This window comes from Cynocephalus volans, chromosome 16 (genome assembly GCF_027409185.1).
Source record: "Cynocephalus volans isolate mCynVol1 chromosome 16, mCynVol1.pri, whole genome shotgun sequence".
NCBI lineage: Eukaryota > Metazoa > Chordata > Mammalia > Dermoptera > Cynocephalidae > Cynocephalus > Cynocephalus volans.
This window is the reverse complement of record NC_084475.1, coordinates 48,068,051-48,314,180: the sequence shown is the minus strand read 5'-3', so window position 1 is coordinate 48,314,180 and position 246,130 is coordinate 48,068,051. Positions and strand designations below refer to the sequence as shown.

General features: G+C 37.9%; 3 protein-coding genes and 1 pseudogene across 8 annotated transcripts; 3 read left to right on the top strand and 1 right to left on the bottom strand.

The window, feature by feature from the left end:
• The first annotated feature begins 45,765 nt into the window (after positions 1-45,765).
• On the top strand, positions 45,766-107,408 carry ERMP1 (endoplasmic reticulum metallopeptidase 1). Of its 3 annotated transcripts, none has more exons than XM_063081455.1 (16): positions 45,766-46,145; positions 47,535-47,836; positions 52,006-52,133; positions 53,499-53,604; positions 63,077-63,223; positions 63,918-64,010; positions 66,238-66,450; positions 67,311-67,531; positions 70,551-70,725; positions 71,126-71,316; positions 75,141-75,293; positions 77,098-77,300; positions 78,151-78,266; positions 91,788-91,951; positions 92,068-92,202; positions 107,303-107,408. In XM_063081455.1, the coding sequence occupies exons 1-16, from the start codon at positions 45,805-45,807 to the stop codon at positions 107,339-107,341; spliced, it is 2,727 nt and encodes a 908-aa protein (XP_062937525.1). In that variant the 5' UTR covers positions 45,766-45,804; the 3' UTR covers positions 107,342-107,408. The 3 variants fall into 3 exon arrangements, with proteins under 3 accessions (XP_062937525.1, XP_062937527.1, XP_062937526.1); XM_063081457.1 differs by lacking the exon at positions 107,303-107,408 and adding an exon at positions 105,172-105,271; XM_063081456.1 differs by lacking the exon at positions 107,303-107,408 and having other exon boundaries at positions 92,068-95,008.
• On the bottom strand, positions 98,962-242,593 carry RIC1 (RIC1 homolog, RAB6A GEF complex partner 1). 4 transcript variants are annotated; one of them, XM_063081451.1, is made up of 26 exons: positions 242,248-242,593; positions 208,692-208,799; positions 174,599-174,678; positions 153,868-153,975; positions 149,066-149,208; positions 148,655-148,791; positions 144,711-144,802; positions 139,518-139,606; positions 135,335-135,479; positions 134,595-134,643; positions 132,895-133,047; positions 130,662-130,865; positions 125,588-125,626; positions 125,170-125,280; positions 117,369-117,458; positions 116,568-116,728; positions 115,418-115,556; positions 110,750-110,866; positions 109,549-110,277; positions 107,517-107,675; positions 107,293-107,429; positions 105,145-105,431; positions 104,073-104,261; positions 101,490-101,667; positions 101,150-101,338; positions 98,962-100,300 (listed from the first exon to the last, which is right to left on the bottom strand). In XM_063081451.1, exons 1-26 carry the CDS (start codon positions 242,389-242,391, stop codon positions 100,012-100,014), a joined length of 4,266 nt encoding a protein of 1,421 aa, XP_062937521.1. In that variant the 5' UTR covers positions 242,392-242,593; the 3' UTR covers positions 98,962-100,011. The 4 variants fall into 4 exon arrangements, with proteins under 4 accessions (XP_062937521.1, XP_062937522.1, XP_062937523.1 ...); XM_063081452.1 differs by having other exon boundaries at positions 144,711-144,799; XM_063081453.1 differs by having other exon boundaries at positions 148,655-148,788.
• On the top strand, positions 181,152-186,250 carry LOC134365052 (G1/S-specific cyclin-E1-like; annotated as a pseudogene).
• On the top strand, positions 190,083-190,482 carry LOC134365168 (glutaredoxin-1-like). Its single transcript, XM_063081363.1, has one exon. The coding sequence runs from the start codon at positions 190,135-190,137 to the stop codon at positions 190,453-190,455; it is 321 nt and encodes a 106-aa protein (XP_062937433.1). The 5' UTR covers positions 190,083-190,134; the 3' UTR covers positions 190,456-190,482.
• Positions 242,594-246,130: the final 3,537 nt, after the last annotated feature.

Sequence of the window (246,130 nt, the reverse complement as noted above, 5' to 3'; positions counted from 1 at the left end):
GCACTTCACCCAAAATAAGCTGAGGAAGCCCAGGACCTGATTTGTCTAACAGTTTGTTTTCCCTCCCACCTAAATCAATTTCAGTTTCTAGTGTAAGTCTCATGGCTAGGATTTTTGTAAACAATTTTTTAACTGTAATACATACAAAGGGACAAAAAAAAAATTAAAAAACAGCAAAAAAAAAACCTCACCCACAACAACTTCATGAGCTGCAGTGGTCATAATTAAAGTGTGCTCATTAAAAAACAATAATGGAAGCTTCTTTCCTTGCTATTGTGTATTTTCCTTTCCTCTCACTGTTCTCATAAATTTCAAAGCCCTGATCCCCATAGAATTATATTCATGAGCTCCAGTTTAGAACAGGGAGAAGTGGAAGAGTGGAGTGGCGATTTCACCACGTGACTTCTTTCCACTAAGGGCATTTTATGTGTCATTTGCCCTTCCCAGATGCAAAAAATAAATTAATTGCTTCACTGATCATCTCAGGTGAATAACGTAGAGGTGAACCTTGAGTTCAAAATTACAGACAAGAGACAATTAATGCTGCATTAAATTTTTTTTGTTCGTCTATACCTCCCGCTCAGAGCCTCAGCAGATGGTGTAGAAACAGCAAATGTGCCTCCTCCCCGTCACACCCAGGGAAGTGGTCCTTAAGTGACAGGAGAGGCTGACACCTGAATCATCACTTTTCTTCCTGGCAGTCCCGGAGGACTGAAGGAGGATCTAGGAGGAGACTTTGTGAACCCTCACTCAGAAGCTGGAGAATTACAAACGTTGAAGAGAAATTCCCGACTGTCCAGGCAATGAGGGAGGGCAGACAAGTCCACCAGAATTTCCCAAACCCCGTTCCGAGCACCATGCTGTGACCAACTGAACTAACCAGCCAGCCCCCAAAGCCTGCTCTGGGGGAACAGGACTGCGATTCCGGTGAGACCCCCACGCTCTTACCTTCCTTGGTGAGGGACAGACCTCTGTCGGCTGGCTGGCCTTGTGTTTGAAGAATGCCCCTCTGGCTCTTAATCTTTTTCATTTATTTTTTTTCTGGTCTTGAGTCCCATGATAGTCATGGGTTTGGATTTCTGTCAGGGTCCTCTGTGATTGCTTAATTGCCATGAAAGAAACCAACTTCTCTCCTCCCTTCAAAATACCACAGTTCACTGTGGACTCTTTTTTTCCCAATCCCAGTGCTTTGTCCTAGGGAAGCCATTTATTTTAAATGCTCATCCCTCCTCTGTAGGGTTGCCAGATAGAACATAGGATGACATGTTAAATTTGAATTTCAGATAAGAGTAATTTTTTAATATAACTTTGTCCCATGCAATATTTCTAGTATAAATACGAGTGTGTCCCACATATTTCATGAGACATAGTTATATTTTTAAAGTACTCATTATTTATCTGAAATCCAAATTTAACTGGGTGCCTTATACCCCCTCATCTCTACCTCAAAGGGTTGAAGAGCCTTCAGGCTCAGATCTGGAGATCACCTAGTCCCACTCTCTCATGATCAACAAGAGGAAATAAAAGATTCCTAAAACCTCCTAAGATGAGCTCCCTGAGTTCTTTGTGATGCCCTTGGGGTTAACTGTCCACTGGGAATAGTGTCTTTCCATGCATTTGTAAGGGACAGATGAAATTTCCTCTTTGAAGGTGGAAAATGACCTACTTAGAATCTAACTGAAACCAGAGCTGATTCTGCTTAACATGATGACCTGCCCTGGGAGTCAAATGTGTATATATCCTAGAAGCTCTTCAGTGGGACACAAAAATCATCTTTGCTCTCCAGCTCTTCATAAGCATCATGGACAGAAAAACAAAGCAAAAACCCCAACAGGATTAAGAAATATGAGAGTCCTTATCAGCTGAGGACTTAGATAAAATGACCACTAAGGTCCCCTACCCCATAACATCCGAGGGCACTATTCCTTTCAGATCCTGGGACTTTCCAGCTTCCATTCTGAGCTGTGGACAAGAGCCATCCTGTGCGAGGTCAGTATTGACATACTGGAGACTGGATAGTCTTCACTGGAAATGGCAAAGGAGAAGTAGAACAGAGAAAGAAGAGTCGATTCTTAAGAGGCGAGACAGGGAAAGGCTTTCTGAAAGGATGGAAAATGTAAACAGAGATCTAAGTGACAAGAAGGAGTCAGCTACGACCAGGTGGAGGAAGAGCATTTCAGACAGCGAGAACAAACAGAACAGAACGTGACTTGGTCTGGCTTCCTAGAACCGAGGCTAGCTCAGGAGGTTCTGTACAAAAATTGGCAAGGATACAAGCGCCTGGTGTCAACAAATTTGGGGAGAGCAACTTCAACCTGAACCTCAGGATTATGCCCGGTAACTCCAGTGAGTGCTAGTCTACAAAGAGGGATGCAGTTCTGAGCCAAGTCCAAGGTTTGCACTAAGCTGGACTCTACCACTAACCTAGGCCCCTGGATGACTGGCAGCAAGACCACAGAGGAGGGAGGTGCTGACCTGAATCTCAGGGCAAAGCAAAGCTCCCAGGTCTCACTCAAGTCCTCTGGTGACACAAGCCGATTTGGGAGCTTGAGTGTGCCCGGCATTCTTCCAGGTGGAGACTGCAGGGCAGTTGGCATCATTCCCTCCCCCAGAGGGGGCTGCAGGACCAGACCCAGCATGCTGAGGACACAACAACCTGTCTGGGGACATGCTCTCCAGCTCGTTTGCTTTTTGAAGCTCAATGAGGGAGTCCTGACCAGATCTTTCCCAGGCATCCCTTTGAGTCTTTGAGTGGTGTTAAGCTTCTGAGGTGCCCAGTTAAGCTGGGTAAGGCTTCTTCAAATACAGGCTCCCTGTGAACTTCATCCTGAAAATTCTACCACATCCTGTTTCCTGGAAGGCCCCTCTGACTAGGCTCCTAGTTAGTGTCCTTAGACTGGCCTCAGATTCAGCTCTGTTCCCGAGGCCTTACCTGCCCCAACCAGGCCCTACCTGACCTCAGCCTTATCACATCCAAGTGACTTCCTTTCTTCCTGGCATGTATAGCACTGCACTAACAGAAGGAGCTCTAGATTCTAACTGTCAGCACTTCATCTCTTCAATCCATGCAACCTTGGGCAAATCCCTGAAAGCCTCAGTGCACACATCTAAGAAAGAGGCTGATTGTAACATCTGCTTCATAGGTTCATTATGAGTTGAGTTAATGCATACAAAGTGCTTGGTACAGTATCTGGCACAGAACATGCTTAGCGACAACAGCGTGAGCTGTTGCTATGAGGCTGCCCACCTAGTCCCCATTTGGCCCAGCTTAGATGGCACCTCCGCCTCCCTCATCCTGCCCTGAGCGAGAATTTGACCCACGTTGTACCTCACTGGCCACTGACTGGTTCTCTGCTGCCACCTAGTGGGCCTTGGCGCCCTTGCACCCTGGGCCTACCTCAAGAAGGGGCTGGAGATGCCTTGGGGCTTAGAACCTTCTTCGGTGCTCTCCACGAGATTATGAGCTTTTGCTCTCTCATGCACAAACCCCAAAGTCATTGCTATAAATGAGGGTGATGCTGCTGCCTTTTTCTAGGAGAAGCTAAATGAACAGAACTGGCTCTTCAGAAACCAGAGAAGGCAAGCAGACCGTAGTGACTGAGGCGGGCTGCAGACTGTCCTCTCCCTACACCTCATGGGACTTGAATCCCAGTTCCCATGACTACCTGTGTGCACAGAAGCTGGCTCCAGTGTGAGAACACGGCCCAGTTTCCAAGGCCACTCAGGTGAGCAGAGAAGAGCACCAAAAATCACAAATGTGTTAAATCCCATGGCCACTTGTGATCCATCACTATCAAGGAGGACGGGATTGAAGGACTGGATTAGAATGACCTTTGGGTTAGAAAGATATTGAAAGGTGAACCTCAATGTTTACTATGATATCAGATAATGCCAGAGCCTTCCCAGACCCTTGTACAGAGCACAGCAGGGGTGTTGGTTTTACTTGGGGGCAGAAGGCACAGGAAAGGTTTGAGAGGGAGATGGGCTTTGTTTGAGTCTGGAAGGTAAGTAGGGGTTCACCAGGCATAAGATGGGGGTCATTCCAGGTGGAGGAAATTTAGGTATTCACCAGTCACAACTTGGGATGAGGATGGGAAGGTGACATCCTCCCATCCTAGAGGTGGAGGGAGGGCTCAGAGGCATGGAATGGCTGGGTGGGCTTGGAGAACTTCTAGTAGTTCTGTATGAATGGAGCTCAAAGTACAGGACAGGGAGCGGCCGATGTGAGGCCAAAGTCCTGAACCTCAAAGGGCCTAGAACACCACGCTGAGGCTTTTGGACCGATTTTGCAGTCTGTGTTGAGTCACAGAAAGATTTTAAGTGGGGGAAAAAAGTGGGCTAGACTTGGAGTCAGTCTGCTTTCCAGTGTCATGAAGATATCATGACAGTGATATACCTCCAGGTGGCCATGAGGATGGCCCAAGTCATTGTGTGTGAAAACATTTTGTAAACTGGAGATCACATTGTTGTGAGGTCTAGAAGCTGTAGCTTGTCCTTGAATGGCAGGGTGTTAGATTGGTGACATGAAGGGAAGAACAGGAGAGAGCCTGGCCTTTTGATTCTAATTCTGATTTGAATGCTGGCTCCAGCATTGACTGGTTGTGTGTTCTTGGGTGTGCAAGACTGTCAGCATCAGTCTCTTCATCTGCAAAATGGGAACACAATATCTCTCACTCGGGGTGGACAGTAGGTGAAGCCTAGTGTGCCTAGCATGGAGTCAGCTCCTGTACCAGTCCAGGCTCTTTGGCTGAAACAACAGAAACTCGACTCTGACTATCTAAGGAAATTAGTAGGAGGTTACAAAGGTGTCCCACAGAACTGACAAGTCTGAGCAAACCAGGACTTCAGAAGAAAGAATGAAGTAGTTCTGTGCATACAGGTGGCAAGAATTAATGGATGACCCTTCAGGTTGCTGCCATCAGAATGAAATCAGCTCCAATCATGTTCATCTTTGTTTGTCTTGTACAAGATTCAGATTCCCTGTTTGGCTAACTTGTGTCTCATGCCTAATCCTTGCCCAGGTAGGAAATGGCCTGGGGGTAGAGGCTCATGCAAAAGGGAAGGAGAAATTCCCCAGGAGGAATCTAGGTTGCTGTTACCAGAATAGGGAGGAGATGCAAGAGAGACAAAGACAGAGCTGCCCTCTACAACACTTGGCAAATGGTGACCATCACAGCTATACTGGGTTCATCATGCTAGAACTGAAGACTGAGAAGTCTTCCTAGTCTTTGCTGTTTCCTAATAAGTGCAGTGAGAGGAACAGGGTTGTACATCCGGACATCCTGTGGAGACTATGGAAGGCTGCCAGGAGCTCCCTGTTCACACTCCCATCCTGCTACTTACTGCAGGACAGTGACATCTGTTCCTGTCTGATAATTCCTCAGTTCCAGGAGGGTAGGGATTACATATCTCTGTATCTCCACTGCCCAGCACAGAGGGTGGCACCTGGTAGAACCTCAATGAACTAAATTGTTGCTCAGATCTCACCACCAGTGGCCTTTTAAGAAGAAGCACTATTACGGAAAAGAGAATATGTCAAAACTGAGGACAACAACTGTCTGCTTCAGTATATCTTTTCTGTTTTGCATATTGAAAGAAATCCCCCTTTCCTTATGATCACCCAAAGTATATCTTTCTTGACAAGTATTGCTCTGAAGACTTGGTGGAGGTTTAATAATGGGAAAGGGCTAACAAGTACTCACAGCCCTGCAACAGCTCCTACCAAGCAGTGTTCAGAGGAGAGAAGGGTTTCTGAGTGCAGCCCTGAGGGTTACTGGGTCCCAGCACCACCTGGGGGGACAGCCATTATCTCTAAGCCTCCTTCATCCCCTTTAATGGGGTTAAGAAAGGTTTTTGCAAATAAAAAAATTTTAAGTATTAGGCTGCCGACCTCCCTGTGTCTCTGGAAGCACTTCTGCCAGCCTTCCCTTCATAGTGACCAAACCTACAATCCCATGAGGCCTTGTTTCTAAGGGTCGACATTTTGAGATTCCTGTAGTTTTTGTATTTAGGAAGAGTGGCCAATTACTATAACAGGGCTTTGCCTCTGTTTCTGTAAAAGAGAGGCATTTAGCTCTTCCATAAACCCTGCTCAGTTTGGCCTTTCTGCTGATACCCTAAAATACCTGGAAATAACCCAGACTTTAAACAGAAGAAAACATTAACTATCTCTAGGCCAAAAGAAAGAAAGAAAGAAAGGTTTCTGTACGTGGAAAGAACAAACCAACCCTTTTACAGATTCCTTTCTCCTGCTGTGAGGAGTAAGGTGATTTCCTCCATCCAGGTTGAGAACTTGTGATTTCAAGAGTAATGTTGGGGGAAAAGGAAAGAGGAAGAGGTAGAAATTTAAATTGCCCGAGGTCAGAGTCATGCTATATAATTTCTTCCTGACCATATCTGTGGGGAAAAATATGTTAGCTTAGTCAGACTTTTTAAGAGTTAAAGAACTCAACCCCAGTGTTTTGTTTTGTTTTGTTTTTAAAAGAATGTTCCCTATAGCACTTTTATTTGTTATGTTAAAAATAATCTGGTCAACTTGGCTTATCCTCTGAGATCCCAGCTACTGGCTTTTTTAGAAATATAGTCATGGGTTGGATAAATCCATCACCTCTGTTGTTCTGCTGGTAAATAAGCTGAAACCTAAAGAGGCTGACTGTGTGAGTCAGATTACCTGGTTGCCTTATCTTTCTATTTCTTTCCTGAGTTCCCCAAGCTTATTTAATTGGTCCAGCCTGGTGTTGGCTTATCAATTAATTGAGGAAAGTTTCATGGGCCCAAGCTTGATGTCTACTCTTTAAAAAGGCAGTGATGGCCCCAAGACCAATGTGGGAGATCCCCAAAGGGAGGTTCCTTTGGAGGACCAGCATCAGGGCTGCTGGCTTTGGGGATTAGGATTGGGTTTGATCAAGAGGACTTGCAGATTTCCTTTTGCCAATAACTGTGCCTACAGGTTTGTGCCAGCCCTTTGGGGATCAAAAGGAGGCATCTCAGCCAGAATCTCAAAAGGACATGCCTGAGAGTAGGTAGGTGACTATGGTGGGACCGATGACTCACATCAGGTTTGTATGTTCCTTGTTGTTTCTTTGTATTTTTCTGGAGGTCTCCCTGGTGTTCAGTAAAGTCTCTGCAATATTTTAGCCAGTACCAGCTCGACTGGGAGGAACCGAAGAGTTTCAATGAGGCGTCAGAACATCCCTGAAGTCAGTGGGTGGCAACAGCAGAAAGTAAAGTGGGATAACTCCGGGTGGAAGGAAGGACCCACAGGAGAGGCGGGAACTCAGGGATCCACCGTTTCTCTCTGCCCAGAGTTTCCTTCTACGTCTAAACTTCAGGAGTTCTGCTTTTTCCAGAGTATATTATTGATCCAATAAGATTGGAGAACACCGACCTAATAAAGGGAAACAGATTTCTTCAGTGAACTCTTCTAACATCCTTAATACTCTTAATATAGATCCTTACTGCACATTATGAATCTTCAAGAGAGGACATCAACAGCAGATTTTCTCAAGCCGTTTTCTCATGAAGGGTGACCTTGCTGGCCTCGGTGCTCCAAGAAACACCCTTTGGGCCACACCACCATGAAGAGTCACTATAGGTGCTACTTCTTGTGTGGCTGGCTTGTTCCTTCAAGTATTTAACAAAGAGCCTAAAATGTAGTCCCTTTCCACCAGGAATTCAGTCCATAATGTATACTGAATGTCTATATTCTTACTGGGTGCCAGAAACTGAAGAAAGTAACTATAACCATGGGTTATTTCATTTCCTCCTTGAGTCCCCACAGCAGCCCTCTCAAGTGGGTGTTCTTATCACCCCCACTTTACAGAGGAAGAGACTGTGTGAGGCTAGAGAAGGTTAGATAACTCACTCAAGGCAAACAGCCAAACTCCCATTCTTAAACATGGTGCCTCCCCTAGGGGGGACACTTCCCAAGAACTAAACACAGGCCAAGTAACCATCTTTCAAGACTGGTTACTCTTCCCCGGGGTCAGTTATTTATTTAGCAACATTTGTTCCAGACACGCTTCATGTCAATTATTCCCTAATCCTCTCAAGGGTTGGGGATGGTGTCTCATTAACCTCTGCCTTATCAGTTGCTGGCACATAGTAAGGGCTCAACAGATAATTCTTGAATGAATGAATAAAATAATAAGTGAGTGAAGAAATTAATTTACAAATGGTCCTGATGACAAGTAATACCTAACAGAGACAGTGCCCAAATTCTCTCACCTAGTCCATAAACATTTGTTGAGTACCTATGATATGTCAAGGACTAAATTCATCAGTCACAAAACATTTTGAGTTGCTTTTGCCCTTTCTGAACCTCTAATGTTCTATGTCACGGGAGAACATGTTTTCTAAAGTATGCTGTCCTCAGACTATACATGGACAAACTTAGGCATAAATCCCTTTCCTGTATGAATTCCTCTATAGTAAAAATCATATTGGTTGCTTAGGGAGGGAGGTACTGGGTTGGTGGTTAAAGATTGGAAAGATAATAACTCTTCAAGTTAAAGAATTTCAAGAACCCACCAACCCTTGAAGGCTGGGAAACATAGAAGGCATCTAATAAATGTGTGTTGAATGAATGCAGACAGACGTGCAAGAATGAAGCCAGTTCTGGACCTCAAAGACAAGAGAGGGAACATCACCCTCTTAGTAGTTTGTCAAGGTCACTACCTACTGGACTCCCTGCCTAGGCCCATGGTGTGGCCATTTTGCACTCTTCAGGAGGCACGGACTGAAATGTGAAGTGTTAACAATGGAACTCACCTCATCCCAGAGGTAATATGAATACAGTAGTAAACTAGAAGCCAGGGATTTAAGACCTATCTCTGCAATCTATGAGCCATGTGACTCTGGATAATTACCTAACCTTTCTGAGTTTCAGTTTCCTCAACTGTGAAATGGAGATAGTAATTTTTTATTTAGCATTACTCTTATTTGTTTAGGTCCTTCCAGGTTGTGAAGAAGAGAGGCATACAAGTGGTCCCAGATGAGGATAGGAGACCTGGGGCAAGCCCCATCTTCATTAAGGACATGACTGCAGCTGTAGGGACTTTTCATGGAAGGGTGGCCCAATACTCCTTCTGATACTTCGTGTTACCTTCTTATTACTCTTACACAGGTAAAGGATCTGATTGGACTGGTTTGTCACTATCTGGAACAAAGTACCCTCTTTGGGCAATGTTTTTGCACCAAGCCACCACATGTCCATAGCTCTTTTTTGCTCAGGAATGGCTCCCTGGTCCTGCCAGTTGGAGTCATGGTCCCAGAAGAATAGCAAAGTCATCTGGACAGAATAGCCTAAGGCCATTTCAGCTTTGAAGCTTTGAAGGTGGTTAATTATCTAGGGCTACTGTAACAAAGTAACACAAAGTGGGTGGCTAAAACAACAAAAATCTATTTTCTCACAGTTCTGGAGGCCAGAAGTCCAAAATCAAGGTGTCAGCAGGCTATGCTCCCTCCGAAGTCTGTATGGGGGTATAGGAGCAGAAAGGGGGTGACCCGTTTTCTCCCCATCATAAGGGGTCATGGCCGACACCCCTATAACAAAAGACAGGTTAAGGAGAGAAAAGCATAACAAATTTGTGCATGGGAGTCATACAAATATGAAAACTCCAAGACAGGGCCAGATGGCTGAAGTTTTGATGCCATCCTGAAGTTACAGAAAGAATAGGAGCTTAGAGCCTGGCAGGACAGGTTATGGAGGGGGAGAGAAGGAAAGGCATGGGGCAGAGGCGGTCCTGTTAGGCAGATAACACCTCATAAGGAGCAGCTCTCAGAGAATAGATGGTGGCCCACGGCAACAGTCCCTCTGTCAGACCTTCAGAAGAGTTAGACTGGCAGTTTGTCTTTCCTAGATCGGAACAAGGGGCACCCCCGAGAAAGCCTATCTACATTTGCTGTTTACTTCACTCTATTTCCTCTACAGATGCAAATCTCCCCCACAAATTAGCAGTTTTTCAGGGCTACTTGTTTTTTCAGGCCCTTTGAATAGCCACCTCAAAATACTCAAAGAACTATATTTGGGGTGAAATATTTTTGGTTTCTTTCAGGAGAGCTCTACCTTATCTCTTCTAGCTTTTGGTATTGGCTGGCAATCCTGCGTGTTTTTTGGCTTGTAGATTCATCACTCTGGTTTCCGCCTCCACCAGCACATGGCTGTCTTCTCGTGTGTTCTCTTCTGGGTGTCTCTGTCTCCACGTGTTGTACCCTCACTGCGTGTCTGTGTCTTTTTATAAGGACACCAGTCGTATCAGATCAAAGGCCCACTGGACTCAAATAGGACCTCATCTTAATGAATTACATCTATAACCACCCAATTTCCAAATATAAAGTGTAGGAGTTATTGGGCCAATACGACTAATACAACTGGGGAAACACATAGGTCAGGTCACCGTGGGAAATGCGCTCTGAAGAGGGCCCACAGAGCTTAGCATTTTATAATCACAAGAAGGGGAAGAATCAAAGGAGAAAGAGAGGACAGCCCTGCCCAATTACTTCATTAGTTTTCTATAGGTTGGACATGACATATAGATTTGAGATTGTTAATTAGGTAAGATCCTACATAGAGGGATCTGGGGTTATAAGTCGCATTCTAGGTTATCGTATGGCTTTTTTGGTACCACCCTGTCTGCTTTTAAGTAAAAATGGTCCTATGATACCTTTCTCCCAGGACAGGAAGATGTGACTTACCCCAGATCTCCCAAGGCACTCTAATTTAGCTGACCTGGTGTGAGCACATTTTTTTGTTATATACACACAGCGCCTACCATCGTGTCCCACAAAATAAAATTGCCTTTCCATAGTTCAGTGGTTTTCAAAGTGTCGTCCTCTACAAGCAGCAGCAACAGGCCCTGGGCACTGGTTAGAAAAACACATTCTCAGGCCCCACCCAGACCTACTGAATCAGAAACTCCAGGGATGGGGCCCAGCCATCTGCATTTTAATAAGCCCTGCAGGCAATTCCTACACAAGCTAAAAGTCAGTCATCACCGGTTTTATTCAGGCTTTGTCCTTTGCAGGAGTGCAACAGATGGAGAGAAACCCCTGAAGAGCTGATGGCACCTGGTGAGCTCACCCACTTCTCAGCAAAGCCACCTGAAAGGCTCCAGGCCCAGTACTCCATTCCCCAGTCTCCATGGAGTCCAAATAGCCACTGGCTCATCGCCTCGGTGTTGCTGCTTCCTGTGGCCCAGGCCTCCCTCACGTGGCTTCTGTTGCTTTTTTCTTTCCTCCAGTCTAGAGTGACACTGCCTTCCTGAGATCCATACTTGGCTTCTGGCTGGATGAGACGCCATTTCCTGGGCTTTTGTCCTCATCAAAGACCTTTCCGAGCAGGTTGGACCGTCCCCTCTCTCCTCACCCCACCCGGGAGAGCTTCAGGTCCCAAGCCCAAGCAGAAGCCCACCCCATCCAGCCTTGGCCAAGTCACTGTGCCCCCGCTCCCACCCTGTTTCTTTTCTTTGAGGGAGCAATGTCCTTGCCCCAAAGACTCTGGGCCACATTTCCTTTCCCTCTTATAGCCACAAACAGTCTAAAAAAGCACATGATTTAAGGATTTTTTTTTTTTTTTTTTTTGGTGTTTTACTGCAGGAATGTAAATTTTTTTCTTCACTAATCCTTCCCTAATGTTCTTCCTTTCTTTATACAGATCTGCATACCTTATCTCGATCATTTCTTTCTCCCTGAAGAACGTCTTTTAACATTTCTTGTAAGGCAGGTCTGCGGGGGACAAATTCCTTCAATTTTTGTTTGTCTGAGAAAGTCTTTATTCCTCCTTCACTTTTGCAGGATAATCTCACAGTTTACAGAATGGTGGGTCTTTTCTCTCAGCACTTTAAACATTTCACCCCATTCTCTTCTTAATTGCATGGTTTCCGAAGAGAAGTCAGATGCAATTCCTGTCTTTGCTCCTTTATGTGGCAAGGTGTTCCCCACCCCCACCCCTCAGCTTCTTTCAAGATTTTTTTCTTTATCTTTGATTTTCTGCACTTTGAATACAATATGCCCAGGTCTGGGGGTTTTAGCACTTACCCTGCTTTGTGTTCTCTGAGCTTCCTGGATCTATGGTTTGGTGTCTGACATTAACTTGAGGAAATTCTCAGTCATTACTGTTTTAAATATTTCTTCTATGTGTTCTCTCTTTCCTTTCCTTCTGGTATTTCCATGACATGTACATTATGCCTTTTGTAGTCACCCCACAGTTCCTCAATATTCTGTTCTGTGTTGATATATCCTCAAGTTCAGAGATTCTTTCCTCAGCCATGTCCATCAAAGGCATTTTCTATTTCTTTTACAGCGTTTTGGGTCTCTAGTATTTCTTTTTGATCCTTTCTTAGAATTTCCATCTCTCTGCGTACAGTGCTCATCTGTTCTTGCTTGGGGTATCCTTTTCCCATCAGAGCCCTTAGCATATTAATCACAGTTGTTTTACATTCCTAGTCTGATAATTCCAACATTCTTGCCATATCTGGATTTAGTTCTGTGGTTGCTATGTCTCTTCCAACTCTTTTGCCTTTCGGTATGCCTTGTCATTTGTTGTTGAAAGGCAGACATGATGTACTGAGTAAAAGGAACTGTGACAAATAGGCCTTTAGTGTCGTGACGGTAAGACATGGGGGAGGGGAAACATTTTGCATAGTCCTACAATGAGAACTCAGTGTGTCTGTGCCTCTGGGCTGTGAACTTCACAAGTGCTTCTCAGTCCTTCCCCTCACCCCGACTTCATGCAGGACAGGATGATAAAAGGAGCTGGAGTTGGATATTTCCCTTCTGCCAGGTCACTTAGGCTCTGATAAAACACCAATAGGTTAAACTCCGGTAAAATAGTTTTCTTGAGGGCAGACCTTGTTAAAAGGAACAGAATGCTCTAGCATATTTTAAAATAGTTTCTTTTCCCGTCCTCCTCCAAAAGCATAGGGGAATTTTCTTTTCTTTTCTTTTCTTTTTTAAAAAGATGACCGGTAAGGGGATCTTAACCCTTGACTTGGTGTTGTCATCACCAAGCTCACCCAGTGAGCAAACCGGCCATCCCTATATGGGATCCGAACCCATGGCCTTGGTGTTATCAGCACCACACTCTCCCGAGTGAGCCACAGGCCGGCCCCATAGGGGAATTTTCCCCAGTCTTTACTGTGAGAACCTGATAGAGCTCCTGGAGGTAAAACTTGAAAAATTGTGTGAACCCTCCTATGGGCCCCCCCCTGGCATTTTTGACTCTCGGATTTTTCAACACTGAGTCTCCAGCAACTTATCGATTACAGTTCAGGTTTTTCCTACCCTGGCACTGGTTCCCACAGAGATTTCTGTTTGTGGGTTATTGCTCCAGTAAGCTGTGATTCCCTGTATTCATCTGTTTTTCTCTCCAATTTGGGGGGCAGCAGTTTGCCTTGTAACTCACTCCTCTGACAGATCTAGGAAGAGTTGTTGATTTTTCATTTTGCCGAGCTTTTAACTTGTTGTTAGGATGAAGGGACATCTTCCAAGCTCTTTACATGCCAGATTGAAAACTGGAAGTCTCTCCTTCACTTGTACAGTGGCACAACAATTGAACAGGGCCTGGTGTGCCAGGTAATACCAGTCTGTGGTTATTGGTGTGAGCCTTCCACCAGCCCTGCTGGCCCACTGCCAATCACAGTGCTGTTGCTTAGAGAAGTCCTAGTAGGCAGCACTTGTAGTGAAGCGTCCGTCCACATCTGGCCAGTCTTCAAAAACATGGTTCCCAACCCCTGAAAAAGCAGAAAGTCTGTAACTGGAAAGCTCATGCTTTGCTCAAGAAGGAAACTTCAGTGGGAACAAAAAACACAGCAAAATAAAGTTTCCCAAAGAGCCCCTTCTAAATTCTCTACCATTTGAAAGTACTTCATTTCCCTAGCAATTGCTTATTTAAAAAAACAATAAAAAAAGCAGAAAGTATAAAAATATGGCACAAGAACTTTGCATAGAAGGAAAGCAATACAATACTTTGTCAAGTAAGATATGATTGTCACTACCATATTTGACGGACTGACTCTAAGGAGAGCTGTATCCTGTGAAGAACACTGGCATGCTATTTGGAGCTGATGGTGACATTGCAGTGCCCAGGAATGGACTCTCACTTGCTACTAGAGTGAATTGGTTCAATTTTCAAGACAGCAATTTGTCAATATGTCTTAAAAGCCCTAAAAAAATGTGCTTCCTTTTGGTTAGTGATGAAGAGATGGACAGACATTTGGCCAGGGCTCCTAGTTCCCAAATCCTCAGCCTTCTGATACCACAGGTGCAGGAAGGAGATATGCACTGGGGACACCCCAGGCAAAAGCATAGCATTTGATACTGACTAGTTTGGGGCCCCATGTCCCTGTGTGAAAGCTCCAGGCCTGTTGAGTGGGGCTGCCTCTCATGGGAACCCAAAGTGCTGATTTCACACCTTTGATCTAAGACCCTCTACTGGCTGCCTTCACCTCTGTCCCCAAGGCCTACACCTTAATCTCTGTCCTAGAGGACTTACCACCCTGAAAGCAGGAAGAAACAGGGAAAGACAATCCAAAAGAAAAGAGCCAAAATTGGGACTAAGCCTCCCACACCTAGACTTTTCAGGACATGGGCAGGTAGCACCCCAGGTGTGGGGCAGCTCCAGGTCCATCTAGCCGCCTCAGTTTCTTGGGTTAAGTTCTGACAGCACTTGACTCCCTGGTCCCTATTTCCCTTTAGGCCCAGCTGTATCCCTGCTCTTCCCACAGTTTGGTTACATGCCCTTCTTTTGACTACAGAAGATACTCCAGTATTCTTCCAGTCAACTTCCCCTTTTTGCTTAAGGTCATTTGAGATGGGTTTCTTTCTTTTTTTTTTTTTTAATAAAAGATGACCAGTAAGGGGATCTTAACCCTTGACTTGGTGTTGTCAGCACCACGCTCAGCCAGTGAGCAAACCGGCCATCCCTATATGGGATCTGAACCCTTGGCCTTGGTGTTATCAGCACCGCACTCTCCCGAGTGAGCCACAGGCCGGCCCCTGAGATGGGTTTCTAATGTGGCAGATCTAGAGCCCAGAGAACAGAATCCCCAAAAGTGGAAATCTGGAGAGAGGGGTGCCGACATGGACACCAGAGTTTCAACCTGTCATCACTGAGAGCCTCAGCTTTCAGCACCGTGTCCTGACAATGGTTTTGCCTGGATCTGTTCAGCTGTCCCCACCCACCTCCTCCTGTTCCTACGGGGCCCTGGAATGGGAGCTTTAGTTTTTCCCTAATGGCAGGAGAAGGCAGAATATCAGTAACTAGTCAGGATTTCAACCTCAGGACACAATCAGAGATGTATATAAATATTTAAGCACTAAAGGTCTAGGGCAGCATTGCTCATCAGTGTAAAAACAAGTTGGAAATAACCTAAATGTCTAAAAATGGTTCAAAAAATTATGGCCCAGCCATCAAACAGGATGCTTTGTGGCTATTAAAAATATATTTGGAGGCTTCTTAAACATCTACGGATAGAACTACCATACAATCCAGCAATCCTACTTCTATATATATATACCCAAAGGAATGGAAATCATCATGTTGAAGGGACACCCGCACTCCCATGTTTATTGCAGCTCTATTTACAATCGTCAAGATATGGAGCCAACCTAAATGTCCATCACGGACAACTGGATAAGGAAAACGCATATATACACAATGGAATACTACTCAGTCATAAAGAAGAATGAAATGCTGCCATTTGTACCAACATGGATGCCAAGTGAAATAAACCAGGCACAGAAAGAGAAATACCTCCTGTCCCCACTCATAAGGGGGAGGAAAGAAAGAAAGAAGGAAGGAGGGAAGGAAGGAAGGAAGGAAGGTAGAGAGAGCAAGAAAGAGAGAGAGCGGGAGAAAGACCACCATAAAACGTTGCACTTTCAGGAGAGAACAGACCTGTAGTTACCAGAGGTAGGAAAGGGGGAGGGGAAGGGGGCTAGGGAGTAACTGGGTAAGGGACACAAAGAATAATAAAAATGATTAACAAACATGCTAATAATATTGACTTGATCATCACATTGTGTATGTAAATTGCCGGAGACCAGCTCCAGTCAAGTTGTGGGTACCCAAAAAGGGAGAGGGAGTCGGCGAAAATAACAAACACAGACAGAGACCTCAATGCATCAGTATGCATGTTCTCTCTCTGCGGGCTGTCAGCGTGTTGTAGCTGGAGCACAGTAGAGCATGAGACAATGTCTTTTATTTAGATTTTTTCTCTGCAGGGGGTTTTTGGGTAGTATTTTTATTACATCAGCAAGCTTGAATTAATAATTTAAAAAGGACAGGGGAAGCCAGTTTTTTTCCTTCGTTAGCACGTCTCAGGTGATTAGCTCGTGCTTCCTCCTTTTGGTATTAGGTTATCAGATCAGGACCATTTTCTCATTGTCCTGAAGTTAACCTGTGACCTTTTCTAGTTGGCAAGCTGTGGTTAATATCTACCTTATTAACAGGGTGGGACTATTGCAGTTGCAAAGTGATAGACAGTACTATCATATGACCTATGTCTATTGCTAAATGTATGTACAAATTTGTTAAAAGGAAAAATGCTAACATTTAAATTCTAATGGGGGTCTAATGATCTTATGTTCTAATGGAATGAACCTACTGTTCATATGGAAAAAGAACAGTGGGGCCGAGCCCGTGGCGCACTTGGTAGCGTGGGGCGCTGGGAGCGTGGCGACGCTCCCGCTGCGGGTTCGGATCCTATATGGGAATGACCGGTGCACTCACTGGCTGAGTGCCGGTCACAAAAACGACAAAAAAAAACAAAAAAAAAAAACAGTGGATATTTGAGCAGCATTATCATGCACATTTTAAGGTTATGCATTCGCTGTGGCCCTATAATCTCGATCTAAATGCTAAAGTGTCATTGTGCACAGCACCATCCCTCACAAAACGAGGTGTACTCTCTTATTTTTCTAAGATCTAATTTTGCAGGTTTAATAATTTTACAGCATATATTTTTATCCCAACACCTGATTCTTAATGATTTATTTAAAACTGGACACCACCAAGTAAAGGGGGTTCTACAGTTTCGTTCCCATATACTTAATTTGTCCCAATCATATAATTTCCCATTAATACCAACCATTTTCTTGCCATTAATATAATCTCCAGTAAATGATGTTTGCCAACTTACATTAGGCTGCAGCTCATATTTAGTCATGAGCGGTGCTTTTGGAACATATGTTGGTGTGGTCAATTTATCATAAGGGGATAATTTTAAATTGTCCAATTTACTCAGATTCTCTGTGGGAATGTTTAGTTCAATGACCGCATAATTATTTGTGTTATTTTTATAATCTTTTGGGAATTCAGAGAACTGCCACGCTAACCAAAATATCAAAAGAGAGAGTAAAAGCAGTACCATGAAGCCCAGGCAGGCAGCCCTTACGGTTGCAGCAAGTGCTCGTAGCTGCGGCCTTGCCGACAGCTCTCCCTCCAGCGGCGTTGCCAACTCGGAGAGGGCAGCCCAAGCTGACTCCTTTAGGATCCTGCCATGGCATGGACTGCACCAGTAAATACTGATAGTCAGCTCTGTATCCTATAATACATATAATCGAACAACAACAAAATGATATTTTGAAGAATACTTAACATGGAAAAATGCTCATGATATAATATGTGAAAATCATGATATACAATTTAATATACTTTATAACTTCAATTGTATCAAGTTATATAATATTACCTATTCATATACAGAATTAAATGGACAAAAAGAACCACATAAAAATAATTTTGTTTTCTTCATTATGTTTTCTGTATTTTCTAAACTATTTATGATGAGCATGTTTTACTTTTTTATTTTGGTACTACGTTTTGGTATACTATTGTATATCAAATAATGATATAGAAAAGATCAGGACCTTATTAGAACATTTTTTTCCTACAGAAAAATCAGGTTTCTTTCTCTGTGGTTTGCTGCCTTTGCCAGACAGTGTTGAGACCAGCAGTAACCAGGAGGTCCCGTTTTCTGCGAAGCTGTCCCTCCAGAGCACGTGCTCTCAGGGTGGAATGCCGGGCCTGGCTGGCTCCGGGTGCTGCCATTTCAACCTGCAGCACTGTGTTGTTTTTTTAGCTGGCTGGTGGCTTTTGGCACCAAATGAGTCACCAGACTTTCACATGAGCTTCTCTACAGTTCCAAAACTACCTGAAGTAACTGCTGATCCTGTTACCTGCTTTATTCCAGCTTTTGTTTTAGCCGGACTAAGGAACCGAGAGATTCCTGGGATCTTTAACGAGGGAGCTGATGTCTGTAATTCGTGATGTCTGAATGCACGAGTGTAGCTACGCAGGGAGCACAAGGGACCAAGGGCTGGGGAGCCACGGGTCTCGGCCTCCCTGCTGCTGTCTGACTATGTGAGCATGGACAAGCCTCTCTTTGAAGCTCTCTGCCACCTGTCCAGAAGTGTCAACTGGGATGTGGGGGAAACTCAAAATCTTGGACACCTTTTCTGACCAAAACTGTCTGTTCTGTTCATTCTATGGAGTGTGACTAAAAATAAAAGCAAACCCTTGCCACGTGCCAGACACTGTCCTAAATGCTTCATATGTATTAACTCATTTGATCTTCAGAACAACCCTCAGAGGTAGGTACTGTTATCATCATCATCATCATCCGTTTTTAGCAGATGAGGAAACTGAGGCATGGGGAGGCTAAGTAACTTGCCCAAGTGCACACAGCTGGGATGTGGTGGGACAGGGATTCAAACCCAGCTGAACTGGCTCTCGAGTTGAGGCCATTAACCACTGTGCTCCACTGCCCCTTGGTGACGCGGATTTCAGCTCACCCTAGCTTCATTCCAAACTTGGCCAGAGGAGGTCAGTCAAGCACATGACTTGGGCAAAACTGCAGAGTGGGTGAGGCCCATCTCTCCTGTCCTCCAGCTGCCCGATGTTGGCCTTTGGGGCCTCTGCTCCACAATTCCCCCTCCTCCCCTGCCACCTAGACACCCTGCGATACATCAATGGGCTTTGCGGTTCCCCACACTTTTGGCACCATATTCTAATGTGAGAAAGCACTATTGTCCTGGTTTTTGAGAAAATAAGAAACATAACACCCATCATTCAATGAACACACTCTGCATATACATACGTACACAAATGAACTCATTTGGTTTTCAAACCCTTTCCTGTCACTAGTCTCATTTTACAAGATGAAGCCGGTGAGGCTTAGGGAGCCCATGTGACTTGCCCACAGATGGAAAAGGAAGAGGAAACACCCACAAATGTGCCCACTTGCTATTTCCCATATCCAGTCGTCTCATCTCCTGACTCTCATTGCCAAACAAATTTGTAAACAATCTTTAATGACACTATTAATTCAAGTCAAGTATTTTGGGTCTACGTACCTTCTTTTCAAATTTGATTGCAGATTTCATTCATTTTCCACGCCTCCGGTTCTATGAAATTACAAGTTCGATCTCCCCTGACCTAAATCAGTCTTTTGGAGTAGTTGAGGGAGAGAGAGGTAAGATAATGTATGTACAAATGATTTTGAAAGCATCAAGGATCTACCATTTCCAGGCTGTTATTTTGTCATCATTGTTATTAATAACATTCTTCCATGGCCTACAAGCTCTGTGGAGCAGCTCTGTGAAGCCTTGGACAGAACCAATGTCATCCAAACGTAACAGGTTCTGTTCAATCGAGCAATCAAAACGGTTCTACAAACAACATAGTCCCAACATTAATGCAAACTGATGTAAAAGAAAGGCTCACCCACAAACTTCCCAAACTGAAGGTGATAACCATGTATTACTTTTAGAATATATTTTTATCAGAGAAATTATGAACATTTTTATTATTTTTATTATTAAGGGCATTTCCATGAGCTTTCTTAGAATCTTTTCCATATGTAATGAATATGCATATGTATAACAGCATGGCTACTTTTTTGAAATCTGTTTTTATTCTTTTATATTCTATCATAAACAACTACATAATAATAAAAATGTTCATAATTTCTTTGATAAAAAAAATAGTTATTCTAAAAGTAATAGCGTTTATTGCCAAAAACTTGGAAAATACAAAAAGAACAAGGAAGAAAATGTAAATCACTATTAATTTCAGAACAAAAATATAACCATTGTTAATTTTCTGTCATACTTTCTCCTAAACTCACTTGCATATGTATTTTAAAGCATAACTGGTCATCATTTTATATATACATATGTATGTATATGCAATTTTTCATTTGCCTTTATATAAAGAAACACTTTTTATGTCCTGATGATCATTTTTAATGATTGCAATATTTTTAATATAGCAGATGTACCATAATTTACTATCCCATTTTTGGATGGTTGACCAGTTGTGTTGCAACAAACATCTTCATAAACATAGGTTCTTTTTTTTTTCTGTAGTAATTTTTTTCCTTGAAACAACTCTTAGGAGAAGAATTATTGGGTCAAAGGTTAGGATCTCATGTTATATCTGAAGCAGCCTGAAACTTAGCAGAAAATATACTAGCTTATTCATTTCAGTATCACGTAACCACACTGGAACTCACCATCAACACAAACATTACTCACCAGTAGTTGCAAGGAGCTCTGCAGGTCACCTCCTAACCAAAGTTCAGAACTGAGGTTCAGGTAGTACAGAGGTTAATAATGAAACAGGCTCTTTTCCCATGATCACCCTTTTTTGCAGGCCAGCCCACCTCCTGGTAAGGAGGGTGCTAGAATTCTCCCAGATCTGGGAGAATTGGCTTCTCTTACCGCCAAACACATCTTTACATCCCTTGGTGAAGACCGGTCATTTTGGTGGCTTTGTTCCTTTAGCTAAAGGCTTTTAGAAGTGTTAAAGATAAATACCCCTGGGAAGGGTAGCTCAGTCAAATTGCTATCAATCATTTCTACTCTAGTATAAACGAGCTTTCAATTCTTTCTTGATGGCAGGTTTTGATGGGTAAGAGAGGGGGCACTGGAGCCCGAGATGGGAGGATGGATCCTAGTGGAGGGTTGTGCCTGCTTTATGATGTTTCTCCAGGACGGCCCCTTTCCCAGACTAACTGAATGACGGTGGCATCCAGTGATGGTGAGTCCATGTTGGTGGAGGCTGGAGGGACAGAACGATTCTCGCTCAGAGATGCTGCTTCCTTTTGAAAAGGGCCTCAGGGAACAGGTCCATGAGGAAGCTGTTCAACCTCATTGGTCAATGAAATCTAAATTAAAACAACAATAAGTCACCAATTTCCAACAATCATATTGGCATGATGCTTCGCTTCGGGTGAAAATGTACAACTCTGGAGGGCAATTTAGCAATATCTATCAGAAGTTTTTTTCAACAGACACAAGCAATAGAATGTATTTTACAAGGATGGCCACTGAAGTGTTGTTTATGGAAGTGAAAAATTGGAAATGACCTAAACACCTGATGAAATATTTCTAATAGAGTAGAGTAGATCTATACTATGGGACTATACTACTGGACTCAGTCACAAAAAGTGACGTAGGTAAAAATTTGTTGATACCAAAAAATGTCCATATTGCATTGTTAAGTGAAAGAAGCAAAGCTATAAGATAGAATGACCCCATTTTTATAAAAAATAAAAGGCATATAATTGTCTGGAAAGATATAAATAATATGCTAAATTTTGGTGATGAATAAGTATGGCTTCTGTGATAAGAAAGTAATTTTTTAAAATTATTTTTTGAAGGCTCCAAGAAGCTCTGCCTGACTTCCCAAGGGCAGGCATGCCTTTGACCTTCCTTCCAGTCCTTACAGAATGAACCCACAGTAAAATGTGGTATGCAGCTGCACCCAGCCAGGGAGGACGGCCATGCCAGCCCTGAAGGAAGTCATCTGGTCATCTGCTCTCCCCACAGCTGAATACACCCTCATCCTTATCCCCGTTGGGTCCAGCAGGCTTTGCCCCATGGTTCTGATCACTTTCATTTTCTTATCTCAGTAAGAACAGCAGTAGTCTTGATACAAGGAATGAAAATAGGAAAGTGGCTTTTCTATGGTTTGGTCATAAAAACGTGGTGGTAAAGGAAAGGTAAACCTTGGAATTTGCCGGGTCCCAGGTTATGGCACAGTGCATTTTAAAATCATTGGCAATGTTTGTAGAGACTCCTGCTGTGAAAGTATTGCCCTTAAACTCCGCTGTAGCTGCAGTAAAGGGCAAACACACTGAAGTTGTCCAGCTTCAAAAATGCAGCATTTCTAATACTACATGTCTGGTGGGGTCTTTCAACTGGCCTTAGACTAAGCCAGTGGGGTCTTGGTCTTCTCCCAAAAGAGATTGGATTTCTCACTGCCATAATTATGGGATACTAAGGTATTTCCATTGCTCCAGGAGCTGGGTTTCCAAACTGAAGGCAGAAATTGCCTCAAAAGAACCTTTCTCTGAATCCCTGCTTCAGTCTCTTCCTCTTATACACAAACCTGCTCCATAAACTCTGCCACATTTAAGGGAGACAATGGGATTCTGGCTTTCCTATTGCATTTCGTGGGATTGTTACACACTGCTTTGGTCGGGGTCCCTGGGACAAGTCCCTTTACAGAGCCTGAGACCCAATCCACGGCCCCAACAAGTAAACGCCCCTTTGTAATGAGAACTTGTTTTGGTGATCAGTTTGTGCCCTGAAAACGTTAAAGCTATGGGCCTTGAGGATTGAGCTGGATAATCAAGTATAACCCTTGATTAAGAGTTTGGTGGGGGCTGGCTGGTGAGCTCGCTTGGTTAGAATGTGGTGCTAATAACATCAAGGTATCAAGGTCGAGGGTTCAAATCCCCGTCCTGGCCAGCTGCCAAAAAAAAAAGTTTGGATTTAGGTGCAATGTTATATATGAAATGAAAAGTGCGAATGTTTTTTAACCCTACATTTTGAAAAAAATGGTTGTTAGCTTTTGTCTAGGTAGGCAGCCCCTGAACATCTAGCCACTTTTGGTAATAGGAAGGACTGCACTCAACTGGCTCCACATGAAGAGAGGGTCCAGGAGCCATCTCCCCAGAGTGGCCTGCGGAGACAAAATGAGCAGCGTCCCTCCCCTGATGGTGCTGTTGCACCTACTGAGATCCTTGGACCTTGGACTGCTCTTCATCTGGGCAGACAAGGAAGGACCTTCATCCCTTCTCCAGGATCAGCACTCAAGCTCGGTCTGCACTGGGGAGAGAATATCAGCTTCAGCTTCCTCCCTGGCTCAGGACCTCCCACCTCCTTCTCTTGCCAGGTCTCCAGTGGCCCTACCTTGTGGGAAGTGTCCTGTTTACTGTCCACTCCTTAGTGGGAAAGGAACCTGCTTTTGGTGCCATCTCTGGAACTAGACAAATAGTCTTTAATCAAGACCAACACACACAGCTCCTGCTTCCTCCTCAATAAATGTGGTACTGAATGCCTCAATAAAAAAGTAGAAAATCAGCACGTATGAATTTGGAAACTCAACCATGTACCTTGACTAGAGAGAGGGTGGGATATATTTCCCTAAATCTTAGTTTTTCAAATCCAGCACAGCTTAAGGCCAATAATGACATCCTGGGGTAATGCTTCAAGTTATTAACTGGTTTTTTTCCTCCCTGGTAGTTTCCTTTCCTTGGGTTTTACACACATGCACACACACACTCACACACACACCACACCCTAGGCCATTGTGTGTTCATTTGCCTCTCAGGAAATGCAGAAATATCCTGACAAAGAGCACAGCTTCTTACTAAGCCCCTGTCTCAGTTTGTTTTGTGCTGCTATAGCTGAATACCACACACTGGGTAATTTATAATGAACAGAAATTTGTTGGCTCACAGTTCTGAAGACGGGAAGTCCAACGTCAAGGTGCTGGCCTCTTGCCAGGGCCTTCTTGCTGCATCGTCACCTGGCAGACGGTGAGAGGGCGAGAGAGAGAGAGAGAGAGAGAGAGAGAGAGAGAGAGAGAGAGAGAGTGAGAGAGAGAGAAAATGTGCACAAGTACTGAAATTGCCTTTTTATAACTAACTCACTTCCATGACAATGGCATTAATCCATTCGTGAGTGTGGAGGCATCATGGCCTAATCATCCCTTAATAGTCCCACCTCTTAGTAGTGTTCCAACGGCAATTCAATTTCAACGTGAGTTTTGGAGGGGACATTCAAACAATAGCAGCTCCCTATCCTCCCCAACCTAGAAAAGATTTCTTGCCCTAAAATGGGGGGAAAATGACAGACGGAATTGATGATGTGGGTCGTTTCCAGACAGGGCCCTGGGCCCTGCTTTCCTGCAAGACCTCAGAGGGAGGACCAGTGTGGAGGTAGTTCAGGCAGCCAGGCCTTCGGGAGCTTCCCAGCGGCAGGACCCGTGTGTCCCTCAGCTTGGAAGACTGTGAGCAGAAATATGCCCAACTGAAGGTGCCAGAAAGGCAAGAACTCAGACGTCTCAGGAAAGACACATAGCGGCAGGGCCTTGATCAATCCCCCATTGAATGAGGTTTATTCCCAGTATTCCTGGGAACTGGGTACTTGAAACAGAAATTGAATTGAGGAACTGAAAAATAAAGCCAATGTATGATGTTTCTTGCTTCCTGAGCCTGTGCCCAACACGCCCCTGCACCACAGTAGACTGTCCTCCCCTGTGAGCAGTTCTTCCTGGGGTCACTGCAGCCTTGGTGGGGAGCTGAAGAACATGCCGTGTCTGAATGAAGAGCGAGTTGGGTGTGGTGCAGGCTTCCTGTAGGCATGGTTTAGGGGATGTTGCTCTTCCATTGCTCATGCCAAGCAAAACTCACGCTTTGGAATCAGTTCCTCAGGCGAGAAGTCTCTCTACTCCTCTCACCCAGCGCCTGGCCCTGCCTCAGAGGCCCACACTCATGTGTTGTCTCGCATGTAACAATGCCGATCTGAACGTGAAGACCACCTTGACTTTTGGTCGTGCTTGTGGCTGCTTGATTCTTGGTGTTTGTTACCGCATTTGCTCACACCCACGTACACGGGTATATATACAGAGAGCTGTCACCATTGCCATCATCTTACGGTTAAAAGTGTCCATATGAAGAACACTGTTTAAAATTTGTGGACCATCGCTGCAAGAATTGTCCTTGCAACTTTCATGACCACTAGAGGGAGGACATGGAGCGTGTCACTGGTTAAATGATCAGCAGTGGCTTTCAGCTTCATTCATTCACTCCCTCGTTCATTTTATATTACTGTAAGCTGTCCAGACACTGGGGACACAAAGATGAGTGGAACAGAGCTCCTGCCCTCACCGTGCTCAGTAGCAGTAAACTTCGTGCCTAAAATACAGACAGTGTATTTATCCCATTTATAAGTGCTGTCTTTAAAAATTAATTTGAGCTTGTTTGGGATCTAGGAAATCTTCATTAGGGTTTAAAAAATTCTGGTATTGAGACCTATGTACAAAAGCGATGTGTTTTTTTAAGGTCATGTTCAAATGTAGCTGAATCTGAGGTCCAAGGTTCATTCCCTGTACGGGCCAGCTGCCAAAAAAGAAAAAAAAATTTAAAAACTTAGCTGAATCTGAATGTGTATTTATGATCAACTTCAATGGCTATAAATGTAGCTATGTAGCTGATAAATATTAGTCATTCGATAAATTATAGTACCTCCCTGTAGCGAGAACTAGCTATGTGCCAGGCCTTACTCATAAGAGAATTAACATAATTCTTCATTAAGGTGAGAAACAACATAAAGCTTTGAAATAGTTATGATGAATTGGGAGAGCAAATCCCAAGCACACGTGCCTCTATTCACCTCTTTCCCCACCCAGGGCAGGCATTGCTAATTGATCACAAGTCTTTTCCATTGAGCCTGAACTTTGCCTCAGAATGCTCTCAGAAAAAGATGTAGCCCATTTGCCATTTCTAGACCAGGAGAGTCTAGAGATTCTTATTTTGTCTCAGGGTGAGGCTGCATGATTTTCAGATAAGTCATTAAATTCCTCCAAGCCTATGTTTACTCATCTATAAAATGGGGATCATAACATCCTCTAAGTATCGTACACAGCTTTTATGCGGTTTAAATGTTACAAGAGGTGGGGAAATGCTTTGAAAGGTTAACAGAGCAAGGCACTTCCAAGAGGGTAGCGAGAATTCCCAGAATTCAAAAAAATGAAAATAGCATTTTTGCTGAGAAGACTTCCATTTAGCCCTGTTTAGAACAGAGAAAATCCCACTTGGTGCTGAGCAGGGAGAGTGTGTACGTTGTTGTTGAGCATTTCTCTGATCTCAAGGCCACCAAAGAGGGCCATTTTGCATGATGTGACTCAAGCAGCTCCCCAGCACTCCAGTTGCCTACAATCTAACCCCTTAATGGATTTGAGTCTCCTTTTAGGAAACTTCTGCTGACAATTCTGGCTCATGAGCTCCACTGGGGGTGGCGGGCCTCCTTGAACAATTAAAGGCAGCTGCGGGGCTAGAAGAATGCATGCCCCTGAGGGAGGTTTGCCGGCACTGTGTGTGACATGGAGGCTGGGGGAAATGCAAGGGCCCCTGCCTTTTAGGATATTATTACAGTGAGCCAGTGCTCTGGAATATCTTGTCTGGCTCTTCTCTGCACACCCAAGTCCTGCTCATCCTTGGAAACAGCTCAACATGGTCCTACCCTCCTGTGAGCCCCTGCAGTGCTCTATCTGTCCCTCTCTTCAGCACTCCTTGGCACTGGGACCTATAACTGCATTTGTGCACGGACATGCCTTTGTCTCTTGCCATTCTTACTTCCCCCAATCTGGGCTCCACTCCATACTCTTTCCTGCTGTTGCTGACTACGCCATGGTCACCCTCCCTGTAGCAAGGTCCTTAACTCGTCTTTCTTCTGCTTTCGTCTGTAGGTTCCACTAGGGAAAAGATTTGTCTGGGGTCCTGCCATATCCTGGACACCAAACACAGAGTCTGGAGTGTAGGAGGTGCTCAAGTATCTGTGAGTTGACTATCAGCTGTCCTTTCTGGATGGTGACCTCCTAGATAGTGGGGATTGTATCTTCTAACTTTTTTAAGCCTCTACTACACATATCGCAGTGTATAGGCTAGTGCTCGGTGCTCAATTAATGCTTGATGAATGAATGAATGAGTGAATAAATGATTTGTAAAATGGGCAGATTTCCCTAGGGATCTCAGTCAAGGCTACAGATAACAAGGGATGATATGCTGAATACTCTCTAGACCCCCTCCATATCTACTCTCGACACTTGTCCACCCTGCTTGGTACTCAGGAAGCTGATGTCTACCAAACCGTTATCAACAGGTTCTTTTGCCCTCTGGGGTTAGTCAGTGGGAGGCACTATTTGCAAATTCTGTATGTGTGAATTTGCGTACTTGCTGAAATCTATTTGTAATCCTAAAATCAGTACTTGGAGTACATTCATGGTCATTCACAGACACACGCAGAACGGTGAAAATTTTAAATCACGTGATGTGCACGTTCTCAGCTGAGATCAACAAGGTGACACTCTGCCTGCTTGTTCCAGCTCTCATACTGGAAGAAATATTCTTTTCACGGTCTACTTAGTGTCACGTTTTTCACATTTGGTGCTCTTCACTGGCAATTCTGATGGTTAAAATTGCCCCCAGGAGTATCACTGACGTTACTGAGGAGCCGCCCAGTGTTCCTAAGCCCAAGACGATGGTGACGGGCCTTACAGAGAAAACGTGTGTTAGGTAGGCTTTATTCAGGTATGAGTTATAGTGCCGTTGGCTGTGAGTTCAAAGTTAATAAGTCAACCATATATATTGTGGAGTATAAAGCAAATGTATTTCACAGGGCCTAGTTTCCAAAGCCCTGTAGTTTCAGGTATAAGCTAAATTTTAAGAAGTTAGGTTTATCTCTGATATAGATACAAAATTGTAATACAGCAAAGTTCTTGGCTCAAGGACAGACGTCCTTGGAGCAGGTTGACCTACTGATTGATACGTTAAGAAAGTTACTTGAGTGTTATGTAAAGATGCTAAGGAAATTGCTGTAGGGAAAGAAAGTGCTTGCTAAGAACAAGCTTTTGTTGGTGGACTGACTTCACTTTTTACTAATTGCATTATGGAATGTCACCTTGTTATTTCACTGATATTACTAGCTTCTATTGTTAAACTATACTTAGCCGTAACTCCACCTATGTTCCTTTTCTGTAACTTTCTGGCCTGGAGAATAAATACTGAGAAAGAACCCCAGTCCGGCTCTCTCTTGGGGGTTCTGGGAAGTTAACCCCTTCGGGGTGTCTCACTGCTCAGAAGAAATGGGCTTTGAGTAATCCTTTGTGTCTCTGTCACCCAAGGGAGAGAGGTGACAAATCCATGTGAGGACAAAGAGAGTGCAATATATATTGAATCAGGTATCTTAAAACAGAAATACCTGTGAAACAAGATTATGCATTGGTGAAAATTTTGTGACCAGAGACTCACAGGAGACTAACCCTGTATTTCTCCTAGCAGCAATGGTTCAGTGTTTGTGGTGACTTTATAGAACATAACTATCGAAGATACTGAGAATTAACTGTATTTATTCTCCAGGCAGGCTTCTACCTAATGGGTCAGCACGGGGTTGACTCCATCCATCTACCTAAAGCCATTACTCCTACCTGTGCAGCTTCTCTGGAGCTATAGCTAATGTCTCGGAATTCTGGTAGAAGCTCCCTCTCCTGGCCCTGTTAAGCCCAGGGGTGGAAATAGGTCCTTTGCTATTGCCAACCTGGTGCTTTCCCATCCCTGCTGGTTTCCCTCATCTTGCCTACACGTTTGTAAACAGTTTGTTTATTAAACTTGTCTCTTGACCTCTTTAAATGCACCATCTCTTTCCAGCCAGAATCCTAATGCCAATAGTTTATGGAAACTCTCAGCTGTTTTTTCTTTCTAGCACCTACACACAGACCCGAGCATGGCCCCTTTCCTCCCTCCAGTCCTCAGTGAATCTTCACTACAGCAGCTCCTTTGTGTCCAATGTCAGCCTGACTGGAAGATGTATGGTCCCCCTCAGTGTGGCCCCCTGACTGGTACAGGGTCATCCCTTGGAAGCCTGTTAAGAATGCAAATTGATGGTGTTGGGGAAAATACAGGAAAATGGTCAGGGCCCCTCAGATGTTCAGAATCTTCCCGAACATCTGACATAAACATGCACTTGCGGCCAGGTGATCCTTGGTTATTGTCTAATGTAATTGTGCCTGTGCACCCAGGTGTCCTGGGTTGTGGACTTAAGTATAAAGGATGAGTGTGTCTGATCCACACTGCTGCCCCACCCCCCCCACAGGATGCCACTGGGGGAGGGGTTATGGGGAGGACGCTACTGCTGCTGGAGGCTGTCTCTGCAACCTGTTGCTGCCAGGGTCCCCGGGACCCTCCAAGAGGCTGCCACCACCACCAGACCTGTAAGCTGCTGGACCTGTAAGCTGCTGCTGCTGTTGCTGAGGACTGAGCTCTTGTCATCTGCCAACAGCTCCCGGGATCTTTCCCAATTACCTAGCATGGACCTGCATGTGAGGGGTCTGGGAACCCAGTCTGCACAATGGTTTGAAGGGTCTGAGCCCTAGTTCTGACAATATAAGTGGAAACTTAGTATGACTAAAATAATGAAACATTTTGGCTTTAGTTATGATTTGCCTTACTCCACAACTAGTGTAGTCATGTAGCTTTACAGATGGGCATCTAGATCTAAGTCTGAAACTCTAGGGGGAAAGCCCTGGGATGTGTGTTTGCATCAGTTTTCCAGGTGATTCTTATGCACACTCAAGTTTGAGAACCACTTCCTGGAGAACTGAGCATGGAGAAGTGGGAGAGGGATGCAAAGCAGTATTTTAGGAACCTTGCCAGGGCCTCTAACTTCCATCTGCCTGGCTTTCCATGGTTTCCTGGCCCTTCTTTCTCAAGGCTGAACTGCATTTAGAAACACACACCATCTGGAGTGCAGTGTCTTTTTTTTTTTTTTTTTTTGTCTTTTTCATGACCGGTACTCAGCCAGTGAGTGCACCGGCCATTCCTATATAGGATCCGAACCCGCGGCGGGAGCGTCGCTGTGCTCCCAGCGCTGCACTCTCCCGAGTGCACCACGGGCTCGGCCCGGAGTGCAGTGTCTTTTGAACCCTACCTAGGTGCATAAGGAACCTGCAGAGCATAGTTCCTTATAGGATGAATATGGCTATTCTGGGGGCTCAGCACCCAAACCCCAGGCATGTCTGAGCACAGACACTGGGCAAGAGGGAAAATAAGTAGTGTGGTAAAGGGGATCCACGTTGGCATATTGATTATTTTGAGCTGGATGCAATTGAGAAACAGCAGGTGCAAGAACTCTTTGCCCTCTCCCTTTCCACCTAAAAGCAAGACAGATTTCCTTTTGCGAAGGTAGCATAAATTCCCATCCTTCTCCTGTACCAGGATGAAGAAAGTGACCCTTATCATCAGAGACGAAGAGCTGGCACTGAGGTAAATCTGTGTAAACAGATCTTCCTAAAATAACCATTATTTTTCAATAGTTTCCCCATATGTTTCCTAGTCACTTTCCTACAGTCTGTCACCTCTAGAAGCCCCCAACTCCCTTTCCTTTGTCTAGTTGTTGGGAAAATAGAATAATTTAATCAGGCTCCCCTCACCTCAGGGCTGGTTGGGGGTGGTTCAGTAAACATTGTGTGTGGGGGTGGAGTTAGTGCACCTGCTTGGTGCCGCCACCTTGGCTGGCATTTACTGCCTGGGGCAGCTGCTGTCCATGCAGCTATGCTCTTCCAAACCTACGGTTTCCAAGGATCTCTTGGCCAGTTACCTAGCTCATAGACTTACGTGAAGGGGTCTGGTGACCCAGCCTGGCATGTGAAGGGTTTGTGACCTCGTCTGTCTATGGGCTTGAGGGGTCTGAAGCAGCCCTAGCTCGACAATTGGCCCAGTTGGTGCAGGATTACCGGCAGGTAAAAGACCCCACAACTGACGTGGTCGCCTAGCTTTACAATTGACATCATGAACAGGATTAAGAGCAGAAAACTGGCACTGTGAGGATTCTAGGCCTTAGCCTAGCCAGACACTAGTCAACTCCACAATTTATCATCCCTTGCTAAAATGGTATATAAGCTCCCAGGTCACACTGTTCTTCTGTGAGAACCCCCATGTATGTAAAAATATTAATATCCATAAAATGGATGCCTTTTCTCTTGTTATCCTGTCTTTTATCAATTTAAATCTTAGGCCCCAGCCACTGAACCTTAGAGGGTAAAGATTTTTCCCTCCATAGTGGAAAAAACCAACAGGTGGGATGTCCCTGTAGCTTTGAAAGAGGAAAGGACTTTCATCCTACTTACCAAAACATGTCTCAGTGTGGTGAATGGAATCCCTTCTGCTGCTGTAATAAATTTTTCTATATCTTCAAAAAGCAGATTTGAGGCAGCTTATTAAGATACATACACTACAAGATTAATAAATATACCTGGGATTTGCAAGTTGTTCACTTAAAGCATTCCTAAAATGATTGTCTTCCTTGCTGATAGGGTAACAACCAAAGATTCCAGTGTTTGAGCACATAAAAGACTCTGCTGCTTACCTGTGCTAAAGATAACATCTAAAGTGAAGACCAAAAGACCTTAGTGACTGCTGATTATCTTTAATCTTTGTATAGATGTTTTTTGTATTTTTTAAAAAGCATAAACTTAGTTAACATCTTACAGCTGAACATGTATGTGTGTTGCTTAGATTAACATAACAACTATAAACATTTATGTGTTCTGAGATTTAGTTTTTACTTTGAAATGGGAGCTTTTTTGTTTATAAGTCATAAAAAACTAAGTGCTTCTCTTAAGAAATGAGATTTTTTTTAACAACAAAAAAAGACTTGCTGACTCAGTATGAAATCAAAATCTCCCCAGTTTCTTGATAAGCTGTTTCAAGCATTTGTTAAGTTTTATTCCTTGTAATTCATTTAGTGTCATAACTTTTCCTCAACTTTTTTGTTTTAAAATAAATTTGGAGGAATGTGTGCATATGAAGGGGAAAGGTATCCTTTCATTTTTCTTTTTTAATGACTCACAGTCACATTACCTAGTTATTGAAACTGCCAGGTTTTGGTATTGTAACTCCTGCTATCCCAGATTTAAGAGCTGAAATGATCTCAAGTAAGAATGAAAGCATTAAAGGGTTTGACTGCAAAAGGAATTCTCATTAAAATCCTTGTGAAATGGCTATAAGCAGATTGACTCACCCTTGGCCTGATTCATACTGTGTAAAGTTCACATGATCAGGGACCTTCCCTGGCCTCTACCCACTTCCATAGGTTATCTATAGGCTATTGTGAAGGTATGCATGTGTTTCCTCTCTCAGTCTTATTACGTATTCTCTCTTTCTCTCTCTGATCCAGGAGAAAGAAGAACGTATTAATGATAAGTCTTTAAATAGTGTAATTTATTTATTTATAGCATGTAAGGACAAATTAAAAGAACATTTGTCGGGGGGGGGAGAAAAGGTAAACAGAAACGAATGAAACTCTGGTAGGAAAATAAGATATGGCTGGGGATAAGATCATGCAAAATGTACGCCATCAGGTGCTATATCATTGCTAACAGCGAGCCTCAAATTTGGTTCTGAGCTTCAGAGTAGACAGAGCAAAGAAGAGAACGAATCAATTACAAAATTCACTATGTCCACAAATTAGAAACAGTCCAGAGGTTTCGCTTGATACCAGCACAGCAGAGAGATAGAGGTCTGAGACATGTCCTGAGGGGCCCAAAAGAGGGAACGCAGTGTGGGATCTTTGGGGATAAGTCAGTGGGGGAGGACTTCCCTCCTGATTGATTTGTGAATGAGGATGCTCATCCAAAGTTCTGGACTGTCTGGGGACGCAACCTGTCCCCTTGTTCATCCCACATTCTCTTAAACCCTGTGCTACCTCCTCAGAGCCTGCAGCTAGGACACAGCCAGGAGGATAGGGTTGGTTTATTTGGGGGGCTGCTCTGAGTTTGGGGTATAGTATTTGCTACCCTGTTCATTGGCTGTAGGTTTCCAGCTCTGACTGGACATTAGAATGATTTGGGCAACTTTCCAAAATTATGAAATTGACCGGGCACCACCCAGATAATTGAATACAGGCCGCTGGAATTGGGCCCAGGAATTTTTTCTTTCTTTCTTCTTTTTTTAACTGCTCCATCTAATTCTTATGTACAGTGCGAGCAGAGAAGTACTGACAATCGGGTATACTCAGAGGTTTACAAACTGGACTGTGTATCAGAGTCACCTGAGAGACTTGTGAAACATGCAGATTCCTCAGCCACACTTGCCTTTCTAGTCCCCTCAACCACCTCAGAAGGCCGGGAATGCTATGTTCTTAACAAGAACTCCAGGTAGTTCTGACGCAGCTGATCCACAGGTTCACACTAGTCCACAAGGGGAAAGACCTGGGCTCTGCTCTGCTCTGCGAGCAGCAGGCTGGTAGACCTTCTGGGCCTGTTACTTAAATGCTCTGGTTTTGTTTCCTTGCTGGTAAAATGGTTAGAGAAATAATTTTCTGTACCTACATCTCAGGTTGTTGTAAGGATTATAACTGACTCCCAAGTAGAATGGGAGCTCCACCTGGTCAGGGACTGGGGTCTATTTGTTTTTGTATCTCCAGCATGTAGATTAAGGCCTGGCACATAGTAGACACTCAATCAAATTGAAAATGAACTCATATTTGGGAAAACAGATTAGAAAGGAGTATGTATGTCTGTGGCCACCAGGTACGCACACATTTTTATGTGGGGTGAGTGTGTGTCTGCACGTGTGTGCAAGGGGCAGGATTGAAACCCACAGTCCCACCATCGATATCCTGGGGTTCTGGGTTCCTTAACTTCGAGTCTGCTTTCTGAGAGCAATGATGCATGTGTGAGATTGTGGCATGGGTGTAAGAGTGCCCTTTGGCCTCGTATCTACTATCTTGTGTCAAAATGTGGGTGGATTTACATGTGATCCAACTGGCAGATGGTTAAACTTACTGCTGCCAGCACAGGCACTTCTACAAGAACCAAACATGCTGAAGATATACTACTACAGAATAATTTATTTTTACAATGCATGTGGCTCTGAAATAAACTTGTTATAACAGCATGGGCTTTATTAACCAAACACAATAGGACAATTTATTGAAGTATGGATACCCTTGGTGACTGAGAGAGTGCCTACAAATATCACCTTCTGAACAGTGACCAAACCTTGACCTTGTTTATGTGAAATATCCAATTAGTGTACACAAAACCACACCAAGTGCTGAGATAGGGGAAGTGAGCAGAGCAAGGGACTGGGACGGGGCCTGGGTCTGGGCTCTAGTCCTGGCCTAGGATTCACTGTGTGCCTTGGCCAAGCCACTTCTCTTCCCCAGGACCACGTTCCTCCTTGTAAAATGAGGGGGCTGGATGTTTATCTTAAGGTCCCTTCTCTCCCACAGGCTGTAAATATCTGATTGTAAAACTGAAGCGTGGAATGGCTTCTCCATTCATTTTTCTCTAAATGGGTCAGAATCCCCCCATCTAATCATTGTAAGCCATGTAAGTCCTTCCTTCCCTTTCTGGCATCCACCTGCATTTGAACTGATACCTCTGTGCCAGTTCTCACCCACTCAGTCTTCTAGAAAGGTGATATTCAACTTGCGTCATCAATAATTTCCAACACATAGTCTTTATGTAGCAGCCCCTGTTTTTTTTTTTTTTTTTTTTTTTTTAAAGATTTTTTTTTTTTTTTTTTTTTTTGTCGTTTTTTCATGACCAGCACTCAGCCAGTGAGTGCACTGGTCATTCTTATATAGGATCCGAACCCGCGGCGGGAGGGTCGCCGCGCTCCCAGCGCAGCACTCTACCGAGTGCGCCACGGGCTCGGCCCAGCAGCCCCTGTTAAAACAATTCTAGCTACAGACAACAACTTTCAAACAAGAGGCATTTTGCGGGGTGGAGGTAGGGAGTGGCCACTCAGCTCAGTGGTTAAGAGTTCAGGCTCTGAACACTAAAAAATAACTACAGTTCCCTAAGTCCACATGGAAAACCAGAAATGTCTAATAGCAATCTACAAATGAATCATTGACAAAACCACTGAGACCTTTTTCTTTCGATTACTCAGATCAGGATGTGTATTAGTTTCCTATGGCTGCTCAAAGAAGTGACCACAGCTTAGAGGCTTAAAACAACACAAGTGTATTTTCTTATGGTTCTAGAAGTCGGAAGTCTAAAACGGCTCTGGAGAGCTGTGTTCTTTGTGCAAGTTCTGGGGACAGTCCATTTCCTGGCCTTCTCCAGCTACACCTTCTTTCCTTGGCTGTGGCCCCAGTCACTCCGACTTCTGTTTCTCTCACAAAGTGTGGTTAACCAGTGTGGTAAAGCAGCAGCACAAGCATTATCAGAGAGTTTGTTGGAAATGCAGAACCGTTCCCACCCCAGACCTCCAGAGTCAGTTCCCTGGGTAGTTCCTGCACACAACCAAGTTCAGGAAGTGCTGTTCGACCACCTTTGCCCATTGAGGCCTGCCCGACACCCACAGTGGCTTCTCTTTCCTTCTTGACTCCAGCACCGTGAGGGTCTGAACAACAGGGTTGCACTAATTTCCTCTCTCCTTCTGGAACTTCCCCCGACACCTGTCAGTGGTTCTATGGCTTCTAAAAAAACTTCTCAGGCCTACTCAACCCCCCTCATTTTCCCTGATGGCCTCCCACCTTGGGGTCCTGCTCACTCTAGCAGGGAGTCCACTCAAGGAAGTCTCTTCGCAAAAGTGCCCAAAGATCTCTCAGCAAGATGTGGTCTCCTAAGAGGTGAGAGCTGCCACCATTGTTTGCTCTGAGGGGGACCCTACAACCTCTCTTTGGCATAATCAAAGAGAACCTATATGAGTTTGTTCTTCTGTCCACTAAGAGAATCTGTGGTGGAAATCACAAGACGTTAGCCGCAAAGGAAGGGGAGAGACATGAGGGAACCCGGCTAATCGATCGACAGTGGTGTGAGAGAAAAGAGAAGATAAACAACTTGCACAAACTGTCACTCTTGCTTTCTCTCCAGCCTCCTTCCCTCTCCCCAAGACTTTAAGAAACTTCCTTTTTAAGAGCACAAATAATTGTCAAATCCTCCCAGGGTCTCAGGTCAGGGGCATTAAAAGTTTAAAAATAAACAATGATTTAAGACACTTTCTTAAAAACCACAACAAAAGAAGAACACTGTAGGTTGCCTGATGCAAATGGACACACGTCAAACACCAGGATCCAGGTTTTAGGCTAGCAGGCGCGAGTTTACGTTTCCAAGGCCCTACATTGTTCCAAGGGAGGGGTCGGCAAGGGGAGGGGGCATTTCCACTTGTTCATGTGAGCAGGAAACAGCAGAACCACCAGTGGGGCCAGCACACATCTTGCACCCTGGAGAAAACCAGAAAGCCAACATGCTCAGACTGGCCACAGTTTCGTGGTAGACCAGTTAGAAAGAATGTCGTATTTGTTGATTCTTATCTCAGCAGTAGATAGTGTCTCTGGAAGAGCTGGAGTTGACACAACCAGAAAAACATTTGTGGCAACTGGAAGTGTATTTATAGTTTTCTGCAAGGCTGATAAACTTGAAAAATCCACCCACATGGAAACAAGAAGGGAGTGAGGGGGGATGCAGGTATGATGCCCAGGTTTCTTCTAGAGGAGTTTTTTGTAGTCAGACCCCAGTGGCTCCTTGACAGACCATAGAGGTTTCTCTTTAGCTCTCACTAAGATTAAATTTAATCTCCCCTGCCATGCAGCCTGTGGCTACTTGGCCACTTATTCCTGGGTGGAAAGAGCTGGAAGAGTGCAGGAAGGAAGCCGCAGGGTTTAGGATGTCAGCGTTTTCCAGGACTGGTGTCTAATGTTAAGAAGAAGGGTTTTTTCCTTAAAGTCAGAACTTTGACTGAGTTTCTCCTCCCAGAAACGCTTTATAATTTAGGAAGGATTACCCCTCTAATTGCTACCAGGCATGGGCCATGGGGCGGAGGAACGCTCCTGATTTTCCACAGCTGTGGGCCTTCTTCTAGGCCCATACGCTCTGCTGTTCCCTTCCTTCCTCCCCATAGGACACAAAGAAAGAGCAAATGCAGCTGCATGTTCGTAGGTTTGGTCCAAAATCTAGGAGGGGGACCAGCTGTAACTCTGCATTTTCGTATCACAGCCCCAGCGTGTTCAACACTGTACGTGATCCGGGATGTGCGGTGAGAGGGAAGAATCGACTTCACATCATTTATTGTAGCTAGAAGTCTTCAGCTCTGCATCAGCAAAAACTTCAGAAAGAGTTCTACTTGTTCATAATTTGTGCAAAATAAACGGAGCAGTAGCTGGAAAGGGGAAGAGGCAGGTGACAAGACTGACCTCCTACCGTAGAGGAAGAGAAGAAAAAGACCTGGTGGGCCATATCTGATCAAGACTAGCGTTGTAAGTTTTCCCCTGAGTCTAGAGAGAATTCACTTATACCCTGATTCTCACTCAGGGAAGTGTTTTCTCTTTAGCAAGTGTGTCCTTGAGGGCTTAAAGGTGAGGGCCCAGAGGTTGCAAACCGGCAGCCTGTGGGTGGGATCCAGTTTGCACAACTGTTTCGTTTGGCACACGCAATGGTCTTCTCTTTTTAAATCAGTTTCAACATTAACAGAGCAGAGGTTTTCAGATAAATATCTGGAATCTCTGCCATTTCTTGAAAAAATAGATCTGGCTATCTGAGCCCCAAATTCCACAGAGCAACAGTCAGCTGTTATTGATTTGGGTGGGGCTCAGGGTTGCAGTTCGCCCAGGTCCTAACCACTCCTTACTACCCTACCGGGACCTGTTTTCTTCTCTGATCTTTTCTGCCCATACCAGGAAATGGTTTGTAAATGCTCTCTTCTGTTCCCTAAATAAGTCACAACTACCTTGCTGATATAATAGCACTTTTGAATAACAAAATTCTATGTGTCATGGGTTTTTATTTCTGACTCTCTTAATTTAGGCAGCCAGCCTTGCAAGAGTCCCTTAAAGATTAGCCTTATCTCTGGCCAGGATATTAGAACCATGGAGGAATCTGAAGGAAAATGGTTTTTAAAATGTAGGCTATGAATTAAGCTCTTTCTTTTGCCTTTTCTAAAGAATCAGCATCTCTGCTACAGATCTGTTTATTGATTTTCTTTAAAAAACTGAGAGCAGAAATTCTAATTTAGTATGGACAGTACTTTGAATTGCTTGGAGGTAAGAGGTTACTGAAATCCAAGGCATTTATTATTATCATTACAATTTATAACATTAGCAACAAGGTGGAAAATTGCTCCACTGAAAATGAGCTTGGGCAGGCATTTATCTCTGAAATTAAGAATTCTTTTTCAATTCTATTTATTACTGTCATCTGTGGACATTATATAGTGAATAAATTTGTTTTTGTTTTTTTGTTGTTGAGGTGAAATTCACGTAATATAAAATTAACCATTTTAAAAGTGAACAATTTAGTGGCATTTAGTACAATGTTGTGCAAACCTGCACCTGTTTAGTTTCAAAACATTTTCATCACCCCAAAAGGAAACCCCATACCTGTTAAGCAGTGGATTCCGTTCTCCCCTCCTCCGTCCCTGGTAACCAACAACCTGTGTTCTGTCTATGGATTTACCTGTTCTGGATACTTCAAGTGAACGGAATCAGACAATATGTGACCTTTTGTGTCTGGCTTCTTTCACTTAGCATAATGTTTTCAAGGCTCAACTCCATTGTAGCATGTATCAGTACTTCATTGTTTTTTATGGCTGAATCATATTATGAATAAGTTTTTATTATTTTTAAAAAATAGAGAACCTATTCTTGGTACTTCTGGCTTTTTGCTCATTGACTGCTAACATAACAAGGGGAACTGAGACTTGAGAGAAGAAAACAGGTTTTTTTTTTACAAGACTGTTCACCAAGGAGGTAGTAATAAAGAAGTATATGGCTGTAGAGGTATGAATGAGTGTATTTCCAGGGGCGAAGAGAGCAGAGCAGTAACAAACACTTAACAGTTAAACAGTTGTCCTTTATGTAAAGACATAAGTCAAGTTTCCCTCAGGTTTATGTGGCAAGTTGCCTTTCAACAACTTTAAATTAGGTTGCTATAAAATAATTTGGCAAAGCATTCTCTGGAAGCTTACTTCAAAAATTTTGTGGAAAAATGGAATTGAGATAATATGAATCATTCCATGAACGTTTTGAAGTACCCTCGTATTTCCTTTGACCCACCTAGTCAACTGCAGGGTAGGGATTGGAGGGTTTGGAAGATCTTATCACCCCAGCTTCCTAATGCCATGCAGACGAAGGTTCCAGTCATAGAATGTTAGCAGTAGCTGACATGTCTTGAGCTCTTACTAGATCTCCTGGTCTAGGGCCTCACAGCAGCCCTATTAGCCCCAATTCTCAGATGGGGAAACTGAGGCACAGCAAGGTCAGGTAATTAATTCACTGGAGGTTACATACCCAGTTTGTGGTAAAGCAACACATACCAAAGCACTTTGAGTGCAGAGCCTGTGCACCACTGCATCCTTGTTTCCAATGTGGTGTGGCAAAGTACTCCATGGTTCTTCTGGCCTTAGGGTTGGGGATGGGTATGGGCAGGGAGAGAGAAGATAGCAATGTAGACCTGACATTCATAAAGCTGAAGGAGGGGTGACTGGCCCAGGTTCTGTCACAGTTGGCCAATGTGCCCTCTTGAACATATGAACCAGAAATGGAAGACCCTTGACTACACCATGGTTTAGCATCTCTGTGTATGTAGGAATCACAGATTACAGGACCCTACCTCCAGGGAGTCTGATGCAGTAGGTGAGCAGGACAGAGGAAGATGTTTTTTTAGCAGGTCTCCAGGTGATTCTCATGTTACCTGGTCCTCGGACCACACTTTGGGGGAGATTTGTCATTTTCATACAAGCCCCATTGTTGTCTCTTTTCTCCTCTGGGCATGTTGGAAAAGTGGCAGCTGCAGAGGCTATTTTGGGCAAGCCAGGACCTGAAGAAGGTCACGCAGCTCCAAGGCCAAGTGAAACCGGTCCAGGCCAGAGCCTGTGAGAGGGCTTCTTGGCGCTGCAAGAGGACACAGCTACTTAGAGTGTTAGAGTGGGGCTCGGGAAGAGAGAGGTCTCTGGGTGTGCACTCCTAGATACACTGAGCCCTGGCACTGCACTCGCTTGTGAATGTTTCAGTAGGCTAAAACAAACCAGTCTCAGGACAGAGCAAATTCACATGAGTCAGCTTCCCCTGCCCCCAGAGTGCTGAGTCACCCTTTCAGTACTAACTCACCTGCCCTGCAGCCCAGTGGAGAAAGGCAAATAAAGCCCTGAGTATGTAACCCTCAGATAAATCCCTAGAGACTTTTGGGTTCCTGGGTTCTTCTCCTCTAATACAAGAAATGTGCCAGGTAAGAGGGAAAAAGAATATTCAAAATCCAAAGCCATTTAAGTGTATATGCCCCAATTCTCCCACATCACAGGCTGAATTTAAAGAATGATAATTAAGTGAAATTCTCTCAAAAAATTTTTTTTATTCCTTCAGCAATGGATTCAGTTACTGAATCTTCATCCTAAACTTTTTAGTCTAGAGATGTGCTTGAGGAGCCGAGCCAGAGATTAGCTTTCTGACATTGCGTTCAGCTGTTGGAGTCAATTTATAAACGGCCTTCCTGTGGATTAAAGTGACAGTGGTCCACACACAGGTGCCTTCCTGGCACCGCACGGGGCTCTGGAGCCTGACCTCAGGCACGTGGCTCTTCAAGGGAATGCTAAACTCATGGTAGAAAAAGAGGAAGATAGGGAAATGAATAAAGAGGGGAAAAAATCACCCAGAGATAACCACTATTATTGCTTTCGTGTATTTCCTTCCACATATTTACTATTCATATAGTATATTCTTATCTATTCAATTTTATATCTTTACTTTTTCTTTCTCTTAATGTTTACAATGTGAGCATTTTCCCCACATTATCAAACAGATTTTGGTATTGTTGGATTTAATACTGCATGACCAAATTCTGGACATACTATAATTTATTTGATCTTTCCTTTAATCTTATATGCTGAAGTCATTTCCACATATTTGAGTTTTATAGGTAAACATCCTTTTGCATTTTTCTTTTTTTAATTACAACTTTGATTCCTTCATATGAAATTATTACATCAATTATTTTGAATTCTTTTAAGGCTCCTGCTACATCTTGCATAATTGCTTTCCAGAAAGGTTGCATTCCAATATGTATGTATCCCACTAGCATCCTATAAAAGTGCCTATTAATTAAACTTTTGCCAGCAGTGCGTATTATAATTAAAGAAATAACTCTTCAATATGATGCGTTTAAAGTGATCCACATTTTCACATGCATTTCTCTGATACTAATGGTGAATGGTTTACGTGTTTTTCTGTTGAGGTGCTGGTATTTTCCTTACTGATTTATACACACACACACACACACACACACACACCCATACATATATACAGTGAGAGAATAAAGTATTTAATCCTTTTGTTTTTTAAACTTGTTGAAAATCATGTTCCCAGTTGTCATTTGACTGTGTTTTTTGTGACTGTTTTTGATGTATAGAAGTTTTCAGTTTTCTGTAGTCAATATGTGATTTTTCTCTTTATGATGTCTTCCACTTCTTTTGTGGTTAAAGAGGTTTTGTCCATTTTGAATCTTAATTATTATAATTATTTAATTATATTCACCTTATTTTTTATCAATTAAAAGTTGTTTATGTTTGATTCTAAGTTTTATGGTTTTTTTGTTTTTTGTTTTTTTTGGTGTGTAGTAGAGTATGAGGTTCCAATTTGATTTCTTTCCCTCCAAATAACCACTTTTCTTACCCCCTTTTGTTTCTAAAAGGCTTTTAAAACCAGATATAGGTCCTTCCATAATCAGAAGACCAATTGTCCAGCAGCACCCTGAGGCCTAGCTTCATTCAGTTCAGCCTTAAGCTGCCTATCAGCTTTTGACATCAGTTTCTGTCTTTTGCAATTGGTTTACACTTACTACTCACATCTTGTCTCAGTACCTCCCTTGATTTTAATATCACTGTAACAGCAGGAGGTAAAAGCCAACCTTCTGCCAGCTTCAGTTCCAGAGAACTTCAGCAGGTGCCCTAGTAACCTCTCCTCCAAGGAAGGAGGCATGGAGGCTCTGGTTTTCTTCTAAGGAACACAGGCTATGTGTAGTGGATTGAACTATGCTTCCCCAAAACTCCCTGAAGTTTGAATTGTGTCCCCCAAGGTTTATATATTAGAAACTTAGCCCCCACTGTGACTGTTAAGAGGGTTGGAAATCCTATTATGGTGATTGAAAGGTGGAGCCTTAAAGAGGTGATTAGATTGTGGGACCACATGGACTGTAATGAATGGATTAATAATGGTGGTCATGGGCATGGTTCTAGGGATTTTCAAAGAGAGTGAATGAGGAGGTTACTCTCTTGCTCTCTCTCTCTGCTCTCTCTGCTTCCATCACCTTGCAATGTGAGACCCCTGGGTCACTCTGTCTCTACCACCAGATGGGCTTTGGACTTCCCAGCCTCAAAACTGTAAGCAATAAATTCCATTTTCTTTATAAATTACCCAGTTCCATGTATTTTGTTATGAGCAACAGAAACTGACTAATACACTATGGAATGACCTGTGTGGAAGACAGGAACTGGCAATTCACCTGAACCCCAATAGCTTGCATGCCACTTTCCACCTTGGCCAAGTTATTAGGAAGTACCAGAGAGATGTCAATGCAGGAGGGGCATGGGACATTCCTATGCCTGTCAATCAGTCTAACTCTCATTTTGTCATGAAGGGACAACACAAGAAAGACATACTTGTCTGCCAAGCCAGATGAATTGACTCAACCTCAGTGATCAATAACTCACCAGATGTGGCAGCCAAAGCCATTCATATCTGTCTCATCCTCATCAGCAATTTGGTACGTGGGAACAGGAGTGTGTGCTTCAATTCACTGTGGTCTACTTTCCACACCAATAAAACTACACATCAAAGTGGCTTCAAACACTTCAAAAGCCTAACATTATCAAAGTCTTTTATTAGCCTCTCTGATCTAGATATGGTCATTGTTCTGCTCTGCCCAAGACTGAGACTCTGAGTGATCTTACAAAACCCACTTAGAGCATGTCCTTTCACTGCTCAAAACCACCCCAAGTCCTTGCTGTGACCAGGAGGCCCTCCTTGTGCTGGCCCCTGCCTTCAACTCTGACCTCACTGTTCCCACTGCCCCGTGCCCCCGACCCACCTCCACAGTCTGCCGTACTCAGCTTTGCTTTTGAACATCCTAGCTAATTTCTCTCTGCCTGGAACATTCTCTCCCCTGTCTTTTGTGGCCCTGTTCCTCACTTCTTTGGGTCACCTCAGATGTCTTCTCAGAGAGACCTTCCCTGATCAGCCTAAAAAATCAGCAGCCTCTATTACTCCATTCCATGCTTTATTTTCCCTCATAGCACTTAACTCTGACATTTTTTTCACACACGTATTACAAATACCTATTTATTGTCTCCTCATTAGGATGCAAGCTCTGTGAAGGTAGAAACACTGATTTGTGCTTTTCTGCGTCTCCCCACCTTGATTAGTATCTGACACAGAGTAGGTATCCAACAACTGGTAGCTGAAATATATTCAAATGTGAATACCATAGTTTATACAAGTCTAGAGAAAAACTGCCTTCCAAGAACTCAATTGTAATAATTTCCACCATCTAGGGTTCTATGATTATCATGTAGGAAAATGGCTTTTAATCTAATTTGTAAAGGATTGTGTAATAAGGAAAATTCTGGAAAATAGTTTTTAATGAGAATCACGTTTGAGCATCTTTCACATATATTAGCTGATGAATCCTCATGGAAGCCCTTTAAGGTGGGCATTATCTCCATTATCACAGATAAGGACACCAAGACTCTGTGAGACTGTAACTTGAATAATGCCATATATATTGAAGGTACCAGATCCAGGAAATCAGATGTACCTGACTTCAATAGCCAGGCCTTTTTCTATTTTGGTACACTGCCTCCCATGGGATATTGTCAGAGATGTTTAACATACATTATCCATTCAGAAAAAGAGAGCTCAGGTGATTTACCCAGCAACACAGCTCCTGAGACCTGCAAATTTTCCCTAGGTTTTCTGATACCCGCCCAGCCCCACAAGTGATAGCATAAAAAAACCATGAGACATTTGTGACCTTCTCCTAGGAACTAGAAACCCCCACATCTTGTTATACTATAGTGAATGCAGAGTCAATTCTGAAAGAGAATAGTAAGACAGCTGGTTGTTACCAAAGACAATATATACTCATTCTCTTATTTAATAAATATGTACTGAGTGATGACCATTGGCGAGGCACAGAGCTAACTAAGCATTATGGATACAGTAATGAATAAGTAAGACAGGCCTTGTCTTAGGTCTCATGAAGCCTACAGACTAGAAAGGATCTTACAGGGCTAAAATTATGCTGTTGCCATGAAATTATGTTTTCATTCACTCAAGAAATATTTATTGACTCCATACTATATGTCATGCTTTGTATTAAGAGCAGGAAATAAAATGGTGAGCAAAACCACACATGATTCCTGCCCTCACGGAGCTTACAGTCTGATGAGGGAGATATTAAACATTCAGGTGCATACATGGTGCTATGAGAGCCTACAAATAGGGAAAACAGGCTTAATTAGGGTAGGAGATTCTTGCTTGAGAGGGTATGACTTAAGCTGAGATCTGAAGGATGAATGAGTTAACCAGGCAGAGAGGGGAGGGAAGAATATTGAAGGTAATTTGAACAGCATGTGAGGAGATCCTGTTGTAAAAGGAAAGATGGTGGGCAGGAAGTTTTTGAGAGAGACCAGTGTAGCTGGAGAGCTAGAAATCAGCATCCTGGTGTCAGATGAGCCTGAGAGGTAGGCAGGAGTAGTCCCATTGGGCATTGTATGAAATCTGACATATGTGCTAGGTTAAAATCCTGCAGGGTGCTTTCCCAGTTTGTCCGCAGGTTAACGCTCTTGGTACTGCTGCAACTCCATGCTGGGGACACAGAACCCTGAAGCAGAGCGGCTCATTGCCCCAGCAAGCAGGAAGACTAGGTGATGGCTAGGATCTCCGCTGAAACCAAGGCTCTGCCTCCTACCACCCAGAATGACATCGAGGGAGGAATAACTTTTCTGAACCTTCGTTTCGAGAGTGCCATTTGTAGCGGTGGAACAGAATGGTGTTTTGCGAGCCCATGAAATTATATTTAAATTCTTCATTCTTCAGCTTCGAGGTTCCTCAGCTTTTAAAGGGGAATAAAAATATTTCCTTCTCAAGGTTCTTATGAAAATCAAATGAGATGATGTGTTAACACTTAACACAGTGTTTGGCTTATAGCAGGTATTCAATAAATAATAGCTGTTATTTTTCTTTATCTGATCAATGAAGACCGTAACAGCTCTGGTTACCTCCTAAGGGTTATGAGCTCTGATTAGGTTACGTATGTGAAAGCAATGGGCTGGGCCTCCTCTGCGTAGTCCTATTGCTAATTTTAAGAGCCAGGAGCCTACTTTTTAGTCTGTTTTCACGTTCCTTATGAAGGCCTGGCCGTTGCCTCCTGCATCTGCCTGGTGCACTATTAAGAGCGATCTGTTAAAAGCGACCTCTCACTTTTCTCCTGTTTGAGGGTGCTCATTTCTAGGTGTATGGGTGTCCTTCCATTGGAAATCTCTGTCCCACACCAGGCTGTGGAGCCTTGCAGGAAAAGGCATACCCACCACGCCCAGCCTGGGCTGGCCCTGCTGCGGTGCCTGCAAGCTATCTGCCCAGAGGAGCTGGGTCGCAGGGCGGCGGGACGGGCCAATCAGAAGAAGTTTGGCCCTCTGCAGTTTCCGTCCGCTCACTAGGAGGCGCTGCGGCGGCGGCGGCGGCTGCCGGGGCCGTCGCGGGCTGAGGGGGTGGTTCTGGCAGCTGCAGCTCGTGGCCATGGAGTGGGGCTCGGAGTCGGCGGCTGTGAGGCGGCACCGCGTCGGGGGGGAGCGTCGGGAGGGACCGGCGGCCGCGCGGCAACCGGAGAGGGAGGCCGCCACGCAGGAGCCCCTGCTGGACGCGCGAGGCGGCGGCGGCGCCAGGACGCGGAAGAGGAGCCCCGAGGCTCGCGGCGGCACGAGCCGGGGCGCGGGGACCGGGCTGTCGGAGGCGCGCGCCGCGCTGGGGCTCGCGCTCTACCTGCTGGCGCTGCGGACGCTCGTGCAGCTCTCGCTGCGGCAGCTCGTGCTGCCCGGGGCCTCAGGGCACCGCGGGGAGTTCGACGCGCGCCAAGCCAGGTACTGGCCGCTCCCTCCCGGCACGGCCCGCGCGTGTCTTTGCGGCCGCTGCCCGGGCTCCGGGGCACCGCACCTGTGTGCACCCGCCCCGGAGGGACCGCCGGAGGTCGCCGCCTCCACCCCAGCGGCGTTGGCGCAGCGGTGGGGTGGCCTTGCGCGCCCCTCTCCTGGGTCTCAATTACCGGGACATGGGGGCTTGCCTGGCCCCCAGTCAAGCTCGTGGTGCAGGTTGAGTGGCAGGTGGATTGAGCCTACCTTTTCACCACTCTCTGCCCGGCGTGCGGACGGAGGGGTGGTGGTTAGTGGTCTCCCCTTCGTCTCCCATCTTTGGGAGCAACTTCCACTTTTTACCTTGGCTAGACTTCCTGGTTTCCAAATTAAATGGAGAGCGAAATTTGTGAACCCAGACCGTTTTATAAATTCGTTTTGGGGGGAGGGGTGTTGGAAGGGGCTAGTGCAGTGTTCTGACTTTCTGAGGGTCACTTTCTAAATCTGAAAGCTAAGGCGTTTCCCTGGAAGACCAACCCAACCGTTCAAAATTTTGACGATTTCGGAAATTCTCAGATCCTTGCAGCTTGTTTTTGGGCCCCCTAGATTAGTGACTATATAAGGTTGACTTTTTTTTTTTTTTTTTTTTGAAGATCTTCAAGTATGCTAGAACAGGTGATTAAGTCAAAGGTATTGTAACCTAAGTGTGTCAAAGATCTTAAAATCATAAACTACCTGAAATTCAACAGCCACTGTGTGTTAAAAACTTCTTTGAATACAAAGTGCTGAAAGCTTTTCTTAAGGACTTTCTGTATACCGTCTTCCCCTACCCCAAGTTTCCCTCCCTTTCCCCACTTGGAATGCAGTGAAAAGACACAGTTTTTTGTTTTGTTTTGTTTTGCTTTCATTGGGAGTAGAGATGGTTTTGGCCTGAATTAAAGTTATTAGTCTTTGTGTGAACACTAGGAGAGTTCGGCCCATTCACCATCAAAAGTTTTTCTTTGCTTATTTAACCTGTTGACTTGTCTTTGCTCATTGGTGCTTACTGCTTAGAATCAATAATTCTCAGGATTGTGACACAGTGAAGTTGTTTTGTATCCTGTCTAGCCTTCGGCTTTGAATATAATCTCTAGTCTTTGTATTGATATACGGGGATGGGGAGAAGTTGAGAGTGGGGTGGGTAGAGAAAACTCGGAAGGGATCAAGTCAGGGGAGGTGAAATAGAATGATGGAAATTTACAAGTGATTTTCATAGGGTTTCAGGAATAGTAAAAGGCCGTCTTTTTTATACAATTCAAAGAACTAAGCTTTTTGGGGGGGATATGAGGAGTGTAGTGGAAAAGTTGCTCCATGCTAAGTGTTAATTTTAAATCTCATCATCATTCTTCTGGTAACTTCCAGGGATTACCTTGAACACATAACATCCATTGGCCCCAGGACTACAGGAAGTCCAGAAAATGAAATTCTGACAGTGCACTACCTTTTGGAACAGATTAAACTGATTGAAGTGCAAAGCAACAGCCTTCACAAGATTTCAGTAGATGTGCAACGGCCCACAGGCTCCTTTAGCATTGACTTCTTGGGAGGTTTTACAAGCTATTATGACAACATCACCAATGTTGTGGTAAAGCTAGAACCCAGAGATGGAGCCCAGCATGCTGTCCTGGCTAATTGTCATTTTGACTCAGTGGTGAACTCACCAGGTATGTACCTGTTTTTTAGTCATTTTGAAGACTTCAGAGCCCAGTAAGTTTATTAACATAAAGCCAGCCTACTTGGGCAATTGTGGGGACCATTTTCTTGGGCAAACCTTTTTTCATTGTGACGGAAGGCAGGATAATTAGTATCATTTAGTTTAGGATCTGATTTTTCAATATTCTCTTAAGTGCTTTATTATTATTATTTTTTTTAAGTCAATGCCAGCAGCCCAGTGACAGTACTGGAATGTTTCATGTACACTAAAGCAGCCTTATCAGTGTTACCAGAAAGGAGTGTCCCTGTGTTCTGGAACTGGATTCTGCCTCTTCAAGTGTTTACTTAGCTAGGTGTTATACTAGGTTTTAGGGATCCTGGATAAAGACATTCCCTGCCTTCAAGGCATGCATGCTTTGGAAGACATCTCTTCTGGCAGTTTCTGTTGACCCAAAAGGTGAGAATTTTGGTCCATTGGGGGTGCCATTAGTATTAATTTATAAATCTTGCTCTGAATATACTTTGGCAAAATAGTATATTTGATGTTTAGGACAGTGCCTAACACAATAAATATTTGTGAAATGAATGAGAATCCCCTAAATTGAACTTCCATTTTTTAAAAATAAGTTTCCTCTGAAAAATGTTTTCATTAGCTAAAGAGATTGTAAGTAGGGAAGAATGGAAAATAGCGTTTTGCAGTGGGACCATAGCATTTTAAAGGTAGTTAAGAAATGAGATGGCATCTGACCCATCCTCCTCTTTTAACACAGGAATAAATTTAGCTGATCACTGCTGATCAGAGATAGAATTGGGATCAGATGTTGAGTTTCCTGGGCAGTCAATTCTTTCAGCTACCTTTGAAAGGAAGGAGAGTATTAGAGTGTAATTAATGCTCCCTTTGGAAAATTACTTAACATCTTTTCCTCAGTTTCTCATTTATAATGGAGAAGATAACAGTACTTTCCTAATAGTATTGCTTGGAGGATTAAGTATAAGTAAAACACTAGAACAGCACCTGGTGTGGAAAATCTTTTTTTTTTTTCTAATAGCTGTTATTTAATATTAGTACTTGTGGATTGTTTGAACTTATGGCAGGCCCAGTGTGACCAGGTAGAGTATACAAATGTAAAGTAAAATTTATTTTCTTGATGTAATTGCTTATACTAGAAAAAGCTTGCCAATTGCATGTAGGATGTAACTTGCTTTTTCAAAAAAACAGTATACATACATCTGTATTATAAAGGCAGAAGTACCTTTGTGTGTGCTAGGGAAACCAGTGGTCTTTTATATCCTTTCAGAGTAATAAAGTGTGTCACCATTCCCACTGTTAGGATGGTTAAATTCTGGGAAGGGGCAAATAAACACCATGGTTGCTTAAGAATATAAGAAAGATGCGTATACAGTATCAGAAACAAATGCAGGGGAGAAAAAAAATTTTTCCTCTACCCTTTATAGTTCTTAGCTGGGATGGACCCCTGTTAACAAAAGACAAGTTAATGAGAGAAAAACGAACAAGTTTATTAACATGTATACCTCTTGTGTACATGGGAGATCCCAGTGAAAATGAGTAAATCTCAAAGATGTGGCTTAGAAATCAGGCTTAAATAGTATTTTCAACAAAGAACAGTAAGTTTTTGGAGAAGTGACAAGACAAAGGAAAAGCACCTTGAGTTCTAGGGTTGGCAAATTGTAGTAAGGCAAATATATAGTAGATAAAGTTTCGTTAGTAAAGCTTGTTTTATGTAGATTCCTCTGGTGCTGTCTCAAGGCTGATAAGTGTCTAAAGTTGTCTTTGGTGATCAACCTTTGTCCTTGGTAGAGAGGGAACATGAGACACCTCCATAAATTTATGTCCAGCTTTTAGGCAAATAGGGAGAGCAGAGAGCTTTTCATGTATCTACTTCTCAATTGCTTTCAGCTAAAAATAATCCCTATGCCATGTTTTGGGGTGCCATATTCTGCTACCCTTTACAAACATAGTACCAAATGTTACAAATTGTGTATATGGAATCTAATAATTGAAGGATGACATTTTTGTGAGCCATAGTAACCCATTTTTAACTAAAATTTTATAAACATACCCATACCAACAATCTCAAGGAAATTTCTGTCAATAATAAATTGTTAAAAGTAGTGTTTCGTACGTTCATCAAGTGGACTATCATCTAAATCTTTTTAGTTGATGAACTAAAAGCATGGGTATTTAGAAAAAACTCTCAGCAGTGTTATGTGGGACTCAGGAACTGATACCAAGTAGGAGTAATGTTATCCACAGAAAGGCCTTAATTATCTTCTTGGGTCTGCTATGTAGTTCCAGTTCATTGATAGAAGAGACATTGAGTTATGTTGGGGGTGGCTTCAATTTCAGGGTTAATTCTAAATGGAGAGGGTTGTTGGTTTAACCACCTAACCCTTATAGATACTATCCTCTGACTTTCTTTTACTTTCTGTAAGATATTTGGCCCTTTTCTAGTTCTCTTCTAAGACACAGAACCATTAATATAAGGGAAGGTAAACAGACAGTTTAACTTTTTAGTCCAACTTATATGGCTACGTACCTTTCAATTTCCCTTTTATTTTGAATAAAGTAAAATTTTATTGCTTGCTTTTTGTTTTAAAGTAATTCAGTCTCAAAGTCAAAAAAATGTTTCTGGAAAATGTTTTTAGTTTCTGGAAGGTCGCATTTTTTTACTGATAGCAACATATACTTCCTGCTTGATAGTAATTAGGTAATTATTACTTTATATCATTTTGATTAAAATATAATTCAGTAATTACCACCAAGATAAGTATAGTTGTAAGTAATTACTTTTTGAGTAGGAATGGGGTTTGGAATTTTACAGAGCCCAAACATTTTAGCTGGCTACAGAGCCTTCCATAAGTTTGCAAAGAGGAGAAGGAAAAAACTAACATTTGACACCTACCATGTGGTAGGCACTGTGCATTATCTTGTGTAGTCCTCACAACAAACCTGTGACGTAGGTTTCATTAGCCTGCTTTCTAGTCCGGGAGATAGTGAAGTAACGTGACAGAGCTAAAATTTATTTCCAAGTCTTTCTTGCTCTAAAATTCATGTTAAATTTTCCAGTACCCTGTCTCCCAGTGTACAAACTCAGAAATGCTGTGGGTTGAGGTATTATGGTGCTTATTTACTTGGATTACTCTTTAATAAGCTGTTTATTATGGAAAATTTCAAATATATACAAAAACAATTGTTTAATGAACCTCAATGTGTCTGTCACCCAGCTTCAACAGTTGGGTCTTATTTATTTTCTACCCCCTCTCCCCCTTGATTATTTTAAAGCACATCTTAGCTATACTGGTTCCTCTGTGTATTTCACTCTGTATTGCTGAAAGATCAGGACCCTTTTTGACCTGCTTGTAATACCATGAAAAACCTAACAATAATTTCTCAGTGTCATCTAATAGCCAGTCAGTTCCTTTAACTACCCGACAGTGCTTTAAAAAAATCAAGGCCCTAAAGACATCTTTTTAATTAACTTTAATTAACATATAAAGTTTCTGAATTAAGAAGAGCTTAAGAGATTTGACTGAGTCCTCTACTTTATCAGTGCTGGGCCCAGGGATACCACTTAGGTCATTTTAGTCTCCTTTCTTGTGTCTTTCTAGATTAGTACTTCGTACTTTTCCATGACATGATCCCCCTGGAGAAGTCTTAATGCTACACTATCTAAACTGACCCCTCTGTAAATGTGGAGTGATCTGCAGCTTTTATGATTTTGGCAGGAAAATAAGAAAGGAGTAGGTGGCAGTGGGAGATGATGCAGGAAGCCGTGCACCAGAAATGAGAATGTTACAGAGGATGTGGAATAAGGATACAGAATGGAATAAATTGCTTTGGGTTGCTGAGAATGCCAGTTATCAGGATGACTTTAGGTTCCATGTGGTTGATCTATTCCACAGATATTAGTTAAGTGGCTACTGTTGGCTAGTTGTGGCTTTAGACATTGAAAGCAAGTCAGCAAGCAAACCAGATCCCTGCCCTCATGGAGCTGACTGCTGGAGGATGTAGTTGTGTCCTGATGGTGATGGAGCTATGTTTGTGGTCATGCAGCTCTTGTGATGCTTCTCTGAGGAGAAAACTCCACTCCTAGCCATCATGGTTAGTACTGTAAAGGTTTTCAAATCTGAGCAGCAAATATGTTCTTCTGATTTAAAGGTGCCAGTGATGATGCGGTTAGCTGTTCAGTGATGCTGGAAGTCCTTCGTGTCCTGGCAACATCTGCAGAAGCCTTACAGCATGCTGTTATATTCCTCTTTAATGGTGCTGAGGAAAATGTCTTGCAAGTGAGATTTTACTGTTTCAATACTAGACATGAATAATAATGAGAATAATAATAAAAATAATAATTATAGCTGTTAATAATGCATTTTTATCATTCAAATGGGTAGTATCCTGAAATGATATGCAAAAGAAATATTGTACTTTAAAAAACCCACAGCTGGTTATGTAGACATGTTCAATATTGAAAAACTCAATTCAGAACAGATCACCTTGTCAGTGTTTGATTCATAAAAGGGCTCTTTGATGGCATAATTACTTTCCTCATGTTTTCTTTTTCTTTTTTTTTTTTACAATTTTGTATCTGCTTTATTTACTTTTTTAAAAAATTGATTTTTTTTTTTTTAAATTTTATTTTGTCGATATACATTGTGGCTGATTATTGCTCCCCATCACCAAAACCTCCCTCCCTTCTCCCTCCCCCCCGCCCCCCCAACAGTGTCCTTTCTGTTTGCTTGTCGTATCAACTTCAAATAATTGTGGTTGTTATATCTTCTCCCCCCCCCCCGGTTTTGTGTGTGTGTGTGTGTGTGTGTGTGTGTGTGTGTGTGTGTGTGTGTGTGTGTGTGTGTGTGAATTTATTTATTAATTTTTAGCTCCCACCAATAAGTGAGAACATGTGGTATTTCTCTTTCTGTGCCTGACTTGTTTCACTTAATATAATTCTCTCAAGGTCCATCCATGTTGTTGCAAATGGCAGTATTTCATTCGTTTTTATAGCTGAGTAGTATTCCATTGTGTAGATGTACAAAAAATTGATTTAATTGACATAATTATACCTATTTATGGGGTACCATTTGATGTTTGGTACATATATGTTGTATAATGACTGAGTCAGGGTAGCGTATCAATGCATTTATTATTTCTTTGTGATGAGAACATTCAAAATCCTCTCCTCTAGCTGTTTGGTAATGCACAATACTTTAACCATAGTCATCCTTCTGTGCAATGGGACACCAGAACTTATTCCTCTGATTCCCTCAGGTTTTCTTTGACACTGGAGTTGTGGAGATGTTTTGAGGTAGGCACACAGCATGAATGCCCAGCCACACAGACTCTCTTCTTCTGCCCTATTCTCTTTGCCCTTTCTTTTGCACAGCCTCACACTTACCAAGGATGTTGTTTGGAACCACTCATGGTAATCCGGCTGCCTTTTGTGATGGGTGACTGTCTACTCAGCAAACTGCACACAGCCTTAATGTATAGAAAGAGAAACAGTAGATGTCTTTAGATACTGCCTTTAAAAAATGATTATTTTGTTTTCATGTTCCTCACCTCATCAATATAATCTTTCTGTTCTTAATTTAAGCAAAATAAAGACTTTGATAACTGAAGATTGTTTAACCAATATTTGTTTTCTTCTCATTAAGGCCAGTCATGGCTTCATTACTCAGCACCCCTGGGCCAGCTCCATTCGTGCATTCATTAACCTGGAGGCAGCAGGTGTAGGAGGGAAGGAACTTGTATTCCAGACAGGTATGTGAGGAATTGCGTAGTTTAATGCAATTCTAGATTTTTAAAAGTGGAAAGTTTTTGAATTTAATCTCATTAATGAGCAATCTCTTGTGAATGAGCATTCTTTTTAAAGCATGAGGTGGTTTTAGCTTGTTTCTGTTAAAATTTTTTAACAAAATAATATTAATAGCATCTAACACTTGTTTAGGATTTATTATATGCCCAGTGTTGTTCAAAGCATTTTATATATATTAAGTCATTTAGTCCTCAAAACAACATGAGGGATAAGTACTGTTATTACTTTCATTTTACAGATGAAGAAACTGAGGCAAGAGAGTTTTTAAGTTGCTGAAGCTTTCACAGTTGGTTAATAACAGAGTGGAATATGCACCTAGGCAGTCCTGGTTCAGGGACTTTGTTCTTAAACACTGACCAGATTGTCATATAGGTGATGAACTTTCTTTTATCCATTTTGGTGATTATGATATAAATAATTTTAAATGATAATCATTTTATGAATTAAAATGAGAAAATCTACCTGTAGTTTAAGGGATTTAAGTTGAATTAATTGAATCAAAAAATCCAATAATATTTAATCAGGCAGAGAAATGTGTTTATTTTTATGATTAAACTTTTCTGAGGATAATAAGATAAAGTTGATAAATATCAGTTTAATTGTCATGTTTCTTAATGGAATTTGAAGCTCATAGATTTGTTCAGTCAGGGTGTACTAAAATTTGACGTTGGAAGTTTCATGCCTTTTCCCTGCTCTGTTAGAAATTTGGGTAATGCATTTTATCCAAAGATATAGCATTTGCTAGAAGTTTTAATATTGGGTAGTGTGTTGGGGGGGTGAGATGGGCTAGGGAAGTGAGTAAGGTGATATGGGAACTTGTTTTGTAGCACCCTTTAAAGATCTGATGTTGTTTAAGTTATGAAGTTATGATAAGTGTGTTTTCATAACCTAAACAATACTGTATTTTTATATTCCTCATCAAACTTATTTTAAACTTTTACCCTTCAAAATGGATGTATATTTTACTTCTGCTGAACCTTGGAGAGTCTCGAGGTCAAGAGGTCAGAGTAGCAAGTTCTACTTTCTAATTCTCAAATCTTTCTGCTTACTGTTCATCAAACTAATGAGAAGAAGCTGAGATCTAATATCTACAGGAGTAAGTAGATGTTACACTATTATCCACTGCACTCTATTTCTTGGCCATCACTCAGAATAGGAGGAACACAAATAACTACCACAAATCAAAAAGCAGCAAGAGAAAATTCTGTAAGCAAAGAGGACACTGAGTTGTTCTTTCCTCTTGTGGAAATCTCAGGGCTCCACATGGGCAGTAGTGTGTCTTTGTATATTTTCCGTGTCAGAAGTATACTATACATTAAGCACCTTCATATGCATGCTTTTAATTTATTATCACAGCACCCTACCCCTATGCTCTTACTAACCAGAGAAAAACCAGTCTTACGGTTTAGTCTGTACCTTTCCTGAATTCTTTCTATGTGTATATATATTAATGTATACATATTCTATGCATATGTATTAATAATATTCTACACATGTGTGATCAAGAGAGGTTAAAACGCACTTAGTCCAAACCAAAGTCAGTTCCTTTACTTATTTACATTTAAGTACTCTCTTTTGCTGGGTCTGACTAGCCCTAAGTCTTTACTGTTTTCACTAAATATATAGTTTTAGATAAAAATTCTATAGCTGCATAAATTTTAGAAATAATTGCATTATCTGGAAGGATATAAACAAGCTGTTAATATTGGTCACAGATGATGGTATTCACTGGTGGAACTGGGATGGGTGTGACTGGAATGGAGGGTGACGCTCCATGTAAAAAACCAGTTTGACTGTATAAACATTGAATTTGTTTACTCTACAATACATGTGCAGAAATAAAACAACAACAACAACAACAACAAAAAAACCAGTTTGAATTCTCCATTGCTTCATGAGTTTAAGACCGGAATTATTATTACTGCATTACTTATAGTCTTTATGGCTTTTTGGATCGTTTAAAATTTTGCAGTGCATATGATTACTTTAATAATAAAGCAAAAACAGATTTATGACTTGTTAGCAGTATGTACTCAGGTACAATATAAATGTTTTACTCATTTAAATAAAATCCCTATGTTTCAAAATTATTTTCTGGAGGGGCATCCTACAAAAGATTTGGAGAGATTTCCTCCCCACTTCCTTTAAATTTTTACACAGTTTTTTTTCCTTTAGGTTTTAGGGCCTATTCTTGTGGCTAAACTGCTTACCTGAAAGCTTTCTAGGTGCTTTCAGGTATATAGTTTACCCGATACCCATATCATTCTTATTCTGACATTCTGGTACCTGTATCTCTGTCATTTCTGATGTCACTGCCTAGAAAAGACTAGCTTTCTTGTGGGCATGGCTTTCAGAAAGCTGGTTAGTGTTTCCATGTTTGACTTAAAGAGGATAAAGGCCCTCCTGAATTTGGAGTTGTTCTTGAGAGTGTAGTCCAGATCAGTCTGTCCTCAGTTTTTTTAACAGGCCCTCTTTTTCTGTGCAGTAGTAGTTGTTCTGTCCTGGAAACTTTTCAGTTAAAACAGTTCGTACTCTGTAGAGCTCCATGGTCAAAGTAGAGGAGTGTTCATCTAGGGAGTTGTTAGTGACTGGAATAATCATTACTACCTACTTTTTAAGAAGGGCCCAGAAAGAATGACTTGATTTATCAGACTAGTGATTTCGCTTTATGAGTCATAGAGGTTTGATTTAACTATTGTGAAGGTGTTATAAAATTTGTCCTTTTAGAATATAAACCAGTAATACATGAGTGTGCTTCAAAAAGTTCATGGAAAAATTTACGAACTTTCTGAAGTACCCTTGTATTTTTTATGAAAATACCCATGCCCCTGTAATCCTACCATCTAGAGCAAACCACTCTGGTTTAGTCTGTGCCCTTCTGGTATCTTTTTCTAAGTGCGTACATTGATATACAGCCACATGTCATGTGATGACATTTCAGTCAATGACAGATGGCATACATGATGTTGGTCCTTTAAGATTATAATGGCTACACCATCTAGTCTAGGTGTGTAACAGGCTATGCCATCTAGGTTTGTGTAAGTATACTCTCTGATGTTCACACAACTATGAAATCATGTAATGACATATTTCTCAGAACATATCCTGTTGTTAAGCCATGCATGACTGTATATGTATATATTTGTGTGTATAAATGTACGTGTGTATATATTTCTTACAAAAATGGGATCGTATTCTTTCTGCTACTCTGTAACCTTCTTTAGAATGAATTCTTATTTTTGTATTACAGTTTTATTGAGATGTAAATACCCTACCATTTACCAATTTAAAGTGTAAAATTCAGTGGTTTTTAGGTATGTTCACAGGTATGCAATCATCATCATAATCAATTTTAAAGCATTTTTATCACCCTGAAAGGGAAACTCTGTGCCCATTAGCAGTCATTTCCATTTTCCTCCAACCCCAGGCAAACCACCTGTTTACTTTCTGTCTCTAGATTTGCCTGTTCTAGACATTTCTAAAAAAATGGAATGATATAATATATGGCCTGGCTTTTTTAACTTAGTGTAATGTTTTTGAGGTTCATTCATGTTGTAGCATGTATCAGTACTTCATTTTTTATTCAGTGGCTGGATAAGCCATTGTATGGATATACCACTTTTTGTTTATTCACTCATAAGTTCGTGGACATTTGGATTTATTACACTTTTAGGCTATTATGAATAATGCTGTGAACATTCATGTGTACATCTGTGTGTGGACATGTTTTCATTTTGGGAGTAGATACCTGGGAATGGAATTCCTGGGACATATGGTAAATTAGGTTTTATTTGAGAAGAAATGCAAATACATATAATAATAAGAACTTTTTATATTGGATTGGCAAAACATAAGTAAAATGATAATGCCTGGTGCTGATGAGTATAGAGAAACAGGCATTTTCATATACTGTTGGAAGACATGTAGATTGATGCATTTGAGCAACATGTCCACATGCTTTCTAAAATGTGCAGGCGTTCAGTTCAGCAGGTCCACTTCTGGGGATTTATCCTGCAGAAATAGTGGACATGGACATGTAGATCTAAGTGCTATACAGTCATCTTGGCTTTTTTATAAGAGTAAAAAAATTGAGAATACCTTCAAGGTCCATGAGTAGGAGAGACTGATTATATAAATGGTGACTTAAATTTTTTTCTCTCTTCCAATCATTAATTTTTCCCTCTCTCTGAGATCATTTCCGTCAGCTCACAGACATGTTTTTTTCTGCCATCTTAAAGCAAACCACTTTTACCATCACCCCTATCTACTGCCTCATTTCTCTTACCCTCTACTGCAAAATTCCTCTAAAGAATGGTCTGTAGTCATAGTCTAGAGTGCCTTTGCTTCTGTTCTTGAGCCAATTCTAGTCAGCTTTGGCATCCCCACTCCACCAAACTGCTCTTGTAAAGGTCACACTGACAAATTCATTGGTCAGTTTTCAGGTCCCATCTTACCTGGCTTCTGTAATAATATTCGCCACTCTTTCTCAGTCTCCTTTCTTAGTTCCTCCTTTTTTTGTTTTATGTTTTCTGCCACCAACTAAAGATGGAAGGAAGTAGAACGGTGGGAGAGGTGCTGTGGGTCTTCTCTTCCTGTACTTCTAGGAAACTTTGACTTTTCATTCTTGGCACTGAGGTCTACCTCTCCTCTACATCACACATGCCCATATCCTTTGCATTAAGAAAAATGGGACTCATTCTTTAAGAGGAAATGAACACACAAGAACCTGGAAACATCATAGGATTTAAACAGTGACAGGAGACAGAATGTAAACTGAGAATGTTTCATTGTCTGCCTGCCACCTTTCTCTATGTGATATTAAGATAAAAGCTTTCTGTGGGAGGCAGGGTAGGGTAATGATTAAGAACACAGGCTCTGTAGTTAAATGACCTAACTTCAAACCTCAAAACCTCAGTGGCAGCACACTCTAGGTGTGGAACCTTGGACAGGTAGGTTACGCAGCTGCTCTAAGCTTTTACTTCCTCATCTGTAAAATTGTGATACTATTACTACCTGACTTTTAGGATTAATAATTTCAGAGTAAAATCTTCAGGTTTCTTCTTTGTTTATATTGTGGAGAGTATCTTATTCAGGAATTGTTCTGTCTCCCCATCCCACTCTCCCCACCCTCCCTTTTTATACCAAAACTTCACCTGTCCACAACTTGTAGGCTTCATTGTGGACGATCAGTGAGAAGCTGGAGTAGGTCTGGAGCACTCCCCTAAAGCAGTGGAATCTATAAGTAGTTAAAGTCCAGGTAGCAGATATTTAAAATTATAAATCCCTTTCCTGCTAGTGGATCTTATAATTTTTCAAATATTTTTTATGGTATAATGTATAAAATGAACTTTAAATGTTATCTTTGGGCATTTTTATTTCATCTTTTATTGGATTGCAAGAGAAGCACACAGCTTTTAGTGTTCAGCTTATTGATTTTTACAAATGGAATACAGTCATGTAATCACCACCCAGACCAAGATAGAAAATATGATACCCCAGAAGTCTCCTTTGTGGCCCTTCCTGGTCATTCCTCTCCCGAAAAGTTACTGCTGTACTGACTTATATCTTGATAGATTTTTTTTAAAAGTATGGCTTTTTTTCACTCAACATTATGTCTGTAAGATTCATCTATGTTGTGTTCAGCTGTAGTTCATTATTTTTCATTGCTAAATAATATTCCATTGTGGAACAATTTATCCATTCCACTAGTGATGTTAGATTGTTTCCAGGTTTGGTCTCTGGTGAATAGTGCTGCTGTGAACATTCTTGTAAATGTCTTTTGGTACACATGTATGTGGATGCACATTTCGGAGTGGAATTGCTGAGTCATAAGGTGTGCATATGTTCAGCTTTGGTAGACACTTTTGGTAGATAATACCAAACTTAGATTTAAAAGTCCTAAATAGAGTATTAGCGAACATGAACCCAGCAATATATATACACACAAAAGATAATACTTTCCAACCAAGCTGAGCACAGGATGGTTTAATATTTGAAAATAAATCTATGTGATTCACCACATTATCACAATAAAGGAGGAAAATCATGTCAGTCGATAATCTCAGTAGATAAAGAACAGGGATATGCTCCTCTGTAACAGTATATTTATCACACTGAAGAAATATAAACTATTATCTAATAAACAATGCACATACAGATTTCTCCAATTGTTCCAGTAATGTCCTAGCTGTTTTTGTTTTTTTTTTTTTTTATCTAGGTTCCAATCCAGGATCAAACAGTATTTAATTATCATGTATTATTGAATATATCACAATCTTAATATACACACACAATAAAAGTGTAAAACTTAGTTATTGTAAGGTGAATACCCTTCTAATCCAATCTCATGAAAGGGGATAGTCTCTTGCCATGCCCTTGCAAAAGTTTGTCACCTGCTGCTTCTCAAATACAACTCCCTCCTACCTGAGAGTAACTGTTATCCTGATTTTTATGATAATCACCTTTTTATTCATGGTTTAGTTTTACCTGTTTTTCAATATGGTTTTAGTCATATTTTAATAGTATAATTTAAATTATTAATGTCTAATTATAGTGTAATAATATTTTAATAATATTTTTAGTATGATAAAGGTCTCATAACCTATGTTTCCCTACCAGTGTTTTTCTTTTTCCTTTTGTATTTGTGTGCTCATTACATCACATCAGGAGGCGTATGATATCTGTCTCATTACTGATGATGTTAACTTTTCATCATTTGATTAAGGTATTGGCTAGGTTTTTCTACTATTTTTCCCTTTGTACAAGTTACTGTTTCTCATTTTGTAGCAGGTACTTTGAGACTTTGTAAGTATCCTGTTTTTCCTCATACTTTTGATCTTAGTTTTGACAATCACTGATGATTCTTGCTCCAAACCATTTTTACTCTAATGCTTGCCAAATGCTGAGTTTTCTAACTTCATCATTCCATCTATAGTTTGTATTTGGAATTCTACTAGAAGGCTTCCCATTCCCCCTTTTTTGGTGTGTATTTTATTTCAGCGTTTTGTGTATTTTTATTTTATTCCATAATTAGAGATGGTCCGCAACTTCTGTGATGGCTCAACTTAAGATTTTTTGACTTTACAATATGATGGTGGGAAAGCTATACACATTCAGTAGAAACTATACTTTGAGGATCCATACGATCATTCTGTTTTTCACTTTCAGCACAGTATTCAATAAATTACATAAGATATGTAACAATTATAAAATAGGCTTTGTTTTACATGGTTTTGCTAATGTAAGTGTTCTGAGCAGTATTAAGGTAGGCTAGGCTTAGTATGCTATGATGTTCAGTAGGTTAAGTGTATTAAATGCATTGTTGTCTTATATTTTCAACTTACGATGGGTTTATTGGGACATAACTCCATTGTTAAGTTGAGGAGCATCTGTATATAATCTGCTACTGTTGATATTTATTTTGATGTATGAATCGTCCCAGTTTAAGCCAGTGGCAGCCCTTCAAAATGGTGCCTGTGCCCTTTTAACATACCTTTTTCAGCACTTTCTTACTTTCTGGTACAAGGTGTTTCAATTTATCTTGTACTTTTCTAGCCCTAGCCAGAGGTTGAATCAGCCATTTCTCTTAGGAGACCTGGTTCCTTGTAGTAGGTAATGGTATTCAGAAGCAAAGATCTTGGTGTCAGAATTGGTTTTTCTTTATATTTATCCTGTTTGGGGTTGTGGATCTTTTTGGCTTGATGTTTTCTGTGAGTTTTGGAAGAGTCTTGGCCATTACCTTTAAGCATCGCGTCTGTTCCATTCTGTCTCCTGTTTTTCCAGGACTCCAGCTACTCATATGGTAGAAATTTTCATTGTATCCCATGTTTCCCATACGTCTCTTGTACACATTTCTGTATTTTCCTATCCCTTTTTCTTTCTGCACTTTAATTCTATTAATCTATAATCCTTCCCCCCTCCCCCTTTTTGGGCATCTAGCCAGTATGGGATCTGAATCTTCAGCCTTGGTGTTATAACACTGCGCTTTAACCAACTGAGCTAAAAGCCCAGCCCTAAACTATGATCCTTTCTTCTGCTGTGTTTAACCTTGTATTAAGCCCATTTATTAAAATTCTCAACATAAGTTATTATGTTGTTCAGTTGTAGTATTTCCACTTGATTTTAAAAAATAAATTGTACTTATCTAGTGAAATTCTTGATACCATATGTGTTTAACATGTTAATCATAATTGCTTTAAAATCTGTGTCCGATATCTTTGTATCTAAATCACGTGTCTATTTCCATAGCCCCTCCCCCATTTTCGGTAATTTTAAAAAAATGTATGAAAGTAATTTGATCGTCTTTATAAAGTTATGAAAACAGTAGTCTTAGATTCAGTAGCAATTACTTGATCTGCTTACATCAGTCAGCGTGTTGTTAAATTTTGTAACAAAACAACCCCCAAATCTCAGTGGTTTACAACAGCAAAGGCTTATCTTGCTCATATCACATTTTGGTTCCTGAATAACACAGTTATTTTCCATGGTTATTATGTTTTATGTGTCTTATTCTTTCTGGGGTCCAGGCTGAAGGAGAAGCCCCCATCAGGGATGTATTGACCTCACGGTCAAAGTTAAAGAGGGTATGAACTATGAACTGGATTTTAAAAGTCTACTCGGGTCCGGGTCATGTCAAATTTGCTCACAGTCAGTTGGCCACAGCAAGTTATGTGGCCAAGCCTGCAGTTAATAGGGTGGAGAAGAGTATGTACTAATTCCATAGGGAAGCATTACAAGTTACATGGCAAGGGTAGGAATATATAATCTTTTCAGGGAGGAAAGAGTGAATAATTTGGAAGAATAACACAATTTATCCCACTATCCTAAATAAAAACTGCCAGTTTTGAAAAAAAAGCTATATCTGGATGAAGATATGAATGCAAAGTTATTACTGATAAATTATAAACAGTAAGGAACTTTATGGTATATTCAGTGAAATGTTAAGCAGTTATTAAAATGATCATTGTAATATTTAACAACATAGGAGAATGCATTTAATGTGATGTTAAGTGAAAGAGCAATGTACAAATGTATGCACCCATTGAGTGTAGCGATGCACACACGTCTCACATTAGTAAGAAGATTGAAGATATAACATTGGTAATAGTTATTATAGGATGATAGACTGATAGATTTAGGGTGAATGATATTTTTTTATTTTCAGACTTAAAGTTTTTGTAGTGCTGTGATTTTATAATTTAAAATAATTTTACCCTTATAAAAGGTTATTTTTCATTCTAAAAGGCATACACATGTATCAGAGAAACATTGGAAAATACAGAAAAAGAAATAAAAAATAAGTTCTGGACCCATCTCCTAAAACCATCACTGTTACTATTTTTGATGTGTTAAATAAAATTAGTTATGTTAAAAAAATTACTGATTAGTCATTTATTGTATTGTCATGTTTCATTTCAGGTCCTGAAAATCCTTGGTTAGTTCAAGCTTATGTTTCAGCAGCTAAACACCCTTTTGCTTCTGTGGTGGCTCAGGAGGTTTTTCAGAGTGGAATCATTCCTTCAGATACTGACTTCCGTATCTACAGGGATTTTGGTAACATTCCAGGTATTCTGTCAATGGTTGTGGGCTATTATGCAGCAGTGATTTATAAAAAGTAAGTTTTACTTCTTGAAAGTTTGTGAGTAAACAGCATTTTCTGAGAGCAGATTCTCTTGTGAGAGCTATACATTTTGACTCACTGAAACAGAGTTCCTAATATTTTCCTTTTTTAAACTCTATACTAATTTAAATGCTTGCCTCCTATGGAATATGTCATCTTGCCCCACAGTGTGACAGAACAACAGGGAAGAACTGTTTAGCACTTCATTCCCTAAAGATGGTAACAGATCCATTAGAGGTCTTTGACTTCTGTTGTTGTTGTCTTGCTTTGCCAACTACCTTGGTGACTTGCATTGCTTGTTTGAAGTTAAAGTTTAGCTCTATGCTGTCAGGGATGTAGGTGGCAAAGTTTGACCTCCCAAACTCAATATTCCTACCCCTTGCCAGGTGACTTCTAATGCCTCCCTGTGGAGTGGTGTACTTCCTAAATCATTACGTATTGAATTAAATTATGTGCCATAGCTGTAGATTCTCTAAGAATTTGGGAGAGAGTTTACATCATTCGTTTATATATGTGACAAAGCAGTCATGCCACTGCTTTGACATTTTGTGTTTTAGGAAATTAATGCAGTAAAAAAATAGGCTGAAAGCAAAATTGATATTTAAAGGAAAATGACTTGTTTTTTTCTGTATGTCTTAGGAATAGACCTCGCTTTTATTGAAAATGGATACATTTATCACACCAAGTATGACACAGCAGACAGAATTCTAACAGATTCCATTCAGAGAGCAGGTTGGTGTTCTAATTTAAACTTTTGATATATGGTAAGATTAAATATTAAGGATGACCTATAAACCTATAATTGTTCTGTGGCCTGTGCGTTAGCGAGGCATTGTGCAGTATGAATGAGTTAGGGCATTGGAGTTAGAGAAACGAGAGCTTGAATTTTAGTCTTGCAGTCTAATTTAGCAATTAAGAACATAAGAACATTCATTGTGAGGAACTGGAAAGAGGTTGACCTAGGGTTATGATTGTATTGCTGCGCAATAAGAACATATTGGACATGTGGCACTTGGACACATTTGGGCAGCTTGCCCAGGTGTAGAAAGCAGTTATGTTGATCCACAGTTGGGTAGTGAGAACAGGTGAGAGGGTTATAGGATAGGTATCAGAGAAGGACACAGGTGCAAGAGAGTTAAAAGTGCTTTCCAGAGAGATCTGGAGTAGTCTGAGGAGGTGAGTCTGGTGCAGAGCCTTAAAGAGTTGGTAGGATTTGGCCTGTGGAGAAAAGAGGATGTTCCAAGTAAGAGTACAGTATGGGTAGGGTGTGTTTGTGTGTGGGAGGCTATTGATGAATAGACTGTCAGATTAGAATGGAAGTAGTATTTTCAGAAATAGGAATGAGGTAGAAGTGTATGGGGTAGAGAAAATTGTAGAAGGCTTTATAAATCAGAGAGAAGATGCTATAGGAATAAGGAATCATTGAGGGCCTGAGCCCATGAATGAACTCATTAAGATGGCTTTAAGTGCTGTTAGTCTGGGGAATGCAGTGTGGAGTGGGTCATGTGGCGGGGAGAGCCAGGAGTCAGAGCAGTTCTGACAGTAATTTAAGTGTGGAATAATGAGGACCCAGACGGTGGTGTTCACAACAGATAGAAGTGAAAGGGGAGGGATGGAAAATTAGATATATTTGGAATATAAATTCAGCAGGACTTGACAGGTCGGATAGAAGGGAGGAATCACATGAACGGCAGCCAAGATGATCGCGAAGTATAAAGCCTAGCTGGATGGGGAAAGGCTGTGACATTGTTTGTGATGGGGAAGTGGGAAGGCGACTTTCATGTAGAGCGGCAGTGGAGAGGGAAAGGAGACTGGGAGTCATGTCAGATGTGTGAGACGGGGGTGTCTGTGGACCAGCCTATGGAAAACAGGTACAGTGTTAGAGCTCTTGGCAGAACTGGGTATGTGGGTTTGTGAATTAAAGGCATAGAGAAAACAACACGAGTATGGAGAATGGAAATGTCTTTTGGAGGAGTGAAGCCAAGGGAGAGGATTAAGACGGCTTTGGGAAAAACATTTTAAGGTAGAGAGAGAAGCCTGTGAAAGAGATCTAGTGGTAAGAGTGTGGTGTCCTAAGTGAAGAACAAAGAGAAAGTCAAGGATGGACGAGCAAGTCTTACTGCCCCTGTGTTAAAGTTTAAACTCATTCGTTTACTGATACAACAAATATTTGTTACAGACCTTTGATGTGCCAAGATTTGCCTGTTAGGTCTCCCCCCGCTTCTCCAGCATCATGCTGAATACTTTCTCTCCTCGCTCAGGACTTTTTTTTGTATTTAGAACTTTCCCCCTCGTGGTCTTCACCTGCACAGTTCTCTCAGTCTGGACAGTCTCCCTTATTGGTAGCTAGCTCCTACACACCCTTTAGTGTAAATATCGCTTCTGCAGGGATGCTTGTCTGACTTTCCAAACTCCATTAGTCTCCCATGATATGTTCCCATGGGACTCTACTCCTTTCTCCTTATTAATTCTTAACATGTTTGTAACAGCTTGTTTAGTGTCTGAGCTTTGTGAGAGGACTTTGTCTCTTGGTTCACCACTGAATTTTTGGTATCTAGAATAGTGTCTTGTATAGTTAATATATATTAAATGAAGGAGACTAAGAAACAGCCTTTGGGTTTTTCCACAGTGAGGGTACAATTGACCATTGAGAACAGTTGTAATAGTACTGGCCAGCTGCCCAAAAAAAAAAAAAAGTTATAATAGAGGGGAAAGGACAAAGGCCATTTGACTGAGCTTTGAAGTGGAGAGGAAATGGAGTAGGGGGCATGGACCTTATTTGAGAAATTTAGTAAGAAAAGTGGGGGAGAAGAGTAGGATGGGGGAAAACAATTTATGTTCACATTTTATTTCTTTATTCAAGTAGTAGATGGTTTATTTCTGCTTTAAATAGTTGTACATGTAAATTACATTCAGATAGTTTATTCAACTTCATTGTCTTTCTTTTCTTTACAAATAGGTGACAACATTTTAGCAGTTCTTAAATATCTAGCTACGTCTGATATGCTGGCTTCTTCCTCTAAGTATCGACATGGAAACATGGTCTTCTTTGATGTGCTTGGCCTGTTTGTCATTGCCTACCCCTCTCATGTTGGCTCAGTAATAAACTACATGGTAGTAATGGCTGTTGTTTTGTATCTGGGCAAAAAATTGTTGCAGCCCAAACATAAGAGTAAGTATTTTCCTCTAAAACTGCAAATACTTGCATGGCTGTAGGACTTTTTGAAGTTTTTAGTCAGTTTGCTTCTATCTTCCCAAGAAGTGAAAAATCTTAAGAAAACAGCATTTGACTTATATTGTAAAAAATTTCTAAATAAATATTAAATTAATATACTCATTATACTTTTAGTTTTGGTGAAGCAGACAAGTTTTATGTACTTACATAAAACTTACATCGCACAGGAGCTATTGAAAAACGATTTGTATAGATTTACTTTTAATGAAAAGTCCCATTACAAGGTCTTGTCCACACTACAGACCAAACAGCACACTGTTCTGAGGTATGAATGAACTGCTTTTGGTTAAATTGGTCCCTTCTACTTGAAATGTTTCTGCTTGAAATATTTCAGAGTCTAAATTATGCGCTGTTACAAGATAAAATATTCAGCAGCAATGTAAATAATCCTTTCTCACCAGTAATTTTTCCCATGCTCCTTATCTCCGTTTGTTACCTTCTTTTAGCAAGATTTTATATGGAACTTTGCCTTCCATTCTTGCTAATGTTTTGATACACAAAGCATCCCGAAGGTGGTGAAGATTAAGACTACCCATTTCCCTAGTAAGGAATGTATTTAAACTGTTCCTAGAAGACTTAATCTCTGGGTTTTTAGTGTCCACAGACTCTCAATAAATGTTACTTGAATATTATTCTTTGATATCTTCCGTGTTCTTATGTTTAACAAACTTCAACACCAGGACATTTAAGTACTTTATGTTACAGTCGTGAATGTGCTTTAATGTTTGCCTTCTGACTGGTTATGTAATTGATTTGATGAAGATGGTGATCTCAACTTTTTGTTTTCTCTTCATTAGCTGCTAACTACATGAAGGACTTCTTGTGTGGACTTGGCATCACGCTGATTAGCTGGTTCACTAGCCTTGTTACTGTTCTCATTATAGCAGTGTTCATTTCTCTTATTGGACAGTCTCTCTCATGGTATAACCACTTCTACGTCTCCGTTTGTCTGTATGGAACTGCAGCTGTAGCCAAAATAATATTCATTCATACCCTTGCAAAAAGGCTTTATTACGTGGTAAGTATTAGGTATATTTATGGATTTCTGTTTGTTGCCTTCAAGGATTGAAGACAAACTCAAGTGGAATTCATTGTATTTGGCCTTTTGAGCTATCAAAAATTGTTCAGCATGGTTAGAGAAAGCACTTCCACAACTGTGTTAATTTTCTGGAAGGTTTCTTATTCTGAGGGTTGTGTTGCAGAATTCAAATTAGGTTATAAAGTTGGACTGTAAACAGGGTTTAGGCTAGTGGTGACAGCAAGGCTTGTTAGCACAACCCTCTGCTCTGCTTACTTTGCTGCAGTTTTTCTAACTATGTTCTTGTATCTACCAACCCTCCCTTGGCTCCCCCAGTTATTTATGTTTGAATATCTCTGTTCTCCACTGAAATGTAAGCTCCATGTGTTTTATTTATTGCTTTATCTGTGCTTAGGCAGTGTTTGACACATAGCATTTGTTGCCTAAAATGTTGCACTTAAAGGTTTCCATGTTTTTTTCACTTTTTCCTTTTACCTATGTGTTATTGATGCAGGTTCTGATAGCTTGCATGAGTGGTGACAGGGTTAAAGACACATTGCTAAGGAAAAAGGAAGGAAGGGAAATAGGGTTCCAAATGATTTATACTGATTTTTAGAGAGTATTGTCATATTGTTATTGTTTCAACTGTATAAATTTGTTTGGTAAAAACAAAATTAGGAATTAGGGTTATGAAATAATAGGACTAAAATTGAATTACAAAGAGAGTCATAGTTGCCGATTTTCTAAGTGAATTAAAGGGGAAAGTCCTTCTTAGCTCCATTGTTGTTAAGACAACCAATAGACACCTGTTTTTTTGTTTCAATTTGTCTTGATAGGGATTAGAGTGGAGACATGGAACACTATAAAATCCAGCATCCTTCTACAAGGTCGTCTTTGGTATCCCAACCTTGGTCTCAGTTTTAGTTAATGTTGGGATATGGTCTGAGGAATCTTTCTTCTGTGTTAGCAGGCTTTACTGAAGAAAGTTTTCTTTGAAATTAGCCATCTGCTTATGGTTGAGCTCATAATTTTATCTTAGTGGCTTCAGTTTCCAAAAGAATTACACCATGGGACTCAATTTCACATGCTGCTGCTTTTTTTTTTTTTTTTTTTAGTTTTAACTTAAGGTTTTTTTCTTTCTTTCTTTTTTTCTTTTTCACATGCTTATTCTTAGTGCAGCTATATGTAACCAGAATGTGGCTGACTGTTGTAGATTGGGGCACAGACAGAACAGAAATGCTTATTAAAATTCCATTTGCATTCACTAATTTCAGTAGTCTGATCATAACCCTTTGGTCTGAAAACATAATGGAAAGAGTAATGTGTTTCACTTTCATTTCACAAACGTTCTTTAAGCACACAGTGGCACCATGCTTAAAGACTGGTGATGCAGAGATTCGTTAAGTACGTGATCTCTTTCTTTGAGGAGGTCACATTTTCATTTGGGCAGATGCAGTCTCCACAGTAATTGCATAAACTGTGGGATGATGTGAAATAGAATGACACATACACAGTGCTACAGGAATACAAGGGCAAGAGAGAAGAATTTTGCCTGTGGAAGTCAAGAAGCTTTATGAAGGAGGTGGTGTCATTTGAATGGAGCTTTTGAAGCATGAGTAGAAGTTTACCAGATAGAGAACAGATTGATGAGCAGTCACAGCTGGGAATATACAAGATACATTTGGGTCATAGCCAATAAAAAGTCCAATGTGGTAAAGACAAGGTGACAGCACAATAACTGGAAAAGTAGGCCAGGGTAAAGTTGGAGCATTACCCTAAAAATCATTGAAGCCACCACTGAAATGTTCTCAGCAGGATAGTGTGTGAGAGAATTTGTTATTTAGTAAGAAAACTCCAGTAACAGTATATAAAATGGATTGGAATGGGGCAGGGGAAGAGGAGTAAATAGAGGTGAGGATGAAAATAGATTTGAGGGTTGTTTGTTTTATCTTTGGTGTGGTTTGGGCATTTAATATAAAACATTTTCAGTTATTTCAGTTTTCATTGCTAGATCTTTGATTTAAAATATCTGAATGGCATTCAGCTTCAGAATGAATCCTAAGAATTATTTTTTTCTTTTTAAAGACCAAGTCTCTTGAGCAGCACTGTGTTCAGTGTCTAAGTATTTGATGACTATAGCCTATTTGTCATTGTCCAAGGGGGAGGGGAGTTGTCAAATGAACTTTAACTTGTTTTGAAAACATATGACAGAAACTCTTTTGAACTCTTGAAGTAGAGTTTCCTATAAAAAACAAGTCCTGGGTTATGCAGAAAGAAGAAGGCAGAGGAAGGAGAAACTTAAAATATATCTATTTCCATTTTGGTATTTATGCACTGTAATTATAACTTTGATGTTTGCATTAATAGAATTACTTGTGCAGATGTTAAAATGTATTAAGTTCATATGGCAACTTTCTTCTGAAGAGTGCAAGGTGCTGCATAGGAACCCTCCGACTTCAAGTCTCAAAAAATATAGACCAAATTTTATAATATGAAAGCACCAGGAGTACAAGAAAGGGGTACAAGACCAACTGGAAAAAGAAAAGACTCAGGAAAATCAAGTCAAACTCCAGATTGCTTTAAAGTTCCTGCAGTTTTCCAGGTGTGCTATTGGTTGTGCTGCAGGAGTTTGTAATGTTCCTTCAGAGGTTATTTCTCTAGTTTGCTGGAAACAGTCTTTGGAGGTTGCATAAACAGAAAAACTTACAGAGGCCGTTCTTCTGTTTTGGAATTTTTCCAAAGGTTACTTTTAGCCTAGTGGAAGAAAAGCACAGATTAAATATAAGTAATGGTATTGCTTTCACTCCATTTTGTTAGATTGCCCTTTCCTGTGCAGCAATTTGGATTTATTACTTCATGATAGGAGGTAGCTTTGTCTGTGTTTACTTTGTCAGTTTAAAGGGTAGACATTCCTTAAAACAAAATGTAGCTCTCCTGAGTGGCGGAAATTGTATTACAATAAAAGATCTTTATGAATGACCCATGAATGAGACTACTTGTATATTTTTCTTTCTTGCAGAATGCCAGTGACCAGTATCTGGGAGAAGTATTTTTTGACATCTCGCTGTTTGTGCATTGTGGTTTTCTTGTAACTCTCACTTATCAAGGACTTTGCACAGCATTTATTAGTGCGGTCTGGGTAGCATTTCCATTGCTCACAAAGCTTTGCGTGCACAAGGACTTTATGCAGCATGGTAGGGTATTTTTGGTTTTGATACAAATGGGGAAATACCTTAAGATACATAAGATAAGGCTTCCAGGGGGTATTTGTTTTTTGTACTTATTAAGTAGGCTTTCTAAATCGTTACTGTTTTTTTCATGCCACACAGATTTTTATCTTATACCTTATACCCCATGACATTCTTATGTTATGAACACATGTTAATATATTACTTGTGTATTTTGTTTAACTGTTAGTTGTATTTTATTGTCTCTGGGTGGAAGTGTCTTATCTCACTAGATAATATATACCTAAAGGACAAGAGTCATATCTAACCTAATTTCTGTTAGGTGCCAAGGTACACCAGTACTGTAAAACTCTGTATCTCACTGTGGAATTTCATAGATGTGTGTTTTTCTTCTCTTTTTCCATAGGTGCCCAAGGAAAATTTATTGCCTTTTACCTTTTGGGGATGTTCATTCCATATCTTTATGCGTTGTACCTTATCTGGGCGGTATTTGAGATGTTTACACCTATCCTTGGGAGAAGTGGTTCAGAAATCCCACCTGATGTTGTGCTGGCGTCAATTATGGCTGGTTGTACGATGATTCTCTCTTCCTATTTTGTAAGGAAGAAAATTTTGTTGTTGTTTTTCTTCATTTTTTTAATGTGGATATGTGATGAGTTTAACCGTACTAGAATCTATGGAATAGTATTGTTTATACTTTATTGAGAAAGTCTTAAGCAAAAGAAATGATGAATGGCTATGCATCTTGTCGATTTGGTATGGTAAGAAAATGTAGAATGGGGATTTTTGTTATGGCTGTATTTTTAATTTTTTAAACTTTTCCTTCCCCATCCTCCCAAGTCCTCTGATTATACCTCTTTTCAAGTAGCCTTTCAGACTATCTGAATGTGAATTCACAGAATGCATACCAAGTGAGAATTGCTAGGGATTGCCTGGTAGTGAGCTTTTAGAATGATTCCTAATAGTGTGTTTTAAACTTACTAATTAAAGGCAACTGTTAATAAATACATGGTAGTTTAATTAGTGCCATTAGAGTGAGTGAAGGATGACTAATTCTGATGAAGCTTTTTTCATTATCATTCCACTACCCTGTTGCTAGTGCATCTCAGTTCATTAATTGAGTCTGTCTCCTCGGGTTATGTACACTTAGGACACCCAAACATGCCTTCGCTTGCCAAGTAGTGAAAGAGTATCACAGGCCTTGTCAGTCCTCATTTTGCTTTGTCAGCATCCTGCCCTAGGAGGGAGAGCTCCATTTTCTGTCCCTGCTTCTCTTCCCTTGGGACCCTACAGAAGGAAGGAAAGATAATGATGGAGAGTTTAAGACCAGACCCCGCTTTGGAGGAGCATGCCCTAGGCAGGGTTCTGCTCTTTGCATGGTATCCATACTTCCAAGACTCAGGCCGGGCCCCTCTGCAGAAGGCAGGCCTCTGTTTTGTGGCTGTTTTAATTGGAATTCCCAAGAATAAGTGCTTACTGAATACCCATAGGTACACCTTGATATTGGAAGCTAGAGGACCAAATAGAAAAGGAGTTATAGCTTTATTATAGTTCTTTTCTCCATGGAAATAATAGAGAGTTTTTCATATTGACACAGTAAAGGCTCCTATGGAAGTTAGGTTCTAAAGACAGCAGGTAAAGAGAACACCAAACACATGCTCAGCGTCATCCATGGAAGTCCCTTTTAAGTAGCCGGTAAACCTCTGTATACGTGGCTTTGCGTATCTAACCCTGTGGAGTAATTCTTATGCACATTACTATTATTATTTTTAAAAAAATTTTTTAAAAATTTTGTTCATTTTATGTACATTATTGTTTGAGGTTGGCTACTAGTCCTAAAAGAAATCTGAGCATTTCAACCATTGTACCTTTAAGATAATGATTAATGCCTTGTAGGTATTTGCAAAGATGGATGGAAAGTTCTAAAATGTTCTTCGTTGCCTGCAAGGTTTACTTCTTTTGGTTTTAATATTAACCCTTAAATCCTCTGTACTTGTTAATAGATAGGTTTGCTGCTCTGAGGATTTAAGGAGATCATCATCTCTCTGTAGATTAGGTTCTAACATAAAGTCACTAAGTTATGAGCTGGACCCCCCACGTGTATTTATTAAATTATAGTCAATGAACAGAAGCTGTCGATACCCATAAAAGATGATGCAAATGTGGGACATTTGATTTCTGTTCCATTGATCATATGGAAGGAGGCAAAATGAACCCTGGAAACTCTGACTATGGAAATTGAAAATGTACCCAAAGCATGGAAATCTTGGAAGTGAAGAAAGAGGATTAAGGTGTATTATTTTCTAAATTATATTTTATTAGGAAAGCTTTTGGAAAGAAGAGCACCTCTTGGAATACTTTAACAACCTCATTTCATTTTTATTGTAATGTGAAATAGCTTTGCTGCTCTTTGATCCTGTGGGTTATCGTTGTTTTCATCATTTTCTTATTTAAGTGTAGCGGTGTAAAAGATAGCGGCTTATGAATATAGAGAGACTATTCTCCTTGGGTAATGGAGAATTGAACAATAATGCCTACTTCAGAGAGCTTTTCTTTCAGTCCTTGGGGATTTATTAAATATATTTTCTAGAAAGCAATTAAAATCCTGTCAAGTGATCCGTTAACGGGTTTCCTGGGGTTGCTCTTTGCTGGGCTGTCATGGTTATATTGATTGAACGAGAACTGCAGTGGGACTGCTGATAGGAGTGGAAACAGGAGACTCAGAGAGAAACAGTTCAGAGCCATCAGCACACACTGGACAGTTCAGAGTCCCTTCTCCTGCTTCTCTTAATTTTATTTTGCTTGCATTTCAGAACCTAGAATGACATAGGATGCAACATTTAAGACAGAAATGGAATTGTCAAGGTGATTAACAGTAGACTCCAAACACTTTGTCACTTTATGGCCATTCCCTCCTCCTCCTCTTCTCCTTCATTCGTGATTGCCATTTCATTTATACCATTACCAAACCTCTTCCAGTAGATGGGTGGAAGAGGCAGAAGATGAGCCTCATGATTTGGAGAAGAGGGAATGTAGATGTGGAAACTGTGAGCTGAAAGTGAGGGTTTAGGACAACTTTGGGTAGTAGCTGGCTTGAGAATGCCAGGAGGCACAGCATTATGACGTTATTACCTAAAAGACTCTATTCCTAAACTTACCAGCCTTCCAGTGGAGGGGAAATTTATTACTTGACAGTACATTGAAACTCTGAGGAGCCACATTTTCGATCTTGTGACTATTAGGAGAAAGAGCAGACAAATTGTGTTTTGCTTACTGCCGTAAGTCCTCAGGTACTTTATCTTTGTACTCATAATGTACAAATGTAAGATCTTTGACCTTTAGACCACTGTTGTTTTGTTGGAGATTACCCTAGATGAGATATTGGTACACTGTATGAAAGTCCTTTAACTTTACATAGAAGAGTAGATGGTAGGCTATGAATACTTGCTTAATTTTTCATTTTCATCTCAAAATATTTTCGCATACATGTTCTTTACTTCTGTAGTTACCAACACCAGGGGGTGGGCAATAAACTAAAGAAGGCAAAAGGGGGAGCTGGGTTTAGATCATTGTTTTTCAAAGTGGACATATTCTGTGAATTGTGTGTGTCCTCTGCAATTTTTAATTCAGTGATTTAATCACAGTTAAAAAGCTAAGATAAGTATATTTAGGATTTTTTTGGATGTCAACCTTGAGACTGAGCCATTCACTTTTACTACTAACAAATTCAGATTTGTTGTTTTGATTGAGTTGACATTGGTTGACTTATCACCTAACGGAACAGTATTACTTTGTAATGCACTTTTTCCTTATATGCAAGTCTGCAGGCAAAAACATCTAAATTCTAGTTTAGGTGAATCCAACACTTTGGCACATTGCAGAAGCATTATGGGTGGAATTTGAGTTTTAATGAAATAGATCTGCTTATGCTTAAAAAGCTTATCTCTGGTTATTTAATGAAAGCTTTGATGTCATAATGTTTGGTACAGTTAGTTAAATGGTGCCTGCTATGCAGTGTTAACTATCTCAGGGCACTGATAGAATTAGGAATAAAATAAGGTAATGGTTTGTCTGGTGACAGATCTGCATCCTTTATTCTGTTAGCTGATTGAGAAGAGACACTGTGCTTGACTTCCTTTTTCCTTATTGTTTTCTGTCAAAAAAACCCCCCAATATGTCATGATGGTGACCATCATGGCTGATTAGAAGAATCTATCATTTTCCAGGCTCTGACTTGTGATGGGAATCCCATAGAATTCATGTTTTGTTTATTTTAATGTTGGAGTATGTTACTACATGCTGATAAGTTTTCTTCATTGTCTGTTAGGTACATACCTGTTACAAAATAAAGTCAGTTAAAAATGCCTTTCTGCCACTGGCATGAATTTGTAATTTTTCTATTTTTGTGTTTTGTGTTTTAGATTAATTTCATCTACCTTGCCAAAAGCACAAAAAAAACCATGCTAACTTTAACTTTGGTATGTACAATTACATTCCTCCTTGTTTGCAGTGGAACTTTTTTCCCATACAGCTCCAATCCTGCTAATCCGAAGCCAAAGAGAGTATTTCTTCAGGTAAGAGCAGTTTTACATGAGCTATTTGACATTCTGGAGAGGAAAAGCCTTGTGCATTTTGGGCTTCACAAGTCAACAGGAAACTCAACTGACTTTTCTGCTGTTGACCTATTTAGTTGAACTCAACTTTTTTGTGTCTAAAGCATTGAGGAAAAGACTGACCATCAAGAGGCATTATCAGCTATACATACTTCTCCCAAGAGACCTAATTGGAAATGTTCGCTTGTTGTCAGTGCTGCTCTAATTATACACCTGTACCTATGTGGAAAGACAAGAGCAGATATTATTGTAGCATGCAGTAATAAGCTTTTAGAAATGTAGATTGTGGGCCGGCCCCGTGGCTCACTCGGGAGAGTGCGGCGCTGGTAGTGCTGAGGCCACGGGTTCGGATCCTATATGGGGATGGCCGGTGTGCTCACTGGCTGAGCGTGGTGCAGACAACACTGTGCTGAGGGTTGCAATCCCCTTACCAGTCAGGAAAAAAAAAAAAAAAAAAAAAAAAAGCAGATTGTAGAAATGTCTGCAGGTTGAGAAAAAATCTGAACTATTAACTGGCAGAATAAAATAGATGTTTTAGAAAGCTAGTAAAATTGATCTTAAGTAACATTCAAAATATATGATAATCGAAATAACTTACAAAGAGATTAATAAAAGGAGATTTGGAACTTACTTTAGGTTTCAGGTTTTTCTCCAAACTTTTTAGAGCTTGTACTACAAAGCCTAAGCTCCATTTCCAGTCATCTGTTGTGGAGTGGCCAAACAGAAATGCCAAAGGAGTTATAACACATAATTATTCAGGGACTTGAAAAATTAAAAATATTTGAATTTAGGGGCTTTTGAAATGGGGCCAAGGATACAGTGATACATTTTATGTGACAAATTTTACCGTTTGTAAACCTTTAGTAAAGAACAGATAGTTTTTAGGAGGTTCAGTGTATTTTCAGTGATGTGCTATTTTTTATAATTATGTCAGTAGTATTTAGCTAGATTTTTGTTTTTAAAAACACCTGTTCTGATTTGTTTTGGCATGTCTTCTTCCCCTGTGTCAGACGTTGGCAAACTTTTCCTGTAAAACAGCAAGATGATAAACATTTTAGGTTTTGTTAGCTATACAGTCTCTCTCATAGCTACTCTTTTTTACAGAGTAAATGCAGCTATACCTAAACAAATGTGTGTGACCATGTTCCAGTAAAACCTCATCTATAAAACAGTCAGCGGGCAATTTGGTCTGTTGGCCGGTTTGTCAACCCCTGCCCTATGCAATTCTTGTTCTTTTCCTGTTTGATAGTCTTCAGCCTGGTTTTGCTGTTAATAAAGCTATTCCAAAATGGAGCATGGTGCCTCTTTACAGAATTATGTTAGGCACAAGTCTGTCATCTAGTGGTGAGCTGCGATTCCTGTTTTCTCTGCACATGAATTAGCTTCATGTAATACACTGAAAGGAAAATGTATGTGTATTTATATATGTGCTTAGGATATTTTTGTTTTAAATGCTTATCTAAGAGGAGTTTTAACGTTCATATCTTCTGAATCCAAAGTAGGTTTTCAAAAAATTTTATGTGAAATTTAAAGATATAAATATATTTGTAAGATACAATATAACAATTACGTATATAGCCATCATTCAGTTTAAAAGAAAGAGTGCTAGCAGGACCTTAGAAACCTTTAGTGTCTCTTTTCTGTTGCTCCATATCCATATCATTACTTGGTATTGTTGCACATACTCACTTTTTAAAAAATCTGGGGTGGAATATGAGTGAACTATTTGAAACGGTAGTTTTCTCATTAGTCTTTTTCTTTTCAGCATATGACTAGAACATTTCATGACTTGGAAGGAAACGTAGTTAAACAGGACTCTGGAGTATGGATCAATGGGTTTGATTATACTGGCATGTCTCACATAACCCCTCACATTCCCGAGATCAATGACACCATTCGAGCCCACTGTGAGGAGAATGCACCCCTTTGTGGTTTCCCTTGGTACCTTCCAGTGCACTTTCTCATCAGGTCGGTTCATTACTCTTCTGCTAACGTTTGTTGTCGTGTCCTATCACTGTTTCAGCATTCTGTTATTTAAACTGTTAGCCTTAACTCACAAGTGACATTTATACTATTTTTCTTTCACTATAGCACTTTTATTTCTTTAGTGGGATAAAGCACTCAGAAGAGTAGTTTTTCTTCTTTTTAATTTTAATTTATCTGTATGCAATGTAGTTGATTTTCGTGTCCCTTTACCAATTGCACCTTTTCCAGCCCCCTCCCACTTTCTCCCCCTCCATCAACATCATATCTGTTCACTATCTTAACAAGTTCAAGGAATTATGGTGATTGTCGTGTCTTCTTTTCTTTTTTTCTCCCTCTGCCCTGTTTGTTTGTGTATTTATTTTTATTAGCTCCCACATGTAAGTGAGAACATGCAGTATTTCTCTTTCTGTGCCTGGCTTATTTCACTTAATATAATTTTCTCCAAGTCCACCCATACGAATGGTAGTATTTCAAAAAAGTCTTTCTTCTAGAAACTGGAGTTGTTAGAATGGGTGGCCCTCCTAACTATTATAATAGGTAGCAGTTAAGCATCAATCTCAAGTTGTTTTATTTCTGGGAAATACGATTTGGCAGTGAAGAACTGGATGAGAAGAAATAGGGTGAGTAGTGGAATCAAGATCACCTAGGTAACTCCTATGTTTGTAACATTGGGAGGATTTTATTACACAATGGCTTGGGTGTCAGAGGAGCTGGCATTGTTGATCATATCCATCAGAGTTTACTTTCATACCCCAGAATGTGTTCATATATTCTGAACACTTCCATGAGTTATAGATAGATATCAACTAATAAAGCTAACTTTCCAAAATAGGAAAAACTGGTATCTTCCTGCCCCAGGAGTTTCTCCAAGAAATCCTGCTCATTTCAGACTTCTTTCCAAAGAAGAGACACCTTGGGATTCTATAAAGTTGACCTTTGAAGCAACAGGTGAGTCATATGAGTTTGTTCTTTCCTTCACTTCTTGTTAAACTTTTAAATAAGCTGCATGTATGTTTTTCCCTCAGATGTACTACACTGACCAGCAACTTAGGAAGAGCTTATAGTGATTCTAAAAGCAAATGAAGCTGGTTATGCTTTCTTAAAGAAAATTTAATAGCTTTTATTTTATTTCATATACTTATTTGCCATCTGTGTATATACTTTTGTAGTGTGTCTGTTCAGATCTTTTGTTAATTAATTAATTGGGTTGTTTGTTTTCTTATTGTTGAATTTTATGAGTTCTTTGTATATTTGGGATATAAGTCCTTTATAACTTGTCCTTTGGAAATATTTTCTGCCAGTCAGGCTTGTCTTTTCATTCTCTTAACAGTGTCTTTTGCAGAGCAGATGTTCTTAAATTTAGTAAAGTGCAACATAGTTTTTATTTTGTGGATCATGCCTTTGATGTTGTATCTAAAACTTATCACCAAACCCAAGGTTCCTTGATTTTCTCCTGTGTTATTTCCTAGAAGTTGTTTAGTTTTGCATTTTCCACTTTGGTCTATGATCCATTTTGAGTTAATTTCTGTAAAAGATGTAAGATCTTTGTCTAGATTCATTTTTTTTTGCATGTGGATGTCCAGTTATTGAAAAGACTGTCCTGTCTCTATTGAATTCTCTTTGCTTCACTGTCAGAGATCAATTGATTTTATTTGTTTGGGTCTATTTCTGGGCTCTCTGTTCTGTTCCATTGATTGATTATTCTTTTGCCGTTATCTCACTATCTTAATCACTGTAGCTATATAGTAAGTCTTGAAGTTGGGTAGTATCAGTCCTCCAACTTTGTTCTTCTCCAGTATTGTGTTCTGTCTTTTAACTTTCCATATAAACTTTTAGAATTAGTTTGTCACTATTCATAAAATAACTTGCTGGGGTTTTGATTGGGATTGCATTGAATCTATAGATCAAGTTGAGAAGAAACGACATTTTAACAATATTGACTTTCCCTATCCATGACATAGAATATCTGTAAGTTTATTTATATCTTGTTTGATTTCTTTCATCAGAGCTTTGTAATTTCCTCATGTAGTTCTTGCACATGTTTTGTTAGGTTTATTCCTAAGTAGTTCATTTTTGGGGTGCTAATGTAAATGGTATTGTTCATTGATGGTAATTGACTTTTGTATATTATCCTTGTATCCAGGAACCTTGCTGTGATTGCTTATAGTTCTAAGCGTTTTTTGTCAGTTCTTTAGATTTTCTACACAGGTGATCATGTCATCTACAAACAGTTCTTTCCAACCTGTGTACCTTGTATTTACGTTTTTTGTCTTATTATAGTACTTAGGACTTAAGTATCATTTTGAAAAGGAGTGGTGAGAGGGGGCATCCTTGCCTTGTTCCTGATCTTAATGGGAAAGCTACTAGTTTCTTACCACTGAGTGTGATGTCAGCTTAGGTATTTTGTGGATGTTCATTATCAGGTTGAGGAAATTACCAATTTCTAGTTTGTTGAGAGTTTTTACCATGTGTGGGTATTGGATTTTGTCAGATGCTTTTATTGCATCTGTCGATATGATCATGTGATTTTTCTTCTTTAGCCTGTTGATGTAATGGATTACATTAATTGATTTTTTATTTGAACCAGTCTTGTATACCTGGGATAGATCCCACTTGGTCATGTTTTTTTTACACACTGTTGGGTTTGATTTGCTGACATTTTGTTGATCATCTTTGCATCTATATTAATGAGAGATAGTGATATGTAGTTTTCTTTTCTTGTAATATCTTTGCCTGGTTTTGGTATTAGGGTAATGTTGGCCTCCCAGAATGAGTTTGGGAGTATTCCCTCTGCCTCTATCTTCTGAAAGAGATTGTAGAGAATTGATATAATTTTTTTTCCTTAAGTGGTAGAATTCACCAGTGAACCCAGCTGGGCCTGGTGCTTTCTATTTTAGAAGGTTATTAATTATTGATTCTATTTTTAGAATAGATACAGGCCAACTCAGATAATCTGTTTCTTAGTGTGAGTTTTGGCAGATTGTGTCTTTCAAGGAATTCGTTCATTTCATCTAGATTATCAAATTTGTGGGCGTATAATTGTTCATGGTATTACTTTATCCTATTAATGTTCATGGGATCTGTAATGATGCCCCCTTTCTTTTCTGATATTAGTGATTTGTGTCTTTTATCTTTTTTTCTTAGTTTGCCTGGCTAAGGACTTACTGATTTTATTGATCTTTCCAAGAACCAGCTTTAGGTTTAGTTGATTTTCTCTGCTGATTTTCTGTTTTCATTATTTTTGTTCTAGTTTGTATTATTTCTTTTCTTCTACTTCCTTTGGGTTTAATTTGCTCTTCTTTTTCTAGTTTCCTAAGGTGGAGGGTTACATTATTGATGTTAGATCATCTTTTCTAATATATGCATTCAGTGCTATAAATTTCCTTCTAGCATTGCTTATGCTCCATCCCACATATTTTAAGTTGTATTTTCATTTTAATTTAGTTCAAAATATTTTAAAATTTTTCTGGAAACTTCTTTGACCCATTTATTTGGAAGTGTGCTCTTTAATCTCCAAATAATTTGGGATTTTTCAGCTATTTTTCTGATATTGATCCCTAGTTTAATTCCATTGGGTCTGAGAGCATATTTATATGATTTCTATTCTAAATTTGATAAGGTGTGCTTTATGGTGTAGGATGTGATGTTCCATGTAAGCTTAAAAACAATGTGTATGCTGCTGCTGTTGGGTGAGGATTCAAAAAGTGTCACTCATATCCTGTTGATTGATGTTGTTCAGTTAACTATATATTCTTATTGATTTTCTGGATGCTGGATTTGTTAATACTGAAGGAGGTGTGTTGAAGTCTCCAACTGTAATTGTGAATTTGTCTATTTCTTCTTCAGTTCTGTGAGTTTTTATCTAACCTCTTGACACTGTTATTAGGTGCATACACATCAAGGATTGGTGTATCTTCTTAGAGAATTTACCCTTTATTGTTATGTAATGCCCCTCTTCATCTCTGATAATTTTCTTTGCTCTGAAGTCTGCTTTGTCTAAAATTAATATAGTTCTCCAGCTTTTTTAAAATTAGTGTTAGCATGGTATATCTTTCTCCATCCATTTACTTTTAATCTATATGCGTCTTCATATTTAAAGTGGATTTCTTGTAGACAACAAAGTTGGATCTTTTTTTTTTTTTTAATCCATTCTGACAGTCTCATTTAATTGGTGCATTTAGACTATTGACATTCAGAGTGATTATTGATATAGTTAGGTTACTCTGTACCATATTTGTTACTATTTTCTATTTGTTGCCCTTGTTCTTTGTTTCTATTTTTGTCTTCCACTCTTTTTCTGCCTTTTGTGGTTTTAATTGAGCACTTTATATCATTCCATTTTTTCTCCTTTCTTAGCATATTAGTATGTTTTTAAAACTTTTTTTAGTGGTTGCCCTAGAGTTTGCAATATACTTTCATGGCTAATCCAAGCCTATTTTCAAATATCACTATACTGTTTTTTTTTTTTTTTTTTTTCTTTTTTTTTTTTTGTGACCAGTAAGGGGATCACAACCCTTGGCTTGGTGTTGTCCGCACTGCGCTCAGCCACTGAGCGCACTGGCCATCCCTATGTAGGATCTGAACCTGCAGCGGGAGCGCTGCTGCGCTCCCAGTGCCGCACTCTCCCGAGTGAGCCACGGGGTCGGTCAGCCCTGTCACTATACTGTTTTGTGGGCAGTACGGGTACCTTATATTAACAAAATAACCCCTTCCATCTCTTATATCATTGCTAGCATTCATTCCCCTTATACATAAGCATGTGTGTGTTATATGTGTGTGTACACACACACAAAATACACACTAAGCATATACAATCACATACATTATTGCTATTGTTAATTTGAACAAAGTGTTATCTGTTAGATCAATTAAGAATATGAAAAATGAAAGTTTTTATTTTACCTTCCCTTATTCCCTCTCCAGTGCTCTTCCTTTCTTAATGTGGATCTGAGTTTCTGGCCTATGGTATACTTGCCTTCTCCAGTTACTTATTCATTTATTGTACATTTTTATGGGGTACGGTTTGTTGTTTTGATATATGCATACATTGTATAACCATCCAGTCAGAATAGTTAGCATCCCTGTTACCTAAGCATTTATTATTTCTTTGTGGTTATAACATTTTTTTTGGCTATCTTGAAATATACAATACAATATTATTAGCTATAGCCACCCTAGAGCACCAGAACTTATTCTTCCTATCTAACTGTAACTTTGTATCCTTTTACCTACCTGTCCCTCTACCCCCTTCTCCCTCCCCTTTCCAGCCACTGGTAACCACTATTCTACAATTTCTTTTTTTTTCTTCTTAATTTCTTTTTTCTTTACTTTTTTTTTTTTTTTTTTACACTGCTTATTTTTATTTTGTTTTATTTTATTTTTTATTGATTTTTTTTACATTTTATGATGTTGCAAAGCAGTTGGGAGGGAGGGGGAGAGGGGAGAGGGAAAGGAAATGGGATGGAAGAAGGAGGAAGGAATGGGGGTGGCATTGAGTCCTGGGGCACCCCCCTCATTCCCACAGGGGAGATGAGGGGGCTTCCAGCAGTAGCTTGGTCATTGCTGGACTGGGTGCAGAAGTCCGGAGGGGTGTGGCAAAAGCCCTGACCCCCCACCACCCCAGCTTGGGAACCCAGGGCCCTTCTCTCTGTGGCTCCGTGGTCATTGCTGGGCTTGTTGCATGTGTCTGGGGGACATAGCCGAGGCCCGAGGCCCCACACTGCCCTGACTTGGAAGAGCCTGGGGTACTTCCTGTGGTGGCTCGGTGGTCATTGCTGGGCTGGTTGCAGGTGTCAGGGAGGTGTGGCTGAGGCTCTAACCCCCCCACCGCCCTGGCTCAGGAGAGCCTGAGGTACTTCCTGTGGCAGCTCAGTGGTCATCACTGGGCCGGTTCTGGGTATTGGGGAGTGTGGCCGTGGCTGTGGCCTCCCACCGCCCTGGCTTGGGAGAGACTGGGCGCTTCCTGTGGTGGCTTGGTGGTCGTCGCTGGGGTGGTTGTGCGTGTGGGGGGTGGTGTTGCTGAGGCCCCTGGCCCTCCCGCCTTTCTGGCTTGGTAGCCCAGGGGACTTCCAGTTCTTTTAGGTGTTATAGGTGTTCTTTGGTGAAATGAGACCTTTACTGTTAATATCAAACTTTGTCTCTGGTTGTGGGTACTTTGTTTTTTCTTTGAGTTTTTGTGTTGGATTATTTGTTGTTCCCACCACTTAAACTCTGTGCTGGAACTAATTTGTTGTCCTTTGCTTACTTCTAAAATGGGGGAACTTCCTGTGGGGACCAGTACTTGAGCTGTGTGGTTGAGCTAAATTGCTGCTTTGCTGCTGTTTCCCTAGGGAAGGCTTTTTGTGCAGCTCAGGTTTTAATGGTTGACTTTATAGGTACTTCTGGCTCTCATGAGATCCAGTACACCTGGGTTGTGTAGAAACTCTGGTCTGGGCCTGAGTTTTACATCAAACTACACCCCATGCAATTCTGTATTCCTGAGCAGTCTCCTCTGAGCAGTCCTGTGCTAATTAGGGGGCAGATCAGCTGTCCTTGCTGTGTCCCAGTGTTTCCCCAGTGGGCCCATCTCCCCAACTGCCTGTGCTCCAAACACTTCCCATGGGGTGGGCTGTGCTGCAATCCCTTGGGATGACTCACTGGCCTCTGAGTGGCTCCTTTTTTCTGTTGTTGTGGCTCCTTGCTCCTATGTGAGTCCATGGGAACCCTATTAGTGGTATTGCTGGCCTGGGGACCACCAAGGCCCTCTTCTCCCCTGCTGCCTCCAAGCAGCTCCATCCAAAGGGCACAGCTGTGGCTTTTGCCAGCTCCTGCTGTGTGCTCAGTAGCTCCAGCCTTGAAGTGCCTGGGGCTTGAAACGGTTAGGGCAGTTTTTTTCCTCATTATGGCTTCTCCTTCATTCATGCACTCTGTAGGTTGCTTTTTATAGTTGTAAATTGGTTGATTGTGGAGAGAGTGACACTGGGGGCTGTCTATTCTGCCATCTTGACTTGAAGTCTATATCTAATTTATTTTTTCTTAATTGACCCATGATAGCTGTATGTGTTTATGGAGTACAGTGTGATATTGGGTGTATTTATACTGTGTGCAATGATCATATCAGGGTATTTAGCATATCTGTTACCTGAAACATTTGTCACCTCTTTGTGTTGGGAACATTCAAAATCCTCTCAATTAGCTACTTGAAATTATACAGTAATTTGTTGTTGACTGTGGTCTTCCTGTATTGTTATAGACACTATCTTATTCTTCCCGTCTCTACAATTTCGTATCCATTGACCACCCTCTTCTCCTCCCTCTCCATACCAGTCTTCAGTAATCACTGTTCTACTCTCCACCCGTTAGATCAACCTTTTTAGCTTCCACATATATACCTTCTCAGGTTTTAATTGAACATTTTGTGTTCTGTTTTTCTCTACTCTCTTAGCAGATCAATTATACTTATTTTAGTAGAGTATAATTTAGTATGGTGTGAAAAAGCTGTAGAGTTGGCAATGTGTACACTTTTAAATAACACTGTATTGCTTCATGGGTAGTGCAGATACATTATAACACAGTATTCTCAATTCTTCCCTCCCTGGGATTTGATAAAGTTGACCTTTGAAGCAACCAGTAAGTCATATGACAGTTTTTCTTCACTCCTTCACTTCTTAAACTTTTTAACAAGTTGCATGTGGTTTTATCCCTCTCAAATTTATTATAGTGGCCAGCAACTTAAGAGCTTATATGTAGTGTTTCTAAAAGAAAGTGAGTCTGGTTATGATTTTTAAGGAGCCTTATTGAAAAACCTTCAGTCTCAGATACAGGTTCATTGTCAGATCCATAATAGCATTTGACCTGGCAGTGGTTGACATCGTGACTTCGTTTACCTTTCTTGGTACATTTATTCCGCTTCCCATGTGTAAAACTAGTAGTTAGCTCTTCCAGCTTCTTATTTGGTGTTTTGGTCTCTAAGTCATCTCTTTAGGATATCCTTTATGATGCTCCCAGTTTATCTTTCAAAAATAGATTTGATTGTCACTTCCCTATTTAAAAAAACTTTTAATACATTTCCTGTTGCCTGAAGAATAAACTCAAACTTGTTGGCAGAGCATGTTAGGTTTTTGGTAGTCTGGCCTCTGTATATGTTAAAGCACTTTTTTACAGCACTCCCCTTGCTGCCCTCCATAGCCACATCCAACTCTTATTTGTCCAAGTACATAGTATCACTCCTGGTAAAAGTGATAGTCTCTTGGTACTGCCTCCTATCCAAACTCTACCCTAATCTTGACAAAATGTGACGATTTCACGGATCTTCCTCACATCCTCTCCAACAAAGTGAACAACTGACATCCTTTCACTTTCTCCTCCCTTTGTACGCATCTCTGTTGTAGCACTAACCACCTGGATCATGATTATTTAGTTCATGCCTTTGTTTCCTGTACAATTCAAGGGAGGCAGATGTGGACGGGTTTCTACTTATCTCTTATTCCTGGCACCCAGTATAATCACTGGCACATAATGGGACACAGGATGTGCTGAATTGTTAAATTTGGCAATTTAATTTTTTTAAAGCAGCCTACCTGGGCATTTCTTACTTAGGAGGGAGACAGATGCTTGAGAAAGGAGGAGAAATGTCAAGACAGGAAATTTTCTCAACTTCAGAAGCTGTAATTTGCTTGCCTGCTGGGTATTTTTTAAAATAAGCAAACCAGGATCGTCTCTTTTGCTTCTAGTGACTTTTTTGGGGGGGGAAATGTCATGGTTAATTTTATGTGTCAGCTTGGTTAGGCCATGGTACCAGATATTTGGTTGAACACTGTCCAAGATGTTTCTGTGAAAGTATGTTTTGGATAAGATCTTGCTTTATTTCTTCATGTCTTTTCCCTTTTTTAAAAATTAGGCTTCTTGTTGACTTGTAAGAGTTTATATGTGTTTCAGATAAAAGTCCTTCAACAGACATGTATGTTGTGAAGATTATCTTACTATTCATTTTATTTATTTATTAACTTTTATTGTAATAAAGTTGATTGCACATATCTGGTGGGTACAGAATTGAACATCAATACTTGTGCAGTATGTGATGCTCAAATCAGAATAATTATTATATTCAGTAATATACACTATAATTGCTGTTCATGGCCCTTTACCCATCTATTTATTTTCTTAATGTTGTCTTCTGATGTGTAGAAGTTTTTAATTTTTATGAAGTCCAGTTTATCAGTATGAGTATGTTCTCTCTAAAAAAATCTTCCTCTACTCAGAGGTCATAAAGATAGACTCATGTTTTCTCCTAGAACCTTTATAGTTTCATGTTTAGGCCTATGATCCATCTTGAATTACTTTTTGTGTATGGTGTGAGGTATAGGGGGAGAGGGCTCTTTTTTTTCTTTTTTTTTTTTTTGTGGATAGCTAGTTGTCCTAGCACTATTTGTTGAAGACTTTCTGTATTGAGTTGCTTTGGTGCCCTTGTCAAAAATCATTTGTGTATGTGTGGAACTTTTTGTGTATCAGTTACCACACTTTTAATTTTAGAAGGTTTAGTTTGTTTTAATGATTTGAAGGGTTAAACTCCTTTGTACTTTTTGATTTTCATTATTTTCCTTGCTATTTTTGCATGTTTGTTTTTTCATATAAACTTTAGTAATAACTTGTCTAATTCCAACATAAAGCTTATTGCTTATTGGTATTTTCTGAAGTATAATAAATTTGTAAATTAATTTCAGGCAAACTGACAATATAATGTTGAGTCATCCTGACCATGAACTGGGAATGACTTTTCCTTTGTTCAAATCTACATTTATGTCTTTCAGGAGTGTTATAAAATTTTCCTCATCTAGATTTTGTTGCTATTATAATTAAGGTATTTCTCTACCCTTATGTCCCCTAACTGGTTGTTTTTTATATGTGTGAAGGCAATTGATTTCTATTTTGTCAATTTTATATCCTGCTACCTCACTGATACCTTTATTTTTTTAGTTTATCACTGAAACTCTAGAGTTCTAGATAGTATTTTAGGCTTTGCCACAAATATGTCATAGATACTTTTTTTCTTTCTTTGTGTCTCTCTCTCTAAAAATGTAAAAACCACTCTTAGCCTGAGGGCCAAATAAAAATAGACCTCAAGTGTGGTTTATTGATTACTGCATATCATCTGCAAATATAGTTTTATTTCTTCTATATCAATTCATATTGCCTCTAATTCATTGTCTAATTGGCTAATAATTCTAGCATAATTTAGAACCATTATGGATATAGTGAGTATCCTTGTCTTGTTCCTGATAACAGTGCAAAGATCTCTAGTGTTTTCCTAGGTATAAAGGACTAAAGTATATATTTTTTATCTTGTTCAGCAAGCATGCATCAATTGTCATTTTCTTCTTTTTTTTAAAATCAGGAATGTGTGTTTAATTTTGTGAAAGACTTTTTCAGCATCCACAAAGGTAGTCCTAGGATTTTCCTTCTTTGTATCTTTCTAAAATGGTCAGTTCCAGTAGGTTATGGCATATTCTTTTTTCTTTTCTTTTTTCCTTTATTCCTGCTTTTAAGACACAGTGGCCAGTTATTTTCTTAATGTGATGCTGGGTTTTGCTTGCTATTTGTTATTTAAAATTTTGCATCAATACCCATGAATGACATTGGTCTATGTTTTTTCCTTTTTATTCTCTATCAGGTTTAGGTGTCAATGTTATAGAGCATAAAAACAATTAGTAAGTTTTCATTCATTTTCAGTGCCTTGGAACAATTTATGGAGCACTGGAACAAATAGTTGGCCTGAATTTCTTTGTGAGACCATCTAGGTTTGTTGCCTTTTCCGTGGGATAGTTCCTTAGTACCTTTTTTGTTTTTGTTTTAGGGAAATTGGTGTGTTTAAGCTCCATCTCTTTAATGTGTTCAGTGTGGGTAATCTGAATTTTCCTAGAAAAATACCAATTTCTTTGGTGTTTTCAAATATATTTGTATAGAGGCCTGCAATGATGTAGTTATGTGTGATTTTTAAAATTTCTTGTTTATTTTTCTTGTTACAGTATTTATCTTTTTGCATATGAGTTTTCTCTGTTCTACTCCCCTTACTCCCTACCTCTTTCTTAATCAAGTTAGCTGGTGGTTATTTTGTTAATTTAAAAACACTAAATTTAAAAACTTAGGTCTGTTTTTGTTCTGTACTCTATTTCATTGATTTCTGCTTTTATCTTTAATACTTCCATGTGCTTTTTTTTGTTTATTGTCCTTTTTTACTTGTCATTTAAAAAAATTTTATTTTACTGAAAAAATATTACTGTGGATCTTCTTTTTATCACTGTTTTACAAGTATCCAGCAGTTTCTTATCATTTCTGTAATTTCAGTTTATACTTCCTCTTTCACCCATGAATCTTTATTTCCAGATAGAAGTTTTGTTAATAGTTTCAAATTTTGTTGAATCAATTCTTTTTATTGACCATATTATTTGTAATATTTCAATTTTATATAATTTTCTGATATTTCCTGATGTTGACCTGATGTTTGATTTTATGTTTCATGCTTAGGGGAGAAGATATATTCTGTATTATCAGCATGTAAAGTTTGAGATATATATATATATATATATATATATATATATATATATATATATATATATATATATATATATATATATATATATATCCATATCCATATGATCAACTTTACTAATCATTTTGTTTAGGTCTTTTATATCATTTACTTTTTGTTTGATGTTTCTTGTACTGAGATTGGAATATTGAAGTCTCTTATTTGTGTGTTTCAATATATACATCTTGCATCTCCTTTCCTTCATAAAGTAGTTGCCGTGTTATTTGGTGCATAGAAATTCAGTTTTTAGATCTTCATTTTGAACTGTGACTTTTAGTATTAAAAAGTGCCCTTCTTTTAAAGTTTAATGTTTCTTATTTTGAATTCTATTTTCTTGGATATTATCTGATATCCAGTTTTAAAAATTATTTCCACTTGTTTGAAATACCTTTGTTTTTACCTTTATTCTTATTCTTTCTGAATCCCTTTAAGTATGTTTCTTGAATACAGTATGTGACTGAGTCCAGCTTCATAAGCCAAATTGAAAGCATTTTCTCTTAGTGAGTTAGGTCTGTTTATATTTATTTTTATGACTGACACATTCGGTCTCAACTGTCAGAGTATTTTATAATTACATCTGTTTATTTGCTATCTTCCTTTTTCTATGATGTGTCATCTTTACTCTTTAATTAAAAATTTTATTTTCTGGCATTTATGAATGCTTATATTTGTTTTAATTCCCTATTATTTAACCTTCTGTGTCAGTTTTTAAATGGTATTCTTTTAACTTGCACAAATCAGCATGTACAACAGTTTTACTTTCCTCTTTCCCTCTCCCATTTCCTCCCAATTTTTGTCACAATGTGTAACATTTGTACCTTTGTCTTCCACCCTTATCTCAATGTTTTAGTAATGACATTTGGATGTATTTAAATCCTCACTTTAAGTTCTTATGTTGAAGTTTGTTCACTTATTTCTTGGTTTGGTGAAGCTTATCCTTTAGACTTCTGAAGGAGGGCTCATGAGAAGTATGTTGCCGTACTTTTAAAACTGGTTTTCTATAACCTTGAAACTTAAAGGGCAAGTTGGTGGACGTAGAAGTCTTTGATTTACACTTTCCAATATTGAGTTTTTAAAAATTGTTGTTCCATTGTTGCCTTGCTTTGTGCATTCTTTGTGCAGAATCTGATGCCAGTGTAATTCTTTTGCCCCTGTAAGGTATTTTGTCTTTTTACTGAAGACACTGAAGGTTTTTTTCTTTGAAGTCTGTTTTCCTGTTATGTCTTAAAATGTTCATTTTAGGTTAATATCTAAGGTGTCTGGTAGGCGCTTTCAATGTGTAGATTGAGGTCTCCTTTTATTTCTGGAAAGTTTTCTTGGATTACAGTTTTAAATATTAGTTCTGTTTGCATTGTTTAGTTTTTCTTCTTCAGGGATACAAATTAAATGAATGCTATTTCTTTTTGACCTGCCTTGCATTTTTACTATTTTTTTTAATTTTTACTTTTTCTCATTTTTATTTTCTTATTATTTTCTCAGTTGTTTCCCCACCTTTCTTTGATCCCTCTTATTAAATTTTTACTTGAGTCTATTTTGCTTTGCATATTTTGTAACTTAGTCTTCTTTTCTGAGGTAATTTTGCTTTTTCCTTCCATTTCTTTTCTGAGTTCAGTCAGTTCTTTTAATTTCTTCTTATAGTTTGTCTACTTCTAACATCTCAAATTTCTGATTCATGGTGATTTTTAAATATCCCCAAATGTTTGTGTGAATAGATTTAGTTTGGAGTGTTATCTTAAAGTTTTGTTCTGCTTCTTGTTTGTTTCAGGAGTTTTCTTCAGTTGAAATGTGTTGGTTCTTATTTTCTGATTTTTTTGTAATAACTGTATAGATCTGTTTGTCCTTTTCTTCCTCATTTTTGTGGTATCAGATATTTTCTAAGATTACTAGCCAATGGCTCCCTCTTCTGTCAGTTTAACAGTGTAGATTCTTAATAAATTTTTTTGGGTTTTTTTGTGGATGGATATATATCTTCCAACTTTTTGTTTTGCTTTTGTCTTGCAGGACCCTAAATTTTTATTTTTTCTTTTCACTTTCGCCACCCAAGTGCCAAAGGATGCCTCTCTCGTCTTTTTTGCTTTCTCTTAGATGTTTTGCTTTTGAAGTCTGACATTTCAAATAGTGTGTACTTTTAAGTCTCTTCCCTATAAACCTAACTCTAACTTGACACAGTAGTAGTATTTTTCAGGTAAGGTAGACTTGGCCTGTCTTTGCTTGCCTCAAAACCTTGCAGCAGGAGCAGGGTGAGCACGAACATGTGAGATTGCTCCTGAGATTTTTAAATTTATGGGTATTCTCTAAAAATTAGGCTGAGGGTATGGTTTTTGTTTAGTTTAATTTTTATTTTAGTTTGCTACTGTTATCAGTTCTCTGGAAGTACCAGTGATAATTACATTGTCAGAACTGTGCTGATGTTTCACCCAGCTGCTTAAAGGGAAAAACTAGTAAAAAATATTTTAAGGTGTTACATATCAACTGTGTCTGAAAATTACAACTCTATTCATAGTAATAAAAACACTCAATACTTTTATAACACTTTGCACATTTTCCAACAGTGTCACATGCTTTTTCTAATACAGTCCTCTCAAAAAATCTATTTCACAGATGAAGAAATTATGATTCAGAGAGATTAAATGAATTCCTAATGTCATCCAGCAATTAAGTGACAGGACCATGACTTAACACAGGCTTTCTCATTTAGATTCTGTCTTTTCTGCTATATCTCATTACTTAAACTTGTTGATACACACTGACTGTCCAAACTGGTAAACCGCCATTAGGTTTGTAGTGAGTATATTTAAAGTGATACCACGCATGAACCTTTATAGTCTGGTTTGGGTGGTGGGTGGTTTTTTTGTTGTTGTTGATGCTTTTTTAAAGATTGATTTAACAGTTCTTTCTTCCAGGACCAAGCCATATGTCATTCTACGTTCGAGCCCACAAAGGGTCAACACTTTCTCAGTGGTCTCTTGGCAATGGCACCCCAGTCACAAGTAAAGGAGGGGACTACTTTGTATTTTACTCCCATGGACTCCAGGCCTCTGCATGGCAGTTCTGGATAGAAGTGCAGGTGGGAATTTCCCAGTTTTGCCATTTCATTGATCAGGTTCCCAGGTGGTATTTAGCAAGAACCAGGTGGTATTCTGGCTTCAGAAAACTATAGAACTAATAAATTTTCCCTGGCAGGTCTCAGGAGAACAGCCTGAAGGAATGCTCACTGTGGCCATTGCCGCCCACTATCTGTCTGGGGAAGACAAGCTATCCTCCCAACTGGATGATCTGAAGGAGAAGTTACCAGATTGGACATTTCCCTCTGCCTGGGTGTGCACCTATAATGTCTTTGTGTTTTAATCTTGAGGATGAGCCCTAAGTACATGCCTAGTGGATACTCCACGTGATATGGTTTCTCCCGGTTATGTGGACGTTTGTAACGTAAGTCAGTGAATTACTGAGTTATGAGCATATGTTCAAACAGCTTTTTGGGTTAATACTCTTCAGGGCGAAGGACTGTAAGTGTTAAGCTGTGGGACAGTGACTCATGGCCTTTTTGACACTTGAAAATGCCAGTTTTGTGGCACTTACACATATCTGGGTACTGCCACTACACACACTTCATTTTATATGACCTTAAGGACAGACAGAAGCCAACAAACCACTTTAATAGCTGTCCTTCTAGGGTCATGAAAGATGTAGACTGTCAGATCATTGCTAATGACACAAAAGTCATTTCCAATTAAAGCCCAAGATCATTGTGTCAGTGGATAAGAGGTACAGTATCATTCACTCGGGTAATGATTCCCCTGTCATTGGAAGGTAGTTGCCATAAGGACTGGGGAAGAGGCACTCACTGGGCCTTTGAGGCCCCAGCCTGTGCTGAGAGCTGTATTTCTTCAGGCAGCCTCTTGGAGAGCTTTCAGAGTTGTGTCTTTGTACTGAAGCCTGGATGTGGAGCCCTGTGTGGAGTTGGTGACTCACTGTCCTGACAAGCGGTCACTCAGATCCATTGCTGTGCTTTCTTGAGATGGCTTTCAATGCCTGTTTTTCTCTGAAACATATCTGTTCCCCCTCTCCACCTTACCGATTTGAGAAGGGGGAACATTTGTCCAGCTCTATTTCCCTCTGGGTTTTCACAGGTTCTTTTGGTTCAGAATATTTTTTGTGCAAGTACAGGACCTTAACTTCTTTCCTCAGAGCACTGACTTGGTGGTAGGGTTGGGCATGGTGGGCATTTTATAAATATTTATTCTCTTCGTTTCATAGGAGTCTTTTGATACAAGGCTAATTCTTTAGGACACAGTCTTATTGATGCATTAGGTCTTCCTTTTTGTTTTCCAGCCAGTTGAATAGGTTAGTTTCTCTGTAACTTACTGTCCAGCGGGGCTGGCTTTCCCAAGACTTGAGATTGTAGCATGTACTAGAATGAGACCACTGTACCTGTTGGTGCATAACAGCAGTACTAGGACTTAAAGGAGCTTTTCATTTTGAAGATGGGCATGTTATCTTGTGAGGCATATCATAGCAGCACTTCTCACAGCTTCTTTGTTCCAGCAGTGAGAGGGTTTGGTGAGATCAGTGGTAAACTATGCTTTCTTTTTTCTATTAGGAAATGTCAACAATTGGACAAATTTGGAGTTTAGCAAGCATACAAAAAAAGTTGAAAGAAAAGCCGAAGTAAAAAAAAAAAGCTAGACTTTTCTCAGGTGATGGGGGAATAAGAGGAATGCTTCTCAAAAAGTGGTCCTCAGATCTGTCTGAATAGAAAGAACACAGTAAGTGTTCAAGGAGGAAACTTCCTTGAAGATCTTGTGCAGTGTATATGCTTTCTTAATCATGTTCCTCATACTACTTGCATGATCTGTGGCTCCCTAAAAACGAACTGGGCCAACACAGACAGCAGGGCCGCTGCCAGAGCTGAATGATAATGTGTTGGCTGTCACATGCATTGACACTGCACATTGGAGTCAGTGCTTTTCCTAGACTTTGCAGAAATCAGTCTCAAGTGCTTCAAGTGTCTGGTTACTGCTACATTTATCTGTCAGGTAGTACATAAGGTCTGCAGGATTTATAGCTTGTATAGACTCAGTTATGCAGAAAAAGTAATATCTTAATGAACTTCAAAACACAAGCATATTTTCTGTCCTTGTGGTTAATCTAATATAGATTACTAGAACACCTTGTTTCCTGTGATTTTTTTTTTTTCCTCACCTTTGGGAAGGATGCTGTTACCCATTTTTGGTAATAATTACATGGTTGTTTCTTTTGCCTTTGGGTTATTTCCCTTATGCAAACAATTCTCTTTTGGTTTTCTTTAGCATTATGAAGCTTTAATATTGTCAGTCAGTAAAAAGATGCTCACTAGTTTCAGGGCATGCTTAATATTCTGGGAAGTTGTTTTAATGCCAGACACAGTATTCATGGCTCTGTTAATAAGCACACTGTGTCACATCGTCAGTAGCTTCTGAGATTAAACTTATTTTTTTAAAAAAAGGAATATCCGTTTCCAAAAGAGTCTTTTCAAGCTCTAACTGAAAGCATTATTTTCTACATAATTTAAAGTAGCACAGTATTTTAGGGAAATACTGCTTATTTAGAGAAAGTGTGAAGAATTGTCATTTTAAAGTAAAGTAGCTCTTTCTTATATCTGACCTAAGAATGATTGAGTGTTGCATGAAGTGTTTCTGTTTCCATAGTTTAGCTGATATAAATAACCATCAAAGGAGATTTCCTTAGGATGTTACCACTGATGGGCCACCAGCTGGCTTGCTGACTCAGGGAGCTATAGGAAGAAGGGCTGTTTGTCCATTTCTTCTTGCTGACTTGTTGAGGATTAATTATTGCCTTACAATGTTACCAAAATAAACTTCAACCTGCTGGTTGGTATCTTTTTACCAGAAAATTGCTGTTTTCCTGTATCCCCATATATCAAGGGTTATTTCCTGTCCACAGAGCCTTTTAATTATTGTTAAAAGACCTAGATGGCTCATGTGGGTATAATTGCTATTTTGATGGGTGATGTAAGCAAAACTCAATATGGAAATGTTAGTTTACTTCAGTTGAAATCCTTTTTTGCCTTGGAATGAAATGGTGCATCTGAATTTCATGGAAATGACTTAGTTGGTAAACACTGAGCTACAGCATATTTAGGAGTTTTAAATAATTTCAGTCCCCCCCCCCCCCAAAAAAAAATTACCAAAGGGCTAATAGAGAAGGGTATTATTTTATTAGGGGGTTAGTGGTAGTCGGGAGGGAAGAAGAAATTGCTTTTCAGCCAGTATGACCCACTGCTTATTCTAATCTCCACACAAGGAAAGGGCACCATCACTCAACCAGAATAGAGCATGTACCTGTAAGTTCAAAGACCTCTGTGCAAGTTAGCTTTCTGAATGAATTCCTTTCTACTGTCCATTCAGTACAAAAACAAGCAGCTGAACAAGTTCTCTAATTTGGCCCTGCGTCATGACCAAGTGTGATCTATCCTGGGATGGCAAGGTTGGTTCAATATTTGAAAATCAATTAATAAACCACATTATAACAATAAAGGACAAAAACATCTCAACAGCTGCAAAAAAAATTTTTTTGACAAAATCTAAAACGCTTTCATAATAACACTCAGCAAACTAAGAATGGATAAAGATCAATGAAAAATCCACAGCTAACACCACACTTCTTGATAAAAGATAGCTTTTCCCCCTAAGATCAGGAAGAAGGCAAGGATGTCCACTACTGCCACTTCTATACAATATTGTACTGGTGGCTCTAGCCAGGACAATTTGGCAAGAGATTGGAAAGGAAGAATTAAACTATCTCTAGTCATAAACAACGTGATTGTCAATATAGAAGATCCTAAGGAATCCACAGAAAATTATTACATTTAATAAATGAACGCAGTATTCCACAATCCAATATCAATATATAGAAATCAGTTGTATTTCTATAAACAACTCGAAAATGAAATTAACAATTCCATTTGCAGTAGCATCATCAAGAAGAAAATACTCAATAAAATGCTTAGGAATAAGTTTAGCAAAACAAGACTTTTTACACTGAAAACTACAAAATATTGCTGAAAGAAATTAAAGATGACCTAAATAAATAGAAAGACATCTCAGGTGCATGGTTTGGAAGGCTTAATATTAAGATGGCAAGATTCTCCAATTTGATTTATAGAGGGAACACAACCCCTATCAAAATCTCAGCTGTCTTTTTTTTTTTAGTATAGAAATTGACAAGCAGATCCTAAAATTTATATGAAAATGCAAGGGACCCAGAATAATCAAGACAACCTTAAAAAACAAATTTAGGACTCACACGTTCAGAATATCCTACGAAGCAAAAAAAAAAAAAAAAAAAAAAACCTACAAAGCAACAATAATCAAGACAGTGTGGTACGGGCATAAGGATAGACATATAGATCATTGTAATATAGCTGGCGGGGGGTGTCCAGAAATAAACCCATACATTTAGTTAATTGATTTTTGATGACTCATTGAGAAAAATAATCTTTTCAATAAATGGTGCTTGGACAATTCAATATTCACATACAAAAGGATGAAGTTAGACCCCTATTTCATACCATATACAAAAAATTTACTCAAGATGGATCATAGACCTAAATGTAGGAGCTAAAACTATAAAACTTATTAGAAAACACAGGCATAAATTTCCCTAACCTTGGATTAAGCAGTGTTTTCTTAGCTAAAACTCCAAAAAGCACAAGCAACCAAAGAAATAATAAATTGGACTTCATCAAAATGAAAAATGTTTCAAAGGACACACAAAATGTTAAAGACATGCTTACAGAATGAGGAAATTTTGGAAATCATATATCTAAGGGTCTAGTATCCAGAATATATAAAAAGAACTCTTGCAGATCAACAATAAAAAGATAAATGACTCAATTGAAAATGGGCAAAGGATGAGAATCTTCAGAGATATACAAATGGCTAACAGTCATATGAAAAGATATACATTAGCCATTAGGTAAATGAGAATCTAAACTTGGAGGGCTATAAACCAAAAATACAGAATGATAAGTGTTATTGGCAGATATTGGAATCTTCAACCACTGCTGGTGAATATTGTTTGGCATTTCCTTAAATTAACCAGTTACCATATGACCAAGCAGTTTCACTCCTAGATGGAACTGAAAACATATGATACGCACAGAAACGTGTTTGTGGAAGGTTCATGGAGGTGGTAGCCAAAAAGTGGGAAAAACCCAAATGACCCTCAACTGCTGAATGGATAAACAAATGTGATATATCCGCAGAATGGAGTAGTATTTGACCTTAAAAAGGAATGAAGTAGTGACACTCATACACAGGGATGAACCTTGACAATATCATGCCAAGTAAAAGAAACCAGACAGGAAGTCCACACAGTATATGATTCCATTTATACGAAATGTCCAGAATAAGCAAATTCATAGACAGAAAGCAGATTTAGGAAGACAGGCAAGAGTCAATCATTTTTAATCCCACCTATTAGAGATGATATGATGCCTACATACTTAACATATAAAATTTTGTTTGCTTGGTGGAGATTGTATGATATACATAATTTTATGTCACTTCATTATATTTTGAACATTTTCTACATCATCAACATGGATTGTTTCTTCCAATATTCTATTGTCAGGCATTTAGTTTGATGCCAACTCTTGATGCTGTCATTCTAACTATATATAAATAAATATTTTAAGTAAAACTGTCTGAAGTTCTAGTTATTTCATAAAAACTCTAAGAGGTGGAATTATATAATGAAAAGAATATTTGTGTGGATTTTAATACACTTTTTGCTGTTAACTTGAGATGATTAATAAACAAAAATGTGTGTAATAGTTTTATTGCCCTTTACCAAGTTAAAAAAATACACATTACAGAAGTAGCAGCAACTTTAATTACAAGCAAAGGTTGACTCTTCCCGCCAAGTGACTTGTTTTTGGTATCAGCAAATAACTTAAATGTATATAGTAAACTTCAAACAGTTATACTGAATATTTAAATTCAGTGGTTAAAATTATGGCTTTAACAGTTGATATGTGAACCAAACAACATGACAAAATGAGTTCTTTGAAATTAAAATATATAACAAAGAAATTATCAAAAAGAAATTTTTTGTAAACTTGCCAAATTTTCTTGCCTCAGGGCCTCTTATTTCTATTAGTTAAAAAACGAATATTTTATAGAAGAAAAGATTCATTCATGGCCTAAGCCACAAGAATACAGTTAACATATTGGTGCCCTGCTTTCAAAAGTGTGAGATGAACTCAGCAGCACAGTCTTTTATTTAGGATTTTGAAAAGATCACGGCTGTTTATAATGGTAAATCATTTTTATTGATTGAATATTCACACCAAACACACCAAACACAAAAATAATGCTGGTTCTTCTCCCTGATAGACTAGAATAGGAGAAGAAATTTCAGTCTAGTTTCTTACTGGGCTGCACGTACTCATGTGGAAAATATTTTCTATCTGAAGATTCAAGGAAAGGTGGTTTGAAATAAAGACTTAAATGAAAGTAGCACCAAAAGGATCAGGTACCAATTATCCACCCATTCACAAGTTTTATGTGAAATTATTGCACTTGTAAAAAGTAAATGATAAAACTCAGTAATTTTAAATAGTTTGATGAATTCTGAACTAAGCAATTTCAAAATGGTTTTCAGTCTCCCCTTCAAAGGAAACCTGGCTAAGACAACCAAATCTAGCCGTTTACTTTAAAAAGCAAGGAAAGAGGACCAGTTTTGCTTCTAAACTATGATTGCACTATAAGAGAGGCTGTTTTATATAGGGGTACAAATTTGGTCCACATCAAATACATTATTATAAAAATAAACAAGTTTGTTTTTGTAAAAAATAACTTTGCATTCCTTGTTCGAATTGCACAGTACAAACAAGCTATCTAAATTAATACTGTTATAAAGTAATTAGAATTACATACAGTGGATATATATGTTTAGTCTCAAGCTATTAGAAGTATGCAGTTCTGTTTTCATAATGTATGAAAACTAAAATTTAAGTCATATCTAGAAATACATAACATTTTAAAAGTTTACAATGAAGAATGCATTCTTTACATACTAATTTTTAGTAACCATGATAATACAGGATTCAGCAGTCTATTTAAATAAAAGTTCATTTTTATTCAGTTTACAAAAGCAATAAATAAGAAACTACATTAATTTGCACAAAACCTGTTCCATTTCATGATCAGTGTGACCATTTCATGTCCAAGCCAATAAATCTGTCTTCCTTTATGAAGACTGTTCATTTTGGGAAAGAAGAGCAAGCTCTGTCTTTATTCTAAGTGTATCTAAAGTCATGCAGAATCCTGCATAAAACCTTACAAATTATTATACAAGTCCTAAAAATATGAACAGTGCCTTTGAGTATATTTACACAAGAGTATTCACAAAAAGATACAGTTGTTTGATACAAAATAGTTTAGTGGTATCTAACAGCATAATTGATAAGAACCCCTAAGACTTCTGTCCACGTTGATCTAGTAGGAGTCAAGCTTGCCAACAGGTACATTAGCTCACAGGTAAATAGCTTTTGTCAATTCAGGACTGGGATCTAACAGGCTAGTGAAGCCAAGGAGAACATCTCCATCACGCTGGCATCCATTCAGGAGGACTAATTAGGGAGTTCAGCAAACTATCCAAGGGAGCAACCAGGTAGCTCAAGTACCTGATGAGCTATAGCAAGCACCTTAGCATTTATTTAAAAAAAAATCAGTCTGGACACACACTGAACCAGAAAACATATAAGAAGCTATAAGCAGTGAAAAAGTAAGCTCACCCAGGGCAAAACCATCCCTACCTAGAGTTTAAGAGCTATCACCTTTGAATAAAACCAAGTATTCTCATGTACATCTGTATAATATTCTTTATTACTTTCCACTGCAGCTTAAAAATATTCTTTTATGAAAGACGTTTTATTTGATATCACATTTTTATGGAGTCAAAGATTTCTTAGAGGAGAAAAGAATTAGTTAAAATCTAGTAATACTTTACCAGAGAGTCTCTAAGCTGAGTTCTCTCCTCTGTTAAATCACCCAACTAGCATGCATACTCAGTTGCACACTGCTGGGAATTAATACTGTCCCTCCAGATTACACCTCGTTGTTAGGACACAGAACAGTCATAAGTCCCATCCTCAAAAGGTTCCTCCTCCTCTGCTCGGATTGTGTCGTCCTCTTTCCGGCTGACCATACTGCAACCCCCAATCTCACCCTGAGGGATGTTTCCATGGCCAGAAGAGCCCCTGCTTTCCTCTGCCCGGGTGCTAGTCTGTTCAGGAGTCTTACCCACAGTTATTGGTTGGAAGGCGTCAGACTGGACCTGCTCTTCTGTTATCTCACTGAGCTTCTGCAGTTGTGGTTTAATGATGTTTAAAAATGGCTTATATCCAGGGCTAAATAGAAAAAAATGAGCTCATCCGTCATAATTCAAAAGGCTTGGTAGAGTGTTACAGCTAATCTCTTACTAAACATTGATGCAATAAGGACAACAGTAAAGGAGGTAGAGAGGACAAGTTTCCTGGGTGCCCTGCCCAACGCAGAGGGAGCTAGATGCAAACATCATAAATGTGAGTCTTTTAAATTTCTGAGCACTAGGAGCAAAGACTGACATTTTAAAACCGGGATTACAATTAAAAATTATATTCTACAATTGAAGGACCAACATGATTTTAGACTCCTAAAAGGACCTTCAGAGAACATCTAACCTAAATGCATTAGGCAATTAAGGAAAACTAGATCCAAGTAAGGAAGTAACTAGCCCTAAATCCACACATAACTGGTGACAAAGATAGGGGTGTGGTACAAAGCTCTTAACTTCCATTCCCTACTCTTAATTTGGATTTCCTAGTAACTACCATGGAATGTTAAATTCACACAGACCTTAATTAATTTTTTCTTTTCAAGCAGCCATTTTTAGGTCATTACCTTCAGTTCCACACAATTACAAATCTTAAGTTCCATTCTAATTCTAAGATCATTTATACTGCATCATTCTTGAGTCGGTCACATGTATTCATTCACATTATAAATTATAAACTGACCCAACTATAACTTTGCTCAATAGATATTACATATTTAAATGGTTACTAAAGAAAGTAGCCTTAAAAATGAACACATGTTTTTTATTTCTACTAACCTAAAAGTATCCAAAATAAATGAACCATAACTAAGCCTTAATGTGAAAGGACAGGATTCACCAAAGGACACCAAAGGATAAAAAGCCTAAGGAAACCAGCACTTACCAGTCTGTAGAGGCCCATCGGTCCACTGCATGGAGTCCTGTCTTTATGTTCTGTAACATCTCTCCATCTACCTCTGATGACTGTGTAATAACCAAAATCTGACTGATAACTGAGGATTCTCTAAGAATCAGGCCTATGACAATGCACCAGTCCAGACATCCTGCCTCCATGAAAATGTGTAGCAAATACCTATATATAAGTAGAAACAAAATGATTTATGCTAGGAAGGATCTGTAGATGTACAGAATGGCTATGATTACTAGGAAAGTAGCCCATGTGCCCTATTTGCCCAAATACCCTGAGTAAGCATTCTGTGCTTTCAAATAGCTGAGAAACTCACCGAAGCTGGATCTGGGATTTGTGAGGCCCTTTACTCGCCAACTCCATGGAGATGTGCTCTAGCTCTGACTGCGTTAAACTGAGGGTGGAGAAATTTTCATCCACCATTGTCCAGTCCCCATCCACCATGGAGCTACTTTCAGTCAGATCTGTGGCTGAACCAATACTGCATTCATCACCTGACAAAGAATTGCCAAAAGTTATAAACAAGCTTCGTGTAGAAAATACGTTTTCCTTTAATTTTAAATATTAGCTGTTTCTCAAATGTTGATTTCTCCTCAGGATTTTAATGTTTGAAACCCAAACATTAAATCCACTGCTGAAAGTGCCATGTTATATGAGGTACTGCACACAATTCATGAAAAGATTTGTATTATCTTTTAATTTTTTTCCACCAAAAATATTAGGATATTTCTGAATATCCTCATATGAACAATAGCAGATATTTAAAAAAAATCTTTAGATAACCAGACATTATGTGACTTTGGATGGAAAAACATACTACAACCTATGAAATAGTCTTCCCTGCTTCCTCCCAAAAAAATCTAGTTAGAATTTGATCAAGTCTTTAGAGTCAACTACCAATTTACAGAAAATACAGAGAAAACTGTTAAACTAAACCATGAAGATGCAATCAGCAAAATCCACATTGTTGAGAAAATCCACAGAAACAAGTTTCTTCAATGAATAAATGGCAAGCGGGTGGGGGAAGACAACAATCACTTAAAAAGAGAATTAAAAATAATACCAATGTATGAACTTTATTTGGATCTTCACTAAGACTAAAAAAATTTATAACATTTATAGAACAACTGGAAACCTGAATATTTACTGGATATTTGATGGTATTAAGGAATTGTTACTAAATTTTTAGAGGGATGTAATGGTATTATGGTTACATTTTTAAAAATGTGTCCTTGTAGGATACATACTGAAATATTTACAGATAAAATGTATTTCTTGGATTTGCTTCAATTAATATGGGGGGAGTGGGTGAAACATCTGGCCATGAGTTGGTAATAATGGAAGCTGAGTGATGGATACATGGGGTGGAGGGGCCCACTATACTATTATCTCTACTTTTTAAATATATTTGAAAGTATCTCTTTAAAAAAGTTTTCTAAAACAAGTAATTGCACCACCTTGCCCCTACTGGGATGGCTACTATCAAAAAACAGAAAATAAGTGTTGACAAGGATGTGGAGAAATCAAAACCCATGTTACTATTAGTGGGAATGTACAATGGTGCACTTGTTAAGGAAAACAGTATGGCAACTCCTCAAAAACTTACAAATAGAATTACCATATGTTCCATTTCTGGGTATATATCCAAAAGAACTGAAAGCAGAATCTTGAAGAGATATTGGTGTACCCATATTCATAGCAGCATTATTCACAATAGCCAAAAGGTGGAAGCAGCCCAAGTGTTCCTAGACAGGTGAATGAATTAAAAAAATGTGGTATATACATGTAATGGAATATTATTTAGCCCTGAAGAGGAAGGAAATTCTGACACATGTACACAATGGATGAACTTGAGGCATTATGTTAAGTGAAATACGCCAGTCACACAAAGACAAATACCGTAATGATTCCCATATATTGAAGTACCTAGAGTAGTCAAATTCATACAGAAAATAGAATGGTGGTTGCCAGTGGCTGGAGTGAGGGAGGAATGGAGAGTAGTTATTACTAAATAAAATATACCCAGAGTTCTAGTTTTGTAAGATGAAAAGTGTTCTGGAGATTGACTGCACAACAATGTGGATGTAATAAACACTACTGAACTGCATTCTTAAAAATGGTTAAGATGGTAAATTTATGTGTATTCTACCACAACTAAAAAAAAAGTAATGGCAGCTATAAGCCTCCTCTCACAGCAGAAGTTCAGGTAATGATGACAGACTGAAAACCAAACATTAGGCGAATGCCCGGCCAATATGAAAACTGCAGAAAATCAGTCCAATTGCTGTTTAAGCTCCTACATTTTATAACCCTATACCAACATAAATTGCTTCAAAACTTCTTCAGTTTGTAATTTACCCATTTCCACAGAGCAGAAGTCAGTGCACATTTTTTATAAAGGCCAGAGAGTAAGTATCTCAGGTTCTCAAGGCCAAGAGGCAGAATCAAGGATATTATGTAGGCACTTATGAGAAAGAACAAATATACACAAATTTTAATTGATGAAATAAAAGATAATAATAATGATAGAATACAGTTTTTTATGATACAGGTCTACTTATGATAAGAATAAAATTCTTTATATGGGGATAACATTTTGCTTACTCGAGGTTCAAAGTTAGTGTTTCCTTATCAAAACCTACTACACAAAGATTTATCTGTTAATGTTGATCTGTGCTGAGACTTTATCTATTTCATCTATCTAAAATAAATATGGCCAAGTATAGTCAAGGCCAATTTGCCCTTGTTCTAGTAACTGTCCACCTCTCCAACAAATACTAATGGCTAATCTTCTAGGACACTGAAAGGAAAAAGTGAAGCTCCATCTCTGAAGTGCTACAGCACATAAACTTTCTTTCAAAGGAACTGAAGAAGAGTGAGGACTTAAAATGTCACTTACCTTTATTAGATAAAGGTGATAGGAAGGCATCTTGCATTTGTGGTCCATGGGATGAGGCTGTGTCTATTTCATGATGGGTGGGGCCAATGCTGCCAAGCCAGCTCTGACTTCGTTGGATATCAGAGATGCCAGTATCCACCTCAAGACTTAAAAAAGGGTCAGCTGATTGAGACTTTAACAGCTGCTCCCCTATGCAGGGCAGATTCATGAACAAACAAACAATAAATGGGGGCAGAAATTCAAGGTGCACACACTGCCAGTTCCCATTCTGCTCTCATAGCTTACCCCACCTGCCCACCCAATACTAACAATTCAAAGCTAATCACTTTCCTACACTTATCATCCACCCCAAAACTAGGGATGTGGGATTGTAACAAAATGGACCGACCGTATAACGCCATGTAATAACGCCATGTAACGGTCATATCTTTGTATCTTTTCCTGGAACGAGGCAAAACATTATTCTGTTCATCTTCTAAACGATTTGCCTTGGTTCTTAAGATGACATGAAGTTTCCAATGCATAATAAAAATTTTGTTTTAATTTGCATATAAATAACAGTCTTCATGAAAGACCTGAACTAAAAAAAACTTTTTTCTTTCACCAAAATATATAGTTTCACTTTGTCCTCTCCTAGTTTAGATGACCCAAGCTGTCAATGATATACTTTTACTCTTTCCCTAGAGTGAGTCCTGTAGGAAGGATACAATTCAGCTTATTCTGAGGTCCATCACTAAGTGGTTCTAAAACTCCTTCCCACAATAAGTGTGGTAGCTTTTACATTCAGCCAGTTCTCAACTTACTTATAATCTAGATAACAATGGTTAGATTTATACATTAGACTTTAAGGTCATAAAGCTTAGAGACACAGGTTCTACTTTATTTATACCCTTGGTTAACTGATGTTGACCAAATGAAACTATGTTTCAACTGATGTACAAAAAGGTTGGCTTTTATCCACTCCTGAGTTTGGAATGAAAAGATTTCTTAAATATCAACTAACAGCAAAATGTCTAAATACTTGGAGTAAAATATAATCTTCCTTGTGCAAGTGACGTGAAATTTATTTTACCTGTTCGGTATTTTCCATTTTTGAAAGGAGAACTGATAGAAGAGGCTGGGATGATGGGAAGTGGCCACAGGAAATCTTTGTGGAGTCTCTTCAGGGCTATCACAAAGTTGTCCACCCGGGCGGCTCGGGTACGTTCCTTGCAGAGCCAACCAATGAGTTCAAAGCCCAGCTGGGCTGCAAAGCAGCCGAGGTCCTTTAACCGCACATCTTCTAAGAGGCGCCGGGCATGTCTCCAGAGCATCATGTCAATGTACATGTTCTCAGCACAGTCACTGTCTCTGCTCCATCTATAAGTGGAAACACAACAGAGCAACAGAATGGAGTTCACATACTTTTATGCAGCAGCACTGATAAAGCTGACAAGAAAAGAGATCCAAGATCTACTTCTGATTGAAGAGGAAGATAAAGCATCAGGGCTTCTCTGTATTGAACACCCAGAACACAGTAGAGCACACATATCTGCAGAATAAATACATGGAAGAGGAAGAAATACGGGACAGAAGAAGTGAGACCAGGAAGAGGGGGGCAAGTGGTTGAAGGAAAGAAAGGGAGCAAATAAATGCTGTATTTGAAAAAACCAGATCAAAGAAACTAAGGATAGAGAAGCAAAGTGAAATTAAACCTCTCAATGTGAGTTACGTAGATATATGAAAATAAAACTGATTTTTAAAGATTAACGACTTGACTAAATATAGTCTATCATCCCTTACTCATATGCTGATGTGGTGTAATTTGGTGCTTGGGGAATGGTAATGCTTTTAGTGACAGGCAATATAGTGAAGGGGTAAAGAGCCTAATCTCTGGAGCAGAATTACCTGGATTCAGATATTGGCTTTGCTACTCATTAGTTGTGTGAACATAACCAAATTTACTTTTATAGGCCTTTGTTTCTTCACCTTTACAGTGATGATAACAACTGTTATACAGCTGTTGTAAGGATTAAAAGGCCTATACATGTTAATGTTTAGAACAGTTCCTAGCACATAGTGAGCACATGGTAAGTTACTAACCAATATTTTAAATTCAGGATATGGCTCAGAAGATGCTGTTTGCCTGGCTATTGTTTATAGACTTCCGTTGATGCATTTACTTGTAAGTAGCCCATAATATTGCTGTGCGTGTGTGCGTGTGCACGTGTGTGTGAGTGTGTGTGTGTGGTGGTGGTGGTAATGGCCAGTGATGAGAGAAAGCAATAAAGCATCACAATAAAAACTTTCAGTAATCTCTCACTATGTGCCAGGTACTGTAGTAAGAATACAAACAATATAAAAAAAGGGATTAAGGAAGAGAAAAAACAAGAGCCAAGAACATGTAATAACACAGAAAGGAATACGAGGACATCAGAAACCAGAGGAAGTTCTAATGATTTTATAATGTTCAGTATGAGTTCAGAGTCACCTCTCAGGAGACAATAACCCATCTACGGATGATGTAGATTTCAGTTTCCAGAACACAATTCCTTTGGCTCTCCCACTGTTTAGTGACTTTAATCAAAAGGTCAAAACCCATAGAACTATACAACGCAGAGGGAAACCTAATGTAAAATGTAGTTAATAATACTGTATCAATGTTGGTTCACAACTCTAACAATGTACTACACGAATGTAAGATGTTAACAGGAGAAACTGCAGGGTGGGGGCATCCGGGGTGTGTGAACTGTCTGTACTTTCTGCTCAGTTCTTTAATCGTGAAACTGCTATAAAAACAAAGTCTATCATTTATTTTTTTAAAAAAAGGTCACAGGATAGTCAAATGCATGACCATTAAATTTTTTTTTGTCAAGAGGTATAGATGGAAAGGATAGAACTACTGACTTTAAGAAGGCTGTTGGATTATCTGCAGATTTACCTGTCTTCCTTTTTATTCTAGTCCTCTATCATCAGAGGTCATTTGAAGTTAGTCGCATTCAGAGCAGGTATATCAACATCCACTCTAGCACAGAGAGGCAAAAACTATACAGAGAACAGAAGTAAACTTAGGAGGAAGAAAAAAGGGAAGCCTTCTGGGTAGTCTTTATGCCTTTTGGGAATGGAAAAAGGAATGGCAGTTGGATTAATTAGTTGTTTCCATCAGACCTAATTTTATAAATGCCCTGTAATGCAATGTGTCAGATGCCCTAAAATCAGTAATGGCTCTTTATTCTTTTACCTTTTTCCAGAAGGACCAGATGGCATACTTAGTGTTTTCTGTAAGCTGAATTTACTAGGAGGAACATTTTCAGCTGACTGGGATAAACTGATGCTCCGATTCCTGAAGAACTCAAATCCACCACTTGAACTGGGTTCCTGTGATTACATACAATGCACAGTACAGTTAAAGAAAGATGTCATGCAGGTGAACGGCCTAAAGAAGCTATACAATTTTGAACTAACCTGAGCTGTAGGTGTGGATGGAGGTGTCTCAGATTCTCCAGAGCCAATGGCTTTAAGAAATCGAATCATGTGTCGACACAGGTCCCACTTGCCTTGTTCCAGAGCTGTGTTGAACAGCAGGGTAGCATGTTGCCTACTTACTGCTGGGACTTCCATATTCTACAAAAGCAACCAAGAAAGACAGCATTCCTTTTATACTACACGATTTGGAAATATTTGAGCAATTCTTTATCCCCACAGTTCCCTAAACCCAAGGAATGTACAGACAGCAGGGATTAGTTTAATAGTAAGACTAAAAGGAGCAGTAAAAAGCACCATACAAGGAAAAGTGAGGCAAGCACTCTGCTGGTTTAACATAAATTATGATTTACTGAACTCCCACTACAAGCCAGATACCTTACCTATACCTTACACACATTATTTATTTCTTTCAGTGACTTTGCAAAATAGGTTTATCATTCCTATATAAGAGTTTATTTAACTCTGTTTCCTCATCTGTGAAAGATCAGCAGAAAAGCAATACAAATCTAGGTTTGCCTGACTCCAAAAAAGCTCAGGTCTCCTGTGAAAAAGAGTTTTGTGAGGATGTGAACATTACTGCCTGTCTTAGCCTTCATGGGAATGTGCCTAATAGACAAGTTTAATTCTAATATCTGCCAATCCATAGCAACTTAGGAATTCTGGTGGAGAAAAAATTTCCAATTCCATTGCTAGGGAGATCACTTGAAGGTCTAAGGAGTGATCCAGAACAAAAAAACAGCTGCATTCTTTTTTTTTCTTTTTAAAATGGTTTTTTAAAAAAACTTAATGGACACATCGTAGTTATACATACTTATGGGGTACAATCTGATGTTTTGATACACATACGTTATGTAATAATTGGGTTGGGGTAGATAATATATCAATCACCTCATGCATTTATCATTTCTTCATGGTGAAAACATTCAAAAGCCTCTCCTCTCGCTATTACATAATATATGAAACTTAACTGTTAATCATAGTCACTTTACTGTTCAATAGAACACTGAAACCTACTCCTCCTATCTAATTGAATTTTGTACACATTGGCCAATCTCTCCGTTTTCCCTGGCCCCCTCCACCCACTCCCCTCCCCAGTCTCTGGTAACCACTGTTCTACTCTCTCTTTTGATTTTATTTTTATAATTCCATGGCTTTTTCTGTAGGCCTGGCCAAGGAATTATGGAATCTCAGGGCCACCCAGCCTCTGCCTGAATATCTTCTCTGGTTTCAGTCAGTTGTCATGAAGCGAATAAGCTGATAGGAAAATGTGCTTCAGGCAGATATTCAAACCAGGTTTATGTTTACATTCTAATATCAATGAAAACAACTTTAGCTTATCAAATCCATATCGGACTTAAAGGAATATCAAACGATCAAGCTCTTCTATCAAATATATAATTAAACCAAATATTCAGGAGTCTCAAAGAACCATTATTTTGAGAAAAATCATCAGTTACAAGAGGGTTATTACTATGAAAGGCATGAACCTCCTCAGCTTGCGAGGGGAGCCTAACGTAAGGTGCTCTGCTGTGACGCATGCTCTACCCAGAGTCCCCTCAGCAATTCCACACTATAAGGAAACAAATCCATTATTGTGGGGAGCTTAGACAAACCCACTAATATCCAAAACAATACTTTCTCATTATTGTGTTTCTTATGTAATATTCTAATAATCTTATGCAATATTTCTTATATAATATGTACATATTATTTGTATTACAATACATACTCATAATAAATTTATTCAATATTACTCAAAAGATAATACTCTGAACTCATTAATATGTTTTAGGCCTATTTATGTACAGTTTTAAAATACCTCTGCAATGTTACTTTATGATATGCAAAGAAATCTGTGGGCACTTGATAAGACAGAGTTCTTTAAAATGGAAGACAGAAACTAAACAGGAAATTTAACTATTAATTCCTTAAACACAATCACAGTGCCAATATAAGACATCTTTTTTTCTAAGTTTAAGCTCATTAATTCTTGTCCCTTTATAATTGTTACCTGTAAGATAATAAGGTAAGAGGCAGCTGTGTCCAAATCCTGAGCCATCAAACATTCCTCAAATAAGTCCTTGGGGTTTCCAACAGCTGCAAAAAGGTAATTCCACAGGGCATATTCAGTCTTCCTGGCACAATGGACAACTGTCTGCAGGAAGAGGGGGAACTCGGTGATAAATTTTGCCACAGTGGGAAGCAGAGGGTCGGGAATGGGCTCCCGTGAGGTAGCTTCTTCTTCCAGCACTTCATGGAGCATGAGCTCCAGCACATGAGGAAAGTAAGGTAATCCGGCACAGGACTGGGCCAAAAGCAAGGCTTGCTCCCCAAGGTTCCTGACCAGAAGCTGACGAAGAATGTGGTGGAGGTAGATCTGAGAGGTTCTCTCCACAACACAGAAAGGGAAGAGCACCTCCAGCTGTTCCCTAGCACTGTTCCGAGTATACAAAGAATCATAGAGTAAAGTGTCATTGACAGCACCAAGGACTAATGCATCTTCAAACAGAACAGCCAGGGGGTAAATATTGATGTGGAAAGGCAGCATGATCCGTTGGGACAAGAAGGAATGGGGCTTGCGGTGATCCCTAGGGAAGAGAGGGAGCCAAACTTTCATCCCTGCACCACCACAGCTCAGCCAGAGGGCCTCCAGAAGGTGACGTTTTTGTTTACTTGCTCGACACGTTGTCCAAACATTTTCAACAGACTGAGCTAGTACCACAGGAGGACAAAATGGCAGCTGGAGAAAGAGAGATAAGATTAGATTCTTTTCCTATTAAATTTGTAGTTCTTAAGTTCCTACTAAGTCTTTCAAAATGATAGTATGACAATTTTGGGGAAAAGTGTGTGTGTGGGGGGCGGTGTCTATTTAAAATAAGAGTTAATAATAGTATCTTGCCTTTCATATACAATTAAATCTAAAAACAAAACCAAAACCCCTTGAAATTGACCAATCTATCCTTAGTTTCCCATTAGAATTTGCAACTAATAATGCCTAACTAAGCAGTAACATCTGGAGTATGGAACATTTTATTATCATTTCAGGACCTCATCCTTTACCCTTCACAAACAGTCTTATACCCAACAGCTTAAGACTAATTTTATGTACTTTCTCAGTTTCCAAGTCACAAGACAATACTCTCCTCTTAAATTCTTTTATTCCTCCAAGCTAATCCCTTCTTAATGTTAGAAATGACTTGTACTTTACTCACAAGTTTCCTTTGATTAGGGTTACTGTCCTTCTCCCGGATCTGAGGGCCTGACCTGTCCCTCTGCATCATGATGAGCTGTCCTGCAAGGTTTAGCATAATGCTCTCTGCGTCACGAGCCTGCAATTTCAGAAAAAGAAATTGGATTCGTACTAATTTATAGGTATGTTTTTGGCAATATCCACTCCCTCCCAAATCCATAAGGTTTACAGGTTAAACAATCATCAATATTTATTGAGGTTGTACTATGTCTAGCCATTCTGCTAGGCTTTATAGGGATACAAGGGGAGATTTCGGGCTAGAGTGAAACAAAGCTTAAATGCAATTAATGAACAATACAAGTGAACATAAAATTAAGGGCAGAGCTGAATCATCCTGGGAAAAACTAAGCAAAATTCAGAAGTTCATAAAAATGAGAGATCACTTTAGTGATCTAGCTGGCATAGGGAGAAGGTTTAATGGATGAGGTGGGACTTGAAAGATGAGAATACACATGGGTAGAAAGGAAAGGGTTGGTACTGTAGTTGAAGAGGGCTTAGAAAGCCAGGTGAAAGAGTGGCAGGAAATCAGCCACTACTTATGGTTCTTGAATAAGGAAGCTATTAAAAAATCTGAGTTAATCAGGATGGATTACTGGGGAGAGGCAGACATCATGGGTGTTGACTTTAAGAATGAGGAAACAGTGTGCCTTTTTATTACAGAAAATTTCAATCAAACCCCAGAGTAGAAAGCCTTGAATAATGATGTCCTACTGAGCACTATCACCCAGCTTAAACAATTACGCATATTAAAGTTTGAGAAGCACTGTTTTAAAGCAAATCTTGGATATAAATAGTCATTTTCACCTGTAAAGAGGAAGAGCATTTTGATTAAAAAAAAAAAAAAAAAAAAAAATTTACTGCTATGCTTATCCTAGACATGAAAGGCAGAAAAAGAGAGCTGAACTAAAGATGATGATTTGAAGGTATCAAATCTAGGTGAAGTGCTAGAAAAACTAAGGTTATCACACAGAAATTAGAAAAAGAAATTAGGTAAAGGAAAACCGAAGAATTTCTTTTCTTTTTTTTCTATTAAATATGAAAGAATCTTAAGATTTTCAATCTTAAAAATGTTGAGTGATGACCAGAGATGAATATGCCATCATAAGCATAAAGGAAGTTTGGTAAACAGAAAAATAGATGAGTTTTCTGAGGCACAGTATACACAGAGAAAAGAGTATACTGGGCCATCAACTGAGCTTCTGAAGGCAAGAAGAGAAATGGGGAAGTACAATCAGAAACCAAAGAAGAATTTCTGAAAGGAAAGAATGACTATTTGGAAGATGTGGGATTACTTCCCAGGTTTTGATGCTTGTTGGCTCAACTGACGCTCCCAGTGTCATTTAGGGCTCATTCAGGAAAAGAGCAGCCACCCTATAAATTCTAGTTGCAAAATAGTTATACAAAATACTCTTGTTTATTACTGTTTTCAGATTCTACAAGGGGTTGTGTATAAAGAAATGGCAAAACTAAACATTTGATAACACATGAGAAAAAGCCAATAACTTGGAGGTATGAAAAGGAAAATGGAATTTAAAAGATCTGTGGGAACTATGTAAGAGTCTGACACTCAGATAACCATAAAATGTACCTAGATGGCAGAAGAAAACAAATATGCGAATGCATGAATCAGAAAAATAGGATTGTACCAGCATAGCCACCAAAATAAACAAGAACAGTAGGACTGTCTAGGAATTGGCATAAGGACAAACTCTTCAAATACTTCAACAGACCTTAAGAGCATTTACTGCAATTCACCACAATATGACTAATGTTCACAATGACCACCCTAAGTTTTAAAATGGTAGATTTCACCACTACATTTCACACTACACTTCATTAAAAAAAAATACCCTTTTCTTCAATGAGTGGGTATTATCAGTACATACTCATTCAACATTATCTGTTGAATACAGGTGGCTGAAACAGCTCTCTCAGGCAATTTTAATAAAGTTTTCAAAAAAGCAGGGGCTACCTAATACACTCAAAATCCTAAATGTGAAGGAAACCAAAACACCATCTCTTACCCTAGAAAATCCCTGGCAGATGATTCTCCTCGGGAGTTTTAGGAACAAGGAACTCACTCTCTCATGAGAGAGGCTATTTTACTATCGAACACTTCTCATTGTTACTATTTTTTAAAATCTTTAATATTAAGTCAAGATTCGCTTTGCTGTAGTATTCTTGGTCATCCCTCTGTACCAGATGTAATCAATTTCCTATTATATTTTAACTTACTTCTTAATTTGTTCTTTGCCAAGTTAAACATCTCCTCTTTGTGAAAGGCCCTCTCATGGGATACCCAGTACTAGTAATGCCACTGATTGCCTACTATATCTGGGATATACAAAGAATCCCTTTTTATAATAATATGAAAACTTCAAAGACAATAAAAAGTATGGAAAATAATACAATAAATCACCATATTCCCATCCTCCAGATTCATAAATACCAAGATTTTGCCACAATTGCTCCATCTATTCCTTGTTTCTTTTTTAAAATTTTGCCAAACTGTTTAGAAGTAATATATCATGTCATTTTACCTCTATATGCATTCCTAAAATATATGAACATTTGTTTATATAACCACAATGCTAATATTACATCTAATAAAATTTGCAATTATTCCTTGGTGTTATCTCTCAATTAATATTTAAATATCCCTGACTATTTCAACAGTATCTTTTCATAGCTGGTTTAAATGAGGATACAAATGACTTGCTTCTGTAGCGTAGTGATCACATTAGCCTCACAAAGGAGCTTAGCCACTGCTTTTGGTTGTTATGGCTCTGAATGCCTTCTTTAATCTACAAGAGCGTCTCCTTTTTCCCCCGTGTGATTGACTTGTAGCTGTCCTATAGAATGTCCTGCATTCTGCTTCCTTGTGCTGTAAATCAGACTAAACCTCTATCACTGTATTTCCTGTGAATGGAAGATGACTCCAGATGCTTGATTTGATTTAGGTTTAATGTTTTTGGCATTAATTCTTCATGTGAACTTCATTTTACATCACCTCAAGAAGCATATGACATCTGGTTTTCCCATTTTTAGTCATGCTAAGATTGATGATTAATAAGGCTTGCATGTGACAACCTGATCCCTTCATTGTAATGTTTCATCAGTAATGATCACTACCTGAATCAGTTATTTTCTCAGGACTGCAAAATGGTGATTCCGTAACTCTCACATTCATTCCACATCTTTTTAGATAGAAGTTGTCTACAAAGCAGAACTTTCCCTTATCAACTAGGACTATGTGGTTTCATGAAATACAGTTTACAGAGGAAATGGGAGCTATATTTTAAAGGAGAAAAATAATTACAAGTTTATCTACAAAAGGGACACCAAGATGGCTAAGAAGTCTAGAACAAATATCATGAGACAGTTGGAGATACAGGAATATTCAGCATGCAGATGAAAAGACATAAGAAAAGTATGGGGAGAGAAGGGGAAGCTAAGGAATGATAACTGTCTGCAAATATTTTCAGGGTCTTCATGTGAAGAGGGGATAGCTTTTATTATTTCCTGTTCCAAAGAATAGAGAACTGAAATAGGCTGTTACAAATCAGATTTTAGATCCACACAAATAAAAGCTTGTAACAATTATAACTGCAGTGGAAGAGGCTCTCTAACGGAGCAGCTGAATTCTCCAGAACTGGAGAGTCTAGTGCATTGTTTTCTAAATATTTTATGGAATGTTGAGGTTTAATGGAAGTGCCTCAATAGGATGTAAAAGACAGACTGGGCAATCAGGGATGATAAATAAATCTTCACAGAATTTTCCTTTGACAGCAGGTTTCCAGTTGACATAAACTTTGGAAACTGTTATATATTGGAAGAAGCCCTGGAAGTTATGCACCCTGGGTCCTGGTTGCATCACTGCATACACAGTTACATCACCCAGAAACTATGCGGTTACACCTTCTTTCCTTATAATTATCTAATCTTGGAGTCCTCTATGTTCTATATTCTTTCTCCTTTCTCACTGCCCAAGTTCAGGCCACAAACATCATTCACCTAGATTATTACAATGGCCTCCCAACTGTTCTCCTTAGATCCAGATTTGTCTCACTCCAGTTCATTTTCCTCCTTAAACATTATAAAGCTTAGATCTAATAATACCCACCTTAAAACACTTCAGACTTGAAGTTAAAATTATCAGCATTACCTGTAAGACTCTAATTTGTCACACTCCATGTTTCAGTCAACTCTAAAGTTCTTAGAATCCCCTGAATGAATTCTTACTTGTCTATGGGGCTTTATACTACTGTTCCCTCTGCCTGAAGTTCCCCCTCTTTACTTACTCTCTACTTGTTCTCCAGGTTTCAGTCTAAATGGTACAGAAATCTTCTCTGTTCGGACCACCCCATGTTTTTGTTATAAGCTCTCACAGTAATCTCTACCACTTTTTGGTACACACATCACGGGAACAATTAATTACGTAATTGTCTGTTTAATGTCTGAGCAGAAGACATGTCTGTTCAGTTTGCCACTGCAACCCAGCATCTTCCTAGAAGGTACATTCTACACACTTACTATTTATTTGCTGAACAAATAAATAGTTGCTAGTACCAACTTAAAACACTAAACACTGAGATGTAAACTCCCAAGAGCTCTGATAATGAAATGATACCTGCTGTGGCATTTTCAAGGTGATTCCATTCTCTGTACTCACTGATGTCAGAGTGACAGATACTACCAGGAAAGGGTGAGGAATGTAGCGTGACATGGAGACCTCCTGAAGAACTTGAATACCAGCAGTAGTATTTGGACTGTCAAAAAAAAGAAACCCACATACCTCAACAACATTGTTAAAAAGGTGTTTTTTGGTTTTTTCCCCCTTTTCTGCTACTAATAGTATTAGATTTCATGATTATGGAAGACCCAAATGTCTTCTACTTATCATCCTCTCCTCCCCAAATATCCTTCAATCAGGAGACTGACAAAGTTGAGAGATCAAAAGGACACATACAGGGATGAGAGGGAAAGGGAGTAAGATGTAGGAGGGAAGAAAAAAACTAAGATAGAAGCTCTAAAAATAGAAATGTTTAAGAAAAAAAACAAAAAGAAAAAAACCTCCAACTCCCCCCCAAAAACCAGTTGGTTGAGAAAGGATGAAGGTTCAATTACTAAGGCTAGTAAGATGTCTTAATTTTTATCTTTTCATTACTCCCCAACCACTGTGCTACTTCAGCAAATACAAAACAAACAAAATCTCTGAGAAAAAAATAAAACTGAAGAGGTGTGGTCTAAATGCTGCAAGTTGACCAGATGCCAAGAATATAAAGCAACATATAGCAGCATCAAGACTGCCAGTTTTGCCTGTCCCAAACTATAGGTATCTAGCTCAGAGGAAATATTATAAGCAAGTCCGCTAAGGACACGCTTCCTAAGGCTTTAACACTGTGGAATTCCTTCAAATTTCCCCAAGTGTGTGGAACATTAGGATAGTTAGAAACCACTCACTTTGAAGGTTGTGAAAAAAATTCAGTATCTAAGGGTTTACCTCATCCAAAACTACATTTTTCAAATAAATCTAAGAAGATTAGCTGAAAAACAGGTAAGTGGGCTATTTCTTTTTTCACAGCTACTATATGAATATCACTCATGAAAACACCTTGCTTTTTCACTTCTTAAAAAAACCCCAAAAAACCCTAAATATAAAGTAGAATAACTGAGAAAATAAAATAAATTGAGAAAATAAAATATTGAGAAAATAAAAACCACAGAGGAAACATGAAAAATAGGAGCAAAAATTGACTTGTCATATGCCATAAACTTACCCATCAGATTTTCTTTCAATACTGTAAAGGCATATTGAACAGTCTGCTCTAAATACTATTATCATGTCCCGGAAGACACTAAGCAGTAATGTTTCTGCTTGTGCTTTGGTGACATGAGCAAAGGCATTGTCCAGATTTGATGTTCGCAAGTATACTCTGAGCTGAAGAAAACAAAAATAAAAAAATTATAAAAACAAGATGACTACCAGAGATGACTAAATACTTTAGACATGCTGCTTTTTATCTACTGAATTTTTTTTCAAGTAACAGTAGTTGAAAGACCTATCTAAGCTTTAACAATGGATTATGTTTACATTTTGACAGACTAGACTCATTCTACAAATAACCAAAATGAAGTGATCAAATCTGTGAATGCACTGTTATGAGACATTCTTTTTAGACTTGCATAGTTAAACCTCACCTAATGAGAATGGCAGTTTCTCAAAACAAAAAAAAACCACATAAATCAATAATTTAATAAATCTATCTCTAAGGACAGCCATTTTTATATTAAACTTTTTTGCTTTTAACTATTTTTTATTATTTTCAAATTTATAGAGAATGTCTAATGGCTAAAATCCTTAGAAGAGGTTATTTTACAAGTCCCAATTGTCACTTTAAAAAATTTTTAAAAATACTAGTAACCTGAAAACCCCATTAGCTAAAAAAATGCTAATTCTTGATTTAAAAAATAAAATGTTTTTTTCATTTTAAACTAGACTATTTTCTATATAAAATAAAATACTGCTTAATAGCTTTAAAATATAAAAATCTGTTATTTCTGAGAGGAAAAAAACTTACCTCTTCTTGATGGTCACTTAGGTTATAACATGCAAGGACCATAAAATCATTCCACCAGGCTAAGCCACCTGTTACAATCATATTTTGCTCCTTAAAAGAAAAAATTTTTTACCTTAATTATGTTACCTAAAATTATAAGAAAGTAATACATTTATAAAATAGCAGGCAATAAAAGTTCAAATTATTTCTGTTCTCTCTCTCCCACCAGTTATTACTCTAGGGTCTTTATTAATAACAATTCATATCCTATTTTTAAAAATAAATATTTCTGCAAGGAAGCAAATACATCATTCAGAATAATTGGGTACCGGGGGAGTTTCAAGATGGCGGCAGCTGCGGCGGCTGGCGCGGAGTAGCTGAGGTGGAAAAGGTGGCCACTGGGCCTCAGGCAGCCGGGAAACTTGTGGACCTTCCTCTGGCCATCTCTTAAGGGAGGACTGCTGCTGCTGGCCGGTCGTGGGGGCTCAACGCCACTTTGCCCCCGGCAGGAGAGGCTGCCTCATTTACAGGCAACAGCTTTGAAGTGTGGAGCAGGAAAAGAACTGATTCTTAGCTGCAAAAGTGAGTCTTGAAACAGGGAACACGGCGCCAGGGCTGCTGTGGATGCAGCCAGGATCCCGGAGGCTGGGGCCGCACTGAAGGCGGCCAGCTGCCCTATTCAGGATTCGAGGTTTCAAGCCGGCATTAAAGAAGACTCCTGGGAGCGCCCGAGCGGCGCTGCGACTGAACAGCCCGAGGCGGCAGCGCCGAGAACACGGAAGGCAACAAACCAGAGACAGAGCGAGCGCCCGACCTGGCACAGCACTGTGAGTGATCCCTAGCACAGCTCCGTTCGGGGGGTGGATGCCCACGCGGCTTCCCGCCTGCACCACCAGGCCACTCACTACCCCGGTGCTGCCTCCATTTTCCCAGGTGCGGGCAGCTCCGCCCTGCTCGGCCATCACTGAGCCCATTTGCTTGGCCTGGCGCGGGGCTTTCCGGACCCTGCGGGTCGACCTCCTCTCCCACTCCCTCCACGGTTCTCTGGCAGGGCTGGGGGTGTGGGGCGTCCCGACCAGTTTTGGGAGGGCTAGGAAGTACGGGCGGGCCGACTGTCACTCCACCACACCCTGGACTCCGGCCCCGGTAAACTTCCTGTTACTGGGAGGCAGATACCATCTCTGCGACCACCAGTTTGGAAAAAAGCCTAACGAATTTCTGGTTGGGAATAGTGTGGTAGGACAGTTCCCAGGTCCGCTTGAACCTGCCGGAGAGCAGGCTGCAGGCGGGCACTAGACTCGGTTTATACCGGGGGGATACAAAGGTGAACAAGACCCGAGAAAGATCTACACAGTGCTACAAAGGCACCCAGAGAGACCGGTCGTCTGTGCCTAGCAGAAACCTGGTAGACTTCCTGGGCGAGGCGGTGCTGAGCAGGGTCTTGAAGGCCCAGCTGATAGACGAGGGGTGCAGAAGACACGCCCCAACCCAGCACAGTGTGCACAGAGGGGGGAGACGTGCGGCCAGGGAGGCGGAGACTCGACAGAAACCATACACCCGGTGGGGTCGCCACTGCACGATCTAACAGCCTGGGCCAGAGCACACGGAAAGGGGAGAAGTCCTGTACAGAAAGTGAAAGCTCAACAGAGATCACACACGCTGTGGTACGTGATCCACCAGCCCAGCAGAGTACAAGCTGACCAGAAAGGTGGATCCCGGGAGAAGCCCAAGACCCGAGGCAACCACACACACAAGACACTAGAGGCCAACTGAGCAGTCACGGCGGGAGCCATACCAAATTGGCAACCACAGCAACATCCTAGTTAGTCATTAGTCTTAAACCGGTGGACTGTGAAACCCCCTGCCACAATGAATAAACACCAAAAAAAAGACACCAGAAATACAAAAAATCAAGAAAGTACACCACCAAAAGTTAATAAATCTCATACTCTAGATCCTATAGAACAAGAAGCCCTTGAAATAACTGACAAGGAATTTCGAGTGATAATTCTAAGGAAACTGAATGAGATACAAGAAAACTCAGCTAGACATCATGATGAAATGAGGAAAAGTATACAGGATCTGAAAGAGGAAATATACAAGGAAATCAATGTCCTGAAAAAAAATGTAGCAGAACTTGCTGAACTGAAGAAGTTATTCAGCGAAATAAAAAACACAACGGAGAGTTTAACCAGCAGGCTTGTCGAAGTTGAAGAGAGAACCTCTGAACTTGAAGATGGGCTGTTTGAAATAACACAAGCAGACAAAAAGAAAGAAAAAAGAATCAAGGACATGGAAGAAAATCTGAGAGAGATATCAGACAACCTCAAGCGCTCAAATATCCGAGTCATGGGTATTCCAGAAGGGGAGGAAAATGGAGATTCCATTGAAAACATATTCAACAAAATAGTGGCAGAAAACTTCCCAGGTATAGGAAAAATCACAAATCTTCAGATCCAGGAAGCTCAACGATCTCCAAACGTATTCAACCCCAAAAGGCCTTCTCCAAGACATGTCATAGTCAAATTGGCAAAACTAAGAGACAAAGAGAGAATCTTAAAAGCTGCAAGAGAGAAGCGTCAAATCACCTATAAGGGAGCCCCAATCAGGTTAACATCAGACTTCTCATCACAAACCCTAAAAGCTAGAAAGGAATGGGATGATATTTTCAAAATACTAAAAGACAAAGATTGCCAGCCAAGAATACTCTACCCTGCAAGGCTATCCTTCCGAAATGAGGGGCAAATAGTATATTTCTCAGACAAACAAAAACTGCGGGAGTTCACTACCACAAGACCACCCTTACAAGAAATCCTCAAGGGAGTACTGGGTTTGGTTCCTGAAAAATAACTACCACTGCCATAAAAACCTAAGAAAAATCTAAACCCGCTAGTACAATAAAAATGGCATTCATGAAGAGAAAACAAGCTAACAAAAACACTATCTACAACCTAAGGAACCAACAAACACAGAAACCAAACAGTAAATCAGAAAGCAAGGAACAAAAGACACCTAAGACAACCAAACAACCAATAAAATGCTAGGAATAAATCAACACCTTTCAATAACAACTCTTAATGTAAAAGGCTTAAATTCCCCAATCAAAAGACACAGACTGGCTGACTGGATCAAAAAGCAGGACCCAACTATATGCTGCCTACAAGAGACCCACCTCACCCATAAAGATTCACACAGACTAAGAGTGAAAGGATGGAAAAAGATTTACCATGCAAACAGAAAAGAAAAACGAGCTGGAGTGGCTATTCTTATATCTGACAAAATAGACTTTAAACTAAAAACCATAAAAAGAGACAATGAGGGACACTACTTAATGATAAAAGGACTGATCCATCAAGAAGACATAACAATCATAAATATGTACGCACCCAATGTTGGAGCAGCCAGATTTATAAAACAAACTCTATTAGACCTAAAGAAGGAAATAGACACTAATACCATAATAGCAGGGGACCTGAACACTCCACTGTCAATATTAGACAGATCATCTAGGCAAAGAATCAGTAGAGAAACACAAGATCTAAACAAGACTCTAGACCAATTGGAATCGGCAGATATCTACAGAACATTCCACCCAACAACCTCAGAATATTCATTCTTCTCATCAGCACATGGATCATTCTCCAGGATAGATCACATATTAGGTCACAAATCAAGTCTCAATAAATTCAAAAAAATTGGAATTATCCCATGTATCTTCTCAGACCACAATGGATTAAAACTAGAAATTAATAACAAACAAAACTCTGGAAACTATACAAACACATGGAAATTAAACAGCATTCTACTTAATGACATATGGGTCCAAGAAGAAATCAAGCAGGAAATCAAAAAGTTTATTGAAACTAATGAAAACAATGATACATCATACCAAAACCTGTGGGATACTGCAAAAGCAGTATTGAGGGGAAAATTTATTGCATTAAATGCTCACTTCAGAAGAATGGAAAGATGGCAAGTGAACAACCTAACACTTCACCTTAAAGAACTAGAAAAACAAGAACAATCCAATCCTAAAGTTAGCAGACGGAAAGAAATCATTAAGATCAGAGCAGAACTGAATGAAATTGAAAACCAAAAAACAATTCAAAAGATCAACGAATCAAAAAGTTGGTTTTTTGAAAAGATAAATAAAATTGACAAACCATTAGCATGGCTAACAAAAAAAAGAAGAGAGAAGACTCAAATAACAAAAATTAGAAATGAAAAAGGCGATATTACAACTGATTCATCTGAAATACAAGGAATCATTCGAGACTACTATAAACAACTATACGCCAACAAATTTGAAAATCTGGAGGAAATGGATAAATTTCTGGACACACACAAGCTCCCAAAACTGAACCGTGAAGACGTAGAAAATTTGAACAGACCAATAACAATAAAGGAGATTGAAGCTGTTATCAGAAGGCTCCCAACAAAGAAAAGCCCAGGACCAGATGGATTCACAGCAGAATTTTACCAAACATTCAAAGAGGAATTGACACCGATTCTTTACAAACTATTCCAAAAGATTGAAACGGACGCAAATCTCCCAAACTCATTCTATGAAGCAAACATCATCCTGATACCAAAACCAGGTAAAGATATAACCAAAAAAGAAAACTACAGGCCGATATCCTTGATGAATATAGATGCAAAAATCCTCACTAAAATACTAGCAAACAGAATACAGCAACACATACGAAAAATTATTCATCACGATCAAGTGGGATTCATCCCAGGGATGCAAGGTTGGTTCAACATACGCAAATCAATAAATGTGATACACCATATTAATAAACTCAAACACAAGGACCATATGATCATCTCTATAGATGCTGAAAAAGCATTTGATAAAGTTCAGCACTCATTCATGACAAAGACCCTCTATAAGTTAGGTATAGAGGGAAAGTATCTCAACATAATTAAAGCCATATATGCCAAACCCACTGCCAATATCATCCTGAATGGGGAAAAGCTGAAAGCTTTTCCTTTAAGAACAGGCACTAGACAAGGATGCCCACTCTCACCACTCCTATTCAACATAGTGTTGGAAGTACTAGCCAGAGCAATCAGAGAAGAGAAGGAAATAAAGGGCATCCAGAATGGAAAAGATGAAGTCAAACTGTCCCTGTTTGCAGATGACATGATCCTATATATCGAACAGCCTAAAACCTCTACAAAAAAACTGTTGGAATTGATAAATGATTTCAGCACAGTAGCAGGATACAAAATCAACACACAAAAATCAGTAGCATTTCTTTTCTCCAATAGTGAACATGCAGAAGGAGAAATCAAGAAAGCCTGCCCATTTACAATAGCCACCAAAAAAATAAAATACTTAGGAATTGAGTTAACCAAGGAGGTGAAAAATCTCTATAATGAGAACTACAAACCACTGCTGAGAGAAATTAGAGAGGATACAAGAAGATGGAAAGATATTCCATGCTCTTGGATTGGAAGAATCAACATAGTGAAAATGTCCATACTACCCAAAGTGATATACAAATTCAATGCAATCCCCATCAAAATTCCAAAGACATTTTTCTCAGAAATGGAAAAAACTATTCAGACATTTATATGGAACAATAAAAGACCACGAATAGCCAAAGCAATGCTGAGCAAAAAAAATAAAGCTGGAGGCATAACACTACCTGACTTTAAGCTATACTACAAAGCTATAATAACCAAAACAGTATGGTACTGGCATAAAAACAGACACACTGACCAATGGAATAGAATAGAGAATCCAGAAATCAACCCTCACACTTACTGCCATCTGATCTTTGACAAAGGCACCAAGCCTATTCACTGGGGAAGGGACTGCCTCTTCAGCAAGTGGTGCTGGGATAACTGGATATCGATATGCAGGAGAATGAAACTAGATCCATACCTCTCACCGTATACTAAAATCAACTCAAAATGGATTAAGGATTTAAATATACACCCTGAGACAATAAAACTTCTTAAAGAAAACATAGGGGAAACACTTCAGGAAATAGGACTGGGCACAGACTTCATGAATACAACCCCAAAAGCACGGGCAACCAAAGGAAAAATAAACAAATGGGATTATATCAAACTAAAAAGCTTCTGCACAGCAAAAGAAACAATTAAAAGAGTTAAAAGACAACCAACAGAGTGGGAGAAAATATTTGCAAAATATACATCTGACAAAGGATTAATATCCAGAATATATAAGGAACTCAAACAACTTTACAAGAAGAAAACTAGCAACCCAATTAAAAAATGGGCAAAAGAGCTAAGTAGGCATTTCTCTAAGGAAGATATCCAAATGGCCAACAGACATATGAAAAAATGCTCAACATCACTCAGCATCCGGGAAATGCAAATCAAAACCACATTGAGATACCATCTAACCCCAGTTAGGATGGCTAAAATCCAAAAGACTCTGAACGATAAATGCTGGCGAGGCTGCGGAGAAAAAGGAACTCTCATACATTGTTGGTGGGACTGCAAAATGGTGCAGCCTCTATGGAAAATGGTATGGAGGTTCCTTAAACAATTGCAAATAGATCTACCATACGACCCAGCCATCCCACTGTTGGGAATATACCCAGAGGAATGGAAATCATCAAGTCGAAGGTATACCTGTTCCCCAATGTTCATCGCAGCACTCTTTACAATAGCCAAGAGTTGGAACCAGCCCAAATGCCCATCATCAGATGAGTGGATACGGAAAATGTGGTACATCTACACAATGGAATACTACTCAGCTATAAAAACGAATGAAATACTGCCATTTGCAACAACATGGATGGACCTCGAGAGAATTATATTAAGTGAAACAAGTCAGGCACAGAAAGAGAAATACCACATGTTCTCACTTATTGGTGGGAGCTAAAAATTAATATATAAATTCACACACACACATACACACATACACACACAAACCGGGGGGGGGGGGAAGAAGATATAACAACCACAATTATTTGAAGTTGATACAACAAGCAAACAGAAAGGACATTGTTGGGGGGGAGGGGGTGAGGGAGAAGGGAGGGAGGTTTTGGTGATGGGGAGCATTAATCAGCTACAATGTATATCGACAAAATAAAATTAAAAAAAAAAAAAAAAAAAAAAAAACAGAATAATTGGGTACCATATAATATCATTATTCCCTCAACCAACAGATGTTGGTTTAAATTCTGGCTTTATCATTTATCAGATGAGTGAATCCTAGCTTCTCTTTTATCAAATGGTGAGTGACAATAGTGCCCTCACTGGGTTGTTTTAAAGATTAATAAGATAACATACATGAAAGTAACAAAGTGTGTGATACACAACAGGAACCTATTAAATGGTAATTTCCCTCTCTTTTCCTTGTATTTGATTCTTGCAAAATCCAACCGCATATATATGAGAGGTCTTCAAAAAGTTCATGGAAAGTTCACAGTATCTTTTAATTCTATTTTTCTATGAACTTTTTGAAGTATACTTGTATACACTCTATGTTACACAAAAATATATGTCATACACAGACAAGCAGAGAATGATCTCAAATTTTGTGTAAATTTATTCTGATCACATCTGATGATCTCAACCTGGAATGTAAGAGTAAATCCTCAAGCTAGAGAATTATAGTTAATGATCTTAACAAGAATTAAAAACCCACAATTTCAACACAAGATTCATTATCAAATACCAAGTACTTTATCAGAATTGACTCTTAGATATTTTCCAACATCACTTTTTAATATTTGATTTTATTTTTATAAGTAAACAATGGCTTACTTTATAGTTATTTCTTATTGTAGTTCTCTTATACTTTGAGAAATAGGTTCTTAATTTCAAAAAGACTAACCTGGGTAATGTTTCCAAAAAGTTTCCATTTCTTCGTGAGTAAAGAGTAATGTGCAAAACCAAACTTGCCAACCACAGCAATATTCTGTCCAAGCTTATCAATAGCTGAAAACTGTTTAAAAAAAAAAAAATTAAGAACTCTTCCCTGGAAACCTATAAACTTTATTAGGTATAAAGAGCTTGGTAATGTGTCAGGCAAACAGACTATTAATAAATGTTTGCTAAGTGAATTAAATATAAAATGCTGAATTTTATAATCCAAATATTTATAGTTTATATAATTATATTTATGACAAAATTATAGATGTTAACACACTAGCAATGCACAATGAATCAAGTATTAAAATTTTAATTCTCAGAATGCCTCCTGCAGCAAATGCTATCTAACAAAAGTTAACACCAACAAAATATCAACTCACCCGTATAGGCCAATTGCTCTCTAGATAGGTGCTGGAAATCTATAGAAAATAACACATCAGTTTGGCAAGCCTTATGAAATATATTTAAAGTTAAAGCATTAAATTATCACAATATGAGATTCATCTTCCTGTAAACGTTTAAGGTGCCCCCAAATAGAGGGGTCTTAGTAGCAAAGCACTTGGAATTTACCATTTGTATACGAGCCAAAATTTCACCTTATGTCTTAACCATTTCAAGTTTTCGGACATCAGATTTTCCTTTTTTCCTCCACAATGTTTTTGTTTGTTTTAAATACTGAACTCAATAAATACACAAAAGATATTTAGAGAAGCACCCATGAGGGCAGCCATAAATTATGGAGATGAATAGTTTGGGTTGCTGATGTGAAACATCCCAAAAGAAACTCTTGTAATAAAATTATAGCCTCAGCAAGAGTTTTGTTTTTTTTTGTTTGTTTGTGACCGGCAAGGGGACCGGAACCCTTGGCTTGGTGTCACCCGCACCGCGCTCAGCCAGTGAGTGCACCAGCCATCCCTATATAGGATCCGAACCTGTGGCCTCGGCGCTCCCAGTGCCGCACTCTCCCAAGTGAGCCACAGGGTCGGCCCAAGAGTTTTGGTTTTTAATGAAAATATTTTTATTAATTTCATATTTTTTTGATTAATAAAAGCAATGCTTATAAAATTAAACAATATAAAAACGTGTAAGTAAAATGAAATTTTCCCTGTTGCTCAGGGATAACCACTTAAGCTTTTATTCTGTCTCTCTAAACAAACATCCACAAATATGTAAGTGTGTATAAGCTACTATTTTTGGGGGGGTGTTCAACTTATTCATCTACAAGAATTCTTAATATATTACAAATATTAACTCTTAATATGTGGTAAATATATTTTCCCAAGTTGTCTGTCTTACATCTTTTTATGTGGTATGTTTGTATCACTCTAACAAAACTTTTAAACTTAAAGAATCCTCTATAGGATTATCAATATAGATTAAGTAAATTCTAGCCTTATTGAGACTGTGATCTCTCTACAAGCCTAATGACTCAACAGTTTTCATGAGCATGTTGTGGGAGCAGAGTGAGAATTAACAGAATAACAGAACAAAGAAAGAGTCTTTTGTTCCTGGAATGAGAAAAGCTTTGGTTTTATTCAAACTTATTTTCATTTTACTCAAAGAAAAATTATCACATATTTAAAAAAAAGAAAGCCAGATTGAAAAGCCGAGTTGCAATCAAATCTAATGATTGATTGTGTAATGTGAAAGTAAAACAAAAGTAAAAGCAATATGCTGAAAACATCTGTATTAACCTTGAAAGTTTATTCATAAAGCTATTTGTTAGATTTCATTCATTTTCTAGTAAGTAATTTAAAATCCAGCTACATTAATAGCTTTTAGTACATTAGGAAGTTCTTAACCCCAGTGCTGGTTTGTGTAAGCCTACACAATTGAAAGAATTAAAGATAACAGCGTAATGATAATATGCTTGAAGAATGTTTAACCTGAATCTTAACAGATATGCTGTTATCATTCAGATCAATTAATAAAATTCACCATGATGAGTAAATTAGTTCAGAATAACAGTAAACTTGAGGTAATAATTGGGTGGTAAAATAATAGTCTTCTAGGAGGCTGTAAGTGAAATTATTATTATTGTTATTTTGCATTAGGAAAAGCAAAAAAGTCACTTGAAGAATGTACCTGAGTATAACTGCACCAGCCACCTATGACATTAAAAGGAATCCTCACCTCCCCCAAACCTTGGTGTTTCATTAGTATTTATAAAATACATGTGGGTGGGTAATGTGGAAGCTGGAATCTCATCGCAAAAATGGATTCCAACATGAAGAGTTCCTAATCATGAGAACCAAAGTTAAATCTTGTCAAATGTTCACACTCTGATGAATATCTATAGGAGAAAATTTATTCTTTTAACCTGAAAAAGTCTATGAAGTGCCACAAATTGCAAATTGTTTATTTTCAAAACTCAAGATGTAAGTTTGAAATGAAGGTTTATTTTTCATGCATTTTTGTATCTGAAGATGTTATGAAATAGACACTGGAACAAAAACTTGTATTTTCCCCATAGGTCTCCTTTATTGATCAATGTGTCATCTGAACTCTGAGCTCTACCCCTAATACTGAGAGCAGAAAATGGCCGAAGTAAGGAAAGATGCAGCTAATGAATAATGAAGAAACTCAGGTCATGAGTGTACACTCAAGGCACAAAAGTCATGCCACATCACTGGAAAACTGAGTGCTAAGGTACAGAATCTTTACCCTTCTTATCTCAGGATTTTTCAGTCTCTCTTAATGACTCAATCTACTTTAAAAAAAAATTTTTTACAAGTCATTCTGCCAAAACCCTGTCTCCTGGCTAGACAAGTTTTGTCTGTAACTGTTGAGATTGTGGAAGCTGTCCTCCTAGCAGATTTGATCTGTGCCAAATACCACACCTGGTATATGTGACACACAGTATAGGATGAGAGCAAATCTATTATAAGTAAAATAGCCTTTAAAGTCCTCTCTGTTGACATCCCTAACTTAGTGCCCAATACACTGCAGGTGCTTATCTCCCACATTTTGTGAAGCTTATTGTTTCCAAATAGCCAGGTTAACTATAAAACCAACACCTTCAGAACACTGAATAATGATGATTTATGCACCTTTCAGAAATAAATGTTTACATCATACAAAATACTGAACATTAAAATAAATGGCAGCCTGAGAAGGAACACAGCCTAAACCTAGAAGGTTTTGTTTGTTTTTTAATTTCATACTGTGCTCCATCTGTCAATAAACTATTTCCAAAATTTAAAAAATTTGTAGCTAGGAAAATTAAAGAAAGGAAAAAGCACAGTCTTTACCACCAGCTACTAGACCTGCTTCTGACAAGTATGTATTTGTTTTGCTTTAATGAAAGGAAAACAAAATTAACATACACTCTTCTAATCTGGAAGCTAAGGAATGTAAGGTAGAAAGGCTTAAACAAACAAAACGTCCAGTACTCTAGATGAGGAACTGAAAGAGCAGCAGAATTAGTTGGAGCACATTAGATAAACTCTAAGCTATATAAGAATCATACAAAGTATAAATCACACAGATTCTGAAGGAGGATGTGGTCACTTATCTTAGAAAAGAGGGTATTTGAAGGGGGAATTAAACCAGGCACCCATGTTTCTTCAGGGAGCCATCATTAATGGCTAAAAAGCCTGGAAGGTAAAGCTTCAGCATAACATAGACACTGTAAACCACTCTACTGAAACACTGCTACCACACTGCATTGAATCACGTGGCTGCAAACAAAGTGCCAGCAAACAAAGTGTAGGGCAACTCCAAGTAGAAACACTGCCAAACAGGCAAATTCTAAGTTTCAGCTCAAGGTCAGTAGTATATTATAAAATACGATTCAACATTTAGTACCTAGGCTTTCAAATGCATTAGACTGCCACTTTAACGTAGATCATGGTAAGGATAGGTCTGCCATTACTCTGCCATGTGACCCTAGGCAAGTCACATAACTTCCCTGAGCCTCAGTTTCCTCGTGTATAAAATCCAGTTGGACTATATGATCTCTAAGGTCCTTCCAGCTCTAAAAATTCTATGAGTCTATTACAATGTGTTTTGCAAGTACAACAGTGTCATTTTTATTACTTTTAAGAAAACTGAAAAATTTAGGTAAATCCAAGTTTAAAAAGCTCATCTTTCTAAATATCTTCAGTTATCTAAAGAACAGAATGACAGAAGAGTTTTGCTACCTAAAGTCCTAAAATCAGCCCTAAAATTCTTATATGGGTGCTTCATAGATGTCTAAGAATCGCAGAATCACTGAATTTTTGAGCTGGAAGGAAATTCAATTTTTGTTATTGCCTGATGGATTTTTGAGGTCCAGCCCTACCTTCTTTGATCCCCTGCTCTACTTGGCTCTCTGGTAACACAGACCTGGCTAGGCAGAACTGGCATTGACGCTAGGTCAGTGTAAAATGAATAGTTCAAAGTATGGGGAAATGAAAATAGTAGAGAAATGGCTATAGGAGAGAAGGGAGCAGTGGAAAATTTTAGTCACGTAAGTAGCTGATGCAGTTTTATTTAAAAATTGTTACTAATTATAAAATGGTATGTATGTTGTTTGATTCTATGTATTTATTAATATAAGTTAAATACATTTTCTTTTAGTGTATACCACATCAATATAGGAGATATTCCTTCAATTTTTCACATAATGACCGTTTTTCTGTCTTCCATTACCTCCGCTCAAAGTCAACTAAAAACCACATGGGAGCTGAAGTATGCTAGTAAAGTAAAAATAAAGAGAGTAGAAGTAAGGCAAAGAATTGTGGAGATAGAAACTAAAAGAAACCAATCCAAGAGTAGGCTCTGATATACCTAAAACAATTTTGTATCAAAGGGAGAAGGAAAACACTCAAGACTTTGAAACTATGTAAGCAAGTTTAAGAAACTTCAACTTATTGATTTTCCCAAACTAATTTTAATAGGTATCAAAATTCAGAACTAATTTCCATGTTAAATGCCAATTTATCAGAATTACTAAAAGAAACTGCTAATTTAAACGTGATATCAGAATGAGTAAACCAGAGCAAGATTAAATAATAATACTCTTATTAACAAAAAAGTTCTAGACTGATCACAAGTCAGAAATTTGGGTCCAAAGTCAGGTGATTGACCTTAGTGTGGTCCCATCAGGACTACATCGCACAGGGTACTAGTTGATATTACCACTTTCCATGCCTATGTAAATCCATGGAGCAAGATTTATACAAATAAGAGGCTGAAAGTAAAATAAACAGTTATCTTCAATGAGAGGATAAAACATAACTTCTAGTTCTTGAAACTACCAATAGACTTGACGCAGGTGGAGAGACTTTCTACATGAAGTGAAAAGAAGGAGAAGAGGAAAAGAACACAGAAAAGCAAGAGAGAGATGTGACAGTCAAAAAGGTTAAGAAGATTCTCAGTTTTCTGAAATAAGAGATGAAATATTTAAAAATCTGTTTCAGGTGATATGTTATCAAGGGCTAAGTCACTACTAATCAGTATATGAAGACTTACCTGTACAACATGCCAATGCCGATGTCCAAGTAAAGTGCTTAAACCCTGAGACTCTAAACCTCCATCTGCAAATGGGCTTTTTTCCCGACTGGGCTTATACTCAGAGTGTGCTGAAGAACTCCTAGGATTCTGGGTTTGTGAGGCTTCTCCACAGTTCAAGTACAAACGATCCTCCCCCTGAAGCAACACCTGTTCTTGACTACTCTAAAAGAGGGAAAGAGAAAAAAAGGGGGCAAAGGAGGAAAGCAAATAAAAATAACTCAATATTAGGTAGGGGAAAGTAAGTAATACAGTTGATCATTGACCTCCCTCGCAAATCTGCATATAACTTCCCCTGAGTTGTTACTTAAGTAATTAAGTACTTAAGGAGTTGGCCCTATGGAGCCCACACATATGAAAAGCCATCTATTTACAGGGTTCCACATAAGTGGACCCACGCAGTTCAAACATGTGTTGCTCAAGGATCAACTGTACACTGATTTAGTTTCATAACAGAAAATGTACCACATATCTCAATAATGATTTTCTTCACAGAAGGACTACATAATGATTCCATGCACTATTTAGAGAGAGCAAGCAATATTAATGATAACTTCTCAGTGCAAATAAAATCTTTGTTGAAGTATATTTTATCATATGGTTGTAATCATGCCCAGGTTTATGACTGCTATCTTATGACTGTATCTTTCATTACTATTCCAAAATGGCAATGCTATGGGAGATTTTTCCATCTGAAAAACTGGATATAAGTACTCACTGTTTACCGTCTATGAATTTGTTTCACAAACAGTAAAAGACATCTGGTTGGAGTTTGTGTATGCTCACCCATGTACCCACATGGCAAGAAGAGGGAGTGGATTAGGAATGGGGATAACTGGATGCTGGAGAATCTTCTAAACCACAGAGGAGGAGGAAGAGAAGCCTAAGTTGGTAGTTCTGGTTCAGAACAATTCAATAATCACTTGGTGAATGCCTGGTTAATGCCAAGGACTGTCACAGGTTCTCAGGATATCCAGACAAATAAGAGAGTTTCTGCCCTGGTTTTCAGTTAGGCCAGTCTTCTCAAAGGTAGGCAGAATATTAACTACTCAAATCAAACAGAGTGGAACTGTACCTGCTCCCTTTCCATTTTAGTCCAAATGCTGTTTTGACATCCAACTCAAGGGTGCTTTAAAATTATTATTTGGGATGGGGGAGGGAAGAAAGAAATACCCTATGCTCATTTTTCTGGGGATCCTTAATAATAACTGCAGTAAAGGGATCTGAGATCCAGATTATTTTCACATTCCTTCTCAATGTGTTGTAAGTTTTAATTAAAAACTTATTACATCAAATATCCATTAAAAAGCCACTGAGGGTAGGTATTAAGATATGTACTTATCTTAATTATTAAAAATGTATTACGTACTGACAATATATAATAGTAATATACATATTTCAATATACATTACTTTTATATATTATTTGATAAACATGAAGAGTTTATATTATAATTTGGGGCACTGTTTCCTCAATAGGTTCCTAGACAAGGTTTTCCTTAAAATTCATAGTTAAATAAGTGTGGGAAACATTGGCTTTTTATACAGCAACTCCTGGAGTTTCATCAGCATATTTAAAACTCTAGAGTCCTACAATAAAGAATTCTCTACAGCTTTAACTCCTTTATTTCATACTTAACATGAAAACATAATTTTATCCTATATACTGTTACTAATATCTTTCATAAGTAGTGCCTGGTGGAATATACTTTGTAGAATATTATTCACATAAAGACTAAAAAAAAAAGGGTAAAGCAGACCCTCTTCCTTGGGCAGTCTCCCCCTGGGACTTCCCAAAAGTAAACTAGATAAAGATTAAAATTTTCAAGTTATCCAAGTAAATATGTAAAACAATGCTTTCCCTCAAATTCCTTGTGGCCCTATGAAAAACAACAAAACAACAAAATCTGTTCAGAAATAAAATTCTGGTATTTATTTAACATAAACTAAAAGAAACACAAGAATCTTAGAAAATACACAAAAGATGACAGTGTGCCAATTTTAGGAGTATACTCACATACATGAGGGGTCTTCAAAAAGTTCATGGGAAGATTTGTATTATCTTTTAATTCCACTTTTCCATAAACTTTTTGAAGTATCCTCATATGTCTCATAAGGAAAGGTCTGAAATTCTAATATGAAAGACACTTAAAACAAACAAACAAAAAACCCCCCAGAGGTTTAAATACACTCACCATGCAAGGATTTACAGTGAGAACACTTTTGATAAACTGAAATAACAGAATGCTAGGTTGTTTAACTATACTCCTGAGGTCAGATCCAACTGAGATGTTTTGAGAATCGAATCCACTGATTACCCATAGGTGATAGCCTTCTGCACCCCAGCTCTTGGAGGGAAGAGGAGAGAGAAAAAAGTCAAAGCCATAAAAAGTTGTTGTTAACCTTCCCTAGCTTGAAGAATTAAATTCTGAAATAACCAATGATAGCATTATTAATGACTTCTGAAGGTTGGAAAAAACTGACAAACAACACAGATAAAAGTCACACCTTCCATTACATTTTAGCAATCTCTAGAGGCAACAATCATCATTGCTCTGTATCTAGAATAGTGAAAACACTACAACCATTCTTAGCTCCAATTTCAAGATCTCAATCCTAAGAAACACATACTGCTCTCTGTAACTTCTCCATTAATTTAGCTGCCTCTCAAACACAAAGAAATTACTTATAGAAGATAACCCAGGTCATGTAGTAGAAGCTTAGCAAAGAAGCATCTATAACAGCTGTGGTTTTACACAGAGCAGTGAATACTGGATTAGAATCTGTGAGACCAGAGCTTCATTACAGCTTGGATTTTTGTTATATTACCTTCACCAAGCTGTGTGGTTTCTCGGAGTATAAATTTCTTCCTCTGTAAAATGAGAAAGTTCAAATAAATTTCTCCCAGCCCATTCAGTTTTAATGTTCTATAAACAGATTCCATAATAAAAAGTTTTAAGATTAGTGATTCTCAATCTGCTAGCCAAGAAAATAATAGGGGGTCCATAAATTGTTGCAAAAGTTCAAAAGCTTAGTAGAAGTTTAAAATCTTCCCATGATAAAGTTGGATAAGCTAATTAAAATGCTTAGATTCTTAGTTTGTGACTGAAATATCAACATAGTGAGTCTGATAACACTGGTTGTTGAATGCCAATTAGAAGCTGTTAATCAAAACATTTTAAAAATGTAGGTGGGAAGAAATAAAGAGTCTTTGGTGTGAAAGGTTGGGAACCACTATTTAAGGCAACTATGGTGGTTTTCACTCCTAGAGAAACCCAAGATCAGAAAATGCCTTCCTCTGTGGAGCAAGAAGGAAGGGTAGTGAGTGATAAGACACATAGCCACTAATTTCACAAGGATGGTGTACACAGAGAGGCCACAGAAAGAAAATGTTTTTATGTAAAGACAGGGTTGTGTATCATTGCTTTCTACAAGAAACTCTTGACAATAGGTAATAAATTAAAATATAATTACATCAGTGACTATAATTCTCTTGACACACATTTATGGAAAATTTTAAAAATATGCTCAAGTAATGTACAAATGCATATCCTTCAGGTAAAATGCCCAATGAGCATTTTATTTTACGTTAAAAGAAATGAGGCCATGAGAAGTGTGCCAGTATGCTTTGGAAAAAGAAAGTCCTCTCTGAACAGTCATTATCTTTACAAAGATGACAGGGGCTTGCTGGACACATCAAAATAAAACTCAAATACTTGAAATCAGGCAGCCACCCAATTAAAAAAAATAACTCCCATCAAAGCAAGAATTATATAAGAAAGAGTCCTCTGAGACTCAAATAGCTTTGTGATTTTATCAGACCGACCTGAAAGAAAAAAAAGAAGAAAAATCCAAGTTTTTTACAGTATGCCAACTTTTTATAGAAAGTGCTTACCATAGAGTTGATTTTAAGGGGATCTTTTTTGGTACCATCAGACCTATAACTGAAGCAGAATAGAAACTTAATTTAGTACTACATTCTGATTATATATAATGCACATAATATTTAGCTTTAGTTTTTTAAAAATCAAATTGATTTGATCCTCCAAGACAGAAATACATAATAATGAATAAATATAAAACCATAGGCTAATACACCTAGGTACAGCTACATTTTTCCATGTCCAAGTGACTTCTTGACAGGGTCATGCAGTTTAGGAAAGTGTGCTCATTTCATCAGGACTGAGATTCAAGGTAGTATATGAAGCGTGCAGAGATATCAACCTACCCCTATCAACCCACTGGGTTAACCTACATTAATTAACCCAATGAGATAATGTAACTATCTACTTCCTAATAGTATTTACATAAATGGCTTACTGTTCTTATGAGATGATAAGCTACTTGAAAGCAGAACTATATCTGATTCAGCCTTTAATCTAACATGCTGTCATATATACAACAGGGTCCAATAAATAAACACATATTTATTGAATGAACAGTCAGCTTTAAGAGAATGGCTGTATGGAGAATAAATACATTCTGAACAAATTAATTCTGAACCTTACAAATTGTTTTGGGGTAAGAGTCAAATAAGGCAAAAAGGGTAGCTCTACGACACAAGGTTTCTGTATGGATGTATTATCTGATAAAAAATGAAGTTATTTTATCTAAAATTTGTCTTTATTGACTCACGCAAAATCTCCCCCGAGTGTACAAATCAGCTGGGCTCCAAACACACTCCATAAAGAAAGGCCTCCATATTCCCAGGTTACTATTATAACACTATTGTCAGGAGACCATCTGATCAATTTAACAGCTCCTGTTTTGTTCCAAATGTCTGTTAAGAAACAGTGAGAAGAGTTAAAAATAAATGAATGCTTCAGAAATCCTTAGTATTTTTTAGTCTATATCTTCAAAACTAAATGAGCAGAAAGACATGACTGCTTCAAATAATGAAATAACTCCTACTCATTTAGGGCTACTTAAAATCAATAAGGCCATTAGTCTTGACCTGATCTAAGCAGAGCAAACTCAATGCATAAGTGATTTATAAGAAATGAAAGCTGTTTGCCACTATTAGCTTAAATAACTACAACTGTATAATCTTAAAAGTTTTTGGCTTTGTGCAAGTCAGTTTCTGTAAAATGGGGATAAAGTTGCAGCAAAAACTGTCCTTAGAGAAAAACATATGTGGGCCTTTAAAAAGGCTATGCAATGAGAATGATGAAAATCTTAGCAAATTTCTATTTCTGACAGTACAGCAAATGATACCCTGAATGAGTCTCCACACTGAAACTACTAAGATGTTGAACAGAATACTCAAACACCTCAAAACAACCAAAATTTCTGAGACAAAGTGCTTTTGCTCTGAATTTTTCTGCCAAACCCTGGAGATCTTGACTTCTAGCTCTGAAGACTAACAGCATGTGAGGGACAGGAGATAAAGATCAGAGCTTGCACAAGACAGGGAATCTAACAAAAGATACCCACGTAAAAGCTGGGACTACAAAGGGCTACATTCATGGCATAAGGAAGAATGAGAAAAAAACTGCTATGTAGAAGGAAAAGAAATAGCAAGGAACACTTTCATGTTCTATCCACAGTACCGAATGGAAAATAAATCTCCTCTGATAACGGGCAGCCACAAGTCAGCCCCCATCCTGATTTGTAATTTGTGTAATTAGTGTGGTTCAAAAAAAATCTCAAACAGAGAATACAAGGTAAAGGGTTCCGGATTGATGCGGTACTCCCAGATGACCAGCAGAAACAAACACAAATACTCTCTGGAAGAACTCAAATGTAATCCAGGTCTCAAAGCATTCACACAAATATGAGTAAGTTTCAAGGAAGATAACCAGCTCTCAGTCAAAAATCCTAAAACACATAAACAAACAAGTGAGAATCCAAAGAACCAAAACATAGCAGAAATAGACTCAAAAGGGCTTCAGATATTAGGATTATATAATATTGTATATTTATACAAAATAAAACAACCATGCTTTTTATAGCCAAAGAAATAAAAGATTAAAACTAAGAGCAGGATGTATACAAATTGGAAATAGAGCTATAAACCTTTTAGGGAAAAAAAAAACAATAACTGAAATAAAAAACTCAATGGGCAGGTTAAGCAACATACTAGGCATAATTGAAGAAAGAATTAGCCCAAAATTAGATATTAAAAAATTTTCCAGAATGCAGTCTAGAGAAACTAAGAAATTAAAAAAATCTAAAAGCCAGGTTAAGAAACATGAAAAAAAGTACAACACATGAATCATGCCTCACTTATTGGTAGGGATACATTGTGAGAAATGCATGTTAGGCAATTCCATCATTACGAGGAGATCAGAGTGTACTTACACAAACCTAGATGGTATAGCCTACTACATACCTAGGCTATACTTTTATATGACTGGCAGCACAGTAGGACTGTTTTCATCAGCATCACAAACACATGAGTAATGTGCTGTACTACAACATTATGACAACTATGACATTACTAGGCGATAGGAACTTTTTGTTTACGTGATAATCTTACGGGTAGATCCAGCAAACCTGGATCTCAAGAAGGATTTTAAAAAACACAGAAAACAAACAAACAAAACCAACAAAAGTCTTCACCTTCTATATCACAGAGAAACTGCAGAACACCAAAGACAAAGAGAAAAGACTAATCTCCTGAAAAAGGAACATACTTGACTGGCAACTTGGAAACCCAATGACACTGGAACAACTTCTTCAATGTATAAAAATAAAATAATTGTCAATCCAAAATTGTATACCAACCCACAGGGGCAAAATAAATACATTTCAGGCCAAAAAAAGAAAAAAGTGGAGGAATAGAAAAAAAATTATTATAAAAGAAAAAAATATTATATCAAAAGATATACAGTGTTGATATTGTACTGTTGTTATATACAATCCTGGAAAGGTCACTGGCCTCAGCTTAAAAAACAGATTGAGTCATTCAGCACATCTCTACTATGTGCCTCTCACTGAGCTGAACTAGCTTGGTGTAAAGAGATGGAGATACAGTATAGGAGAGGAAAAAAGACCAGTAAGCTAGTAAGTTCAATAAAGCCTTATAGATACTAAAAATACATCATATGCAGGGTATAATGGAGCACAGGAGAGAACAGTATTCTAGTTAGCTCATAAAAACAGATTTCATTTGAGCTTGTCTTGAAAGATGAATGTATACCCTCCATGTAGAGAGAACAGTGTGAGAATCAAAGGTATCAAATAGCATGGAGGTAGTTGAGGGTCTGCAGGTAGTTTGGTCAAGCTAAGTAAAACTTAAGACTACAGCTCCCAGCCTGTGAGCCAAGGTATCCCCAAGCAGTGCAAAGAACTTATAGGAAGTGCCATGAAATAATATTCAAGAGAAATAGAGTGACACACAACATCTGTTGTACACAATGCAAACTTCTAGCTGCAGGTAGTCCAGTTGCAAATCATTTTAATGTTACATCTTTGTGAGGATAGGTTTTCAGGAGTTGCTTTGATAAAAGTTAAGTGTTCTGTTAAAATCAATGTGGAAATGTGGGTTGTTGTGCTCAATTTGACTCTAAGGTTTGAGGAACTGTGCAGTGTCCAAAAGACACAAATAGTCCATTAGTAAAAAATTGTGTTTAAGAATGAAATAAAAATATTATTTTCTTTCCATTTATGGGTATTTTATTTTGAAAATGCTACTCGGTTGTTAGGATCTAGACACTTACTAAGTTGTTTAGATGTAAGTACTTAATAAACAGAAGTTTTGGCATTTCTTTCAGCCTAGGGATACTGTGTAAAAATGATAGAGACACTAAGCAGAGTGAAGAAACAAAGACAGAGATATCTGGCAGAAAGATACACGTAGTAGGCACTGTTCATTGGTTAATCCAAAACTACTCTCATCTTCCTTCTCCCTTGCCCTCTTCTGCCATATAGGCTTGGAAAAGGTAACACTTTTAAAATTTTACTTGAAGCCTAAGGTAGCCATGTGACATACTTAGGGCCAATTAGAAGTAAGTGGAAGACAGCTGGAGCAGGTAGGACGTGAGAATGCTTCTGGGAAAGCTTTTGCTTTCCTGATCAAAAAATTGATATATACTGCTTTTTCCTTTCTTCTTAACTGAAATGCAGAAGTAATGCTAGGAGCTACCTTGAGACCATGAGGAAAGGTCAAATGAAGGTCAGCAGCAGTTTACCTTTGGATTTCTTGCTATTTGAGAAAATGAATCCTATTTGTTTAAGCCATAGTAAACTGGGCTGTTAGTTTCAGCCAAAAGCATTTCCAATGACAAAAAGAGTTTAGAATTAATCCTGTGGACAGTGGAGATTCACTAAAGAGTTTGTAAAGAGACTTTTGTTTATTGCTGTGTATCCAGCATTCAGAACAATGTCTAGCATAACTGGAAGTATAAAATAACAGAGGCCAGGGCAGGCCGGTGGCTCACTTGGTAGAGTGCGGTGCTGATAATACCAAGGCCATAGGTTCAGATCCCTATATAGGGATGGCCAGTTAGCTCACTTGGGAGAGCATGGTGCTGACAACACCAAGTCAAGGGTTAAGATCCTCTTACTGGTCATCTTCAAAAAAAAAAAAAAAATTAAAAACAAAAAACAAAAAAAAACAGAGGCCAAGAAATTAGGGAAGAGACTATATAGTAAAGTCTGAACAAGGAATAAAGGGGCTAAAACTAAGTAAGGATAGAAAGGACTGAATGAAGGGATGAAAGAATTATCCCAGGAACTTCTCTAAGTCACACAGAATATTGTTTTATGTTCTCATACTATTTGATCTATAGTATGTATCGATATCCTTTAATTTAAAATCAACATTTGCTATACATGGCACTACCAATACATTAAAAATGTTTTAAAAAATACTCACCAGGATACTGTTTTGCTGTTAGCTCTAATTTATGAGACAGCAGCATGGCTCCAGTGGTGTTATCTATTGTATAAACCTGCACACAACCACTGTGAAAACAAAAAAACTTTTAGTGTAAAAAGACAAACACAAATTCAAAAAGCATTATTATGGGAATTCTATTTCTAGATATTGAAAACATTCAAAACACAGTGGTTAAATATATTTGTGGTAAAATTACAGCAAATAGCTAATACACAAAAATTTCAGATTAGTGACTATGCTGGTGGAGAAAGGGAATATCAAAGAAGAGGGGCAAACAGGAGGCTTCATCAACACTGACAATGTGCTATTTCTTTTGTTGGATGGTAATTTACACAATTTTCATTTTATTATTTTTCATATTATATAAACATTATGTATGATATTTTACGTATGTGGTATATATAATTACTTCATTTAAAAAAATTTCCAAGGGTCAAATTTATGAAGGGCCAGGAACCAAACTTATGAAGGGCCGGAAACCAGAAATCTAAACTACATTTCAAAATTGAGCAATAATCATTTAAAAATCCCATTTTTTCTTATGGAGCTACTCTTAGTTCAAAAATTTAACAAACATCCGGTATTTGAAAATTAGGTGCCTCCCTCAGTCACATTATTTATCTAACATTATTATAACGAAAATGAGAAACAAATGTTTTTAATCCAAGGTTGCTTTTGCACATATCGGATAACACTGGTTTATAACTGCCATAATGTTCTGGCACTGGATGTGTGTTCCTTCATGGTAGAAGTTCAAGGGTTTCCCCACAGCAGCTCTGGTCAATTCTCAGACAAGTCCTACTATTCTCAAGGATTAGGACTGGGACTAAGTAAAATACCTGCAATAGTAGGCTGCCTGAAGTTGTCCCATGGCTCACCATTACTCTGTTTCTGTTTTAACTCCTTTTTCTCTGTTTCACTTTGGAAAATTTCTCCTGTTATGTTTTTCCAAATTTATTAATATTTTCTTCTGCAATGTCTAATCTCTCATTAATCCCATCCAGTGTATTTTTCATCTCCAACACCATAGTTTCGTTTGGGTCTTTTTATATCTCTCATGTCTTAGTTTAATATCCAAAAGGGACCCTCTACAGCTATCTGGAGTTCTCTCTTTGTGCCACACTATCCTCTTTGTTGTCTGTCCTGTGAACTCTAGCTGCCTTGGTCTCCCCACACTCTCATTACCACATATAGTCATGTGCTGCCTGATGACGTTTTGGCAAACAATGGACCATATATGCAACAGTAGTCCCATAAGACAATAACAGAACTGAAAAATTTCATTACCTAGTGACACTGCAGCCATCATAACATTGTAATTGTAATTACTTTTTCTAAAAATTAAAATTAGTGTAGCCTAAGTATACAGTGTATATAAAGTTTACAGTAGTGTACAGTAATATTCTAGGCCTTCACATTCACTCATCACTGACTCATTGAGAGCAACTTCCAGTCCTGCAAGCTCTATTCATGTTAAGTGCCCTATACAGGTGTACCATTTTTTTTTTTTTATCTTTTATACTGTATTTTTACTTTACCTTTTCTATGTTTAGATACATTTAGACACACAAATACTTACTATTACAATTGCCTACAGTATTCAGTACAGTTAACATGCTGTACAGGTTTGTAGCCTAGGAGCAATAGGCTATACCATTAGCCTAAATGTGTAGTAGGCTATACCACGTAGGGTTGTGTAAATACACTCTATGATGTTCCCACAATGACAAAATCGCTTAACGACGCATTTTTCAGAGCCTATCTCAGTTGTTAAAGCAATGTATAACTCTACTCAACTCAGATTCTGTCTCCCTGTCCCTGTGCTGCACCCTGGAAATACTCTCAAAGTAATAAAAGCTTGGCCAGTTGTACAGCCCATTTTGTTTCTCATCTTTCAGGGATCACTGTCCTTTGTTGCCTCATGTCTCATGTCTTGACTTCAAAACAGATGTTTCATATTTTTGTCCATTTTCTTGGTTGATATAGGTGGGAGGGAAAAATTGAATCGTTATTCCATCTCAGTCAGAAGCCAACTATCCAGGAAAAGATTTCTTCCCAGACTACCTGCCCAACTAAACAGATTATCTCTTACTGAGAGATAGCACTAAGTGGCTAGCAAGTATTTAACTGTTTTTGCTTTGCATCTGACAATTGTCAGCTGCTGGGTTGCAAAGATCTAACAAGTCAGTGAGGAATACAAATATTTTTAATATAAAAAGTAGATGTTAAATCACTACTTATAAAAGACTACCAATTTTTTCATTAAAAAGACACTACTTACTAATCCTAAAGCAAAAAACATCTCTCCCATAGAGATATGGCTATTGTCACCATAAGTGATCAAATTTAGCATCATTAATACTAGGACAACTTGACATTGCTAAATGATGCCATAAAAAGTACACATCATCTATGACAAAAACGTTTAGCCAGAATCTAATCAAACCTTTAAATATAAAGGTAAGAGTTAGGTTGTTCAATACTGATTCTCTGTAAACTGGCATCCTAAAAGAAAGCTGCCTTCATACAGAACTCTAAGGACACCAGCTACAGCTTAATGTACAAGGCAATTAATCCCGGTAAGTGCTGGCAGGTTAAGGCTAGAAGCCACTGATTTGTTATATCATACAGTTTACAATCACAAAACTTTAACCCTAACCCATGAACATACCAGAAGGAAGGGCTGCTGGTCTCCCAACTAATGAAAACTGAGGTGACTGAAAAGCTATTAAACAAGACTCTACCTTCATTGTCCTGGGGAAAGGACTAATACTTCCCAGTCATGTACCTTATAAGCCCGTAGCCTAGGGATGGAGCACCTCTTCTGGATTTTAACATTGGCCTTGCTAGACCCCTGGCTACTAGCCCTGAATGCAGGCAATGTGGAAACTGCACACTTGCCACTGTTCCTGTCTTAGAGCTTTCTCTAAATGCTATTCAAAGCCTGATGTGTGAGCTTCTCAATCATTTGACTGTATTTATTCAACAAGAACCAGCTTCCAGGATAGTCATTATAGGTGTTAGAGAAACTACCTAAATGCCATCATGAGGAAACAATGAGGCAAATCTAGAATGTAGGACATTCTATAAAGAATTGACTTGAATTCTTAAAAAAAGAAAAAGTCAATGCCATAAAAAAGTATAAGGACTGTTTAAGTAAAAGGTGACTAAAGAGAAATAATAACGAAATATAATTCATGAATCTTGATTGATTCTAGTTGGAACAAAAGAGCTATAAAATACATTTTGGTGCGCCAACTGGGTTAATTTAAGTATGAATTGGAAATCAAATTCTATTAGAGATTTATCATTATCATCTCATGTGTGATAAAAATATTGGGTTTATACTAGAGAATGTCTCTTTTTTTGTAAACCAAGAGATAATATCAACAGCAAAGCAGATGTGATTTATCATATATTCGTACACTGGAACAGTACTTATAAATCAATAAAAAAATGATTACAACTACTGGCAAACAACACAGATAAATCTTATAATGTTCACTGAAAGAAAACACAAAACATAAAATATGATTCTATTCATATAAAGTTCATAATTAAGTAAAACTAAAGTATGTTTCTCAGGAATGTATACATGGGAGGTGAAACTGTAAAGAAAAATTAGTGGTTATCACAAAGGACAAAAAATTGGTTAGTGAATGGGTCAAGGAGGGGATAGGAGCTGTGATTACGAAATAGCAGGAGAAGAGCTTATGACAGGCTAGCAATGTTCTATTTCTTATCCTAGTTGTGAATAGATGGGTATTTGTATTACAATTATTTGTCAAACTGTGAATGTCTGGATTACACACTATTCTGTACATATGTTTTTATCTCATAATATGAAAGTTGAAAAGGATATTATAAACCTTATGCCCAAAACTTTGACAGTGTATATGAAAGAAACCAATTCCTAGAAAAATATAACTTAAGACAGAAAATTTTAAAAACTGAACTGAATGAGTAGTCCAAAAAATGCCCAAAAAGAAAATTCCAGGCTCACATGGCTTCCTTGGCAAATACTAGTACATTCAAAGGTGAACAGAGAAGAGAAAGACAGAACACTTCCTCAGCTTGTTTTATGAAACAAGCATAATCCTGGTTAAACAGGAGAGTAAGAAAAAGAAAAATTATAGGCAGAATATACTCATGAACATGGATTTAAAAATTCTAAACAAAATGTTAGCAAATCAAATCCATAAATATAAAAAAAACTATGCTTTCCCTTCTTTCTTATACTAAGTTAAACTTACTTATATTTCTACATTTAACTCCTCAGTGAGAAGCAGTGTGTTGAGAATAAGTCAAGGATGAGGATTCTTCACTTTACAAAGAGATGACTGAGAGTGTAGTAACGAAGGTGGTGATGTATAATATATGAATGACTTATACTAAAAGAAACATCTTTGATACTTAACGGGTGGAGATTATGTGGCTAGAGACTATACCATCGCATATTCTATTTAACCACAAGTCACATTTCGAGGGCAAAATGAAACTTTATATTTAGAAAACAGTTTTGAAAACTAAAAAAGCACAATACACATTGCAAGGCACTACTATAACTGATACAATCTTTTTATTTGATCTAAAATATAAATTCAAAGTCAGGTATCTTTGGTTTCTAAAGTATCATAAAGTGCTTAGAACTGTGCCTGGTAGACACAGGACAGACACAAAGGTATCTTGTTGAATGAATAATTTTATTCAAATTTATTTCTAAAACCTCCATTATATGAATTAAAGCAAGAAGCTGATTTTATGTGTGAGCTTTAAATTTGCTCATTAACTAAGGCACACCCACTAATTCGGAAGCAATGTCAACACTGATGTTTCATAAAGAAAGGATTATTAAAAGAAGGAAAAAATCTTCCAGATCCTCTTTTAAACAATAAAGAACCTAAATTTTAACTGATCTATTCTTTTTAACTTCTAACTAAATTTCCTGATATTGAAAAGATTACTTTTACAAACTGAAATAATCAACCTACAAAATCTATCCTTCACTTTACTTCCATATAATAAAACACTTTTAGATTTTATATTAAGGCTGATACATAAATTATGGATAGGCATGATCGAGTTTACAAGTGTGTTAAGAACATCTTACATTGAAAAAAACATTATTTTGGGCAATAACTTAAAAATCCAGATGTCTATATCAATTACCTCGCACAACCAAATGCCATTAGTCGATATTTGTTATTTACTGCTACACATGTTCCGTCAAGAACATCTTGTGGCCAAACTCCATGAAGCTGCTATAATAAAGAAAAATTGTTAAGGCTTAAAAATCATTCCCCCTAATTTACTGTAATCAATATAATTCTCCTTCAATAAACATACAGTCTCAAACAAGGCTTTATTTGGTTTCATCTGCATAGGAAAATATCCTATCAGGACTACTATCTGAATATTCTCCCTTAAAATGTCAAACTTTCCATTAACTGGCTCAATAAATATTCTTCAATAAGCTCAGTCCAGAGCTAGTTAATCTATTTACAAAACACTGAAAAATGAATATTCAATCCCCTAACTCAAATTAAATAAAGATGACATTCTTGTTAGAATATAATTATAAATGCAATTTCTGCCTCTTGATAACAGAAATTGCATTTAACTTGCTTATATTATTATATTATTATACTCATCACTTTGTACATAGTGTTTAACTTCTCAATCAGTAGAAAGAAACCGTATTTGGTCTTTTAGAAGCAATCCATGACTTGCCAATTGCTTACTATTCTCTATTATTCCCATGCTTTATAGTATAATGGTTAATAGCATGGCACCTGGCATCCTGACATAACAGCTCTGGTCTGCCTTCACTTTCTAAAATGATTATTCCAAACTTCAGCTTTCTTATCTGTCACTTACTTACCTCTGAGGGTTTTCAAAGATTAAATACACACACGTAAACTACTACATTAGTGCCCCTCTTGATTACTGTACCCTCACCTGTATCACAAAAATAACCACTATCCAGACTTACTCAGTAATCATATCCTTCTTTTCCTTTGAACCATTATCACTTAAACATGCATTTATATATGCTCTAATTTAGGATTCCCTACATTTTTATCTTCTCTTTAATTTTACATCATGTAGTCTTTTGTGTCTGTCTGCTTTCACTCAACATGTTTGTGAGATCTGTGTTGTCACATATACCTAGTTTGTTCATGTTTGCTGTAGACTCAAACACTTGGCTTTGCTTACTGGGTCTCTGGCCTCCCCTAGCCTGACAGTTCTTCACTATTTGGTTAGCTTTCCAAAACCTTCAAACATATTAAAAAAATGTTTTCCCCAACTTTTCTAGTCCTCAGTAGGAGGTTTTGTCCTAATTCCTAGTCTTACTGAAGGATTCCGAACAGAGGAGTGGCATAATCTGACATAAACTAAATGGCATTTAACAGATGGGTTATTTCCCAATTATCAGTAATACAAATGTACTATTTTCTTGTTCATTTATATTTTCTATTTATAACTTATTTAATAAAGTGCCTTTTTTTTTGAATCTTTAGTTTATTGGAAAAATTTATTTAACCACATACTAATATGAGAATATGAGTATATTTTGTTCAAACTTGAAAGTACTGAGAAAAGAGACAATCACTTTTTAGCCCTAATATTTTTGTTTTCTGTATTAATATTTAAGTCCCAAATAAAATTACAAACATACATGCACCTTGTAAAAAAAATTAATTTTTCAAAAGTTTATTTTTATTATTCCTATATTGACATGTTATCATAAATGTATTATTTGGTACCTTACTATTAATAAAGTTGATAACAGAAAATATTTATTAGGAATATAAAAGCTGATACCAAGTAGAAAACAACGAAAGGCGTTTTAAAACTTAAAATCCTTTCCAGTTAAAGACAGCATACAGAATAACAGAAAAGATTTCTTTTTTCAAAAAACATAAACTGGCAAAGACAAAGAATGGGAGAGGAGACAGCATCAGAAAATTTTGGAAGCTGCAAAGCATATGCACAAGAAGAATCTTTAACTGGTAGTAAAGAATGCTGAGAAACAGCTAAATTACACTGCAGGGTCCATGAAGAGCTTCAGAATTCAGGTGTCTCTGAGAGGCTGGATTAAAAGCAGTAGGAATGGTTCGAAGCCTATTTAAAAAGTAGCTGAGTCCTCTCAGAACACCTCCCCAATGCTGACCAGCCTAGAAATACCTCATCTCCATTCCAACAGAAAACTAGACATTTTACTTTGGAGTGAAACAAAACCCAGATGTCTATGGACCACACTGAAAACAGGGATAGAAAGTGAAAGTCCACACCTAGAATTTGGACCCTCTGTCCTAACACTTCCATGTTGAGGGGTTAGAAATCTTGATTCTCCTTTAATCTTAGAATAGGATTCTTAGGTAAATGCATGCATGGGGCTAAAGCCCTTGAGCAGAGGACAACAGTCCACAGATACGTTTGGCAAAAGCCATCTAATCAATTCTAATCACTGTTTAGGGATGGGATTGTGTACTTTGACTATTTTAGGTCGCTGGTTTGATTCCTGGTTTGATTCTGGCTGGAAGGACTATTGACTATTTAACCTACTGATTGTTCTTAAGATATGCTAAGGAAACTGCTTGAATGCTGTTTAAATATGCTAAGGAAATCACTGTGGAGAAGTATGTGGAAAAGAAAATGTTTGTTACGGACAAGCTGTTTGGTGGATTGACTTAGCTTTCTACAAATTGCATTCTGGAATGCCACATTGTTAATTTTACTGCTATTACTAGTTTCAGTTGTTTAAAGCTATACTTAGCCATAATTTACTTCTGCAACACTGCCTGTTTTTATGTCCTTCTTTGATGATTGAATCAACTGATTTTTCTTGTGAAACTTCCTTGTCTTGTCAATAAAAAGACAGGCTGGTTTTGAATCGGGGCTGCTGCTACCCTGATGGGCTGCAGTCCCTCCAGGCCTTATTCATGTTACTTTGAGTAATTCTTTCTTTTTTTCATCTCGGTTACACAGAGGGAAGTGTAACACTTCCATAACTCAACTCTCAGAACATTGGGGTAGCCAGGTATATATCCTCTGGAAAGAAGTAGGAATCTTTTCTATGAAACACTGGAGACAGAAAGGAGAGGGGAAGGGAACACAAAGGAGGAAAGAGGGAAGGGAATAAATCTAAAAATAGGGGGCTCCCAAAGAAATAACCTAGTCATCTCATCCTATGGTGAAGACCAACAAAACTCAAGAGTTTTCAATGAATTCAATTTTATTTTGGATTTGTCACAGCAGCCAAATCCATATATTAACTATTCATATATTAATTAACAATTAGCTATCAAAGGATCCTATATAAATAAAAGAGTAAAGGAATCCTCAGCATAGTGATAAAAAGCCAAAAAATACAGCTGTGTTAGAAGTGTACAGCAAGCAACCAGTCCAGTTTGGAGTAAGCCAGAAGGCTCCAAGAGCAATTTCTTCAAGAAGATGAAATGGATAGAACACCTAATGTTCTGAAAGACTTGAAAGGGTATTTACACAGTTGGCAGACAGTTTTGGGTTGAGTAAGTGTTAATACATAAAAACGAAGCAATGTAAAGAATAAAGCAATTATTAATTCCCAATGGGAGGGAAAATCTGTAAGAAAGGAAAAATAATCATAACATCCTACATAGCTCAGGTACTAGCAGGGTTTATATATCAGTAAAAATAAACAATGAACAGTAACCGAATTAAAATCACAGTAACAATATTAAGACGGGAAGAATATGTGTTTATGGTGGGAGCGGGAAAGAGGGAAATAAATGGTCCTTTTCCACAGCAGAAAGTCAATAAACACAGCCTAAAAACTGAAAATTAAAGGAAAACTCATAGTAGTGGAGATAAATATCAAAATAACCAATAAAGGAATAAAAAGTAGTTGCCTCAGAGAATGGAAATCGAGCATGAAGAGAGCAGGGAGGACAACAGCATTCCTGATAGAATTTTGTTTATTTACACTAATCATATGCATAGTTTGATTTAAAAATTAATTAACAACAACCCCTAAAATCTTATAGGAATACAAAAAATGGAAAGGGATTTAATAACAAAGAGTAAAATCAATACATGTATAATAAAGAAAATAAACACTCAAGCCATACCTCTGCAGTAAATCTACTTGACACAGGTGTAATAAATCCAACTTTACCATCATTAAACACAACAGCAAACCCATCAAGTGTGGCACAGTATTCCATGTCTCTAATGTGCACATCGGAAAAGCCCAGGAATGAACCTACTGATAAGAAATAAGAACATGAAGTGGGATTATAAATACACTAAATTATTCTCACATTTTTCTTGCCAACCCTATAAGGATAGTTAAAAGGGCAAAAATACTACCTAACCTAACAACGCTAAACAAACTACCCTTTCCTAGTGAATGACTCTTTCTCCCCCCTTGTATAACCAATTCCAAAGGAAAAAGAAATCAATGTTCATCCATAGAAAATATCTAACTACATTACATCAAATATTAAATTGATTCTACCTCGTGTAGAAAGTATAATTACCTCTAGATGACTGCAGATCTACTGAAAAGGGTACTGTGCAAAGATTAATGGCTTTCCTTCCATTTGTCATTCCTTCCCAGTGAATAAGATGAAGAAGTCCATCAGAAGTAGCAACCAGGAGATCCTCCAGCACAGACTGCAAACTGTAGGGAAGAAAGCAACTTACAATCAATTAACTTTTAAGAGAACACACTGGGAAAACAATGAGTATGAATATAATTGCTTTAGAGAACACCCATGCAAAAAAAGGTCATGAAACCACTTACAAAACATCTCCATTTATCTGCAATTTAGCTATGTAGCAGATTTACCTATGTATAATTCAATATAGAATCAGAAATTCCAGAAAAAAATGAAAGACTATGGGCCAAGTCACAAACTTGGTTAATTGAGTTAAAAACTAGAAACAGTGAAACAGAAGATTAAAAGATGGAAGAAGTAATAGCTGACAAGGAAAAGAGGCAGAGAACCCATAAAAAGAACAGACCTAATAACAGGATGACAATTTGGAACAATGGAGTGTCACGGTAACAATCCTTTAGTACTGTCCAACAGAACTTTCAATAATGATGGAAATGCTCTACGATCTGTAATATCCAATAACGGTAGCCACCAGCTACCTGTAGTGACTGTACACTTACAATGTATATATTACATATATATCTATATATATATAGATAGATATACACATACTATGTCAATGTATACTATGGCTAGTGTAACTAAATAAATGAATTTTTAATTTTATTTATTCTTCATTAATTTAAATCTAAATAATTTCATGTAGTGTCTATTGTAATGGAAAACGCAGTTCTATACTGATGTATTTCCCAGGTATCACCAAGTCTCACATTGTTCATTCATTTAGCAAACGTTTATTGAGCCCATGCTGTGACAGGTGCTATGCTCTGTGTTGGATATTCAAGGGTAAATAAAAGTCTTTCCCCCTTCAGAAGACCTCTCAGTCAAGTACTGTGCTGAAATATAATTATGTAGCATGATCTCAACACTTACCAATATTTGCAAAGATATTTAGCATGTACTTACTTAATAGGGAAATAAAGGCCTGCTTTGCTGACCCCTATGTCTAGCCCCCAGGGCAGTACTAGTTATATATGGCACTAAAAGATTGTGGAAAGGAGAGAAAAAAAGAGAAAGGGCCAGAGAAAAGGAGAACCTATAAATGAAACCACAGAGATATGAGCAGAGAAGAAAAGGAGAACCAGGGAAACCAGTGTAAAAACTATTATCAAGAAAACCAAGGGAATAAGATGAATTTAAGAAAGAGTCATCAAGAGTATCAAATGCTATAAAGAATTCATTGAAATATAAGAAAGAAGAAATTTCGTTTCATACTTCAGAAGGGAAGGGTGTATTTCTGAAATATTTTAATCCATAATTGTGAATAAATGTTTTTAAGATTTTAATTCTTTAACTAAACCTTCAATACTTTGGAAAGTTGACTTCAATGTTTCATCTCTCAAAGATCTGTTAATGAAGATTTTGCTGTATTTTCTTCCTAACTATAAAAGTACTGAAAAAGATTAGAATCAGATGATCCTTTACACAGCTCTATTTCTTGAATTTCACAGCATTTGTAATCAATTAAAACTTCTAGTTTACAGAAAGTTCACCTTTTAAAGTATTTTATATTCTTTCATTTCAAATTTACATTTTAGTGATAACATTTATGTGTAGCATTTGGTGGGTGGAATATAAAAACTTCATATTTAAATCTGCTACTACATGTCAAAAGAGGGAATTCAGCAGAACAGTCATTGGTCTACCAGTAATTTTTATTCAGCAGGAGTCAACCTACGTTTTTCAAACTACATTCTCTCTTCCTTCTATGTCTATCTCCTAGAAGAATCATCACTGCATATGACAGGATAGCTAGAAAGAAGATCAAAGTTATCCTTCAGCAATTTAACTGCCTGCTAGGTGAAATGCAACAATCTTCTGACAAAATTAACAGACATTATAATCTCTACAGCGTTATAATCAACAATGCTTCAACAACAAAAAAAGATCAGACATGTGAATAAACAGGAAAATCTGACCTAGAGTCAAGAAAAAGCAATCAATATAGAGTATTTGACAATCCTAATGTTGGAATTAGCAAACAATGCCTTTATCATGATAAACATGATAAAGAATTAATAGGAAAAGACAGACATATCCTCCTTTAGCTGAAAGTAACAAACTTGTTAAAACAAATGCTGATGTCAGCGCGTTAAAATAATCTATATTTCCATAAAGGTTGATAAATAGGCCTTGAAGCAAATCACTCAAGTACATCTCAGTCACTGACTCCCTCCTTCACAAAAATCTAGCAAACTAAAGGATTTATGCTTGGCATAGTAGGGGGATGTCAGAACCAATAACCCATGTCTTTTCATGCTGTATGGGTTTTCTTACGTATCTTGAACATCACCCCTGGTTTTTAGTACATATGAAATACGCATAAATGCACTCTAAGTTATGTCCTCAGAGAGCCTCTTTATTATTATTATTTTTTCTTTTTGACCGGTAAGGGGATTGCAATCCTCGGCACAGTGTTGCCTGCACCACACTCAGCCAGTGAACGCAATGGCCATCCCTATATAGGATCTGAACTGGAGGCCTTAGTGCTACGCCGCACTCTCCCGAGTGAGCCACGGGGCCGGCCCTCAGAGAGCCTCTTTAATCACTGACTTCATGGGCTTTATAACAGCTATCTGGTAACCCAGGTGTGGGTGTGTATATTTTTAAAATTTACGACTGTGATTAGGTTCTAAGGAATTTAATATAGTTAGAAAGCAATATGCTGAAATAGAATAGTGTTTCTGATGAATCAAATGTTCTTAACAGGAAATTATATAATTCACAAATTACCGATTCTCCAAAATGTAAAAATATTTAATACTTAACTAGTATTAAACACTATATACTATTAGCATGTTCCTAGTGTCCAGGATAGAGGAAAATATGGAATAAACTGTAGAACTTGAAAGTTAGAAATAGAATAGCTAAGAGTTTTAACTATAACTCAAATCCTTATTAAATTATAAATTTTTACCTTCTAAATACTAAATATTCTCTATCTTCAATTAATAACAAAGGTTGGATGATTAACATTAATCACAATTTTCTTCAATTAAAAATAAAAGATGACAGTACTCTTGACTCCTATAAGCAACAGCATAAACATTATCCCTAACTGTATCTGACTTATGTTTGTTGTGATGGGAGGGAAAATAGTTGGTTAAGCCTAAGTTTTTTGTCTTCTCACTCAATTCAAAATTGTATAGGAAATCTCCAATCAAATTTCCAGCAATTACGTGTTACAGGTCCTACAAACATTTTCTGAAATGCAATTATTTTATTAGATTTTTGAGAGAAATCTGAGATTTCCAACCACCTAAATTTGTAGATTAAAACCTAGTATCTGACAGCTGAACTTGCACAAGATGGCAGAAATTCTTCTTCTTAAAGGCTCTTTTTCTACCCTGTTTCCATGCACTATATAGTTTTTACCACCAGGCGGAGGTAAAAAGCCAAGCCTGTACAGTTCCACCTTGCTTGGTACCCACAGACCTTCGAAATTCCTTATGCATCAAATTATATTCTTGAAGAGGATTTCTAGGCTGAAATAAATAAAATCTGAAGTGACCAAGGTGATGAGTAACCTAAACTCAATCTTTTATAATACTGATCACATTTAAGCAAATAACAATAGTGGCATTCTTTTCTATGAGAAGAATAAAGTATAAATGGATGGACTACACAAGGTAAGACAACAGCCAGTCACCTGCATACAATTTTATTTAATATGTCCCAGTGTCATTCTGCACATCATTCTAACAAAAGAAATGGTGAAAGGGGTCTTTAACTAGAACTGTGAATCAGAAGGATTTGTAAAAAGTATTATATTCATATAGTTCAATAATAGTCATATTACATTCATGTAGTTCAATATTTTAAGAGCACACAGTAAAAAGTCTTTTTCCTAAACCTGTCCTCCAGCCACACAGCTCTCATCCCTAGTTTCTTGTGTATTCTTCCAGAACAATACATATTCTAATACCACCATCTCCCTTTTAAAAACACAGAGTAGATTTATTATATACACCTTTTTTTTTTAACCCAACATATTTGGGAACTCTTTTTCAGTAAAGCATGTCCTTATTGTTTTCACGGCTGCATACTGTTTAAATAAATTTTATTACATCTACACAATGGAAATAAAATGCAGCTAAACTAAGTAACAACTAAAATGTCAACCATGAAGCAATTAAAAAAATAAAGATAAATTATAGAGATCACTTATTTTTTTCTACTAATGAATGCAAAATAGATTTTTGGTATTTCGGGCCACCTTGTCACAAAGCCTTTATTCACACTTGGATGAGAAAGCTCAACTTTCTTCCAAGTGTACATATATACTTCAGAAACTTATGAAGGCTTTGGAAACAAAGACACTTTCTCTTTTCTTCTACTTGCATGATTTTATCAATTTTTTTTTGAGGATATGTGTTTTATCACTCAAACAAATAATTCTAGACCTTATCAAACAGTATAAACTTCAAAACAAAACTATATTTGGTATATCCAATTTACGGCCTGTATTATAATAGTTTAAATATTATGATGTGCTACTTGTATAGCTTTACATGTCTTATAAGGGTTTATCTAGCATTTCTAGTACTAAAAAGTTACATCTAATTAAAAGAAATAAAATCAACTTTCCTGTTGGTCAAGTGATTACCAACTACATTATCTACTGTCATCACAAAATGCGAAATTTAACCAAAGTACTTTACCTCATGATGGGTGCCTGCAAATCCAATATTTTCTTCATCTCTAAATTTAATGCTGGAGCACACTGTTCTTCCTTAAAGTGGGGTGTCCCTTTCATTTGTGGACTTCCTCTAAAAGAAATAGCATAGGGTTAAAGAAAGATACCGAATTCACCTCCACTCTGTGACTAATATATATCCTATTGAATTGAATAAAGTAAACGTAATCAAACTTACAAACCAGGTGTTCATCCTTTAGATAAAAACTAAAGCTGACTAAGCCAGCTAATGTGTAACCACTCAAGTTCTGTTCAGCTAATATGTTAGAATGATGTGACAGACCCTAAAAGGATACAAGTAATTAATTTACAATAGTCACATTTAAACCACTAATCACACACTCTGTAATGAATTTCTTGAAATGTTCTCCATGTATATCTGGTTTTGAAGTTAATTTTTTTCCACAGATTTTTAAAAAATTAATTTTAAGGGCCGACCCCGTGGTGCACTCGGGAGAGTGCGGCGCTGGGAGCACAGCAGTGCTCCCGCCACGGGTTCGGATCCTATATAAGGATGGCCGGTGCGCTCACTGGCTGAGCGTGGTGCGGCCGGTCACAAAAAGACAAAAAAAATTTAATTTTAATGTCAATTGATAAGGAACAAATTTAACACAAAGATTAACATCCTTAATGAAAAAAGAACTCTTCCCCACACAGGCCCTGAGGCATGGAGCCAAGAGGTCCAGCTGCAACCAGGCAAGCTGCCACCACTGCCCCAGGGCCTGCCGGGGTCCTGAGCAATGCAGCATGGGGAAAGCCCAACCCAGCCACAACTACGTAAAGAGCACACCCAAAACACCATTTTCACGCAGGTAGCCCACCATAGCCACCACAATTGCCACTGGTGCCGCAAAAGCAGCTAGTCTCTATAGCAGCAGTCACAGCCACCATGCAGATGACACACCAGACTCTCAACTGCACTGACACAAGGAAAGGCACCAGTGGAGACCAAAAAAAAAAAAAAAAAGAAAGAAAGAAAGAAAGAAGAGGTCCTCTTTCTCCACAAATCACACTCCAGAGTAAGAGTAATAGAAGTAACATTTGATTTACAATAATAGGGGAGGACTTGATCACATCTGTGCCAGTACTGGACAGACCATCTAGGCAACAGACCAACAGAGGAACTGTTTATCTATCAGACAGAGAGAACAAATCTATGGCTATTAGAGCGGGGAGGGGAAGAAGGAGGGGAAGAGGGAAGATTGGATAAGGGGCACAAAGAATAAGTATGATTTGTAACAATGAATATGCTAATTAAAAAAGGGGAAAAAAGAAAAAGAAAAAAGAACTCTTAAAAATGGATTAGAAAAATCTAAGCAGACACCTGGTGAAGGACATGAGCAGACAAACCACATACCTCATAGAAACACTCATGTCTAACAAGTACACTCCAAGATGTTGTTGGGTGGGGTGCGGGGAAAAGGACAGGGCTAAGGCTCTTCCCTCCCCATCTCAGGGTCCTGGGGGCTTTTGGTTCGGGCTCTGGGGCTGGCCTGGTAGCTGATGGGGGTGGGTAGGGCCAGGGCCTGGCTCCCACAATCATCTTCAGGGCCCAAGGCTCCTTTTTCTTTTTCAAAGTAATACATACATAGAACTTAAAATTCAGATAATACTGGCATGCTTGTGACAACAAAAACAGCAACACAGAAGTAGTCTTCTTTTAGTGGAAACTTAAGACTTATCTACCAAATGCAACAGATCCTGATTCGAACAGGCCAACTCCTAAAAAGACAGCTTTGAGACACATGAAAAAATGCTCAACATCACTCAGCATTAGGGAAATGCAAAGCAAAACCACTTTGAGATACCATCTCACTCCAGTTAGGATGGCTAATATCAAAAAGATTGAGAATGATAAATGCTGGCGAGGATGTGGAGAAAAGGAACCCTCCTACACTGCTGGTGGGATGCAAAATGGTAAAGCCTTTATGGAAAATGGTATGGAGGTTCCTCAAACAATTACAGATAGATCTACCATATGACCCAGCAATTCCACTGCTGGATATATACCCAGGGGAATGGAAATCATCAAGTTGAAGGGATACCCGTACTCCCATGTTTACTGCAGTGCTATTTACAACAGCTAGGAGTTGGAACCAGCAAAAGTGTCCATCATTGGATGAGTGGATAAGGAAAATGTGGTATACATACACAATGCAATACTATTCTATCAAAAAAAAAAAAAAAAAGAAAGAAAGAAATACTACCATTCACAGCAACATTTATGGACTTAGAGACAATTATATTAAGTGAAATAAGCCAGGCAAAGGAAGAGAAATACCACATGTTCCCACTTATTTGTGGGAACTAAAACAAACAAATAAATAAACAGGGGGTGGGGGGCAGAAGACACAACAATTCCTTGAACTTGTTAAGACAAGTGAACAGATATGATGTTGATGGGGAGAAGGGGGTGGAAGGAGGAATTAGTAAAGGTAAAAGGACATGAAAATCAACTACACTGTATACTGAAAAAATAAAATTAAAATGTTTTTAAAAAAGCAATCAATGTAATACACCATAGTAATAAATGAAGAAAAAGAAAAATATCCCAGGATGATTTTGATTGATGCAGAAAAAGCATTCGACAAAATCCAATATTCTTTCCTGATGAAAACACTCAACAAACTAGGAATAGAAGGGAACTTTCTTGTCACCTCTCTCCCCCAGGGTAATGGAGACGCAAAGGATTACTCAAAGCCCATTTCTTCTGAGCAGTGAGAAGCCCCAAAGGGGTTAATTTCCAAGAACCCCCAAAAGAGAGGTATTCCTCCTTGGAAAATTAACATTGAACTGGGGTCTTCTTTCAGTATTTATTCTCTAGGCAAGAAAGTTACAGAAAAGGAAAACAGGTAGTTACAAAAAGAACAGTAAGATAATTGTATAGCAACAGTCATTAGGTTTAGTTGCACCAAGAACATCTGCCCTTGAAGCCAGCAATTTTGCTGTGATACAATTCTTTATCTACAACAGAGACTTTAGTCTGGGGAACATTTCCTGTCTTTTGCAAGCTTAACATTTCTATATGTAGTTTTAAAAAGTTAGGCTATACGTGAAACTACAGGGCTTTGGAAGCTAGGGCCTGTGAAATACATTTGCTTTATTAATGTCAGTACACTCCACACTTCCTCAACATGATAAAGGACATATATGAAAAAGTGTACAGCTAACATCTTACTCAATGGTGGACTGAAAGCTTTCCCTCTAAGATCAGGAACAAGACAAGGATGCTGCTTTCACCACTTGTGTTCAATACTATACTGAAAACTCTATTTTTAAAATTTTTTATTTTTGGCAACTGGCTGGTACAGGAATCAAACCCAGGATATACTGGAAAGTCTAGACAGAGCAATCAGGCAAGAAAAAGAAATAAAAGTCACCCAATAGGAATGAAAGAAGTAGAACTATCTTTGTTTAAAGATGGTATATACAGAAAATCCTACAGAATACACAAAAATGTTATCAAAGCTGATAAGCAGATTCAGCAAAGTTGCAGGGTACATGGTCAATACAGAAATCTTACATATTTCTCTACACAAGCAATAAAGAATTCAAAAAGGATATCTGGGAAATTCTGAAAACAATTCCATTTACAACAGCATTAAAAATAATAAAATATTTAGTAATAAATTTAATGAAGGCAGTGTAAAACTTGTATGTTGAAAGTAAGGAAGTCCCAAGGAAATGAAAAGATACCCTGTGTTCATGAGTGGAAGACTTAAATTAAGATGGCAATAGTCCCCAAAGGCAGCTACACATTCAGTGCAATCTCTACCAAAATCCCAATGGTCTTTTTTGGACAGAAAAGAAAAGCCAATCCTAAAAATCATATGAAAATGCAAGGGATCCTGAATAGCCAAATTAATCTTGAAAAGAAAAGCAAAGTTGGAAAACTCACATTTCTTGACTGCAAAGCTTACTGTAAAGCTACAGTAACCAAAACAGTGTTAATGGCAGACATATGGATCAATGTAATAGAAAGAAGAGTCCAATAATAAACCCATACATCTATGGCCAATCACTTATTGACAAAAGTGCCAAGAGCATTCAATGGAGTGAAGAACATTCTCTTCCACAAATGGTACTGGGACAAGTGAAAGAATGAAGTTGAACCCTTATCTCACACCATGACTATAAAATAATTCAAAATGGATCAAAACCCTAAATATAAGAGCTAAACGTATTTTTAAAATGCAGAAGAAAATATACTGGTAAGTCATATGGCTTTGGATTTGGTTATTGTTTCTTAGATATAATACCAAAAGCACAAGCAATAAAAGAAAATTTAGATAAATTAGACTTCATCGAAATTAAAATTTTTTTGTGCAAAGTGAAAAGCCCAGAGAATGATAAAATATTTTTAAATTATGTATTTTATAAGGATTTAGTATCTAGAATATGAAAAAGAACTCTTACAACTCAAGAAAAAGATAATTTAATTTAAAAAATTGGAAGATTTGAATACACATTTATCTAGAGAAGATATACAAATGGCCAGCAAGCAAATGAAAATATGTTCAATGTCATTAGTCATTAGGGTAATGCAAATCAAAACCATTATGAAGTATCACTTCACATCCACTGGGATGGCAATAAAAAACAAGTAAGATAACAAGTGTTGACTAGGATGTGGAGAAACCACAAACCTCATACATGACTTGTGGGAAAACAGTTAACTCAAAAGTTAAACACAGAATTACTATGTAACCATGCAATTCCACTCCCAGGTATATACCCAAAAGAATCAAAAACAGGTATTCAAAGAAAAACTGTATACGAATGTTCATAGCAGCTATCCACAACAGCCAAATGGTAGAAACAGTCTCGATGTTTATCAAAGGGTAAATAAACACAATGTGGTATGTTCATACAATAGAATATTATTCAGCTATCAAAGGAATGGAGTACTGATATATGCTAAAACATGGATGAACCTTGAAACATTATGCTACAGAAACAAGACACAAAAGGCCACATATGGTATGATTCCACTTATATCCAGAATAGACACATTCAGAGACAGAAAGCAGATTTACGGTTCCAGAGGCTAAGAGCAGGGGAGAACAGTGAATAACTGTGGTTTCTGTTTGGAGTAATGGAACAGTTCTGGAACTACATAATGGCGATGGTTGCATAAACACTATAATATACTTAATGCCAGTGAACTTTGAAGGGTGAATTTTGTGTTATATATACCTTACCACCAAAATAAATAAATAAATAAATAAATAAAGCACCATACGTAACTCTTCCCCTTCACCATGAAGACTTCACTCGTCCCCCACCCTACCACGTGTAAATCATTCTCTCCCTGTGTTCCCACAACACTGTTTATCTAATTATTGTTTCTGTTAGGTTTTCTGCCAGTAACATAATTGTTGGTGCAAATTTCCAACTCACCCATTGAACTGTGTGTTCCTCAAGGTCAGGGGCCATAACTAATGCATCTTTGTTGCCATCTGTTACAAGAGTGTAAGTGTTTAAAAGGTATGTCTTTAAAAAAAGAACTGTGTTTTAAAGCCACATTCTAGTACCATTTTATCACCCTTGTGTTTTCTTCTTTTGTTCCTACTGTGACACTATGCTATCTGAGGGTCTGTGTCCTTGCAAAGTATCTTAAAACCTTTTTGGTGCAATTAATATCCGAAATATCCATCTCTGTATATAACTAGCACAGTATTTGATACACAATTGTCACTTAATAAAGAGTGAAGCAAACTAACATGATGGGAATGAAGACAGAGAAAAAGTGGTAGAACAAGAGGGTTGGGTGTCTCAATGAGGCAGAGAAATGTTTGGAGTGGGGGTTCTAGAGCAAGTGAATAGGGCTGTTTAATACATACATGTTTAGAGCTGATGCTGTTTACTGGTGATGACAAAGTCCATCCATGTAATCATAGTAATGGATAGCTGTAGTGGATGAAATGTTTCTTGAAGGCATGGAGGTCAACTGGTTAACAGATTAATAGGCAAGGGGGAATACAGGGTTCTCCCCACAAACAGTAAAGTCGCTGAAAAGGAAGAGTTGAAAGACAGCCAAGAGTTTATTCTATAAACAAAGAGGAATGGCAGATGATATATAGCTGCCATCATCACTGTTAATCCTAAACTCATTACTGTTACTACCTACCTAATTCCTGTGGAATAAAGCCCAAATTTTATTGCCTGGCAATAGAGACTACCTAAAACCCGGTCCTCACGTACTTTTCTAATTCTTTTCTATAACTCCACTTCATGCATCTTCCACTCCAGTCAGTATAACATTCTGGCTATAGTTATCTGTGCCTTTTTATCTCTGCCTATGCTATTACCTCTGTCTAGCAAACCTCCCTCCATTCCTGTCTCTCCTAGGTCACAATCTTACCTATTCCTCATGACTGAGCCCAGATGCTACCTTATTTACAAAAATTTCTTCAATATGCACTGAAAGTATGTTCCTTTTCGGAACTCCCTCCCAAAGCTCTTTACCTGTATCTCATTTGTAGTACTGATCACCTTTAAAAAATTTTTTTATAGCTGTTTTAGTTCAACAGAGAAATTGAGCAGAAAGTACAGATAGTTCCCACACCCTTGGCTGACCCAAGTATACAGTTTCTCCTATTATTGACATATTACATTAGTGTGTTACATTTGTACAATTATGAATCGATACTGATATATTATCAACTTAATTTTACATTAGGGTTTAAATCTTTGTTTTGTACAGTACTCTGGGTTTTACATTATGCATAACGTCATGTATTAACCATTACTATACTATACATAATAGTTTTGCTGCCCTAAAAATCCTCTGCTCCACCTAATCATCCCTTCTTTCCTCCCTCCCTCATTTTTATCCCCTAAAATCCTGGCAACTACTGATTTTTTTTCATTACCTCAAACATTTATCATGTCTTTATGTTGAAAATATTCAAAATCCTTTCTTCTAGCTAAATGAAACTACACAATAGTTAATTATAGTCACCCTATGGTGCTACAGACCATTAGATATTATTCCTCCTATCCACCTGTGCTTTTGTAAACCTCTCACTATCCCTCCTCCCCCCTACCCTTTCCAGCCTCTGGTAACCACTATTCTACTCTACTTCTAAGTGATCAACTTTCTTATCTTCCACGTATGACTGAGAACATGTGGTTTTTCTCTTTCTGTTCCTGGCTTACTTCACGTAACAACATAATGCCCTCCAAGCTTATCCGTGTTGCTATGAATGACAGGATCTCATTCTTTTTCATGGCTGAATAGTATTCCATTGTGTGTATTTGTATCACATTTTCTTTATCCATTCATCTGTTGATGGATACCTGGGTTGATTCCATATCTTAGCTATCCAGTTTATGCTGCAATAAACATAGTAGTGCAAATATTTCTTCAATATACTGATTTCCTTCCTTTGGATAGAAACCCAGTAATGGGATTGCTGGATCATATAGTAGTTCTATTTATAGTTTTTTTTTTTTTTTTGAGGAACCCACAAACTGTTTTCCATAATGGTTGTACTCATTTACATTCCTACCAATGGTGTATATAAGAGCTCCTCTTCCTCCACATCCTCACCAGCATTTGTTACTTTCTGTCTTTTTGATAATAGCCATTCAAACTGGAGTGAGATGATATCTCACTGTGGTTCTGATTTGCATTTCCCTAATGATTTGTGATGTTGAGCATTTTTTCATATACCTGTTGGCCATTTGTGTGTCCTTTTTTTGAAAAATGTCTATTCAGCTCATTTGTCCATTTTTTGATTGGATTATTTGCTTTCTTGCTATTGAGTTGAATTCCTTCTATATTCTGAATATTAATCCCTTGTTGGATGCATAGTTTGCTAATGTTTTTTCCCTTTCTGCAGGTTATCTCTTCACTATGTTGACTGTTTCCTTTGCTGTGTAGAAACTTTTCAGTTTAATATAATCCCATTTGTCTATTTTAGCTCTTGAGGTTCCTCCCCATAATGTCTTTGCCCAGTGTGAAATCCTGAAATGTTTCCTATGTTTTCTTCTAGTTTCACAGTTTCAGGTCTTGTATTTAGGTCTTTAATTTATTTTGAGTTGATTTTTATATATGGGGAGAGATAGAGATCTAGTTTCATTCTTCTGCATATGGCTATCCAGTTTTCTCAGCAGCATTTATTGAAGAGACTGTCCTTTCCCCAATGAATACTCCTGGCACCTTCATTGACAATCAACTGGCAGTAAATACATGGCTTTATTTCTAGGTTCTATATTCTGTTCATTGGTCTGTGTATCTGTTTTTATGCCAATGCCATGCTGTTTTGGTTAAAATAGCTTTGTGGTATATTTTGAAGCCAGGTAGTGTGATGCCTCTAGCTTTGTTGTTTTTGCTCAGGATTGCTATGGCTATTTGCGGTCTTCTGTGGTTCCATATGAATTTTAGGATTGTTTTTTCTATTTCTGTGAAGAATATCATTGGTATTTTGATAGAGATTGCACTGAATCTGTAGATTGCTTTTGGTAGTATGCTCATTTTCACAATATTAATTCTAACCCACGAGCACAGAATGTCTTTCCATTTCTTTGTGTCCTCTTCAACTTTTGCTCAGTGTTTTATACTTTTCCTTGTAGGATCTTTCACCTCTTTGGTTACATTAATCCCTAGCCATTTTGGTAGCTATTGTAAATGGGATTGCTTTCCTGATTTTTTTCATCTTGCTCATTATAGTAGTCATCACTTTTACAGTACACTTGATATTATTTGAATTTAGCTTTTCTTCCTTAATAAGCTATGAGCTTCACACTGGAAAAAATTAACTCATTCATACTGTCTAGCATATAACCCATGCCTAAGAAATGTCTTGAATGAGCAAAGGATGAGGAGCACCTCATCTATGACATAAGTACATTTACTTTGTCTGCTTAGTGTACCCTTTCAGGCCTTATTTCCTGAGTCCTAGCTATAACAGATGATGCTGAATATGAGATCCCTGTATAAGTGAGATGTATGAGTGTATATTTTTTTGACATTTTGAGTTTATTAAAGGTTAATAGTCTAAGAACTTTAATAAATTGAATGTGACTTTTTAAAACCAAAGTAAGCTCTGAATAAACATTCAAATTCTTGATTTGAAAACACATACACACAAAATCACATATTACCAAAAGAAGAGAAAAAGTTGAATGCAGTAAGGGATAGGCAAAACGGCTTAATCCTAATATAATCCCCCAACAATGCCCTAAAATTCTATCCATTGGAAATTAAACTGTGTTTAACAAAAAAAAGAAACAACAAATTAACAAAACTTGTAGAACTAGCTAAAGAGCTCTCAGTCATTCCCAGTTCAGTATTGGTTAGTTTAATCAGGTGCTTTCCCCCACAATCCATGGCAAAACATATGAGGGAAGAAACAGAAATTTCAAAGGAAACCAAGTAAGCTTTGTGCAGATGGTAGATGGGGGCATGGCAGCAAGCCCATGAGAACTGGAGACCTGACAGGCAAAAAACCAATTATGGCAGGGGTAAGTGAAAAAAAAGGTAGGATTGGTTGTCCAACGGATATAAAAGGATATCCAATTCTATATTTTAATTAGAGTAAGCCCTAACCAGTTTCCTCCACCTGATTAGTTTTTAAAATAGTTTTTTTCTCAAATAAAATAGCTCATGAATAAAGGAAATAGTGAAAAAGCCATTTCTCTAAGCATTCCTGAAAAATAACTTGATTTTTTTCTTAATGTAGCCTCAGATCAACCATGTGATTGTTTTCTTAGTTCATCACAAATTTGTGGTGTTTCTCAAAGCCAAGAGATTTACATCTATAGCATGTTGCTGGTTATCTAAAGCTAATTCTGCAATCTGCTTTACCTATAAATAGATAACTTCCATGTATGCACTAAAGTTTAATCTTAATTAATTCCAATATATTAAATCCAACAATATAATTTAGTTTCAGAATCAAAGTGAACAGACATCAGAAACTATTGAAACTTTCATATTATTGCAAAAATCCAAGATGTGAAAAATCCAACAATTTCACTTTATTTACAAAAGATGATTTACACAGGATTTGTTAAAACCCAGTATGTGAGGTAGAACATTTTTAGAGAAATGAAGTTGCCCTTACCACCTGAGTATGGAATCTTTTTCTCTATAGAAAGTTTTATAAAATGTTGTTTTTATATTTTATTTAAATAATATATATTATACATAATGTAAACAACTTTAATACTATAAAATTAACTTAATTTAAATTAACAAGTAATATTAATAATACAAATAAGCAAATGACAAGTAAACAGCAGTCAGTAGTAAGAGTTTATCATTATATTACAGACACTACCTTTGTAAACCCATGAAATTTTTACGCATTGTATGAATGAATACTCTTCCAAAATTCCCAAGAACAGTCAAGTCAGTGACTGCTTACATTAGGAACACGACTCAATTTGAAACTTACTTTTGAATAAGAGCATCTGTATTTTTTGGCAACTTCTTAAGGTTTTGTCATTCTTCAAATTTTGTTCACTCTAAGCCCTCCTACTTAATGAACTAGAATTCCCTTTTTTTCTGAACACACATAAATTATCCAAAATATCCAGTGGAGGCCTGTTATGTTCAACAATTCAAAAGGCATCCTATATAACAATACCAGTTGGAGCTTTTTAATATTCTAATAACTCATTTTTCTCATTTTATAGATACACTGAAAGTAACTCAAAAAACGCCTTTTCCAAAGTCATGGTAAAAAGTAGAGGTTAAACTGGAACCCAGGTCTCTGATTCCAAATGCCATACTCTGCTCCCCATCTCTAAACTGCTATAAATTTACTTGAGGTACAAATATCATAAGTAAGTAGGGAAAATGAAACTAAGCCAGTTTGAGAGTTGTGTTTTACTAATGTATTTTGCATAAATTAATAGTAAAGTTTCCCAGCTTTCCATTCTATTGAATTAAAAGGCATTTGTGTTGATGAGTGGCCTCTACAGGGCAATAAAAAATGAAATGTTTCTCTGGGGGTAGGCCAACTACCCATAGCCTTGGGAATGGGCTAGGCAAAATAAGCCCACAGGCTTGAGGTTGGGGTGTTTGGTCAAACTTCCCATAGTCTTGAGGAGGGAGTAATTTCTCATCAAACTGATAAAAACCAAAAATCAAACCACAGTACTCTAAAACGTAACAAAAATTACAGAGAAGTCTTAAAATAAGACTGCCTTTAATGCACGTCAAGTATGCTTCAGAGGGCTAGACAAAGTGATTCAGAAAACTGTCACTACACAGTTAAATTCAATAGGCATTTATTCGAGCAAATTCTTTTGCACAAAAGATATTAAATATTTTAAGTGCCAGCTAAAGAAAATAATAATGTGGCATGGCAGATAACATGATGGATTTGGGGTGCAGGGGGACAGGAACTTCATAATTTGTCAGCATAACTTACCTAAGGCTTATCTTTTCTTCAAGTGTGTAGCCTAAGTCTCCTTATCTACAAAACTTCCCCTGACAACTGAGCACTTTCTCCTGAAATACTATATAATGACTCATGACATTCATCCACCTGGCATCTGTCACTTTACATTGCTATTAACTTTAAATATTTATTATCATCTTATACCTCTTCAGCACCAGTGCGTGTATTGCCAGTGTCTTACAAATGATAGTAGGCATACAATAAGTGTTTGATGATAATGAGGATAAATCCAATTCCAGATTTCCAAATCTTAAGATGATTATGGAATGTTCTAGGCTTGATTCAGGGAGTTTTAGCAGTCCTAGGTGAATTCTGGGACTAAGAGGCTTTGGTTCTTCAAAGCCTCTTGGTCCCAGTCATCACCATGACTCTGGAAGAGCTCAGAATGATTTCTTTTTCCAAATTCCTTACCTTGTATTTTATCATTTGCAGACAATGCATCATTTACTGGAACACCAAAAAATATTTATGGGTGAAATAAAATATCTTAGAGGTGCTTAAATATACTCCAGTGGAAAAAGACTGTAAATTTTTCAAGTTGGCAGATTGGCACATAGGTGGTTATTTTATTATTCTACTAGTAGACTAACTGGACAAAATATGGAAAATAACCATACTCAGACATTAGATAGCAGGGAGCACAGTACTCTTCTCATGTGTGAAGGGAAACAAACAAGGTTTTCTGGCAGAAGTTACTTTCCAGACAACTGTTTAGGGTGGGAAAACGCCATACAGAATGGCAGCCTCACTAAGTTAAGGAGAAAAAGATTAAAGTTCAGGGAAATAGAAGCAGCCATCTGTGGAGCAGACTAAGAGACAGGTGGAAGTTACACAGAGAAAGAGCTCTAGAAACCTGCAGGGGTTCCCCTGAGTCTTACTGAATAGTAAGCTATACATACATATGGTGACATCCCAAAGGCCTGGCAAAGAATAACTACTAGGGTTTTGGCTGCCCAGCTCATATAAGGCTGAAAGACATTCCAGTAGAAATCCAAGATTTTCTACTTCATACAATGGTATAAAAGATGATGGAAACTGCAATAAAGTTTAGTAAAGCAATACCATGTTTGGCTTTGAAGGGCGGCAATAAGTGAGATTTAGACGATGAATCTGAGGCTGCCTAACAGGGATATCTAAACAGATATATCCTGGAAAGTTGGGCCTGAAGCTCAAGAAAGTGGTATTCAATAAGATCTGGGACCTCATCCACAAATACTGAACAGTTAAAGCCAGGAAGAACATATAGAACAGAACTCAGAACAAAACCCTAGGGGTTGTTTTAGGTTCTATACAGTAACTTATGGTGCTGACTTAAGCCAAATGACAACTTCATGAAGTAGATGGCAACTCCATTTATCAGATGAAGCTCAAAAAAATAAAGCAACATGACTAATACTGAGTGCTAGGAAAGCCACTGAAAAATCCTATGCAGGGAAATAGCAGGTAAATTTTATGTTAAAAAAATATCATTTAGGGTCAAACTGTAAAAGACGGATTAAGAAGATATTACAATAATCCATAAAAAAGTGACAAAACCCAAACTAAAGTAGTGTTGTTGGGAATTAAGAGGAAGAAAAAGACATGAGGTATAGACACAAGGTAGAGTACGCTGGAATTAACAGACTGGCTACTAGTGTTAATAAGTGGAAAGAGGAAATAAACTTTCAAGTCATGGTGGTGCCACTTACAGAAAAAGAATTGGCTCTAGACTTTCCCAAGGTTATATTACTTAGAAATCAAACATAATTTGTCATTTTTACAATTAGTAAAAATTCATCCTTTCTTACTAACTATAAGTTATTAGACAGGACCTGTATATTCTGTTGCTTATAATAGAATACCTAAAACTGGATAATTTACAAAGAAACAAAATTTATTTCTTACAGTTTTAGAGGCTGGGAAGTTCAAGGTCAAGGGCTGCATCTGGTGAGGGCATTCTTCTTGGTGGGGACTCTCTTGAGAGTCCCAAGGTGGTGCAGGGCATCAGATGGCAAAAGGCAAGAAAGAGCGTATATTAACGTGCTCACTTGCTCTCCTAATAAAGCCATCAGTGCCATTCCCTTGATAACCCACTCATCCATAAATCCACAAATCTATTAATGAATTAATGCGTTCATGAGGGCACAGCCTGCACAATCTAATCACCTTCCAAAGGCCCCACCTCTCAACACTGCCACTTTGGGGATCAAGCTTCCACATGAACTTTGGATGGGACAAACATTCAGACCATAGCAGGCCCTAAAATTTATTTACAATGTCTTACCAGCTTTCTTATCTGCTAAATCATACCAATCCAGAATGCTCTTGTCTGGGTGTATGTTCTGTTCCCTCATCCTCTTTGAGATCCTTTTATATGTCATCTTCTTAGTGAAGACGCTGACCACTCTATTTCAAGTTGTATCCCCACTCCATTCGCACACCCTGCTTTATTTTTCTCCATAGAACAGATCACCTAACTTGCGATGTGTTTTACTTACTTCTCACCTGTACTAGAAGAGCTGGATGACAGTGTGTTTGGTTTGGTTTGTTCTGACTGCTACATCTCCAGCATCTACAGCAGTGACTGGAATCTGACATAGTTCAGTAATATTTAAATGGACAGATGGATGGATGAAAATAATTTTCAGAAGAATTTTCTGAAAGAGATAGTACTCCTGTCACCAAACCTTTTATAAAACAACAACAAAAAATAAGACAAAAAAAATGCTATCATTTATATTATCACACAGCTAGCCTTCAGTCTGATAAGAAACATGTGTGGGGCTCTCTGAATTGGGCACATCTTTTCACAATTCTTTCATTTTTTGGATTAGGGTGTCATCCTTGGAGGTGTGGCCAAAATGGGAATACTTTACCCAAAACTTATACAGTAACATCATAATCATCAATCCTATTAAATGCTCAGGCAATTATGATATAAGCTATTGGATGCATGAAATATGTAAAGTTCAACAGCTAAAGCTCACACATGTACATTTACAGAACATATACACACTGAAATCGAACTAGATATTTGATGTTTTGAGAGGCTCAAAGGGAATTAAAAATGTTAAGATCACTAACATACTTTGTCAAGTTCATGAGCTGAACACAGAACAAGGGATATTGTTAGAAATAAGGAAAAAATGCACAGTTTACTCTTCAGAAAACTAACACTCTGAACTTACGAGCAAAAAGAAATAAGCATATGTTGAGGGAGACTTTCATGTCTGTTAACTATTCAGACCTCTTTTCTGCTAATGTGATTTAGCAGATGGTTCTGTTCTTAATGTAGGTTTCCCCTGCAAGGAAGCTGGATTTTTGAAGAGGCATGTTGTGTTGAAGTTAGAATTACTAACCTCCGTTAGTTATTCTGTTCTTCCTTTCCAGCTTGTATTAATTCAATAACAGCAAGCTGGTAAGAAGTTTCATAATCTGATAAAATATATTGGTGGGGCAGGGAGAGAGAAGTTTGAGTTTTCATAGTTGTTGTTATGGAGTGTTCTTTTTTTTTTCCAGCAAAAAAGATGATACCTACCTCTTTAATATTTAATAGTTAAAGGTACAGAATTTTAATACAGTAACTTTTTTTTGAGAACCTCAGTCTCAATAAGGCTAATCTGTAACAAAAAAGTGGAAAAACAGTAAGAAGGGGTGAAAAATCTGTTTTCAATAAAGTATATATTATGATGACATATTTACTGAAGTTATTTTTATTAAGACATTAAAAATATGATTTGCTGGGACTATATCAAACTAAAAATCTTCTGCACAGCAAAGGAAACAACAGAGTGAAACGACAACCTACAGAGTGGGAGAAAATTTTTGCTAATCATGCATCCGACAAGGGATTAATATCCATAATATACAAGGAACTCAAGCAATCACACAGCACAAAAACAAGTAACCCAATTAAAACATGGGCAAAGGAACTGAACAGACTATTTTCAAAGGAAGACATATGAATGGCCAACAGGTATATGAAAAAATGATCAACATCACTAGTCATCAGGGAAATGCAAATTAAAACTGCACCGAAATACCACCTCATTCCAGTTAGACTGGCTATAATCAAAGAGACAGTGAATAACAAATGCTGGCGAGGGTGTGGAGAGAAGGGAACTCTTCTACACTGTTGGTGGGATTGTAAATCAGTACAACCACTCTAGAAAACAGTATAGAGGTTTCTCAAACAACTATATACCGATCTTCCATATGATTCTGCAATCCCACTTCTGGGTATATACCCAGAGGAATGGAAATCATCATGATGAAGGGATACCTGCACTCCCATGTTCACTGCAGCTCTGTTTACAACAGTCAAGACATGGAACCAACCTAAATGCCCATCAATGGATGATTGGATAAAGAAACTATGGTATATATACACCACGGAATACTACTCTGCCATAAAAAAGAATGAAATGCTCCCATTTGCAACATGGATGAGCCTGGAGAAACTTACGTTGAGTTAAGAAAAGCACAGAGGGAAAAATATTACATGTACTCCCTCATAAGTGGGAGCTAAGAGAGAAAGAAGGAAGGAAAGACAGACCACAGTAGTGCACTGGACTTGCAGAGGGAGAGAACACTCCTGGGCTACAAAGTGAAGTTGGGGGGTGGGGGGAAGAGGGGGGAAGAGGGAGGGAGAAGGAGGTTGGGGATAACTGGGTGGGGGACATGGGGTAAAAATGCAATTTGTATTAATGGGCATGCTGCCAGTATAAATCTGGCCTTCACATCTTGGGCATGAGGGGTGATAATCAGCTTTGTATCTAATATTCATAACCAATAAAAACATATATAATTTGCAACTTCAAGACCTACTAACCTCATATTTAAATGTAAGCACATGAACACATTCTAAAGCTAAACACAAATTATTTCTCATTTATCCCCTGTAGAGCTGCCTTTGTTAATGTCACTGCAAGTTTCAAAACATAAAAAGCCAAGAGGACCTTCAACCAGTCTGTCCATTGGTCTGTGTAACTAATATGAAGAGATATTTTAATACAGAATGAAATCCATAAAGACACAAAAGTTAAAGAAATGGAAAAATCATTCATTAAAGAATAAATGACCTCTGAGGTATAAAGAGTCATGTTAATAAGACTGCTACCATTGTTAAAGACTGACTCTTAATTATCATCTCCAGGAAGGGTGCCAGAAACAACACCAGGTGGAAACTATGAAACATCATGGGGGCATCTGATCTGTGTTCTCAGATGGAGCATAATGGAAAATGGCATGCAGTATGAGGTTAAGATGCTGTCACATAATACAAGAAAGTTGAGATACTCTAGAAAAACTCGTGATGAACTCATAAGATTTAGAGAAGAGAACAAGAAACAATAGTATTTCTACAATGAGAAGAGGCCAATTAACTACTGGCCTCAATTAGGTTGTCTTAATAAAGTTTATTAAAGCAATAAACCACTCCAGATAATTTTTCCTTTTTCCATTCTCTATTCCCTAAATAAATCTCAAAGTAGTAAAGAGGTAGATGAGGCACAAACAGGGTTAAGACAGTATATTATTAGTGGTTAAGAACACAGATTTTGGAGCTATAACACATGTCTGAACCCTGGCTGTGCCACTCATTAGCGTGTGACTATGGGTGAGTTACTTGGCCTCTCTGTGCAGTAGTTTATATAATAACTGAACCTAACTACCTCACAGGTTGCTATAGGGATTAAATGAGTACTAAAAAGTGGGGGCCGAGCCCGTGGCGCGCTCGGTAGCGTGCTGCGCTTGGGAGCACGGCGACGCTCCCGCCGCGGGTTCGGATCCTACATAGGAATGACCGGTGCACTCACTGGCTGAGTGCCGGTCACGAAAAAGACAAAAAAAAAAAAAAAAAAAAAAAAAAAAAAAAAAGTGCTAGAACAATGTCTTAAACTACATAAGTATTTACAATTATGTACAGAGGATGGTGATGATACCACTATCAAAACCAAACCTTTCTTTTTAACCTTTCTCAAACCCTTATATACCATTATTTTTCAGATTTTAAAAACATGAACTCTCATAATCTTCCTAACAATTGAAGATAACGGTATTTTTATTCCTATTTTACAAATGGGTTCGGCAGAAAAAACAAAAAAATTACTTAGCTGGGTTACTTAGTCTAGAAGTAACCCAAATAGGAAGTATTGCAGTCCACAAACATAAAATAGGCTGACTCTAATCTGCAAAATTATTTTTATATAAAAGAGTTTATTTGATTCTGTGTACCAGTTACTAGAAGTTAGACTCTGGCAAGGGGTACATTATCAAGTTAAAATACACACACACACACACACACACACACACACACAATCACTTAAAGTCTTAGAATGAAGTAAAAATTGGGTGAAAAAATATTACTGAGAATAGCAGTTGTCTTCTATTAATTTTCCCATAAGCCAGGTACTCATCTAAGCATTAAAAATGATCTCACTTAATCCTATAAAATGACTACTACTGTCATCCCATTCTACGGATGTGGAAACAGTTTTTGGCAGTATTAAATAACTTGAAAGAAGTCATACAGCTGAAAAGTGGCAGAGGTGACATTCAATTCCAGGTCTATCTGGCACCAAAGGCTTTAACCATAATCATGCTGTTCTAAGGCAATGCACATTTTACTGAGATCAGGTATTCAAACCCAAAACCTTCAATATAGTGAAAGAATCCCCCAAATAAAAAAATAATGTTCTTTATTTAGTTCTCTAACTTAACATATACAAACAGCTGAATTCCTGCATTGTCAGGACCACTTAAGTGGTATCCCCTACAGTCTTAGAAGGTGAGAAACTTTTTTAAAAAACTTCTTTAGAACACAAAAAGTAGGTCTCAAAATACTACTCCAAAACACTGTAAACATATGTAAATCATATTAGTGAGCCGAAATAAAAACAAAAACAAAAACCAGTAGTCTCACCGTCTCCAAAGAAGTTATTTCTCTACCCTGCCCACAGTAATATAAATTAATCAAGTTAGATTCAGTTGATACTGATTATTGCTTTTTATTTATAGGAGCATGTCTAAATCAAGCATTAAAAAAGTTAGATGCAGTAGTTCAAAATGCACAAGTAAATCAAATTTTAGACACTGATTACAACAGTTCAAAAGGCTCACAAAATTATCACTTAGAATGAAAAGAACAAGTTTTATTTTACCCACAAAACCAAATTTAAAATTTCTAAATACACCACAATGTCCATATTATTTTAAACAGTACATTTATGTGTCAAAAGGATTTTTTGCATTAAAAATTTTTATTGAAAAATAACCAAATTAAAGTAAATCCCATCATCGAAAAAATCTTTGTACTGGACTTTTAAAAGATTTCCAAAACTCAGCTAATACCTCAATTAAAACTATATTTGTTACAAAAACAAGTGGCTACAGCATCAAGAAAACCTAGATAGTTCCATAGAATCTATGATAAAAGGATCTGACCTATATTCCACATGGCCTAGGTTAGTCTTTCTTAAAGTTTATTGCCAAGAAACATAAGTTTTACTATACCACCACCACTAGCACTTAGTAATAACTTAAAAAAACAACTATTTTTGGGCTGGCCAGTTAGCTCAGTTGGTTAGAACACAGCCTTGTAACACCAAGGTTACTGGTTTGGATCCCCATACCAACCAGCCACCAAAAAAAACAAAAACAAACTATTTTTATACATTAAAATGTTAAAAACAAAGACTTTGTTGTATTTAAAGTTTTATTTTGTTTGGGTTACTATTGGGCCTGGACAGTTTCTCTTGTGTTTGTTAGTAATTGTATTTCCTCTTACGAGGCTGCTTTTACCTCTTTATCTACTGGAATCTTTGTATGTTTATTAGCAATTTATATATATCCTTTATATAAAAAGGCTAAGCCTTGGCCTTATTTATTGCAAACATTTTTCCCAGTTTGTTTCTTGCTTTTTGAATGCTGCTCTTTTTTTCTGTTAATCTTCAGAAATTTAAACTTTTCATATAATGAAAAATTTTCCCCTTAATTTCTTTTTTTGTCCCATGGATTAATGGGCTAATGGTTTAATGGGTTATCAGGGAGGAGAATGGTGGCTTTATAAAAAGAGGAAGAAATGATGTGGATGTGCTTTCACCACTCTCATCATGTGATATCCTGCACCACCTTCAGACTCTGCTGAGAGTCCCCTCTAGGAAGAAGGCCCTTGTTAGATGCAACCCCTCGACCTTGAACTACTGAATCTACAGAATCTGTAAGCTCTGATTTGGGGGTTCTTCTATCATCCACAGCTCTGCTTCTTGCTCCAACGTGAAGATCACCTGAGGTTTGGTAATGTAGTGCCCCAAGAACACCAGGCTGCTGTAGTTCTCCAGCTTCACATCCCTATAAAAAGTCCTTTGGGCGTCATCCAGGTCCTGCCCCTCTTCCCAGGTGGAGTTCACAGCCACATCCTCAAACAACACCAACCCTTAAGATTTGTTCATTTTTTGATCATCTTGGAAACACACAGAGCACACTGACAGCATAGCACAGTTTCTGCTCCACAAGTGCTGGGACACCCGCTCCCCAGGATTCCCTAAGGCTTGTGGGGCTCCTCTTTCACCCTCACATCAACCTCTAGGGATGCAGAATACACCACCAGAACCTGAGGAGCAGCATGTGGGTGGCTGCAATGTCCAGAATTTCCAGGCAAAAAAAAAATCTCCCTTTAATTTCTTATATTAAATTTTGGATGTTTTCTACCATATAGAAATATGATAAATACTCATATATTTCTATCCAGTTTCATGACTAGCTCTTTTTTAAAAAAAGGTGTCATGCTTTAAAATTATATGCTCTTCTTCTATTTCAAAAGGCATCCTTTAAGAAAAAAAATGCAAAATATACACAACTACATAATTTAGAGAGCAAAAGTCCATGTTCCCCCAAATTTTAACCGAGAGATGACAACTGTTTGGGGTACGTTTTTTTTCTAAGCATATACAAAAAACAGGCAAAAATGCCTATAACTTAGTAATAGTTCACCTCTTTCACCTCATAATCTCTCAGCTCTCCCCCAATAAGTACTGAAGAATGTTAGACCTGGAGTATATTAATAGTAATTCTGAATGTCCAAGAAAGGATATAATATGTTCATAAAGATTTCCAGAATTATTCAGTTACAGAATTCTTTATTCAAGAAACGAAAGTTCAAAGATCTGGTATTTTTTGAAACACTATTTTGGAAATGCTGGCTTAGCTTTATTTTAATCATTCAGACACCCAAAACTGTAATGTTTTTCTAAATATAAAGTATGCAAATCAAATATTAAAAGAAAAAGGCAACAAACTTACTTGGGATATACTGGTTCATAAAGGTACTTGTCCCCTCTTGTAGATGTAATATGAAAAAATAAGATGTAGCCATTTGCCGTCTGAAAGAGAAATTTTATTAACCATGAATTAAAGAGTAAGGCTTTGACTGTAACCCTAAATTTTAATTTCATATATCCTTACTTTAAAAAAAAGTCACTCTTAAGAACCCTCCTTTGAAGAATTATAGCCTAATTATGCAAATACAAATGACTTTTGTTTAAATATATCTGATCTTGAAAAGGGTTTTTACAGACTTGAAAATATTTTATAAACATGTAATTGAAATCAATAGTTCACAAAATGTTATAGACATGGATATTCTCAAATAATTGTATTATTCAATTTTAGATGAATGATTATTTTGCAAAATACACAACTTTTTGAACTTTGCAATAATATGGCAAATAATTATTGAAAGTTTTTAAAGCAACAATGCCACCCAATAGTAACGTGGTAAAATGCTTGACTTTACTCAAATAAAGTTTACATAGTATTAACTTCAGAAGAGCATATTTATATATTTCAAAATCAATCTTTTGGCCTCTGATTGACTACAAAATACAGCATGAGACACAGAAGAAAAACAAAGCAAACCTTTAATTTCCAAAATCTGAACATCAGCTAGTTCATTTTCCTAAGTTAACAAAATATTTAAAAAATAGAAACTGTATTCAAAATAAACAGTTCCATTATACAATCAAGGCATACATCTGTAACTTGTTAAAAAAAAAATGTAAAAAAAAAAAATTTTACATTTATATAAATACACATTAGCTGTTTCTCACCAAACATTTTCAGGTATAACAGAGTGAAATGGCAAATTTTTTGCCCAAACTACTTCATGCTGATACCGAATTCCTATCATTTTAGAGGCGGGTGGGCATTTACCCAAAGTAGAACCAAAGAAAACCAAGGAAGTTATCCAAGGTTTCAAATTTCTTTCCAGTATTGGCTTCCTGTTTTTCACTTAAAGGAATGACAAAAGAAACACTCGGGTTTTTTTTAGCAAAGCCAGATTATTGTTTTATGTTTTTTTTAAAACTATAAACTTTACTATTTTATAACGCTAGAAATGTAAAATAATATGATCCAGTACTTAAGAAAGGTAACATTAACATACAAATGCTGTCCGGATTATCAACCACTCAAAGTCAAAGTTCAACATTTCAGAGTACCAAATGCTAATGTTATGCTCAGAATTTTCACAAGACTCAGAAATTTAACAAGAATTTTAGAAGACTACAATGCAAGGGGAAAATAGCATCATTTTGCACCAGCATTTAGAAATTTTGTATATAAAGTATACTAGATGAAATTACAAATAATGGCTTTATTTACTATTTTGGTATTCTGTATCAATCATCTTTACTAAACACCTACGGCTTTGTATGCATACTAAATGCCATATACTTCCAGATCTCAATGACATTCATCATTGACACTGCATAAATAGTTCCACCTTTGAACTATTTTAAAAGTTTTCGTAATAAATGATTATCCTTAAAAAGTAGAATCTTAATGTTACTATACCAAATCTGTCATTATGTAGTGTTATAATGGCTCTTCTCTCTGTACTCCCAAATAATGCAAAGCATATAACTATTGCTCAATCTGTAGACAACAATCTCACTACTTTCTTCTAACATGCATACATACCCCCTCACAACCTCAACACCCCTTCACACATACCCCTTAGGTAAACTAATTTTTCTAAGTAAAGGAAGCTTGGAGAGCTCTTTTTTCCTGTTATTATCCCATATTTAAAAGTTTTTTTCTTGCTCCAAGGCATTCTACTACTGAATTACGTGGCTTTAATTACAAAGGCTGAACAATTTCTGTAGACAACTTAAATGATGAGTCTTCCTGTTGCCTTCTTTTGTATATCCATGAATTAGGGATAAAGGCTATCAGAGACACACAGGGATGAAGGAATAAAGTTAAAGAAGGAAATCACCATTTAAAAAGAAGATGAAACAGACTTGTCTCTATTAATACCACTTAGAATGAAAAGAACTAGAAACAAGAATTGAAAAGAACATTAACAATACATCAAAAATTCAGAGAGGTAAGAATACTAAAGTTTAACATATTTTTTCAAAATTAAGTCTGATAATGGTAGATTAGAAAACCATGCAAACTACCTCAACTAATTCCACATTTCAGAAAAAAAGAATTCAAAATCTGGAGGTGATGTGGTTGTTGATGTTATCATTATTATTATTGCTTATTTGCATTTTGCTTTGTTTGGGCATTTGGCAAGATTTCCACTGCTTCCCAAAACTAAATATATTTTTAAAATTATTTTATGAATGACATGTGACATATATACCAAAAATAGTAATTTTCTGTAAACAGTAAGAATTTAAATCCTATTGTGTCATGAGGCAAATCAACTGTTAATGTATAATTAATGCTTAACCTGTAGGCAGCAATCCCAACACCTCTATAATTATTCAGTTCTTCTGTCACCCATGCATTTACCAGATACTCCAGAATTCCAAGTCATAGTGCATTTATCTTCCTTAGGATATACCATTTTTTATTATAAAGGACAGGACAGATTTACGCATCTGGTTCCAATAACCTGAATGATGTATCACAGAGATTTCCATATTAAGAGATGTATCTTCTATTCCAACATATTGTCATGTCAGGCTTGAAATAAGGCTGAAATAAGAGACTAGCCCTTTTAAATTCTTCAAACTGGTCTATAAATAGTGTTTCCTGTTTTTAATTTCTCTATTATATACATTTGAAATTTTAAAAAATACATAAAATTCATCACCCCAAATCATACCACCCCCCAAGATAATGATTTAACATTTTTTGTATAATCTTCTAGACTTTGTACATACATACATGAGTACATGAAAACTTTAAATGGGAAATGATAAAAAGTTATAAAACACAAGCACTCTCAAATATAGATGGATGAATATCTTCTGACTCATCAAAAATTATTATTCCTAATACTACCACATTCTTTTATACCAGGGCACTAATTAAAAAAAAAAAAAAAGGCCAGAATTTTGCTTCTAACCAAGATGGATTAAGTTGAGGTTGATTTATGCTCCCATGTGAAACAACCAAAAAAACCTGACAAAATAAATGAGACAGTTGTTGGAGGTGAATCACACAATTCTTCCCAGTTTAATAGGGGTGGGATGTGGGGAGGAGGAATAAAACAATCCAAAAATTAAAACAAAAACCAAAAAACACTGGTATCAAGCAATGAAGGCCAATCATCCTTGAGATGGGAAATAACTGAGGAAAGCCCTACCCTTCCTACACAGCTTTTACTGTCCTGTGAGAACTTACAGGTCACAGCACTGAGAAGGGGAACTGAGGTAGACTCCCTGAGTTGAAGAGATGAAGCTGAGGGTCTAGGAAGAATAAGGCAGCTAGAATTCATGTGACAGAGTACCAGAGAGGAGAGAGCTGCACAGAAAAAGAATTTAAGAGTACCAATAAGGAAATGTACATGAGAGAACTACTCACTGCAGGAGAATGAACAATCTAAAAGCATTAGCATGGTCCTCAGTTCTGAGAACAATTCCTGTCCCACAAAAAAAGACTAAAGAAAGTCACAAATCACAGGGCACTGGTAGAATACTCAGGAACGTAGTCCTCAGGTACACCTGTGGTAATTCAGGAAAGATATTGCTTTATTGAGCATGTGCTAAACCCACAAAACAAAGCATTAAAACAGGACATGAACAGATCAAACTGTTTCCAAGTAACTGTATCCTGGAACAAAGCTCAGGAAGATTTACAAGACCATAAAACTATCCAGCACGCAACAAAGTAAAACCACAATGACTGGTATCCAATTAAAGATTATCACACATGCAGAGAGGCAGGAAAACACAAAACATAATGAGGAGGAAAACCAACCTATCAAAACAATCCAGAACTCCATCAGATGTTAAAATTAGCAAAAAGGGCATTAAAACAGTTATCACATTCCATCTGTTCAAAGGTTAGGAAATACAGAAGACGCAAACAGAATTTCAGAGATAAAAACTAAAACATCTGTGATGAAAAATACACTGGATAGGATTAATGGCAGGTTAGACAGTGTAGAAAAAAGAGTACCGATCATAAAAGCACAGCAATAAAAATATCCACAATAAAACACACAAAAAAGAACAAAATAAAATAGAAAGGATCAGTGAATTGTGGGACATCTTTATGTGGCCTAATATACAAGGGGACTTCAAAAAGTTCATGAAAAAAATGGAATTAAAAGATAAAATAAAAAATATAAACTTCATTTCTCAACATAAGCTCCATCAACTTCAAGACACTTTTGTAAGCCATGATAACAGCCATTTAAGTCCATCCTTAAAGAACTGAGGGTCTTGAGAATTTAACCATGTTAATGCAGTCTTTTTTACATTATTAGTGGAAGAAAAATGGGTACGCTTTAAAAGTTTTTTTTTAAGATTAGAAAACAAACAAAAAAGCCAGAAAGAGTCAAATCAGGACTGTAATGTGGATGTCTAATGAGTTCCTATAGAAACTCTTACAAAATTGTACTTGTTTGATGAAAGGAATGAGCAGAAGCATTGTCATAGTGCAGAAAGACTCTCATGAAGCTTTCCCAGGAGTTTTTCTACTAACGCTTTAGCTAACTCTCTCAAAACACTCATAATAAGCACATGTTATTGTTCTTTGGCCCTCCAAAAAATAAGCAAGGAACATGCCTTGAGCATCTCCCAAAACTGCTGCCATAACCTTTGCTTTTGCTTTGACTGGACCACTTCCATCCCTTGGTAGCCATGCCTTGGATTGTGCTTTATCTTCAGGATCATACTAGTAAAGCCATTTTCATTTCCTGCTACAAATCTTCAAAGAAATGCTTCAGGATCTTGATCCCAAAAGATTCAATGTAATCTCAATCAAAATCTCAGCAGGCATTTTTGTATAAATTGACAAGGTGAACCTATAATATGGAAATACAACAATCTGCAATAGCAAAAGCAATTCTGAAAAAGAACACAGTTGAAGAACATTATAATTTATAAAAATATAAATCCACAGTAATCAAAATAATTGATCATGAAACAGAATAGAGACAATGAAAATAAAACCACAATGGGTGGACAACTGATTTTTGACAAAAGGTACAAAGGATATGCAGAATAGAAGGGATAACCTTTTCAACAAATTGTAGTGGAACAAATAGATGCAAAAGATAAACTTGGACCCATACCTTGAAGCACATACAAAAAATTAACCCAAATGTATCACAGACCTAAATGTAAAAGATAAAATTATAAAACTTTTAGAAGAAAACATGGAAAGAAGGTATGACTCATAAAAGAACAAAATGATGAACTGGACTTCATCAAAATTAAGTACTTCATTTATTCAAAACATAGTGTTAAGAGAATGAAAAAACAAGCCACACAGTAGGAGAAACTCTTTGTAAAGCATATACATGATAAAAGACTTATATCCAAAATAAGTTAAGAACTTTCAAAACTCAATAATAGAAAAAAACTTAAGAATAAACAAAGAATCCAATTTTTAATAAATGGGCAAAAGATTTGAATGGTTTACCAAAAAAGACATACCCATAGCAAACAAATGAAAAGATATTCAATATCATTAGTCATTAGGGAAATACAAATTAAAACTATAATGAGATACTACTACAAACCTATTAGAATGGCTAAAATTAAAAAGGCATACACTGGCAAAGATACAGAGGACTAGGAACTCTCATACACTGCTGGTAGAAATGTAAAATGGTATAACTACTTGGGAAAAAATTTGATACTTCATTAAAAAGTTAAATATACTTCTACCTGATATTCTAGCCATTCCACTCTTGGGTATTTACCCAAGAGAAAAGGAAATACAAAGATTTGTACATCAATGTTCATAGGAGTTTTGTGTGTAAAAGCCAAAAACTGGAAACAAGTCAAATGTCTATCAACAAATTAATGAATAAACCAACTGTGGTCTGTAAAACCAACTACTACTTAGAATGAGCTAGTGATTCATGACAACATGGATGAATCTCAAAATAATTATGCTGAGAGAAACCAGAAAAAAAAAAGAGTAGATATTGTATGATTCAATTTATGTAAAATTCTAGAAAATACAAACTAATCTGTTTTAACAGAAAGCAGATCAGTTGTTGGTGAAGGAGGGTGAGTCTCATGGCATGAGGGAGAAATTACAAGAGTAAAGAAATTATAAAAGGGTACAGAGAAACTTATGGAGTGATGGATCTAATTACTATCTTAATTATAGCAACGGTTCTAAAACTTATCAAATTGTAACTTCAAATATGTACAGTTTATTATATATCAATTATATCTCAATAAAGCTGTTTTTAAAAAGCTGTTTTTAAAAAAGGAATGAAAGTGATGGTTGGACTTGTAACAGAAACTTCTGCTCTCTTGAAAAGACTCTACCATTACATAAAAAAGCCTCATCTAGTCACTGGAGAATAAGAGGCCACAGAGAAAACCAAAGTGGACAGCTCCAGCCAACTAGCAGATGGGTGATTGAGGCCATCATGAATTATCCAGCCCCACTGAGGCTGTCAGCTGACTGTAGCCACATCAGTGACCCCAGGTGAGACCAGGAGAATAACCGCTTGACCAAACCCAGTATGAATTACAGAACTGTGAGTAAACAAAACATTAAACAGAAACAGTAAACATTAAATTCCTAATGAAGAGATACTATTGTAAATATAGGACCTTGCCTTTAAAAAAAAAAAAAAAAGAAATAGCTTGATGGAAAGTGAAGTAAGGAGAGTTGAGGCTGCCAAGTTATAGAGATAAAAGCAAAATTCAAAGAGATCCAGGAGCACTGCACAGTAATCACATTCAACAAAGAGTTTGGTCACACCAAGCCAAAAGGGAAAAAATGAGATGAAAGGGTATTGTGTATAGTACTGTACTCCTATGCAACTTACTGTATTCCATCCTATTACATACTCTGGTTTCAGCTGCTATTTGGTGACAATACATTAACATGCTGGGAGGAAAAAAAAAATCACAATGAACAAGGCCTTCTTTGTTAAATTGACATGTCTGCCTTATCTACAAATAAGTTACATTCTAAATCATGTTAAGGGAACCCTCATGTGGCAAAACAGTCTATAATTCCACTTTGCAGGGAGTGAAGGGGAATATTAAGGGTAGCGGTAAATCCTTGAAATGCTAGGCTAAACAGTTTGGAACACATTTAGTGGGCAATAGGAAGCCACTGAAAGGTTTTAAAATATTATAAGAGCTGTAATTCAGAAATAGCTATGGCGGGGCGGCTTCCTGGGAGCACGGGGGTGGGGGGGCGATGACCGAGGGTGGGCCGGTGCCCATTTCTCACGCAGGGATTTTAAAGGTCCCACTCTAAGCCGGGCGCAGAGGCAGCCAGCTTGGCCGCCAGCGCGGTGTAAGAGGGAGGTGCAAACCCCGCCACTGCCTGCTGCCTCCCGCTCACCCCTGCCTCCTGCCTCGGCTCATGAGTGCCTGCCTGCCACCGAGTCGGCTTTGGGCCTGAAGTCGGAGTTCGAGCCCTGTGCCGAGCCGAGGGAAAGGAGGGAGACAGATGGGAAGGAAGGGACGCCATGAAAGAAGGAGGCAGAAGAAAGATTTCTCTGTTCGCTCCAGGAAAAAGACAGCAAACGTGGCCATTTTTTTGCAGGATCCAGATGAACGAACTGCCAAAATTGACAGGATTGTGAGAGGCCAATGTGGTGATCAGCTTGGGACAATAGTACTGGCTGTACTTGGGACAATAGTACTGGCTGTACAGATCCCTGCCCCTTGATCCCCATGCCTAACAAAGAAGAGGATGAGCCAGTATACTCAAATTCTAAACATGAGCCTTGGAGTTTCACACCATCCAGAGCCTCACCATTGCCTGTTGTACTGAACGAGGCAAATAGAGAGGTTTGGAAAACCACGTTAAACAAGGAGAAGACGTACATAACAGATAAGCACTTTATAAGGAGAAGACATATATAACAGATAAGCACTTTATGCAGCGACACCCTTTTTTACAGCTTAGAACGTGAGCAACTCTTCTGGATTGGTTAATGGAGGTATATGAAGTCTATAAACTTCACAAGGAGACATTTTATGTGGCACATAACTTTTTTGATTGGTATATGGCAACACAAGACAATGTTGTAAAGACATTTTAACAGCTTATTGGGATTCATCTTTATTTACTGCTGCCAAACTTGAGGAAATCTATCTCCCAAAGTTGCACCAGTTTGCTTATGTTACAAATGGGGCTTATTCAGGAGAATAAATTCTTACCATGAAATTAATAATTATGAAGGCCCTTAAGTGGTGTTTAAGTCACCTGACCGTTGTGTTCTGGCTGAATGTGTACATGCAGGTCACATATCTAAATGACTTATATGAAGTGCTATGGCCGCAGTATCTGCAGTACATCTTCATACAGATTGCAGAGCTTTTAGATGTTTGTGTCCTGGATGTTGGCTACTTAGAATTTTCTTATGGTGTACTTGCTGCTTCTGCCTTGTATCATTTCTCTTCATCTGAATTGATGCAAAAGGTTTCAGGGTATCAGAGGTGGGATACAGAGAACTGTGTCAAGTAGATGGTTCCCTTTGCCATGTTTATAAGGAAGACAGGGAGCTCAAAACTGAAGCACTTCAAGGAGGTTCCTGCTGAAGATGCACACAACATACAGACCCATAAAACAGCTTGGATTTGCTGGACAAAGCCCAAGCAAAAAAAGTCATACTGTCTGAACAAAACAGGATTTCTCCTCCCCTTTCTGGAGTGCTCACCCCTCCTCCAAGCAGTAAGAAGCAGAGCAGTGAGCAGGGAACAGTGTGACCACATCAGCATTCTTCACCAAAGACAGCTGTGCAGAAGTGCCTGCTCAAAATTCTCTTCTGTCTATTGCAGCGGAGGCATGCATTAGCTTTTACAGATGTTTAAACGGAAAAGTGTGTCTCTTTCAAAACAGAAGTATTTCTGTCGATGGCACTGCACAAGGAGAAGTGTTTCTTATTGAATGCTTAGATTTTTTAATAACTGGGTCAAGTACACTAGCCACCTCCATAACACCAATGCATGCTCCAGATGCTGCTAAGGAGAGTGATACTTGACTTGATTGACTATTCATACAAATAACAAAGGATTGAAGTTGAGGAGTGCCACTGTTGCTGTTGATCTCCCCTCAGGGGTCTGGGTTGCAACGTATGAAGTGGAACAGGTGGTTGTGAGCGTGCGTTATGATGCAGAGCTGGGCTGGGATGTGCCCTTTCCACACTATCAGTTGATAATGTACAATGCCTTTTATGAACTCTTGTAAGTGCTGCTATGTCTGCTTTTTAATAAAGGTAATACTGTCTTCGGAGGAAAAAAAACCCAGCTATGTATAATTAAGATGCATTTCAAGGGGGAAGGGGGGCGGGACTAGTAAACTATTTTGAGTTCTAGGCAATCTAGACAAGATATAAAAAGGCCCATACTAAGGTAATGGCAATGGAAATAAACAGAAGAGGATGGCAGTAAACTAGAGATAGGACTTAGCAACTTCGTGGTGATTGGATGGGAATGCAGAATCAAGGGAATCTAGGTTTTTTTTTTCCCCCTACTGCAGGCAATGTTGCATACTGCCCTTACAAATTGGTGCACTATTTGTTAGATGGAGTACTAGAAATGAGACAATACTTAAAATTCATTTTAATGTTCTTTGTGGTTGGATATGTATTAAGTTGATGAAAACTTTAAACTGAAGAAAACTTCAGGGATAAGTATGACCTAAGTGATATTCTATTTCTGATATTCAGAGTAAATACTCTACCAAACACTAAGGACCAATTCTTAAAATGATAAAGGATTTTCTTTCTTCATACCCCATTTAAAAAGTGTCAGTGGGGGGCCGAGCCTGTGGCGCACTTGGTAGAGTGCTGCGCTGGGAGCGCGGCGACTCTCCCGCCGCGGGTTCGGATCCCATATAGGAATGGCCAGTGCGCTCACTGGCTGAGTGCTGGTCACGAAAAAGACCAAAAAAAAAAAAAAAAAAAAGTGTCAGTGGGATTTCTTTCTAAGTTGATAAGGAGGTGACTGTGGTTTTCGGATATTACTGACATGAGAGAGCACACAATAGCAATACTTGTGTGAGAAAGGTCAGACAGTAAGAAAATTACATGGGGATGGCTGTTCTGGCTTTGACTTAATAATATGCAGAAGGAGAGTTATGCTATATTGTTCTACAGGTCATAAAGTTGTATATACTTCCCTACATATTCAAGTGATGACTTTTTATAAAAGCAAGTTTCAAAGTATCTCCTAGATTCTGCTTTATTCCACAAGAGCTAGTAGAATTAAGCAACCATGCTTATAGTGAAAGGCAGAACAGAATAATTAAGACTTTGGAACTCTAAAACGAGGCTTCGTGGATTTGAACACTCCATTATTAGCCAGGTGATCTGAGGCACACAGTAGCCAATTCATCTTGGGCAGGTTACTTAACCTCCTCTGTACCCTAGATGTACCCTAGTTTGCTCAACGATATGATGGTAATAATATAAATACCTACCTTTAGAGAGTTGTTATGATGAATAAATTAATTATAATACACGTGAAGCACTTACAATAGTTCCTAGCATATACTAGACTCCCCCAAAACTTACCACTATAATCACTAAGTCTTCAAGTAAATAGTTAACTCATATTCAATATACTTCATATAACAGGCTAAGAAAATGTATAATACATTTGAGAAAAAGGACAACTGAAATTAATAAAGCTTTAGAATCACATTAAACTTTCATTTCCTAGGAAGTTCACTTATCCAATACCTATTCTATGATAATGTACAATTTCTTAACATTATTATTATTATTATTTTTTTTTTTTGTCGTTTTTTCGTGACGGGCACTCAGCCAGTGAGTGCACCGGTCAGTCCTATATAGGATCCGAACCCGCGGCGGGAGCGTCGCTGCGCTCCCAGCGCAGCACTCTACCAAGTGCGCCACGGGCTCGGCCCTCTTAACATTATTTTAAATGCACCTTGATAGATTATCTTTTAGTACAAATGGTTGTTTACAAAGAAAAGAGTAAATACTTTACCGAATACATAATATAAAAATACCTGTGACCTTTCTATGACCAAATCACAAATCACTAACTTTTGTAGGCAGAAGCCAAAAAACAAACAAACTAAAAACCCTGTATAACTGGCATAAATGGTTTACTTTAAGTTGGTTTCTGGATTCTGAAAAGACAGAAGTACTGAGCTCACATTCCTAACCTTCTTCTTCTCCTCCTAGGAGTACAATGACTACTAAAAAGCATGCTGGATGAGCTTAGAGGATGTTGTCAGAGTCATCAAGATTGCCTGAGTTTTTTGGGAAAGAATAGGTGCTGAGGAAACAGGCAGAGGGAAAGGTTTGCTTTGCCACTCCTTGTGACACTGGGCCAAGATCTGGGATTTCAGAGTTCCCTAAATAAGCTTAAAAAGCAGAATCCTGTGGTTTCCCTTAGAAAAGGGTTGAACATGTCTGCTCCTGGAAGTGGAAACTCGCTGGGCTTTCCACATAACCTTGCTGACTTCTGCAGGATTAGAGTAGAGCCTGCACTGGTGAAACGAATTGCTCCTACACCTCAGAAGCCGTAAGCTTAAGGCCCTTCCACTCAGAGACAACACCTGAGAGGAAACACCCTAATTCTGAACAGAAGACAACAGTATGTAAGCTTGTCTGCCTCTCCAAACTGACATTTTGTCCAACATCTGCTGGTCTGCACTGCCAGAGACCCACACAAAAGCCTGACCTCTACAGGTGGCTAACAGAACACAGCAAAGAAAAAAACACATTAAGGGAGCTCATTAATTTTATGGTGTAAGACTAAACTAAACAGGTAAAATATGTGGCTCCTACTGATAAGCCACATGGGTGAGACAGAAGAATGTAAGTAAATTAAGGAAAAGGATACTAAGAACTTTCAGGAGTTGCAATTAGAACATAAACAGGACTTTCCAGAGCTAAAAATTTCCTAGTAGAAAAATTCAAAAGATGAACAGATAAAGAATAATCCCTTGTGAGACCTGAACTTTTTGTTCCAGAAGATCAAATGGAAAGAACTTTATGATAAAGACATACAGAGATAAGATAATTATTGAAATGAAAAGAGACTTGTAGGACAAATCCAGGAGGTTTGCAAATAATGAGTTACAGGAAAACAAACAAACAACAACAACAAAAACAGAACAAGTATTAATTTAGGAAATAATAGAAGAAACCTTCCCTAATTGCAGAAACACTTAAATATTCAATATGAAAGGGCTGAGACTCAAGTTTGATTGGGACAGTGGGGAGAAAGTTTAATGAAAACAGAGATACACATCCAAAGATAATATGCTGAAACAACTGAATTTGAATCATCATAAGAAAAATCATTTAGAGAAAAAGAATAGGTTGCCCGCTCCCCCTTGATATCTGATCAGGTTCCTCATGCTCCACCACGTTCCAGTTAATGTCTGATTACCCTGGCCTGTTATGAGCAAGAATCCCGTTAAGTCGGTTTAGCCAGATTCCTCCTTATGCCTGATGTTACCTCCTTGTACTTTCTGTCCACAGACCACAGACCCCCACCCCGATTTTTGGCTATAAAACCCTACTGAAACTAAATACAAAGAGAAAAATCTTAAAAGCAGTTAAAAAAAAAAAAAGTTACATTACTTCCAAAAGGCCGACAGTGTGTTTACTGACTTCTGTACAGAAACAATAAAAGACAAAAGGCAGAAAACAGTGGAATCATATCTTTAATTCAGATAATTAACTGCCAATCCAGAATTCTATACCTCCTGAAAATACCCTTCAAAAATGAATGCAAATTACAGATACCTTTAGACAAACAAAATAGAATTATATTACACGGTTCAAGTACATTCTTTCTTGTAACTTCATACTTACCACTTAAACTGCCTAGCAAATGTTAAGGACCCCATAGACTAATAAATAGCAGGTCATCAATGTTGAAAATCACTGCAAACCTCAATACTTTACCTAGCAAAAAGACCAAAAATGAAGGCAAAATAAAGACATTCTTAAAGAAAATGGAAATAATACTACATGGCTCAAAACAATTTTTTCCTCAAATTACATCCTCATTGGTTATCACTGGAATATGTAGGGAATCCATGAATGTTGAACAAGTGAGAGAAGGAATGTATCTTAATTTTTCTCAAGTCCACAAAACTTGTGATAAACAAATAACTTAATACTAATACTTCAGATTTAATCCAGTTTATAATTTTCCTTTATGTAATGTAAATCAATAGGTAATTAGTAATAGTATTGATCTTGGGATGTTATCTTTTGTTATCTACTCATAAACTCTTGTTTAAAATACATCTATGTTTCTCCATCATAACTTACTTTAACTCAGTCCTACACTTTAACTGCACTTCAAGTTAACTGTTTTGTAAGGCCAGAAAGCAAATGCTAAAGAAAAATCAATTCTGATTTTATTTCAAATTAAAGTACATCCTTCTGCACATAACTATATTGTGATCTCCCCACAATCTATCCCTTTTCACTAATATACATGTGTGTGTATTTATGTATAGATACGTATATATAAAATTGGGAATTTTCCCAAATTGAAGATAACCCACACATTCAAGAAGCCTAAAGAACAATGTTCATATAGGGGTCTTCAAAAAGTTCATGGAAAGGTTCATATTATCTTTTAATTTTATTTTTCCAAGAACTTTGTGAAGTACCCTCATATATGTACTAAATACATATATGAGTGTGGGAGTATTATATATAAAGTTATTAATAATCTAAACTTTCAGACACTTTGGTTTTGGAATACTCTTCATTTCACAATGAAACTGTGGAGAATACTAACGTTTATAAAACAAATGTATTTCACAGGGCCTAGCTTCCAAAGCCCTGTAGTTTCGGGTATAATCTAATTTTTTAGAATTACATATATAAATATTAAGCCCCTGTAGTTTCGGGTATAATCTAATTTTTTAGAATTACATATATAAATGTTAAGCTTGCAAAAGACAGGAAACTTTTCCCAGGCTAAAGTGTCTGTTGTAGATAAAGAACTGTAACACAGCAAAATTGCTGGCTCAAAGGGCAGATGACCTTGGTGCAGGTCAACCTACTGATTGATATGTTAAGAAAGTTACTTGACTGCTATGTAAAAATACTAAGGAAAATGCTGTAGAAAAAGACAGTGTTTGCTAAGAACAAGCTTTTCTTGGTGGATCGACCTAACCTTTTATAAACTGCATTATGGAATGTCACTTTGTTTATTTCACTGATGTTACTAGTTTCCATTTTTTAAAACTATACTTAGCCATAATTCTGCCCATATCCTTGTGTTCTTTGTAATGATTAAATCAACTGAATTTTCTTGTGAAACTTCCTTGTCTTTACAATAAAAGGAAGAAGCTAACTTTGAATCAGGGCTGTCACATTCAGCCTTTCTCCTCCTAATGGGGAAATTACTGAAGTGCAGTCCTTCTGGGCCTCTCAATGCATACACAGTGCTTTGAGTAATCACGTAATTCTTTTTTATGTCTCCGTTACACAGGGGGAAATGTAACATGAAACAGCATGGGTAGTTAGAATTTTATTTCTAAAATTGACAATCACAACTTTTTTCTGCCATTGCACATAGGAATTCAAATTTTTATTTCAAAATAAGCCTACTGATTGTCCAAAAGAGACAAGAAGGAAAAATAAAGTGCAACTAAAAAACTACCTTGCTGGAATTTTAACAAAACCACTACAGTCATGCATGGCTTAATTATGAGGATAGTTCTAATACATGCATCACTCAACAATGGGATAGTTTTAAGATGTGCATAGTTAGGGGATTACATTAGATGATCTCCTCACGTGAACATCATAGAGTGTACTTACACAAACCTAGATGGTACAGCTTACTACACTCCTTGGGTAAATGGTTACAGCCATTACAGTCTTATGGAACCACAGCCGTAAACACAGTTGGTTGTTGACCGAAATGTGACTATCCAGTGTAAGACTGTACAAGGAAAAGCACTGCCAAACTGTTTTAAAACAAACACCACCATTGTTTGCCTGTAACTGCACATAATATAGAGAACATTTTCCTCTTAGGGCCCTGTCACCTATTTACAACAGACACATCAAAACTCCACAAGTTTGGAGGGTGACATCAGGGAAGATAGTGGAATAGGAAGCTCCAGAAATCCATCCACCCATCAAAACAACAACTGAATTGGCAGAAACTGTCTGAAGGAAACATTTTGGAACTCTGGATCTAGGAGAACACTTGCAGTGTCCAGGACAGAGCGTGGTGAGAGGGTTGGTAAATTTCTCTCAATTTCAGCTTTCCCATGGTAAAAGCTACCACTCCCATTTGCCAACTATGTGACAGGCAGCTGCGGGACCCATAAGGGTGGGCAATAAGAACACTGTCCTTCGACACCCCGAGCAATAGAGCAGCTCCTGCAATTGCGGATTCCTCTCGGGGAGACTGCAGCCTGTCAGCATGGCTCACGAGTTTGTGAACAGCAAAATCCATCAGGGGAAGGTGGTCGTGTTCATCAAGCCCACCTGCCCCTACTGTAAAAAGATCCAAGAGATCCTCAGTCAGTTGCCCTTCAAACAAGGGGTTCTGGAATTTGTCAATATCACAGCCACCGACGACGTAAATGAGATTCAAGATTATTTGCTACAGCTCACAGGAGCAAGAACGGTGCCTCGAGTCTTTATTGGCAAAAATTGCATAGGTGGGTGCAGTGATCTAATAACTATGCAACAGAGTGGGGAACTGGTGACGCGTCTAAAGCAGATTGGAGCTCTGCAGTAATCACAGAGTTGGCCCCACGCTGATGTCCCCCCCTTGTGAGCAGGATGGCTTTGCAAATGATGACAGCACTTCCTGGTGGATGGAATTTTGGGCAAAAAACAGCTTTTTTCTTCTTTTGGCTCAGTATTACAAAGTGGATCAACTTGCGCTTAACTATGGGGCCAAGAAGGTTGAAGGACCATTTTGGTTTTTTCCTGGATTGGCCCTTCGGGTTCCAGAAGACCGTGACAAGTTCTGGCTTAGGATTTACTCACTGACCCAAAAGAGGTTCTTCCTCTCTGCATGTTTGTTCCTTACTGTTCTCCACGTGCCAGCATGCTTCTACCTCTAAGCCAGTGTTTCTCAACCATGTTTATCCAGGTCCCCCCTGGGGATGATTCTGTGAGGGTACTTCAAAAAGTTCATGAAAAGATTCTTAACTTTTTGCTACTGTCCATCAGCTGATGTTATTTTGCTGAGCTTCACTTTATGAAATTTGTATTATGAAATCAATGTGTATTTTGAATTTTTTTCTCCTACCACACACATCTCCCCACCCCAACTTATCCCACCTTGAGAATCACTGCTCTGAATCAGCATTCTCGACCTTGCCACCTGACAGATCTCATACGAAATGTTCAATAATTCCCTGAAGGGTATGAGGACCCAATCTGAGAAACTGCATGAAAAGTTAAGCACAATTGGTCTTTATTTGGGGCCAGTGGATCAGAGGCGCAAGTGCAGATGCCATGATCATGTAGCAACACTCTTAAGATTGCCATCCAGGTAATCCTGAACAAGTGTATATTAATTTGATTTATATTACCAGCAGAATTAAAACAATGTAAAACATTATTGTAGAAAACTTGCAGCCCCTTCCCCCATGAGTATGTCTGTGAAAGGAGCCAAATTTGAGAAACACTGTCCTGTATGACACTTTTTATCCCCCACACACTTTGAAAACTTAAAAATCCCTTATTGTGGAGTTTAAAGATCTTTTCTAGAATTAACTTTTCTAAGAGAAGTTAGTTAAATTTCTTCTGTGGGCTATGTGAAAACAGTTGTTTTCTAATGAAGTACTTACAGGGAACTCAGTGATTTTTGTCCCATTCTACTACCCATGTTCTGAAGACCTTAAGGAATGGTATTAATGTGAAATACATTAACAAAATACTTCATGTTTGTCTCTGCCATTAAATAAAGATACATGCTGCTGTCAAAAAAAAAAAAAAAAAAAAAAAAGAACACTGTCCTTCAAAAACTGGGGTTGTGGGTTCTGACTGCTGCTTATGATCACTGTGGGGCTGGCATCCCCAGGGGCTGAAGTGGCATCTGGGCCAAGAACAGATTTTCACAGACAGGACCTATTTATTTTTTCCCCTCCTGGGAGGGAGACATTAAGGATATCTTGAATAATTGGCTGAAAATAGAGAACACACAAGAAGAAATACACACTTTGCAAAAAACAGTTTGGAAAAGTCACAAAAGAACAACTTTAACAATCAAGAAGCAATACCCAGCAATCTCTGAGGGCTGGGAGAATTAGATTTCCAGAGTTACCACAACATAAAACTCAGAAAGTCCAATTTTCAACTAAAAATGACAAAACATACAAAGGAACAAAAATGTATGGCCCATTCACAGGCAATAAAAAATACAACAGAAACCATCACGGAGGAAGCCCAGACACTGAAATTATTAATCAAAGTCATTAAATCAACAGTCTTAAATACGTTCAGTGAGCTAAAGAAATCTATGGACAACAAACTAATGAAAAATCAGGAAAACAATGTCTAAAGAAATGAGAATACCAATATAAGAGAAAGAAATTAGAAAAAGGAACTGAACAAATTCTGGAGATAAAAAGTACAGTAACTAAAATGAAAAATTCACTAGAGAGATTCAATAGTAAAATCGACCACCCCCCAAAAAAGGATAAATAAACCTGAAGATAAGACATTTGAAATTATGCAGAGGAGCAAAAAGAATAAAGAAAAATGAACAGAGTCTGAGGGACACTATCAAGCATGCAAAATGCATGTTATAGAAATACCAATAGGAGAATAAAGGGCAGAAAAGATTATTTGAAGAAATAATTGTTGAGTATGTCCCAAACTTGATGAATGCCATGAATATACAAATCCAAGAAGCTCAACAAACTCCAAGAAGAATAAACTCAAAGAGATCCACAAGGAGACACATTAGAGTCAAACTATTGAAATCAAAAGACAAAGAGAATTTCAAAAGCAGAAAACACTACCTTCTCACACATACAAAGGAACCTCAACAATATTAACGGCCAAACCTCACCAGAAATCAGAGGAATTAAGGGAAAATTAATACATTTACAAATAAACAGGTTTCAAGATGGCGGCGGCTGCGGCGGCTGGCGCGGAGTAGCTGAGGTGGAAAAGGCGGCCACTGGGACTCAGGCAGCCGGAAAACTTGTGGTCCTTCCTCTCGCCATCTCTTAAGGGAGGACTGCTGCTGCTGACCGGTCGTGGGGGGTGACCGCCACTTTGCCCCCAGCAGGAGAGGCTGCCTCATTTACAGGCAACAGCTTTGAAGTGCGGAGCAGGAAAAGAACTGATTCTTAGCTGCAAAAGCGAGTCTTGAAACAGGGAACACGGCGCCAGGGCTGCTGTGGATGCAGCCAGGATCCCGGAGGCTGGGGCCGCACTGAAGGCGGCCAGCTGCCCTATTCAGGATTTGAGGTTTCAGGCCGGCATTAAAGAAGATTCCTGGGAGCACCCGAGCGGCGCCGCGACTGAACAGCCCGAGGCGGCAGCTCCGAGAACACAGAAGGCAACAAACCAGAGACAGAGCGAGCGCCCGACCTGGGACAACACTGTGAGTGATCCCTGGCACAGCTCTGTTCGGGGGTTGGATGCCCACGCAGCTCCCGCCTGCACCACCAGGCCACTCACTGCCCCGGTGCTGCCTCCATTTTCCCAGGTGTGGGCAGCTCCGCCCTGCTCGGCCATCACTGAGCCCATTTGCTTGGCCTGGCGCGGGGCTTTCCGGACCCTGCGGGCCGGCCTCCTCTCCCACTCCCTCCGCGGTTCTCTGGCGGGGCTGGGGGTGTGGGGCGTCCCGACCAGTGTTGGGAGGGCTAGGAAGTACGGGCGGGCCGACTGTCACTCCACCACACCCTGGACTCCGGCCCCGGTAAACTTCCTCTTACTGGGAGGCAGATACCATCTCTGCGACCACCAGTTTGGAAAAAAGCCTAACGAATTTCTGGTTGGGAATAGTGTGGTAGGAGAGTTCCCAGGTCCGCTTGAACCTGCCAGAGAGCAGGCTGCAGGTGGGCACTAGACTCGGTTTATACTGGGGGGATACAAAGGTGAACAAGACCCGAGAAAGATCTACACAGGGCTACAAAGGCACCCAGAGAGACCGGTCGTCTGTGCCTAGCAGAAACCTGGTAGACTTCCTGGGCGAGGCGGTGCTAAGCAGGGTCTTGAAGGCCCAGCTTATAGACGAGGGGTGCAGAAGACACACCCCAGCCCAGCACAGTGTGCACAGAGGGGGGAGACGTGCGGCCAGGGAGGCGGAGACTCGACAGAAACCACACACCCGGTGGGGTCGCCACTGCACGATCTAACAGCCTGGGCCAGAGCACACCGACGGGGAGAAGTCCTGTACAGAAAGTGAAAGCTCAACAGAGATCACATACCCTGTGGTACGTGATCCACCAGCCCAGCAGAGTCCAAGCTGACCAGAAAGGTGGCTCCCCGGAGAAGCCCAAGACCCGAGGCAACCACACACACAAGGCACTAGAGGCCAACTGAGCAGTCACGGCGGGAGCCATACCAAATTGGCAACCACAGCAACATCCTAGTTAGTCATTAGTCTCAAACCGGTGGACTGTGAAACCCCCTGCCACAATGAATAAACACCAAAAAAAAGACACCAGAAATACAAAAAATCAAGAAAGTACACCACCAAAAGTTAATAAATCTCATACTCTAGATCCTATAGAACAAGAAGCCCTTGAAATAACTGACAAGGAATTTCGAGTGATAATTCTAAAGAAGCTGAATGAGATGCAAGAAAACTCAGCTAGACATCATGATGAAATGAGGAAAAGTATACAGGATCTGAAAGAGGAAATATACAAGGAAATCAATGTCCTGAAAAAAAATGTAGCAGAACTCGCTGAACTGAAGAAGTTATTCAGCGAAATAAAAAACACAATGGAGAGTTTAACCAGCAGGCTTGTCGAAGTTGAAGAGAGAACCTCTGAACTTGAAGATGGGCTGTTTGAAATAACACAAGCAGACAAAAAAAAAAAAAAAAGAATCAAGGACATGGAAGAAAATCTGAGAGAGATATCAGACAACCTCAAGCGCTCAAATATCCGAGTCATGGGTATTCCAGAAGGGGAGGAAAATGGAGATTCCATTGAAAACATATTCAACAAAATAGTGGCAGAAAACTTCCCAGGTATAGGAAAAATCACAGATCTTCAGATCCAGGAAGCTCAACGATCTCCAAACGTATTCAACCCCAAAAGGCCTTCTCCAAGACATGTCATAGTCAAATTGGCAAAACTCAGAGACAAAGAGAGAATCTTAAAAGCTGCAAGAGAGAAGCGTCAAATCACCTATAAGGGAGCCCCAATCAGGTTAACATCAGACTTTTCATCACAAACCCTAAAAGCTAGAAAGGAATGGGATGATATTTTCAAAATACTAAAAGACAAAGATTGCCAGCCAAGAATACTCTACCCTGCAAGGCTATCCTTCCGAAATGAAGGGCAAATAGTATATTTCTCAGACAAACAAAAACTGCGGGAGTTCACTACCACAAGACCACCCTTACAAGAAATCCTCAAGGGAGTACTGGGTTTGGTTCCTGAAAAATAACTACCACTGCCATAAAAACCTAAGAAAAATCTAAACCCGCTAGTACAATAAAAATGGCATTCATGAAGAGAAAACAAGCTAACAAAAACACTATCTACAACCTAAGGAACCAACAAACAAAGAAACCAAACAGTAAATCAGAAAGCAAGGAACAAAAGACACCTAAGACAACCAAACAACCAATAAAATGCTAGGAATAAATCAACACCTTTCAATAACAACTCTTAATGTTAAAGGCTTAAATTCCCCAATTAAAAGACACAGACTGGCTGACTGGATCAAAAAGGACGACCCAACTATATGCTGCCTACAAGAGACCCACCTCACCCATAAAGATTCACACAGACTAAGAGTGAAAGGATGGAAAAAGATTTACCATGCAAACAGAAAAGAAAAACGAGCTGGAGTGGCTATTCTTATATCTGACAAAATAGACTTTAAACTAAAAACCATAAAAAGAGACAATGAGGGACACTACTTAATGATAAAAGGACTGATCCATCAAGAAGACATAACAATCATAAATATGTACGCACCCAATGTTGGAGCAGCCAGATTTATAAAACAAACTCTATTAGACCTAAAGAAGGAAATAGACACTAATACCATAATAGCAGGGGACCTGAACACTCCACTGTCAATATTAGACAGATCATCTAGGCAAAGAATCAGTAGAGAAATACAAGATCTAAACAAGACTCTAGACCAATTGGAATTGGCAGATATCTACAGAACATTCCACCCAACAACCTCAGAATATTCATTCTTCTCATCAGCACATGGATCATTCTCCAGGATAGATCACATATTAGGTCACAAATCAAGTCTCAATAAATTCAAAAAAATTGGAATTATCCCATGTATCTTCTCAGACCACAATGGATTAAAACTAGAAATTAATAACAAACGAACCTCTGGAAACTATACAAACACATGGAAATTAAACAGCATTCTACTTAATGACATATGGGTCCAAGAAGAAATCAAGCAGGAAATCAAAAAGTTTATTGAAACTAATGAAAACAATGATACATAATACCAAAACCTGTGGGATACTGCAAAAGCAGTATTGAGGGGAAAATTTATTGCATTAAATGCTCACTTCAGAAGAATGGAAAGATGGCAAGTGAACAACCTAACACTTCACCTTAAAGAACTAGAAAAACAAGAACAATCCAATCCTAAAGTTAGCAGACGGAAAGAAATCATTAAGATCAGAGCAGAACTGAATGAAATTGAAAACCAAAAAACAATTCAAAAGATCAACGAATCAAAAAGTTGGTTTTTGGAAAAGATAAATAAAATTGACAAACCATTAGCATGGCTAACAAAAAAAAGAAGAGAGAAGACTCAAATAACAAAAATTAGAAATGAAAAAGGCGATATTACAACTGATTCATCTGAAATACAAGGAATCATTCGAGACTACTATAAACAACTATACGCCAACAAATTTGAAAATCTGGAGGAAATGGATAAATTTCTGGACACACACAAGCTCCCAAAACTGAACCATGAAGACGTAGAAAATTTGAACAGACCAATAACAATAAAGGAGATTGAAGCTGTTATCAGAAGGCTCCCAACAAAGAAAAGCCCAGGACCAGATGGATTCACAGCAGAATTTTACCAAACATTCAAAGAGGAATTGACACCGATTCTTTACAAACTATTCCAAAAGATTGAAACGGACGCAAATCTCCCAAACTCATTCTATGAAGCAAACATCATCCTGATACCAAAACCAGGTAAAGATATAACCAAAAAAGAAAACTACAGGCCGATATCCTTGATGAATATAGATGCAAAAATCCTCACTAAAATACTAGCAAACAGAATACAGCAACACATACGAAAAATTATTCATCACGATCAAGTGGGATTCATCCCAGGGATGCAAGGTTGGTTCAACATACGCAAATCAATAAATGTGATACACCATATTAATAAACTCAAACACAAGGACCATATGATCATCTCTATAGATGCTGAAAAAGCATTTGATAAAGTTCAGCACTCATTCATGACAAAGACCCTCTATAAGTTAGGTATAGAGGGAAAGTATCTCAACATAATTAAAGCCATATATGCCAAACCCACTGCCAATATCATCCTGAATGGGGAAAAGCTGAAAGCTTTTCCTTTAAGAACAGGCACTAGACAAGGATGCCCACTCTCACCACTCCTATTCAACATAGTGTTTGGAAGTACTAGCCAGAGCAATCAGAGAAGAGAAGGCAATAAAGGGCATCCAGATTGGAAAAGATGAAGTCAAACTGTCCCTGTTTGCAGATGACATGATCCTATATATCGAACAGCCTAAAACCTCAACAAAAAAACTCTTGGAATTGATAAATGATTTCAGCACAGTAGCAGGATACAAAATCAACACACAAAAATCAGTAGCATTTCTTTTCTCCAATAGTGAACATGCAGAAGGAGAAATCAAGAAAGCCTGCCCATTTACAATAGCCACCAAAAAAATAAAATACTTAGGAATTGAGTTAACCAAGGAGGTGAAAAATCTCTATAATGAGAACTACAAACCACTGCTGAGAGAAATTAGAGAGGATACAAGAAGATGGAAAGATATCCCATGCTCTTGGACTGGAAGAATCAACATAGTGAAAATGTCCATACTACCCAAAGTGATATACAAATTCAATGCAATCCCCATCAAAATTCCAAAGACATTTTTCTCAGAAATGGAAAAAACTATTCAGACATTTATATGGAACAATAAGAGACCACGAATAGCCAAAGCAATGCTGAGCAAAAAAAATAAAGCTGGAGGTATAACACTACCTGACTTTAAGCTATACTACAAAGCTATAATAACCAAAACAGTATGGTACTGGCATACAAACAGACACACTGACCAATGGAATAGAATAGAGAATCCAGAAATCAACCCACACACTTACTTCCATCTGATCTTTGACAAAGGCACCAAGCCTATTCACTGGGGAAGGGACTGCCTCTTCAGCAAGTAGTGCTGGGATAACTGGATATCGATATGCAGGAGAATGAAACTAGATCCATACCTCTCACCGTATACTAAAATCAACTCAAAATGGATTAAGGATTTAAATATACACCCTGAGACAATAAAACTTCTTAAAGAAAACATAGGAGAAACACTTCAGGAAATAGGACTGGGCACAGACTTCATGAATACGACCCCAAAAGCACGGGCAACCAAAGGAAAAATAAACAAATGGGATTATATCAAACTAAAAAGCTTCTGCACAGCAAAAGAAACAATTAAAAGAGTTAAAGGACAACCAACAGAGTGGGAGAAAATATTTGCAAAATATACATCTGACAAAGGATTAATATCCAGAATATATAAGGAACTCAAACAACTGTACAAGAAGAAAACAAGCAACCCAATTAAAAAATGGGCAAAAGAGCTAAGTAGGCATTTCTCTAACGAAGATATCCAAATGGCCAACAGACATATGAAAAAATGCTCAACATCACTCAGCATCCGGGAAATGCAAATCAAAACCACATTGAGATACCATCTAACCCCAGTTAGGATGGCTAAAATCCAAAAGACTATGAACGATAAATGCTGGCGAGGCTGCGGAGAAAAAGGAACTCTCATACATTGTTGGTGGGACTGCAAAATGGTGCAGCCTCTATGGAAAATGGTATGGAGGTTCCTTAAACAATTGCAAATAGATCTACCATACGACCCAGCCATCCCACTGTTGGGAATATACCCAGAGGAATGGAAATCATCAAGTCGAAGGTATACCTGTTCCCCAATGTTCATCGCAGCACTCTTTACAATAGCCAAGAGTTGGAACCAGCCCAAATGCCCATCATCAGATGAGTGGATACGGAAAATGTGGTACATCTACACAATGGAATACTACTCAGCTATAAAAACGAATGAAATACTGCCATTTGCAACAACATGGATGGACCTTGAGAGAATTATATTAAGTGAAACAAGTCAGGCACAGAAAGAGAAATACCACATGTTCTCACTTACTGGAGGGAGCTAAAAATTAATATATAAATTCACACACACACATACACACACACACACACACACAAACCGGGGGGGGGGGGAAGAAGATATAACAACCACAATTATTTGAAGTTGATACAACAAGCAAACAGAAAGGACATTGTTGGGGGGGAGGGGGGAAGGGAGAAGGGAGGGAGGTTTTGGTGATGGGGAGCAATAATCAGCTACAATGTATATCGACAAAATAAAATTAAAAAAAAAAAAAGAAAAAAAAAGACAACTGGATGTAAGGAAATCTATAATTTGTGAAATGAAAAAGGAATATTATTATAAAAATAATAACAGAATCTGTAATTATAAAAAAAAAAAAAAAAAAAACAAATAAACAAAAGCTGAGGGAGTTTGTTACCAGTGTTCCTGAAGAAAGTCCTGCAGGCTGAAATAAAGACATTAGATAATAACTCGAAGACTAAGAAAAAAATGTAAGAACACTAGAGTGAAGGAATTTCATATATAAATATAAAAGCCAGTATCAATGTACTTTTGGTTTGGTTTACAACTTGCCTCTTTTTCCTCTATGATTTAAAAGGGAAATGCATAAATAATAATTATAAACCTATGTTAATGGGTACTAAATGTATGAAGATGTATGTAATCATTGACAATAACATAAAGGTACAGAGATGTATAGGAACAGAGCGTTTGTGTACTACTGAAACAGAACCGATATTATTCAAACTAGATTGTTATAAAATATTAAATCTAATGCCCAAGGTAAACAATAAGATAATAAAAAATACAGAAAAAGAAGAAAAAAGTCAAAATGGTACACTACAATATATCAACTAATTACTAAAAAAGGGCAGTAATGGAGGAACTGAGGAACAATAAAAAAAAAGACACAAAGAAAACAAATAGTTAAATGGCAGGAGTAAGTCCTTTATCAGTAGTCACATTAGATGTAAATGGATTAAACTCTACTATTAAAAGTAAGACACTGGAAGATGGAATTTGAGGGGAAATAACCAACCCAGAATCCATCAATATGCTGTTTACTTCAGATATAAGGGCACAAAGAGGTCAAGAGTCAAAGAATGAAGAAAGATATCCCATGTAAACAGTAACCAAAATAGCAGGAGTGGATATATTATTGACAGACAAAATAGACTTTAAATCAAAAAGGTTCCCAGGGACAAAAGACAAGACATGTTGACAAAAGATTCAATACAACAAGATATAACAATTATAAAAATATACACACCTAACAAAGGGGCCCTAAAATATGAGGTTACTTCAAACAGTTCATGGAACTCAAATTACTAAAATCAGAAATGAAAAGTGGCAAAATTACTAGTAATTTTACAGAAATAAAAAGACTAGAAGAGAATACTATGAAGATTTGTATTACCTTTTAACTATTATTTTAACAGTCTTTTTGAAGTACCCTCATATATGAAGCAAAACTAACAGAACTGAAAGGAGAAACAGTTCTACAAAAATAGTTACAGACTTCATTACCTAACTTTCAATATGATAGAAAACCACACAGAAGATCAAGAAGGAAATAAAACATTTGAACAATACTATAAGACAATTTGACCTAACAGACATATACAGAACACTTCACCCACAATTTCATAATACACATTTTTCTCAAGTAAACATGGGACATCCTCCAAGACAGACATTAGGTCACATATCAAACGTCAATAGATTTTAAATGATAGATATTTTAGAAGGTATCTTCTCTGACCACAAAGACAGAATGTTAGAAATCAATAACAGAAAGAAACTAAAAAATTCACAAGTAGAAATAAACAACACAACCAATCAATTAAAGAAGATATCACAAGAGAAATTAGAAATTATCTAGAGATGAAAATGAAAATACAACATAGCAAAACTTAGGAAATATAGTAAAAGTACTGCTAAGAGGGAAATTTATACCTGTAAATGTCTGCGTTAAAAAAGACACATCTCAAGTCAATAATGTGTATGTTAAGTAATTACTTAATTATAATTGTTAGTTATTATTAAGTTACTTAATGTGCATGTTATTGATTTGAGATGTGTCTTTTTTAACGTATGAATTTACATTAAAATTATTATTAAGTAATTAATAATAATGTGCACATTAAGTAACTAGATAACAAAGAACAAAGCAATCCAGAAGAAAAAGATAAAGGTTACAGCAGAGTAAATACAACAGAGAATAGAAAAACAACAGAAAACTAAGTTGTTTCTTTGAAAGATCAACAAAACTGACAAATGGTAGATTAGGAAAAAAGGGAGAAGACTCAAATTACTAAAATCAGAAATGAAATGTGGCAACATTACTAGTAATTTTACACAAATAAAAAGATTATAAGAATACTATGAAGAGTTGTATTTTTAAATATTAGATAAGCCAGATGAAATAAACAAATTTCTAGAAACACACAATCTATCAAAACTGATGCAAAAAGAAGTAGAAAATCTGAATAGATCTATAAATAGTAAGGAGATTAAATCAGTAATCAAAAACTTTCCAGCAAAGAAAAGCCCAGGAGCAGATAGCTTCACTGGTGAATTCTAACAAATATTTGAAAGAATTAACACCAATCTTTCCAGGGACTATTAAAAACTGAAGAGGAAGGAACGCTTCCCTAACTAATTCTGTAGGACCCAACATAACCCTGATTTAACTAGACAAAGTAACTACAAGAAAACTATAGACCAAGATCCCTTATGAATATAGATGCAAAAATCTTCAACAAAACACTTCATACATCATGACCAAGTGGGATTTATTCCCAGAATGCAAGGATAGTTCAATATACAAAAATCAATATAATTCACCACATTAATAGAATAAAGGAAAAATCCACATGACTATCTCAGTTGAGGCAGAGAAAAGCATTTGACAAAATTCAACAATCTTTCAATGATAAACACTCAACAAACTCGGAATAGAAAGAAACTCTCAATATAATTAAGGTCATATATAAAAAATCTACAGTAAATATCACTCAATAGTGAAAGACTAAAAGCTTTCCCCTTGAGATCAGGAAAAAGATAACTATGCCCACTTTTGCCACTTATCTTTAACACAATATTGGAAGCTCTACCCAGAGCAACTAGGCAGGAAAAGGAAACAAAAGACATCCAATTTGAGAAAAGAGGATGTAAAATTATGGCTGATCACTGATAATATGATCTAAAGAATCCACAAAAAACACCTCTTCGAGCTAATAAATGAAGTCAGTGAAGCTGCAGGCCATAAAATTAACACACAAAAATCAGCTGTTATATACTTGCAATGAACAATCCTAAAAGAAAATTTAAAAATACTTCTATTTATAACATCAAAAAGAATGAAAAACTTAGGAAAAAATTAATCTGAGGCAAAAGATTTGTACATTGGAAACTACAAAACACTGCTTAAATTAAAAACCTAAATAATTGAAAAGACACTGCATGTTCATGGGTTGAGAGACTATTAAGATAATACTGCCCAAATGGATCTACAGATTCAATGCAATTCATACCAAACTCCCAATGATATTTTTACAAAAAAACAATTCTAAAATTCATATTAAGTCTAAGGGATGCAGAATAGCCACAACTATCTCAAAATATAAGAATAAAGTCTACTTCATGATTTCAAAACTTACTACAAAGCAACAGTAATTAAAACAGTGTAGTACTGGAAAAAGAACAGACATATAAAACAATGGAATAGAGTATCCAGAAATAAACCCAAATGTCAATGGTCAATTGATTTTCAAAAAGGGTTGCAAAAACATTCAATAGGAATGGTTCTTTAACATATGATACTGGGACAACTGGATATCTACATGCAAACAATGAAGTTAGACCTTAACTTACACAATCTACAAAAATTAACTCAGAATGGATCAAAGACCGAAACTTAAAAGCTGAAACTATAAAACCCTTAGAAGAAAACATAGGAGAAAATCTTAATGGCATTGGATTTGGCAATGATTTCTTGCATACAACACCTAAAGCGCAGGCAATAAAAGAAAAAATAGATAAACTGCATTTCATCAAAATTAACTTTTGTACATCTGAGGACTATGAGCAGAATGAAAAGAAAACCCACAGAATAAATAGAAAACATTGGCAAATCATGTATTTGATAAAAGGTTAGTATTAAGAATACATAACTCAACATAAAAAAAAAATCCAATTTAAAAATGGGCAAACAATGTGAACAGACATTTCTCCAGGGATACATGAATGAACAATAAGCACATGAAAAGATGATCAACATCATTAGTCATTAGGGAAATACAAATTAAAACTACAATGAGAAGGGGCCAGCCTGTGGCTCACTTGTGAGAGCCTGGTGTTGACAACACCAAGTCAAGGGTTAAGATCACCTTACCGGTCATCTTAAAAAAAACAAAAAACAAACAAACAAACAAAACTACAATGAGATACTACTTCATACCCTTTAGGATGGCAATTATTAGTGTAGACAAGGACGAGGAGAAATTGGAACTCTCATGCATCCCGGAGGGGAATGTAAAATGGTGCAACCTCCATGGAGTTTGAACCAGCAATTCCACATCTGGGTATATACCCAAAAGAATTTTAAGCAGTGACCCCTCAGAAATACCTGTATGCCAACATTCAATGCAGCATTATTTACAATAGCCAAAAGTTGGAAACAACTCAAATGTCCATCAACAATCAATGGATAAACAAAACATTGTTTACATATACAATGAAATATTATTTCACCATAAAAAGGAATAAAGTTCTGATACATACCACGATGTGAATGAACCTAGAAAATATTATGCTAAATGAAATAAGATAGATGCAAAAGGACAAATATTATATGATTCCACATATATGAGGTACCTAGAATAGGCAAATTCACAAATACAGAAAGTTGATTACAGGTTACCAAGAACTGGGGAAACTAGGAATGCAGGGTTATGCTAACAATTACCAAGTTGCTGTTTGGGGTGATGATGAAGAAAACAGATAGTAGTGATGACTGCACAACAATGTGAGTATAACTACTGACAATTGTACACTGAATATTTTAAATGCAACTTTTATGCAATGTACATCTTACAACAATTTTTTTTAAATTAATGATGTAATAAATCAAAACCCTATGAGACTAAATCCAAAAAATCATCTTTTTTCATGAACTTGCTCTTCCTCTTATATTTTTTCACTAATTGCCAAGAACGTTCACTCAATCACCTAAGCTTGAAACCAGTAGTCTTTAACTACTCATGCTCATTTATCCTCTACATATAAATAGTCAACAAATTTTGTCATTTTTTTCTTCTGAATATTCCAAGGAATAATGAAAAAATCAGTTTGGCTAAAAAAAGTCTGTTTAAAACAAAAATGAAAAAATAACATCAGAGAAGTAATGAAGTGAATTTTAGAGACTAAAAGACCTTAAATGCAATGCTAAGACGCCTGGACTTTACCATGTAAGATAAGGATCAGCAAACTTTTTCTGTAAAGGGTCAGATAGTAAATATGAGTATTTTTAGGCTTTGTGAGCCAAGAGGGAAAACCAAGGATATTATGTAGGTACTAATATAATAAGAGTATTTTAAAATGTAGGTTCTATTATTATTCAGGTATCGTAAGGCCAACAGATCAGGAAACAATTGCCATTGAAAAAACAGTTTGTTACTCACAGTTCCAAAGAAGAGGGGACAAGACATGCCATACAGAGAGCCACACGAGGAAGTACCAGGGTGGGTCAGGAAGAAGCAGAAGCAAGGGGAAAGCATGGGCAAGAGCTTTATTGTGATTTCCATCATAACAAAAGAATGGGAAGAAATGGGTGAATCAGGGTAAGGAGACTTGGTACTGGCTAGTTTTAATAATTCAGTGGGCTCTGGGGTATAGGGATGGTCTCTAGTTATCTGGTCCCCGGCCCTGAGGTAATGAGGGCAGGAGAATAGTGACCCAGAGTGTCAGAGGTCAATAATGGAGGTGGTTGGGGTTATGTGCTTTAGACTGCTTGGTTTGGATATGGAAGTTCACTTGTACATAAGTTCTTTACTATCTCTAGGAATTGTCTAGCCCTGGAAGTGGGCAGTCACTCCAGTGAGAGCAAGGCCCAAAGATGGCAAAGCATCAGAAACACAGAAAAATAAAAAGGTATGACTAATACAGAGAGAAAACAAGTTTTCATAAATTTTATGGCTACGAAATTCTAAAAATAGTAATGATAACTGAACTTTTTTTTTTTTTGGTAACACACATCCACTAATGAGAAAGCAATTTTTTAATGGGGATAACATTATTAATTGGGATTTAAAGTTACCATTCCCTGCCATCACAAATCAACTGCAAAGTCTCATCTATCAATGGTCTACGATGAGATCACGCATATTTCATATTTGAAAATACTGTTTCACACAAGTACTGCCAAATACTGATATCAACCCATGAGCACATGATTTTAATCAAATATAGTAATCACTTGGTAGGCAATCATAGAATTCTAGTAGAATCTTCCCTTCACGTTTGCCTTTTAACACTTCAGATTAATCATTTCCAATACAAGATTATGTAGAAACCTCTCTTTTGCACAACTGGATTTTGTAATATGGACATTTCCTTTGCACCTGCATCAAGGTCCAAAAAATGCTATTGGAACTGTGGTTTGAGTTCAGAAAATATATCCACTGCTAATTTCATTTGGGAATAGAGATTTTACTTATTGTCTTAACTTCTGACGGCACTGGAGGTATAAATAGCCCCCCAACTTTACTTGTGATTCAAGCAATATTGTTATCAAAATGACTTCACCACATGTAAGTTTCACAGATAACTACTGCTTGCCTGGTAGTTTCAGATTGAATTCAGTAGCAAACTTTAACAAGTCCGAAGCAAAAGTTTATTTTTCAAAGTCATTCAGTGTCTGTTAAGTGGTGGAGGGGTGGTTCCTCAAATTCAGAAAAATGTCAATTTCAGGCATGAGCTAAAAAAGTTTCCAATAAAACTCTACCACTCCAAAGACACTGAATAGCTGTAGTGTACAGCAAGTCAGGATATTCTATCTCTGACAAAAACTTACAATAATCACAGGTTTTAAGTTTTACATTTTTGCAAGCTTGTAAATTTGTCCAACAAAGCCTTTTTCTGCTCCACGTGTTTATGACCATCAAGTAAAAAACACCTTAGTGGATTCAACTTCAGACTGAAAGTGTTTTCTCAACTTCTTTGAGCACTTTCTTCAACTGGAGCTGTTCCACAAAGCCTATCAATTCTTACAGAGTAATTAATTCTCAGTCACTTCACACTTGGCATTCACCATTCAAATAAACAACTGAGCAGTATTACATCTGTCAACTCATCAAGAACCAAGCAAACTTACTTTGAATGCACTTTCATATTCATTTTTTATTTTTGTGGAGAAATTCTGCTGTAATGAGATATTCCACTTTAAATGTTCTAATTTTTCTTACTGTATTATTTTCAGTGAGTTGGGAATAATGTGATGAGTGCTTAGTCTGGTAATGTCAATTTATATTATTTTTTGAGGCATAGCTATAGTGTCATTACATAATGAACACAATATTTTGCCATCTAATCCAATGATAAAATAATCCACAGTCCAATGTGCTTTAAAATCTTGACATTCAAAGTCTATTTTTCTCTTTTGTTCTTTTGACATGAATATTAGTAAAGAAAAATTATTCAATGGTACTTTTTAAAGCACATTAAGAAAGACTATTCAGGACCATTGTGAAAGGTACAGGGACCACTGCGAGGGAGAGAGGTAGGGCTCAATTCTGATTACAGCATGGGCAAGTGGGAATTTATAGCCAAGGAGCAAGGTGGGGTGGGGTCAGCGGATGGAAAATTACTAAGATGAAACATCAGAGGTAAAGGGGATTCTAGCTGATCTCACTGATCCTTGCTGAAAATAGGCCAGAATGATCAGATATCACTCGGGGGATGACAGAAGACGAGGAACCTGATCAGATATCGAGGATGAAGGGTTTTTGCTAAACTGACATAGTTGGGTCCTTTGCTAAAACTGGATTTTACAAGGAAGTGCACAGGTGGTCTAGCAGAAGATTCAGGAGCCTGACTAAAGGCCAAGCAAACAATCGTCAGTAAGTACCAGTATCAAAAATAATATAAAATGTCACAGTATGGCAGTATGTATAGCACTTGAAATGCTATGAAGTTTTAACTGTGTTTTCTATAACTTACAGTGCACTGAACAGAGCAATAAAAGCACCAAATAGGGTTGCTGTCAGAACTACTCAACTCAATCTGCTGTGTAGCTTGAAAGAAGCCATAATACATAAATGAGCATTTTTGTGCTCCAATAAAACTTTATTTACAGACACTGAAATTTAAATATAACATAATTTTCAAGAGTAAACATTATTCTTTGTATTGATCATTTAAATATATAAAACCATTCTTAGCTTATGGTCTAAACACGAACAGGCAGCAGGGTGGATGTGGTATGTGGTAAGTAGTCTGCCAACTCCTGCTGCAGGAAGTGCAGAGCTACTCAATATTTTTGACTATGTACAGCATTTTCAAATAATTAATTTAGTCAGTATTATATAGCATGGACTAGAAAGAAACTGAAACCAGAGAGATAAGTTAGTCTAGTAGCTAAAAGTACAGTAAATGGAATCTGAGTACCCAAGTACCTCAGTTTAAATATTATCTCTCCAATATATACTAGTTGCATAACCTTGGGTAAGACTTAATTTTTCCGAGCCTTAATTTACTCATCTATTATGAAAAATAACAGTATCTACTTCAAAGCACTGATGGAAAAATTAAACGAGATGATCCGTGTAAAATGATTAAAACAGTACTTACATAGGAGGTGCTCAGTATATGTTAACATATATATTATTGCTAATGCAAATTAGTTGATAATAGCCCTAGAGATGACAGTGATAACACATAAATCGAAACGGTAAAATAAACCAGATCTGGCCACATTTAATGGAATGGAAGAGAAATGCAGAAATAGATCCAAATGGATGTAAGAATTCAACATGATACAGGCACATAAACTTTATTATTTTGTGGGAAATCCTTTGAAATGGAAAGGAGGACTTAAAATATAAATAAAGGAGTATCTTGTGAATATAGATGAAAGTTTTAAAAAACTGAATTAAACTTCAAGGACAAAACAGAACAAACAGAAAAGGATATAGGTGCTATGTTTGGGGGGCTGTGGGGTGGTTGGTAGAGTCAACAAAGAAGATATAGTAGGAGTAACTGGCACGGAAGAGTTGGTACAGCAATTCCTATCACAGGAAGATAAATGCTCATGAGTGTGAAAGATTGGAAGGATGTCATCTAAGAGAATCAAATTTAAATGTAATGTAACAATTTCATAAGAAAACACTAATAAAGTTGAAAAATGTACTTACTGACACAGCTATCATGGTACTATCTGGCCTCCATTCAGCTTGCTTGTAGGATCCAAATTGAGTAGATGATTTTGTGGGTTCCTTGTAGGTTACAATTAACACACTAGGCTGGAAGAAAACAGTTGTAGTTTTATTAATGTCTCATGAAAACATATATAAACAAATACATAAAAAAAATTTAAGATAACTTATAGAATACTCCGAAAGTATATTAATAATTTTAAAATAAAAGACAACATAATCTAATATTAAATTATCAACTTTTGACATTCTAAGCAAATCAACCAAAAAGACCCAAGAAGAAAGACGATCTGTTAGGTCTACACCTATTAAAGAAATTAAACCAACAATTAATAACCTTCCAAAACAGAAAGAATCAGGTCCAGATGTGTTTCTGGGTGAATTCTACCAAACATTTAAAGAAGACATTATACCCATTCTCTACAAAGCCTTCAAGAAGATGGAAGCAGAAGGAATACCTCCTAACTCATTCTGTTAGGCCAGCATTACCCTAATACCAAAACCACAGACATTTTTATACTAAAAAAACCCAACAAAAAACAAAAGACCAATATCTCTCATGAACATAGATACAATAATTCTTAAGACAATATTAGCAAAATTGAAGCCAACAATGTGTAAAAAGAATTATACACCACAACCAAGTGCAATATACCCCAGGTAAGCAAGGCTGGCTCAGTGCTCAAAAATCAAGTAATATACTCCACCACATTAACAGGCTAAAGAATAAAAATCACATAATTATACCAATCAATGCAGAAAATGCATCTAAGTGTAATTTGTCATAAGATTAATAGAAATGATCCAGTCTAAAAAAACAGAGAAGAAAACATAGGATAGAGATGAATAGGGTCACAGAGATAAAAGGGACCACATTAAGCAATATAACAGAAGCCTAAGAAGAAAAGAGGGAGAGGAGCAGAAATATGTATGCGAAGAAATAATAGCTGAAAACTCCCCAAATTTACTGAAAAACAAGCTTAATAATTAAAAAACTCAACAAAGTTTACACCATTGAAATACAAATAAAACCACATCATGATCAAACTGCTGAAAACCAAAGATAAAGACAGGATCTTGAAAGCGGCTTGCTCGCGTGCTCCCCCACCCAAGAGGGGGATGATGGTTGACCTCCCAGCAAACACAATTGAGGCCAAAACAGAATGAAATGTTCTCTTTTAAATGCTGAGAGAAAAACTGTCAACTCAGAATTCTACATCCAAATATACCCTTCAAAAAATAAAGGGGAGATAAAGACACTTTCAGTAAACGAAAAATGAGAGAATTCAGCATCAGCAGACCTGCCCTACAAGAAGTTCCAATGGAAGTTTCCACGCTAAAGGAAAATTGTTTCAGATGGTTTCTTAAATCCTCAAGATGGAACAAACAGCACCAGAAATGGTAAGTATAGGTAAAGAGAAAAGACTGCATCTATTTTTTTCATTTTTCTCACATTTCTTTAAAGGGCTTGGATTATCCCAGAAAAGAACAGCCTCATCCATTTCTCAGTAGGTGTCAGAGAATGAGGAAAAACTTTAATATAGTAACCCAAGTTACTGTTCAACTACAAAAGAAAAGATAATAACTTCACGGTGGAGAAGCCGGGCAGATACCACTTAACCAAGTGATCAAGGTAAACAACACCAACCAACAAGAAATACGAATATCATAAGCTCTTTAATAAGATACACTGAGAGGGACACACATTTTTGTGGTATTTTTGCCAAAAATATATGAATTCACTCCATTCATAGGAAAATACAACAGACCCAAGACGATGGGCATTCTATAAAATAACTGACCAGTACTCTTTGAAAGGGTCAAGGTCATAGAAGACAAAGAAAAACTTAGGAACTGTTAAAGACTGGAAAAGACTAAGAAGAAATAACAGCTCATGCAAAGTGAGCTAACAGAATTCTGGAGCAGAAAAAGATCAGTGGGAAAACTGGGGGCAATTAAAATTATAGTTTAGTTAATAATATTATACCAATGTTAATTTTCTGCTTATAAATAGGCTAATTACATGAAAGATACACAACATCAACAAAATGAGTATATACACTGTATGCTTCCATTTATGTAAAAATTCTAGAAAATGAAAACTAATCAATACTAAGAGAAAGCAAGCAGATGAGTGATTGCCTGGGGAAGGAGGGCAGTGAGAAGCAACTACAAAGGAGCATGAGGAAACATACAGGGGTGATGGATATGTTCATTGTCATGAAGATGGTGACTGTCTGATGGGTGCATACATGCCAAAACTAATCAAATTTATATTGTAAACATGTACAAACTCTGTCAATCATATCCCAATAAAGCTGTTAAAAATTAAAACAAGTTAACTTGAATGGTCTTTTGGAAAACTGACTAAAGAAAAATACTTAGGGAAACCTATTTTTTTGTTTTGTTTTTGCAGCTGGCCAGTATGGGCATCCAAACCAGTGACCTTGGTGTTACAAGTCTGCACTCTAACCAACTGAGCTAGCTAACTGACCAGCCAGGGAGAATGTTGCAAAAGCCTAGAAGAAAAACCTTAACTATGACAGAAGAGCCCAGAGGGCAGAAAGTAGAAGAGTAATTAAAAAAATGGTTGTAATTTGTTTCTTTACATTTATTTTTGATGATTTTGAAATCCTGGATTATTTGCCCTGATTATTTGAAAGATTATTTTTAAATGTTGGTGACAATATTAAGCAATTCAATTAGAAAAGAAGCTTTTTAAAAAGGGCTTCGTGATTATAATCAGTGATGATAATTTGCCTGTTGGATTAATAAAGGTAAAAGTCAGTCCAATATGGAGTGACAATATTTAATCACTTATTTAAAACCAAGTATACTTTACTGTTTACTAATTTTTCATTTCTTAATGTTTTAATACTTGAAAATTTCATAATTTTTTCATTTCTATAAATGAATAACTTAGTTTTGGGAATCAGCAAGCATAACAGATCTGATGTTTCTACTCTGTACCCATATTGAAACAAAAGAATAATGTACAGTAATGTGGGTTTATGAGACTGCTAAATTTTTATGTAAAGTGGACAGCCAGTAGTCTTCAGTTTTACCTCTTCTCCAGTGACTTGCATTTTGCATAGAAGTTAATGAGTACTACTTTGACTACGTAAATAGCAGAAATCAACATGTTCAAGGGCCCCCAATTGTTGATTCCATGAAAAAATTTTTCTAAGAGGCATTTTATTCCTTACAGCATTCCTTCTGCTTCTACGTACATGTGTATCTAAAGACATGTTAGATATTTTAAAACGTATTTCATTATAACACCTTGGCAACATAGAAAATAGTCATTTATAATGAGTTTATATTTACTTAATGAACAAGTATTCTAGTTCAAATTATCTACCCATGTTTTAAGACTTTTCTTCTTCCTATATACCATCTTCTTACTACTATTTTATACGTTTTCCCTCAGTCCAATGTTAAGAATGGCAGAACTCAGACACAGCAACCATCTGTCTGCTTTTGGGCCTATTTTTTCATTTATAAAATAAGAAATGTATATAAATGGAAAGAAAAATGGTCTACACCTCACAGGATCATTTATTTTTTTCTTCAATTTTTAAATTTATTTTTTGAGAAATGAGTTTTGAATTGATTTCAATCTCCCATAACAAAATCTGTCAAAGAAAATAAATAATAATTACATATTTCACAAGTTACACTATATATAAAGATAATTATATCCTAAAGAATTATGTAAATTTAATGTTGATTAAAATAGTTACATCAATGGAGTTTTGTAGACTGCTTAATAGTCTCTTTTTTTAACTCTTTAAAAAGATGAATAAATTTGCCAACCTTTATGTAGACTGACCAAGAAAAAAAGAGAGAAGACAGAAATTACTAAAATCAGAAACAAAGCAGGGGCATGGTAGAGCAGTTGCTTTTTCTATTAGACTGGAGAGGGCTTTGAGGAGAGATACGTCCTCTTTTTCCAGTCTCCACTGGTCGCTCTCCTTGTGTCATTGCAGTCACATGTCTGGTGGGCTGGCTGCATGGTAGCTGTGGTTACTGCTGTGGTGTTGAGATGCTTTTGTGGCAACTGTGGTGGTGGTTGTGGTGGGCCACACCCAAGAAAATGGTGTTTTTGGTGTGCTCTTTGTCCATTTCCTGGTGGGGGATGCTGCCCTCGGTTCCTGCTTAGGACCCTAGGCATGCTGTTTCTTGCCAGCTTCTGGGCAAAGAGGGCTGGCCCTTGACTCTTGCCTAAGGACCCCAGGTGTGCTCTGTTTCTTGCCTGCCAGTATCATTTGTTTATTTATTTATTTTTTTTTTTTAAATTTTATTTTGTCGATATACATTGTGGCTGATTATTGCTCCCCATCACCAAAACCTCCCTCCCTTCTCCCTCCCCCCCTCCCCCCCAACAATGTCCTTTCTATTTGCTTGTCATATCAACTTCAAATAATTGTGGTTGTTATATCTTCTTCCCCCCCCCGTTTCTGTGCGTGTGTGTGTGTGTGTGTGTCTGTGTGTGTGTGTGTGTGTGTGTGTGAATTTATATATTAATTTTTAGCTCCCACCAATAAGTGAGAACATGTGGTATTTCTCTTTCTGTACCTGACTTGTTTCACTTAATATAATTCTCTCAAGGTCCATCCATGTTGTTGCAACTGGCAGTATTTCATTCGTTTTTATAGCTGAGTAGTATTCCATTGTGTAGATGTACCACATTTTCCGTACCCACTCATCCGATGATGGGCATTTGGGCTGGTTCCAACTCTTGGCTATTGTAAAGAGGGCTGCGATGAACATTGGGAAACAGGTATACCTTCGACTTGATGATTTCCATTCTTCTGGGTATATTCCCAACAGTGGGATAGCTGGGTCGTATGGTAGATCTATCTGCAATTGTTTGAGGAACCTCCATACATTTTCCATAGAGGCTGCACCATTTTGCAGTCCCACCAACAATGTATGAGAGTTCCTTTTTCTCCGCAGCCTTGCCAGCGTTTATCGTTCAGAGTCTTTTGGATTTTAGCCATCCTAACTGGGGTTAGATGGTATCTCAATGTGGTTTTGATTTGCATTTCCCGGATGCTGAGTGATGTTGAGCATTTTTTCATATGTCTGTTGGCCATTTGGATATCTTCCTTAGAGAAATGCCTACTTAGCTCTTTTGCCCATTTTTTAATTGGGTTGCTTGTTTTCTTCTTGTACAGTTGTTTGAGTTCCTTATATATTCTGGATATTAATCCTTTGTCAGATGTATATTTTGCAAATATTTTCTCCCACTCTGTTGGTTGTCTTTTAACTCTTTTAATTGTTTCTTTTGCTGTGCAGAAGCTTTTTAGTTTGATATAATCCCATTTGTTTATTTTTCCTTTGGTTGCCCGTGCTTTTGGGGTCGTATTCATGAAGTCTGTGCCCAGTCCTATTTCCTGAAGTGTTTCTCCTATGTTTTCTTTAAGAAGCTTTATTGTTTCAGGGTGTATATTTAAATCCTTAATCCATTTTGAGTTGATTTTAGTGTACAGCGAGAGGTATGGATCAAGTTTCATTCTCCTGCATATGGATATCCAGTTGTCCCAGCACCATTTGCTGAAGAGGCAGTCCCTTCGCCACTGAATAGGCTTGATGCCTTTGTCAAAGATCAGCTGACAGTAAGTGTGTGGGTTGATTTCTGGATTCTCTATTCTATTCCATTGGTCAGTGTGTCTGTTTTTATGCTAGTACCATACTGTTTTGGTTATTATAGCTTTGTAGTATAGCTTAAAGTCAGGTAGTGTTATGCCTCCAGCTTTATTTTTTTTGCTCAGCATTGCTTTGGCTATGCGTGGTCTTTTATTGTTCCATATAAATGTCTGGATAGTTTTTTCCATTCCTGAGAAAAATGTCTTTGGAATTTTGATGGGGATTGCATTGAATTTGTATATCACTTTGGGTAGTATGGACATTTTCACTATGTTGATTCTTCCAATCCAAGAGCATGGGATATCTTTCCATCTTCTTGTATCCTCTCTAATTTCTCTCAGCAGTGTTTTGTAGTTCTCATTATAGAGATTTTTCACCTCCTTGGTTAACTCAATTCCTAAGTATTTTATTTTTTTGGTGGCTATTGTAAATGGGCAGGCTTTCTTGATTTCTCCTTCTGCATGTTCACTATTGGAGAAAAGAAATGCTACTGATTTTTGTGTGTTGATTTTGTATCCTGCTACTGTGCTGAAATCATTTATCAATTCTAGCAGTTTTTTTGTAGAGGTTTTAGGCTGTTCGATATATAGGATCATGTCATCTGCAAACAGGGACAGTTTGACTTCATCTTTTCCAATCTGGATGCCCTTTATTTCCTTCTCTTCTCTGATTGCTCTGGCTAGTACTTCCAACACTATGTTGAATAGGAGTGGTGAGAGTGGGCATCCTTGTCTAGTGCCTGTTCTTAAAGGAAAAGCTTTCAGCTTTTCCCCATTCAGGATGATATTGGCAGTGGGTTTGGCATATATGGCTTTAATTATGTTGAGATACTTTCCCTCTATACCTAACTTATAGAGGGTCTTTGTCATGAATGAGTGCTGAACTTTATCAAATGCTTTTTCAGCATCTATAGAGATGATCATATGGTCCTTGTGTTTGAGTTTATTAATATGGTGTATCACATTTATTGATTTGCGTATGTTGAACCAACCTTGCATCCCTGGGATGAATCCCACTTGATCGTGATGAATAATTTTTCGTATGTGTTGCTGTATTCTGTTTGCTAGTAATTTAGTGAGGATTTTTGCATCTATATTCATCAGGGATATTGGCCTGTAGTTTTCTTTTTTGGTTATATCTTTACCTGGTTTTGGTATCAGGATGATGTTTGCTTCATAGAATGAGTTTGGGAGATTTGCGTCCGTTTCAATCTTTTGGAATAGTTTGTAAAGAATCGGTGTCAATTCCTCTTTGAATGTTTGGTAAAATTCTGCTGTGAATCCATCTGGTCCTGGGCTTTTCTTTGTTGGGAGCCTTCTGATAACAGCTTCAATCTCCTTTATTGTTATTGGTCTGTTCAAATTTTCTACGTCTTCACGGTTCAGTTTTGGGAGCTTGTGTGTGTCCAGAAATTTATCCATTTCCTCCAGATTTTCAAATTTGTTGGCGTATAGTTGTTTATAGTAGTCTCGAATGATTCCTTGTATTTCAGATGAATCAGTTGTAATATCGCCTTTTTCATTTCTAATTTTTGTTATTTGAGTCTTCTCTCTTCTTTTTTTTGTTAGCCATGCTAATGGTTTGTCAATTTTATTTATCTTTTCCAAAAACCAACTTTTTGATTCGTTGATCTTTTGAATTGTTTTTTGGTTTTCAATTTCATTCAGTTCTGCTCTGATCTTAATGATTTCTTTCCGTCTGCTAACTTTAGGATTGGATTGTTCTTGTTTTTCTAGTTCTTTAAGGTGAAGTGTTAGGTTGTTCACTTGCCATCTTTCCATTCTTCTGAAGTGAGCGTTTAATGCAATAAATTTTCCCCTCAATACTGCTTTTGCAGTATCCCACAGGTTTTGGTATTATGTATCATTGTTTTCATTAGTTTCAATAAACTTTTTGATTTCCTGCTTGATTTCTTCTTGGACCCATATGTCATTAAGTAGAATGCTGTTTAATTTCCATGTGTTTGTATAGTTTCCAGAGGTTCGTTTGTTATTAATTTCTAGTTTTAATCCATTGTGGTCTGAGAAGATACATGGGATAATTCCAATTTTTTTGAATTTATTGAGACTTGATTTGTGACCTAATATGTGATCTATCCTGGAGAATGATCCATGTGCTGATGAGAAGAATGAATATTCTGAGGTTGTTGGGTGGAATGTTCTGTAGATATCTGCTAATTCCAATTGGTCTAGAGTCTTGTTTAGATCTTGTGTTTCTCTACTGATTCTTTGCCTAGATGATCTGTCTAATATTGAGAGTGGGGTGTTCAGGTCCCCTGCTATTATGGTATTAGTGTCTATTTCCTTCTTTAGGTCTAATAGAGTTTGTTTTATAAATCTGGCTGCTCCAACATTGGGTGCATACATATTTATGATTGTTATGTCTTCTTGATGGATCAGTCCTTTTATCATTAAGTAGTGTCCCTCATTGTCTCTTTTTATGGTTTTTAGTTAAAAGTCTAGTTTGTCAGATATAAGAATAGCTACTCCAGCTCGTTTTTCTTTTCTGTTTGCATGGTAAATCTTTTTCCATCCTTTCACTCTTAGTCTGTGTGAATCTTTATGGGTGAGGTGGGTCTCTTGTAGACAGCATATAGTTGGGTCCTGCTTTTTGATCCAGTCAGCCAGTCTGTGTCTTTTAATTGGGGAATTTAAGCCTTTTACATTAAGAGTTGTTATTGAAAGGTGTTGATTTATTCCTAGCATTTTATTGGTTGTTTGGTTGTCTTAAGTGTCTTTTGTTCCTTGCTTTCTGATTTACTGTTTGTTTTCTGTGTTTGTTGGTTCCTTAGGTTGTAGATAGTGTTTTTGTTAGCTTGTTTTCTCTTCATGAATGCCATTTTTATTGTACTAGCGGGTTTAGATTTTTCTTAGGTTTTTATGGCAGTGGTAGTTATTTTTCAGGAACCAAACCCAGTACTCCCTTGAGGATTTCTTGTAAGGGTGGTCTTGTGGTAGTGAACTCCCGCAGTTTTTGTTTGTCTGAGAAATATACTATTTGCCCTTCATTTCGGAAGGATAGCCTTGCAGGGTAGAGTATTCTTGGCTGGCAATCTTTGTCTTTTAGTATTTTGAAAATATCATCCCATTCCTTTCTAGCTTTTAGGGTTTGTGATGAAAAGTCTGATGTTAACCTGATTGGGGCTCCCTTATAGGTGATTTGACGCTTCTCTCTTGCAGCTTTTAAGATTCTCTCTTTGTCTCTGAGTTTTGCCAATTTGACTATGACATGTCTTGGAGAAGGCCTTTTTGGGTTGAATACGTTTGGAGATCGTTGAGCTTCCTGGATCTGAAGATCTGTGATTTTTCCTATACCTGGGAAGTTTTCTGCCACTATTTTGTTGAATATGTTTTCAATGGAATCTCCATTTTCCTCCCCTTCTGGAATACCCATGACTCGGATATTTGATCGCTTATGGTTGTCTGATATCTCTCTCAGATTTTCTTCAATGTCCTTGATTCTTTTGTCTTTCTTTTTGTCTGCTTGTGTTATTTCAAACAGCCCATCTTCAAGTTCAGAGGTTCTCTCTTCAACTTCGACAAGCCTGCTGGTTAAACTCTCCGTTGTGTTTTTTATTTTGTTGAATAACTTCTTCAGTTCAGCAAGTTCTGCTACATTTTTTTTCAGGACATTGATTTCCTTGTATATTTCCTCTTTCAGATCCTGTATACTTTTCCTCATTTCATCATGATGTCTAGCTGAGTTTTCTTGTATCTCATTCAGTTTCTTTAGAATTATCACTCGAAATTCCTTGTCAGTTATTTCAAGGGCTTCTTGTTCTATAGGATCTAGAATTTGAGATTTATTAACTTTCGGTGGTGTACTTTCTTGATTTTTTGTATTTCTGGTATCTTTTTTTTGGTGTTTATTCATTGTGGCCAGGGGTTTCACAGTCCACCGGTTTGAGACTAATGACTAACTAGGATGTTGCTGTGGTTGCCAATTTGGGATGGCTCCCTCCGTGACTGCTCAGTTGGCCTCTAGTGCCTTGTGTGTGTGGTTGCCTCGGGTCTTGGGCTTCTCCGGGGAGCCACCTTTCTGGTCAGCTTGGACTCTGCTGGGCTGGTGGGTCACGTACCACAGGGTGTGTGATCTCTGTTGAGCTTTCACTTCCTGTGCAGGACTTCTCCCTGTTCCTTGTGCTCTGGCCCAGGCTGTTAGATCGTGCAGTAGCGACCCCACCGGGTGTGTGGTTTTTGTCGAGTCTCCGCCTCCCTGGCCGCACGTCTCCCCACTCTGTGCGCACTGTGCTGGGCTGGGGCGTGTCTTCTGCACCCCTCGTCTAACAGCTGGGCCTTCAAGACCCTGCTCGGCACCGCCTCACCCAGGAAGTCTACCAGGTTTCTGCTGGGCACAGACGACCGGTCTCTCTGGGTGCCTTTGTGGCACTATGTAGATCTTTCTCGGGTCTTGTTCACCTTTGTATCCCCCCAGTATAAACCGAGTCTAGCGCCCACCTGCAGCCTGGTCTCCGGCAGGTTCAAGCGGACCTGGGAACTCTCCTACCACACTATTCCCGACCAGAAATTCGTTAGGCTTTTTTCCAAACTGGTGGCCGCACAGATGGTATCTGCCTCCCAGTAACAGGGAGTTTACCTGGGGCCGTAGTCCAGGGTATGGTGGAGTGACAGTCGGCCCGCCCGTACTTCCTTGCCCTCCCGAAACTGGCCCGGGACGCCCTCCGCCACCAGCCCCGCCAGAGAACCGCGGAGGGAGTGGGAGCCAAGGCCGGTCCGCAGGCTCCGGAAAGCCTGGCGCCAGGCCAGCAAGTGGGAGGGCTCAGTGATGGCCGAGCAGGGCGGAGCTGCCCACAACTGGGAAAATGGAGGCAGCACCGGCGGTGAGTGGGCTGGTGGTGCAGGCGGGAGCCGCGTGGGCATCCACCCCCCGAACAGAGCTATGCCAGGGATCACTCACAGTGCTGTGCCAGGTCGGGTGCTCGCTCTCTGTCTCTGGTTTGCCGCCTTCCCCAGTTCTCGGCCGCTGCCGCCTCGGGCTGTTCAGTCGCGGCGCGGCTCGGGCGCTCCCAGGAATCTTCTTTAATGCCGGCCTGAAACCTCAAATCCTGAATAGGGCAGCTGGCCGCCTTCAGCGCGGCCCCGGCCTCCGGGATCCTGGCTGAATCCACAGCAGCCCTGGCGCCGTGTTCCCTGTTTCGAGACTCACTTTTGCAGCTAAGAAACAGTTCTTTTCCTGCTCCACACTTTAAAGCTGTTGTCTGTAAATGAGGCAGCCTCTCCTGCTGGGGGCAAAGTGGCGGTCACCCCCCACGACCGGTCAGCAGCAGCAGTCCTCCCTTAAGAGATGGCGAGAGGAAGGACCACAAGTTTTCCGGCTGCCTGAGTCCCAGTGGCCACCTTTTCCACCTCAGCTACTCCGCGTCAGCCGCCGCAGCCGCCGCCATCTTGAAAAAGACCAGAGGATCCAGTATCATTTGTTTAAATGGTGCAATATATTAAAAGGTTCTGGACACTGTACTTGTAATTTAGTGGGCATTTAATAAATAATCTTTAAGTCTGAATAAAATTGTTTGAATTTTTTTAAATCAGCTTTTACTGACACCTTTCAAGTCTTTTTCAAGTTTTACTGTTCTTGCTCTACGTGAAAGGCAGCATGAGTCAATCTCCACAAAATAAGCTATGGTATCAAGTACAGATGTGTATTCCAGCTCTGCCACTTATTAAATCATTTCTCCTAGTTCACACAACTATTTTTTCTGAGGTTCAATTTCCCTATTTGAAAAATACAGTTTAAGACCAGTCTCCTGAGATGACTATAAAGATTGCATGAAATAACACATATTAAAAAAAAACCCAAATTTAAGGACTGACATACAATATGCACTCAATGTTTCTTAGTTTGTATTTACTCCTTTTAGGTTTTACTTTATATTTTTAGAGATCAATGGGATTTATATGCTTTGTAACTGACAGTAAACAAAAATGAACAACAATTACATCAAACTTGTGCTTCAAAAAACAAATAATATTGATGATGGCGGCAGCAGTGGTAGTGGAGCTGATTCTAAAAGAAAGAGATATTGATGACAATCACAGCAGTGGTGGAATAAATGACACCTAAAAATGATTAAATACTGTACTGTAAGTAACCAGACTCTGAACACATACTCTCCCTTTAACCCATCCGTCACCTCCCCAAACCCTGCAACCCACAAAAAGTAATCAAATGGCTCAGTCTCTCAAATGGTAAGAAAGCAAGCAAGTACATCAGCAATTATAATCTGCTTCCAAGAATAAAACTAAGGAATTATTTCTTCTAAATGTCTAAAAACTATGACAATTATCCAAGTTGATTAGTTTTACCTCATAGGACTTAGAACAGCATAAAACTGCCTAGCAAAAGTTAAATCACAAAGAGTTCTAGCAATGGCAGATTGCAGAGTTCGACAAATCCTCCCCCCAAAACACGACCATAAAACTGAACAAAAGTATCAAAACAACCATTTTGAATATTTGGAAATTTACCAAAAGCAAACAACAATTAAGAACCTTTTATTCATGAAAAACTGTTGAATATAGGTAAGAGCAGTAGGAACTGATAGTGTTCTTGCTTGGACTGTTCCTGATCCCCTCATCAAAGCTTGGTAGGCAGTACGGGCAATATGGTGAGGCTCTCAGTGAAAAATGAGCAGCTTTGCTGGTAAAGGTAGGCTAACGTGATATGGAGCAGAGGGTAAAAAACCCTCACCCCACAGCACATCAGTAAAAATAGCAAACTCCTTAGGAAGCAAGCAGGAAAAGCTGACAGTGCTCCTAGTTGAGTGTTGCAGATCTACTCTGGGTAAGCAGCACACCCACAGATAAACCAGATATTTTACAGGGAGATCCTGAAAATCAGAGAACCAGACATGGAATAAGTAAGCCCTCCACATATCCTTGGCTCACTGGGAAGCAATAAACAGGAAAGATCTCCACTCACCCATATCTGACAGGGAGGTTATGTACACATACAAATAGAACCAAAGAAAAGCCAAGCTCCCCATATTATCAATGGCTCCCTTGGAAGCTGTGCACAGGCAGTAAATGCTGGAGCAGACATAAAAACATCTTGAACTTTGTATGTACTCATTACCCCTACACAGATCAATCAACAGATGAAAAAGGTCTCACTGGCTCAAGATGTTTCAACACAATCTCTGAGAAATCACCAGTGATCACTAAGATATACAGACATAGAGCTGTACATACAGACTCCTAGAAAGCAAGGATAAAAACTAAAATAATAAAAAATGAGCAGAGACATTAGTCAATGGCTGCACAGTACAGGGGAAATGAATTTTGTAAATTAAGTTTAGGCAAGTTACTCAAAACAATATAAAAACAAACAAAAAGTCCACAACAACCCTTAGGGGGAAACCCCTCTCACAAAATCCAGACTTGTTAGAATAAATAATCTAAAATGCCCAGTTATCAACAAAAAATCAGAAGACATACAAAGAAACTGGAAAGTCTGACCCAGAGTCAAAAGGAAAGAAATTGTCTCTGAGTCAGCCCAGAGTAGCATAAAAAGATTCAAAGTGGTTATGATAAATATGTTAAAGAAATAAAGGAAAGCATGTTTAAAGTATCAAAGGGAAATATGATAATGCTTTATCAAGTACAGAAATGCAATAAAGTAGTAAAAGTTATTTTAAAAAAGTCAACTTCTAGAAATTCTAGGGTTTAAAAGTATAATAACTGCAGCTGGCCAGTTAGCTCAGTTGGTTAGTACAGTGTTATAACACCAAGGTCAAGATCCCTATACTGACCAGCAGCAAAAAAAAAGAAAAGAAAAAAAAAAGTACAATAACTGCAATGAAAACCTCATTCAATAGGCCAAAAAACCAATTTGAGATGGCAGAAGAAAGAATTCAGAAAATAAAAAGAGATCATTAAAATTATCTAATCTAAAAAACAGAGAGGAAAAAAAAAAGTGAAGAGAGCCTCAAAGACCTGTGGGACATCTAGTGAACCAATGTATGTATAATGGGAATTTCAGGCAAGGGAACAAGAGACAAAATACTTGAAGAAATAATGGCTGCAAACATCCCAAATTTGATAGAAGACATTAAGCCACAGATCTGCTTGCTCAACAAAACCCAAGTGTGATAAACACCTACACACACACACGCACACACACGCACACACACACACACACACACACACACACACACACACACACTACTCAAATTGTTGAAAGACAAACAAGAAAATGTAGAAAAAAGCAAAAGTAAAGTGACTGATCACATATAAGAGAACAAAAATACAATTAACAACTGACTTTTCATCAGAAACAATGGAGGCCAGAAAGCAATGAAATGCCATACAGTATTTAAAATGCTGAAACAGAAAAATGGTCAACCATGAACTCTATATCCAACAAAACTGTGAGCAAAGCAAAGACATTTCCAGATAGAGACTAAGAGAATTTGTTGCTAGTAAATTAGTCTTCCAGGAAATATTAAAGAAATTCCTGAGAAGAAAAGGAAATCACATCAAATAGTGTGCAGAAAAGAGTTAACAAAGCCGGCCTTGGACAATTATACAAAGAAAGTCCTGCTTGCAAGGTTGGTCCTTGCCTAGCAAGGAACGTGGATTTTGGGGAGAATTCCCACCATTCTCTAACTGATAAGAGTGGCTAACTGTGCCTAACCTGTTTGTACAAACTACACGCTGAGTCTTTTGAGTCCTGCTAGCAAATCATCAAACCAGGGGTGGTTTCAGGACCTACTGACATAAATGGTAACAGAAATTCAAAGGAAAAAACACATAACACAAGAAATGGTAAATCTATGGATAAACAGAAAAGACTAAATAAACATGCTTATCTTTTCCCCTTTTAATTTCTCTAAAAAATATGAAACTTTATAAAAATAATAGCACCCCCCAATACACTGCATATTTGGGTTTACAACACAATATGTATAACATACATGACAATGATACTTCAAAGAAGAGGACTAGAAAATAGAACAAAGTTTTAATAAGAAAATAGAGAACTTGAACAACACTATAGACCAACTGGTCCTAAAAGACATATATAAATTAGGCCACAAAACAAGCCTTAAGAAATTTAGGAAAACTGAAATTATAACAAGTATCTTTCTGGATCACAATGGCATGAAATATTCCATTTGAACTTAAATAACCAATGCACCAAAGAAGAAATCACAAGGGAAATTAGAAGGTATCTTAAGGTAAATGAAAATTTAAAAATGACATATCAAAGCTTATATGATGTAATGAAAGCTGTGCAAAGAGGAAAATTTACAGCTGTAAGCACTTACATTAAAAAAGAATAAAAATCTCAAGTCAACAATCATACTTTACACCTTATGGAAATAGAAAACAAACAACAAACAAAACTCAGAAGTAGAAAAAGGAAAAATAAAAAGTAGAGCAGAGATAAACAAAATAAAGAATAGAAAAAGAGAAAAAAGGAAAAACCAAGAGTTGGTTCTTCATAATGATCAACAAAATTGAGAAACCTTTAATTAAAATGATTAAGGAAAAATGACTAAAATAACTAAAATCAGAAAAAAGGGACATTACTACTGACTCTTCTGGGGAAAAAAAGTATAATAAGAGAGTAGTATGAACAACAGTATGCTAACAAATTGAAAAACACAAACGAAATAGACAAATTCCTAGAAACACAACCTACCAAGACTGAATCATGAAGAAACAGAAAGTCTGAATAGATCTGTAACTAGCAAGGAAGAGTGAATCAGTAACCAAAAACCTCCCAACAAAGAAAAGTCCGACACCAAGTGGCTTCACTAGTAAATTCTACTGAACACTTAAAGAAGAATTAACATGAATCCTCCTGAAAGTTTCCAAAAAACTGAAAAGGAGGGAATAAGTTCTTGACTCCATCCTACGAGGTCAGCATTACTATGACAAAGACATTACAAGGAAACTACAGAGCAATATCACTTATGAATACCTGATGGGAAAATAATCAACAAAATGATAACAAACCAAATTCAACAGCACATTAAAATGGTTATACCATGACCCGTGGGATTTATCCCCAGAATACAAAGATGGTTCAGAAAATGGAAATCAAGTGGTGTAATACACCACATTAACAGAAAAAAGGAAAAATACCACATGACCATCTCAATTGGTTTAAGAAAAAGCATTTGACAAAACAATACTCTTTCATGATCAAAACAATCAAACAAACAAAAACCTGTCAACAAACTATAAATAGAAGAAAATCAACTCAACACAATGAAGGCCACATATAAGAAAACCAATATCTGACACCATACTTAATGGTGAAAGACTGATAAGTTTTTCCTCTAAGATCAGGAAAAAGACATGGATGCCCGCTTCCACCACTTCTATTCAACAGAGTACTATCTAGAGCAATTAGCAAGAAAAAGAAATAAAGGGCATCCAAACTGGAAATGAATAAGTTTTTACTTATATCTTTTCACAGACAATATGATCTTGTATGTAAAAAAACCCTAAAGATTCCACAAAAAAAACTGTAAGAAAAAATGAATTAAAGAAAACTGCAGAATACAAAATCAACACACGGAAATCAGTTGCATTTCTATACACTAACAATAAACAATCCTAAAAAAAAAAATTAAGAAAAAAAAAAAATCCATTTACAACAGCAATGACAAGGATATTTAGAACTAAACTCAACCAAGGAGGCAAAAGACGTGTGCAATGAAAACTGCAAGACATTGCTGAAAGAAATTAAAGGCAATTCAAACAAATAAAAAGACATCCCCTGTTCATGGACTGGAAGATTTAATGTTGTTAAAATGTCAATACTACCAAAAGTGATCTTCAGAGTCCATGCAATTTGTACCAAAATCCTAACAGCATTTTTGGCAGAAATAGAAAAATCCATCCTGAAATTCATTATGGATTCTTAAGGGATCTCAAATCACCAAAACAACCTTGAAAATGAACAGAGTTGAAGGCTTCACATTTCCTGATTTCAAAACATACTATTAGGCTACAGCACTTAAAACACTGTGGTACTGGGATAAAGACAGATACACAGGGCTGGCTGGTAAGCTCAGATGTTTAGAATATGGTCCTGATAACACCCCAGACAACAAAAAAGAAGCTTTATCATGGCAAGATATTTCCTATTTGGGGGAAAAAAACAAACAAAAAAACAGAACAAAAACAACATACACACGTATGCTTTATTAAAAAAAAAAAAGGATAGAAACGCAGACCAATGGACTACAATAGAGAAGCTAGAAATAAACTCTTGCATATATGGTCAAATGATTTTACACAAGAGCACCTGTACCCTTCAATGTGAAAAAGGGAAGTCTTTTCAAAAAATGGCAAAGAGAAAACTGGATATCTACTTACAAAAAAATAACATTGGACTCTTATCTTATACCATATACAAGAATTAACTCAAAATGGATCAAAAACCTAAACATAAGAACTAAAACTATAAAACTTAGAAAAAACACAGGGCAAAAACTTCATGACTTTGGATCTGGCAGCAATTTCTGGGATATGACACCAAAAGCACAGGCAACAATAGAAATAACAGATAAGCTAGACTTCATCAAAATTAAAAACTTCTGTGCATCAAAGGACACTATAAACAGAATGAAAAGGTAACCCACAGAATGGAAGAACATATTTACACATTTGATATCCAGACATATAAAGAACTTCTACAACTCAACAAGAATAACAAAAACTGATCAAAAAATGGGCAAAGAACTTGTACAGACACTCCTCCAAAAAACATATATAAATAACTTATGAAGGACCTTCAAACAGTTCATGGAAAGATTCATATCATCTTTTAATTCCACTTTTCCACAAACTTTTTGAAGTACCCTCGTATAAGTACATGACCTAGTCATTAGGAAAATGCAAATCAAAATCACCAAACAAACCACTTTGGACCAAAGAGGATGGCTATCATCAAAACAACAAGTGTTGCCAACTATATAGAGAAATCAGAACCTCTGTGTACTGCTGGTGGGAATGTAAAATAGTATAGTACTGTGAAAAACAATATATGTCAATTGCTAAAAAATTAGCTATTTGTCAAAAAATTAAACACAGAATTATCATATATAAAAATTCCACTTCTGGGTGGAATTCACTTCACTCAAGAGAAGTGAAAGCAGGGATTCAGATATCTGTATACCTATGTTCACAGCAGCATTATTCACAATAGCCAAAAAAGTGAAAGCAAACCAAATGTCAATGGATGAATGAATAAATAAAGGTGGTATGTACATACAATGGAATATCATTCAGCCTTTGACACATGGTATGGCATGAATGAACCTTGAAGACATCACACTAAGTGCAATAAGCCAATCACAAAAGGACAAATATAGTGTGGTTCCACTTGTATGACATTACCTAGAGTAGTTAAATTCACAGAGACAGAAAATAGAATGGCAGTTGCCAGAGGCTGAGGAGACAAGGAAATGGGGAATTATTGTTTATTGGGCATACAAGATGAAAAAGTTCTGGAAATAGATGGTCGTGATGGTTGCACAACAATGTGAGTGTACTTAACACCAGAGAATTACACACTTACAAATGATAAATTTTGTGTTAAACCACACTAAAAAATAAAAATAAAGAGGGGGCTAAAAGCATTTATTGTATTTTACCAGATTTAACTCTGTAAGTGTACAGTAATACAACGCATATTGTAAACGAAAAAGCAATCATTAGAAATATAACTCAACAATGTAATTAAGAAGTTAGAGCAATTAAAGGAGTAATAGGTAAACAAAACAAAACAAAAAAACCATGAAAGATACAGAAAACAAATAGCAAAACAGTGGATGTTAATCCAAACATATCAATAATTACATTAATGTGAATGAACCAAAACACTCCAATTAGAAGGCAGAGATAATTACACTGGATTGGGGGAAAAAAGCAAGAGCCAAATACAGTCATGTACCACATAAAATTTCAGTCAACAATGGACCGCATATACAACAGTTGTCCTGTAAGAATATAATGGCTGTACAATATAGCATAGGTATGTAGTAGGCTATACCCATCTACACCGTCTAGGTTTGTGTAAGTACATTCTATGATGTTCCCACAATAATGAAATAACCTAACGACATTTCTCAGAACATATCATGATCATTAAGTAACACATGATTGTATATGCTTTCTATAAAAGACACACCTCCGATTCAAAGCCATAAATAATTTGAAAGTAAAAGAAAGGGAAAAAGGCCATGCAAGTGTTACCATAAGAGAATTGTAGTGGCTATATTAATACAAAATACACTTTAATACAAAACATATTACTAAAGAAAATATGGAATACTTCTTAATGATAAAGAAGTGAATACCAAAAAAGATACAACTGTAAATATATACAAACCTAACCATCAGCTCTAAAACACACGAAGCAAAAACTCATGGAACTGAAAGAAATAGACAATTCAACTATAAAATTGGAGAGTTCAATATTCACCTCTCAATAATGGAATGAACAACTAGACTAAATGTTAGCAAGAACACAGACTTGAACAATGTTAACCAATTTGACCTAACATTTAGAGAACACTCCACCAACATAGGAGAATACACATTTTTGGGTTTTTTTCCCCCTTAGAATATACATTCTTTACAAGCACACATGGAACATTTATTTTCTAACACAAACCATGTGCTAACTCATAAAGCAAGTCTTAACCTTGAAAGAATAAAATCATTCAAAGTATATTCTCTAATCACAGTGAAAATAAATTAGAAAGAAATAACAGAAATTTGAAAAATCCTCAAAGATTTGGAAATTAAACTATGCACTTCTAAATAACCCATGATTCAAAGAAGAGATGACTAAATACATTTAAAAATGAAACTGAATGTAAATAAAATTGGAACATACCAAAAGTTATGGGATATAGCAGTACTAAAGGAAAATTTTATAACTTAAAGTGCTTATCGTAAAAAAGAAAAAATGTCTCAAATCAATACAGTAAGCTTCCAACCTTAAGGCACTAGGAAAAGAACAGCAAATAAAACACAAAACAAGCAGAAAAAAGAAACATATCAAAGCAGAAATCAATAAAACAGAAAACAGAAAAAAGAGAAAATCAGTAAAACCAAAAGTTCATTCATTGAAAAATCTACGAAATTGACAAAAATTTTAGCTAGACTCATGAGGAGTTCTTTTGAGACGCTGTATAAATTTTAAGTTGGCATTTTCTATTTCTGCAAAAAACGCCATGGGGATTATGACAGAGATTGCATTAATGTTGCAGATTGCTTTGGGTAGTATTAACATTTTAACAACAGTAAATCTTTCAATCCAGGAATAGGGGGAGTCTTTTCATTTATTTGTGTCTTCTTTAATTTCTGTCAGCAATGTTTTGCAGTTTTGAGTGTACAAGTCTTTTTCCTCTTTGGTTACGTTTAATTCTAAGTATTTTATTCTTTTTGATAGTGCCGTAAATGGAACTGTTTTCTTAATTTCCTTTTGTTCTGTTAGTTTACCAAAATCCAAATGATTTTTATGTATTCATTTTATGTCATGCAACTTTGCTAAATTTGTTTATTAGTTCTAACTACAAAATAACTATGAGAATAAACAAGTTTAGCAACGTTGCAAGACAGCAATACACAAAAACCAATTTCATATCTATATACCAATAACAATCTTAACATAAAATTAAGAAACCTAGCTCATTTACAACATCATAAAAAATAAATAAAATACTTGGGAATAAACGTAACAAAAAAGGTGAAAGTTCTGTACATTTAAAACTACAAAATTCTAAGAAAATAAAAATCTTAAATCTAAATAAGTGAAGAAATATTGCATGTTCATGAATTGGAAAATTCAATATTGTTAGGCTGGCAATCCTCTCCTACTCGTCTACAGATTTAATGCAATCTCTTTAAAAACCAAGCAAGAATTTTACAGAAATTGACAATAAGATCCTAAAATCTATATGGAAATGCAAAGGAACTAGAACAGGCAAAACAATTTTTAAAAACAAAAACAAAATAGAACTTTTACCACCCAATTTCTAAGCTTATTAAAAAGCTACAGTGTGATGCTAGCATGAGGACATATTAACCAACAGGACATAATAAAAAATACAGAATATATTCTTTATATTTATGGTCAATTGTTTTTCGACAGAGGTGCCAAAGCAATTCAATGGTAAAAGGATAGTCTTTCCAACAAATGAATCTATACGTAAAAAATACTGAAGTTGGACCCTACCTAATACAATACACAAAAATCAACTGAAAATGTATGACAGACCAATGTGTAAACACTCAAAACTATAAAACTTCTAGAAGAAAACATAGAAAATGTTTGTGACTGTGGCTTGGCCAAAGGTTTCTGAAATAGGACACAAAAAGCATGGTTCATAAAAGAAAAAACTGATAAGCTAGACTTCATCAAAATTGAAAGCTTTTTCTCTCTAAAAGACTTTATTAAGAAACTGAAAAGATAATCCACATAATAGGGATAAATATACATAAATCATGTATCTGCTAAATAGCATGTACTCAGAATATAAAAAGAACTGCTACAACTCAATATTAAGAAAAATCTTCCAATTTTTTTTAAATGGGCAAAGGATTTGAGTAAACATTTCACCAAATAACTTATGTAAAAAATATAATAAATACATGAAAACATGATAAACACTATTAGTCATTAGGAAAATACAAATGAGCCACAAATGAGATACCACTACAAACCCACAAGAATGGGTGTGGAGAAACAGAAACATTCACACATTCCTGGTGGGTATTTAAAATGCTTTGGCCACTTTGCAACTCAGTTTCGCACTTCCCTAAAAAGTTAAATGGAAACATCATATGATTTAGTGGTTCCCCTCCTATGTGTCTCCCCAGAAGAAATAACATACAGCCACACAAAGACATGTAGACAAATATTTATAGCAGCATTATTCAAAATGGCTCAAAACTAGAAACAATCCAAATACCCATCAACTGATGGATAAAAAGAAAAAAAAGTGGCACATCCATAAAATGAAATAATATTCAGCAATAAAAATGAGTAACTACAACCTGGATGTACCTCAAAAACATTATGCAAAATAAAAGCCAGACACAAATGACCACATATTATATGATTCCACTGATATGAAATTTCTAGAAAAGGCAAATCCAAAAGAAAAAAAAAAAAAGGCCAATGGTTTCCTGGAGCTAGAGCAGGATCAGAGGAAAAATACTTTTTAGGTTGATATAAATATTCTAAAACTAGATTGTGGTGATAGTGTACAACTCTATAAATTTACTAAAAATCATTGCACACTTAAACAGATATTTTTATACATCTCGAAGTTGTTAAAAAAAATTAAACTGCAGCAAATTTTACAGTATATCCACAATATCCGAATTTCCCATGTAAATTTATGTATGATTTATGATTGAAATAAGACAAGTCACTTGTATAGATGGGTTTGTGAAAGCAACTCAAAGTGAAGCAACTATAACAAACTTTAAAAGCAAGAAATCTCCATGATTCCAATGAATGGATGCCTCCTGGTCAGTAAGAAATTTGAAGTAAGCAACTACCTCCTTTTGTGGCGAATGTGAATTCTAGAATATTTTAAGATATTTTAAATTGTAAATTTATTTTATCTGTTCTAATTAAATAAACTGCCTAATAAACTAAGACAGGTGGAATGCTTTAATGCAGTTCCTGTATCATCATTGCTGTGAATTGAATATACCCCTAAAATTCAATGATGCTTACTCCCCACTGTAACTGTTAAGAGTGTGGGAAATCCTATCATGGTAATTGAAAACTGAGCCCTTGAAGAAGTGATTAGATTGAGGACTATGCCCTTGTGAATGGATCAACCCATTCATGGAGTAATATGTGTGGTTCTGATGGCTTTAAAAGGAGAGCTCCTCTCTTGGTCAAGCCATTTGTCATGTTACACCTGCAATGTGAAAAGTCACCACCCGCCAACGAGGCCCTCAACAGATGTGTTCTCTGAACTTTGGACTTCTCAGCCTTAGAAAACTGTAAACAATAAGTAGTTTCCTTACTAATTACCCAGCTTCAGGTATTTTGTTATAAGCAACAAAGATGGTCCAATATGCCATTTTAAATGACATACACTGTATTAAATATTTAATCACAGACTGAGAAAATAAATCTTTTCAATTTTTCAATCTTTTTGATTTAGGTAAGGAAGAAATCCACATGAGGTGCTATTTTACTTCTAAACACCTCACATACATCTATCTATCTGCTCATTGCTCTTTTTAACAAATGGATAAAAGCCTTTGGCAGGAAACTGTATTTCATAACATTGTTTTCACTGTATTCCTTCGCATAGGAACCTATTCATGCAAGTGATAGTGGCCTTTCACTTCCAGAAAAGTGTATTTTATTTTGAAAGAGAATTTCAAGTTTAAAAGTTAGAATGAATAGGTAGTATGAGAATAGAGCAAAAACCATTAATGAGGCATGAAAGGAACCTAAATTTGGGAAACTCTGCTTACTGAGATGTATAGCCTAGTCCACAATAAACACAGAATAAATGTTTACCTATAATATGGATCATATCAATGATTCAGAAGCACCTGAAGATGTCTACAATGTCCTCTTTAAATTTGTTTATACTGCTTCTTATTCTTGCATGACTTTCTTTTTCCATAGATCATGTCGATATAAACACCTACTGGGAACCAGGAGTTTGAGTGGTTCAATATGACTGCATACTAGTTTAAATTTTGATAGACTACACATTATCTAATAATTAAAGTAGGACGCTTATTCATTGCAGTGGACTGAATGGTCCCTCAAAGTCACTGAAGCTTAATCCACTGTAACTTTTGAGGGTGGGAAATCCTATTATGGTAATTGAAAGGTGGGGCCTTGAAGAGGTTATTAGATTGTGAAGACCATGCCATAGTCAATGAATTAATCCATTTAATGGTGTAAAGATGGTCACAGGCATGGTTCTGAGGGTTTTAAAAGGAGAACACACTACGAGCTCTCTCTCTCTGCTCTGCCCATTCTCACCATGTGAGCCCCCTGAGTCACTGTTACCACCATCAAGGATTTCACCAGATGTGTTCCCTGGACTTTGAAATTCCCAGCCTCAAAAACTGTAAGCAATAAACTTTGTTTTCTTATAAATTACACAGTTTCAGGTCTTTATAAGCAGCAGAAACTGACTAACAATGCACCACTTTTCTAATATAATTTGAACTTTATGTAATAAAATTGCATTTAATTCACCTTCACTTATATAACACTAATTTCAAGTTTTCTGAATTTAATTTGTAATTTACTACTATCATTTTTGTTATTACATGTCAATATTTAAAAATCCTCCAATTATTAAACCTCTAAAAAATTCTGTGCTACACACAGGATAGATATCCTAAATTCAATCATCAATTAAAAATGTTTAGTAAACATCTGCTTTGTGCAAGGCACTATGGATAATACAAAATAAGATATTCCTGCCCTCCAGAAACTTATAATTTAGTTGAAGAAATAAAGCATGAGTGCAAAACTTATAATAAAAAGCAGTCGTTCAAAGGAATAAGTAAAATTGTTTGCAAGGGACATGATCTTATATATAGAAAACCCTAAAGACTCCACCCAAATACTGTTAAAACTAATAAGCAAATTCAGAAAAGTTGCAGGATATAAAATTGATATACAAAAATCAGTTGTTTTTCTATACACTAACAATGAATTTTCTGAAAAAGAATATAGAAAACAATCTCATTTACAGTACCAAAACCAAAAAATACCCAATAAATTTAACCAAGGAGGTGACACTGAGAACTATAAAACACTGATGAAAGAAATTGAAGAAGACTCAAAGAAATGGAAAGATAGCCCATATTCATGGTTGGTAGAATTAATATTGTTAAAATGTTCATAGTACCCAAAGTTATCTATAGATTCAATCCAATCCCAAATTCCAATGATGTTATCCACAGAAATTGAAAAAATAATCCTAAAATTCATACAGAACCACAAAAGACCACAAATAGCCAAAGCAATCTTTAGAAAGAACAACAAAGCTGGAAGCATACACTACCTGATTTCAAAGTATATTCTAAAGCTATAGTAATGAAAATAGTATGGTACTGGCATAAAAACAGACAGACCAATGTAGTAGAATAGAGAGTCCAGAAATAAACCCACACATGCATATACACTCAACTAATCTTTGACAAAGATGCCAAGAACACACAATGAGGAAAAGACATTCTTTTCAATAAATGGTGCTGGGAAAACTGGATATCCACATGCCAAAGAATGAAACTGGACCCTTATCATACACCAGACACAAAAATCAATTTAATTAAAGACTTAAATGTGAGACCTGAAATCATAAAAATCCTAGAACAGGGTAAAGCTCTTTGACATTGGTCTTGGCAATGATTTATCATATGACACCAAAAGAACTGAGACAAAAGCAAAAATAAACAAATAGGATTATATGAAACTAAAAAGTTACTGCACAGCAAACAATCAACAAAATTAGAAAGGCAACTTATGAAACGGGAGAAAATATTTGCAAACCACATACCCATAGGGGGCTACTGTACAAGAAATGTAAAGAACTCATACAACTCAACAGCAAAAACCAAACAGTCCTATTAAAAAAATGAGCAAAAGACCCAAATAGACATTTTTTCGAAATAAGACATACAATAGCCAATAGGTGTTCAATATCACTAATCAAGAGGGAAATGAAAATCAAAAACATAATAAGCAATCACCTCACACCTGTTAGTATGGCTATTATCAAAAAGTCAAATACTAACAAGTGTTGGCAAGGATGGAACCTCTGAATGCTGTTTGTGGGAGTGTAAATTGGTACACCCATTATAGAAAACATTATGGCAGTTCCTCAAAAAACTAAAAATCGAACTACTGTTATGACCCAGCAATCTCATTTCTGGGTATATATCCAAAAGAACTGAAAACAGTATCTCACAGAGATATCTGCACTCCCATTCTCACTGCAGCATTATTCAAAACAGACAAGATATGGAAACAACCTAAGCATCTGTCAATGAATGATTGGATAAAGAAAATGTGATGCATGAGGGTGCTTGAAAAAGCTCATGGATTCATATTAACTTTTAATTCTATTTTTTCCATGAACTTTTTGAAGTATCTTTGTGTGTGCATGTGCATGTATGTACATGATGGAATATTATTCAGCCTGAAAAAATAAGGAAATCCTTTCATTTGTGTCAACACAGATGAAGCTCAAGGACATTATGCTAAGTGAAATAAGCCAGACAGAAAGACATACTGCATGGTCTCACTTGTGGAATCTAAAGAAGTCAAACTCACAGAAACAGGAGAACACTGGTTACCAGTGGCTAGGGGAAATGAGATTTTGGTCAAAGGTACAAACTTTCAATTATAAGATCAGTAAATTCTGGGGACCTAACGTACAGCATGGTGACTACAGTTAATAATAACGTATTTGCTATGGGTCAAAAATTCATGTATTGGAAACTTGATACCCTTTCTAACAGTATTGAGAGTGGGAAATCCGATTATGATATCTGAAAGGTGGGTCCTTTGAGAGGTGACTGGATTGTGAGGACTGTTCCCTCATGAACAGATTAATTCATTCACGGAGTAATGGGTTGATGACAAAGAGTCACCATGGGTCTGACTGATGGATTTATAAAGAGAGCAAATGAGATTAGCTCTTTTGCTCATGCCATTTCTCACCATGTGATTCCCTGGCCACCATGGGACCCTGTAGAGAGTTCCCACCCAGAAGAAGGTCCTCACCAGATGCATCCCCTGGACTGCAGACCTCCCAGCCTACAAAATTATAAGAAATGAATTTTGTTTCTTAATAAATAACCCACTTTCAGGTATCCTATCATAAGCAACAGAAATGGACTAATACAGAAAACTGGTACTGAGAACTGGGGTATTGCTAATAACAAATATCTGAAAATGTGGAAGCAGCTTTGGAACTCGGTGATGGGCAGAGGCTGCAAGAATTTGGAGGAGTAGGCAAGAGAAAGCCTAGATTCTAGTGAGGGTTTAGAAGACAAGAAGACCATGGGAAGTTTAGAATTTAGAGATCTGTTAGGTGGTAGTGACCAGAAATGCTGATAGAAATATGAACAGTAAAGGCTATTCTGAGGAGGTCTCAGATGTAAATGAGTAGGAGCTTATTGGAAACTAGAGAAAAAGTCACCCTTGTTATGAAATGGAAAAGAACTTGGCTTGACTGCGTCCATGCTCAAGGGCATTATGGAATGTGCAACTTAAAAATGATGAACCAGGGTATCTGGTGGGAGAAATTTCTAAGTAGCAAAGCATTCTTCAGGCAGCTGTGTGGCTACTTGTAACAGCCTGTGCTGAGTTATGGCAGCAAAGGCATGATGTACAGCCAGAATTTATAATTAAAAGGGAAGCAGAGGGTAAAAAATTAGAAAACTCTCACCCTGGCCAAGTAAAGAGTGAAAAAGTGTGTTCTAGAGAGAATTTCAAGGGTGTAGCCCAGTGACCATTTGCTAAGGAGATCAGGACAGAAAGAAGGAAGCATCAAGGGAATGGAAAAAAGACACTGAAGGCATTTCAGAGATCTTTGAGGCTGCCCCTCCTATCACAAGTCCAGAGACCTAGGAAGACAGAATGGTTTCAGGGAATGGGCCTGAGGCCCCCCTCCACCAGCTCGCTGCCCAGGTCCGCCTTTGGATGCTGCTCTCAGTGTCCAGGATGCTCTGGCTTCTCCAGCCAGGGACAAACTAGCCTCAGGTGCTGCTGTATCCTCCATTTTGGAAGACATAAGCCAGAAACCTGGGCAGCGTCCAAGTGGTGTTAAGTCTGGAGGCTGAATTCCAGAGCTGTGGGGGCATGTCATCCTCCAACCCCAATTTCAAAGGATGTATGGAAAAGCCTGTGGGCCCATGAAGAGACCTGTCACAGGGGCAGAGTCACTGCAGAGATCCTTCACTAGAGCAATGCTGAGTGGAAATGTGGGGTTGGAGTTGCAGCAGTGAAACCTCACCAGGACCATGTCTAGTGCAGCCATGGCAGAAGGACCAACAATGAGACCCCAAAATGGTACAGCTACCAGTGAGTAACACCAGCCTGGGAGAGCTAAAGCATGGGCTGAGACCAGGAAAGCCACAGGGATGGTGCTGCCTGAGGACTTGGAGGTCCAACCCCCACACCAGTGTGTAGAGGATGCCAGACATGAAGTAAAGGGAGATTACTCTCCAGCTTAAGATTTGATGCTTATGACCTGTTACCCCTTTCTTTTGGCTTATTTCCCTCTCTTTGAAAGGGAATATGTACCCTATGCTTGTCACACCATTTTATCTTTGAAGTAGATAACTTGCGTGATTTCACTGATGAGACTTTTGAGCTGAAACAAGACTCTGGGGATGGAATGAATGTATTTACATGTGAGAAAGACACAAACTTTTGGGGGCCAGTGGTGGAATGCTATGGGTCAAATGTGTCCCCCAAAAGTTCATATGCTGGAAACTTGATGCCTATCATAATGCTGTTAAGAAGGTGGGGACTCCAATTATGGTATTTGAAAGGTGGGGCCTTTGGGAGGTGATTGGATTATGAGGACTGTACCCTCATGAATGGATTAATCCATTCATGGAATAATGGGCTGATGGTAATGAGTTATCATGGTTTATTGGCTTTATAAGGAGAGCAAATGAGGTTAGCTCTCTTGCTCATGCCATTTCTTGCCATGTGACTCCCTGGTTGCCACAGGACCCCTGTAGAGTTCCCATCCAGAAGGTGGCCCTCACCAGATGTGCCCCCGGAATATGGATATCCCAGCCTCCTAACTGTAAGAAATAAATTTCACTTCTTTATAAATTACCCAGTTTTGGATATTGCTATTAGCAACAGAATCGGACTAATACACTATGGTACACTTAAAATTTGCTAAAAGAGTAGAACTTAAGTGTTCTTACCACACACACATACAAAAGGTAACTATGTGAAATGGTGGATATGTTAATTTGCCTGATTGTGGTTATCACTTCACAATGTGTATGTATACCAAAATATCACATTGCAGGGTTCCGATCTCCATACCGGCCAGCTGCCTCCCCCCATCACATTGTATACCTTAAATATGTACAATTTTTATTTGTCAATTATACCTCAATAAAGCTGGGGGGGGAACCCCAACAATAGTTGGTCAGAAAAGTGAATACTTCCAACTATAGTAAGTAAAGAATGACTGATAGAGAAAGAATAATTTCAACAGAAGATAAATGATGGATAATATTCTGATAGGCAGAGATGGGCAAGAGAGCATTACAAGAGGGGAGTGTCTCTGATATCACACTAAGTTGTTTGAACTTCATTCTTTAACCAACAGTGAACCCTAAAAGACTTCAGAGCCGTGAATTTATTAAAAAAGACCTGTGTAAGCAGTGAGTAATAAAATAAGAGTCCAAAGGATGAGAAATGGGAATGTTGGGAAAAAACAGACACAAATTAAATGGCCTTCCTTATGTCATACAGTCAATCACAAACCTGATCCTACAGCTTCGTTCTATTGATATCTATTTCATTGCTTTTTCTATTACTAGCACACACAAACAGGAACATAAACTTCTGCTCAGGGTTACTCAGACATATAATTGTTTTCATAAGCACAGTGACTATTTGCCCATTTCAGCTTTTTATTAGCAACCTACAAGCAGTGATAACTGGCAAGATTTTCATTTATCATATTAACACACTAACCTCTTTGTACAGAATATTTTTTTACACATAACATGCCTCTTCATCCCTTTAATATACTGCCTTTTTACACTATTTTTCACAATTGGTGTTCAAAAATACTTCCGAAGGGAATTTACATAGAGTATTAGAAATTATCAGTGACCTGAAAACTGATATATGAAATATATATCTAATTCAGAATGACAACATTCTAAGGTATCATTTTGAGGTTCACAAATGTAGACTTTCATATGCACAGTTAAGCAGTTTATTAAAGGAGTAATTCTGGGCCTCCTGGTACAGTACAAAATGCAATTCATCTCACACAACACCCATGTCAACCATAAATCATAACCTGCTATACACAGCAACTTCATCCTCAAAGCTGAAACTAGTCCTTTCATGATAACCTGGGCAGAAATACATCAATTGCCCCATCAATGAAGTTACACCTCTACCACCTCAACCTAACATACACATACTGAACCCTCTCAACACCATTTTTTGTGCTCCAAAATATGTGGATAATCCCTGTGCAGACTCTCGAGTAGGTTTTAGAACTCCTAAATAGAATTATCTATAGAGAAAGCAAACTTACATCAACACATTACACTGTGAACAAAGCAACGTTCAAACTTCAATGATAAAATATGCTGTTCTAAAATGTCTATCAAAAAACAAAGTGAGTTCTACAGAAACTCTTTTGTTCATAAACAAGTCTAAACAGCACTACATTGTATTCTTCATATGTGGGCTAGGAAACAATTCTGAAGAGATATGACTCTATAACACTGGGATTCCAAATAGCTACTTAGGGTATATAATAGTAGCTATAATAAGTACATAAAAGTTCACTAGAACACCCATAAAATGTACACAAGTTATTCGTATAGATTTTATTTTAATGTCTCAATAGTCTTATCGGTAATCAACATTTTACACACAGCAATTCTTTTGGACATTAAAACAACCAGCTTAGACTGTTAGATGCATGTTCCTTCCACAAGGCTAGTTTTCTCTTCTTAAAAATGCATCCCTCCTAAGTGAGTTTAATTACTAAGTGAGCCCTAACAAAATTTCAAGGAAGCAAATCTCATTCTATCCTCTCACCTCTTTGAGCATGTCCCTCCTTGCCTTCAAATGCCCTCAAGCAGCTGTAAGACTTCAACTCTGTAAAACTCTTTAGATCTTCAAAATTCACTTTATTCTATAAAATTACTTGCACTACAATCTCTCCAAAATCAAAGCTTTCATGTCCTCAGTGTAAACTTTTTAAATGAATTCACTCTAAATTATGTAAGCATAACTGATAGTCCCTTAATTTACTTATGGTGTTTTCACTTTTACAAAAAGTTTGGTAACTTAAATTTATTTTAACTTAGTTTCAGGAATTTCAGGTATTAGAAAATCCAAATGAAAACTTTCATGGACAGTAAGAAAAGGCATATCGCAGAAAGAGAAGACTGGAAGCTGGAGTCTGGCACCTGTTGCCTGCTCACCTAATTCATATAATCATAGACCTTAGAATTAGCTGGTTTAATACCTGATTTTTTTAAGTGACAAAGCTTAAAAAACCCAGAAATCAAGATTAGCCACTCATAGAAACCTACAGAACCATGCAGCATCCCTTAAGGCATTCCTGCATTTCACTTCACTCCATACCTCTAAACCTACAGATTCCTTACAACTTAACTTCTGCACACTGGGTCTTAACTGTAGGAGTTTGAAGAAAAGGAATATGAGTAGTTTTAAATACCAGGACTGTGGTTTTACAAAGTATCTAACTCCAAAACCAAACAGACATTCTTAACAATATTCACCTGAGATAGGGTGACCCCTACTTTCATAACATACGAAATTCGCTTCTGTGAAACTGCTTGCTGTGTGACAAGGTAGATTAAGTTTAAATAGTGTTTGAATTGCTTAGAAAATGTTGTTGTTTGAAAAATCCCCCTCAGCTCTTCAGCCCCCTTGATAGAACTTAAAAGCTAAATATTAGCCTGAACTTAGAGAAGTTTGAATTTTGCTTGCTGTTCCCCACCCAAGCTGCCCCTGAGTGATTAACTGGCTTGTGTTATCAGCTTGCACTAGCCCTCCCCAAACCCCTTCCTCACACCAGGAGGGTATGTGTGTATGTGTGTGACTATATGATAACTATAACAGTGTGACTATTTGATAATTTTAACTGTGTGACTAATGTAAAAATGTGCCTTTTAAAAAACCCTCTAAACTTCAAGTCAGGGTTGCTCCCTTCCGAGACTTTCTTGGAGGGACAGTCGCCGGCCAGCCAATAAAGACCCTCTTTTAAATTTTCAATTGGGGGCTGGCCCTGTGGCTCACTTGGGAGAGTGCAGCACTGGAAGTGCTGAGGCTGCGGGTTCGGATCCTATATAGGGATGGCCGGTGCACTCACTGGCTGAGTGTGGTGCAGACACCACCATGCTGAGGGTTGCGATCCCCTTACCGGTCAAAAAAAAAAAAAAAAAATTCTCAATTAGGTATTCTGGTTCCTTTTCCGTGGGGCAGCCTCACAACACACCATGTCCCTAAGAAAGTTGAGGCACATTTTAATGTTCTTTTACAGGGGAATAAAGTGCCTTACAGGCTTCTGGTCTATTCATCTCTCATATTCAGTTCACTTTTGTCTAAAATTAAGTTACGCCTGCATTTTTAGAGGTAAGATAAAATTACGTTTCAGGCTTTACAAACAATTTGTTACATTCAAGTAAAATTATATACTAAATTCAGAAGACAATTTAAAATTCAAGTTCTATTTTTTCTATACGTGCTTGAAAATTAATATTTATACACATCAGAACAAATTTAAAATTATTCAACTAGCATATTCAGTGAATATCTCATTTAAGAACCAAATGATATACAACATACATGTTCAAAATGCAAGCAAACATCAGACAGAATAGTCATACTGCTGGTATTACAATATCATAACAGCCTATTTATTATAATATATAGTTAAAAATTAGATCAGCCAAAACTTAATAGCAAATACTTTGATTTACAGCCCAACTATGATAGTCAAATAAAGGAGATTCCAGAATCACCTAAATCCCATTACCAGTTTTACACAGGCTGTGTGTGAGGACAGTAAAGGGCATTATGGACATTCGAATGGCAATATAGAGATCTGGGGGTTTTAACCAATCTAACCAAAATCAGCATTTTATACAGATCTCATAAGGGCAAGGTCACAACCTACCTCCAACATTGTCAAATTAGCTTGAAAAGAGAAAAACTCCACTCTGACATCGATTAGTACTGCCTTCTATGGGGGAAAAATCACGGTATTTTAATACTCTGAATTCTGTAGTTTTTACAGACAGACCTATAGCAACATTTGCAGAGTAGGGAATATCCCATCCATCACTTATTTTTCAAGTTATTTCTCTGATTTACTCGGTAATGAGATACAAGAAAGAAAAAGATAACCAGGACTCAAAGTAAGCAAAAACAGAACTCAGTTCCAAGCTCTTCCCGAGTCTTATTATTTCCAGGTGTTATAACTGGGAGTGCGCGGCCAGATTTGAATTCTTCCGCTCCTCCACCCCCCTAAAATTTTCTTAAGCGTCCAAGAACAGAGGAGAAAAGGACTAGTCTGAGAGTGGGGAAGGGATGTTGGGGGTGAGGCGGGGAGTATACCTTTATTAAAAACTAAAGAAGTCTGACTGTAGTTTCTGGAAATAAGTTATCACAGGCCTGTAAGTCCGACACTGGGTAATGCCCAATAGGCTTTCCCTAACTTCAAAACAACCACCTTTAAAGCAAGGGAGGGTTGGGACACCACAGCGGCAGATTTCTAATTGCGGAAAGGTTAAATAGATTTGTTACACGGGCAATGGGGGAAGGGAGAGGAAAGCAAGTCTGGGCCCGGCCGAAGGAGCGCGCGGGGTCTGCTCGGTGCGCGGCCGTCGGTCCAACGCGGGGAGCGCAGGGGTTTTCGGCAGCAGCGACTCCATCCACCCTGGAACCCCGGCCGGAGGCCGGCAGGAGGCCGGACGGTACGTGTGGCCGAGTAGGTGGAACGAGGACACGGACAGGGAGGACAAGTGGGTCTGGCGCGAAGGGGCAGGGATCCGGGGCTCTGGGTAGAAGTTGTAGGCGGGACGGTGCCGGGACGCCGGGGAGGGAGCGGAGAAAGGCGGCGGGCGGCTCTACTTACTCGGCTGTACCAGATGCTGAGGCGGGCCGGGGCCAGCACGGCGAAGAAAGCCCTCTGCGGGTCGGACTGAACGTGGAAAGGCGCTTCGGCCGGGCTCCCCAAAGGGCAGAGCAGCCTCTTGGGCCAGCCGCTAAGGAAATACATGGTCCGCGCGGAGCCGCCGACGCCGGGGCGCCTGGCGGCCCCCGGCCCCGTCCGTCCCACTCAGCGGCCCCGGGCCGGTCGCCTGCCTCCCACACCGCCACCGGCCCAGTAGGCGGCAGCGGCGGCGGCAGCTCGGGGCATCTGCCCGCTGGTCGGGCCGGGCCTGGCCGACGCGATGCTACGCGACGAAGGCACCCCTGCGCTGACGGGGCCGAGTGTGGGGGAGGGACGGGGAGGGAGAGTCGGGACGGAGAGGGGGCGGGAGGAGCACGGACGCCCGCCCCGGCCCCGCCCCTTACTCGGGCCGCGCGGACGTCAGCACGCCGCGCCGCGTGAGTCGGGCTGGGGAGGGCTGGCGCGCGCGCTCTGGAGATTTCTCTAGTCCCCCTAGCGGTTTCCCGAAGCTCCGCCCTCGTCTTCACCTACGGCCGCCGCGCTGCGTCAGTACGCATGCGCCTTGGCCCCCCTTTTCGCACCTCGGCACCTTCCTGTCGCAATCGGGGGAGTATTGTTGAGGCAGGGGCGGTCCGACCGGCTGAGACTCGGAGGCACAGTGGGTGCAGCCGAGCGGTAACGTAGCCGCGAGGGGACTCGGCCTGCGGAACACGCGCTTCGCCCGGCCTGGCCAAGTCGGACTAACTAACTTTCCGGATTGTTGGGGCCTCTGGTGGGGACGGGTCCAGCGCTGCGTTGCCGGTGGGGTGGTTCGAGGGGGGCGAGAGTCACGTGTCGCTCCCTGCTAGGGTTCTCTCCGTGGGCTTCTGTCCGCGGCTTCTGAGCTGGGCTGTACCGGCCTCCACCGAGTGAGCCCAAGGGTCTACAGTGAGAGCCGGTCATGCAGTTCCTGCCCTTACGGAGCTTGCGTCCTAGGGGGGGGGCCTTTATTCAGTCAGTAAATAAACCAACTACCATGAAAGTGCTTCAGTCCTGTTCTCTGCCCTTCAGGAGTTCTAAATCTAGCATGTTTTTGAATTCAGTTTGCATTCATCTGTCCCTTTACCAACCATAATGTTAGAAAAGCCGAGGCCGTCTCTTTCGCACTCTCGGTAGAGTGTGCTGCAGAAGACGTGGACTTAATTTTAGAGCTGGAACAGACTAGAGATACAGTAATGGCCTTTAACTATTGTACCCCAGGGATCACCTAACAATAACTATTTCTTTTAAAGGATTAACCCAGTGATAATCCCTGAATAGGAGGAGTTGGGGAGGGAGGGGTCTGGAATAGAAGAAAGACTTGATTTTCATTGTCTGCCTTTTTTTCTACAGTTTGAATTTTTCCGTATGTTTGTATTACTTTTTCTTTATATGTTTTATTGAAACGTAATTGATTATATATGGTTGTATTCCTTTTTGAATGAAATAGGAGTTAGCCGAGGTTTTTTTTTAAAAAGTTAACCGACATTAAAAAGTTGCAATATAAGCAGCAAAAATAAGTTAAAGTAAAGTAATCCATATGGCATTGTAGCTGACGTTCATGACAAAATGTGAACTTCGGTAATTTTTCTAAACATTCGCTTCATTCCGTAGAAGGTGATCAGAGAATCTAGGATTCCTCAAATCAAAGTTGAAACTGCCTCACCATTCACCAGCCTCTTGTGATCAGACTGTGTCCACCCTCCGCATCCAGCACAGCAGCCTGTAAGGTAGCAAGCATAGCAAACTCTGAAAATATTTGTTAGAGGAGGCAATGGATGAAGCCCTGATCCAGCTGAACTACACCATTAGACAAGTATAGAGGCCAAGAGAGGTTTCTTGACTTGCCAGTATAGAATGGTATAAGAATAACAGAGTTACATCATGCTTTCATGTGACCCAGATTGTTATGTGCTTGGCAAAAAGAGAGGAAATGAAAATATTCTAGTGCAGCAATTCCACTAGCAATTTTACTGAGAGAGTATATTTGTCCCAGCTGTTCTTCATAGAGTCTTTGTTCTTATGTGCCTTCCAAGTGTGAATATCTTACTGCGCTCACAGGCAGTCTAAGAAACTTCTAAGTAATTTTTATTGCACTCAAATTTAACCTTCCTTGCTGACTTTAGAATCGAATTCTCCTGCAACACTCCTTTGTGGAATTTAAGATTTCCAAAATAATTTCCTTGCATGACTTGATTTAATTTCACAGTAAACCTTCAAATTAGGTAATATAGGTGGGTTGTTGCTTGTCTCACTTTCTTAATGAGGAAACAGGACTGGAGTGATGGATGTGCCTAAGGTCACAGGGCCTGAAAAGATCTGGTCTTCTTCATACATATCCAGTGTTCTTTAGACTGGATTGAACTGAATTGTGGTATTACCCTGGACAGTGAGGAGGAGGGGAAGACCCTCTGGGCCCTTCTCTCTGGGTAGGTGGGGGATGGGGTGAGATATCTTACCCTCTAAAACCCCTTACTTGAGCGTTCCTGCTTTATGACAGAAACTATGCTGGATTTTCCAACTTTCAGATATGGTATTTTAACTCTATTTTGTAAAATACACTAACAGTTCACATGCCCTGGGCCTGCCTTCTCTTCCTTCCTCTGTTACGCTCCTCACCACCATGACCATGCTCTAGTCAAACTTATTGGACTCTTCTGAACTAACATTAAGTTTAAATGAAAGTTAATAGGTGCATATTTTTATCTATAAAAGTAACAAACTTTTTTCTTACAAGAAGTAATGTTGCTAAGGGCACACAGAAAAAGAAGTACATTTATACACTTCGTGGGAATATAATTTGGTGCAATTTTTCTAAAGGATAGTTGGCATTACATATAAAAAGAAATCTTGAAAATATGCATACCCTTGGATCCCCACTATTTTTTTTCCTATGATTATTTTCTAAAGAAATAAACACTGATAGGTACAGAGTCTTAGCTTTGAGAATTTATCCCACAAAGGTATATCTAAAAGGAAATAATCTGTATGTCACCAAAAAGACATTAATTATTATCCTTCCTTACAGTGGAATTATTTTACAAAAGTAAAAAATTATGTTGGGAAAGAATATTCAATCATATAAAAATATGTTCACTATATAGTATGAATTAATGGAAACAGATTAAAGATAGTACATAAAGTATCTCATGTTTATGAAAAAATGTATATATGTGCCTAGCAAAAAAATGGCAGAAAATACACTAAAATATTGGTATTTAGAAAGCATTTTGATTATGGGTGCTTTTTGTATTCTTCTTTGGGCTTTCTTGTATTTCCAAAGTGTTTATAATGAATTCATATTACTTTTGTAATGAGACAAAAGTTATTTAAAACAGTTAAATTGCTAATGTTCCACTTGTTCTGCTTTAAGTAGGGCCTTGCAGTGCTGACAAATCAAAGGGAATAATGTAGTAATGTTGAGTTTCAGGCATTGTCCCAAGACTAGTGAGAGGAAAATTAGTAGGACAGGTACCCTGGGTCACCAGACTAAAAGTAGTTCCTGTGTACTTTTAAACACATTCACAGGCTTCTGATGACATCCATAGCCAGATTTTGGTTCTGAGCACAGCACTCCCAATGTTTGCGGATCTCTGTAACAGACTGTGATAATATCCACCGAAGAAGATACTGCTTTAGTTTATGATGCTTTACTATCCTTTTAACATTCAACCTTATTACATTTTTATCATGTGCAACTGATGTATCTGTTTCTAGAGTGTACTCTTGATTATCATTTGCCCCTTCTGATAATTCATAATGAATATCTCAGCTGAAATGATATAATGTCTGGATTTTGCTTCAAAATAATGGGGGTGAATAGAGT

Coding starts and splice junctions, on each gene's coding strand:
- ERMP1 (XM_063081455.1), top strand. CDS start 45,805: ATGGAGTGGGGCTCGGAGTCGGCGGCTGTGAGGCGGCACCGCGTCGGG. Junction 53,605..63,076: donor GGAACTTGTATTCCAGACAG/GTATGTGAGGAA, acceptor GTTTCATTTCAG/GTCCTGAAAATCCTTGGTTA. Junction 67,532..70,550: donor CAAAAAGGCTTTATTACGTG/GTAAGTATTAGG, acceptor TCTTTCTTGCAG/AATGCCAGTGACCAGTATCT.
- LOC134365168 (XM_063081363.1), top strand. CDS start 190,135: ATGGCTCACGAGTTTGTGAACAGCAAAATCCATCAGGGGAAGGTGGTC.
- RIC1 (XM_063081451.1), bottom strand. CDS start 242,391: ATGTATTTCCTTAGCGGCTGGCCCAAGAGGCTGCTCTGCCCTTTGGGG. Junction 110,278..110,749: donor ACCCTAATCAAAGGAAACTT/GTGAGTAAAGTA, acceptor CTCTTTCTCCAG/CTGCCATTTTGTCCTCCTGT. Junction 107,430..107,516: donor CATCCACACCTACAGCTCAG/GTTAGTTCAAAA, acceptor ATGTAATCACAG/GAACCCAGTTCAAGTGGTGG.